This window comes from Pipistrellus hanaki (genome assembly GCF_964339955.1).
Source record: "Pipistrellus hanaki genome assembly, chromosome: 20".
NCBI classification, from domain to species: domain Eukaryota; kingdom Metazoa; phylum Chordata; class Mammalia; order Chiroptera; family Vespertilionidae; genus Pipistrellus; species Pipistrellus hanaki.
Window position 1 is genome coordinate 4,914,167 of NC_140522.1, and position 288,358 is coordinate 5,202,524.

The 288,358-nt window shown below is 46.2% G+C and overlaps 1 protein-coding gene across 3 annotated transcripts; it reads left to right on the forward strand.

The window, feature by feature from the left end:
* Nucleotides 1–26,988: 26,988 nt before the first annotated feature.
* DUSP10 (dual specificity phosphatase 10) lies at nt 26,989–120,839 on the forward strand. Of its 3 annotated transcripts, XM_084868912.1 has the most exons (5): nt 26,989–27,030; nt 55,884–55,940; nt 88,336–89,177; nt 113,824–114,192; nt 119,577–120,839. In XM_084868912.1, exons 3-5 carry the CDS (start codon nt 88,379–88,381, stop codon nt 119,840–119,842), a joined length of 1,434 nt encoding a protein of 477 aa, XP_084725038.1. In that variant the 5' UTR covers nt 26,989–27,030; nt 55,884–55,940; nt 88,336–88,378; the 3' UTR covers nt 119,843–120,839. The 3 variants fall into 3 exon arrangements, with proteins under 3 accessions (XP_084725038.1, XP_084725037.1, XP_084725039.1); XM_084868911.1 differs by lacking the exons at nt 26,989–27,030; nt 55,884–55,940 and adding an exon at nt 85,731–85,889; XM_084868913.1 differs by lacking the exons at nt 26,989–27,030; nt 55,884–55,940 and adding an exon at nt 86,088–86,204.
* Nucleotides 120,840–288,358: the final 167,519 nt, after the last annotated feature.

Below are 288,358 nucleotides of genomic sequence, written 5' to 3' on the forward strand. Positions count from 1 at the left end.
TTATTATTGATTCTACCGTGTTTCACCAAAAATAAGACATCCTCCGGAAATAAGACCTACTTACAGGTTTCCTTCTGAGTGAAATATAGGCATCCCCCCAAAAAATAAGGCCCCCCCCCCAGGCTAAACATGAGAGATTTGGTCCACCGATTCTGAAAGAAATGGAGTCACAAGAAATTCACCAGGAAATTCAGGAATTGGATTGTTACGATGATGTTCCAGAATATGATGACATGATTGTCATTGAATAAATGAGTAAATTCTTGATACTGTAGGATTCACAGTTTGTCTGGTTTGTGTTGACAACTACCGTACTACTGTACCGTATACAGGTAATAAATTTCCTTTATTTTCATTTAACAATAAATGTGTACCATATTCTTCTTCATGGAAAAATAAGACATCCCCTGAAAATAAGACCTAGCACATCTTTGGGAGTAAAAATTAATATAAGACACTGTCTTATTTTCGGGGAAACAGGGTAGCATGGTTATTCAAGGGAGGTTAGCCGCATAGGGACAAAATTAACCCCAATTCTACATATGAAGTCATAGCCAAAGACAAGGCTCAGAATGGATTTGGTGACCTTTGGTAGGTAAAAGGCATATGACCACACTTACAGTGCCTGATCCAAAGGCAAGCAAGAGCCATTTTTCATTTTAGTTAGAACTTGACTACATTTAAGACATTATTATTCTGCTGTGCTAAGATGCTTGGATAATGCTTCTAGGGCTGATGTTACTATCCACATCCAGGCCGTGGTATTTTGTGGAAGAGCCACACACAAGGGGCCAAAGAGCCGCCTGTGGCTCTCGAGCTGCAGTTTGCCGGTTCTAGATTACAGGCCAATAAACATTGTCTATGAAAGGTCAAATAGTCAATATTTTAGGCTTTGCTTGCCATATGGTCTCAGTCACAACTACTCAACGCTGTCCTTGTGATGTGAAGGCAGCCATGGATAATACGTAAATGAAAGAGCGTGGCTATGCTCCAGTGAAGATTCATTAACAACAACAACAGGATCTCACGCATGGGCAGTCATGTTCTTGGAGGTCATATTCAGACCTCAGTTTTCAGTCACTTTCATGTTTTTAGCTTTTATGGCTAAATATTCTTCAGTATGTCTAGTTCGAGTCCCTTGTCTGTGATACAAATCCTCCCATCCTCTGGGGACACGGAGGGCATCTGTTTGGGACATCCTTTTGTTTGGGAGGGCTAACTCTGCCAGGGGGAAGAGGATAACAGATTAGTTTGGCTCCGGGCTCAGCCTTGGAGGCGATGCATTCATTGAAGCAGCAGTATGTCAAGACTAAACAAAACACTGGAATAGAACGTGCGTGATTGAAGATCAGTCTTCCATAAAAAGTCCCGAATCCCTTCATGATCACAAGCCATGAAGTGTTATATAACATCCTGCGTTTCCCAGGACTAGATGTGTGATGAGAAGAGCAGGAAGTTGGGAAACCACGTTTCGGGGAGAAAATGTAAGGTGTGGTTCTGGACACACCTGCAGGGTGAATACTGCTCTTAGCCTCTATTGACGTCAGGAAATAGGAATGAAGCTGCTGCTTTAACTCCTGATTCATTCCCCTCGAGTCCAGGGTTTCACATGAGTTCATAGAACAACCAACAAGACAAACCTGTTAGGAGGCCAGAGGGTTCATACTGAGCATATTTTCTCTCCTGCATCAGAAATGTCTTGTCGCACACGCTGATCCTGCAAAGTTCAAGTGGAAGGACATTGACATCAGCAAGGCCCCTGGAGCACTCCATCTCTTTCCTTCCCTTAGAAGGGGCTCGGTGTCCTGCACATGCAAACCTTCAGAGGGGAGGCTGGAGCTCTGGAGAAACTCCAAAGATACTACCCACCTTCTGTTTGACGAAGTTAGAGCAAAACCAATTTCTCTTTCTTGTTTGCTCCTTTCTCTCACCTTTAGAATGACACCACGTGGATCGATTGCCACCGTGCCAAACCTTAATGGCACGCTGTATAGATGGAGACATGGGTCTCTGGTTTTTGTTGCCTCCCCCATTTTTTAATTTTATTGATTATGGTATCACATAATTGTCCTCATCCCCCCATTCCCATCCCAAACCCCTCCCCCCATATGCCCCCACCCCCCTGTTGTCCATGGCCACTGGCTAGGCCCATTTGCATGCACACAAGTCCTTTGGTTGATCTCTCCCCCTTACCCCCACCCTCCCCTACTTTCCCTCTGAGGTTTGAGAGTCTGATCGCTGCTTCTCTGTCTCTGGGTCTGTTTTTGTGCATCCGTTTATGTTGTTCATTATTTCCTCTAGATGTGTGAGATCATGTGATCCAAGAAATACCCTTGTAAGAACCGAAACTGAGACAAGCCATAATGGTTATGCTGAGAGGCCAATGAATCAGTCTCTAGTGAGTTCCTTTCTGGGCCAACAGTTCTTTTGAGTCCCAATTTCAATGTCAAACAGTTCCTTATGTGTACATATCAGCCATGATATTTCAGATCTGGTTGGTGGACAAATGGTGGTGATGCAGGTCCGATCATCTCTGGTTTGGACCTGGGCATCCAAACTAGAGACATATTGTATTTAGAATTCCACAACGTTAGTGCCAGAGGAATTCCGAGAAATCGGTTGGTCTACTGGTTTGCAAATGGATTCCACAGGACACTTGGGTTCTTCAAGTTTTATCTCTTCCCATGAATGTGTGTTCTGGTCAGATTTATGTAAATATTGGTCCTGAGCCTCGGATTTCATGACTGCCCTCACAGTTAAGATGCTTAAAATGAGGTTCAGGTGAGAGATGGATTTGCACAAAGCCACGTAGTTTGCAGTGAGGGGTTTGAGGGGAGTCTCCAAAGGTGGGGTTTCAGACCACTGAGAAGGGGGATTGTCCGACATTTCAAATGTTGTCCTCCTCCTCCCACTCCCCAGGCATTCTCTTACAGCATTAGTGGAAAGATCTTCATTCCCTTATCTTGGTTAGATGTTTAATTACTTGTGCCTTCTGGCATTTTACATAGCGAGTTAAGTACTGTTCTTCGAGAATGATTACACGTCAGATAAAAAGAACTCTTTTCTTAAAGGCATGGACGTATTTTATATTCTGAGAACGAACAGAAGGCATTCGTATAATTTTGAATTATGAACAAAGTCATTCCCCTTCCCCCAAGTGTCTGGTTTGTCACCAGCGTGGATGTGGACAGTGTGAAAGTGGCACAGTAGGTGGCTCTCTTGAGCAGAAAGAGATGAAACGATGGATTCAATGTGCTTCCGCAGCTCCCTAGTCCAGGGAGACACTTGTGTGTATGGTGTAGGGACTGAAAATATAACTGACTCACTGGGATCCCCCAAATAAATAACAGACAAAATAGAAAAAGAGCTTGTTTCAAAGAAAGTCGATAAGGTATCAAATAACTATTTCCACAAAGACTCTTATTGGTAATTTTTCTGACATTATCAAGACATGGATCATTCTGAAGCTATCTAACATTTTTTCAGATTGTAGAAAATCATGGAAAGCTGTTCAAATCACTTGTTCGGCTAGCATAACCTTGATATCAATACCTAAAGGAGATAAAACATAACGGAGATGTTCAATGTGTTTCTCAGAGACCTAGGTGAAATTTATTGGGAATACTTGCCAAAATTTCAGGTTCCTGGGCCCCAGTCCTCACCATTGGGTCAGAATCATTAGGAATGGGGCCCAAGAATGTGGTTTTTAAATCTTCTTATTCTATATAATAAAAACCTAATATGTTAAGTGTCCGACCGTTCAACAGTTCAACCAGTTGCTATGATGCACACTGAACACCAGGGGGAAGATGCTCTGACTGGTAGGTTAGCTTGCTGCTGGGGTCTGGCCAATTAGGACTGGGTGAGACAGGTCAGACATCTATCTTTTTTTTTTTTTTTAAATGACAACATATTATTCATCAAAAGGATATATGTTTTAATTTATTCAACCCGTCTTCTGTTGGTGGACATATTGGTTGTTTTGGTGTAGTTTGGCGCTTCCTACGTATGCTTTGTAACTACCTCTAGTTTTTAGAATTTACCCTAGAGGGTAAATTATGAGCAGCAGAATTGTTGGATCAAATGTACATGGATTTTCAATTTGATGACTATAGCCCAGCCCTTCTCTAGAAGCAATAAGGAACATGAGTGTCCATGTCCCATGTTCTTGCTAGGACTGGGTGACATCATCATGTGTTTGGAATTTTGCTATACAAATAGGCTTTCAATAATATCGATTATAGGTCTATATTGTCTTTCTGTAATTATCAAAGAGGCCGGGCATTATTTCAAATTTTATCGTCCATTTATAGTTGTTTCTCTGTAAACTATCTGTTTGTAATAATTGTTCACTTTACTACTTGATTTCTTCTCTTTTTGCAATTGATTGCCTGGACACGTTGTAAAATGTGAAGTTGATACGTCAATTTGCTGTGTGTGTGTGTGTTTTTTTTTTTAAACAAATCTCTCTTTGTCCTTTGGCTCTGGAGCATTTTGTTCTGTTAGAGATTTAACATGATCTCAATAATCAAATGTATCTTTCTCTTGTGTTTCGGATTATTTCTGGATTGTGTGATCATCGTTGTTAAATTATTTCCCAGGTGGCCCTAGCTAGTTTTGGCTTGTTGATAGAGTGTTGGTCTGTGGACTGAAGGGTCCTGAGTTTGATTCTGGTCAGGGATACATGCCTGGGTTATGGGTCCAGTCCCCAGTGAGGGATGTGCAGGAGGCAGCCAGTCAATGATTCTCTCTCATTGTTGATGTTTTTATCTCTCCCTCTCTCTTCCTCTCTGAAATCAGTAAAAATATATTAACATAAATAATTTCCCAGTTGATACTTCTGCTCTCTCCCATTTGAGAATGTGTACCGACCTCAATGATTAATATGCACCTGAAAAATTCATATTTCTGTAAAGAATCAATGCAATGCACCCACTAAAATTGAAATAGAATCTATCCTAAAACCCAAGAATGGTTTAATAGTAGGAAATCTATTAACTGATTACATCATAGCAATATCTCAAAAGGGGCCAACATATGGGTCATTTCAACAGATGTAAAAAATGTGCGATACAATGCAACATATGTCTTACAGATGAAAGAGAAACTCTTATGAAACCAAGGACATAACATTTCTGTAGGTAATTAAGTGTCATAAAATATTAGCCAACATCACGCTTAATGGTGAAGCACCAGCAGGGACAATTCCAGTTAAACGTGGGAACCTGACCAGAATCCCTGCAGCTGCCATCTACACCTCGCATTGTGGTGAGTGTGCTGCCCAGCGTGGTGTGGCAGAAAACGAGAAAGAGGGCATGACTATCTGATGAGAGCAACACCGTCATCATTTGCAGACGGCATATATCAGTTACAGGGGGAAATACAAAGAAATGAAACCGAAGTAGAATTAATGTAATCATAGAAAGGGTATATCTTCGTTCACTTGGACTGCTAGAAGAAAAAAATACCATGGGTCGAGTGGCTTAAACTAGACACATGTCTTTCTCTCGGTTCCGGAGACTGGGAAGTCCAAGGTCAAGGTGTTGGCAGATTCATTGTCAGGTGAGGGCCTGCTTCCTGGTTTGTGGACGGCTGTCTTCTTCCTTGGACCTCCAGTGGTGGAAAGGGGTGGCTGTTCTCTCTCGGGTCCCTTTCCTAAGGGGACTGATTTCATTCACAAGGGCTGTGACCTCATCACACCTCTAAATACTGTCACCTTGGGGGTTAGGTTTTAACGTATGAATTTGGGGGAGGGGGATACACAGTTTTTGGTGTATGGCAGAGAGGCAATAGAAAGTAAAGCTATGAAAGTATGGTTTTTCTTATCTAGCATAATAAAAGCATAATATGCTAATGAGACCGGACAGCCGAATGACCTTTTGGATATCATTCTGGACAACCTTCTAGGCGAAGCCATGGTGGTGGGGGGCGGAGGCAGAGGCGATTAGGAGCGGTCAGGCAGGCAAGATCCTGTGAGATGGTGATTAGGTTGCAGGATGCTCGTTAGAAGCTGCTCTTGGGGTCAGCGTGGAAGGAGAAGATGGGCGTGACATTGGCCAGAGGGAGGAGCTGAGCTGTGATGATGGGGTTCCAACACAGGCTTCAGCCACACATGGTCTCCTTACTGCAGGTGAATCAAAGAGGTAGCAGAGCCTAAAGAGGAGGCCTTGCTGCCCCTGGGGACTGAGCCACTCTGGAACTGAGACCCTAATTCTACCTCCTAAAGCCTTTGGCAGTGATTCCCTTTCCTCCCTCCTGTCCCCAGGCATGCTCTACACACATACATGATGGAAGAGACTTGGTCAATGTTTGCATCCTGGCCTCGGTGCTCTCTCTTCTCAAGGCTTCCCGACTGAACCTCTCTCTGCCCATCCTGCTGGCCAGCTAAATGGACACTCAGCGAGTGCAGTGCCCAAACCAAATATTAGACCGTTAGTCAGACTGGAATGTCCTGAATAGCGTTTGCACTTTGGGGTTATCCACATGACCCGTCTCTCATTATCACAGATGACAAAGAGCCAACTGTGTTCATCACCATATGAACATGACTCACACCAGCTAGATGCTACAAGCAAGACAAGACAGAGAAAGGGGGGAAAATGATTAAAATCGTGGAGTGGAGGGTGGAGGCTGAGAGAAAGAAACAAATGAGAGATTGTTGGAATTGGAAGGGACCATCCAGGGCAGCCTTCGATTCCGACTCCATCCTGTCTCATGGTCTCCTCGTCTTTGGAATCAGTGGACAAAGGGAATGGAGCTTGGTCAGAGAGTTAGTAAGTGGCAGAGATGGGACCAGAACTCAATGAGGTCCTCTCAGTCTTAGTGAGCTGTGTAAGACCCAGGTGGTCCTTCTAAGATAATGGGATTTGGAGAAAGGTGGAGGAGAGAAGTGAATTAAAAAAAATAAATAAATTTTTATTGATTTCAGATTGGAAGGGAGAGGGAGATAGAACATCAAGATGAGAATCATAGGCTTATTATCCTTAGTTTCCTTTCCCCTCCCTTCTGTTCCTGGAAGGCCTTTTCCCAGCCCTCGGCGGCAGGATTCGCTGTGCTCTAGGACAGCCATTCCCCAGGACCTGCCCCTCTGGGGAGAGCCGAGTGTTCGGAAGGCAGCACCCCGTCTTTTCCCTGCTCCCAGCTCTGGCTCAGCCTCTTGCAAGCAAGGACTCGGGAGACCCGGATGAACTAGTGAACGGGCGATACAGGGAATGCGGAAAGGACTGTGAGCCTGAAAACCGAGAGCTGTGCTCTCTCTATGTCCTTGAGTTCTTGGCCACCTTGGAAAAGATTTGTGACTCAATGTAACACTTTGGTGTGTTGAAGAGCTGTGAGGGGTGTCAGAGATCATCAGAGCTTTAAACTGGGTGTGGGGCAGCCTCTGGCGAGACAGAGCCAGCCCCAGTGGTCCTACAACTCAGGTTCCCGGGGCCAGGGCTCCCCCTGCTCCCCGATTCTGCCGGCCCCACACCTCAGAGAGGAGGGGGATGGTGACAGCAACAGCGCTTAAGAAATTCTCATTCTCTCGGATATTTCCAAACTGCAGGCCTTTGGATGGGTCGGGATCAAGTCTTGACCTGCCCATCTGACTGGACCCAAGCACCATCATGCTGATGAGAAGGCACAGAAAGAATGTGCCTCTTAGATCTGTGTTTGACAAGGTCACGTGACTCCCCTTCTCAGCAACTAACTCTTCTGTCCTCAGACGCACCCTACCCAGGAGGGGACCTCTTTTCGCCCTTTAAGACAGAACTCAAGGCCCCGGAGTGAGGCCAGTTCCCTGGGATGCCTCCGTGAGTCAGCGGGGGGAGTCTTTAAATAGAACCGACCACCCCACCACTCCCACTTCCCACCCATGAGACCACACTCTCTTCTGAGCTCAGGAATGCAGGCCCCGCACATTCCTTTTTAGAACAAAACGAGCTCCTTAGAATTTGCTGCAGGATTCCAGAGGGAGTGGCGTGAGAAAGGGAGGGAGGGCATGAGGACCAGGAAGAAGACAGTGAGTTGGCTTTCCTTCACCTTTTAGATTCTACTCTTGTAGGGAGTTGAAATGTCAGGAGAAGGTAACCTAATTTTGAGACTCTGAAAATATTTTTTAATATATATTTTATTGATTTTTTTTTTTTTTTTTTTTTTTACAGAGAGGAAGTGAGAGAGATAGAGTTAGTAACATTGATGAGAGAGAAACATTGATCAGCTGCCTCCTGCACACCTCCTACTGGGGATGTGCCTGCAACCAAGGTACATGCCCCTTGACTGGAATCCAACCTGGGACCTTTCACTCCACAGGCCAGCACTCTATCCACTGAGCCACACCGATTAGGGTTCAGAATGTTTTTAGGTGAAAAAGTAGTGAACTCCTTAGTGTATGACCATACAACAAAACATACATGTGCATGCACGCACATACACCCCTACAGCACACGGAGACCTGAATAGCAAGGGTGGCCTCAGTGCGAATCCACACCAGCTTTGGAGACGAGGATGACAGATGTCGCGGGTGACTCATGCCCATGAATCACTTAGCTTGTTGAGGAATGACATGACGCAGCCCGCACTAAGGGACACATTTGTTCTTTTTGGTAAATCCAGAAAGTTCCAAGCAGCTGTTTTGTTCCTTACATACTCCGTCCTGATCATTCAAGGCAGGGGGCAGGGGCGCAAACAAGTGGCAGGATTACTACGGTCTCTGGATGCATCATCATCTGGCCACTCAGTGTATATCCTATAGAATAAAAGACTAATATGCAAATTGTCCCCTCCACCAGGAGTTCGACCAACAGGCAGGCCAGCCAACCACCCATGTCCCCTCCCCCGACCAGGCTGGCTAGACCCCATGCATGCAAGAATTCATGCACTAGGCCTCTAATCCTACAAAATGAAAGAGTAACATGCAAAATAATCATCATTCTTGTGTATTCTGGATGTGGCTTAAAGAGTCCACCATAGTTCCCTTCCCTGTAGGGAGTGGCCATCATGCTTAGCCCTCAGTCCGTGCTGTGAACTTATCTTGCTTTGCTGGCTTCTTCAATGCATGTTCCTCTCATTCCTGTCTTTCCCTGGGCAACATCAGTGTCAGCACATATAACCCATCCAGGGTTGGCCTTCACAGTTGTGTAATTTCCTAAGTTCCCAAGTCCTTCGGCTCCACTTAAGCCAGAGGCGCAAACCCATGGCCACCCTCTAAACATTGCCATGACCCAGGATGACTTTACTTCTGAAAAAATGAAAGCCTTTGACAATATTCTGTCCATCCATCTCTGGCACTTCCTTAGTCCCTATAGTTCTGCGGTCGTATTGAGCTCTAGCCTTTCTCACAATCTCTCAGCCCTTTTTCGGTTTGTCTCTTCGTGTTAGAAACTGTGCTCCATCATTTCACCAAAACTGCTTCTGGCAGAGAGCTATGGCCTGCAGGTAATCATTTCCAAGGGTTGGTTCTCCGTCATGACCTTAACTGACCTTCCATCATTGGTCACCATGATCGCTCTCTCCTCTCGGAAAGACTTTCTGTAGTTCACGCTCAAGGTTTTCTTCTGACTGGCACTGCCTCTTGGTGGTTTTCCTTATCCTCCCAGCCTCTTAACATTGGAGTGTCCTAGAGCTCAGAGCTGATCCCTCTTCTCGTTGTCATCTCTACCCATTCCCTGCTATTATCAGCCTGGTAACAGCGTCCACTCTGATGGCTTTAAATATATTTTATTGATTTTTTTTCTCTCTAGTCTGAGAACCCTCATAGATAGCTCTAGCCTGGATCTCAGTTAACTCCCAACTCTTACATCCAACCTTCTGTTTCTTCTTTCCAATTGGATGTCTAATAAGCATCTCTAACTTACTATGTCTAGAATTTGACTCTTAATTCTTTGCATTGAAGAACCACCAGTGAGAAACCTCCATATGAACAGTTTCCCATGCCTCTAACACCTTATTCTTTCTTAGAAAATACTTTTTATTGATTTCAGAGAGAAAGGAAGAGGGAGGGAGGGAGGGAGGGAGGGAGGGAGAGAGAGAGAGAGAGAGAGAGAGAGAGAGAGAGAGAGAGAGAGAGAGAGAAACATCAGCTATGAGAGAATCATTGATCAGCTGCCTCCTGCACACCCCTCACTAGGGATGGAGCTTGCAACCCAGGCATGTGCTCTGACCAGGAATTGAACCATGACTTCGTGGTTCATAGTTCGGTGCTCAAGCACTGAGCCACGCCGGCTGGGCCCGAGCGGCTCTCCCATACGTATGCTCACCTCTACTTTATGTCATTGTTATTGCTGCAATTATCTGCCTGAGTACAACACAAACAGAGGGTGAAGGAGAATAATTTGAAAATGGCAGGCATCCAGTCAATGTTGATCAATGAATGAGTCAATTAATATGGAATGATGCTGTGTTAAGCTGTGATGGAATGGCCCTGGGTAGGGTGGCATTTTGTGAAATAGTGTAGATGTATGTGGACTGGAATAATCCAGCGTGTTTTCACAGGGGGTGTGAAAGATGTTTCTTTAAAGGTACATGGGATGTGGAGATGCAGAAGGGAGGGAGGGAGAGCTGGAACAGACTCCGGGGTGTGGAAAGCAGCATGATCAAGGGCTCTGTGTTATCATTTCTGTGAGGGTGTAACTGGGGTGGAGGAGGGCCTTTGCTGGAACAGTAAGTCAGCCTGCTTATGGGGGCAAGCATGGGCCTTCGAGGCCCATGGCTGTAGAGCCTAAAACCATCAGAAAACACAGATATTTACATTACGATTCATAACAAAAATAATTTTATGATTGGGGGTCACCACAACATGAGGAACTGTATTAAAGGGCCGAGGCATTAGTAAGGTTGAGAACCACTGGGCTAGGGGGAGGGCAAATGAGAAATTGTTTCATGAGTAGAATTTCGGTTCTGCGGGATGGAAAGAGATCAGGAGATTGGCTGTTCAACAGTGTGCGTGTACTTCACATCACAGAACCGTACACTTACAAATGATTAGGATGTTAAATTTTATGTCGCGTGTTGGACCCCAGTAAAAATGAAATGAAATAAAAATATAGTCCTGTTAAAAAAAAGAAACAACAGGCCCAAGATGGAGTCACGTAAACCCAGGACAACAAACCAAGAGTTGATGGCTATTTCAGGCCCTCCCAGGAATGTGACCTTCAACTAATCAGTCCAGAATGTCCTGACCAACGCTAGTGAGATAGGAAGTGTCTCCAGAAAAGGTGCCCTTGCCCGAAATAATCCTTTCTTTCCTTTTGCTGATAACTTTCATGCTCTGCCCAGTTTCTGCCTATAAAGAGCCTCCATGTTTGTACAGTTTCTCACAACACCTCTCTATTTACTGGTTAGGATGTCGCCCGATTCATGAGTCATTCAGTAAAGACAATGAGATCCTTCAGTGTCGAGGCTCGGTGAGAAGCCCAGGAGAGAGAGGATATTTGAAGGAATCAGAGAGTTTTGAGGGAAGGAATAGGATGCTGTTTGGTACCCATGGCTCTATTCTGGGAAGCACACTGGACCTCCAGAAGCAATGTGTCTAATCATGATGAAAACCCTATGCAGTAGATGTTATTTTACCCATTTCTTAAGATGAGACAAGCGAAGGTCAGAGAGTTGAAATCATTTAGCCCAGCCCCCAGCTGGCCAAGGTAGCTTTAGGCTCTACAACACGTGATGGTCCAAGATGCCACATCATCTCTGCGGAAGGAGGAAGAGGGCTGAGGCCTGAGCTCCGGGAACCACAAGTAGGTCCAGGAGGGAAGAGAGATGACAGAATGGATTCAGCAGACTCTAAATGAGAGGGAGAGAGACACTGGGATCAGAAAAGTGCAGTGCCCTGGGGGTTCAGAGAGAACTCCTTGGTGGCAATGAATGGTCCATAAGTGTATCTGCCTGTTTTCATGTGATTGCTTATCATACTACCTTTGTGCTTAATTGCTCCAGTTTTGTTCTGAAAAGAAAGCTAAATGGGCATCATTTGCTTTAATTCTGTTTCTATTATGCTCCATCTTTTGAAGTCTCATTTTAAAAAAAGTCACTCTGTGCTGCTTTCTACTGAATTCTTTTTTTTTTTTTTTTTTTTTTTTTTTTAAAAAGACTTGATTTCAGAGAGAGGAGGGTGAGGGGGATAGAAACATCAATGATGAGAGAGAATTGTTGGTCAGCTACTCCCACACACCCCCTCCTGGGGATCCAGCCTACAACTTGGGCCTGTGCTCTAACAGGTTCACAGGTCCATGTTCAATCACCAACCCACACCAGGTGGGCCTTCCTTTTTTTTAATTACATGATTTGATCCTCCTTGTTTACCTGGTCACCTCCTATAACCAACTTTAACCTCCTCTAACCTCCTCAATGCCTTTCTTCTGTGTTGAGCTGAAGATGTGTTTATGGCGGTGGAAATCCATGTTAACCGTTAAACGAAAACCAGGGCTAGTAGGTATTCAGCAAACACTATCTGTAATTGATTTCTATAAATTACAATCACTCTCTGTAATTGATTTCCATCACACTAAGTCTGCATGGCTGTGTTCAGATTATTCGGAACTAACAGGAGGCGTCAAGACTCAATCAATGAAACTGGCTTGGCTCAGTGGATAGAGCATCGGTCTGCAGACTGAGGGATCCCAGGTTCGATTCCGGTTAAGGGCATGTACATTGGTTGTGGGCACATCCCTGGTAGGGGGTGTGCAGGAGGCAGCTGATCGATGCTTCTCTCTCATTGATGTTTCTAGCTTTCTATCCCTCTCCCTTCCTCTCTGTAAAAAAATCAATAAAATATATTAAAAAAAAAATACTCAATCAGAGACACATTCGATGAAGGTCAAAATGCTGGAGCCTAGTGGAGTCATTTCCATCTTGAGCTTGGACGGGCCACTCCATTAATCCAAGGGGCAGTTTCATCATCTCTAAAAGCATAGTGGCCTTTCTGTCCCCAATTCCACAAGCATCCCCTGTACCCCCAACCCCCACGTGCCATATATGGTGCTGGGGACACACAGAGACCTCAAAGGAGTGGCCCTGCCTGGGGAGGTCCCAGTCTGTCAGGAAAGAGCAGGAGAAGAGGTGAAGGATGGTCACTTACACTCGCCAGGCACCAAGCTTGGGGCTCCTTCCACGTGATCTCATGTAAAGAGCTCACCCAAGTGATGGGCCAGGTATGATTACCGGTGTTTACTTTCTCAACGGTGAGGACATGAAGGCCCAGAGAGGGGTTAGGTGGCCACCTAAAGTCGTTGATCAATGGTGAAGCCATGGTTTGAAGCCAGTTCGATCTGATCTCAAAGCCTATGATCTTCCTGACTCTCCTCCCCCCCCCCCCCCCCCCGCAGCCCCCCGCCCCGCTCCGTCAGTGCCATGTGCAGCCCAGTGCCATTGGAGCACAAGGATGAGGCCTGGAATGTTTCATCTATTTTTTTGTTTATTTATTTATTTATTTTTAAAATTTATTTAATTTTTAAAATATATTTTATTTATTTTTTTACAGAGAGGAAGGGGGAGAGATAGAGAGCTAGAAACACTGATGAGAGAACATCTATCAGTCGCCTCCTGCACACCCCCCACTGGGGATGTGCCCGCAACCAAGGCCCATGCCCTTGACCGGAATCGAACCTGGGACCCTTCAGTCCGCAGGCCGACGCTCCATCCACTGGCCCAAACCAGCCTCGGCTATTTTTTTGTGTTTTAAATCTGACTTATGGAAAAGATTGTGAAAGGGCATTTAGGAAAATCAGGCTGTCTGATTTGTGGGAAAGCACATTTTTTTAAAGGCTGTGGACAGACTCTGAGCGTGTGAAACTGCAAAGGTAACTTCATCGCTGCTTCTTCTGAGGAGGCTGGGCAGGAGCAAACGGTGGGCACGGCCATCGCTGATCCCCCAGGAGGCGAGAGGGGGGCCTCCCGGGACAGGATGGAAATCAATAACGTTATCCCTTTGGAGCAAGGAGCCGGCTGACCCACCACCGATTGTACTGTCAGCAGCTGGCCAAGGCCAAGGACACGGCCAAGACAGATATCGATTACAGTGATTTCAAGACCGTTAGCCCGTGGACCCGCCGTCTCCCACTCATGCTGCCGTCCTTCTCAAAATAAGAGCGTTCACGGCCATGGCCAACCCCCGGCCCCCAGCAGGCTGGCTCTGCTTGTGGAAAGACATCAGGAGTCACGTGACTGTGCTGTCAGCTTGGCGTCCTTCCGGGCTCAGCGGGAGCAGGAAGGGATCCCAGAGCATCTGGAACACCCGGGACCACAGGCAGGACAACCCGACTGGGGACGGGGTCAGGGCAGGCTGACCCCAGACATGTTAGAGTAGCAGATGGATTACTCGGAATTAAAGTTACAGCTGAGCCCTCGCTGGTTTGGCTCAGTGAATCTACAGCATCAGCCTGGGGACTAAAGAGTCCCAGGTTCCATTCCAGTCAAGGGCACGTGCCTGGGTTGTGGGCTTGATCCCCAGTAGGGGGTATGCAGGAGGCAGACGATCAATGATTCTCTCTCATCACTGATGTTTCTGTCTCTTTTCCCCTCTCCCATCCTCTCTGAAATCAATAAAGATACACTTTAAAAAAAAAGTTATAGCTGACTCTATTCCCTTAAAAGTCTCACCCTTTTATTCCTGATTCATTTTTACTTTTCTTATTATTCCTGATCAATCATTAACCCCATTCTCCATGCATTTCTTTTTTTTTTTTTAAATATATATTTTTATTGATTTCAGAGAGGGAGAGAGAGAAACATCAATGATGAGAGAGACTCATTGATTGACTACCTCCTGCACGTCCCCTACTGAGGGAGATCGAGCCTGCAACCCCAGCTCATACCCTTGGCCAGAATCGAACCCAGGACCCTTTAGTCTGCAGGCTGACACACTATCCACTGAGCCACCTGGCTAGGGCCTCCTTGCATTTCTTCAACCTCCTCACTCCCAAAGCCTGGCTTCCTCTGGGACCATCCCGCAGGTGTGCTCCGGCAGAAACTACCTTGTGTGTTTATTTCCCCTTCTGCATACGGCTCCTGGGCGCGGGGCAGGATTCTCCCTTCTTGCCACTCTGCTATCATCTGAGACGTACTTAATACGAATGACTCCGTCCATCTTTTCACGTATTTAACAAATAAATTGCTAAATAAGACAGGAAGAGTCCCCGTCCTCACGGGAGCCTGCCTGCTCGTGTTTGCAGAGATGGAAAATGTGTGTGCATCTGTTTTTGCCTCCTTGCTGGCTGTCGGAGTTCAGCTTTCCGCTGGCTGCCGTGCAATCCGCAGGGGGCCCGGCTCGCGGCTCCCGCCAGCTGCTGCCTTCGGTGAACCATCTGCTTCCTCCGCTCGTCGCCCCAGGTGTTCAGCCTGCCTGACAGGGGCACGCCGGCTCCGTCAGTGCATCTGCTTGTTCTGTTTCCCTGGGTCCAGGAATTCCCTTTCCCCAGTGTGTGTGTGGGGGGAGGCGGGGAGTGCCCAGGAAGTTCCCTTCTAGCTCCTCTGTGCCACTCTGTCCATCCGTCCGTCCGCCTGCCCGTCCGTCCGTCACAGGTCCTACATTTGTGCTTCTCTGCCATCGTAGAGTTGATTGCGGGTTTTAACATAACCTCCAACGTGTGATGCTCATGGACACATTTGCCCTCCGGGTCCTCAGGTCACAAAGGGGTGAGCTTGGACACAGGCCTGCTTCTGCTGCCTCTGTGCGCCCCACACCGGGAACCCCAAATGAAACCAAGTGAGACAAGAGCTGTGTTAGGAGGAAAGCAGCAGCTCCCAGCCTTTTAGTCATTGACAGGGACCTGGGTAAACCGTTAGCAGGTCAGTTGGCCTCCAGTGGGCTCAGGGTCACAGACAGACACACTGATGGACCTGCTTTGAAGGGAGGGAAAGAGAGAGAGAGAGAGAGAGAGAGAGAGAGAGAGAGAGAGAGAGAGAGAGAGACTCCATATGTCTCCTGGAGAGAGAGAGAGAGAGAGAGAGAGAGAGAGAGAGAGAGAGAGAGAGAGAGAGGCTCCATATGTCTCCTGCATCAGTTAACTGCTGGGTCACACTAATTTCATAAAGAGGATGACGAGCTGAGTGCAGCAGTGATAATTTGGCCTCGTGTGTCCTTGCCTAGGGGAAGGAGCTTACAGTCAATATTGGTACATTAGGATAATCAGACACTGTTTGTGTCCCTAGAGGGCATGGGGGGAGCATTAGAAAGACAAGGTAACCAGCTCTAAAAAGCTTTTAAAATGTATGTATTTGCACGCCCCCCTCCCCTTGTTGAAAATCACTACCAGGTAAAGCTCCTTTCTTTGCTGATGCTGTGTATCAGATTATCTGCCCTATAAAAATCAGACTCTGCCCTTGGCCAGAGCGGAGATATTATTACTAATTCTGATGAGTTGATGTAAGTGGGTGAATAAAATCGGCGTGCTACCAAATGAGCATCAGTGCAGGTGGGGCTGCTGCTCAGAGGAATCCGAGACCACGTCCTGTCAGAGGGTGAAGCATCTCATTTACTCCAGTGTTCGGTGATAAATACTCTCTATGGAGCCGTCTTCCATATGACTTCAGGTTGCTCCTGTAAAAGATAGAGCTTTCCATTTCTTCTTATCTACACTAATAAAAGAGCAAGATGCAAATTGACCGTACCTTCGCGACGCCCACCAGCCAATCAGGAGTGAGTATGCAAATAAACCCAACAAAGATGGTGGGTTGATTTGCATATGCAGGTGCTGAGTGGCGCGGGGGTGGGGGGGAGGTGGGAAGGAGGGTTGTTCTGTACCACCCCAGCCCTCCGGGCCTCTGGGCAGTGTGGGAAAATGGGAAGATGGCTCCAGGCCAGAGTGGAAAGGCGACTCTGGCTGGAGCGAAGGCGGTGCTGGCAGCCAGGGGAAGGAAGGCCCATTCTTGCATGAATCTTTGTGCATCGGGCCTCTAGGAATTTTTAATCACTTTAAAGTGCATTGCACACCTCCTTATCTTCTTCAGTGCTGGGTGATGTCGGCGAGAATGCAAAAAAAACCACGTTATCGATGGGACAAGGGGTGGGCATGGGACTAGGTCTAGTCCAGCAGATCTTCATTGTGAGAATTCAGTCTCCGGACACCAAGATAGTGTGACAGGCGAGGGGAGGTGACTTGGGTGGTGTGTTAACTCTCTTGAGACTGGAGTCTACCCGGGCCAGGCAACACCACCCAAGCTGAAGTGATGGGTGAGCAGGGGAGCAGGGGTGCAGACAGAAGGCTGAGTCCAAACTAAAAGGCCGCCTCCAGACAAGGTGACACCAGAGTCATGTGACGCAAGGCAGAACAACTTCTGGATGTTGCTAAAGGACCACCTATATGTCTTTGTTTTCATTTAAACCATCAAAAAGAGCTGATGGAATTGTCAGGCACTTTTTCAGAAACATCTTTATTGTTGAAAGTAATACATTTCTTCCCCCTTACCCCCATTGACCCATTCTAGTCCCTATCTCCCACCCCAGGCCTCCACCACCCTGTTGTCTGTGTCCATGGTTATGCACATATGCATACAAGGTCTTTGGTTGATCTCTTCCCACCCACCTACCTTCCCCTGCCCTTCCCTTGAGATTCTGCAGTCTGTTCCATGCTTCTATGTCTCTGGGTCTGTTTTGTGCCTCAGTTTATTTTGTTTGTTAGATTCCACCTAGGAGTGAGGTCGTGTGATATTTGTCTTTCTCTGAATGGCTTTATTTTGCTCAGCATAATGCTCTCCAGGACAGCTGCATAGAGCTTATCTGAAAGATGGGAGGATGTGGAGAGGGAAGCATGTCTGGTCAGATGATTTCCTACAGTCTGGCAAGATGTAACCAAAACCGGTGTGGCTCAGTGGGTAGAGCATAGGCCTGCAGACTGAAGGGTCCTGGGTTCGATTCCGGTCAAGGGCATGTACCTTGGTTGCGGGCACATCCCCAGTAGGGGGTGTAAGAGGCAGCTGATGGATGATTCTCTCTCATTGATATTTCTAACTCTCCCTCTCTCTTCCTCTCTGTAAAAAATCAATAAAATATATTTTTTTAAAAAGAGGAGGAGGCAGGCAAAGGGAAGAGCACAGCCAGCCTCCCAAGCCCAGAGCTTCTGACGTCCCTACCCGACCCTCTGGCTGGTGACGTGTGTGCGGTGCATGCGTCAGCGGGAGCATTTAATATGCGTGATAGACTTCGTTGCTGTTGGTTCCCTGGTTTCCTAGCGCTCCTCTGCACCTCTTTCTCTCTCCCCCTCTAAGGAGCCATCCCAGGGAAATGAAATTTTAATAAAAGGAATCCGCTGGGTATATCGTGGAACTTCTAGGGGGTTTTAGATACAAGCGCAATTTGCTGGAGCAAAGTCATCTCTCCCCGGGATCAAGGGAGCATGCGCATTGTAGGGAGCTGTCCTCTTGCAGGACTGTCTGTGTGTGTGTGTGTGTGTGTGTGTGTGTGTGTGTGTGTGTCTGTCTGTGAAATTTCAGGGGGGCTTTGCTCCTGTGCTTGGGGTGCTATTTCCTTCAGCAGAAACGCGACGTGATAGGCTGGGGCTCCAAGGTTAATTGTTCCTGAAAATCCAGGTTTATGTGTTCGGACAGCTCCCTGCAGCCTGCTCTGGTGGAAGCTTTTTGATGACTGTTTCAGTTTCTTCCCAAGTCACTGGTCCATTGAGATTTTTAGATTCTTCCTGATTGAGTTTTGGAAGGTTGTATTTTTCTAGGAATATGTCCATTTCCTCCAGGCTGTCCAGTTTGTTGGAATAGGGTTGTTCGTAGTATTTTGTAGCAATCCTTTGTATTTCGGCGGGGTCTGTTGTTATTTCACCTCTTTCGTTTCTGATTTTGTTTATTTGGGTCCTCTCTCTTTGTTTCTTGGTTAGCCTGGCTAGAGGTTCATCAATCTTGTTTATCCTTTCAAAGAACCAGCTCTTGGTTTTGTTGATCTTATGTATTGTTTCTTTGGTCTCTATGTCATTTATCTTCGCTCTGATTTTTGTTATTTCCTTCCTTCTGCTTACACTGGGTCTGCAGCCTGCTCTGGATACAGTCCCTTCTGCACACACTTCACCCAGAAACTGCTGCTGAAACCCATCTTGGTCCTGAGGCTCAGGGAGATGGACATCAGGGAGATGGTGGATCTGCACCCTCCTTCCTGCCTGACAGGCCGAGATGGTAGCAATCCTTCGGCTGTCGCCAGCCTCCTGGCTGGAGGAGTGGCGGGCTGCTGTGTCATGCTGACACCCAGCAGCTCCACGGGCCCCACTCACAGACATTATCTATAATAAATGAATGCTCGCCCTGCTCGGGTAGACGGCCCAGGAAATCCCAGCTCACCCTCACCGGCAGAAGCTTTTCTGTCCGTCCAGCAGCCTCAGCGAGAGATGGACATCTGTGATGATGGACTCCCATAGGTGTTTGACCTTGAACACCAGGTCCTTGCTTCTGCCACCAGCCCCCGCCCCGCCCCCTTGCAGTTGAAAATTCATGCATAACTTTGACTCCCCCGAAATGTAACTACTAAGAGCCTGCTCTGGACCTGAGCCTTGCTGATAAGTTGAGGAAGACATATTTTGTCTGTTATGTGTATTATATGCTGTATCCTTACAATACAGTAAGCTAGAGCAAAGCAGAGGTGGTTAGGAAAAGCATAAGGAGGAGAGAATGCATTCACTATATATTCTGTTCTGGTTCTTTCCACCGGCTTTCCCTTCGCACACAAACTTTAAAGGCAGGGCAGGTAGAAGCGTTTTACAAGAGAGGGAGTGGAGTCTGTAGGTGCTGAGTGACTTTTTCAGTTGTACAGCTGATGATCAGAGTGGGGTATTGAGGGGCCAGGAGTGTGGGGGTGGAGGTGGTGGTGGATGGGTGGTGTAACTACCATGTTATAGCATGTTGCATGTCAGGAGGTGGCTCAGCCAGGCAGTTAATCCTGCAGGCCTCCGGAGATTTACTGGTTGTGACTTTAGACATGAAACATGTTTCCTTATCTGTTTGTAAGGATGATAGTAGCACGTCTGTACATGAGAATTATCATAGTACCTATCTTCTACTACATGTGACGTGCCTCAAACAGATCATAGCACATGTTAAGCCCTCAGTAGTTGTTAGTATTTTAATCTTTATGAATCAAACTTTTCTCCCATTTGAATTTTTGTTTTATTATTTTATTTTTAAATATATTTTATTGAGAGGAAGAGAGAGAGATAGAGAGCTAGAAACATCTATGACAGAAAAACATCAATCAGCTGCCCCCTGCACACCCCCCACTGGGGATGTGCCTGCAACCAAGGTACATGCCCTTGACTGGAATGGAACCTGGGACCTTTTAGTCCGCAGCCCGATGCTCTATCCACTGAGCCAAACCGGTTTCAGCTCAATTTTTATTTTTAAATTTAAGTTTTATTTTATCTATCTCTGTTGAAATTTTGATCTTTAATACTGTACTGCTGTCAACAGTAAAGAGAAAGCATTTTGAGATTTTGGATTGTAATAGTCTCACAGGGATCACAAATCCAAGTTTTCAAAATATATATTCTTAAAAATTTTCCCTTACACTCCTGTTTTCTATACTTCCCAGGGTCAGCTCCTGTTCTCAAAGCGGTAGCAACTGTTACTAATTTCTTTTTGTGTATTTGCCCAGGGATTTCCTTTGCATATACGGGAAATATGAATGTTTATTCCTCTGACCCACAGAATCCTGCATGAATAAGTAATGTACTCGGCCTGTTTTTCTGTCTTTATTTTCTTTCTTAGTGCTGATCTTGAAGTGACTTCCCTATCCATGTATATAGAACTCTCTCATTTTTTTTTTTTTTACTGAATTTTAGAACCACATTATATTCCATTTTATGAATGTATAGACCCGTGGTTGGCAAACTGAGGCTCGTGAGCCACATGCTGCTCTTTGGCCCCTTGAGTGTGGCTCTTGCACAAAATACCAGGGCCTGAGCAAGTCTATTTTGAAGAAGTGGCATTAGAAGAAGTTTAAGTTTCAAAAATGTGGCTCTCCAAAGAAATTTCAATTGTTATACTGTTGATATTTGGCTCTGTGGAGTAATGAGTTTGCCGACCACTGGCCTAGACGGACAGTAGACTATTTCTGGAATTTTGCTATTACAGTGATGGAATGAATGACTTAGCACATGTTATTCTGCATGCGTGTCTCTGAAAGATGAATTGAATAGGAATCATTATTCAAAGAATATGTTTACATCTAATTTTGTAGATTCCATGAACCAAATTGCCTTCTGGGAGGCTGTACTAATTTGAGCTCCTGCGAGCAACGTGTGAGAGCATAAGAGATTGCTTCCCCGAAGCTTTATCAATCCGGGGACAATTACATTAACATTTCAAATCGACTTAGGAACATGGATATATTTTTGATGATGAGTTGTCTTAAAATTATGGTTTGGGATAGTCACTTGTTTTCATCTTTATTTCTGTCATCAGGGAATATTTTAAAGCGCTTTATGTGTAGCCCGTACACATTTCTTATATTTGTTTTTAGAAATAGTGTCATTTTTTTTGTTGCTAGTCTAATGGGATTTCTATTATCTGCTCTAATTTATTGGTGTTTGCACATATGAAAGCCAGTGATTTCCACATATTAATGTTGTCCTCCCTGAATTCTCTCATGCAGATGAGGCCTTTTCCGTTGAGTTTATTGGGTTTTCTAGGTAAGCAATCGTTAACTGCAAATACTGATCATTCCACTCTCATCTCTCCATTTTTACCCTTGTCTGCGTCCATTGGGTAGTAATTTATTATAGTGACAGGGTGATATTTATCCTTTTCATTCCTGGTAGTGGGCTTATTTTAGAAATCTGTATTATTAGTTAGGGTTCTCTGTTCTGTTTGACACACATCCTTTGATATCCTACTGGTTCTGTTTCTAAAAAACAAACATTTATCATGAGGAATTGGCTTATGCAATTATGGAGGGGAAAATGTCACAATCTGCTATTTGCAAGCTGGAGGCCTAGGAAAGCCAGTGGTGAAATTCAGTCCACATTCAAAGGCTAGAGCCAATGGTATAGATCTAGTCTGCACATATGCATTTTTCCCCCTGCCATATGCACACGTGTATATGTATGGTATGTGTCTTTTTCTGTTCCTATCTTAAGGAATATCCTTTCATCAAATCAATAATTTAAGGAATGCCAAGTTTCTTTTCAACATCTGAGACGACCATTTGACTTTTCTCCTTAATTCTACGATTATGATAAAAATTTTAAACCTATTTCCTAATATTGAGCTATCCTAGGGTAGCCCAACTTCCTGGAATAAGTCCCACTTGGTTATGGTGTATGATCTTTGCACATGCCACTCATTTTTGTTGCTGTTAATATTTTGTTGAGGAATTTGGCATCTGAAATGATAAGCATCGCTGGGATATGGTTATCATTTTTGTGTACTGTTGGTATCCATGTGATGGTCAATCTTAAAATGAATTTAGCAGACTTTGAATTTATTTATATGAAATTGAACAAAAAATACTTTTGTGATTCTTTTATTTTCTTTAGTTTCTGTAATTATTTCCCACATGCCAGTTATATATTTTTTTTTTGTGAGTGCTCCAATAGTTTTCTTGATTAGGTTATCTAGCAGTTTATGTAGTTTGTGCTCTTTGGTTTATTTATCTTTCCCAAGATCCAGCTTTTGGATCTATTATTGGTCTTCCTGTGTTGCTTTAAAAAAACAAACAAACTCATTCATTTCTGCTTTCGTCTTTACTAATTTCTCCCTTTTGTTTCCTTTTCGGGGTTATTTTCCCAACTTCTTGAGTTGGATACGTAACTCATTTATTTTAATTTTTTCTTGCTTTCTGACGTATGTGTTCAAAGTTGTCCGTTTATACAAATCGAAGGGTCTAAACAGACACACTGTGAAGGCATAACGAGCATCTGGTCCCTGCCCTTTCTCCTCCATGTCTCCCTCAGCGTCTTTCACAGAATCAGGCTGAAGAATGATGCCATTCCACACACGCATAGTAAACAGCTCCATGACAGAGGGCAGTGCCCCCTCTCCCTGCCCGTCTACCCTCTCCCTGTCCTTCTACTCTGCAAACTACAAGTTTTGTTGTGCCCTGTTTACTAGCATGCCCACGGGCGTTTGCCTCAGCAGCACACTGACATGCGTTAGCCAAAACAATTCCCTCACCATCCAAGAGTCCTGAAGACTGGCTGCTTGGTTTCTCAGTGGAGAAATTTTTTTTTAAATAAATATATTTTATTTATTTTTTACAGAGAGGAAGAGAGAGGGATAGAGAGCTAGAAACATCAATGAGAGGGAATCATCCATCAGCTGCCTCTTGCACACCCCTACTGGGGATGTGTCTGCAACCAAGGTACATGCCCTTGACCGGAATCGAACTTGGGACCTTTCAGTCCGCAGGCTGACGCTCAGTCCACTGAGCCAAACCAGTTTCGGCACGGAGAAATATTTTGATAAGCTAAGTTGGCCCCAGGGATTGTGGAGTTCTTGCTCCAGGGCCCTGGGTTGAGGTCCATCTGCAGGTCTGCACAAGAATGAACGCTTGTGTTTATATAGGACCTATTTGGGAAGAGTCTGGTGTTCCTTAGACGGACTATGTCTTCCACCCTCTTACCATCCCAGAGCGGCAGCAGGAGGAACAGCAGGGATGCAAGGAGGAGGGTCTTATCTCTCTCAGTGATGGAGAGGGCCAAGCTATGTGTGGTCCACGCTGAATATGGTCACTGGAAGTAAAAGGGCCATTTGCATGCCCGGAGGAAATACCTCCTGGCTCAGTAGAAGGCCAGGGATCTTGTCAGACTTGAGCGGACATTTGGTCCTTGGTTACTAGGAGTTTTCCCAGTCAAGTCAGGCAGAGGGATGGTGAATTGGGAAGAGGGAGGACAAGAGGTGGTTTACTGGCACAGCAACAGCTAAAATGACAGATTTATGGTTCCCCGGGCATCCTGCAGGTGGTGTTTTGGTATTTAACTTCTGCTTATCTGGATCAACCAAGACGGAGATTTGGGGAACATCACCATATTCCCAACCTGACACCCTCCTTTTTGGGATCTTATTCAGTGTGGAACGGTGGCTTAGTGGTTTAAGGTGAGAGTGGATTTTTTTCCCTGGGCCTCTATGGGACCTGAATCACTAACCGTAATGTTTATGTTATCGCTTCCATACGTGTTATTATTTGTTTTGTTATGTCCAAACCATAGGCTCAAAGCCCTATGATCATCCAGCGTTCTCTTTGCTGGCAAGGTAGAGAGGGCTAGGGAAAAGCTGATGAAAATATCACAATTCCGTTTCAATTAGTAAGTCAGCCTGGTCAACAAGAAAGATGCCTACAGATTTTAATTGGTCTCAGGGGAGAACAGAATGTTCTAAGACGTCCTTGCTCACCCTGATATTGAATTATCTGGGCCACGGGGCAGCTGCAACCTCTCCCCAAGGGCTCGGGATGTCTGCCTGGAAATAAGATTCAAGTTCACTATTAACCTTCTTGCCACCACGTTGCTTCCAAACGGATCTCTGTCAGCGGAGTTTAGCTTTAGCGACGCACAGTCGGTGCCATTTCTAAAGAGGTCAACCTTGTTCCTAGAATGCTCACCCCAGAGGACACAGATATTTGGGGGAGAGGAAATTCTATCTAGGAGGAGTGATCGGAAAGAGCTTAGTTGAAATTTAGGTCTGTGTTCTCAGGCTAATCGCACTCATCATTCCAGAAGCCAATCCCTCTACTTCCCTGTGCCTTGGATTCTCCAAGCAATATAACGGATACGGGAGGCCCGGTGCACGAAATTCGTGCATGGGAAGGGTCCCTAGGCCTGGCTGATTGGGCCTTCTGGCTGTGGACACTGATCCCATTACATGACGGTGAGTGATTCAGGTCTAATAGAGAGATAGACAGGGACCGACAGCATGAAGTAGAGGCGGGACGGCCGGTCCCTCTCAAGGAGGGGGACCAGGTTGCTCTGGACACCCAGGGATGGGGCCAGCATTAGGATGTTTGAAGACAGGATGTGAGCGAGAGCTTTTATTAGAGACAATGCCTGTAAGAGGAGCTAAGATAGGAACCTGGAGATGCCGAAAGGGCCATAGGACCACACCAAAAATCCATGGTTTTCAGAGCAGCTGCTGAAGATCTAAGAGGCCCGTGTACGCTAGCCACAGTGTGGTACACTAGGTATCCCCACCTGTGAAGTCACATGGTACCTGGTTAAGCGCTGACCAGATTCCCAGTTGTGATTGTAAATCTCCAGGAAGGATTGTAAGGGTCACCCCAAGAGAGCGTCTCCGAGTTCACAGGGAGGCCAGCAGATGGACATGAACCGATTCCCCCGGAGATGTTGTTTCTGAAACTTGGGTAAGAGATGGTATGCGAAACGAAGGCTCTAAGGTTGCCATCCGGAGCTCTTTCTAAATGGATTTCGATTCTGGATTGGACAGCTGGTGCGGTTGTGAAACGCCTTTTCTCTCGGGTGTTTAAGACTGGGAACAAGCAACCAGGGTTGTTGAGTAAGGATCTGCCATGTGCTTATCACTGCCCTGGCTGCCATGGGGACTCAGAACCAGGGGGAGGAAGGAGGGAGAAAGCTTGGGCTGTGGAGCAGCACATTGGAGAGATGAGAACTATACGCATACATGACAGACATACCAGTGAACAGGACCAGACAGGCACAGCTCTGCAATGCGGACAGACAGTATAACTTGCTCAGACAAAGGAAACAGAGTCCCGCCCTTGACCATGAAGCCAGGTAGAATCGGCCCCGAGACTCTGCCTTTCTTTACTCCTCTTGTCGGGGTTAAGCCACTTGACAGGCCCTAGAAATGACAAGAACCCAATAAGGATGGCACTGCCATCAGTGAGCTGGAATGAATGGAAATCTGAAGTGAAAATATTATTATTAGGCGGCTGAGTCGGATCATTCGCGGGGTTCTGGACACAAAGTCCCATCTGTCACCCAAGCTTCTGGGATAAGTTCATGTTTCACTCTGAGTTTCTGAGCCATTGACCTGAAAGCTATCCCCACCTCATCCTTCATTCTTTCCGGGTGTGTGTGTGTGTTTGGTGGGGAGGCGGGGGGGGGGGGGGCGTGTTTCTGTGTTTTCCCAGCCATAGATGGGTCTTATGGACACACTTACCCCCAGGCCTGGCCTCAGATGACCTTTTTAGGAAGAAGGAGGCTTGGGCTGAGTCGCCCCAATGATACACACGGCAGTCACTCTAGGGAGGTAACCCCAGCTACCCCTGCTGGAGGGCAATCAAGTGAGTAACCCTGCTGGTGTCTCGTGGTCCTGGCATGGAGCTGGCCCCTGCGGGTGCCAGGTCCCTCCGATTGGGCTCCCAACACACACCAACCCTGACCGTTCCTTTGAAGGGATGAGGGGCCTGTCCGAGAGTCTTGCAGAATGAGCTGTTGAACTTGCGGAAGGAAGGCTATGACTCAGTGGTCAGGCAACTGGAGCGGACATGAGAGTTTATGGAGAAGAAAGTTTCCTGGAGAAGTGTTGCCTGGGAATCTCTGGGAATAATAACCTGCCCCTTCCCATCATGCACTTGGCCTCCTCGACCCAGCTCCTGGGACTTGCATTGGACAGAAAGCTCCTCTACACCCAGCACAAGTCTCCTCTCTTTCACTGCGTCCTCATTGATGATAAAGCCCAACTGATCGGGCTTCTTCCTTTGCTGCCTCTTCGTCAAGGTGTGGGAGAAATGAACCTGTGGCTTTAATTGCTCAGAGAAATTGAGCGTGTCATTGAGACCCTCATAGCACCTTCACGTTGTCTCCAAGACCACTTAGTCTGTTTGGATGCACCTTTAGTATGACACGTGCGCTACTTTACTTTGTAGCAGAGTAATTTATCTACTAGACTAATTGCCTCTATTAGGTAGAGACCAAGGCTTCCAAGATAATTTGCAGTAAGATTAATTTTTGGGTTGTTCTTGCTGATGTAAGTTTATCTCCCTTTATTTCCTAAGAAGGTACCCAGGGCTTTTTAATATGGTGACTAACATCGTTATCACTGGCTTCTGTGTTACAGGGACCAAAAAGCCGATGCCACCAGACCCCAGAAGACAATCACTGAGGAGGCCGTGGTGACAGGTGACAGAAAGCCTCACCTGCACAGGTGAGAGAAAAGATTTTCAGGGATGGAGGACACCCAGGGCTGGAGATGAATAGAATCTTCTAGACAGGGTTGGGGGAAGGAGATCTCTTGGAAATGAGTGGGTTCTGCAGGTTGTGTAAGTGATAAGGCCTACCCCCTAGCTCCCAGGAGAGACCCTGAGGAGAGGGAAGGTTCTCGGTTACTGAGAGATGCTGGACATGAGCTGAGTAGCTATTTTTCGTGCCCTGGTTTGGCAGAGGACAGCAGAGCTGTCTACCTTCAGAGGACAATGAGCATGCTGACTGTAATTTATGGGGACTAGAGGTCAAGTTCCTTTCCAGAACGCTGGACTGCTTTAGACCCCGGGACTCTGATAGGACCCTAAGATGAAAAAGCAACAGCAGCCTCCCGCCAAACATGTCATGAGAGAGATTCGATTTTGCACTTGGCTCAACCAGGGAGGGTTTAGCGCAGACCGAATTGGATTTAAAACAAATAAAAAAGAATTTTGTAATGACCCTAGAAGAAAATAACAAAGCAAAAGGCCATCCCTAACATGCTCCTCTTTTCTCAGCCCTACCTTTCTGGTCACACTTCTTCTCTGGCTCATTAACGCTGCCTCAGTCTATCCCTGGGTTCTGTCTCAGCGTCCTGGACCAACTGAAGTTTGGTGATGTGTTAGGAGGACTCACTTAGACCTGCAGTGAAGGTTTATTCTACAAAGATTCATGGCAAGAGCAGCGGGAAAAGGAGACACATTGGGTGGAGGCCAAAGATGTCAGACAGAGGCGTCTGAGTTTTTCTCCCTCTGTGGCCACACGGTATATGATCCTTTTCTAGATGTTTGTAGAAGGTCTTTGCCCAGGGAAGCCCATTCCTACCTTGGGATCTGAAGCTTTTATGGAGGGGCTGGTCCCATAGGCATATACATCTATGCTAACTAGCCATGGTAAGCAAAACTCGGGACCCCAACAATGAAAGCAGATACATCACGACTCTTGCTCAGTGGTCCTGATCAGCATTCTCCTGCACCCAGGCGCACACAACATCATAATCAGTAGCATAAAGGACAACAGGAGTTGCCCAAGGGTCAGACTGGGTTCCGGGCTTCTCTAGAGAAGTCCCCCAATTAAGCTCAGTCCCCCAGGCACCCCTTTTCCCTCACATTTTGTTCTCATCTCAGAGGACAGCTTATGCCTGTAGCTTTTGGGACCTTCTTCCCACTTCCTTTCCCATTTCCTTTGATTTCGGTGTTTTAAAATTTTAGCTTTTTCCTAAAATTTCTCTTTCCTGTTCCCTCCCATAATTACTTTATTTTATTTTATTTTATTTATTTATGGAGAGCCAATAGATTGCCTCTCACTCTAGGGATTTACAACATAGATGTGGCTGCTGCCTGCAAAGGGGTGTAATATAGGGGTGCCCATGACCTTTGGAGTGGGCCAGGCACCAGCGCCAGGAAAACCTAAAAGCCAAGAAGAATACTTTAGAATTTTCCAGCCTCTCGCTCAGAAATTCCCTTTTATGTGGTGAGATCTCTTTAAAAGGGACCTCAAAAATAATTTTAAAAGTCTTGCTTGCCAACTCTGAAATCTAGTCAACGAAATGGATCCAAACTATAAAGCTTGCAAACAGAACAAGTTTCTTTTCGGGCGGTATGAAGGGAAGATAAGGCAGTGTACTTAGAGCATCAGTGTGTCACGAACTTGGCCCTATTGCATAATCCCAAGGAAAATTATTCAAAGTATGCTTACCATTCGTCCCTGAGGTTCAAGGCAAATCGAACAATCTCTGGTCCCAATTTGGCTTGTTTTTCTGGGGAGAAAAAAAGAAAAAGAAAAAAGAGAAGTAAGAACAGATAACAAAAACCTTATTAACTTCAGGAGGATATTCTGTAACTATATTTTCCTACCATCACCACCTCCCCCTTCTCTAGCCCCAAACATATTCCAACTCATTGCATTTGAATCTCGGTCTTTCTAAACCAACCACTGTAGCATTTTTATTTGAGAATACATATTTTTACTTTAGTTAACTTACACCCTCTCCTAGATGAGAATTCTTTATACAAAATCATTATAGTTTTTCCCCCCATCTAAATCCTAGACTTCCAAGACAGGAAATCACAAAGATTCCTCTTGCCCGCTGTAACCTGCTCATTGATCAGGTGCTCAGTGGAGTGGGCCTCAGTGGGCCTTCTTGCAATGAAACTGCCTTCACCATCATCAGACGGTTACAGAAAATGTATTAAAAAATTATATATATATATATATATATATATATATATATATATATATATATATATATGTATATATATAAAATTGATTTTTTACAGAGAGGAAGGGAGAAGGATAGAGAGTCAGAAACATTGATGAGAGAGAACCATCAATCAGCTGCCTCCTGCACACCCCCTACTGGGGATGTGCCCGCAACCAAGGTACATACCCTTGACCGGGATCGAACCTTGGACCCTTCAGTCCTCAGGCTGACGCTCTATCCACTGAGCCAAACCGGTTAGGGCACTTTGACTTCTTAAATCAAAACAGCCCTTTGTGATAAGTATCCCCTTTACCCCCGTTTTTATCGAATGAAAACAGGAGCCTCCGAGAGGCAAAGTAAATTGCCTCATACTTGTCAAGGAAGGAAGAAAAACAGCATCTATTAAATCCTGCTCCTTGCCAGGTAATGACTTAGAGACTTCTGCAAACAGTAGCTGCTCATTCCTTACAGCAGCTATGTCAACCCGTGTATATGTGTGTGTGTGCGAGCATGTAAGAATTTTTAAAACATGCAGCACCTGACTATTTAGTCAGGGGCATTGACCTCTCTTCCCTTAGATTGTCAAAGAAAAACATAATAACAGCCAACACAACAATAGCCGTCCGGTATGAACAAATCAAAATTATACCTGTTTTGTGTGTGGTGTGCGCGTGCGCCGTAGAATGTTAGTAATTAGGTTATGTGTGCCGTGAGATGAAAAATGTTGAAAATCACCGCCTCACAGTAAATCTAGTAAGATGGATACTTCTAGCCCCAGCTTCTTATCAAAGAATGTCAGCCACTTGCTCAAAGCCACGGGCTAGCAAACCAGAACGCTAGCTGGAAATGACAAGGGTGCCCAGAGGGGCGGTAGGGTGTGGAGGGAGGGGGTTTTCTGGAAGTGGGATGGGGGGAGGGAATCTCAGTCTGGGCTCCTCTCCTCATCGCCTAAGACTGCCTGTTGCCTGGGCCCAGGGCAGAGTCCTTGCTGAGAGCTTAACCTTCCCTCCATGGCCTACAGGCCATTTGGGGGTCATATACTCCAGCCCTTCAATATTCGTGCTTTCTGTCGATTATCTGGGTCCAACTCAACATTGTTCACCAGTGCTGAAACCGGTGTGGCTCAATGGATAGAGCATCAGCCTACGGTCCCAAGGGCCCCGGGTTCGATTCCGGTCAAGGGCATGTACCTTAGTTGCGAGCACATCCCCAGTGGGGGGTGTGCAGGAGGCAGCTGATCGATGTTTCTCTCTCATCGATGTTTCTAACTCTCTTTCCCTCTCCCTTCCTCTCTGTAAAAAATCAATAAAAACATATTTAAAAAAAGTTGTTCACCAGCTGCTCATCCTGGTATTTCCGTTACAATGCGGAGGTGCTTTATTGTACTTCCTAATGCAAAGTGTGTTTTCTCCAAAGACACACTTGTCAGGAGCCAGCAGCCTTCTCCTTCCTCGGAGCAGGGAGAGTAGCTCCAGACAGGTGGGTAGGGCAGGGAGGACAGCTTAGGAGTCTGGTTTGTCTTGCTGAGCTGAGAGGGACTAAGGTTCACGGTCACCTGGCCAGGAGCGTGTCTGGCCCTGCAGCTGGGCCTGCATTTGTGTGGTTTTGGGGGGGCAGGGGACAGTGAGCCGCAGTGGCCCAGCTCAGGATTAAGCTCTGTGAGTGCACCCCAAGACTGTGCACCCCAAGGATAGGGCTGTCCTTGGTCAGCCAACGAAGAAGACATCATTGCTCCCTGTGTTCCTTGGAGACTGTAATGTGGTTGGTTCTCCGGGAACAGACAAACCCAAGCCACCACCCAAGTGGACACGTGACTGTTACCGCGATCCTAGAGCAAGCTGTAGCAGTGGTCAGCAAACTGCGGCTCGAGAGCCACATGGGGCTCTCTGGCCCCTTGAGTGTTTAGCAAAGGCCAGCTTAGGAGTACCCTTAATTAAGTGAATCACAAGGTATCTACCTAGATAGTTTAAGTTGAAAAAATGTGGCTCTCCAAAGAAATTTCCATCGTTGTACTGTTGATATTTGGCTCTGTTGACTAATGAGTTTGCCGACCACTGAGCTATAGGAAATGCACAGGGCATATGTCTAAACCTTAAGCAGAGGTGTGGACAATAACGAAGGACTGACTGTGTGACTTGCTGAGCCATGGCGCATGCATCCTGCTGTTCTTAATCCCCTGGGGTGTTTTGAAAAACCCTTGTTCCAGCGGAAAGACCACTGAGGAGTGTTGGAGTCTGCGTTCAGGATACGGTTTTCAGACAGAGCAGACCTTGACCATGTCCCATGTTCTCTGTGTGTGTTTGTTCTTTGTCGTCTGCTGCATGTCCTATGCTTTCGGTCCACTCCTCCTGCCAGGAAGCTGGTCCAGGCCTCATCCCCACATAACAACCATCTTCTGGAGAACCTCGTAGCAGGTCTCCCCGTTTTCCAGTTCCTGTCACCATAAGTCAGGGGTGGGGAACCTTTTTCCTGCCAAGGGCTATTGGCCATATATAACATCATTCACAGGCCATGCAGAAGTATCAACTTATACATTAGCCTGCTGTACTTGGTCCAACATTTAATGACCTCGCCCCTGATGCCTTGGCAGGGACAGACCAAATGATATATCAGGCCATACATGCGGATGTTCCCCACCCCCGCCTTAGGTAATACTGCTGCACACATCCTTCCTGGAATGGATGAAGGACAAGATGATCTAGGATCTAAGCTGTCTGATATTAGGAAGCAAATTATTATTATTTTTAAAAAATATATTTTATTGATTTTTTACAGAGTGGAAAGGAGAGGGATAGAGAGTTAGAAACATCGATGAGAGAGAATCATCAATCAGCTGCCTCTTGCACACCTCCCACCGGGGATGTGCCTGCAACCCAGGTATATGCCCTTGACCGGAATCGAACCTGGGACCCTTCAGTCCTCAGGTTGACGCTCTATCCACTGAGCCAAACCGGTTTCAGCAGGAAGCAAATTATTTTGATATTTTATATAGATACTTCGGAACTTCTATAAAATTTGGGAGCCAGTGAAGACATTATAACATTGTGTTCACAGGGCTCTGAAATTTATATCCCAGCCATGCTTTGTGGCCTGAGCATCAGACCCATATATTTCCGAATATCTCCCTTGACTGTTCGCTCGCTGAGCTCAACTGTATTTAAAGAACCCACGCATAAATCTCCAACATGGCAGGTCCCGGTGCTCCATTCCTTAATCCTGTTTTCTTCCTCTGGTCTTCGATCCCCGTTAATGGTGTCACCACTCACTCTGTCCTCTGAACATCAAAATCAATCACGGGTCCTCTCTTCCTTTCATCCCATAGAATCCACGGACCGATGAGCCCTATTGATCCTGCCTCAGGCCTGTGCCTGCAATTCAGTCTTTCTCCTGTGGCTGATTTTCCGTTATGGCTTCTTCATCTTACGCCTGCATTATTTTATGAGTATCCTGACTTACTTCTCTTGACTCGTGTTCTCCCTTCTAGCTCAATCTTCACTAAGTTGCCAACATTAATTTGCTTCTGAAGAGCATTCCCGAGATCCTCATGACCTAGAAAAAATGTCTAGGAAAATGTGCTCCAAAGCACAAGGAAGGGGAGAGTACGGGGGGAGGAGGGGCAGATAAAGGAACAGCTCCTTTCTCCCCTCCTTCCTACCTGTGTATCTGCAGATGTGCTGTGTGACCATATAGATCTATGCTTTGCCCAGGATCAGACACACTATCTCACAGTGTATTAAGTCTGATGCTTATAGAAATGTGCCATTTTCTTCTAGCTCCTCTTTTTTTTTTTTAAATATATATTTTATTGATTTTTTAAATTTTTTTAATTTTTTATTTTTTACAGAGAGGAAGGGAGAGGGATAGAGAGTTAGAAGCATTGATGAGAGAGAAACATCGATCAGCTGCCTCCTGCACACCCCCTACTGGGGATGTGCCTGCAACCAAGGTACATGCCCTTGACTGGAATCGAACCTGGGACCTTTCAGTCCACAGCCCAACGGTCTATCCATTGAGCCCAACTGGTTTCAGCTCTTCTAGCTCCTCTTATGCACAAAGACACACTGAAGTTCAGACCCTTTCAACACCCTAGGTTTCCGGGAAGCAAATGCAGCAGGTACATGTGATTGAGCCATAGTGTACGTCTACAGAGGGGATCACTCGTCCCCAGCCCTTCTCCATGAGCACATGCAGAAAACAAAAGGAGGGCATCTGGGGCTTGTTTATACTGGCTCTGGGATCGACCGCCTGGGAAGTATGCACATTATTAGCCAATAATGACTAATAATCGCCTTATTACTCATATAGCATAATCACAGGACATACTCTGAGGCCCGCACACTGTTTGCTTGTTTGGCTGTGTGCACCACTATCTCATGTCTGCCCCATATAGCATCTCCCGTAGAAGAACTGTTAGCTGGCTGGACTACACTATATTTAAAGAGCAGTCGATTCTATGAATTCTTTGCTCTTAATTTGTAGTTAAGTTCCCAATGAAACCCCCTGTGTTTTATTGAATCACGTTAAATGGCAAGGACTGTTGAGTTAGAGAAAAAAAAAAAATAGTAACGTGACTGTGTGGGACTCAGACTGTGGTTTGCACTGAACCTATTAGAGAAGGAGGTGGAGATGCTTGGAATCACAGAGCAGAAGTCAGTAAGTATTTGGCGAAGGCTAGCTGTTTGCCTGGGTATTGTGGAAATCTCAAAAAAGTTATATAATACAGTTATGCCTATAAGTATTGAGAACACGGGTGATCCTTGAATAATGTGGGGCTTAGGGTTACCAATAGACCTATCTATCTATCTATCTATCTATCTATCTATCTATCTATCATCTATCTATCTATCTATCTATCATCTATCTTTCAATCTGTCTCTCTATCTGTCTATTTATGTATTGATGAGTCTTTCTACCTAGCCTTTGTAGAAACAGTATCTACATCATCTCAGATGATGGGCTTTTAGAGTGAAAGCATTCCTATCAGTGGGCACAGTTGTAACCCCATAGAACGGGGGGAAAGGGAGAACTGGATTCTAAATCCCTGGAATACAAGATGAGCAGGGAAATCATGAGGGTGATTCGAAAATGGCATTAGAGGTGGCAGAGGCCCAGAGACAGAGAAAGCAAAGAAAGAATGGCAATATCCAAGTCAGGGCCAAGGAACACCAATCGCCAGTCCCTTGAATGCACAGAGGAACCCCGGTGCCCGTGGCATGACGGTGGGGTGGGTTTGATAGAAACCTTCGACAGGTTCTAACGTAGTGGCTTGAGGAGGATGAAGGGAAAACACACCCTGCCAATATGATGCTCAGCCCAGACTCCAACCTCTTTTCCCTTTTAATTTTAAGAGAAAGTCTATTATTGAAACCAGCGGGGAAAGACTTTTTCCAGAGCATCCTAGTTGCCTGCCAGGGAACATGCTTTTTTAGTTGGTTTGTTGGTTGGTTGGTTGGTTGGTTGGTTTGCAGGGTGAAACAGTGGTGACCGTGTCTCCCAGCAATCCTGCCCCAACTTGGCTTTGACCCCAGTGACACACATTAATTATTCTCCTTCTTCTCTGGCTCCCATTGCTTCTCTCCTGTCACTCAAGCAGGAGAGGTTCCTTTTGGGGAGCACGTAGTGTCATGGGCATTTCCTTGACCTGCTGAATAAGGGAAAGCTACCCTTTCCTATTGCATGGGGCCTCTCAACCCTGCCTCCCTGGAATGATGCCATTGTCTTGGGGTAACTTCCGGGGCCATGGCGATGTGTTTCCAGGCAAGATGAGTGCATATCCCACTCTGCTTGGCGGTATCTTGTCTTTCAGCGTGGTTAGCAGTCAGCAGGGCCTCGCTGTGTGAGACTGCATTGCATCTGTTTCCCTTCGTGGCCACCCAAGGCAAGGCAATATTTCCATCCCGGGGCCCAGGCTAGCCAGCCAATGGGGGAAGTGAGAACAAGCTGAGATCTGCTGGTTGAATCATCCCGCAGCTGTCTGCACCACCTCACAGGCAGACCTGACTAGCCTCATGATGAACCATGATGTTGGAAGGAGGGGAATCTAGCTGGGTGAGTCAGTCCCAGGTGGGCTCTGCATTGGGTGCTTTCCCCTCTGGACCGCACATGGAACACTCCGTCTGGAAGTCCTTAGGAGATCATCAGCCCAGGATACCCTAAGGTCATCTTTGAAAGGTGACCTGATCCCAGAACATCATCTGACTCTCACATGACTCTCCCAAACTACACGTGTATGGTTGACACCAAAATTTAAGCAGATGCACAATCTTCTCACCATCGCGGTGTTTGGAATAGTCTCTAAACACACTCATGAGTTCCTGCCGAGCTTCACGCCAACTGTGCTCAGCTGTTGATGGCGGCCTCCAGCTAGGCCAGGGGTCTTCAAACTACGGCCCGCGGGCCACATGCGGCCCGCAGAGGAGTCTGATCCGGCCCACCAGGTTTTTTGGGCAGTGAGCGCAGCCGAGGTGTTACAGTAGGAATTAGTAGTTCATATAGTCCGGCCCTCCAGCTCTCTGAGGGATCGTGATCTGGCCCCCACTTTAAAAAGTTTGAGGACCCCTGAGCTAGGCTTTGCTTTCCCAGCTTGTTCCCACGTAAGCCAGGGTTAAAGGGCCAGCTCCTTTTCCACACCCTTGACACAACACACATCTTACTCCGAGCATCCAGAGGGGCCCCTCCATGTGGGGTCAGAGGCTACAGAGCACATGCCCACACCTGAGCTCCGGTGACTACTGTGTGTCCCATCCATCAGCTGGCACTTCCTTTCAGTAGGAGACCAGGGAATCAGCACTGTACACTAGCCCACCAGCCCTCTTGGCATTGCCCTGTGATATTGACCATCCCAGGGCTGTGGCACAAATAACTTGGCAAGCATTCCTTCGAAGTCAGCAATGACCATGAGGAAGTTGCAAAAGCGTTCAAAGCAATGCGAGCAAGCCTGCTTTGGGGCCATCTTCTCTCTCTCTCTCTCTCTCTCTCTCTCTCTCTCTCTCTCTCTCTCTCCCTCTCCCTCTCTCCTCTCTCTCTCTCTCTCTCTCTCTCTCTCTCTCTCTCTCTCTCTCTCTCTCTCTCTCTCTCTGTAATTGTTTAATACAGATTTTCAAGCTCTATGGGTTTACTTTAATAAACTCTTGAGGTGATTCTGTTGTGCCAGCCAGGTCTGTAACCACTGATCTAAAATACTTTCCTTGGTTTTAATCTGTGCAAATATATTTGAATGGGACTGCAGGTACCAACTCGAGTCTGCATTCCTCTGTTTTATTCCATCAGCTGGGTTGACCATCTATCTCTTTGTCTCATGGTTGTGAGTCAGGCACGGAGGAAAGTGCTGGTGGTATGGTCCTCCCTCCCACTCTCACAGGCTGGCCATTGGTGGACGAGGTGACCAGATATTTGAGCCTGTAAAAGCAAGCCCCCAGTCCTCACCCAGACCATGACTTATCCACAACAGAAAAGTATTGGCCGTCAATTAATTCCGAATATCGAGAATTTATTAAGGATATTGTGACACGTCCTTGGATGTTAAAGTTGTATTTGCAAAGAATTCTGAGTAGAAAAACTCTCTGCATAGTCAATACATATGGTATAGTGTTAGCTGAAAAAATGGTGCTCAACGTTGCATGCAAAATACGTTAAATGCGTAGAACAGGTGTGGAAATACAATGGAAGTAGAGCCACTAAAATATTAACTGGTTTTCTATGGGGCGGGGGGAATCTTTTATATTTTTTAATTCGTGTTTTCTGGTTTTACAACAATTTCTACAATGATTGTATTAATAGCTTTTACGTTAAAATATCCGAGGCTATTTAGCAAATTCTACATGGGTGTTATGAGGATAAAATGAGATCATAAGTGGCAGGCAGCTGAAGAACATGTGGCTGATGGCTGTTGTTCTGAACAGCGATTACCCGGCTTTAGGGGAGGCAGTAATACAATATTAATTTTGAAATGATCCAGGAATAGACTGAACCATCTCCATAGGCAAGTGCTAAGTGTACGCCAGATTATCGCATCACCCTCTTCTTCCGTCTCAAATGATGATGTCAATTTTTAGGACACCAGGGGTGGGGTGGGGAGAGGGAGGGAAGGGTACATCTCAGGCCCCTGATGCCCATCAGTCTACTTCGCATTGTCCCCGAATCGGTCCGCGGTGAGCGTGAAGGTATTGCGCCCAGTGAATGATTGTACAGCAAGGATCCCCCTCCCTCACTGGTCCATCCCTGACTTTGGCGACTGACCCTTCAGCGCCCTGGGCAGCGGGGTCCCCACCTTCCTCTGTGCCTCCCTCTGCTGGGTGTGCACCTGTGACGAGCATGGCCACTTTGGGAGATGACATTTGCCCCCGGGGCCAGGTGCTCGGCTCTTAATCTCGCTTCCTCTTCTTACATGTCTCCCGAGGGGGCATCCTTCCAGTCCCTAAATATAAACTACGGCGTCTTAAAATACATGCCCTCTGCTGCCAGGGCTTTCCGCTTTCGCCCAGGTGGCATTACCCAAATGTCTATTAATAAAGAGAAGGCCAAGTGGCCAGACATGGCTCTCCACCCTCCTTGTGAGGGGGAGGGGAGGGGGGGCCAGGGCTCAGCGTGTGCAGAGATGAGTTGCCCCTTTGCTTTGCTCTGCGAAACAGCTCATGCCACTCTGGCAGATGGCACCCTAGCCCCGAGGAACACACGTGCTTGGTTTTCGTTGTCACGATGTAGCCAGCCTTGATGATCAACTTGGCACCTCTAGAGAGAGTCCCGGAGAGACGGACCAAGCTCGTTGGGATGAGCAGGAAGAGCCCGTCAGCCTAGCCAGGCCCCAGCTCGCCTGCCATTTCTGATTTTCACCACCCATCACAGTACCAACCCTTCCTAGTATCCGCAAGATGCCAACGCCGGACGGATCCGGTGGCCAAGACAGTCTTGTGTCCTCACTCTGGCCTTGACCCACGGAACACAGGGAGTAGAACTTGATCCTCATCCTCACTCATCTCTGGCCGTCCCGTCCAAGAACCTGTAAACACACCCTGCTTACTCCAACCCTAAGAATAGCCATGCTGTATTGAGAGCTTACGAGGGGCCAGGCCCTTCCATCACGAATGACTAAGCTTCACAACACCCCTGAGAGATGCCCATTCTTCTTTTCAACAGATGCAGAGACAACACTCAGAGAGGTTGAATAACGTGTCCCGGTCACGTGTCCTGACACAGTAGAGTCTGAGTTCAAACACAGACCCACTATTCACCACCACCAGTGCACTCCCTTCAAATTCCAGTGTGCTGTTTGTAGGTAGTCGGAAGACAATTCACTAACTTCCTGTTGCCCAAGGGCAGAAGGCTGGGGTTCAAGGGTGTGCTCTGCTTGCTTGCCCCAGGCTCACGCTTAGGTGCCCTCAGTGACCCCTTCTGAAACTGAGAAGGACCCAAATGTTCCCTGAGCCACCCTGATGGGGATTAGCCTCTTGGGAACTTGGGACATCAAGCAGGCCACTTAAAAAGGGAATGGAGGCTGTGCAGTATCATTTTATACAGGAGTCTACAAAGGCTGAAGGAATTTGGTTCTAATATTAACAGCTCAAGGTGTCTCTTGCCAGGAAGGGCGACAAATGTCCTTCCCGAGCTAGCACATGGCCTTGGCGTCTAAGTTTATGGAAGGAAAAGATCCTACCAAGAGATGCAACAGCCATGGCTCATGGAAACTCTACAAGGAAGGACCACCTCCTGTAAAATGAATGATTGGTACCTGTTCAAGGAGGAGGGCAAGGTCCCTGTAGCCCAGCCCAAGCTTCCCCTCTATCTCCTTCAAGATGAACTCACTACTCCCCGGATCCAGGGGTCCTCCTACCCTGAGCATCCTTATTTCTCCACTGGATGCTCATACTCACAGATGTGCAAAGTCTGAAGACGTCAGCTCTCAGTGCACACATTGACTCCCCCTCCTGAAGATTTCGGAGTTTCAGATCCTCTCTGAAATGGCCAACACAGAGAAGAAAGAAAGTGACCCTTCATGACCCAGCAGGATGGAGTCATCATGGAGCACCATCGGGTATCCGGAGTTAGGATGTGAAATCAGGGTTATTCCGTCCATCTTCCCAGAAGGAATGCTTTCAACAGGGACATGGGGGTGGAGAAAGCCCCAGTGGGGACAGAGGTGCCACCCTCAGTCTGTGTGTGTGTCCCCCCCCCCCCCCCACTTGGGATGTGAGGAGTAAATGAAGACTGAGCATGTCGCTTCTGAAAGGCTGCCAAGGTCTGTGTCATCCGTGGCGTTCTAGCTTGTTGTTCTGTTTCATCCACATTGACGCTCCCTCCATGGGTCTTGTAAAACACGGGCTCTGTGCACACCCCCCTCTCAAGCTGGGCAGGCCAGCTCCTCGGCATTCAATCAGTCGTGACCCAAGCTGATTCTGCTTACAAATGACTTGCAATTAGCATGCAGCAACATGGGCTAAGGGTTCCAAATGGATCAGTTCAATCGCTGCCTTGTGAAGAAATTGTTTCCCATGGGTCTCATTTTTCTTTCTTTTTTTCTTTCTTTTTTTGGTCCTTTGTGTTGGGAAATTTTTTTTTTTTCTGTAAAAGATGACTCCTCTGCAAAACTATGAAATGATCTAATTAAAATACTGGGCTTATGGAAATTTAAAAAAAATTCTTCTCTGTCTGACCGTCATTATCTATCAGATTTTGAATCATGAAGCTCACCTTCTCACCCCGACATCTTCCTACCGGGAGAAGGCACGCGCCACAGGTTATTATGACCTGAATGTGTGTATACGTAGCCCAAGGATTAAAAAATATAGCCTCGGGGCCAGGGTTAGGGTCCTGAAAGTAATCACAGGGTGGAAACAATGAGCATTAAAAGATATCATATATATAAATGGTTAGGGCAAAAGTAGGTTTACAGTTATTCAAATGGGAAATAGTACAATAATTAATAATAATAATAAAATAATAAACTCTTTTGTGTACTCAGAGCTCTAAGCCTGTGTTATACAATTGCAGAATAACCATTTTCCTAAGCATGTAAGTTACAAAGCACTCCTGATATTTTCTCTCTCTCTCTCTCTCTCTCTCTCTCTCTCTCTCTCTCTCTCTCTCACACACACACACACACACACACACACACACACACACACACACGAGCCTTGTCTTAGTCTTTTGAAAAACTTGAGCACAACTCTGATGCCTCTATGTCTGGGTTGTGTTAGCAGCATCCTAGAGAGAGTAGACTGTGCCTGGCATTAGTAAAGTTCAAAGTTCATCCTGGTCTGTGCACCGTCCCCCCGGCTCCTCCCCCCCCCCCCCCCCCGTTTGTTTGGGGGAGCATCTGTTCATGCCCACCGCTCTCAAAAATGCTGAAATACCCACGTGGAGATTTCTAATACAGTATGGGCACACTCTCTGTCTTTGGGGAGTTTAATGGCTTCACCATAAACAGCAGATTCAACATTCGGGAGGCAGTGCAATGGAAGGCAGGAGTGAGTGTGGGAGAAGGCAGCTGAGCTAGACGAACTTGGAGCTGGTGAGCCTCGTGGTGGCTGAAGTGGTTGGTGGAGTCATGAGAAGGGTGAAGACGGCCCAGTAGGCTTCTGCTCACACAGACACAGCAGAAAGAATGGGTTCCAGGACTAGGTGATACCACAGATTCAATGAAAGGAGGGCAACAACAGGTACCTAAGCTCCTGTCTCCAGGTCAGATAATGTCGGGGTGCCCAGACAGGACACGGGGTTGAAGATGAGACTATGCGGACTCCTACTCTGTTCTCCAGGAGGAAGAATTCGCCTGTGTCACTGTCCATTTAAACAGGAGCATCACACCTGTTCATCCTGGGGGCAGGGGATTCCTTCGTGCAGAGCTGGCAATGAGAACCCTCGCGTCCTCAGAGGACTGCATTCTATGGCCATTCTCCACTTGTATGGCGTTGGGTTCAGACACGTCATGAAGATCTATGAAAAGCGTACAACACTGCTGCTACCATTAAATGAAGGAACGTCAAACTGAAGAGTGAGCAGCAGGGGAGAATGGAGAAATGATACATCTGCCAAGGGTTTGAGTCCATGTCGCATTGGGAAGACAAATCGAAAACATCTGACTGTGACCATCCATGGCCCAGGAGCGGGCCCGACAAGCACTGCTTCGAACCATCGCAGAATCAGAGCCGTCTGCCCCCTATGATTAGTGGTTCTATCAATGGGCCACCTATCTAACAGCTCCTAGAGGCACATGTGCACTCAGGGGGTATGAGCATGTCAACGAAGTAGGAAAGCCATCAACCTGAAGGTTCACCATTAAACATCAGCAGCCACTGCTTCCCAAACACAGCCCCCCAGAGAGTCTAACTTTTAATTCCAGCTTTTAATTGCAGGTAGTTTGCAGGTGTAATTGCTTCGTAATTGCCCGAACACACGTAGCAGCAAGGTGTGCTTCCAAGTCATTGGCCATGCGATAAATAGCCCCCTGATTCCCATCCCTCCCAGCTAGCTGTCTTGACGGGGGGCTGAACGTGTCTGACACCTTTCTCTTCAGTGTCTCCTTGGAATCACGTCTACCTGTGTTCTTTCCGAAGGGCGTTCTAACCACGCCTTAAGTCGTTTCATTGGCTCCTCTGCTCTGTAGACCTCAAGTAAACTTGACGTAAGCAAGTCTATGAAATGGTCTGTCAACATTCTGAAGCTTGTGCACTCATTTATCAGTAGTCCATTCATCAGGAGAGACCTAAGCTAAGCAGAGTGCTGAGTAGGCGATGTCTGTCTGTGTCCTTGTGACTTTAGCATGACTGGTGCTTCAAGGAGACTTTATTTGGGCTGTCTCGTTAGGGCCAGACGGAAGCAAGTCATTGAGTAAGGACTAGTCAGATGGGAACACATTAGAATTTTTCACTTCCTGTGCTGTTGAATGTGACTGATGGACTATGTGTGTTTGATGGTGAATTGTTTCTTGCCAGTGAAACCCGCTGCCTCTGGGGCATCAACATGTAGGCTTGCCCTTGAACATGAGCGGCATATGGTCTTTACAATTAGGTTAAGGCTTGAGGGAATGGAATAATGGAATGAAAAGCTCAGAGAACGGTTTTAAGTTTCTGCCTTTTGCAATCTGCAAGACAACTTACTTTTATTCATTAAATCACAGCTTCTCTATCTAGGACAGTGGTTGGCAAATTGTGGCTCATGAGCCACATGCGGCTCTTTGGCCCCTTGAGTGTGGCTCTTCCACAAAATACCACGGCCTGGGTGAGTCTATTTTGAAGAAGTGGTGTTAGAAGAAGTTTAAGTTTAAAAAATGTGGCTCTCCAAAGAAATTTCAATTGTTGTACTGTTGATATTTGGCTCTGTGGACTAATGAGTTTGCTGACCACTGATCTAGGAGATGATGGGTTTGAAAAAGACCAGTGGTTTCCATAAGATAATATTTGTGAAGTCCTGGGGTATATATATCCTACAAGGTCTGCTCCCTTCTTACCTGCCCCAGCAGGCCAGTTCTGCTTTCATCTGTCTGGCATATTGGGCCTCCGAGTTAGATTATTGTTAATTAAAAAGAAAGTGTCTTGAAATTGGGTTGGAACACCACTGGACTAGATCACATGGTAACTCTGGGTTGTTCTTACCTCCTTTGGAGCTTGAACCCACGTGCCTAAGTTTGTGAGGCCCAGAGAGCAGGTGCTGTAAGAGAGGGAGAGGAAGAAGGAGAAGAGAAAGGGAGGAAGAGGAAAAGGAGGAGGAGGAGGAGGAGGAGGAGGAGGAGGAGGAGGAGAAAGAAAAGGAGAAGAAGAAGGATGAGGAAGAGGAGGAGAAGAAGGAAGAGGAGGAGGAAAAAGAGAAGAAGAATGAGGAGGAGGAGGAGGAGAAGGAAAAGAAGAAAAGGAGGAGAAAGAGGAGGAGGAGGAAAAAGAGAAGAAGGAGGAGGAGAAGGAGAAAGAGAAGAAGAAGGAGGAGGAGGAGGAGGAGGAGGAGGAGGAGGAGGAGGAGGAGGAGGAGGAGGAGGAGAAGGAGGAAGAGAAGAAGAAGAAGGAGGAGGAGGAAGAGGAGAAGAAGAAGGAAGAGGAAAAGAAGAAGGAGGAGGAAAAGAAGAAGGAGGAGGAGGAGGAAGAAGAAGAGAGAAGAAGCTCTTGGTCTCCCTATAGTCACCCTCCAAGTACACAGATTCATCCTGGCCGGAGTGCAGCCCTACCAAGGTCAGCTTGGCTGCACTGCAGAGTCCAGGGATAGGAAGCCTAGAGCTTAGCTTGTTGGTACCCCCTTTGGCTCCCATGTGTCATGGTCAGAACCTGGAAATGGTCCCTTGGGAGCCAGGTAACCCTAGACTCATACTTGAACTCCGGTGGCAGATTAATCACCAGGTCCTATAGGAAGCAGAGAAGCCAGAAGGCCCATCCCCACCCTCTCCATACGGTAGCAGCGGGCACTGCTCACACACCATCTCTGAGAGACCGAGGCCGAGGTCAGAGACCTCTGAGAGCCCAGCATGCGACCGAGACATTTACGAAAGAGGCTGATTCCATGAGCAGACACAACTAGGTTGGACGCTGGTAGGGCTCTAGCTTAGTCCTCCTCTGACCCATCGGCGAGCCCGCAGGAAAAAAAAAACAAACACACAAAACTTATAGTTCTAGACAAAATAAGGAGCTGTGTACCGGGTGTCCATGCCCGTGTCATAGCTGAATGAAATTTGAGATGTCACTGAAGTTAGAAGTTGACAGTCTGCGGAGTATGGAGGACTCCAGTGTTGCTTGTCCTCTCCCTCCTGGACCTGCACCTCCATCTCAGAAAGGACTTGCTGTTGCTCTTTCCCAAGGTGGTTGTGCGGGGTGTATGGTATTGGCTGCCCCCCTCCCCCCTCTGCCCCCCAAACAAGGGGCAGCATTCCCCAGAGCTATCTCTTCTGCACGGAGGTCACCATGGCTCACGTACACCCACTGGCTTTGGGGGCCCTCGCTCAGCGCCTGGCCCGCAGACAGACAGCTGCTTTTCCCTTCTTACAAACAACAGCTCGGACTAGACCAGACACGACGGGTCATTCTCCTCCTTTTGGGACTTGATGTCCTGCCAGGACATGAAGAGAGGCGGCCTCCTCGCACGCGGGTATCCCCCATGCTCCCAGCCTCCCACACCCCCCAGGAACCTGTCTGCACCCACCTCGGTGCCAGCCTTCGTGTTCCTCACAGGTCGATGTGATGGTAAACACCGAGTCACAGCCAGGGGGTAAGTGCTGGAGGAAGCCATGTGGCGAGAAAATGACCTCATGGGCAGCGGCTGCCAAGGGGAGCCGTTAGACATCACAGCTGACGGGTGACACAGCAGGGAGACAGAGGCACAGCGAGCCTTTGAAGACCATCTTGGAGAAGGAGCTGCCCTCTGTGGCCCCTCAAGGCCAGGGTGTGGGGGCCCATCTATGACCCAGGAGGGAGTGCTCTCTGAGTGGTCCTGATGGGAGAGAACCTGCCTTCACAGAGGATGCTGTGCTGGCGGTGAGGGTGGGAGGGGTGGGCCACTGGAATACACATTCGGGGGTTCTTTATGTTATCTGAGATTGCCCAAAGAAATGCCCTTAAAAAGAGGAAAAGGAAGCTGAGTCGCTAGGGGAGACAGAGACAGAGAGAGAGAGAGAGAGAGAGAGAGAGAGAGAGAGAGAGAGAGAGAGAGAGAGAGAGTCAAGGAATATTACACATGGAATTTGCATCCTGACAGAGGAAGAGAAGAAAGCTTAGTGACTATATGGTGAGGACCGTATCCCATTCCGTACAGTTGCAAGACAATTGCATTATGTAGTGCTAGATGCAGTCCTACTGGGTGCATTCACACTGGGCCCATCTCACACTAGGTCCAGTTTAGCTTCTTCTCAAAGTACTAGCTAATGTAATTCGATTAGAGAAAGCGATCATAGCCTAATGGTTATGAAAAAAAGAAATATTATGCAGGAGACATAAGAATATGCTTGGGAAATCCTAGAGAGTTCATGATAAAATAACCCAATAAAATAATTCAGCAAGATAGTAGGTCGACATAAAAATGTTAATAACATTAACACATAGATGTACCCAGTAGAGAGGATAGAAGGAATGAGATAGCTGAATTTACAGTTAAGAGAAAAAGGATACAATAAAATAGTAATAAAGTGGTATCTCATTAAAAATATGTGTGCACATAAACTTGTACATGTTTGTAGCATCTTCATTCATCCGGTGCCCGTCCACTTGTTTTATAGATGAACAGATTATGGCTTATTCATACAATGGGGTGCTACTCAGCAATAACAAGGAATGAATGACTTGTGCAATAGGCACGGATGAATCTCTGAAGCATTTTGCTAAATGAAAGACGATAGACGACATGACTACTTCCTGTTTGATTACATCTCCATAAAATCCTAGTGAAGCAAAGCTAAGGTGACCTTAAGATCAGTGGACCCCAGAGGCCATGGCTCGGGGGAGGGGATTCATTGCTAATGGGCATTTAACAAAAAGGGAACTGTTTTATAACTTGATTGTAGGGGTGGTTACATTACTGTATGCATGTGCTAAAAGCTCATGGAATTATCTATCCAAAATTAGTGGTTTTTAGTATGCCTAAAGTATACCTTGAAAAAGCCGATTTTTAAAAATAATCTGACTCTTAGAGCAGCTTGCTTTCTATTTTTTTAAAAATATATTACATTGATTTTTTACAGAGAGGAAGGGGGAGGGATAGAGAGTTAGAAACATCGATGAGAGAGAAACATCGATCAGCTGCCTCTTGCACACCCCCTACTGGGAATGTGCCCACAACCAAGGTACATGCCCTTGACCAGAATCGAATCCGGGACCCTTCAGTCTGCAGGCTGATGCTCTACCCACTGAGCCAAACCGGTTTCGGCTAGCTTACTTTCTAGAAGCCCCCCAGAAAACTACCCAAGGACCCTGGAGTGATGCTAACATGGATAAGGAGTTCCTTTTTGCAAAATAGCCTTGTAGAGAGTAAGGATATACACTAGATGTTTTCAGGCAGAAAACTTGGAAGTCACCAGCTCATTTCTCCTGGACTTGCAGATTTGGAATTTCTCAGCGTCCCCAGTAAAGCTCAATTAATGGAGAAAGTAGCAAACAGCATGCAACCACCCTCCTCGCATGACCACCTACTGTTTCCTCCATTTATCTTCCTCCTCTCCGCCAGATGAACTTCTGCTGTTCATTCACTCAGCAAACATTTGCTCATGCCTGCTGTTTCACAGACTAACATGTCAAGTCCTCCATGGAGCTTTCCACAGCTTCCCTAATGAGGGTTAGTCACTGGCTTTCCTTGGCATCTTATTCACGCCCCGTGACACCTCTCGCCTATGCAGCCATGACACCGCTCTCTCCTCGTCTGCTCTATAGACTCGTGTGCTTCTGCTTGAGGGAGACCAGTCTTACCCACCTTGGACAACCTGTGCCTAGTGCTCTTCGGATGTTGACTGATGACAAATGAGTAATGAATGTAAACAGAGAGGGAAAATGTAAACATAGGAGTTCTTACTGCCTAGGGAGGAGGTAGCATGGCTTTGTGGTCAAGGGCACAGGCTTTGAAAGCTGACCGCCTTGGTTGCCATCCTGGCTCTTAGATGGGGTGGTGGTGGGTAGCCACCAGGCAAGGTCTGTACCTAAGACTATCATTGTGGTATTCACCTCGTGGCATCACTGTGAGGCTTAGATGAAAGAATCCAAAGTAAGTATTGCGAAGATTGTCAGGCATATATGTAGTATGTGCTCAGTAAATGGTAACTATCATTGCTCATCCCACTTCCCCTGTGAATTGAATGGTTTGGGGTAAAATGTCTGTGCACTTTGGGGCGGGGGGGAGTTAGGGTGTGGGGAACAGAGAGAAATTTAGATTTCATTCCCAGTGAGAAGCAGAGAGGATATATATGCTAATAGATTCTATGCTTTGTCCTCCTTCTTCCCAGCTAGAGTCAAGCTACATACACCTCCCCTGTTACTCCCTCGCCTTATAAGGACTCTGGGCAACAAAAAAGATGCTGGAATCTAGCCATGTAGAGCAAAGTGGGGATTCTCTAGCCCAGTGGTCGGCAAACTGCGGCTCGCGAGCCACATGCAGCTCTTTGGCCTCTTGAGTTTTTAGCAAAGGCCAGCTTAGGAGTACCCTAATTGTGTGAATAACAATGTACCTACCTAGATAGTTTAAGTTGAAAAAATGTGGCTCTCCAAAGAAATTTCAATCATTGTCTTGGATATTTTTCTCTGTTGACTAATGAGTTTGTGGACCACTGATTGAGGTAATCTGAAATTTTGCCCAGCTTCTCCATAGAGTTCTAAAAATTGCTGAACAGCCCTGGCCAGGTAGCTCAGTTGGTTGAAGCGCTGTCCTGATACACCAAGGTGGCGGGTTCAGTTCTGGCCAGAGCACATACAAGAGTCAGCCAATGAATGCCTAGATATCTAGAACAACAAATCAATGTTTCTCTCTCCCCTTCTCTCTCTCCTCTCCTTTCCTCTCCCCCCATTCCTCTATCTAAAATCAATCAATAAATACAAATAGTTTTAAAAAGTGCTGAACAAGCTTTCTCTAAGGAGCCCTCTGATACCCACCTCAGCTCTTTGCTCACATCCACCATTGATAGTGTCTAGTCCCAGAATGAGCCATTGAGAACGTCCACACAAACATGGGAAACCATTTGTCTTGATCCTGGATGTGAGAGGAGGAGTCAAAAACACAAACTGCTGCCCCAATGCATGATGGGAGCGCCTGGGGAGCAGTGCCCAGGTACAGGAGGTTGGGAGGAGATGCAGAGAGAGGCGTCATCTGTAGAATAGCACGCAGGGGAATTTGGAGAACTCTGGGGAAGCAGAGCCCAGACTTGTTCATATCTGCCCACCTGCCTGCTTTTCTTTCCCCGGATCTCTGGCTTTCCCTGAATTTCCCAGGATTGGATTTTCAGTTTCCCTTCGTCATCAACTTCTCCTCTCCTTCTCTCTCTCTTTTTAATGAACCGAGACTGGCCTTGGTGGGACAGTGACAGAAGTTTCATCCAGTGCGTCTCAAGGTTCAGTGTTCTGGAGTCAGGTGCTGGCCAGTCTCCTGTTGGCCCTGCATGCCCACTCGCCACCTTCTCCATCCTGCCCTGTGACCTTAGGGCTGACCTGGGTGTCTTGGCTCTGGCTTCCCGTGAGGTTCAGCCAATCCTGGCAGGAGATGGGTGGTCAGGAGCAAAGACAGGATGGGGTGTGTCCTCACCTGGCACCCTCCCTGTGGGGCCAAAAAGGGCTGATTGATCCCTCCATCAAGGATGTCTTGTCTATTGGCTGTCCCCAGACAGCCCCTCTCCTGTAGGTTGCAATCACCCCTCTCTCTTCATGCCCTTCAAACCTGACCCAACATAGTTACAAGACAGAGCACTGTATTTTGGGTTCTCCCTCACTCTGGCTACCTCTTTGGAAATGGCCCCTTTATGAAACTCCCCTAGAATTATCCTCACTCGAGTGTGTGGTCAGTGTCCTACAGGGACCCTGACAGCACATATCCACGGGGAGCTGGTTTACGATTCAGCTTCCTTGCCATGGAGGGTAGACAATGTGGATGATGAGTAGGTCGGGAGGGTTGGGGGGAGTTAACAAGCACCCGATTCTGGCTCCAATGGTCCCGCAATGACTTTGAGAGAGACTGGGCCAGATTCCGACCATCGAACTGGACCCGGTCCAGAGTTAGTCAAATAGTAAGGAGAATGCAGCCCCCTCTTGGTTCCCATTGTTCCCAGCGCCTCTTCTGAGAAAGTCTGCATTTTTATGAGATCATAATGAGCTAAGCTGGGAAAGGCAGGGGGATTTCTAAACCGGGCCCTGGCCAATGTGGGAGGGCTCCGGGAACCAGAAAGAGAGAACTGGAGGATCAGCATTATGTGACAGAGTTTCTCAACACCTCATTGATTTCTGCTGGCATGGACTACCTGAGAGCCTAGGGCGGCTGAAGTTTGTTTGTATTGATTGCACCATCACTAGTTAGGTCGGAGATGCAATAGATGGCAGAGGCCCAGACACGAAATGGAAAGAATGGGGTTCATGCAGACCACCCATACATGCATTTACTAGTCCAACCCAGCAGGTGTTAATTGCACAGTGTTCCAAGGAGACACTCGGCCAAGGAGCAAACCCAGGAAACGGGTGAACAGGTATCAGGAAAACACCAGTGAGGACCAGCCTGGCAGGTGGTGAACATCTTAAACCTCCCTGAATCTTGAAGTGGCATGGACGCAACCATTTCCGAAACCTGTCCCGATTTGGACACTCCAGGTGCATTCTGGGAAGGCGGCTCTTTCAGACCTTTAATGTTTGGTTAGCCACCAGGGTGGACAGCAGAAGAATGATGCTGCTTCTGGGAGCTCTCACCTCCTCTTGCTTCTCCAGGAACTTCTTAGAACAGGAGCTCAGAAAGTAGAAGGAGCTGCACCCTAGTGTTGGCCCTAAAAGTCTCCAAGCAAGAAGCCCATCATGGATGTCCCTGCGAGAGGACGGAATCTAAATCCTGCTCTTGCCAAATCATAGGCCAGAAAAGAGTCCCCCTCCCTCCAATAAATGAGTGTGCCATGACATGAGGGGAGCATGTGTCTTTCTGGCGCTCTGTTTACCACTGTAGACATATCTGGATGTGCTGTTACCTTGATCCCATGCAGCTCTGGAAAAGCAGAGCTCAGGGGAGAGAAGTTGGGTTGTAACATCCAAATCCCTGGTCCAAATATCGCTTTTGCCACATACTTTTAAGAAAGTTAATGACTAGAGGCCTGGTGCACGAAATTTGTGTACTAGTGTGTGTGTATGTGTGTGTGTGTGTGGGGGGGGAGTGTCCCTCAGCCCAGCCTGCACCCTCTCACAGTCCGGGACCACTTGGGGGATGTTCAGACCTCTTGCTCCTTACGCTCACCTGCTCGCTACTCCTTGTCACTCAGCTCACAGTTCCAAGTGCTGCTTCAGAGGCAAGAGAGGTTGCTGCCACTGCTGCTGCACTTGCCAGCCATGAGCCTGGCTTCTGGCTAAGGAGGTAGCACCTACATTTAGCGTCTGCCCCCTGGTGGTCAGTGGACATCATACTGATCGGTTGTTCTGGTCATTCCGCCATAACGGAAGCTTAGACTTTTATTATATAGATTGTGATTCCTCGTTTCCTCATTAGCTAAACTAATGAGACCAGGAACCTCGTAAGAGGATGCCATATTAATCATATCAACATTTCTAAGAATAGCATGGCAACTTTCAAGTAGTCCTAAGATCTCAATAAATGAGAATGGTCATTCCTGCTGCTCTTCTGGAAGCCCTAGTAAAGCCCCAAATTGCCCCCTTTCCTTCCTGATTGTCCACCTTCCATGTTGGAGATACTGCAGCCCAAGGGACAACCTTGCTTCCAAGAAAACGCACAGCTTAAGTGTGCAGCTGGCCTGGGCTGGAGGCACAGGGAACTATCGTTTCTGAGATCCAGGTTCCGGGGGAATTGGTTTTGGCATGGGAAAGAGTTCCACAGTGACTATCACACCTCCCACCCATTTAACTCCAGCTTCATGGGCACCAAAGACACCTCCTTCTTCAGTGGAGAGTCAGGACAGACATATAGACCCACTTCATGGAAACCCAACGGCTCTATCTGAGGGGCCAAGATAAATGGGCAAAGCCAGGCAGCCTGGGATACAGAGCTCCTTTGCCTCAGCTCCTCTGGTGGGCTATTTTAAAATCATTAATTCAGTCTATTTCCTGGGATGCTGGTGTCCTATGTCACTCTTAGTCATCCCTGTTGCCCTTCTCAGACATACTTCCTGAATGTCCACTAATACATCCTGCGTCTCCTGAACTGAATCCCTTATCGATGCCAGTTCATCCCTTGCCTACCCTAAACTACTATCTGGGCCTCTGTAATAATCATGACTCTGGAGTATTTGCCACCTAACTATACTAGCAGAGCAACTATGTCTTACTATTAACATCAACATTCATCCATTCATCCATCCATCCATCCATCCATCCATCATCCATCTTGTGGGTAATTTGGGGTAGGGGGATGATAGGTGCATTTGGGAGGTATGGACTATCGATGGCACAACCACATGTGTCAAACACAAGGCCCGCGGGCCAAATGCAGCCCGCCAGGCCTTGCAATGTGGCCCGCACCACGCTGTCATCACTGCACTCCGCTGTCAGTTTATGACATTGTCAGTTTATGACTGTTCAGTAAACCATTCAGCCCGCGATTTAGGCTGGATTTTAGATTTTGGCCCCTTCTCTGATTGAGTTCGACACCCCTAAAACATTTGAATTTTCCCAAGATACTCAGAACCTTCTCACCATTCACAAAATCAGGGACCTCTTCCGTATTCTCTCCTCATTCAGTCAGTCCTGTTAAATCAAAGCAAGTAACATTCTCAAGAACCAGTCCCTGTTAGCCAGTGACTCTAGTCGAGCAACGCTAATTGCTTTCCTCTTTAGAACTCTGGTGCCTGCCTGGCCCAGGGTAGGTGGTTGAACTCGTAGGTGGTTTTACTGTTCGCGGAAGTAAATATCCAAATAGTCATTGAGAATATCTCAGGTAGGAAAGTAGGACGTGTCCCCTGGGAGTCTACAAAGCGTGTACTCATAAAACAGGTACACAGCCATAGCAAGGTCTGATTAAATACTAAAATTAGTCATCTCTATATTATGATGTGTGTTCCTCCGCCCAAGCTGTACATTCGGATGGCCCAGGGAAGCATCTAGAAAACCACAGATGCCTGTAGCTCACCCACAGAGATTCTGATGAGGTCTGTCTGGTCAAGGCCTATGTTGTTTTTTTTTTTAAATATTCCCCAGGTGAATCACATGAGCATGAAGGATATGAATCACGGTAGCAAGTGCTGAGGAGTATAATTAAAAGGGAGGCTGGTGAGAAACCAGAGTGGGGAGAAACACTTCCTAGCACAGCCGGACCTTGGGTTGAACCCTGAATAGGAGCAAGGATGTGGATGGACAGCGACGGAGAAGGGAGGAGAGCCTGCCTGGGAACGGGGCGTGGAGACCGTGTGAACGGAGGGAGCTGGAAATCAAGTTGATGGCTATTTGATGAGTGGCAACTGCCTATTAGAGGGAGGGGGCAGAAGTCCATGTCCAGCCCCGTCATGTCCCACCCAGCTACATGATGGCAAGAGGAGCAGCTCAGTGACAGAAGGAAGGGGGACATAGAGAGTGAAGCATCTTGGCTGACAAGTCTGGGAAAGAATGTCCCTTAGTTTGTGCCCACAACACAGCTGTGGGTGACTGTGAACATGGCCTTGAGGAAAGACTGAGACAGAGAAATGGCATGCGCCTGAACTTGAAGGTGCCATTGTGAAGACTCAAATATGAAATAAGTCTCCGGGCATTGGGCCCCAGGTCCTTGGAACTGTTGTTATTCTAGGAACTACTGCCCCTTAAGAATTGAGTGTAAGTTCCCCGACCTTCCTTCCTTCACAGATAACTCAAGGGCAAACTCCCCTGCCTTTCCACTTCCTTCCCAGGGAGGAAAGAAGCTGGGTGGGGTGGGCAGTCAGGGTCATTGGCGGTAGAGTGGACTTTCAAGAAGATGAACCAAAAAATTCATGAAAGAAAAATGATCTAAATGGAGGCAAAGGGGATAAATATGCCTGAATCCTACCTGTTAACATGGAATCGGAGGTACAAACAAGAGGTTACCCTCAATGGTCGGTCAGGAGAGATTGTGAAGAGTAGGCATCAAGTCTAGTAAGCTCGCAGGGAGGGAGCTGTCTTTGCATGAAGGATTTTAACTGTGTGTGTGTGTGTGTGTGTGTGTGTGTGTGTGTGAGTGGGGGAGAGGGGGAGACAGATCTCAAAATAATGGAAAAAGCAGCTCACCAGAGCAGCTCAAGACGTTGCTGATTTTGTCTCTGTCTATCCAATGGAGGGCAAGCAACCAAAAAAACCAATTTTAACAAAGAACGTACAAACCATTAGAAGGTGAGACCCTCCCCGCCCCAGTCCCCAGGATCATGAGCCATACGTCTGTGGTCTGCGTCACGTCTGCCTAACAATGGAGCTATTCTTAGACGGGCAGACATAGCGGAGAGCGGAGCCTGAAGATTCTGCCCAGAGGCGTGGTAGACAGGGGGAGCCGCCGTTTCCCAGGAAAAGCAAGACGCTTCCCGTTCCGCTCACCCGACAAAACTTTTCCAAGAATGAAGCCAGACACCCTCAGCGTATCTTGGAGGGAGCTGGCATCCCATCACGGGGGTGCCAGCTGCTGCTGCGGCGGCCGGTGCCAGAGCTGCCGTCTGGCCAGCTTTGCCAAGGAACACTCCCATGTCAGTTTGGGGCAAGTAGCGATCTCTCTCAATGAAGTTGATGGTCTGGGGCCCCAGCTCAGGTCCTCTACTCCCCCAGGCCCACGTGGTGAGTGCATATTACAGAAGTGTCTGTTTCCCTCCTGGCCTCCCTCCTCAGGGGGGCTCCCAGCCCCTACAGCCAGATCCACGGGTCCCCGTAACTTCAGGCCTCGGCCCCCTGACCAGTTTGATCTTGAGACAGAAAGTACTCAAGCAGGGTCAGTACTTGCCTCCCCCCTGCAGGGTCCCTCAGTATTGAGTCATTGTCCGTTGAACGTGTCTCCGGGCACGAGATGCCAGTCAAAACCAGTCAGGCGGCTGAAAACCATCCATTTCAGTAACATCCTATTACTCTGTCTCAGCTCAGCATCTCTCAGACCTTGGTGTGCATCCTGATCATGTTGGGGGGGGGCGGTTGTTACACTCCGGGTTGAGTAGATCTGGAGGGCACGGAGAGTCCAAGTTCACAAGCAAGGCTGACACTACTGGTCCAGGGGCCACACTTTGAGAACCACCGGCTGGTGGCAACATTTGGATTCTTTCTGATTATTGCACCCCGGTGCCCTGCTCGTCTCAGTGCAGTGTTTCATTGACTCTTCTGTTTCATTCATTCGCTTTACAGCATCGTATCTCCTGCAAGTTGCCAGGCAACTGTGACCTATTGTTTGAACAAGCAACGTTAATATTAATCTCACCATCTTCCTATCACTTTTATTGGGGACGTGTGTCCTGGCAAACAAACTCACATCCTTGCCCCCAGTGAAGTGCGTGGAGGTTGTTAAAGCCACACAGTACCCTTCAGAACAGTGGTTCTCAATCTTCCTAATGCCGTGGCCCTTTAATACAGTTCCTCATGTTGTGGTGACCCCCAACCATAACATTATTTTCATTGCTACTTTATAACTGTAACTGTGCTACTGTTATTGAATCGTAATGTAAGTATCTGTGTTTTCTGATGGTCTTAGGCGACCCTGCTAGCAGTTCTCAACCATCGGAAAACACAGATATTTACACTACGGTTCCTTCACAGTAGCAAAATGACAGTTATGAAGTAGGAACGACAATAATGTTATGGTTGGGGGTCACCACCACACGAGGAACTGTATGAAAGGGCCGAGGCATTAGGAAGGTTGAGAACCACTGCTTTGGAAACTTGGGGCCTCCCGTGGCATTTCCTGTTAGACACACAGACACATTAACAGGATTATAGATGAGCCTCATTTAAGATAAAGTTTGCTGGGGGAGATTAGAATTGCTCCCTGTGGGACATAAATTAGGGACAAAGCAACCAAAAAAATTGGCTCTCTAGAAAATTCTATTTCCAAAGAGTTCTTAACTCTGAGCTCGTCACCAGTTACCTTCACTGTGTAGGCGCCAAACAGGTCCCAGGGGGTAGGACACGTGCACTAGAGTTTTGAGATAACTCTCCCAAGATGGAAATCCATGAGGCCTCATCTGACATCTCAGGAGCATCAGATGTTTCTCCAAACTTTCTGACTTTCATTTATTCCCACGCCTAGAAATGGACATCTTCCCATTCCTGAAAACACATACACTTGGATTTCACTTCAGATAATGGGTCAGTTGCCCATTATTAAGTACATCTGATTTTTGTCTTTAAAAAAATATACATATATATATATATATATATATTGATTGATTTCAGAGAGGAAGGGAGAGGGAGAGAGAGATAGAAACATCAATGATGAGAGAGAATCACTGATTGGCTGCCTCCTGCACACCCCCGACTGGGGATTGAGCCTACAACCCGGGCATGTGCCCTTAACCGGAATCGAACTCAGGACCCTTCAGTCTACAGGCTGACGCTCTATCCACTGAGCTATACCAGCTAAGACTGAAAGTTGGTCATGATATATGATTATAAAATCAATGTCACTGTTTTAAAGCTTGAAAATCATAAAAATATAAAAATCTCATAATCTGGGACTAAATAATAGCTTTGGAAACCTTCTTCCCATCCAATGTGTCTGTAGATGTGTGTGTACATATTTACTGTAATTGTAACCATATTGACTATAAAATGTTGGATTCTGTTCATTTTCCTTTTGTCATGGAAATTTCTAGTCATTCGCCATTCATTGCAAGCATCTTTTTCACGGCCACCCATTAATAGTCTCGGTTTAATTGCTTCCATTGTCAGCTGCTAGAGTGTGTCTAATATTATTTTTTGAATTTAGGTATATATATGTTTCTAGAGAACTATTTTATTTGGAGTCTATTTAGAATTTGGAATCTGTTTATTGAAGCCGTTAGGTCAAAAGATAGGAACATTTTTTAAGCTCCTGACAACTGTCTCCTAATTGCCTTCCAGGAAGTTCTCCTGTCACAGGCTGACCTGCGGTGTGTGGAAGCATCTGCCTCCCGAAACGTGAGTACCACCTTTTCATTTGCTACATAAAATGTGTTTGCATTTCCATCCATTGTTGTTGCTTTTCTCCGTGAGGTGAGCTTAAACATGCCAAGTTTCCCTGTCATCGGTACTCTTTTCTGTGAAGTGTCTGCTCATGTCCGCTTTTCAGTTGGCATCTTAGAACATTTATTCTCTGTCTGCGTGTGCTCTTTATACATGAAGGATATAAGCACATGATGGATCATGTCCTGCCATAAAATTCTGGACAAGCAATAAAGGAGCAAAGAGCCGGGCTGTTTGGGGGATATTGTTCAATATTTTTCTAAGATATAATCTCTCCAGGCTATTCCATGTCCCGTGATTAACGTAACCCATCGCCTCTTGAATTATTTATTCCTATAAATGATTGTGGAATGACCCTCTAGGTGTACCCATTTTTCCTCTGTCACTGGGGTGATATGGCTGGACTAAGGGGATGGGAGATCTTGAATACAGTGCATTTATTTTGCAAAGTTGATTTCTGAAGGATTGTGGTAATTAACACTCCTGGAAGCAGGCAGAGAGGACTGATAAAGTTGTTCTTGTGACTTTCTCAGAGTGTGGCGTGTGGGGGAGGAGGAACACCTGATGATCCTGGGTCCCTGGGGGACATGTGGGGGATGGGGAGACTCTCTAGTCTCTTTTGGGGACATTGTTGCCCCCTAACTACAAATGAAGCACTAAGGATACACCAGATGTAGGCATTAAGGTACCTCTTCCATGTACACGTTAACTTTCCTCTTACGAGACAACCAGGAAATGAACTTTGCATAGGAAATGAATCAGAAGAGAGAGCAAAGATGAGCTAATCTCTCAAAATATGCTGTCTGGGAGCCCTGGGGAAAGGACAGAGGGGTGCCCACCCAACCTGGGCATGTGACAGGAGCCCAGGCAACCTTTGCTCCAGTGAAGGTGACATACTGCTGATCCTCTCCTCTCCAATCAGTAGCTCTCTTCCTTTCTTCATTTATTCTTTAATTCATTTGACATTCATTGAGCCCAGCCAGTGTGGTTCAGTGGTTGAGCATCCACCTAGGAATCAGGAGATCATGGTTCGATTCTTAGTCAGAGCACAGGCCCGGGTTGTGGGCTCGATGCTCAGTGTGGAACCTTCAGGAGGCAGCCGATCAAAGAGTCTCTGTCATCATTGATGTTTCCCTCTCTCTCACTCTCCTTCTCTTTCCTCTCTGGAATCAATAAAAATGTATTTAAAAAATTGAGTACATGGAGCTAAGAGCTGTAAGAGAAAAGGGGGTGCAAAGGTGAGGGGCTCCCAGTCTAGTGTGTCTTTGAGTGAAGGATTGGAATAGGGACAGAGCTCGGACACACAAACAATCCAATATGACCTCGTATCAGCGCAGAGCAGAGCAATGATCTGGGCACGAGTCTCTGAAAGTCTTCTCAGATGGGGACCCTTGTAAGCTGTGGAGGCCAAGTCACCTTTGTCCGGGAAGAGGCAAAGGGAAGGGCATTCCAGGAAAGGCACAGAGAAGTTGACGAGTCTCACGTGTTTGGAATTGTGGGAGCAAATCCATGGTGGAGGTGGGGATGTGGGGACAGAGAAAGGGGGACCCCACGGGGACAGGGAGTGAGGCTGTGAAACGAGTCTTTGTGTTCCATCCAAAGGCCTTTCTCCAATCCCGTGGGAATGGGGAAGCCAGAGAATGACACATACACGATCTCCCCTTTTGTTATAAAAAGCTAACTGGGCGCAGAGTTAATGGGCTGAAGAACAGGAGATCCTGGGATGGGAAGTGACTAACATCATGACATAAAGCTATGACACCACGACATCACCATGCATGGATTTTGTGGTTCAACATATTTTTGAAACAAGAGCAGCAGGAAGAAACGACCAGAAACCACAGATGATGAGCTCATGGCAGACAGAGATGGAGCTCGAAGCTGTCATTGCAGAGGAGGAGACACGGCCAAGACCATCCCAAATATTAGAATAATGTCATTGTCGTTCCTTCACCTGTGACAGCTGCCGGGCCAGCGTGATCTATGATCTTCCCTGGGCCTTTCATTAAGTCTCCATCTCTGCACTGCCTTCCCAGTTCACTGCCTCAGGGGACGTTGGAGATTTGAGTTTGAGAAGGGGAGTCGCAAGATTTGATAGTCTTCCTATTTTCTTTCTTTCTCCGTTTTCGAACTGACTTCAAACAAAGGGTTGTTGAAGGATGAGGTCTTGGAGCCCCTTAACCTTCAGCTACAAGATGGGCTACCTTTTCAGACCCCGAGCACCCAGCTCAGAAATCTGTCCCTGTTCCTTCATTATTTGCAAATATATACATGTGTGTGTTTTCCTTGCATATTCCCTGGTGGAATGAAGAGTCTTATGCTTGCTTGGGTGAATCTTATGCCTGGCTCTCAAAGTTAAGAGAGAGGTGAGGAAACTTTGGAGGATGTTTTGAGAGCAAAGAAATCAGTAGTTGCCCTAGCTGGTTTGGCTCAGTGCATAGAGCATCAGCCTGAAAGGTCTCAGGTTCGAGGGAATGTAGCTTGGTTGCAGGCACATCCCCATTGGGGAGTGTGCAGGAGGCAGCTGGTCGATGTTTCTCTCATTGATGTTTCTAACTTTCTATCCTTCTTCCAAGTCATCTTTCTGGGATTCCAGGCATTTCTGGTATCAGACACCCCCCATTACCCTCCCCCCCATCCAAGGCATTGATGACATGACTGACAATTCTTTCATTGTCTTGTGGTAAAATACACATAACAAACTTTACCATTTTAACTAATTTTAAGTGTATGGCTCTCTGCATTTATTAAACTCCCATTGTTATGCAGCCATTATCACCCTCCATCTCCAGAAATTTTTCATCTTCCCAACTGAATCTCTACCCCTCAAACACCAGCTTCCACCCGCCCTTTTCCCAGCTCTGGCAAATGCCATTCTACTTTCTGTTTCTATGAGTTTGACTATTCAAGGCACCTCATAGAAGTAGAATTATACAGTAATTATCTTTCTGTAACTGACTAATGAAACTATCAATTCTTTTAAATAGTATTTTTCTTTTTTAAATACATTTTTATTGGTTTCGGAGATGAAGGGAGAGGGAGAGAGGGATAGAAACATCAATGATGAGAGAGAATCATTGATTGACTGCCTCCTGCATGCCCCCTATTGGGGATCAAACCTGCAACCCAGGCACGTGCCCTGACAGGGAATCCAACTGTGTCCTTCTAGCTCATGGGTCGATGCTCAACCACTGAGCCACACCGACAGGCTTACAATTCGTTTAACCAACATTTTCCTCAGTTGATTTGTTTGTGTCACATAGACCCAGATGTAGTCTTGGTGTTGTTAAGAGATCCAAATATCCCTTTTCAACAACATGGTCTACCAGTAAGCCAGCCAGGATTTATCGCATTCCTATCACATATTTAGGAGAGGGATGGATGCCAGGAGAAACAGAAGAACTCTGAAAATGTGTCACCCTGCCTGCCCTTAGGACATTTCTGACTTAGTAGCTCTGGAGGCTGAGGGAACACACACAAAACAGCAGGAAAAAGCAAGTGTCCACATGGAGGCCGAGAAGCACACACTTTCACACAGGCGGGCATCTGCCCTCCGTACCGCATCTGTGATGTAACGAGGACTTTGAAACAACTGGTACCACAACGATTTCTGAAAAATCGATCCTTATTAGGCAAGCTCGAGTGCATGCGGGGACACGGCATTCAGTGAATGAATTGGCTTTTGGAAATTCTCTACTTGGGTCAGTGGTTTGGGGGAACTTTTTATTTAAAAAAAAATCTAATAAATGCTAACTATAAAAGGATTAAAAAAAAAAAGGGAAGTAGGAACTTAGCTCAGACTTCTATTTCTTGATGTGTCTATTCACTTTGGCTATCGCACTGCATCCTGTTACAAAGCTGTCAGCTATTTGCCATCTGGAGCGAACAGCTGTAGCTTCCTTCCGAAGCCAAGCACAACATTTTATGGCAGAGAAATTGGCCTATTGTGTTGGTCACTTGCTTTTGCATATCCTTGGCCTTGGCTAGCCTGATCAGAGAAGGAAAAGAATTCTCCTGTCCCAGATCCTAGCCGGCTCAGGTAAATCCAAGGGGCAGCACGTGTCTCTTCTTCACCAAGATAGCGGCACCTTGCCTTGCCCGGGCCTGGACGCATCTTAGCGGAGACATCTGTGCACAGGATCTGTGCACAGGATTATTCACGAATGGGCACACATGTTTGAATAGCCACGGGACTTCCCTTTACATGTGTCGGCGTGAAATGCAAATATTTATCTCTGCTCTTTTGGAAATTTTATTAAAAATGACAACAGAGCCGAAACTGGTTTGGCTCAGTGGATAGAGCGTCGGCCTGCGGACTGAAAGGTCCCAGGTTCGATTCTGGTCAAGGGCATGTACCTTGGTTGCGGGCACATACCCAGTAGGGGGTGTGCAGGAGGCAGCTGATGGATGTCTCTCTCTCATCGATGTTTCTAACTATCCCTCTCTCTTCCTCTCTGTAAAAAAATCAATAAAATATATTTTTTAAAAATAGTGCTCATGCTCTTCACCTTAGCAAGACAGCAAATAGTAAGATAAGAGGGAGGGGAATGATAAGTTAAGGTGAGTAGATTCGGGGACAATTTTCAAGACTCATGGAGTCCCAGCGTGCTGAAGCATTCTAGAAATGGTTGCTCACTGAATTTTTCTATAGTGTGATTTATCCGGTTAAGAAAACATTATGTGAATCCAAAGACAGCAAACAATAATTAAAACTGCCTTGAGCAACCTTTTGTAGTTGTTTGCCAATAACGCTATTTTTTTTTTTTTTTTACAAGTCTGTGGTGTGGCACATTGATAATGGGTTTATTGAATGAGGTTTTTACCAACCATGTCATTTTCCTTAGAAAAACCCAAAACCCATAATCATGAAAGCTTATTCCTTCATTTATTCATTGTGTATCAGCGCTTGTTTGAAACAAAGTTGATTCAATTATGACAGTTTTTCTAGAAAACGGAGCGCTTAATGATACCTTTACAGAGCTAATAATCAATCAAACGGAGCTAATATTTCACATCTGTCTCCTTGAATCAAGAGGACTGCATGGGATCATCATTGTGTGTTTTGAGTCTATCTGTAGGTCATTAAAAACTACTGGTGTGCTTACTTGGCCTTTGTCACTGAAGACCAGTAATACCAGCCAGAATGACCTTTGTCCTTTTTTAGCCAGACCATAATCGGACTTGTCACCTGACTCTCCAGCTGGAAATAATCATAAATCAGCCTCATCCAATGATAGGAAAGAATAGCGCACCATCACAGGAGTGGTTTCCAAGACAACCAGAACCTGCCAGTCATTCCATTCGTTGTACATTGGAGGGCTGGCTGTTTCTGAGATGGTATGTCAATTAGTCTTTGCCCCGCGCCCCCCCCTCGCCCCCTCCATGGAGTCAGGGCCTACAATACTCTGAAGGGAAGAGGACAGAAGACAGAAAAGTGTCAGCAGAACAAGGTTCGAGGTGGTGGTGGTGGGGGGGGGGATCTGAGCAGCTTGTGGCTTTGGATACAAATTACCTAAGTGAGTCATCCTTCTGAATCACTCCTCCCGCCTGGAGGACCTAGCCCAGCCTTCAGAGACTGTTTACAGCCAGGCAGCCACTAAACCAGGCTGAGCTGGAACCGGTGTCACCCAAACCCATCATTACAGGTGTCTGTGGTTAAAATTTGGAGCTCAGTCATCTGGAGTCTACATTCACTAAATTGCTGAGTCAGGCCCCATTGGCATGACTCAGTGGTTGAGCATGGACCTGTGAGCCAGGAGGTCATGGTTTAGATTCCCAGTCAAGGGCACATGGCCTGGGTTGCAGGCTCGATCCCCAGTGTAGGGCCTGCAGGAGGCAGCTGATCAGTGGTTCTGTCATCATTGATGGTTCTTTCTCTCCCTCTTCCTTACTCTCTGAAATCCATAAAAGCACATTAAGAATAAATAAACGGCAAGTCAGTTTTGATGCCCAGCAGCCTTTCTGAGGAACACACAGTGTTCTGTATTCAAATGAGCCCCATTCACTTCCCCCCATGCCAACACCAGCCCCCCACTCTACCCTCCGGTCCCCTCCTGGCGACTTCTGCCTTCGGCTCCTGCTCCCCATCTGGCCTGGTAAAATGAGCCGAGGTCTCTCAGGCATCGTTAGCATTCTTTTTGCTGAAGCAAATCCCCAAAACAAGTAAGGAAAAAAGAAAAATGTCTGTCTCCCCTCGCCTGCCCCCCCCCCCCGCAAGATATTGGATTGGGAAAGAGGGAGAGCAGAGCTTTATGGTACTGCATGCTTAAAATAAGTGAGCTTTGGGCTGGGAGCTTTGCTTTCGTAATGCTCTTTAATCAAACAACTGTACTCCATGGCAGCCAGTGCTAACTCAGGGGCGGGAGGCTAAGGTAGGCTGTGTGGTGGCCCGAAGCCACAGACTCCATGGGTGACGAAGGTCTCATCCAGGTCTGCCTGCCAGTCGCCCAGTCCCAGACTCGGAGCGTGGATACATAGGTGGCTGTTGGGAACCATGGAGATAAGCTGGCACGGTAGTTATTATACATCACGCATAGCCAATGATGTAATGCATCGGGAAGGGCTGGGCCCCTCTGAAGGGCCATACAAATATTATGGCCCTTATTGTGGTTTTACGTATTACCTCTTTGTTGGGGCTGGGGGCTGGGAGGTGGGAATTCACATATCCTAGAGTAGGCAAATATTTAGAAATCAACAATCCCCCATGAAACAGGTTAAGACTATGACAAGGCTCCTTCTCCACAGAGCAGAGATGCTCACCAGACCACAGTACAATCTGAAGAGAGGTCTGAGCTTCATGGACCGGAAATGGTCTTTTTCCTGCCCCTGACATCGTGTGATGTCCCCCCGTGTGTCTCACTCAGCTGCGTGAGGGCCATAGACTCTGCATGTATGCACATACAAATGCATGTCTAGGTACACGTGAAAGACAGCGTCTGAAAAGATGCACAGCTTCATCTTAGCTGTGGTTCCCCGAGGGCCGTGGTTGGCAAACTGCGGCTCGAGAGCCACATGCGGCTCTTTGGACCCTTGAGTGTGGCTCTTCCACAAAATACCATGGCCTGGGCGAGCCATTGTTGAAGAAGTGGTGTTAGAAGAAGTGTAAGTTTAAAAAATTTGTCTCTCCAAAGAAATTTTGATCGTGGTACTGTTGATGTTTGGCTCTGTGGACTGGTGAGTTTGCTAACCACTGCCCTAAGGAGGCAGGGAAAATGTAGGCAAAGGGGAGGAAGGCTTTCTCACAGATAGTTCATGGTATGTCTGTGTTGTTCAAGTTGTGTAGAAGGTGAATGCATGCATGCATTATGTGTGCAATAAGAAAGCAGCAGTGAATTTTAAAATTGCAAATTAGTTTAAAAAAAAAACCCAATTAAAATAGCGCTGTGTTTCATTGTGAAAGTGGACAAAGGTTATTTTTAAAACAGAAAGGCCCTAGCTGGTGTGGCTCAGTGGATAGAGTGTCAGCCTGAGGACTGAAGGGTCCCAGGTTCGATTCCGATCAAGGGTACATCCCAGTAGGGGGGTATGCAGGGGGTGTGCAGGAGATAGGAGTCAGCCGTTTAATAATTCTCTCTCATCACTGATGTTCCTGTCTCTTTCTCCCTTTCCCTTCCTCTCTAAAATCAATACAAATATATTTTAAAAAAAGAAACACAGAAGAGAATAAACTACAAGAAATATATATATAGAAATGCGGCAACTAAAGAGCATAAATTTCTATAATTCACCAAGTGCCTAGATGAATGGATGGATAGATAGATGATAGAGGGATAGATCATTCCAAGGCAGGTCAACATGAAAATTTTAAAATACCATCAATAAAGAGAAGATTCCAAAAGCTTCAGAGAAGGGAACAAACAGTGACATGTACAAATTCTGGAGTTAGAATGGGATTGGGCTACTTAAAAGAAAACAACAAAACAAAACAGAAGCTTGAAAACAGTAAGCAATGTCTTCAGAGTTGTGAAGGATACTATACCCAGACCACCTATCCATCGATTGCAATGGGAAAAATAAAGGTATTTTCACACGTTCAAAAATTCTACCTCTCCTGCACCTTCCCTGGAGAATAAGTTTCATCTGAATGCAGGAGTGAAACAAGAAAGAGCAAGACAGGAAAAGAAAGCACAACAAAAGTGGAGACACCAAACATGAGAGTGGCGAAGAGAATTCCCGGGTTGATTGCAGTGATTATCCTCTGGACAAAAGATGTGCAATGGCCAGCAATCAGTGAAATTGGAATGGGACAATAGAGGACCTCAAGCAAGATGTCTTTAGAGAAAAAACAAAACAAAACCAGAACTCAGATTAGTTGATGTACGTAAGCCATGGGGGAAGTTGAAGGAAAGTTTGAAAAAGAACACATGATACATACGTAGAAAGCTTGAGCCAACAACTAAAACAAAAGTATTCAATTAATCACACAAAAATAAAATGCTGCACATGCAAAGAATTAAATTTAATCATAGCATACCACTTGTCTCAGCACGGAGGAATTTTTTTTATGATCATCATAATTTCCATGATGACTCTGGACTTAACCGAGATATAATTTTATTCTAATTAGGAGAGATGGTGAAAGCTGTTGCAATGAGAGTACTGTATCTGCCATCAATACAGTCACTGGATTTGGTAAAAAAACAAACAAACAAAAAACAAAAAACAAAAACAAACAAACAAACTGATAAAGTGAGAGTGAGGGGAGAAGCACCTAATTTTGAAACATTGAAGTAATGAATAAAGAGGCTGTCAAAGAGTCTGTTTTTGGGAGTAAGGAAGGATCAGCCAGCGGTCTTCTGTCTTCCCTGAAAAGTTCTGTATTTGCCTTTTAACTTTTTCCGTAATTAAAAACTTTGTACATAGTTTATATTACTTGGGTCAAAAGAAAAGTTAGTTTTAAGCAACTCGAATCACAACAAGAAGAACAACAACAAAAAGTCCAACCATGCACTCTTTTTTCCTCATATTTTTATAGAATCGAACATTACTCTATCTTTAACAGGATTTATGAGTTTAGATAATTTTTAATGACAAAGAAAATGCCCACGAGACAAAGTTTTATATAATCAGGGCACAGTGGTATCATTGGTATATGATCCCACGCTAAAAAAAGAAAAGGTTGGAGAGAAATACTTATAATTACCTCTCAGAGTGGGTTGATCAGCAGTCATTATTTTATTTCATATATGTTCCTATATTTTCAAGTGTTCACACAATAGGCATGTGTTACTTTCATGGGAAAAAGAGTTAACTTTTTGAAGCATCCAGTGGTTCATCATCGTGTCAATGCCTGCTCTTGTGTAACTCCGCCAGGACTTACTAAACAAGATAGTCTGCAGTGTGGGCGGGGAGATTCCATTTAGACATAAGGAAACAAGTGTCACTAAATTCTGAGGCTGGCTAGCTGGGAAGGTCACAAAAATATTTTCAAATGCAATAGACTAAATCTTAGAATATTAGTGTTGGGATGAAGCACCTACTGAGGATGGAGCCTGCCACCCGGGTATGTGCTCTGGCTGGAAATGGAATCAAGACCTTCTGGTTCATGGGTTGACACTCAACCATTGAATCACATCGGCCAGGCTTAGATTTATTTTTATTTTATTTTACTGTTGACAGTATTACAGATGGCCTCCAATTCCCTCCCTTTTACTCTCCTCCTTTTGTATGTTTAAAAAAAAAATAAAATATATATATATATATATATATATATATATATATATATATATATATATTATTGATTTTTTTACAGAGAGGAAGTGAGAGGGATAGAGAGTTAGAAACACCGATGAGAGAAAAACATCGATCAGCTGCCTCTTTCATACCCCCTACTGGGGACGTGCCTGCAACCAAGGTGCATGCCCTTGACCGGAATCAAACCTGGGAACCTTGAGTTTGCAAGCCAACGCTCTATACACTGAGCCAAACCGGTCAGGGCTTGTATGTTTTTTGAATGAGCACATGTATGTCCTACCCATTCCATCCTCTACACACAAGCTCTTCCCGGCTATGGGGTCCCTAAGGGGCGCGTGGTTAGCTGAGACATGGCAGCTCTAGCCTCGGTGAGCCTGGAGGGAGGGTGAAGGGGACCCTATGGGACAGGGGGACAGAAGAGTGAGGTCAAGAGCCCAGGTCACCCTGCCTCTACCTCTCCCCTTCTGAAGGACCATGTCTAAGTGCCCATCACCATCTGTCCTCCTATGGCTCTCATTATTGGGAGAAAGGCTTCTGGGAATTGCCAGGAAGCCTTTTGCTCTGATTCCCTGGCCCGCTGTGAAGTGGGTGAACGGCTGTCACTGAAGAGAAATGGTGTTTGTGGCCGCGGGCCTGCTCTTAGGAGGCCCCCCAGTTGGGTGTGTGATGAGGTCATCTCTCTCCTGCTTTGTCTCCCCTGCACCTCCCTCAACTTCCACTTGCTCTAAAAACCAATGGAAAAAAGATCCTTGAGTGAGAATTAACAACAAAAATCGATAATCAATTTTGGAGCCCAAAGATACCTTTTTGTACAGCGCAGAGCAGCGCACACAGTCGGCATTCTAACATGGATTCATCAAGGTTGTGTCTTTTTCTTCTAAGGTACTACATTTAAGGTTTGTGTCTTTTTAAAGCGATGCTGAGGGATGGGTCAGCTCGGGGGGCAGCAGCTGGATAGGGCGACGAATGGGGTTGAAAGAGAAGGAAGCCACACTTCTAGCTCTGGGGGATTTTTAACTTTCTAAACATGTTCTACGCGATGCCTAGGAGGCCCATCTCCAAATCTCCAACTTCTGCTTTGTTGCTGTTTGTTGACTTGTCAGCTTTCGGATGCTGATCTCTAGACCTCAGACATAGGGGAGTTAACAGCCATCGCTGTTCTCTGCGCGTGTGCGTGGCTCCTTATAAATAAGTCTCAATTAACCAGCATCTTGTGACCTGCAGAAAGGCCGGCTGATCCGGGCTCTGTTAATAAAGTGTGCGCGGGAGCTGGGAGTAATTACACTGGCCAGCGCCATTGTCAGAGCTCCAAGGGCCGAAATGCTATCTTAGTCCAGGCAAGAGCTATAGCCTTGTCTCTTTGTTGGAAACATAATGAAAGGGGCAGGCAGGGAGAAAGCTCATTGTCGGCAGCACAGATAACTTGGGGGTACCTGGGATTTGTTATAAATGCATTTCGATGGTTTATTTTGTAGGGAAGAATGCTTCCTTATCTTCAGGGCTGTTTAGCGGGACAAAGGAAATCATCCCGGTGTGACATGTCCTTATCTGGACATGATTCCCTAAGGGGACCCACGAGAGGGGAGTGTTGCATTCACACAATCTTGACTGGTGTTCCGATCTTGCCCGAGCAACCCATGCAGGAGGTCGGATGGGGCTGGTCGCCGTTGGACATCTTGCAGACAGACACACAGACAGACCTGAGGGCTGTCATCTGAGAAGGATCCCTTTTGGGATGGAGATTTCCCGTGTGATGTTGCGCTTCACACTGAAAGGGAGCGTTTTTCTCCTTTTCACTTGAGATGCAATGGCAGGTGATGGGAAAATAGTTCCCTGGATGAAAGAAACCCTAGGTTCATTGAAGCTTAGCGGCCTTCTTTGCTCTAGACCAGCCCAGAGCTTGGATATGCTGATGGGTGCTATAACTCTGCAGAGGGGCCAGAGTGTGCATTCAAGAACCTTTCCTGCCCGGGATGGGTAGCTCCATTGGTTAGAGCATCATCCTGATGGGCCAAGGTTGCAGGTTCAATCCCTGGTCAGGGCACATACAAGAATCGACCAGTGAGTGTGTAAATAAGTGAGACAACAAATCAATGTCTGTCACTGTTGGGTGAATCAAAGATGAGAGGTCGTGGCTAAAAGGAGTGAGCAGACATGTGTGCTGGAACCTGGCTAGCCCTGGTGTCACTCTTTTAGGGACAGAGCATTGTGGGTAACGGAATAAATTCTGATACCAGCACTGGCTCCATTCCCTGTAACATATCAGATGTTCCGAAATGAGGAGTAACTGCAACATGAACTGGAATAAGTAGCAAAAAATCTGCCCCAATTATGGAAAGGGAGATTTCTAATAGATGCCAGAAAGACTGTTGTGGTATAGAAGAGTTATGTGGTCCAACTAGCAGAGCTTTAAGAATATTGCTCCCTATGTTGACTTGGTTGATGGTCTAGACAGTGGTTGGCAAAACGCAGCTCGTGAGCCACATGCGGCTCTTTGGCCCCTTGAGTGTGGCTCTTCCACAAAACACCACGGCCTGGGCGAGTCTATGTTGAAGAAGTGGCGTTAGAAGAAGTTGAAGTTTTAAAAATGTGGCTCTCCGAAGAAATTTCAATCATTGTACTGTTGATATTTTGGCTCTGTTGACTGAAGATGTTTGCCAACCACAGGTCTAGCAGAAGTCAGAAAAATGTATTCTTTGACCTTCCAAATCATGGTTTGCCCTCGGAGACCATTACAGCTCCTAGTTGTCAGGTTTTCTTGCCAACGCTTTCATTAATCTATGCGATGCACAGATATTTATATTTATTTGCATTTAAATTGCTTTCTCCTTTCAATCTATATAACACCTGGGGCTTTATTTGAGCCCCTTAGGAGTGGCTGCATGTGAAGGTGATGCTGGCATGAGAGGCAGGTCATTCTGTGCACTCAAAGCATGCCCATGCCTGAGCTTGGAGAATCTGGGTGGGTTTCTCCCCAGGCGTTTTCTCAGAGACAAAGCAACAATGCCTCTCAGGCCAAAACCGGTGTGGCTCAGTGGATAGAGCATCGGTCTGCAGACTGAAAGGTCCCAGGTTCCATTCCCATCAAGGGCATGTACATTGGCTGCGGGCATATCCCCAGTAGAGGGTATGCAGGAGGCAGCTGGTCGATGTTTCTATCTCCTCAATGTTTCCAGCTCTCTATCCCTCTCCCTTCCTCTCTGTAAAAAAATCAATAAAATATATTTTAAAACAAGCAAACAAACAAACAAACAAACCCCAATGCATCTCAGGCAATACCTCTGCGCATGACCACAAAAGGCAGACCCAATGCCGAATAAGAATCCTCCATAGAGAAGAGCATTCTGAACGCCCAGCTCCCTGGATTATCAGAGCTCGGCTTCTCCTTTTTCGGGCCAACTTCATCCAAACAGCACCCCTCATTTCTGCTCCATGATGTGGCTCGCGGGATGCCAGGTGTCAAGTTTGAACGGGGTTTTGAGCTCACCCCTTTCTGACCTGCTTGACAAAAGCTGATTAAGTGGTCCGGTTCAGGGGGCCCATGCGTGTTAGGGTGTTAGAATACCTGACATTACCTCCTACTCGGGACGTTAGGACAGTGTTTTTCAACCTTTTTTGGGCAAAGGCACACTTGTTTCATGAAAAAAATCACGAGGCACACCACCATTAGAAAATGTTAAAAAATTTAACTCTGTGCCTATATTGACTATATATAAAGTAATTCTCTTGAATAGGAATCAAATAAACACAAAGAAAGTATTTTATAATTACTTTATTATGAAATATTAAGTAAACAAAATAGTGAAAAATTATAAAATTCTTGTCTTGTCTGCACCTACGGCACACCAGGCAACATCTCGCGGCACACTAATGTGCCACGGAACAGCGGTTGAAAAACGCTGCGTTAGGATTCAGCGGGACCCAGCGGCTCTCTTCCGGCTCTTGGCTCCTGCCTGGGTGATGCCTCTGTGCTGCTGGGCCTGGTTCCTGGTCACTGCAGGTCCCGTCACATCCAAGGACGTCTCTCACACCGCAAGAGGTCTGAGAAACACTAGACCACCCCGAGGGGCCTTAAACACACGCTGGCCCTTTTCCTCTAAAGGTTGACATTTTGTGCCGCGGCCTTGAGCACACCAGTGAGGGGATGGGTGACGCTGCTGCTTTTCTTTCTTTATTTTTTTTTTTACCCAAACATTCTTTTATTGATGAAAAACGATGTTTCCTTTCCAATTTTTCCACCACAAATATTTTGAATTCAACATAACTACAGTATAGCTGTCCTTACATAGTAGTGCTTACATTTTTTATTTATTTATATTTTATTTATTTTTAAAAATTATTTCCTTTGATACTGCTTTTCTGAAGCCCTTTCTTTCTTTCTTTCTTTTTTTTTTTAATATATTTTATTGATTTTGTACAGAGAGGAAGGAAGAGAGATAGAGAGTTAGAAACATCGATGAGAGAGAGTCATCGATCAGCTGCCTCTTGCACACCCCCTACTGAGGATATGCCTGCAATCAAGGTACATGCTCTTGACTGGAATCGAACCCGGGACCTTTCAGTCCCCAAGCCGACGCTCTATCCATTGAGCCAAACCGGTTTCGGCTTCTGAAGCCCTTTCACAAGGAGGCAGATGAGATGGTTTACCGTGTTTATTGATTCCAATGTGGCCTCTGTGGTCGGGGCCTGTGTCAGGGCTGTGTCAATAAGGGCTGTGCTTGGCTCCGGTTTGGAGGCCTCTGCCTCACTCGCCTTCCTCCCCCTCTCCCCCCCTCTGCCCCTCCTGTTTCGGGGGTCTCCAGCCAGCATCAGGGGACGGTCCCCCGGGACTGTGACTGTGATGGATGTGCAGCCTGCAGCTGGGCCGGGGCCAGATGACACCATGCAGTTTCGCTTCGCTGTTTCCCCCAAGTGAACTGGGTCAGGAGTATTGGGGCATAAAGGCCACGTGTGGCTCAATCGCAGGCTGTGGCCCTTGGAGCAGAAAATCGAAGCCGTAGGCAAGAACAGAGGCCCGGAGCAGCCGGGGAGCCCGGGGGACGAGCCCTCATGTCAGCCAGGCTCAGCAGGGCCTACTGCTTGGGCCTCCTCCATCTCCTCGTCTAGAAAACTGGCACATCTGGAAAAGGCACAGCTCTTCCCACCCACAGACTGACTCTGCCGAGGGACTGACCATGGGAGGGAAGCCCTTATTGATGCTTCCTGTCTCTTTAAGTTCTCGCGGGGCTCCTTCATTCTTCCCCCAAGTTCCTTGAGCATCCTTAAATATATTTTATTGATTTTTTTTACAGAGAGGAAGAGAGAGGGATAGAGAGTTAGAAACATCGATGGGAGAGAAACATCGATCAGCTGCCTCCCGCACCCCCTCCCCCCTCCGCCCCCCACTGGGGATGTGCCTGCAACTGAGGTACATGCCCTTGACCGGAATCGAACCCGGGACCCTCCAGTCCGCAGACCGACGCTCTATCCACTGAGCCACACCACTTTCGGCTAACCGTGTTGTTTTGAGGAGCTAGCTGTAGGTCACTCCTCAGCCAGGCACTCTGGGGAGAGCCAGAGCAGCGTGGACAGGCATGTTGGTGGGAGCACACACATGTCTGGGGTCCCTGCAGAGTAGCACCTGCTTTCCTTGTGGGCTGGGAGGTTCGGGAGTGGGCAGAGGAGCTGAACGCCATCCAGTTGCACTGGCTCCTGCATTCCTGCAGCGAGGGCTGGGCGTGCTAACCCTCCGATGTCTGGTCGCCATGCAAGGACCTTGGGCTTCCTGGCTTCCTCCTGGCCCCCTTACAAGGGAAATGATCTCACAGAGGTTGGGAAAGAGCCAGCCCTCTTGGAATGACTGCTGCGTGCCAGGCACGAAAGCAGGTGCTCTCTTCGCACACGTGTGCGGGGTGGACTCGCTGAGCACCGTGTACAGACGAGGAGACCTGTTTCTGGCGGCAAAGTCATTTGCCCAGGACCCCACTGCTCACCAGCTCTCTGCCTTTCTCCCCCCTGACGCTCGTAATCCCTCTGGGAATGGCATCTGAAGCCTTCAACTGAAAACACAGTCTACCTTTTTTGTAGAAATCCACACAAGCGTAGCTTCGGAATGTTCTGGAAAGAAAATGTTTGCCCCGCCAAGTTGCCCTGATGCCCAGGGCAGGAGAAGGGCGGGCATTGGGGCACCTCCTGGAAGTGGTGACCACGCAGGAAAGAGGGCCAGCGTGCGTGTAAGGCCCCTCGGCGTGGGTGGTCTCGTGTTTCTCGGGCCTCTTGCGGTGTGAGTGAATTTTTTAGGTTATGAAAATGTGTGTATGTGTGTCTGGTTTCAGTCTCACTTGCTAATTTGCTTAGGTAACCTCTGTGCCTGCTCTTAGGTGGCCCTAAGGACCGGGATTAAGAGTTTTATGATCATCCTGCTGTGTTTAGTCTTTGGTAGCTGGGAATATCTATGTCACTAACCCAGGTGGTGCCATTACCACACACACACACACACACACACACACACACACACACACATCCTGCAAGACGAGGAATTGTGTGAACCAGTGTAACCAGTAAAACCACAGTATTTCGCTGAAGCAAAAGGGTTTCGAGCAGGAAGCAGGTAAACCCCCTTGCTTCCCACACAGCTGTCATTCTGTTCTCCCTTCTATGAAGTTCAAGGCTTGGGTTCTGCCCCTGGGGGCCACATTGGGCACAAGGGGAAGCCACAGGGATTATATTTAGCTCCAAACACCCCTGAGCTATATGTGGGGCCCATCACTTCCTTACGGTTGTAGAAATCATAATCTCTCTCCTCTCTCTCCTCATCTTCTCTCTTCTTTTTCTTTGTTGTGCCCCCTTCTTCTTCCTAGAGGTAGAGTCTTGCCTGCACCAGGCCTTCCCACTGGCCTTCTGATGGCCAATGGTAGGATACCTTCCTTATGTTGCCAATCATCGGTAAGAAGGCTTACCATTGGTTTTCCTGGAAGTCAGCATAATATTTCAAATTCTTCCATGCTCCCGTCCTCTCCATATCCCCCCCACCCCCATAAAAATGCTGAAAAACAATCTATTAATTAAGCAGTTCTTTTGATTATTATTATTTTCTTTTTTCTATAGCAAGCCATTGTGGGTGAGGTGTTTCTCCCCTTGTCCCCCAAAGATGTCGGTTGACCGTAAACTTCAAACAAGCTGAGTTGGAGTCAGGCCAGAAGCTGGGCCTCTCAGCCTGTCCTGTGCCTGCCCAGGGCATCCCCAGAGGGGACACACACCATCTGTGACACACAGAACCGGGCAGGGTCTGTCTGGGCCCTGACCGTTTTCTCTTACTCAGCCAGGCACATTGTTGAGTGAATGAATGAACAGAAGGCTGATTTTACAAATGAACTGAAATTGAGATGCAACATGGAACTAGGTTTCCTTTTTGATTGTTGTTGTGTTTATAGCAAGAGCAGCAAGGAAAGGAACTGATGAGTTAAACCTCTTCAGACATCATTTGAAACTCAGGTTTTGAAAGAGAAGATAATGGGAGACCCTGGATGTTTTCTATGCGCACAGTCAGACCTCCAGTCTGGGGCGGGCGGGGGTGGGGGGGATTCATGCAAGACTTGGGGCATCTTAATAAGCAAAGCTGGTAGAGTTGCTTCTGTCACAGAGTTTGTAGCCCAATCACAGAAGATAATAAAATTACAAAATAAGAGGAAGGCTGTATGTTCTCATTGTCTAGAGCAGTGGTCGGCAAACCGTGGCTCTCGAGCCACGTGCGGCTCTTCGGCCCCTTGAGTATGGCTCTTTCACAAAATGGGTGGCTCTTCTACCCATTGAGCTAAGTTCTGGCATCTTCCCAGTTTTAAAAATAAGAAGCCGGTTGCAGGGAAATGAAGTCACTTGCCCAAGGTGACAGAGGAAGTAGAAGTTGCCAAACTTGACCTTGGGTTGGTTGATTCTCAAGGCAATGATACTCTGGACTATTGGGCCAGTCTATGTTGAAGAAATGGCCTTAGAAGAAGTTTATGTTTAAAAAATGTGGCTCCAAAGAAATGTCAATCGTTGTCCTGTTGATATTTTGGCTCTGTGGACTAATGAGTTTGCCGACCATGGGCCTAGGGGATGAGGAAAGCTGGTCAGGAAAGTTGCTCAAAACATGCAGACTCTTTCCCAAAGTTCTGTTTCCTAAGAAGCTTAGCATATACCTTCCTCCTCTTACTCTTTTGTTAGTTCCTCTTCTTTCATTAATTCTTCATTTTTTTTCTCTCCCCAGTCCCCATCCTGACCTTTCTCAGAGCCTATTTGCTTCTCATATGGGGTATCTGACCCTCTAGACTCTCTCCCATTTCCAAGGCCATCCTCTGAAAATAGCTTATCACTTCTTCTTCTCCTTCTCAGACATGTAAGAACACCATCGAGCATTTATACTATGCACCAGGCATTGGGAAACCTTTCACATTTCATTTGCACTCTACCCATCGAGATAAGTTTTGGCATCTTCCCAATTTTACAAATAAGAAGCCGGTTGCAGGGAAATGAAGTCACTTGCCCGAGGTGACAGAGGAAGTAGAAATTGCCAAACTTGACTTTGGGTCGGTTGGTTCTCAAGGCAATGATGCTCTGGACTATTGGGTCATGCTGTCCTCCAGTGACGGTGCCTCCGGATGACCTTGACATAGGGAGGGGGCATTTCCGACTTCCCAGGCTTCCTGGGAACTCAGCTGTGCCTGTGCATAAAGAGGGCAGCTCTGTTCCCAGTGGGCAGTGGAGAGCCAGAGGACCGGCCACTGTGGCCGTGGCCGTGGCCGTGACATCGAATGGGAACCTTCTCCCCAAGTTCAGGGATGGAGAAAACACCCTCATCCTTTAGGGTGGGCCTATGTAGGTAGCTTTCAGCAGGAAGAGGAAAACCCTCCCAGGAGGCCTAGAAAATGGTCCTAGGAGCCACAATGGGATATAGGAAGCAGGGACCCGCCCCACTGGGCTGGTGGGCTGGTGGCTCAGCACCCAAGGGAAGGAGGTGGCTACGCCAGGCTGTCTCAGGTGCCAGAGCAGCAGGAAAGGGGTGGTTTGTTATATGTATCATGCACTGTGTTCTCACCATAGAGCACGCTAGAGCAAAGACGAGTTCATTACAAAAATCACAAGGAAGAAGAACTACATTTACAGAATTTATTGAAAACGAATAGTTCCATGTGGGCATATCTCAGCCTTTAAACTGAAAGCTGTTTTTGGACAGAAAGTTTGCCTGTATCCAAGGGGGATAGTCAACATATCTAACAACGGGAATGGGGGGCACCAGCCAATCAGGTCACTCTAATCAAGGCAGATGCTGGCTGTAACCGGCCAGAATGCCTCAGCCACTGCTCCAATCAGCCCTGCTCACACTGTGGGGCCTTGCGCATAAAGGATGCTCGATGAACGAATTTGAGACATCACCTGCTTTGGGAAACAATTTCACTCGCACAGTTTTTAGAGAAATTATTGGCTGCATCTCTTCCTGTTTCCCCAAAATTTCTTAGGGGCATGTGATCCATCCCTGCCCTACTTGGCTCCCCTATAAAATATCTCCCCCCCCCACCCCCCCAAGCTCAGGTCCAGGTTCCAATCCCTGAACACCTGAAGCCTCTTTTCTTTTACCTGAGCTACAGATTCATTAACCCAGACGTTTCAGAAACGTTATTATTAGAGCTTTAATCACCCATGTCCTCCTTTGAAGTTCTTGCTAAAATTACTTTCTGGCAGTAATAATTATGTCAATCGGGGGGCCAGCCAAATATAGCGGTGGCCCTTGAGCCAAATCAAGACGGGAGTTTCTAGCCCATAATCTATTTATTTGGCTCCGAAAGATTGTGCTAATTCCTCCCCCACCTCACCCCACCCCCGATGCCCCACCTCCCCTCCTCTCGTCTCTGTCCTACCTGTCATTCTTCTGGCAAAATTGACAACATAGCAAATGAAGTCCTAAAGACCAGGGGAGATGGCAGGACTGGGTCCGTCTTATCATCTCTTGCTGTGCTGGAGTCTGGAGCCAGATTTTTGCAAGTCATGGCTTAAAAGATTGCAAAGGCAAAAAAATAAAATAAAATAAAATAAATGAGATGGTAAATAAATAGGGTCAAAGTCAAGGGCAGAACCCCAAATGGCAGTGTTTGTTGGCGGAGGTTGGAAGGACATATGGGTTGGAAGAAAAGGAAACCAGGAAAGCCTAGACATGAAGACTGGCTGACCACATGCCCGGGTAGTAGGTAGACTTTGCATCTTGGGAGATGGTCTTAGCCACGGCTGCTCTGATGTGACCCAGGACAGCGGTCGGCAAACTCATGAGACAACAGAGCCACATACTAACAGTACAACGATTGCAATTTCTTTGGAGAGCCAATTTTTTTAAACTTAAACTTCTTCTAAGGCCACTTCTTCAACATAGACTCACCCAGGCCGCGGTATTTTGTGGGAGAGCCACACTCAAGGGGCCAAAGAGACACATGTGGCTCGCAAGCCACAGTTTGCCGACCACGGACCCAGGAGAACTTGCAGCAGGAACTAGCTTCAGCTATGTTGTCAGTGTTGCCATTGAGCTAAACAGTGTGTGTAGTGGTGTGTGCTTGCCTTTGGATGCAAACTTTTCTCTAAATTTAGACCAGCAACAGGCTGCAATGAGGCACAGGTCCCTGGACCACACAGAGAAGCCCGTGTCTGGGTTAGGCACGTAGGAGAGTCTGGACTGACGTACAGCAGGTCCTCAAATCGTGTCCTTCCGTGATGACGTTGGTGAGTTGCCCTTGGACCTTAACTCTCATTCACATCAACTACAGTCTTGTAGAATGGGTGTCATTATGCGTTGTGTTGCTTAAAGTCACAGAACCTATCAACGGCATTGAGGACTTACTGTAATATGAAATTATTAATGAGTTCTTTGATCCTTTTTTCCTACCAAGTCTTCAAAATCGGGTGTGTGTTTCATACTTAGAGCAGATGTGGATTCCGAGCAGCCACCGTTCACATGCTCCCACAGCCCCAGGTGGCTAACAGCCACCGTCTCAGATGGGGTGGGCATCCCTATGCAAAGTGTGCCCAGGAATCAGCTGCATCTGGGCACCAGGACGTCCGAGCCCGGATCTGCCAAAGCAGAACCAGCCCTTTGAACAAGGTCCCCTGGTGACCTGTGTCCTCAGAGGTCATAGGGGAGAAGCTCTGGTCTATGTTGGCGGAGGTTGGAAGGACATATGGGTTGGAAGAAAAGGAAACCAGGAAAGCCTAGACATGAAGACTGGCTGACCACATGCCCGGGTAGTAGGTAGACTTTGCATCCTGGTCCACCAGGCCCTTGGGTGAGGAAGCCAAGAGCGGTACAGACACCGTCAGCACTCCACACATTCCTGACCCAGAGCCAGAAAACCCGAACACATCAGGCGGCTGTAAAAATAGAGCACATTTTTGTCTCGATGTGGTTTTGTGGACTGCGGCCTCTTCATTTTGAGCCCTTTGGCTGCGGCCCTGTCACAATTCAGCCGTATGTCGATGAACTCGGAGCAGCAAAAGCAGCCGGAAATAAATAATGGCCACGAGATGTCCACATTAATCCTGGGACCTAAATGCCTAACTGGCGTTCCTGGTTCACGAGAAGAAATTGGAAATGCAAGTCTGTGCTTACGGGAAGCTCTGGATGGGCTCAACGTTCGGGATGTTGAGATAAAGATGAAATGTGCATGGATGGAAAGCAAACATCTCCATCTCTTTCCTCCTGCAGGCTGAATGGACACAAATCAGAGGCTCGCAGACAGACAGGAGGTTTATTTTGGTCTTTCCAATCTCTATATTGCTTTAGGATCTCCAAGCCAGAAGCCTCATTTGAAATTTCCTAATTTTTTTTTCCTTGATAAATTGAGGGGGGGGGGGGAGAGAAGGATTTTTCCCCCCTTCTGTATCAATAATCCTATCTTAGATGTTTTAAATTAAATTATTTTTCTAGCTTAGATTGACTATCACCTTTGCAGAGGAGTTTTAAACTCTTGGGCATGAAGGCAATCCAAGATGGAGGCACTCATTCAGTATCTTTAGCACCACAGGACAGGAATGGAGACACGTTGTCCTTGGATGCAATGCTCATCTCCTCCCAGGCTTAGCTCTGCTCTGTCCACCAATGGAAACAAAGATGGAGTAGTCTGCGTTGCCCAGAGAAACAGAACCAATATGATGGATGCATAGGTGGAGAGAAACTTGCTTGAGGAATTGGCTGATGGGATTATGGCGGCTGGCAAGTTCCCTAGGAAGAGCCAGTGTTGCAATGGAAGACTGAAGGCCATTTGCCAGGAAGGTTCTCTCTTGCTTGGGGGAGAGCCGTCTTTGTTCTATTAAGGCCTTCAGCTGATTGGGCGAGGCCCACTCACATTAAGGAGGGCAGTCTGCTCTACTCCAAGTCCATGACTTTGACCATCAGTCTCATCCAAAAACAACCCTCACAGGAACATCCAGAAGAGCATTTTGACCAACTGTCCAGGCACCATGGCCAGCCAAGTGGATATGTGCTATTACTCATCACCGATGGAGATCCTAGTGGTTTAAAAACACACAAAAGGGAAAACTCTGTATCTTCCCAGGAGGGAGGCACAATACGCTCCTCTTGTTATGGGATCAGAGAATATAGCGCTTAGGACATCCCCAAATGTCCTTCCTCTCCGAGGAACAGCGACGGACTTCTTTCATCTTTGAGGCCTCTTGGGCTAGCGCAGGAGCAGCCAGTTGCTGTCGGTCTCGGCACAACTCTGCGAGGGCAGTTGTGACTCAGACACCTCAGGAGTGGGGCCCAGGGGACTTGGGGGACAGCCACACGGAGCTCCGGTGCCATCACATTTTTTTGGTTACAGAGCATTCTTCAACCCCTTTCTGTGGCCAGATGCTACCCCAGTCCACTTAGCTTGTAAAAACCAAAAAAATGTCTAGAATTGTCAGCATTTCCTCTCCTTGTCCACTCCTTGTCCTCTCTCTACCCAACCATACACTTCCCATGCCTGTAGTCAAAAATACAAGCAAGAGGGGAAGGGAGCTGAGGGAAGTATAAGGGGGGATTTATAAATGGTGATGGAAATAGACTTGACTTCGGACAGTGAACACACAATACAATACACAGGTAATGTGTTATAAATTGTACAGGTGAAGCCTATATAATTTTATTAACCAACTAGAGGCCCAATGCACAAAGATATGTGCAAGAATGGACCTTCCTTCCCCTGGCTGCCAGCACCACTTTCACTCAGGCCCAGAGCCGCCTTTCCACCTTCCCATGCTGCCCAGAGCAGCTGGGGTGGGGTGTGTGTATGCAAATTAACATGTCATCTTTGGTGGGTTAATTTGCATATTCACTCCTGATTGGCTGGTGGGCATCACAATGGTACAGTCCATTTGCATCTTACTCTTTTATTAGTGTAGATGTCACCTCAATAAATTCAATAAAAATTAAAAAGAAAAATATGTAAAAAAAAAAAAAGACATTTGCAACAAATTCAACAAAGTTACTACCATTAAAACAAAAAATACAAGCAAAAAAATTATAAAGTTAAAAAAAAAAATTCATCCATCTCTGTCTCCCTTTTGCCTGTCTTCTTTCTTTTGATTCATCCTTCTTTCGTCCACAAATAATTTTGAAGATTGGAGGATGGAAAGTGGGAAAGAAATTTGACCTTTAGAAAAAGCAGTCACAGATGTAAATGGAAGCTGCCATTGGGAGAATATGCTAGAACCTAGTTAGAAACTTCAAGGTCATCTAGCTGTTAGACGACCTTGACGTCTCTAACTTTTCTAGTCTGTATTCTGGAAAACCTGGGTATGACATGAGGATTGAAAAGGAAACCGGAATCACTCAGCCTTTCTGTTCTACAAAGAACATCCTAGAAAAAAACACTTTCTTGCACTGGTGGCGGCCGCTAATCCGATTTGAAGTTCAGAACAGAAGTGTATCAAGTGGCATCAGTTGTCCTAGCACAAAAGTGGCTAAGAATTTCCTGTGAATTATCCATCTTTGTGTGTTAATGTAGAAAGGTGACACACTTTCTCAGTCACCCGCACCTGCTATGGCGCAGGTCCTGGGCATCGACAGATGAATAGATCACGCTCCAGCACTTCGCTTGGACACATTTTGATCCAACCTGTTTATTCTCCTTAAATTCTAATTTTTTTGTGTGTGTGAGCTGGAAGTTGATGCCATAAGTTCCTACTTGAACTAAAAATGTAGTCCATTGCCATAGGGGTCTTTCTCCTCCCTGTGGAATGACCTGACCTGACCTGACTTAAATGCATGCAAGCACCTACTATGTGCCAGGGGTGATCCTGTGGACTTGGTGCTCAGCACACAGTGGGCGTTCATATTCCCTTGGCAAGGGACCCCAGCTGTACATTCATGGCCCTTGCAGTCTAAGAGTATACTTCTAAAGTGGTGGCTGTATTCACCCCATAAATCAGTCCCCTTGGGTGATGCATCTAGGGGGATGTGGGTCACCTTTACAGAACCCTAGAAATAGGACTTCTTAGGTCGCCACTCCCCACCCAGCCAGCATTTCCTCTCAGAGCACATCACCCAACGGCTGGGAATGTGAACTTGACTTCTAGGCCCAGGTCCTTTATGAAATGCCTCTTTCAGAAAACACACACACACACACACACACACACACACACACACCTATTTACAGGCATCAATCACGTGCTGGATAGTAAACATTGGCCCTGCCATCTGTCAGAGAGATGAGCTCAAAGAAATGGGTGCCCCGGGTGTCATAAAAGGGGGGATACCTTTCTACAACTGAAACTCAGTGAGCTAGAAGGGGGCACATTTCCTCTGATGAGATAATCCTCATCAAAGAGGGGCCAGATGCAGAGATACAAGCATGGTGTGGCTCGTGATGAGTGGGTTCCTGGGAGAAAGATGCTGATGTTTCCATGGACGCCAGGGACAAGGGAATTGGAGTTAAACTATAAACAAGGGAATGTAGTCAAAACAAACAGCTTAAGGGATGGGTAAACAATGGGGTTCCCCAGAGACAGGCCTTCACCTATATCTGCACTTAGAATTCAGATGAGGATGGAATTTAGCAGCCTTAGAGGTCCCTAAACCGTAGCTATTGTAGATGGCCCAAATCAATAGCGACAAAGGTATCACATGAGCCAGGCTATGCACCTAGGAGGAAACAGTTCAAGGATACATATGTAAAAAAAAAAAAAAAAAAAAAAAAAAAAAACTCAAGAAGCTAGGACTAAAATCAAAATAGCCCTGCTAATGTGGCTCAGTGGTTGAGCGGCGACCTATGAACCAGGAGGTCAGGGTTTGATTCCCAGTCAGGGCACATGCCCGGGTTGTGGGCTCGATCTCAAGTAGGGGGTGTGCAGGAGGCAATTGTCGAATGATTCTCATCATTGATGTTTCCATCTCTCTCCCTTCTTCTCTCTGAAATCAATAAAAATATATTTAAAAAACCCCCAACACAATATAGAATAAGAAACCAACCAGAATCCTTTCTTCAAATGAGATCTTACTTTGGAGTCTCAAGAAATATATATGTATATCAGGTATGCAAGGGTGGGGGTGGGAGTGAGGTCTCAGTGCTCTCTCACTGCTGCTCCCACATCAGTCACGTGCCCAGCGTCCTGCTCCCTCCGGCTCATCCCTAACACAGTTTGGAAACCACTGGCCTAGATAAGCTCGCAAGTGCCCTCCAGGCCTAACACTCTGTGGCTCTGTTGCCTTTGGCACCAGCGTGACCTCAAATCAAAGGAGCGCTTCTCGGTTCCACAACAGCCCTGCCAATAAAAACATGTAAACTCCACAAGCCATTTCAAGCCCTAATAGCCACCCTCTAAAAAGTGGAAAAACAAAACAAAACAAAACAAAACAAAAAAACACACGCGACCTACATAACTTCACGTTTTCATTTGTCGTCAAAATCCAGCCCGTACTTGAAGCATGAGAGTGCATCTCAGCTCATCTCTGCCACATGCCCGGTGTTCAGGAGTTACCTGTGGCGGGGGCTGCCACCCCGGTAACCACATTTATTTTTTATTTATTTAAAAAAATATATATATATTTTATTGTTTTTTTACAGAGAGGAAGGGAGAGGGATAGAGAGTCAGAAACATTGATGAGAGAGAGATATTGATTAGTTGCCTCCTGCACAACTCCTACTGGGGATGTGCCCGCAACCAAGGTACATGCCCTTGACGGGAATCGAACCTGGGACCTTTCAGTCGGCAGGCCGATGCTCTATCCACTGAGCCAAACCGGTTAGGGCCAGAAACCACATTGAGGGAGCCTGAGATGCTCAGAGCCTCTTCCTGAGTTACAACCACACCCTGCCCGTGAACTTTAAGGGAAAGACCGATGCCTCTTATGTCCAGACTCATGGTCAGGGAGGAAGCAGATGGGCCCACTTTGGTTTCCATCACTCCACCGAGTGCCACTGTGGCCAGCCACCTCGTTAGGGGGCCCGGGGTCCTGGAAAGTGTCACCGATGTTTTACCAGGATGACCTCAATGACCTCCCACTCCCCACTTCTTGCTGACTGAGTATCGCCTTTATTCTGAGATGTATTTTTTTCTAAGTTTCCTCTAAGCCTTTCTCTGCCTGAATGCTAGTACTTCCAGGAGTCCACCTTGACCTTGAGGATTATTTTGAAAACCTGATTCTCGCCTAGTCCCCAGCTTCTGCTGTTATCCCACACATATAAACATTTGAGTGCACGTAAAGGGAGTTGGTTAATGAATATGTTTGTTCTGTGTTATCCCTAGTATGTCTTATGCTAGAGGCCTGATGCACAAAGATTCGTGCAAGAATGGGCCTTCCTTCCCCTGCTGCCGGCACCACCTTCGCTCTGGCCGGATCTGCCTTTCCACCTTCCCACACTGCCCAGAGTTCCAGAGCTGCTGGGGTGGTGCAGAACATCTGCATCCTGCCCGGGCCCTGGCCACTCAGTGCCTGCGTATGCAAATTAACCCACCATCTTTGTTGGGTTAATTTGCATACTCACATCTGATTGGCTGGTGGGCATCATGAAGGCATGGTCAATTTGCATCTTTCTCTTTTATTAGTGTAGATGTTGGCCTAAGTTCCCTTCATCTTTTGAGTTCAACATGGTACTTTGCGCTGAAAGAAACAATATTTTCCTTATGATGTTTGTTTGTAGGAACAAGGATATGGCTGAGTATAATGGTTAGAATACTAAAACACAATGAAGATGCTTTGCTGTTTCTTTGGGAATAAAGTTGAACATTAAGACTTTGCTGGTTTGTTGTACACATTTTTGGTTCATAGTCATTGGCTGGCTTGGTATTACAAATTTAAATCTAAGAACAGTACTTCAGATAGCATTTTCACATTTATTATTCAAAAAAAATAGGAACAGAATCATCTCTTTTTGTATAAAAGAAGCTTAAAAGAACTGCGATGGAAAAATATCCATCTATATAATGATTTTTTTCTGCCACTCTATAATTGGGATATAAACTATATACTTCGAGATGCCTGCTAATACAATAAGTACATCTTTGCATATGTTAATCACATGCTTATTTCATATTTCAGGTTTGATAAATGATGAGAAATTTTGCCTTCATTTCCAATTTTTTTTTTTTTTGCCAGGAAGGCTTAGATTCTTAGTCAACTAGTCAATTATCATCACTAGTTTGAAACTATAGTAAAACAATCATCTCATCAGATGAGTTACATTTCTTTTTGAAGTTCCTTTCCCCTTCTGGGCCTCACAGGAAAAGCTTATAAGAGCTCTTCTGCAATTCTGTAAGTCCCTACTTTGTTTGGGCCTAGATCCTGGGGTGTTAGCAATGAATTTATAATTTACCAGAGGCGTGGTGCACAAAATTTGTGCAAGGGGCTTGGCCCTGGCAGCTCTTGCTTCCTCTGGAAAGCCATCTGGAGGGATGTTTGGAAGGTTGTTAGGCTGTCTGGTCTAATCAGCATATTACACTTTTATTATTATAGATAGATCCTAAGTACCCTTAATTAGATACACCCCAGTTCCTGAAACAAGGACAATGCTTTTTTTACTGATTGCCTTTTATCAGCAACCTTTTCCCCTCCCTGAGTATTTGCACCAGAATTTCCCCCGTGTGTGTTTGTTTGTTTGTCTGTTTTAGTTGGGATATTCCCATTTCACAGATCAATGAATGAATGGCGAGTCTGGATGGACCGGCACACAAATGTTCACGAGTTAGTGAACATCTCCCCCCCAACAATGATTGGGGGTGAGGGATGCCTCCGCTATTTAAGCTCTAAAGAGATGCAGGGTGGCCAGTGCCTCGGGAAGGTTCTTTTCTGGTTTCTATGGGAAGTCCCCAGAGCAGACTTTCCTGGCCGGGGCCTGCTGATCCCTAAAGGTGTGAGAACCAAATGCTGTGCCCCCCCACCGCCGCGCATGCGTGCTGGTGTGTGCGTGCGTGGAGCGGGGACTGCAGAAACCCTTTCCTGTTTGAGGTGACTGGATGCATTCACTTCCAGTGGAAACACTGGCCTGAAATCTAGCCTGTGTGCGTATGTGTGTGTATATATATATATTAATATATATATAGCCCCCCGGAGCTCGCCAAGGGGATTTCTCTGACGAGTGCATTGAGCTCTGAGAGCTAGCGGATCTGCGCTTAAAGCACTTACATGCATGTGTCGCTACCGCTTAGCTGACTTGTCAGGCCTGGAGCCTGAAGCTTATCTCTAACACCTTCCATCGGGTGAGAGGGGAAAACCAGAGCAAACTACTCTGTCTTGCTCTCACAAGGGCTCCCTGGCTCAGGGCAGGGACGCATCCCACCCACTCTTTCCCCTGCCAGGCTCTCTGAGCGGGAATGGGCTCAAGGAGGGGGCCCTGCATCCTCAGGGCTCTGCGATGCAGGCTCTCTGCAGTCCCTCTCCGCATCTTAGCGCCAGACAACTTTTTCTGCATTTCCCTGAGATTTCGGCGCAAGCCTGGTTATTTGCACCGGGTTCAGGCTCCTTTCCGCGGCCAAGGCTCCTGCAGAGTCTCAGGGCGGCTGTCCTGGGCTTGCCAGGGGCCCTGCGGGGTGACCGGGCCTAGGGGAGGAAGGGGGTGGTGGCGGGCCCGGCCTAGGCGGTTGGCACCGGTGCCAGGGCTCCAGGATGCGCCCCTGTAGCTTCCTGCCTGAGCCCAGGCCGCTGCCTCCGAGCAGCCCTCCAACCGACCCGCAGGGTGGGGGAATCGAGCCCCGGCCAGGAGGCGGAGGAGGCCCCCGGGGGCGTGCCCGGGGCCCAGAGGGCGCCGCGCCCCCGCCGCGCGCGCTCCTGGGGCAGCGGTTTGGGAAGCCGGAGGGGCAGCGACCTCTGCGGGCGGGCGGGCGGCCGGCCGAAGCTTCCCTGCGGCCTCGGCGAGCCGGGCGGGCCTCGCCGGCTCCCGGTGGCTTCCGAACCCTGGACGCGGGCGGAGACGCGGCGATGCCCGGGGCTGCGCGCTCGCCAGGGTCCCCGGGAGGGTCCTGGCGCGGGCGGCTCAGCGGCGGCGTCCCGAATCTGGGGTGGTGAGGGTCTGTGCATCCCCTCGAGCCGCTCCAGGAACCCCGTTTTCCCTTTTTGGGGGACAGGGATCGCTCCCGATGTCTCTCCTTTAGAAAGTTACTCCGGCGCTTGTATCACCGGATGATGCAGAGAGAGAGACCGCGCGGTGGTCTGTCCCCCGCGGACCCCACTCCTCCCCTCAGGGCGATCCCGTCCAGTGGGCAGAGCCAGGTGGAGCCCAGCTGTGAACCCCGAGCCGGTTGACACCTGGGGGCCCCCCCCCCGCCCCGAAAGGGTTAAGCGCGCCCCGCTGAAGGCTCGGGTTTACATGTAAATACAGAGCAGCTGCTCCGCGCGGCCCGGCCGGCCCGTCTGACGTCGTTGATTGGTTGCCAATGACATCACCGCCCGCGTTCTAAGCGGCGGAGCGGCGGCCCGGGCGGGGGGAGGAGCGCGGAGAGGCCACGCCCCGGCCACGCCCCCTCCTGCCGCCCATTGGCTGCGGGCTGCTGTGAGGTAACGGTCCGCGCTCCCCGGGTCCTGATTGGCCCAGCGCGCCGTCGGTCGGCCCCCGGCCCGCCCCGCTCCCCCCCCCAGGAGCCGTACATGTACGGTCCTCGCCAAAGAGAAAGTAACTATGTTGTTGTGGCTGGAGATCAATGAAGCCGAGTGAATGGGGGGCTGAGTCGCGCGAGTCCCAACACGGAGGCGGGCGGCGCCAGCCAGATGGTGGAGGGCTGCGCTCCTTCATGAAAGTGAGTGGAAGTCCCCGCGGCGGCCCCGGTGTGCGTGTGAGTGTGTGTGTGTGTGTGTGTGTGTGTGTGAGTGTGAGTGTGTGTGTGTGTGTGTGTGTGTGTGTGAGTGTGAATGTGCGTGTAAGTGTGCGTGTGAGTGCGTGTGAGTGTGAGTGTGTGAATGTGAGTGTGAGTGTGTGTGTGTGAGTGTATGTGTGTGTGTTTGTGTGTGTGTGTGTGTGAGTGTGTGTATGTGAATGTGAGTGTGAGAGTGTGTGAATGTATGAGTGTGTGTGTGTGAGTGTGGCGATGCTCACGGGGAGCCAGGGCAGGCAGGTGAGCTCAATCTGGGGGTGCCGGCTGTTGGTTGTTGGCTCGCGCCTCGCGGTGCGTTCACGCTCTGCAGTCTGTTTGGATGATTTTGGACGAAATGGGAAGGAAAAATAAAAGAGGTTTGTCGGGACGCTTTGCTGCAGTTTTCAATGCCCGGAGCTCGTTGCTGAGCTGTGTTGGGAAGGATGGGAGGATTGGGGGGGGGGGTGTTAGGTGCCCCAGGAGCGGGGAAAGAGCGTCCTCCAAGCTCTTGATTTTTCTCCCATGTCAGCCTGTGCCTATTGACCAGCCCAGGGGAGAGGGGGGCAGGCGGGCCGCTCAGGGTCTCCCGGAGGTTTCCAGGGCCGGTCTGGCCGGTTTCGCAGGGCCGGGTGTGTAGACAGAAGCCCAGCTGACCCGACCCTCTGCTGCAGGGATGCAGATCGCGCTGTAGACACTCGGTGCGTGCGTGCGTGCGCGTGTGTGTGTGTGTGTGCCGCTCACGCACCCCGCCTGGAGGTGGGGGCCCAGCCGGGGTCCCCCGCTCCAAGGGAAGTGGGCTGTCCATCCTCCCAGGACGCTCCCAGCCAGGTGACACCATAGCCAAGACTTGCACTGCTGGGTCCGGCTGGGAAACAGTTCTAGCTTCCGGAATAGTACTTGGCTCTTCAAAAAAAAAAATAAAAAAAAAAATACTACGCCAGGGAGGGAAGAGGGGCTGGAAGGAGGGAGGGAGGGAAGGAAGAGGTTGGGTGCCTTGCTCCCATCCAGAGCTGGGGGGAGGAACCTGAGTGGCCAGGGACCTGCGGGTGGGGTGCCTGCGTGCCCGTGTGCGTGTGCATGCGTGTGTATGTGTGTATATGTGTGTGTGTGGGGGGGGGAGGAGGGGTTCTGCTGGTGACACTTGGGCTCCTCTCAGGAAATGGTGACATCTCCCCAGATAGCTCTTGAAGTTGCTTTCAACAGAGTGACTCCTGCACGGGGTTCGGTCTCTGGGCTGTGTGCACGGCTGATAGCAGGGCCGGGTGGTGGTGGGGAGGCGGTGGAGGGCGCCCCTGTGCCTTCAAGGAGGAAGGAACTGCGCCCCCTTCCCAGGCCGATCCTGTGGGCAGCACTTCCCTGCCCCCAGGCGAGCTGGGAGGTCATCTTTAAGAGATCCATCGCCCCAAAGAGGGGGATCTCTGGGTGGGGCTGAAATATTAAACGCCCAGCGCCCACCTCCCGCCCAGAGCAGCCCTAGGATGCACAGTCCGTGCCTTTGGGGGAAATGAAGTTAAAGCAAGCGGTCCTTTCCCTAAAAGCCCTAAAGGCGAGCGTAGGGGGTGGGAGGTGGGGTGGAGGGTAGCGAGGGAGCAAAGAGGGATGGATCTGCCCAGGGCTGGGGTTTCCAGACCTGCCTGGCTCCTTGGCCAGAGGCTCCCTCTTTGGACACCGGTTTGCAATGAAAGGGGAAACGCAGACTGATGAGCAGGCTCGGAGGCAGCACCGGGCTTCAGTGCATAGGGCTGTGAGTGCTTTGCAGAGGGCTCAGCGGAATGGAAGGCGAGAAGAGCTCCCGGCTAAAGAGACAGACGCACTTGGGGGAGGGGGGGTGCTTTCATTCTGAGGCGCAGAAAGTTGCCAGCCGCCCCCCGCTGTATATTTAGCCGCTGGCTGTATGTTTCTGTGAGCCCTGCCCGTGTGCGGGGCCATTCCCCCGCCTTGGCAGCGGGCAGGGAGTGACGTGGAGAGTATGCCCGGGTGGCCCAGTGGGTATTCCTCGGATAATTGCGCTAGAGGGGCTGCCCGGGAGACAAGGCCTGGGATGGAGACCTCCTCAGAGCCTTCCTTTCTGTCTCAGAGTTTCGTATCTCTGTGCTTGTGCCTTTTCTGAGGGTGAACATCATCCGTGTAGGTCCGAGAGAGATCAGCGTGTGCCTGGACAATGCATGTAACCTCGGGGCTCAGGGACCAGATAGGTGGGCGCGCTCAGGTTGGCATCCTCTTTGAACCCCGTGCCCACGAGTCTCCAGGTTCAGGAGAAGCGTGAGAAAAGGTGATCCAAGACCACTCTGCTCAGAGGGATGCAGCGAGCTGCTTCTCCTAGCGGCTGCCTTGTGTGTCACGTGACTTGATTCTTTCTTTCTCTCTCTCTCTCCCCTGCCCTCCTTTACAGACTGTCTTGAGTTCTTCTTGAATCGCCAGCGTTCAGCCTCCTCATGCCTCCGTCTCCTTTAGACGACAGGGTAGTAGTGGCACTGTCCAGGCCCGTCCGGCCTCAGGATCTCAACCTCTGTCTAGACGCTAGCTACCTTGGCCCCGCCGCCCCGGGCGGCCACAGCCACCACCCTCCCGTCATCGCCGCCGCCGCCACCGCCACCGCCACCGTCGTGTCCCTCAAGGCTGCGAACCTGACGTATATGCCCTCATCCAGCGGCTCTGCCCGCTCCCTCAATTGTGGATGCAGCAGTGCCAGCTGCTGCACTGTGGCAGCCTACGACAAGGACACTCAGCCCCCAGCCCACGCTGCCATCGCCTGCCCGGCCACCCAGATGGTCAACAACAATGAGAACGCAGGCCCTCTGAGTCCGGCGGGCGGGGTGGTGGGCAGCCCCGCGGCGGGGACTCCCAAGCAGCTGGCCAGCATCAAGATCATCTACCCCAACGACCTGGCCAAGAAGATGACCAAGGGCAGCAAGAGCCACCTGGCCAGCCAGGGCCCCGTCATCATCGACTGCAGGCCCTTCCTGGAGTACAACAAGAGCCACATCCAGGGAGCCGTCCACATTAACTGCGCCGACAAGATCAGCCGGCGGAGGCTCCAGCAGGGCAAGATCACCGTGCTGGACTTGATTTCCTGCAGGGAAGGCAAGGACTCTTTCAAGAGGATCTTCTCCAAAGAGATCATCGTTTACGACGAGAACACCAACGAGCCCAGCCGGGTGATGCCGTCCCAGCCCCTCCACATCGTCCTCGAGTCGCTGAAGAGAGAAGGCAAAGAGCCTCTGGTGTTGAAAGGTAACGGAATGCTCCCGTCCCCGGTGTCGGCGGCGTCGGCGTACCCCCGATTCGCCTGGGGTCACTGGGGGTTTCCCCTCCGAGGTACCAGCACTCTCCCCACCCTGCCTATACCCGCAAAGACCAGAATAGACGTCCCTCTCGTGTCTGCCCTCCGGTGCCCTTTCTGAATGAGTTGTTGTGGGGTGGTGAGAGGAACCCGGTAGCATTGAACCTGAAGCCAGGAGATTTGGGTTCTGGTCTTGCTTCCCCCTTCTGATTTGCATGGTGCAAGCCGTGTCACCTCTCTGAGACTCTCCAAACCCCCACCCCACCCCCCGTCTTTCCCCCCAGAGGGGCTTGTAGGGGTGTCAAACTCAATCAGAGAAGGGGCCAAAATCTAAAATCCAGCCTAAATCGCAGGCCGAATGGTTTACTGAACAGTCATAAACTGACAATGTCATAAACTGACAGCGGAGTGCAGTGATGACAGCGCGGTGCGGGCCACATTGCAAGGCCTGGCGGGCTGGATTTGGCCCGCGGGCCTTGTGTTTGACACATGTGCCCCAGAGGGTGGCTCAGGTCCCGCCTGGTCTGGTAGCTCTCGGCCAGTCAATCACTCGCTGGAAAGTTACTGTCTCTCAGGCTTCACACAGGTTGGTGGGATGGAGGTGGAAACTCACAGGTACCCGTTCTTTTTTGTGGGAAAGTCTGCCTCGTTTTCACCTCTCCCGTCAGCTTGGGTTTTAGGTGGTTTATAAAGTGACATAGAGAGGGGCCAGAGACCCTTAGTACGTAGCCCCACAGTATAAGTTCATCAGAAACATCTGTTCCTCGGCCGTGGCTCTAAGGGACAGAGTCGTGAGCTACTCCCCACCCCACTGTTTCCTCAGGGTGCACCCTACAATCGTTGGCATCATGGCTCCCCCCCAAGATGGGGCGCTGGTCACTCGCCTCAGTATGTTCCATGCAGAAGAGCTCGGAGGTCGTGGTGGCTGAGTTCCGGCAGGAGGGATTCATTGCCCACTATTCTCTGAGCTCCTTCTACCCCGTGTTGCGTAACCAAATGGGGCCACCCTCGACCCCTTTGTCCTTCTTGCCTCTTGGCCCCCAAGATACCATCCTTTGGGGGCACCGCACCTCATGCTTGGTCTTCAGTGTCTTCTGTCCGGTGGTGGTGGCTCTGAGAGATCATCATCTTCTTTCTTCTCTTATGTCTGAGCCACGGTGCTCAGTCTAGGCCATAGCGCCCGCTGGCCTCCGGAACTGTGTTGACCAAAGGGTCCCTCTGAGCTTCTTACATGTTTCGATGGCAACAGGCCGTTGAGGGGAGCAAGTGAGTCGTTGTGTCTCTGTGAAGGCAGCCCCGCCATGCCCTTTCTGGTCTTCTCGGCGATGCAGTCTGCCTTTGGCTAAGGCCCATTCTTGGAAATGTGGTTCTGAGTTCCTCTGATATAACCCGCCTGCCCGCCTTCCTCCGATGCCCCCTCCCTGGAGCCAACTACCACAAAGTCACAACTACCCCTTTGTCATGGGCTCTGGCAGCAACTAGTCATTTTTGTTGTTGTCCTTCCTTGGTTTTCTTGGGTTTACAGGAATGTTCAGATTTCCTCTGTATGGTGTGGCTTTATATTCTTGTTTGGTTGGCGTTGAGGGATTCCCAGTAAGGTGATCAGCTAGTGCTTTCTGACCATGATCTTGGCTTGGCTTATCTTTTTTTTTTTTTTTTTTGAGAAACTACAACCTACACATTTCTCCCATTGGTGATCGTTTGTCTTGGGGAGCAGACAGAGTGGGGAGTCGATGGACTTAATGGTTGTCTCTCTGCTCATGCAGAGTCGATGTTGAGAAAAAAGCAGGCCTTGTGTGTCTGCAGACTCCGAGGATAGGCATCGAACAATATACCCTCAGCGGACCCCGGACTTGGACTTGAGGTTGGCTGGAGGAGTTGTAGATCCCCCCCCCCCCCACTTCTTTTCTGGCCGTGTCTATGGGGGTGTCTTGTCAATCGCTGAGAAAGGAGTCTCCTGGGTGCTACCCATGGAAGTGGGGTTCCTCCCCCGCTCCTGTGGATGCCGCTGGGACTCCAGCCGCCGGGGTTGTTCCTCCGTGTCAGGGAGGGAGAGTGGCTCCATGGGCGGGGCCGGACATGCTGCTGACCTCACCACTGGGCGCCCTGGGCGGCCGCCGCGAGGGCTCCTCATTTGCGGGTTGGTGAGACACGGCGGCGGTGGACCTGGAAGAGGTGCTGGTGGTAGAGGTTGGACTATCTGGAACTTTGGGGGCGCTTTTTCTTCCATTTTCTGGGAATTTGCTTGGGGAAAAAAAAAAAAAATCTGTAGTTCAGGAGCAGAAGGGTCTAGAATCTACTCTTATTTATTATCATCGTCATTATCCTTTTGGTCTCTCCTACAATGTGGACCAAGATGGTAAAGAAGGGAGAGCAATTCCCCAGGATGCCCCTCGCTGCCCTCTCACCTGGGCAAACCAAAGGCTAATGATGCCAGCGCACCGTGGAGCGAGGGAATGGGGTGGGCATCCCTCAGAAGGCATGGCCAGCACCTCCTCAGACCAGGCTCTTGTGTGGGTCCAGCAGACCATGCTGGCCTGGCCTCCCTCCCTGCTGAGGGTTCTTTTTCCTAATTCCAGCCCCTGGCTGATGGGAGGTTTTATTTTAGCAAGCGCGGCCGTGGTACCATTTTGGGAATGAGTTGAGTTTTGCAGGGAAGCTATGGTGATGGGTGGGAGGGAGACTCTCCAAGAGTAGACATTTCTGAGGCCTCCTGAATGTATTTTCAGAGATTTCAGTAACAGCCTCCCGGGTAATTTATGGCCGGCCCACCTGCTGCCCGGGTGTGTGTTTGTAAACACTGGTTGCTACCCTCCCTGGCCAAGTGTCCTGTCCCCTGCTCAATGCCACGTTCTCCATGTTTGGTACTGCCGGCCCGGGGACCGTTTTAGTAATGCTGTGTCAGGCCGGGAAGCAGGCGATCAGCGCCGGAGCCCCTGAGATTAAGTTGCTGTCCTCACTTACAGTCCCCTCCCCGGCGTGGCCCGCGTCCGAATCCATGGCTGAGTCTCAGCTTCCACAGAAAACACGGCCTCAGACCTGCACTTCCGCCCAGCCCCGAGAAACGGAGAGAGATTGAGGGATTTGCAAACTCTTGGAACGAATTAGAATCTGTTTTTACCCAAACGGGATGTTGAATGTGATTTCTAGCATTAAGGAATCAGAAGGCTAGACAATCCCCGGATGAGGGCTACCTACCATCACCGCTGTGATGCTTGTCAGGCTCCCGAGGTTGGGTTCAGGGAAATAATTTGTCATTGACCTCAAGAGGCATCCCCACCTCCTTAAAAACGGTCTACGCCTTTAAAATGTTTACTACAAGAAATTTCAAATGTAGAGAAAAGTAGGAAAGTGTGGATCGAGCGCCCATATGCCTGTCACCAGATTTCAATGAGTACTACGGTATCTTCCCTATTTGCCTTCTCTTTTTTTTTTTTAATTGAAAACATTTATAGAGCAGACAGTATTTTAATGTATCTAAACACGTTTTATGTTTAAAGCTGATGTTTAAAAATTAAAAAGGCTGGGATATTTTATAGTAGAGCATGGACAACATTTTTACTCAATATTGCAGCGTCATGTGACCGTTTTGGAGAATTTTCGCAAACTCGTAACTTCTGCTGTGACGGCCAGGTGGTCAGGGTTATGGAGAAGCAGCCCTCCTTCTTTGGGGGGCTGGAGGGAGGGCTCTAGGTGGTAATGGGGGTCCAGGGCTCCCCGCTCTACTCAGCTATGTCAAGGTCCATGCCTGTACTTGCTCTGCGCTGTCACAAAACAAAGACTGACTCAGAGGCGTTTATTGGGGAGCAGAGGGAGGACAGGGAGTTACCTCAGGAGCCTGTTCCCTAGAGAAGATTTGGATAACATGGGGCTGTGGTCGGCAAAGTGCGGCTCCCGAGCCACAGGCGGCTCTCTGGCCCCTCGAGTGTGGCTCTTCCACAAAATGCCACGGCCTGGGCGAGTCTATGTTGAAGAAGTGGCGTTGGAAGAAGTTTAAGTTTAAAACATTTGGCTCTCCAAAGAAATGTCAATCGTTTAGCTGTTGATGTTTGGCTCCGTGGACTGATGAGTTTGCCGACCACTGTCCCAGGGGGTTAGACCCTCACACTGTAAACCTTCCCGCCCTCCCTCCTAATGAGCAACATGGATTGCAGGTTTGCCCGGAGTCAGCAAGGATTCTGAGGTAAACCTGTGGGCAATGTGAGTGGGATAGAAAGATCCAGAGGCTGTGCTCAGAAGTCAGAAGCCCTGGGAGCCTTTTCCTTCTCTCTCTGCTGTGTTTTGTGGGGGGAATACACAATTTCCTCTTGTCTCTCGGAGGTGTTATGAGGAGATTTCTCGATTCACAAACGCACCGTCGTCATTCGGAACCTCTGATTAACACCTGAACGTGGCTAACATGAGCCCTGTAGCAGAGGGGAAATTCAGGCCGGGCCTGGGATCTGGTCCAGCTGAGTTCTGGTCTTGCTCTCCTCCTCTCACCCTGCCTTTGCCTCCGATTTTCACCCCCTTACCTCCCCCCGTCCCGCCCTTGCTGGGCCCAGTAGCTATCTCATAGTGGTAGTTAGGCACACAAGGAACTAAAGCCTGCAGAGTGTGTAAGTAGTGCCTCATGGTAACGACTCAAACATGCCGCTTAGTATCAGTGCTGCTGGTTGAACAGGAATGATGGTGCCAGTAAAATCGGGAGTTTTGGCTCCTTTTCCGAAGGAGTACAGCTAACAGGCTAGGTACAGCAGCCTGTGTGTGTGTGTGTGTGTGTGTGTGTGTGTGTGTGTATGGCTGTCGGCTAAAAATAACCTGGTGACTGGCCCCTAATTTAAGTAGCCTACAGTTGGAGTGCCAAGCAATTACAAAAACATGTTGGGTCAAGAGGCCAGAGTAGTTCGGGCCTCCCCTGGAATTATGCATGTGGAGGGGGGTTTGTAAGAATGCAATGAGACATCTGTGCGCGTAACACCCCATAACTCAGTCGTGAAAGCAGAAAACTCTTAAGCTTTGCTTTTTCTGCCCCCCCACCCCCCACCCCCTTAAGGCCGGTTTATTTTTGGAGTCAGGATTGTAGTCTGACTATAAAAGGGGAGGTGGGAGGAGGGGCAGCTCCCTCCCCGTGGAAAGTTCTGGAAGCTTTGGGATGGGAAGGAGATCGTGGGTGAAGTCATGGACAGGCCTGGTCTTCTCCTAAACCTGTCCCCTGAGCTGGTCCGCGGTTACCTCTGTCCTCTCTGAGCTCCTGGACACATTGCCCTCCTTCTTAATTACAATGTCAGTGAAGAGAGAGGTGAGCTCTCTCTCTGCCTCTCCCTCTCCCTCTCTCTCCCCCCTTCTCCCCCTTCGCTGCCCTCACTCCCGCTGCTCCTCATACGCTGGTGCACAGCGGAGAGGAGTTTAGCTTCCTGACACCTGGCTCCGCTTCTAGGCTATTCCACCCTTGACCAGAGGTGTCCTCAGGCAGCTCAGGTGGCCCCTCAGACTCCCAGTTTGGTCCCCATTGTAAAATGGGGGTCATCTCAACATCCCAGGACAAACTGAGATCTGGCACAGAGCTCTCCAGAGCTCAGGCCCCCGGGCCCTGCTCCCAGCGCCCCCCTCCCACCCCCTCCCGTCCTTTTCCAAACCTCTCACAGGACATGGAGGGTGTGGCTTCGGGCCGGTGTGGCCATTGCTCTCGGGGCAGCACGGTTGGAGCATGCTAAGTGTGGACCACATGGCCGCACCAGTTCCCACCAGTGAGCCCTCTGGCTGGTCGGGGAGAGGCCTCTCCTGGCAGTGGCCGCGAACGATCATTGATTCGCAAAAGCAGGGTCGGGAGCAGAAGAGCCTTGAGCCACAGTCTGTGGCTCACAGGCCCACAGGACCCCCTGCTTCCAAGGGTCATGGTCATGAGCAGCCAGAGCCCCCCTCCCAGCGCTGCTGGGCCGAGATTTGGGCCTAAACATGCCCCAGTCCGCAGAGCACTGGCAGTTTATCTCAAGTGGGCAGATGAGGATACACTACCCACGGAGGTAGACGTTCTAATTTCATCTTTTCGAGCTCAAGAAGCCCCGTTTGGGGAAGGAGAAGGAAGCTGAGAGGCCCCCTAGCCCCGTGGTCAGCAAACCGCGGCTCCCGAGCCACATGCGGCTCTTTGGCCCCTTGAGTGTGGCTCTTCCACAAAATTCCACGGCCTGGGCGAGTCTATGTTGAAGAAGTGTCGTTAGAAGAAGTTTAAGTTTTAAAAAGTTGGCTCTCCAAAGAAATTTCAGCCGCTGTAGTGTTGATATTTGGCTCTGTGGGCTAATGAGTTTGCCGACCACTGGCCTAGCCCAATAGTTTTCACACAGGCTCTCATTGGCATCAACTGGGACCACTTAACCCTTCGATGCTCAGTGGCCACCTCGAGATTCTGATTAAATGGGTCTGGGGGCCACACCTGTGCATCAGGTGAGCTAAAGCTCCCAGGTGGTTCTGAGCCCGGCACAGTCAGAGCCACTGGTCTCGTCCCGTCTTCTCGTTATGTTGCTACAGACATGGGGCCTAGGGAAGTTCAAGGTCACATGCATCATTCGTTTTAGAGTCTTGGTCCTTAGTGCTAACATAGGTCTTGCCAAGTCGATAGATTCCTGTGTGTGTGTGTGTGTGTGTGTGTGTGTGTGTGTGTGTGTTATTATCTATGGATAACAGCATCTAATGGGCAGCATGCAAATAAAAAAATTTTTTAAATATGTTTTATTGAGTTTTAGAGAGAGAAGAAGGGAAAGGGAGAGGGAGAGAGAGACAGAAACATGGATGAGAAATATTGACCAGCTGCCTCCTGCACGCCCCCTACTGGGAATCAAGTCCGCAACCCAGGCATGTGCCCTGACTGGGAATCCAACCAGTGGCCTCTTGGTTCATGGGTCCGTGCTCAACCACCGAGCCACACTGGCCGGGCTATTTTATAGACAGGGAAACGGATGCCTCGCCTGAGGGCATAGAGGAAGCTGGTAGCTCAGCTGGTAGCTCAGCTGGCATAAGAGCTGTTTCCCAACTCCCAGTCCAGTCATTTTCTGAAAGTCCCAGTGGGCGTCCAGCCCTTTTTTGGCTCCTGTCCAAGTGGCTATTGAACAAGCCATTCCCGTGGGGCCACGTGGTGGCCAGGTCACTCCGTGTTTTCTCTTCGTTTCCCTTCGCAGCGAGCTCATGAGGCGAGGGACTTCTCAGCGAGGCAGCTGCTGCTTGGCGTTTGCACACAGCCTTCCTATTAAGCATTTCTCTCTCTTTTTAAAAAAAATATTTTATTGATTTTGTTTTGAAGAGGGAGGGATAGAGAGTTAGAAACATCAATGAGAGAATCATCGAGCAGCTGCCTCTTGCACACCCCCTACAGGGGATGTGCCCGCACCCAAGGTACATGCCATTGACCGGAATCGAACCTGGTATCCTTCAGTCCGCAGGCCGATGCCCTATCCACTGAGCCAAACCGGGCTCGGCAAGAATTTCTCTCTTTTTCTAGCAAAGGGAGTATAGGACGGAGGTGAGCGGCACAGGCCCCAGAGCCAGACTGCCGAGCTGGAATTCTGACTCTGCCACTCTGAGCAGAGGAAACTTGCTGGGCCTCAGTTTTCTTATCCATGAAATGGGAGGGTAGTGGCACTTTTCTCTTGGGATCCAACTGAGGATTAAATGAGATAACAAGCGTACCAGTGCTAGACCTTCAACAGCTAACCTTGACGAAAAATTTACCATAATTGTAATATCAAGTACCTACCATAGTAATGTATCAGCAGCTACTATATCCAAGAGAGAGATGGGTGATGAAATTCCGTGTGATGAATTGACATCGCCACTGGGGCAATGCAGGTGGGAATCGAACCTGGGACCCTTCAGTCTGCAGGCCGACGCTCTATCCAACTCTTCGATACTTGGTGGGCTGTTTTGTTTCAAGGTTTGGAAAAACCCGGTGTTTCTCTAGGGGTGGATAGATGACTGCATCCCCGTACTTTTTCTGAATCAGGGTCATCCTGGAAAATTATGTGCCGTTTCTGTGTAAGGAGATCTTATCAAAGGAAGGCTGAGCAAAGACTCCATCGTCTACCCGTTGCTGGGATATTAAGGAAAGTTTTAGAAAGAACCCAGATGGTATACAAATCCCCCTGCCTGCCGCGGTTTCATTTTCACACGGCCTCTCCATTCTTTACCCATATATGTGCATCGCCTGTGGATGTCTCATCTAGAAACTGAAACCCAGTTTCACTCTTCGTCGCCTGTGCTTCGGCTTCCTGTATTGTCATGGTTGAGCGTTGGACCACGCCTGCTTCTATGGAGGCGTCCCGTCTTACTGCACCGCATTGCCTGTGAATGAGGCTGAGATGAATTCTGCATCTCTGAGCGTGTGGGAGAAGCCTCTTAGAGGGAGTAGCCTTGCTTAGAATCGGCCGCCGCCGCCTCCCCCCAACCTTCGCCAGCCCCCGATTTTCTTTACTTTTTATTCCTGCCGCTCCCTTCAGAACACAAGGGCCGACTGCCTATTGACGTGACTGGTCTCAGGAGAAGGTCAGGAGAAGTCTCCATCCTTGGTCACAGGCTTTCGCTCATGGACTCCCAGAGGGGCGTGTTGTCAGTCTGGGCAGAGTGGGAAGTGTGGAGGCCCATTGAAAGCAGAAGCTGCTGGAACCGGTTTGGCTCAGTGGATAAGAGCGTCGGCCTGTGGACTGAAGGGTCACAGGTTCCATTCCGGTCAAAGGCCTGTACCTTGGTGGCGGGCACATCCCCAGTAGGGGGTCTGCAAGAGGCAGCTGGTCGATGATTCTCTCTCATCGATGTTTCTAACTCTCTATCCCTCTCTCTTCCTCTCTCTAAAAAATTAATAAAAAATATATTAAAAAGCAGAAGCTGCTGAGAGAGCCAATGGTGCTCGTGCTGAAAGTATGAGTCACTCCTGTTGACACTCACTGTCCAGGGACGCTTTGAAAGGGACATCGCAGCAGAAGGAAGTGGCCCGGGAGGTGCTGTGTCTCTCCCCCCCCCCCGCTTTTCTAAGTCCTGGGTTTCGGGGCAATGCTGACATCGGGGTGCTGAAGCAAACACAGTCAGAAGTGTCTCAGGGTGGAGAGACAATTCCCAGGAGTCCCTTTGGCTAAATTGAGGAAAAAGGCCCTTTAAATAGGTGCTAATTCTCCGCCGGATAATTAGCTTGTCTTCCCTGATAGAGTGGACGAACTGGGTTGAATTCATTATAATTAATCTTACTTATTACGTAAAAATGCACGCGTCTGCCCTTATTAGGTGAACCTCTTGCTTTTTTTTTTTTTTTTTTTTTTTTAATCTTTATTGTTGAAAGTATTTCATAGGTCCTCCTTCCCCCACTCCATTAACCTCTTCAGGCCTGCTCCTGCTCACCCCCCACCCTCACCACCCCATTGTCTGTGTCCACTGGTTATGACATTTATATATATATATATAAATTTATACACACACACACACACACATACACACACACTGAGTGGCCAGATTATTTATGATCTCTGAATGCATAATAATCAGGCCACTCAGTGTATATCCAATATAATAATAATCCTATATAATAAAAGGCTAATATACAAATTGTCCCCTTGACCAGGAGTTCGACCAGCAGGCAGGCCAGCCAATTGCCCATGTCCCCTCCCAATGGCCAGGCTGGCCAGACTCCACCTATGCACGAATTTATATATATCACTTCCTTTTGCTGTGATGTCCCTTTCAAAGTGTGTGTACACACACACACACACACACACACACACACACACACACACACACACACACTGAGTGGCCAGATTATTATGCGTACAGAGATCACCATAATCTGGCCGCTCAGTGTGTGTGTGTGTGTGTGTGTGTGTGTGTGTGTGTATACGTATACAAGTTCATTGGTTGATCTCTTCTCACCCAACCTCCTCCCCCGCCTTCCCTCTGAGGGTGAGCCCCTTCTTTCCTGCCTGGAGGGGGCCGAGGCAGCGCACCCCACTCCACTGAGAATGAAAGACTTGAATGAAAGACAGCGTGATGGGCCGCTCTCGCTCACACAAGTTGGGGGAAGCTGAGCACGGCCTTGCCCATAGAAGAGACAGAGCTTTCCTGTTAGTGTCTGCACCACTTGAGGGGGCTTGGAGAATGCTTGGAGGACTGAGACTCAGACGCCACAAAGCTGCCTGGATAATTACCTTGAAATCAATCTCCTGCTGGCGACTGGACATTTTCCTGGATTTACAATGCAAAGCTTTTCCCAGGGAGTGGAGAGGAGAGTCATTGGCTTGGTGCACTAGCTGGTGGCTAGGCAGTGAGTCTGGATGGTGGCCCCGGAGGGTCAGCAGGGGATGCTCAGGGGCTCAGTGGGCCAAGCTCCTCCCTACGCGTTTTCTTCCTCCCCACGCCTCAGCCATTCAGAGCCCCCAGGCTTCCCCATCTGGCTGCACGGTGCTCTAAGGGAAGACACTGCCAGCTATTGTGCATGGTGCCTTGATTTTGCTGGCATTAATGTGTATCAGGAAGATGTGGAGGGTGGGGAGAAGAGAGCCCGCTCTGGGAAATCCCTCAGAGGGCCTCTGCTCCCCGTTGAAGTGTCTTTTCCTGAGAGGAGAGGGGCTGTTGATGTTGGATGGGAGTTGACCGCTATTTGGTAGCTTACTGTCCCTTAGATTGTTGTGGGCATTGGTCACTGCTTCTACATGTGCACGCGCACACACACACGCACACGCACACGCACACGCGCGCACACACACACACACACATCTTATTTGACACTTGTAACATGGGAATGAAATGGCACTGGGTATTAACTCATTTAATGGGGATGACACAGTTGTCTCCATCCTCACTGTCCAGGGTGGTAGCCGTGAGTCCCACATGGTTGCTGAGCACTGGAAACAGAGCGCTTCCACACGGGGATGTGCTGCAAGTGCACAAGGCACACTGGGTCTCAGAGACTTTGATAAAAAAGTATTAGTACAATATTTCACTAATAATCCAGCCTGCAACTCTTGGGGTCCCTTCCCTTAGACAGGACCACACGAATGGTGGTGACGTACATATGCACTGGCACCCCTTTGCTACCAGATTCACACACACACACACACACACACATCTGTACAAAGCTGCTATACAAATCATGTACACAGGTTCTGGAATAACGTCGCCTTGTTCAATGTCGTTTTGTGATAACATGGATGGGATGCCACTGGGACAGAATTCTCGTGTATATCCGTTAGCCTCCGGTGAAGTCGGTTTTGTGATATGTTGTTTTGCTTAAGGTCACCGAACCTATCAACAGTGTTACATGAGGACTCACTGTGTTGCTCTGGGTGCTAACCAGTGAATACTTTCCATTTCTATTAATAACTACCAGTATTAGCTCATTAAGTTCACACAATAACTCTATTGTTGCCTGTTGGTACTATGATTAGCCCCATTTTGCAAATGAGGAAACGAGGGTATACAAAGGCTAAGCAACTTGCCAAGATCATACTGCGGAGGCAGCCTGAACCCCACTGCAGGGAATTACACTCGATTTCCTCTAGGACCTGGGTGGGGAACCTCCGGCCCTCGGGCTGTAGGAGAACAGCGAGGTCCTTTGGTCTGGCCTTGCCAAGGCATTAGAGGTGAGTTAGTTAAATGTGTGACCAAATATAGGAGGCTCATTTTTTTTTAAAAAATGTATATATCTTTATATTTTATTGAGGTTTTACAGAGAGGAAGAGAGAGGGATAGAGAGTTGGAAACATCGATGCGAGAGAAACATCGATCAGCTGCCTCTTGCACACCCCCTACTGTGGATGTGCCTGCAACCAAGGTGCATGCCCTTGACCAGAATCGAACCTGGGACCTTTCAGTCTGCAGACCGAAGCTCTATCCATGGAGCCAAACCGGATCTGGCCAGAGGCTCATTTTTAAGGGGATAATTGTGTACGGCCCGCGAAGGATCTTATAAATATCCAAATGGCCTGTGGCAGAACAGAGGTTCCCCATCCGGCTCTAGGACAAACCACAGCTCAGCATCCGTGGGGTCCACATTTTAATAACAACAACAATAAACAAGTGAAGAAATAAACAGGGAGTTTCAGAGGGTAATGAGCACTTGGAAGGTTATAAAACTTGGAAACTTGGTGATATAATGAAAGAGAGCTGAGGGAGGGCAGCTCTGAATTGGATGTGAGGGAAGACCTTTCTGAGGAGATGACACTTGGTCTGAGGTCGGCATCACCCACGTGGGAAATAAGGGGAAGAGAGTTCCAGAAAGAGGGGACAGCACGTGCAAAGGCCCTGGGTGAGAAGCAGATCGCCCAGGTCTCACACACCCTACAACAGTGGTCGGCAATCCATGGCACACGGGCCACGTGCGGCTCTTTGGCCCTTTGAGTGTGGCTCTTCCACGCGCGGGCACACACACATACAGTGCAATTGAAACTTCGTGGCCCATGCACAAAAGTTGGTTTTCGGCCTGGGTGAGTCTATTTTTGAAGAAGTGGTGTTAAACACTCAAGGGGCCAAAGAGCCGCATATGGCTCGTGAGCCGAGGTTTGCCAACCACTGCCCTAGAACATCTGGGCTCCTTCTCACCGTTGTTCATCCATGTCAGGTCTGTCCAAGCTGTGCCGACGTTGTAGAATGCAAGCATTGGGAGAAACTTGCAGTTTATGCCAACCCGGATGTTAGAGAAGTGGCCACAGAGGTCACAGAGGTAGAGCCACATATCACGTTAGCGTGGAAAGAGGGCTGCATTCTGAGTCCCTGAGGTCAGGCCTTCTGTCACCCTGAGCAGCATTAGGCATGGATTCAAAGGGATGTGTCTGAGAAAGCCAATGGTGTCAGGTGTGAGGTGCATCCTAGGTCACCTCTCCATTCTGCATGTCCCAGGCTGACCCTCCACTTAGCTCAAGTTCATGTTGACAATGTAGAATCACAGCCCACCTCCCCAGAGCTGTGCTGGCCTTCTGGCTCTTTCCCTCGTCATCTCAGAAGGTGGTCCACTGGGTGTGGGGACAAGCTACCTGCTGACATGACCTTTCCAAGGGATGGGATGGCATGAGACGTTGGGCACGGCTGGCTGGGTGAATCCTTATTCCAGGAGGGCTCACGCCTGCTCGTTCTGGCAGTTGACCGGTAATACTTAGGCTTGCTGAATATTCTTGCCAAATGCAGAATTCAGCTCAGCGACTTGAGGAAGTCGTTCCTACGCGTTTTATGAACTGAAAACATTGGTTCGGTAAAAACACGGCCCAAGTTTTGAGGGTTGACGTTGATTCCTTCCCCTTATCGCTCTCTCAGTTCCCCAAGCCACAGCCCTTTGACCTCCAGGTCAGATGAAAAACACATCATCCTGAAAGCTGTTATTTTTGGACACACGGAGGTTTCCCTCAGAGCAAGCTGAGACGCACAGGGCATCGTTCACGGTGCGCTCTGTACACAGCTGAGCGATGGAACCAACCGCTGGGCTTCCCCCGTGCAACCTCCCTTTGCTTCCTTGCCCTCCCTCCTCTCTCCTTGTCATGGGTGTTTCTAGATGACCTCCCGTGAACGTGATTTCCCACTGGGAAGGTTTCGCAGTAGAAATATGCTCTCCCCCGAGGCTCGCTCTTGATATTTCCAGAGATTTATTTAATTGGACCCCACTTAGGTGCCGTTGGGAAAGCATACTTTTGCTGTGGAAGCTGTGATGTGCTTAATTTGGGGTCTAAGATAAATGTCGGTCCTCGGGGGAGGCGGATGGTTAAGCAACAGTTTGCCTTTTGTATAGTGGGCCCGTCTCATGAATAGCTTTTTCTGGGCTCGCCTCTTGTTTGTTTGTTTAGCAGGGCTTCGTTGTTTAAACCCCTGCACCGGAAAGCAAAGAACGCTCCCCCCGCTCTCTTCAGAGAATTAAACAATGATGGAGAGCGGTTGAGCTCTTGGGGGAAAATACAGCTTTGTGTTTTATAGCCCTCTCCTTCTGTTAACATTCTCCCCTCTGCAGCCGTCGAGTATGAGTGCATGGATTCCCCCCGCTCCCCCCCCCCCCACTTCCCCAAATCCATCTTGATGGGTTCACCAGCATTGAGCATCTTAGTGAATAGAGAACGTATGGAGTAGCCTTCCAAATACACAGATTCTCCGGCTAAAATATCCTTTGGCCCAGAGAGAGCATGGGCCAGTGCTGACTCCTACGGAGGGTATAGCTAGCGAGGAGGTAAGTGTCTTGAGGGAAGGAGTGGGCTTCTCGGTTTGCAGCTGGCTAGTAGAACTAAGGATCCGGAAGGCTCCATGGTCTTGTCTCTGATGGGCTTGTGGGTCCTTTAGACTGCATCCCATTCCCTGACCTTGGACCGGTCCTGGCTTGACTTTAAGACATGGTACCGACTTGGGTTGGTTCCCCGGGGCCAGGTTCTCAGGCAGTCCACAGGTTTCGGTGTTATTCCTTGAAAGTAAGAACTATAATTTCTATTTTTTATTTAGTTATTTATTTATTTTAGAATGTAAGCTATACTGAGAATCAAAATTAAACGTAGGTATGGTATTACCTACTTTGGCTTGGGCCACCATAACAGCATGGCACAGATTGAGTGGCTTGAACAACAGCAAAAACTCAGTTCTCACAGTCCTGGAGTTTGGAATTCCAGGGTTAAGGTGTCAGCATGGTTAGGTTCCGATGAGGTCTCTCTTCCTGGCTTGCAAATGGCCACCTTCTCTCAGGGTCCTTAGGTAGTAGGGAGAGAGACACCAAGATTTCTGGGCACTAATCTCATCATAAGGGCCCCACCCTCATGACCTCATCTCTCAGAGGCCCCATTTCCAAATACCATCCCATTGGGGGGTTGAGGGATTCAACACATGAACGGGGATAGTGTATAACTGAGTCCATAGCAGATGTTAAAAAAAAGCAGTCAGGGAAAGAAAGTGGACGGATTTGCCCAGGTTTTGGCATAGTGTGGTTCTCTGGGCCTTATCTGTTCCCTGGACTCCCTCCCCTCTTCCCTTCCCCCCAAACCAGTCAGTCCCTTCTCAGCCCTTACGAGGCCTGCCCTGGACTAAGATCTAATTCGCTTCCACAGTCCCCAGGAACTGGAGGGAACCCCGTGGCCCTTGTAATTAATTATTACCCTTTTATTTGTAGGCTTATGTGTTTATCATCCGTCTCCTCCCATTGGACCCTGACCAGTGGGGAGGGAGGGAGAGAGAAAAGGAGGGGAGGGGAGGGACATCTACAGGATGTCCCTCGGGCCCCCAGCTGTCTGGAAGGCCCTGCTCTGAGATGAAAGAGACTCTAAAAGTGAAACATAATGTGAACGCAGCTGGCGTGTCCGTTACGGAAACCCGGAGGCTTGGGCTGAGGGTTTGAGGTGAGCCGTTCTCCCCGGGAGCTGCTGGGTCTGTGCTCTCGGAGGTCCCGGCTTCCATGTGGAGGCAGACGGGAATGTGAATTGCACGTTTTCGGGAACCTGGGCGTGAACTTGGCCGGCCGTCAGCCCTCTTCCCTCCGCATGCCCAGCCTGTGCGTCCGTGGGCATGCGTCTCAGTGAAAAGCCATTCATTTGATGAGCCTCAAAGCCCGTCCTGAACATAGAGCACGTTGACTTCCTCTCGTTGGCATTTTGGTTAGTAAGAGGGAGAGGCAGAGGAACCCCCGGTGACAATCATGCCCACAGGCCGGCCTGTGTGTGTGTGTGTGTGTGTGTGTGTGTGTGTGTGAGAGAGAGAGAGAGAGAAAGAGAGACAGAGAGAGAGAGAGACAGAGAGAGACAGAGAGACAGAGGCCAGGCAAGGCCAGAGGTGGACGGCGTGCCCTGGCCCCGGGCACGGGGAGTGGCTGGTGGAAGCCCATGATGCCGACCCCTGCCTTGTCCTTGGTTCTCGCTTAAACCCGTCGGAGCCCGAGAGGGAGGGTGGATGGATGGCGGGGTTTTCTGCACTCACAGCCCCAGGAACCGTGTGTTGGGCGGGAAGGGAATGAAGGGAGCCTGGCCCCTCTTCCCAAACCACCCTGGACCCTTTAGCGACAGGGTGAAAAGATACGCTGTGGATTCTCTCGGAAGGTCGGGCATCAAATGCATTCGAGGTAGAAACTCCCGAATCCCGTTTCCTCCCTTATACCTCGGAAGGATCGGAGAGCGGGAGGGAGGGACACGCTGGCCCTGGTGAGGGGGCACTGAAGAGATCTTCCTGGAAGGCACTGGTTTCTGCAAAACCTGGGGGAGTTCCTGGGGCGGGGGAGGAGTGGGGAGGACTCTGAGATCTTCCCCTTCAGGATCCTGCTCACATAATGTCATCTGCTCAGGAAAGCCACACAAAGCCGCCTGATTGTTGTCTTTGTGGAAAATTACATGAGTGTCATCAGCTGTTGCCTCTGGCAGTGCTTTCTGTTCTAATGTAAATACACGAGGGAACAGATTTAAAGGAACAGGCCAGATTTACATACTTGTGGGGGGGCCTCCCAGACGCTCTGCCTGTTAGTCAAACGTACGCAAATGACTGTGCCCTGAATGGTCCCCGTCACAGCTCTCAGGCGGGGAGGCTGGGAAAGGGGTGTTAGGAGTCGGGGGGCGGGGGGGGGGGTCACAGGCGCTGCCTTGGGGAGCCGCTGAGCCACTTCCAGGCTGGGATTCCTGGAAGGCACCCTGTGAAAGCTTCATTTTTGTATGCCACCCTTCCGAGATCATTGCTCAGCTCACCTTTTTTGAGGTAACTATTTAGACGGGAATGTTTGAAAAATTACTTCCATTGGGTGTGTGACAAAGATCTTTATCCATCAAAGAAGGGAGCAATATATTTTAAAAGGTAAGAAATAAGAGCCCCCTGAACAAGTTCATGAATGAAAGCAGTTGTAGAAGTACACAAAACCAGAACTCTAGCTGAAACCATATTGTAAATTTTGCAAGGACTTAGAGGCCCGGTGCAAGAATTTGTGCATGGGTGGGGTCCGGCCAGCCCGACCCCCACCCCCAGTTGGGACAGTCAGGGGCAGGGTTGGCCAGGGGCTGGGTGTGTATATCTCTTTAGGGGCTGGTGTGTATTTCTCTTTAGGGGCTGGTGTGTATCTCTTTAGGGGCTGGGTGTGTACTAGGTGTACTGGTTAATAATGTGGATTTTGTAATCAAAGAAAACATGATAATTTCAAGAGAAACATCAAAAGTGCTTTATTCAAAGCATCCATCACTAGCTACACATTTCCCCCATATTTCAGGTAATTTGTGGATACCGTCCCAATAGAACTTTTCTTGTTTTGAGGCAAATCATTCAGAGACCCAATTTTCCACTTCTTTGTATGTTTTGAAGTGCTGCTCAGAAGGCTCATGTGCCATCCATCAGAACAAGTGGTGTTCTGGAGTAAGGTCTGGTGAATACGTACGGTGGGTGGGTTTATACTTCCCAGGCAAGATCTTTAACTGGTTTTGAAGTGTGTGATGGTGTGTCATCATGAAGCAAAATTACTTTGCTGTGTCTTCTGGCCCATTCTGGTGGTTTTACGATCAACAGTGGTTCAAGTTGATTATTTGTTGTCGGTAGTGATCAGTATTAACGGTTTCACCTGGTTTTAGAAGCTCATAATACACCACACCTTCCTGATCCCACCAAATGCAGAGCATTGTCTTCTTTCCAAAGCGATTTGGCCTTGCAGTCGATGTTGATGGTTGATCTGGATCAACCCATGATTTTGTGGACTTGGGATTCTCAAAATAAATCCACTTTTCATAGCCAGAAACAATTTGGTCCAAAAGAGACTTTCATGCCATTGAAGCAACATTTTACTGATGACTTTTTGGTTTTCCATTTGTCTTTCGTTCAGTTGATGTGGCACCCATTTTCCTTCCTTTAAAATCTTTCCCATTGCTTGTACTACTATTTCTCTATAGGGGATAGGTGTGTTTCTATTTAGGGGCTGGGTGTATATAATGTCTTTAGGGGCTGGATGTGTATAATCTCTCTAGGGGATAGGTGTGTGTATCTCTCTTTAGGGGCTGGGTGTGTATCTCTCTTTAGGGGCTGGGTGTACATAATCTCTTTCGGGGCTGGGTGTGTATAATCTCTTTAGGGGCTGGGTGTACATAATCTTTTTAGGGGCTGGGTGTGTGTATCTCTCTTTCGGGGCTGGGTGTACATAATCTCTTTAGGGGCTGGGTGTGTGTTTCTCTTTAGGGGCTGGGTGTGTATATCTCTTTAGGGTCTGGGTGTACATAATCTCTTTAGGGGATAGGTGTGTGTTTCTCTTTAGGGGCTGGGTGTTCTTTGCCACTCGGCGCCCACGTGCTGCCCAGACTCGTTTCGGCAGAGAAGCTCATTCTGAGATAAGGGTTGGAAATGCATCGCCCAGAGTTGCTGCTCAGGCCTGGTAACTATTTGCTCGGATAACTACAAGCAGTTGGTGCCTAATGTGGTCAGCCTGGGGAGGACTCTGAGAACAGACAGGGAAGGGAGGGGAGCAGTGTTGTCGCAGACACTCTGTCTGCCTGGCCTGGGGTGGCTCAGTGGTTGAGCTTTGACCTGTGAACCAGGAGGACACGGTTCGATTCCCGGGCAGGGCACATGCCCGGGTTGCGGGCTCGATCCCAAGTGCGGGGCGTGCGGGAGGCAGCTGATCAGTGATTCTCTCTCATCACGATGTTTTCATCTCCCTTCCTCTCTGAAGTCAGTATATTTTTTAAAAGCCCTATATGATGGTCTAACAACTGTGCTGTAACCTGAAACTAATACGAGAGAGCCATGGATGCGAACGGTATTTAGGAAATTTAAAGATTAACAAAATGAGATAAATCCCTCTGTGCTCGCTCCTTTCCTGGAAAAGCCATGATCCAGGCATGCGTGCCCTTGAGGGGTCCCCTGACTGGGAAAGTCGGGGTGCACTGGGGAAGGAGGAGCTGCTATCTCTGGGAGGTCTTTAAGCTCCTGCTGCTCGGTGCCTCGGTTCCTGCTTCCTTCTGAATACAGTTCTCAGAGGAGAATCTCTACCAGGGGTCTTCAAACTACGGCCCGCGGGCCACATGCAGCCCCCAGGGGAGTCTGATCCTGCCCGCCAGGTTTTTTGGGCAGTGAGGGCAGCCAAGGTGTTACAGTAGGAATTAGTAGTTCATATAGTCCGGCCCTCCAGCTCTCTGAGGGACCGTGATCTGGCCCCCACTTTAAAAAGTTTGAAGACCCCTGCTCTAGACGTTGGCATACTTCTCATTTACAGCCTTTATACGAAGCATCATTTTTAGGTCTTTAAAAGGGTAGTTTCCCCACGTATTGCAAAAACACGTGTTTTAAAAAAGTGCTAGAGCCAGTTTGGAAGGACTTGCTATTTATTAAGCAGATTAATCCCCAAAGCTGTGTTGGGCGGCAGGTGCTGCTGTGGTCCCTGCTCCCTCTGGGGAAACGGAGGCACCGGGAGGCAAGAAACCGGTGCAGGAGGCGGCGTGGCTGGCATTCGGGATGCGACCCAGGCAGCTGGCCTCGGCATCGCTGCCCGCATGTGGATCCTCGGGAGGTGGGGCGCCTGGTGACAGAGCAACATCTACCCACAGAGCTTCCGGCACCAGGTTCTGATGATATCACACCCACTCTGCAGATCAGTAAACTGAGGCCTAATGGGGGAAAGTGGTTGCAGCAGGCCCCAGGGCTCCTGGGAGACAGAATCACAATCACAGCCTGGTCTGTCTGCCTCCAATCCCCGCACCTAACCCCCAGCCACACCGCCTCTGCTCCAGGGCTGCTTATCTTGTTGTAATGTTCTCATTTAGCAAAAACAGGTATGAAATGACCCAGCTCCTCGCTGGGTATGAAATCATCACAGCTCCGCAGAACGGGGGCGGTCAGCTGGGCCTCTAGGGCAGTGGTCGGCAAACTCATCAGTCCACAGAGCCAAATATAAGCAGGATCACGACTGAAATTTCTTTGGAGAGCCACATTTTTGAAACTTAAACTTCTTCTATGCCACTTCTTCAAAATAGGCTCACCCAGGCCGTGGTATTTTGTGGAAGAGCCACACTCAAGGGGCCAAAGAGCTGCATGTGGCTCACAAGCCGCAGTTTGCCGACCAGGGCCCTAGGGGATAGGATGGGGTCTGGTAAGGGACAGGGTTTGGAAGAGAAAACCTCATTAGCCTCACTCCTCCCCCCCTCCCCCCCTCCCCCTGCCTCTAATCCCACACTTGTACCCCCAGACATCGCTCTACAGAACACCCCACCGGTCCCTTTTGCTCTGAGCACCATCTCAGGGACAGAATTCTCTTCTGCAGCGAATACGTGCGAACTCACTCTTCCCTTTTCTGTCCACTCCGTCTCCACATGCTCTCCGACATGGCTTATACAACAGGCCCAGCGTTTTGCGCGTGAGCCCCCCCCGAGATTCGGATCTTTCTGTGTCTGTCTGTCTCGAATCCTCTCCCCCTTTCCCCCTCGTTTCCCGGCCCATGCCACCTGTTAGCATATTACATCACTGCCTCCCGGACCGCAGTTGCAGCAAAGGCCTCAGACAAAGTCCTTCTTCTTGTATTGTTTGCGCTCAAAGAGTTGATATCATGCCAGCTGATGTCATTGTGTGTCTTTGTGTGACTGCTATGGCAACTGGGCAGGTGGGGTGCCCCCAGCTGATGTCATCGGGAAAGGAGGTGCAGAGACAGAATTTTAAAGAGCTCCGGGCTGCTTTCTTCTGCCTGGGGGGTTTTCTGGTGGGCATTTATTTATTTATTTATTTTTAAGCCGGCCGCTTTTGAGACAAATTACAGCTCAAGTGCCCTACGTAAGACGAGAGAGATCTTGTTTTCTAGCCCCTTAGAAACTTCTTTTGAATTCATCTTAGTTGTTCTTTCCTCTCATTGTTTGTGGAAAAGTGTAGCAAACTGCCTTTTTCTTTGGGGGAAAAAATAAGTGAATGAGGTTCCTATCCCGGGATCAGGGTGGAACTGTCTGCCTGGACTTCGTAGGGGTCACAGCTGAGCAGGTTTTAATAACCTTTCCGTCTCTTTTGTGGGCAGTGGGTCATTTCACGTCTTTAAATGTTTTCACCAGTGAAGCTTTTCGGGTTTTCCATTTCTTCCGTCTACTTTAAAATTGATTTGAGCCCAGATAAACTTTTCCCCCCCATGATTTCTTAGCCCAGTGGTTGGCAAACTCATTAGTCCACAGAGCCAAATATCAACAGTAAAACGACTTAAATTTCTTTGGAGAGCCACATTTTTTAAGCTTAAACTCCTTCTAACGCCACTTCTTCAACATAGACTTGCCCAGGCTGTGGTATTTTGAGGAAGAGCCACACTTAAGGGGCCGAAGAGCCGCATGTGGCTTGAGAGCCGTGGTTTGCCGACCACTGTCCTAGCAGAATACACTAATGATATGTAAGGGCAGCATTTAATTCTAACAATTAAAATGAAGGGCTAGCTCTTGCTTTTCTTTGCAAAAAGAAGAGCTAGGATTACTTTATTCCTCTGTAAGGCTCAAACCTCATAGTACTCCTTGGCATGTGCTTGGGGTCATGGCCAGACCTGAACATATGACCTCCCTGGTGTGCATGGCCAAGTCCACGTGTGCTGGCTGCTGTCAGCAGCCCCGACACTGGATATCTATCTAGTTTACAGTCTGGAGCTTCCTGCTGCGGTTGCTAAAGATGAGACCTGAAGGGCACAGGCGAGGCTCAGGGACCTGGGGACAGACTTCCTGTCCTTGTGTCACAACAGCCACATCCTGTTCGCGCGCCCGCTTCCCGAGACCACGGAGGCTGCTGTAAAGCCCCCGCCGAGGGGGGAAAGGCTGTGTTTTGGTTGCCTTCAGCTATGGGAGACCTCCAACTGCTTCCTGTTTGATGTGAATCGGAGCTGATTGGGTGCTGATAATGTCTGGTTGCCTAGCTCTCAGCTGTATAACCTTTCCGGCTTATCCATGTGTGTGATGCAACTAACAAATATGAAAGGAAACTTTAAGTAACTACGATCCATAAATTTTCTAACTTAACTGCTCTTTTTTTGCATAATCTTTCAATTTTTGATCATCATGTGCGGTGGATGTTTTTGAACTGCCTTTTTTTTTTTTTCATTTAATATCAAACATTCTCTTTGTTTTCCTATTTTTTCATAACCTGGAGTGGCTACATAGCCTTTCATTGGGTGACTATATTAACTCTCCCCTTAAAATTGTTTTTAAACTCAGCCTTTTTATAAAATAGACGATGCAGTAGACAACATCTTACACATCCAGCTGATTTCCCTCAGATCTACTAATGGGTAATGCTCCTTCGGTGGAGGGACAGGCCTGCATTCTAAAAATGGGAAAACTAGTACTGTTTTCAGCTTTTTACATGAGAACCATAGCATTTAGGAGGCAGAACAGAGCCTGAAGCTAGCTCAGTGGTTGGCAAACTCAGTTATCAGAGCCAAATTTTTTAAACTTCTTCTAATGCCACTTCAAAATAGACTCACCCAGGCCGTGGTATTTTGTGGAAGAGCTACACTCAAGGGGCCAAAGAGCCGCATGTGGCTCAAGAGCCCTGGTTTGCTGACCACTGAGCTAGCTCAAAGGTGTGCCTCAAGCATGTCAAATTCAAGGCTTAAACACGGGCCAAATAAACAAGGTTTAAGCGGGCCGCAAGAAAAAAGCTTCAATTTTCATTAAAATGTAGGTTTATTTCGATAGAGACATGCTGAATACAACGGGCTGAAATAAATGAGTCATCGTTAACATAAAATAGAACATTTTAATAGTTTCTATTAAAAACTAATATTTTTTCTTGAACATCAACTTACTGGATACTAAATAATTGCACAAATTAGTAAGTAACGCAAATAAACCTATTTTTCCTCTTCTCCAAAAGCTAAATATTTCCCGTTGTACTCGGCAAACAAGCTAGTCCAAGATGAATGCGGTGGCCATCGGCTGCTACAATATTCGCTGCTGGTATTAGTGGAGAGAAATGGTGCGCCTGCGGGTAAGGCGCTAAGGGAAATGAATGCTACCCGATTATAGTAACCAGTCATTAGCGAACATTGTAGTTTGTTATTAATAATTATGTTAAGTTTGTTAATAATAAGGATATTATAAGAATGAAGTTACGAAATTAAAATGTTTCTTACATACCGTGATATTGGCTGGGCCAAAAAAATATTGGTTGTGGGCCGTGTGAGTTTGACATGCTTGTTAGAGGTTTCCTGAAGGAGAAGTGGGTGCAAGGATCTGGGCTGCTCCACGCTGCCTCCTCCTGGAAATCGGGATTGAAAACGGTCAGTGAAATCCATGGAAAATACCAGGAAAGGGGTAAGGAAAACTCCGCTCACACCTCCCTGCATGTGTGTCTTTTCCAAGCCTTTCTCTGCTGCTTGGGCGATCATAGAAATAACTCCAGTAAACGTAGCAAACCCCTGCCGAGTGAGACCGTGTGCCAGACAGCATGCTAAGTACTTGACATGTATCCATGCATTCCAGGCTCCCAGTCACACCAAGGGTAAGGTGACCAGACATCCTGCTTTTGGCAGGACAGTCCTGATTTTTAACAATTTGTCCCGCGGTGTTTTAAAAAAAGTCCTGATTTTTGGAAAGAATCACAGATTGTTAAAAATCGGGACTGTCCCGCCAGAAGCGGGACGTCTGGTCACCTTAACCCAGGGGTAGAGGCCATGACCCTCACTGTGCAGGCAGGGGAACTGAGGCTCAGAGAAATGAGCTTCAGCGAGAGACAGGACCAGGAAGGTGTGGGGCTGGGATGAGAGCCAAGGTAAACGGTTCTTCCCAGGTCCCGCTGGTGACCACGGCGCTGGGGAGGGAGGTGGCCATGGTGGGTGAGGTGAGCTTACACAGGGTGCCAGTCACACGCCTGCGGTGCCAGGGTGCTGGCAGAGGCTCCTCGCCCCAGGTCCTCGCGCTGTGCCTTCCTCAGCTCCCAAGGCGCCAGGTCCTATGTAGGCCACGGAGCACATGCTCCGGGAGGCAGATGCAATTAGCTGCCGCGGGCACTGCCCGGTGCTGCGGGGCCTTTGCCAGGGAGCATGCCCCAGTTTGTATGAAAAGCACATTTCCTGTGCATGGTGCTGGCCCCCACAGCTGGTCCTAGGCCTCCAAATGGACTTTTTAAAAAAATTATTTTTCCAATACATGTATATTTTTTGTTGTTGTTGATTTCAGAGAGGAAAGCAGAGGGAGAGAGAGAAACAAAAGTGATGAGAGGGAATCATTGGCTGCCTCTTGCATGCCCCCCACTGGGGATGGAGCCCGCAACCAAGGTACATGCCCTTGACTGGAATCGAACCCTTCAGTCTGCAGGCTGATACTCTATCCACTGAGCCAAACCAGCTAGAGCTTGAATTTTATTTTATAACATATATATATATATATATATATGGTCTGCAAAAAACATGCCCCTGCTGGACGGTGTGGCTCAGTGGATGAGCATCGACCCATGAACCAGGAGGTCACCGGTTTGATTCCCGTCAGGGCACATGCCCAAATTATGGGCTTGTTCCCCATTAGTGGGGGGCATGCAGGAGGCAGCCTATCAATGTTGATCTTTCCCTCTCATCGATGTTTCTATGCCTCCCTTCCCTTCCACTCTCTATAAAATTAATAAAAACATATTAGAAAAACAAAGCACACACAGGTTCCTACCGGGAAGGTGACTGCTGCCCGATTGCAGGCCTGGGGGCTCACTCCTCTCGTTGTGCTTGCCTTCCAGGTGGCCTCAGCAGCTTTAAGCAGAACCATGAAAACCTCTGTGACAACTCCCTCCAGCTCCAAGAGTGCCGGGAGGTGGGGGGCGGCGCGTCCGCGGCCTCAGTGCTACCTCAGTGCATCCCCACCACGCCCGACATCGAGAACGCCGAGCTGACGCCCATCCTGCCCTTCCTCTTCCTTGGCAACGAGCAGGACGCCCAGGACCTGGAAGCCATGCAGCGGCTCAACATCGGCTATGTCATCAACGTCACCACGCACCTGCCCCTCTACCACTACGAGAAAGGCCTCTTCAACTACAAGCGGCTGCCGGCCACCGACAGCAACAAGCAGAACCTGCGGCAGTACTTTGAAGAGGCCTTCGAGTTCATTGGTAAGTACCTCCCCTGGGGACCTCGCCTCTTCCGCCTTCCTTTCCCCTCTGGCATTTGCTTTGATGTCAAGTTCAAGATGAATGCCGGGGGTGTTAGAGGAGAGCTGCTCCGAGTGCTTTTGGGGCTCTGCAGCTGAGAGTTCTCTTAAGTCATAGCCCACCGAGTGGAGTGTCCATCAGGACGAATATAGATAAAAGGGCAGGGGTTCCACTTGGCTGGGAGGTTTTCAGCTGGAAAGCCTCATCCCTCAGGTTCTCAGTGAGAAGGGGAGAGGGGTGAGCTGTGATGTGTTGCAATTCTTTTATAGAAATTATATTTGTATATAATTTCTATAAGAGAATCAGTAGGAGGCAAGACAGTGGATGGCAGAGCTGGCGCTGTGGCTTTCTGGTCTACCTTGGCACCTTGCAGGAAGTAAAATCGAGTGACTAAACTCGCCCGCACCCCCTTACCTTGAGTCCAGTGGACTTGCAGTTGGTAGAGGCTCTTTACGAGGCGAGGCGACACCACGGTGAACATCTTTCCCCATCACATCAGCATAGAGAAGAGAGAGGACTGGAGGCGGGCTAGTGTCTGTCCCCCTCCCTGCTTTGTCTGAAATGCAGGGCGGGAATGTGAGCATTGGTGAGATGGTACCCGCTTTCCTTAGACAGTTCACCCCAGCCTCCCTGAAGTAGGAAGATCAAGGTGTCTAGCCTGAGGAAAATTCTAGCAACAGCGGGCCTTGATCTCCAAAAGGAAGCAATGGCCAGCATAGCCCTCATTCTACCTTTAATTTTTGCTGCATCCATAGCAGTGGTTCTCAGCCTTCCTAATGCCACGACCCTTTCATACAGCTCCTCCTGTTGTGGTGGCCCCCAACCAACATTATTTTCGTTGCTACTTCGTAACTGTCATTTTGCTACTGCTATGAATTGTAGTGTAAACATCTGATTCTGGGTGAAATACTGTTGGCTATTTGTTTGTTTTCCTTCTACAAAAGCAAGTAAGTGAACACCCTACAGGGAATGAGTAGTAGGGTGCTTTGATTGCGTCCTCTTATATCAGTGGTTCTCAACCTTTTTCATGCCGCGACCCTTTCATACAGCTCCTCATGTTGTGGTGACCCCCAACCATAACATTATTTTCACTGCTACTTCATAACTGTGTTAATTTTGCTACTGTTATGAATCGTAATGTGAATATCTGTGTTTTCCGATGGTCTGAGGCAACCCTGCTAGCGGTTCTCAACCTGTGGATCAAACATGATTCCCAGGGTTCAGTCACAGGGGTTGAGCTTCAAGGTCACTCACCTAATGTTTAGGGGAAGCAGTGGTCACTGAAAGGGGAGATTTTACATAATGTAAATGTGTTTTCCGATGGTCTTGGGCTCTACAGCAGCGGTTCTCAACCTGTGAGTCTCTAGCAGGGTCACCTAAGACCATCAGAAAACATAGATATTTACATTACGATTCATAACAGTGGCAAAATTACAGTTATGAAATAGCAGCAAAAATAATTTTATGGGCTGAAACTGGTTTGGCTCAGTGGATAGAGCATGGGCCTGCGGACTGAAAGGTCCCAGGTTCGATTCCAGTCAAGGGCATGTACATTGGTTGCGGGCACATCCCCGGTGGGGTGTGTGCAGGAGGCAGCTGGTCAAGGTTTCTCTCTCATCGATGTTTCTAGCTCTCTGTCCCTCTTTCTCTCCCTTCCTCTCTGTAAAAAATGAATAAAATATTTAAAAAATAATAATGTTATGGTTGGGGGTCACCACATGAGGAACTGTATTAAAGGGCTACGGCATTAGAAAGGTTGAGACCACTGTTCTAGAGCCTCAGACTGTTGTAAGGTTCAAATGATCTTTGGGGGAACACCTGGCATCTAGCTGAGACGCAGCATCTTTTTCAAGTGACTCTGATCTTTATTCCCACAAAGGGGGACCCCGTGCTTTTCCTCCGGCGGCAGCTTTTTACTGGGCTGTCTCCCGGGAAGAATGCTCTCCTGTCAGGTGCCCCTCAAATAGAAAATGGGCTCCACAGCCCTTGGGTCTGGTGGTGTCGCTGTAGAGTGGACAGCTCTGGCCCCCGCCCAGCTCATTGCCCGGCTGTTTTCCTTGCTGATGCGCCTTCAGTGCAGGACCGTGGAATATTCCGCCTGGAAGGGAATTCTGAGTGGGCACCGAACTCAGAAAAGTAAAATGACTTCTCCAAGGTCCGTGGTCGGCAAACTGCGGCTCTAGAGCCTGCATGCGGCTCTTCGGCCCCTTGAGTGTGGCTCTTCCACAAAGTGCCACTGCCTGGGCGAGTCTATGTGGAAGAAATGGCGTTAGAAGAAGTTTAAAAAATGTGGCTCTCCAAAGAAATGTCAATCGTCGTACTGTTGGTATTTGGCTCTGTGGACTGATGAGTTTGCCGACCACTGTCCAAGGTGATGGGAATTTTAGTGTCAGTGGAGGGACCAGAACTCGGGGGGCAGTGTTTACAGAGCTCTGTTCTTTCCTGCCTGGTAACACGTGGTGCCAGGAGACCTTACCAATATCTGACCCAGGTGCTGAGCCCGGAGGAGAAATAGTTGTTGTCATCAAGTGGATGAGGAACTTTCTGGTTGGTACATGGTTGGAACATGATGTTACGGCTGCAATTTTTTCTGACTTCATTCCAGTTGAGGGAAGTTAGGAAATTGTTTTCCTTTAGTGAGTAGCATGCAATGTGCTTCCTCTAAACAGTGGTTCTCAACCTTTCTAATGCCTGATACAGTTCCTCATGTGGTGGTGAGCCCAACCATAAAATTATTTATTTTTTATTTAAAAAATATATTTTATTGTTTTTTTTACAGAGAGGAAGAGAGAGGGATAGAGAAACATCGATCAGTTGCCTCTTGCACACCTCTTACTGGGGAGGTGCCCGCAACCAAGGTACATGCCCTTGATCGGAATTGAATCTAGGACCTTTCAGTCTGCAGGCTGACGCTCTATCCACTGAGCCAAACCGGTTTCGGCCGTAAAATTATTTTAGTTAGTACTTCATAACTAATTTTGCTGCTGTTAATGAATCGTAATGTAAATATCTGTGTTTTCTGATGGTCTTAGGCTCTACAGTGACCCACAGGTTGAACCGCTAGCAGGGTCGCCTAAGACCATCAGAAAACACAGATGTTTAATTTTGCTACTGTTAATGAATCATAATGTACACTTATGAAGTAGCAGCGAAAATAATGTTATGATTAGGGGTCACCTCAACATGAGGAACTGTATTAAAGGGTCGCGGCATTAGGAAGGTTGAGAGCCACTGATCTAAGAGGACTGCAATCAAAGCACCTATGTGTTCCTCATAGGGTGTTCACTTACCTACTTTTGTAGAAGGATAAAGAACACATAGCCAACAGCATTTCACCTGGAATCATCTCCGTGTCCCAGCCTGCTAGCACGGTTGTGTTTTCATTGTTGCATCGTTGGGTGAACTGGAGTCCTGTAGTCTTGATCTAGGAGAAACCCAGCAAGTTTTATAGCCACAAGCAGCACTCACTGCGAGTCCAATAGAAACTAAAGAGTCTAGGTCAGCGGTTGGCAAACCGTGGCTCACGAGCCACATGCGGCTCTTTGGTCCCTTGAGTGTGGCTCTTCCACAAAATACCACGGCCTGGGCGAGTCTATTTTGAAGAAGTGGTGTTAGAAGAAGTTTAAAAAATCGTTGTCCTGTTGATATTTGGCTCTGTTGACTAATGAGCTTGCCGACCACTGGGCTAGGTGTAGGGCAGGGGTCCTCAAACTTTTTAAAGTGGGGGCCAGATCACAGTCCCTCAGAGAGCTGGAGGGCCAGACTATATGAACTACTAATTCCTACTGTAACACCTCGGCTGCGCTCACTGCCCAAAAAACCTGGCGGGCCGGATCAGACTCCTCTGCGGGCCGCATGTGGCCCGCGGGCCGTAGTTTGAAGACCCCTGTGTAGGGTTTGTGCCAGTTGACTGCTGAGTTGGATGATGTTATCCCCATGTTCCCTCCCGAGACTGGAGAGTAGGCATTATCCCCAGGGTTCAGTCACAGGGATATTGCTTCAAGGTCACTCAACTGATGTTTAGGGGAACCAGTGTCAAAGCAGCGCTTTGTAGCTCATCTTACCACCACGCAGCCCAGCCATGGTGTGACGGTTGATACCTACTATGTGCTAAAAAACAAGACATTGAAAGGGGAGATACTGTTTTAAAATACTACTTCTATGACAGTGGTCGGCAAACTCATTAGTCCGCAGAGCCAAATATCAACAGTACAACGATGGGAAATTTCTTTGGAGAGACAAATGTTTTAAACTTAAACTTCTTCTAAGGCCACTTCTTCCAAATAGACTCGCCCAGGTCGTGGTCTTTTGTGGAAGAGCCACACTCAAGGGGCCAAAGAGCCGCATGTGGCTCGTGAGACGCAGTTTGCCGACCACTGTTCTATGAGCAGTAAGCCTGATATGATGTTTCTTTTCTTGGTAGCTGTTAAATTCAATCACGACTCTCCTTACTCTGTTGTCATCTCCTGCTCCTCATCTAACTGGTATCCCTTCCGGGACACGTCCTTGGGGATTCCTTTTAGTCTAGACGTGTCATGAGGAATCCGCTAGGCAGTGCCCACAACCTGAGCCTTTAATGCGTCTGAAACATATAAAGGATGGCCTTTCCCAGTTGCTCCGGGTTCCGAGCCATTGCTGGAACTCCTCCATGGTCCAGTCACTCCCATGTGGGTGCAGAGGGCTCCACAGTACAGATGCAGGTGACACGCATGCCTGGACCCACAAGTCTTTTCCTAATGTTGCAACAGGGTTTTCCCATAAGAAGCCAAACATGGGACTTTCTAGTTGACTTTTGTCCCTTTGACCTCGGTCTGAGTTGAAGACTGAAATTCTTATTTATCAATACCAGTTCCTGTCCAGAGCAATTCTACAGCATAAAAAACTGTTTTTTGTTTTGTTTTGTTTTTCTATCTCCCAGGCAGGAGAGACTTGAATAACTCTAGTTTTGACAAGTCACACAGTCTGGCCATTGGAATTAAAACTCCTTGATGAGGCGGCTCTATTTGGTAGCTAGCTTAACATGGAAATGAACTGTGTTGTGGCTCTTGCATCAGTCAATGCCACCACCTGTGACGGACCTGCTCTTCTCTTTAAATGCAGGAATGTAGCTTATTTATGCAACGATTGCTTTTCGCTCATCCTGGAGGTTGTCACAAATACATATACAGTGAACTAGTAAATTATACTTGGGTTTAGAACCATTTTAAGTTATTCTTCCTCTTCCATGGCAGTGACTGGACACAATATGGCCTGGTCAAGGCCAGAGGAAAGTTAACCCACTTGCCATCTCTGTGTCCTTGCCTGTCCTTGCCTTGACCTCTCGCCATTCATTCTCCCTCTCCCAGAGGAAGCTCACCAGTGCGGGAAGGGGCTCCTGATCCACTGCCAAGCCGGGGTGTCCCGCTCGGCCACCATCGTCATCGCCTACCTGATGAAGCACACACGGATGACCATGACTGATGCTTATAAGTTCGTCAAGGGCAAACGACCAATCATCTCCCCAAACCTCAACTTCATGGGGCAGCTGCTGGAGTTCGAGGAAGACCTGAACAACGGGGTGACACCGCGAATTCTTACACCAAAGCTGATGGGCGTGGAGACGGTGGTGTGACCCCAGCCAGGACGGTCAGGGTCAGGGTCACTGTGTCACTGTTCTCGGTTAGGAGACAAAGAGAAAGGAGAACGGATTATTTCTTTGCTTTTTCTTCTTCTTCTTTTTTTTTTTTTTTAAGCTGGGGGTAAGGTTTGTGAAAGGAAACAAACTCGTTTCAAATCTTTATTTTTAACAAGTGTGAGAAGAATTTAACGTTTGACGCCCGTTGAACTGATGAAGCAAGGAGGCTAAGGAATTTTTTTTTTTCAAGCCAACAATAAACACATAAAACTATTTCTCCCCCTTTTCCTTTGAAGCTATTTGTAGAGTTTATGATTATATAGTCTGTGCAGGTTCATAGACCGAATATACTCCACTTTGTACCAATTTAAAAAGAGAACCAAAAAGGAAAGTAGAAAAGACATTGGATTAGGAAGGCCTGGATCTGGTAGGCCATTCATCTGGAAAACAGACCCACCCACCAAGCCCTGACCGAGGGCAATCAGGTCAGCCGTCTAAGGACCCTTCACGTTCTGGAAAGAGACGAAGATACTGTTGATTTTGTGTGTTTCATACTCTGAATTATTATATTTTTCCCCTTTCTGGGGTTAAGAGATTTTTTTTTTTTTGAACTAGCAAGGAACTGACCATTCTACCATATGCCTTCACTGTGCAATAAATACTAGGGTGTTTTGGAGTGTGCAAGCAAGTTAGAGCGGGCAGCCAAATGCTAGGCAAATAGTGCACATTTGCCAGCATAGAGATTAAAGAGAATTAAATGAAACCAATTACTTTTCCTTCCCCACCTTTTTCCTTTAATTTTTTTTTTTTTGGGGGGGGGATTTGATTCTGGTTACAGTGCCATAAACCTTGTTACATATGTATATCAGAATGTTAAAAAGACAAAAATTTATTTAAAAATATTTTTCGCAAAAAAACAACAACTGGGTGTGTTTCTGTTGATTTGTGTAAAGGTTTATTTTCATTATATAAATGAAACTCATCTTGGGACGTGTCTCGCTTCCTCCTCTTTTCCTCAATTCCAGATCAAGCATCTCTTACCTCTGGTAACGGGTCCACGTCACATTAAGTGGAAATAAACACACATTCTCATAGGGAAGAGGGAAGAGGGATGAGGCGGTGAAATGGTCTCTGTTCTCAATGGAATGCGGGGGGGGGGGGGGGGGGTAGGGGGGAATCAGCAAGGAAGCAGAATAGCTCCACCATCTCCTGCACATGCAATGCCTCTCCAGTAGGAGGAGCTCCAAGTAGCGTCACATTAAGGAATGGGGATTTCTAACCAGCCTGTGAGCTTTGGTGACCAATTAGGTCACGGACAGGTTGGTTGGTTAGAACCCCAGGATCTCCCCAGAGGCTACTTGATAAATACTTGTGACAATCAGCCATTTTGGGTTCCTGATGGTCATCCACACCCCTCCATCGCCACTTGCTCATTTGACATTTTTAGTGACACTGACTGTGGTGTGTGCCAATTCCTATTTCCCGCTCTTTCACCAGCAAACTGAGGTCGCTTCATCAGACACAGCTTCCTGCTCACCCTGGGCTTATGGCCCATGGATTCCCGACCCATAGACGAGGAGGGATGGGAACAGGGGAGGGACGAAATAAAATATTTTCTACGTTTTATGAAAATAGATATGTAGAGGAACTTGGCCATAGGGGACACTCACAACCAACCGACACTTGTCTAACTAGTTACCTCGGTGAAGGATTCTGGTGTGCCCAATTCCACATGACTACTTTTGATATACTTTTTTGTGAGTGTTTGCTTACAAATGTTACTATAATACAATATTTTTGACATTTAAAAAAAATAGCTTTTCTACTACAATAACTTTACTTTTCCTCCTATGAGAAAGTAGAGATGGACATTAACAGACATCAATGGAGAGTTGTTTTGAATTATTTGCATCGAGTACAAAGCGTTAAGTGAAAAGTCAGTCTCTCACATGCTGTTTTCTAGTCTTCAGACTGAGGATTGGTGGCCGAGCCTATATAAGGAGCGGGGTTGACCTATAATTAGTGATTTAAAATACGGGATGATTTACGAGGCATTTTTTATTGTTGATTCTAAGTCCAAAAGTGAAATTTCTGACAGAATGTAAGACTTATTCCCTGACTCCTTTTTCTTTTAAAAACCAAACCAGCCTAATTTGTTTGGCTCAGTGGGTAGAGCGTCGGGTCCCAGGTTCGATTCTGGCCAAGGGCACATGCCTGGATTGCGGGTTAGATCCCCAGAACAGGGTGCATGCAGGAGGCAGCCAATCAAGGACTCTCTCATCACTGATGTTTCTATCTCTCTCTCCCTCTCCCTTCCTCTCTGAAGTCAATAAAAAATATTTAAAAAAAATAAAGAGAAAGAAATCACAGGTTTCTTCTTTACTTATATGTACATGATATATGTTTTTGAACTTCTTGATTTTGAGAGACAAGCACTCTGCCAGCCAGCATGCCAAGAATTCTGAGAGAGACCCCGAATTCAGGTCTTTTTTTTGCTAACCAGCTCTGAGTCACCCAGCCTCCATTTCTTCATGAGGAATGTTAACCAATTCATGACAATGATATGGATTAGCCAAGACACCGCTCTAGAAACCTGACTCCGCAGGCCCTGGGCCTCCCTCGGCACCTGGGAACCTCAAGAAGCTGAGAAATCATGGAGTATTCTCTCCCCAAGAAAGCCAACCCGTGACCAATGCATGCATCATGCTCAGAGCCCAGCAGGCTTGTCTCCTGCTGAATGAATAGAATGACTTAATCGAGGGGATTTATAGTACATCTCACAAGGAAAGAGAAAAAGAGATACAGCAGGCATTGCTGTCTGAATCGCACACAACAGCAGCCTAGGTTCTCTGTCTAAATTGATTTCAACAGTTAATACCTTTGCAGCGAACGCACGCTCGCCAGGATGTCGGGTTTGCGTTTCACAGAAGACCTTGAGCTAGCTACTTCGAGATGAGGACAGGGAGGGTGACACACGCGCCAGGCAACGGAAGGCGCCCCGCCCAGCAATCACAGCTTCTGTGGACGGAAAGATGAGGAGACACGGCCTTCCGAAAGGGCGATCAAACGTGGGAAGTGGGAATGAGAGCTTCTAGTAAAACAGAAGAGCGTATTAGAGTGAAGAACCAGGACCTGACTCACCCTTCATACGCCTGTAAATTGCTCTCGCGAGCCCTTCTGGGCGGGAAGAAGTCTGGCGAGCTGGCCTGAAGAGCCATCAAGAACATGGCTGTCACCCTGTGTGTGAGCGGACTCTTGTAAATAAGCCACAACACATTGCATTTGTGTTTTACTCCCCAAACATGGAACGGCCGACCTCAGGAAAGAGGCGTGGATACTTGCTTTCAAGCGCTAATTGGAGACAGTTATGTATGGATGTGGGTGGGGTAGAGGGTCGAAGGAATACTAAGGATGGTGATAACACAGCAATCAGAAAAAGTTCCCACAATAGCTCTGTGGGCAGAAGACTTCCTGCCCTTAAGGAGGGGCTAGACTGAATTCCAGGCTTTCCGGAGCTCTTGATTGGTCAGAAGCAGGAGCACTGAGAGAGATAGAATGGGGTTTACTCCTGGGATTAGACAACTGGGCTCCAGAAGGGTCAACAGAAGTGTGTCGCCTCCGTGTCTGATGGCTGAAGTCTCGGGGGGATCAGCAGGGCTGATGGGGAAGAGCTCGGCGTGAAGGGGAGGAGAGCAAGGCTGATGGCATTAGGAGGAAAAGCTAGAAATGGGGTTTGCCTTCCACCAGCCTCCACGATGTGGTGACTTTGGTGAAAGACTCCGTGCCCTCTGCCGGGGACCTGCACACAGACCAGTCACAAAACGTGCAACATTAAGGGAGGCGCCAAAACCGGTGTGGCTCAGTGGATAGAGCGTCAGCCTGGGGACTGAAAGGTCCCGGGTTTGATTCCGGGCAAGGGCATGTACCTTGGTTGCGGGCACGTGCCCAGTAGGGGATGTGCAAGAGGCAGCTGATTCTCATCGATGTTTCTAACTCTCTATCCCTCTCTCTCCCTCTCTGTAAAAAGTCAATAAAATATATTTTTAAAAAATTTGAGGGAGGAATTCCAAGAACTGCACCCACAGTCGCCGACGCCCCAAGTCAAGGGGAGCCACCAGGTCAGTGAACAGAGGCACCAGCTGCCCGAGTGCCTGCGGCCAGGTCAGAGTGCAATGGTCACTGCTTCACGCAGGCCTCCCGTACCTCGTGCAAATCTCTCGGGGGCCAACCTCAGCCCAGTGAGAGACAGGAGGGGGCATGCGCACAATGCGGTTCCTGACTTAGCCAGGTCTGTGCCGGCCACAGCTCCACCGTCCATCCTTGCCAACTTGGCATCCAGCTGCACTCCTGCGGGCCACGCGTACCTTCCAGACAGACATTAGACAATGAGGTTTTCACTTAATAAGATGCAACTATCACTCCTGTGGCTGCAAACACTCCCAACACTCCCTCCCAGAGAAGGGATGGAGCCCCACGTGTTACTCTAATCCACTCTTGGACGGTATTCATTTCCCTTGGGGTTGGGATCCACTCTCCCTCTAGCATCCTGCAACTGAAGATCAGGAAACATAAGGATACATATTTTAGGGTGGACCGCTTGCCAGAAGGGGTGCTTTCGCAGTGGTGCACCCCAGACCTGGGTAATGTGATCTTACCTGGAAACGGGACTTTTGCAGACGGAGTGGAGTTATAAGGAAGTTCATATTTGGAGTGAGATGAGCCCCTATCTAGGTACCGGTGCCCTTAAAGGGGAAGAAGTTGGACCACACACCAAGGAAGGAAGGCCATCCGATGAGGGGGGCAGAGATCGGGGTGGCACAGGACAAGCCAAGGACAGCAAAGGTGGCTGGGTACCGCCAGGCACGAGACAGATTCTCCCTCAGAGCCTCCAGAAGCAAGACTACCTCTGGGTCTTGGGTGTCTAGCTTCCGGGGGGTAAGAGAATCAAGTTGTGCCGAAACCAGTTTGGCTCAGTGGATAGAACATCGATCTGCGGACTGAAAGGTCCCAGGTTCAATTCCGGTCAAGGGCATGTACCTTGGTTGCAGGCACATCCCCGGTGGGGGGTGTGCAAGAGGCAGCTGATGGATATTTCTCTCTCATCAATGTTTCTAACACTCTATTCCTCTCTCTTCCTCTGTGTAAAAAACAAAAAAACAAAAACAAAAAAAACACCCAATAAAATATATTTAAACATAAATAAATAATAATTTTTTTAAAAAAAAGAGAATCACGTTGTTTTAACCCGCCCAGTGAGTGGGACATGAGAATGTCAGTATGTCCTCTGCTCAGACATACTTCTTCCTCCTCTAGTGCGTGATGATTGAACTTCACCTCCAGAGTCACCATCACCCCAGCCAGCCCATCACCCCATTCTTGGCCTGTGGGTTCTTCGGCCTGAGGAACACAAAGTAGCCAGCCAGCAGTTTCAACCTCCAGCTTAATGGAGTCATTAGAGGTCTCCTAGCACCGTGGTCGGCAAACTGCGGCTCGCGAGCCACATGCGGCTCTTTGGCCCCTTGAGTGTGGCTCTTCCACAAAATACCAGGGCCTGGGCGAGTCTATGTTGAAGAAGTGGCGTTAGAAGAAGTTTAAGTTTAAAAAATTTGGCTCTCCAAAGAAATTGAGAAATCGTTGTGCTGTTGATATTTGGCTCTGTGGACTGATGAGTTTGCTGACCACTGTCCTAACAGAAGTATTCCTCACCCCCCCCCTTGGGAACTAAGACTTTTAGACAGTACCCCAAAGATTTTTTCTTTTCTTTCTGTCGTTAGCTAGCTTAAATCTGTCTTTCCTTGTTTGGGAGGGAAGGGAAAATACCACTGATTGGAAGTGGTACAAGGGGCAATGTCAGGATCAGGGATAGAACGGCAGCAAAAATAATAATTATTATAATTACAACACTTTGCATTGAAATGGCACTTTCTCTCCCAAGGTCTTCTAACAGCTTTCTGAATATCTCTTTGGAATTCAAGAGCATTTACTAAAGAAGACGGAGCAAAATTTAATTACATTACATTTCTACTCTGCCATCCAATTCAATTCGTACAAAGCAGCCTAAATAGAAATGGAATTACTGACCTACAGAAGAACATTTTTGTGGTGTATTTTCTTTCCCTTCACCATGTATCTCCTCTATCCCCTCTTCCACCCCCTCAGTCACCACACTGCTGTCCATGTCCATGAGTTCTCTCTCTCTTTCTCGCCCCTTTTATTGCCCAATGTTATGGTGTGTCTTTGACAAAGAAAATGCCATTCCCCGCCCCCCCCCCTCCCCCCCAGCCGCTCAGCAATAGCATGAGAAAAAAAGGATTTTTTAAAAAAGCTGCTCTGGTCTAATGTGAGGTTTAGATGCACCGCACGGCCTCAGTGCTGAGCCCAGCGGTCCTTTCCAGCGGCTGTGCCATCTGGCTGGTGAATGCCAGGATGATTTTCTGGGGTGCTGTGCTTCTCAGGGGCACCCAGCACCCTGTGCTGTCCTTGGCTTGTCCTGCGTCACCCCGATCTCTGCCCCCCTCATCAGATGGCCTGCATTCCTGTGTGTGGTCCAGTTTTTCCCCCTTTAACTTTCAAGTGGATCTCACAGCCCACGTGGGGCTGAATGGCCAGGGCACTGATGTAGCATTCCTTAAGCATCCCCCGACTCCTTCAGGGTGAAGCCAAATCCCCCTTTCCTGTATTTGATCTGCCAGCGTAGGGCACAGTGCATCCTCTGCCCAGCACCGAGGGGGCCTGGGCTGCTCCTGCATGTACCACAGCCCAGAAAGTCCCCGAGCTGCCTAAACCGGTTTGGCTCAGTGGATAGAGCGTCGGCCTGCAGAATGAAGGGTCCCAGGTTCAATTCCGGTCAAGGGCATGTATCTTGGTTGCGGGCACATCCCCAGTAGGGTGTGTGCAAGAGGCAGCTGATCACTGATTCTCTCTCATTGATGTTTCTAACTATCCCTCTCTCTTCCTTTCTGTAAAAAAATCAATAAAATATATATATATATTAAAAAAGAAAGAAAGAAAGAAAGTCCCCACATTGCTGCTAATTGCCATGATGAGCAGATTGTCTCATTCGTCCTCTCCCATCAGCATGCATACTGGCGGCCCGGGAAAAGCCCAACCTCCACCAGCTCACAGCCAGCTCTGGGCGGCTGGATTTGTACATATTTGACCATCTCTTCCCCAAGGATGGGGTGTGTGTGTGTGTGTGTGTGTGTGTGTGTGTGTGTGTGTGTTGGGGGTGAGGGGCAGTCTATGGGTTCTGGAATCTCAGGTTAAGGTGGAAACAGGGTGTAGCAGAGTAAGGAAGTGTTAGAGGAGTGTCCGGTCTTAATTCAGGTGGCGGCGATGCCACGGGGAGGGGAGACTCTGGCAGAGAGACGACGCATTGGGTCTGGGCAGTATGGGTTGCGAAAAGCTATGACATAGCTCACATATGCCCCTCAGCCGTCCCCAGGATGTTCCCGCGCCCTTTGATCTCTCTGTGGGAATGCTTTACTGTGTCCAGTCCTCCTTGCTCTGCCCTTCCTTTCTCTAGGCTGTGCAGGATCTGTATCAGTCTTGTACACCTTAGTATAAAAGTGTCACTCAGGTTTTCTCGTGTGTAAAGCTTTCCAGTAGACAATCCCTCCTATGAGACCCTCACAGCAATCTCGTGGGGTTAGCAATGGCCGGCGTTATTCTCCAGAGGAAATGGAGGCGCAGCAAGTAACGGTTTGTGGGGCCCCTCAGGACTACACCGTTAGCGAATGACAGATCTGAGACAAAAAAACAAACAAAAAAACCCCCAAAATAAAGTAAAATAAAATAAAACCAAACACACAAAACACCTGGATCTTTCCTCTGATCATTCTGGGAAATAGTTTCCTTGTTGGAGAAGTGTCACATCTCAGTGAAGGTGGGCTGATGCCATGGAGAGAGAAGACTCTGGAACCAGATAAACGGGGATTTCTATCTCTGTGACTTGAGGCATGTCTCGAGGGTTAAATCAGATCATGCACTTAAAAAACCCCTGGTCAGCAGAGTGCAAGTAGGAAGGAAAAAAACAACCCTCATTTCACAATGCTAAGCTGATTTGTGCTTTCCCGTGGGGAGAAGGAGATGTCCTTCTGAGCACGGGGTTCGTAAAGTAATACCTGGACCAGACTTGCTGCCTTCTTCTCTTCCCTCTCCCACCCTCCCTCCCTCCACTTCTTCTTCCTCCTCCCCCCACTCCCCCACCCCCCACCCAGCCATTCAGGAAGCCTCTCCTATGTGCTAGTCATTTGGAAGTCAGGTTGCCCTCAAGTTCCAGACCAATAAATCAAATCAACTGCCTTTTATACCTAATATCTTAACAGTACAGAGGCAAAGGAGGAGGAGCTAAATAGAACAGAGGAGGATTATAAATAAGACTTGTTTTGAGCAACTATTAGGCTCCAGGCACTGCTTGATATTTATATAAAATATTAAAATCCTATATAATAAAAGCCTAATATGCTAAGTGTCTGGTCATCCAGTCATCCATTCAATCGATCAAAGCATAATATGCTAATGATATGCAGAGGCTGCTCAACCATTCGCTATGATGTGCACTGACCACCAGGGGGAAGACGCTCAATGCAGGAGCTGCGCCAAGCCTGAAGGCCCCAGGCCAGCCAAGGCAGATGCCAGCAGGGGGCCCCACTGATCGCCCTGCTGGCCACCCACAGATCAGCCATGGTCACTGGCCAGGCCTAGGGACCCCACCATGCACAAATTTCATGCACTGGACCTCTAGTATATTAATAGTATATCATCTATTAATATTATATATATATATATATATATACACACACACACACACACACACACACACACACACACACACATATATATATGATATATAGCTATAGGTGTAAACTTTTATTAATTTTCACAGAACCCCCATGAAGAATTTCTCCCACTACAGAAAAAAAGTTCAGAAATAATTTTAATAAAAGATGAAAGGTTATTTTATCAACTTACTATCAAGGAGGACTTTAGAATGAACATATTAATGATGTTTACATATACTAGTAAGAGAAAGCAAATGATCCAGAGAATAATAGGAAATTATGAAGGAGAACAGACAATATTTGAGAAGGAACAACATAGAAATTCTCAAAGATGGAAACAAGTCATTAAATATAATACAATGCACTGGTTAAACAGTAAGCTAGATTTACCAGGAGAGATATTAATAGGTTGAAAGAGTAGATCTATTCGGAGTCAATCACTTAAAATGTATTACATGAAGATAAATAAGTAGAAAACTTGGAGAAATTGAAAAGATATCAAGAACAGGAGAGGGTCCAATAAATGTCTAATAGAAATTCCAGAAAGAGAGACTAAAGACAGTGGGGGCAAGTAATATTAAAAAAAAATGGTAGGAGAGCGTTTATGAATTGAGAGGAGACATTGGATGCAGATTGAAAACTAGCAATGAGTCCCAAGAAGGATACATTTTAAAAAATATACTGATTTCAGAAAGGAAGGGAGAAGGTGAGAGAGAGAGAAACATCAATGATGAGAGAGAATTATCGATCAGCTGCCTCCTGCACACTCTACACTGGGGATAGAGCCCACATCCTGGGCATGTGCCTTGACTGGGAATTGAACCATGACCTCCTGGTTCATAGGTTGATGCTCAATTACTGAGTCATGCTGGCTGGGCAAGAAGAATAAATTAAAAACATTTTAATACTTAGATACACCACAGAGAAACTACAGAATATCAAGGAAAATTAGAAACCTTAGAAGCTTGCAGAGAACGTCTGGCTTTTAGAAGGACTAGTGATTGGCCAATTCCTAAACTGGAAATTATTAGTAAATCTGGACAAAGCATAAGCAAGTGTTTGAAAAAACCAGAGAACTGGGGAAGTCATGCTGAATCATGGAAGCAAACTCCGGGGGAAGGAAACCCAGAGAGGACTCGCTGAGAGCTTCACAATGCATGTCCAATGACACATTGCCCTGCTCGCTGGTCATGCACAAAGACTTTAAATATACACTTTCTCATGCCGAAACCGGTTTGGCTCAATGGATAGAGCGTTGGCTTGGGGACTGAAGGGTCCCGGGTTCGATTCCGGTCAAGCGCATGTACCTTGGTTGCGGGCATATCCCCGGTAGGGGGTGTGCAGGAGGCAGCTGATCGATGACTCTCTCTCTCATCGATGTTTCTAACTCTCTGTCTCTCTCCCTTCCTATCTGTACAAAATCAATAAAATATATTTAAAAAATAAATAAATAAATAAGTATACACATTCTCAGGGTGCAAAGTTACTCACTGGTAATAAGGAACATAGTGTACTTAATTCGTCTCTATGCTCGAAAATGAGGCCTTCACTATAAATGATGATGACCTGGTCTGTGGAGCCTCGAATAAAGACAGTGATTGACACAACTGGGTAGGGAAGCGAGTTGACATTAGGACGAAGGACAGAGAGTCTACTCCTCAGGCGTCAGATGTTCAAGTTTCTTGGGATTACGAACATTTTTTAGCCACTTTCCAAGTGAGAGCATTTGGAGGTGCAAATGACACGAACCACCTGAGCCAAGTTGAAGCGACAGGAGAGAGAAAAATAGTCCTGATCGGGTTCCATAAGAGCTCAGAGAAGCCAAGAAAAAAAGAGGCCTGCCCCGAGGAAAGAAACGAGAGTCAGCAAGTTGTAAGACATCCAATCGTCTCTAGAGGACACAAGAGACTCCATCTTGTCAATGTCCTCACCCCAGTTCTCTCCGACAACCATCTAGCTAAGTGGTTAGGAAGCCCCTCAAGTGGAGAGAAGGAGGCCTAGAGAGATCTGTGCTGGAAAGTCTTTTAAGAGAAGGATGTCTGAGTATTGACCCATTGTTTTGAGAAGCCTGTGCTAATCCGCAGTTTCAATTAAAAATATAATATATGCTCATTAAACATCATTTTGAAAATAGGAGGGGAAAAAAAAAAGCCTTTTCTTTCCAGTAGAAACATTCTTGTTTAATTCCTAACACATGTTTTCTGGGCATTTTTTTTTAATAGTTGTCTTCATCCTGTAGGTACAATTATGTTCTTACTCTTGTTGCATAGTATGATGTAAAAGTGTATTTCAACTTACTTGTTTTACTGAGAGACAACCATGTGTCAAGTGTGTTTTTTAACTGCATCTTCCTTAATGTCCCATCCTTCCTAGGAAGCAAGTATTGATACTACATCTGGGAAATCAAGGCTCTGAGAAGGTCAGTTTCTTGCTCCAGGTCCACAGCTGGTCATTAGCAGAGTTGCGATTCATATTTGTGTGTCTCCCTCTAAGGTTCATACTTATGCTAATCTATCTCCTTTGTGATATAATAATTCACCTTTAAAGAGAAAAATACCCATAAATAACCAGGACATAACCAACTCCCGAGCCATCAAAAGTATTTTATTCAAGAACAATGCCAAGCAAATTAATGATTGTTGCTTTTTGATGACAAGATTAATGCCCGGGGAGCAGTGGCTGTAATAAATCCTCATATGAAAATGGTGCTCCCTTTCCTTTGACGTGTAATGCAATTATTTCAATTGATCTAGATTGACTCTTTAGATTCTCCAGGAAGCTCTGATGATTGACAGGGTGAAAGTCCAATTGCCTTGAGTGTCTTCTGCCAGAGGCTGACTCTGGCCCATGCGAGCTGTTCTCCAGGCAGGTCTAGGTCTCTAGCGCTGTGGTGTGGGGAGAGGAATCCTGAGCCAGGGGAGGGGGACCCTGCATAGTCTCTGCTCCAGTCCAGCCTGTGCCCTCCTCACTCGTCCCCTCCTGAGGACTGGCACCTCCACCTTCCTCTTCTGTCTTCTCCCACCGGGCTGGGTTCCAGCTTCTCTCCGTAACGCCTTACTCAGAAATACTCTACCCCAAATATTCAATGCTGAGCTTCTCTTCTCCAATATCCTCAAGCATGCATTGCTGGAGTCCTTCCGGTTGGCACTTAGTCATTTGCTATCTCCTATTTGTCCTTGATGTCATCAATATCGACTATGATAAGACTTACAGAGCCTTAAGGGCGAGCAGCCAAATATATATACACACACAGGCCTTGGTCAGCTCGCTCTTCCTTGGCCCTATGGGCTAGGCCCGTGGTTGACAAACTCCTTAGTCAACAGAGCCAAATATCAACAGGACGACGATTGAAATTTCTTTGGAGAGCCACAGTTTTTAAACTTAATCTAGGTAGGTACATTGTTATTAACTTAATTAGGGGACTCCTAAGCTGGCCTTTGCTAAAAACTCAAGGGGCCAAAGAGCCGCATGAGGCTCGAGAGCCGCAGTTTGCAGACCACTGGCCTAGGCAGCCACCGTGAAGCAATAAGCTTATGCATCTCTCAGATTTAATTCTGAGTTCCTCCAATTGCATGCCAGTGTGCGGCTGTAGGGGCAACTCGGATGGCCCCGGAAGTCCCGAGCAGAGGAGCTGCAGGACGTCAGAACGTGGGTTCCCTCTGGCTGCGTCGCTGGCTTGTTGTCAAGTCAGGGACAAGTTCGCTGTTTATTTTTTTCTCATCTGTAAAATGAGGGGCTTGGACGAGGAGCCTTTTAATGTTCCTGCCAGCTCTGACAGCTATATTATATAATGAAATGTGTGACATTGCTTCTCTTTCAAGAAGAAGGAAAAAAGTTGGCTTAACGGACACCGATGAAAAATTGTGTCTTTCTTTTACTCCATTAAGGACAACCCTTGTTGCCAAATTGGTGGCACGGTAGAGTGGGGTTACGGGATTCAGTGTCTTGCCTTGGATGGCACACGCTGGGAATCAGTCTGGCTCAGCGAGATCGAGCATTCTCTTAAAGCAGTGGTTGGCAAACTCACTAGTCAACAGAGCCAAATATCAACAGTACAAGGATAGAAATTTCTTTGGAGAGCCACATTTTTTAAACTTAAACTTCTTCTAACGCCACTTCAACATAGACTCGCCCAGGCCGTGGCATTTTGTGGAAGAGCCACACTCAAGAGGCCAAAGAGCCACACGTAGCTTGCGAGCTATCGTTTGCTGACCACTGTCTTAAAGGACCGCTGGTCATAGTGAGAACAATGAAAATGCAGAAGAGATGGCAGTTTTTATTTGATTCACATTTGCTGTTAAATAAGTATGATTTCTGTTGGAAAGAAGGAATATGTGTTAGGTCGTAGCCATTGTCTGCCTGTCTGCTCACCTGTCTGTGTTTCGTTGGTTTCTTTTCATTTATTTATTTGGTGGTAATTCACTTTTGCCAATACTAGCAAGACGACCTAAAATAAGAACCCAAAATTCAAGAGGAAGGCACATTTCCAAGTCCTTTCTACAAAGCTAACATTACCCTAATCCCAAAACCAAGACACTGCAAAGAAAGAGAATTGCAGGCCAATATCCCAGCTGAACATAGATGCTAAAATCCTCAACAAAATTCTAGAAAATTGGATCCAGCGTTACATTAGGAAGATCATACACCAGGACTTGCAACTCTGGAATAAAGCTGCCAAGAAGCCTCAGTCTCTCAGCCTTGCTTTCCCTGGGATCTATGCCAGGGATGCAAAGATGGTACAGCATTTGCAAATCAACAAATGTGATACATCATATAAACAAACTGAGAGACAAAAATCACATAATCCTATCAATTAATGCAGAAAAGGTATTCAACAAAATCCAACACACTTTCCTGATAATAAATCTCAGCAAAGTGGGAATAGAAGGATCATACCACAGCTTAATAAAAGCCCTATATGAAAAACCTACAGCAACATTACACACATTGGGCAAAAATTAAAACCATTTCTCCTAAGAATAGGAACAAGCCAGGGATGCCCACTTTCACCACTATAATACTGGAAGTGCTAGCCATAGTGATAAGACAAGAAGCAATAAAAAGACATCCAAATTGGGAGAGAAGTGAAATTTCAAAAGTGAAATTCAAAGATTACATGGTTTTGTACATAGAAGACTCCATTAAGGACTCCAATAAAACTATCAGACTTAATAAATTCAGCAATGTAGCAGAAAAATTAACACCCAGAAATATATAGTTTTTGTATACACCAATAATGAACTCACAGAGAGAGAAACTAAAACAAAACAAAACAACGACATTTACCACCGCAACGAAAAAAATTTAGACACCTAGGAATAAACTTAAACAAGGAGGTAAAGGACCCGTAACCAGAAAATTACAGGACGCTGAAAAAAATATAGAGGAAGATGTAAACAAATAAAAGAATATACCATGTTCATGGGTTGGTAAAATTCAATATCATTAAAATGTTGATGCTACCCAAAGCATTCTATAGATTCAATACAATCCCCATTATGATACCAACAGCATATTCCAAAGAGTTAGAACAAACTCTCCAGAAATTCATCTGGAATAATAATAATAATAAGACACCAAATAGCTGCAGCAATCTTGAGAAAGAAGAACAAAGTTTGAGAAATCACAATACCAGATATCAAACTATATTATTAAGTCACTGTTCTCAAAACTGCCTGGTACTGGCACAAGAACAAACATATAGACCAATGGAACAGAACAAAGAACCCAGAAAGCAACCTAAGTAATTATTCTCAATTAATATTTGACAAAGGAGGCAAGAGTATACAATGCAGTCAAGACAGTCTCTTCAATAAACAGTGCTGGAAAAATTGGTCAGAAACATAAAAAAATAAATAAAAAAAACCTAGAAACTAGACCACCAACTTATACCACCACAAAAATAAACTAAAAATGAATAAAGGACTTCAACATAAGATGGAAAACCATAAAAATATTATAAGAATCAGTAGACAGCAAAATATCAGACACATACTATAGCAAAATATTTACTGATATACTGTAGCTCCTAGGGCAATAGAAACTTAGAAAAAAAAATAAACAAATGGGACTATATTGAAATAAAAGGCTTATCACAGCAAAAGAAACCAACAAAACATCAAGAAAGCCCTCTGCATGGTAAAATGTATTTCCCAATGTTATCTCCAAAATTTATAGGGAATTCATACAACTTAACAAAAGGAAGATAAACAATCAAATAAAAAAAGGGGGGGGGGCAAAGGAACTAAATAAACATTTTTTAGTTTAAAGAGGACATTCAGAAAGCCAAGAGACATATGAAAATATGCTTAAAGTCACTGATCATTAGAGAAATGAAAATCAAAACAACAATGAGGTACCATCTCACACCTATCAGAATGGCTATCATCAAATATCAACAAATGACAAGTGCTGGAGAGGATGTGGAGAAAAAGGAACCCTTTTTCACTGCTGGTGGGAATGCAGACAGGTGCAGCCACTGTGGAGAACAGTATGGAGTTTCCTCAAAAAATTAAAATATGGAACTCCCATTCAACCCAGTAATCCATTTCTAGGATTATATTCCAAGAAATCAGAAACACCAATCAAAAAGGACATATACACCCCTATGTTTATAGCAGCACAATTGGCCATAGCTAAAATTTGGAAACAGCCTAAGTGCCCATCAGCAGAGGAGTGGATTAAAAAACTGTTCTACATCTACACAATGGAATACTATGCTGCTATAAAAAGGAACTTTTACCTTTTAACAGCATGGACAGAAGTGGAGAACATTATGCTAAGCAAAATATAATCTCACTCATATGTGGCATATGATGAACAGCATAGACTGATGAACAAAAATGGATCCAGAGACAGAAGCAGTGAACGGGCTATCAAACCTCAGAGGGAAAGCAGGGGAGGGCAGATTGTGGAGGGATATAAGAGATCAACCAAAGGACTTGTATGCATGCATATTAGCATAACCAATGGACACATTCGCTGGGGCTGTGTGGACTTGTCCTGGAGGTTGGGAGTGGCCAGGGAGCGGTCAATGGGGGCACTGTGGGGCAAGGAAACATATGTAATACTTTAAAACAATAAAAAATAAAAAAATCTACTAGTCTTAATAAATGAATTTGGCAATGTAGCAGGATACAAAATTAACACCCAGAAATCTATGGCTTTTTTTTTTTAATACCAATAATGAACTCACAGAAAGAGAAATTAAAAAAAATAATCCCATTTACCATTGTAACAAAAAATTAAAATACCTAGGAATAAACTTAACCAAGGAAGTAAAGAACCTGTAATCAGAAAATTACAGGATACTGAAAAAAGAGATAGAGGAAGATATAAACAAATGGAAGAATATACCGTGTTAATGGATTGGTAAAATCAACATCATTAAAATGTCCATGCTACCCAAAGCAATCTACAGATTCAATACAATCCCCATTAAGATACCAACAGCATATTTCAAAGACCTAGAACAAACTCTCCAAAAATTCATCTGGAAAATAATAATTAAAAAAAGACCCCAAATAGCTGCAGCAATCTTAAGAAGAACAAAGTTGGAGGGATCATAATATCAGATATAAAGCTATATTATAAAGTCACTGTTCTCAAAACTGCCTGGTACTGGCACAAGAATAGACATATAGATCAATGGAACAGAACAGAGAACCCAGAAATGGACCCAAACCATTATGCTAAATTAATATTTGACAAAGAAGGCAAGAGCATACAATGGAGTCAAGATAGTCTCTTCAATAAATGGTGTTGGAAAAATTGGTCAGATATATGCAAAAAAAAAAAAAAAAGGAAAGGAGGAAGGAAAAAGAAAAAAGAAAAAAGAGAAAAGGAAAGGAAAGGAAAGGAAAGGAAAGGAAAGGAAAGGAAAGGAAAGGAAAGGAAAGGAAAGGAAAGGAAAGGAAAGGAAAGGAAAGAAAGGAACTAGACCACCACTTTACACCACCACAAAAATAAACTCAAAACGATAAAGGACTTAAATGTAAAGAAAGACCAAAAACCATAAAAATATTAGAAGCATCCATAGTCAGCAAAATATCAGACACATGTTGTAGCAATATATTTATTGATATAGCTACTTGGGCAATAGAAACTTAGGAGAAAATAAACAATTGAACTAGAGCAAAATAAAAGGCATCTTCACAGCAAAAGAATCCATCAACAAAACAAGAAGGCCCACTGCATGGTAGAATGTATTTGCCAATGTTATCTCCAAAATTTATAGGGAACTCATACAACTTAACAAAAGATAAAAAATCCAATAAAAAAATGGGCAAAGGACCTAAATAGACTAATATTTTTAAAAGAGGATATACAGAAGGTCAACAAACACACGAAAATATGCTCAAAGTCACTGATCATCCCTGAGATGCAAATCAAAACAGAAATAAGATACCATCTCACACCTGTCAAAATGGCTATCATCAACAACTGAACAAACGACAAGTGCTGGAGAGGATGCAGAGAAAATGAACCCTCCTTCACTGCTGGTGGGAATGCAGACTGCTACATCCACTGTGGAGAACAGTATGGAGTTTCCTCAAAAAATTAAAAATCAACTTCTAGGACTATATCCCAAGAAATCAAAAACACCAGTCAGAAAGGACATATGCACCCCTATGTTCATAACAGCACAATTGACCATAGCTAAGACTTGGAAATAGCCTAAGTGCCCATCAGCAGATGAGTAGATTAAAAAACTGTGGCACATTTATGCAATGGAATACTACACTGCTATAAAAAAAGGGAATTTTTACCATTTACAACAGCATGGACGCACCTGGAGAGCATTATGCTAAGCAAAATAAGTCAGTCTGAGAGAGATAAATATATGGTCTCACTCATATGTGGAATATGATGAACAACATAAACTGATGAACAAAAATGGATCCAGAGACAGAAGCAACGAACGGACTGTCAAACCTCAGAGGGAAGGCAGGGGAAGGTGAGGGGTGGTTTGGATATCAGAAATCAACCAAAGGACTTGTATGCATGCATATATTAGCATAACCAATGGACACGAACACTGGAGCAGTGGGGGCTTGTCCTGGAGGTTGGGAGTGGCCAGGTTGAGATCAATGGGGGTAGGGAAAAGGGAGACATATGTAATGCAGCGCTTTGGCCCCTTGAGTGTGGCTTTTCCACAAAACACCATAGCCTGGGCTAGTCTATTTTGAAGAAGTGGCGTTAGAAGAAGTCTAAAAAACTTGGCTCTGAAAAGAAATTTCAATCATTCTACTGTTGATATTTGGCTCTGGTGATTAATGAGTTTGCTGACCACTGCTTTAAACAATAATAAAACAACAACAACTACTACTAGACGTAATAAATGAATTTGGCAATGTAGCAGGATACAAAATTAACACCCAGAATGCAATGGCTTTTTTTGTGCACCAATAATGAACTCACAGAAAAAGAAACTAAAAAGAAAAAACAATCCCATTTACCACTGGAACAAAAATTAAGACACCTAGGAATAAACTTAATCAAGGAGGTAAAGGACCTGCAATCAGAAAATTTCAGGAAGCTGGAAAAAAAGATACAGGAAGACATAAACAAATGGAAGAATATACCTTGTTCATGGGTTGGTAAAATCAACATCATTAAAATGTCCATACTACCCAAAGCAATCTATAGATTCAATGCAATCCCCATAAGATACCAACAGCATATTTCAAAGACTTAGAACAAACTCTCCAAAAATTCATCTGGAATAATAATAATAATAATAATAATAATAACCCCACATAAATGCAACAATCTTGAGAAAGAAGAACAAAGTTGGAGGGATCACAATACCAGATATCAAGCTATATTACAAAGCCACTGTTCTCAAAACTGCCTCGTACTGGCACAACAACAGACATATAAACCAATGGAACAGAACAGAGAATTCAGAAATCAACCTAAGTCATTATGCTCAATTAATATTTGACAGAGGAGGCAAGAGCATACAATGGAGTCAAGACAGTCTCTTCAATAAATAGTGTTGGGAAAATTGGTCAGATACATGCAAAAAAAAAAAAAGTAAAAGAAAAAGAAAGGTAGAAAGAAAATAGATAACCAACTTAAACCATTCTCAAAAATAATCTCAAAATTAATAAGTGACTTAAAAATAAGACGGAAAACCATAAAAAACTTAGAAGAATCGATAGACAGCAAAATATCAGATATATATCATAGAAATATGTTTACTGATATAGCTCCTAGGGCAATAGAAATTTAGAAAACAAATAGTACTATATAAAAATAGAAAGCTTCTTCACAGCAAAACAAACAAACAAACAAAAACAATAATCAATGAAACAATAAGAAGACCCATTGCTCAGTAGAACGTATTTGCCAATGCTATCTTCAAAATGGATAGGGAACTCATACAACAAAAGATAAACAATCCAATCGAAAAATGGGCAAAGGATCTAAATAGACATTTTTCAAGAGGATATACAGAAGGGCAAGAGACACATGAAAAACATGCTCAAAGTCAATAATCATCTAAGAAATGCAAATCAAAAAGACAATTAGGTAGCATCTCACACCTGTCAGAATGGCTGTCATCAACAAGGACAAGTGCTGGCCAGGTTATGGAGGAAAATAGACCCCCTTGAACTGCTGGTAGGAATGCAGTCTAGTGCGGCCACTGTGGAGAACAGTATGGAGTTTCCTTAAAAATGGAACTCCCATTCCACCCAATAATCCACTTCTAGGACTATTATCCCAAGAAATCAGAAACACCAATCAGAAAGGACATATGCACCCCTACGTTTATAGCAGCACAATTAACAATAGTAAGATTTGGAAACAGCCTAAGTGCCCATCAGCAGATGAGTGGATTAACAAAACTGTGGCACTTCTATACAATGGAATACTATGCTACAATAAAAAGGAAGTTAATTATTACCATTTGCAACAGCATGGATAGAGCTGGATAGCACTATGCTAACCTCAATGGTCCACCGTACAGAGAACAACTGGAAAACAGCATCTTGCTTTGTACCCTCTCTGGTCCCTCCATTGGGGTTTCTGCTCCATGGTAGCAGACAACATGGGCATCTTGGTTACTTCTGAGTCCCAGGCTCAGCACAGTGTCTTTACACATAACGAGTACTTGACAGGTAATTGTTGAAAAGCAAGTTGTGTGTTTGGGAAGTTTTTTTCCCTTGTCTCTTGGTCTCTAACCCTATTACCAACAATTAAATAAAATTGAAAGTGGGAATTTAAAACAATCCCATTGTCATCTTCCTTGTTAGGTCACAAAAGAAAAAAATATAGGCACCAAACTTAGGAACCTGGGTGGTAGAGAACATTTTATGGACTTGACCTCCATGGCAAGGGGGGTAAAGGCAAAATAAATGAATGGGACTGTGTCAAACCGAAGAGCTTCTGCACAGCAAAAGCAATGGACAACAAAACAAACAGAGAGCTAACCAGACGGGAGACCGTATTTGCAAACAGCAGCTCTAATTTCCAAATTATATAAACAAAGGTCTAATTTCCAAAATATATAAAGAACTCATAAAACTCAACACCAAACAAACAATCCAATCAACAAGTGGGGAGAGGACCTGATAATACACCTCTCCTAAGAAGACATACAAACAGCCAACTGATGTATGGAAAGCTGTTCCACCTCACCCGCAATCAGGGAAATTCAAATCAAAACTACAACGAGCTACCACCTTACACCTGCTAGAGCAGCCATTATCAACCGGACAAGCAGCAACGAGTGCTGGAGAGGCTGTGGGAAGAGGGACCCCTCAGCCCCTGCTGGTGGGAATGCAGGCTGGTACAACCGCCATGGAAAACAGGCTGGCCATTCCTCACAAAATTAAACACAGAGCTGCCATCTGACACCACAACCCCACTCCTGGGTATGTACCCGGAAAACTCCAAATCATTTATACAAAGATATGTGCCCTCCTGTGTTGATTGCAGCATTATTCACTGGGTAACGAAGATGTGGGCATATACACAATGGGGCACCACATGGCCATAGAGAGGATGCAATAGCATCATTGACAACAGCGTGGATGGACCTTGAGAACATTATGTGAAGTGACATAAGTCAAACAGAGAAAGCTAAGAACTACATGATCTCACTATGTGGGATATAAAACTGAAACTTATGAATACTAACAGCGGTGTGCTGGTTGCCAGAGGGAAGGAGTCCTAATATGAGGTGACAGGAGAAGATCTGACTTTGGATGGTGGTGGCACCTGGTCCTATATACAGATTTTGTAAATTAGTAACCCACATGTGAAACCTGTATGTTCATGTTAACGAATGTCACCCCAATAAAAATTTTTAAAAAAATTATACCAGATCCTCTATCCCCAACTATAACTACAGTGGTGCCTCACACAACGAACTTAATTCGTTCCAGGAGCAAGCTTGTTATGCGAAAAGTTCGTTATGTGAAACGCGTTTTCCCATAACATGTTAAAAAAAATAATTCGTTCTGTAGCATAAAATATGCTAAGATGACATAAAAAAAAATATGCTAAGATGACATATTTTTATTTAGATACATCTAAAAACAATTTTTTTTTAAAAAAACACACATTTTTTTAATTTTAAGTCAGACTAAGTAGAGTCTACCGAATCTTGCACATCTTCATCCATTTTCTGCTTTTTGGCCGATGGTTTCATGAAAAACCTGTCCAAAGTTCGCTGTGCGAGGCGTTCGTTATGCGAGGCACCACTGTACCCTGTTTCCCCGAAAATAAGACAGTGTCTTACATTAATTTTTGCTCCCAAAGAAGCGCTAGATCTTATTTTCAGGGGATATCTTATTTTTCCATGCGCTAGGTCTTATTTTCAGAGGATGTCTTATTTTCGGGGAAACATGGTAATTGTGTGGCTTTTCCTTTTCTTTTTTGCTAGATTTGCTTGACATAGCAATGTAAAGACCATCCAAACCTGTAGACAATTCTAACCAAGATTTGAGTCAAACGGAAATTACTCCTGAACAAGATCTCAACAGACTGAGAAAAATGCTCCCGGGAATAACAGTTTGCAGCTTCTCCTATGCCTTTGGAATTCAGGGAGAAAACCAGAAGCTGCCATGAGGGTGGGAGAAAGCAAGGCGGGATGGGATTGCGGGTGGTTAAGATCATGTGCTCTCTCAGGAGTGGTCACACCTGTGAAGGAGGGGTTTGAAAGAGGGCGTTGCAAAGATGCCTTAAGCACAGAAACCACCCACAGACCTGTATGCCGGGGTGTGACACTCCCCCTCCCCTAACCTGTTCGGTTAGGGATTTATGATCAGGTCCCCCTGTGAGGTCACTTTCCCCAGAACCCCTTTGTGGTCCGCAGAAGTATAACATGCATCCAGAAAAGTGAGAAAACCGTAAGTTACAGTTTGACAATATTCAAGACGTGAGCACACCCACATCTCTAGCACTCAGATCTACAAGCGGAACACCTGCGAGCTCCCAGAAGTCTCTGGTGCCCCTCAGGGTCACCGACCCCAGCAAGGATCCCCACTCCCCACTCTCCAGACTCCTCAGAACGCAGAGGAGTTCGACCCGGTCTTGAACCCGTGACACAGAAGAAACAGACGGTATGCACTCACGTGTCTGCCTTCTCCTGCTCGCTGGGCGCTGTGTCCGTGGCATCTACCCGATAACTCCGACTGTGGCGTTTACAATCCTCCTCATTTTGGCTGCTTGGGAAGACCCCGGCCTCCTTCTTATCCGCAGACACTCATGGGCCGGGCTTGGGGCCAGGGAGATGGGTTGTAGGCGGTTCGACAGACAGGAGCAGAGCAAGGACGGCGGGCCAGGTCAGAGGCCACCAGGGCGGACACCCCCAGGCGCCTAGCAACTGGACAGTCCATGGTAGGGTGGGACCTCCCCTCGGATGTCTCTGGTCTTGGGGTTTGGACCCCCCTGAACTTTCTTCCCAAGAGATAACATCTAGGCCTTGGTTGTATTTCAGCATCAGGCCCAGACAAGCAGCAAAACCCGCCACGTCTAAGCTGATGGCTGAGGGCAGGCCCAGCTGCATGGACTGATGAGCTCTTGCCCGCGTGGCCGCCAGCCAATCAGAGACGGTGATCCTGAAAGGACACACCTGGAAAGCGCCCGAATGTTCTATTAGGTCCTCCCCTGGGCCCGCCCCCAGTCTCCACCCTTAACGTCCATTGGATCATTGGATGGAGGGCCTAGTTCACTCTTCCTCGGTTTTCCTTTTCCCTCCCTTCACCCCATCCCAGGCTCCAAGGGCCCTGCCTTTACCCCTATAACTTGTTTCCCAGGCCCATCTCTTCTAGCAATTACTTTTTTCTACCTCTGTAGTTTATCCAATAAATGTTCTCTCACAGTTTGGGTCCTGGCTCTGAATTTCCTTCAATCAAGATCCCAAGGACCGAGGTTGCTGAACCCCAGACACCTGGCGCTGCTCCCGCCCACCCACACCAGATGCATCTGCTCCAATTCCCAAACCTCCCACCTGGGCTCCTAGCGCCCCCTAGTGACCTCACCCTGCCTGAGCACTCAGACCTACATCCGGGTCCCAGAACAATTAGTGTTCTAATCCCTCGATGGGAAGCAAAGGAAACCTTCTTAAACTGCTTCTTGGGCCTTCCGTGCCGCTAACACGGAGAGCCGAGCAGCTTCGAGAATGGTGGTCTGGTTCATGGGCCAATAATCCCATGTGCCATCTGTGAAGTCAGGCTCACTGAACTCCTTATCCAATTTTCCAGGACAGGAGCCAGCCCTCTGAGGCCCGCTGGCCGCAGCGCTGGTGAATTAGTTAAAGGTGTTCTTTGATTGGCAGCCTCTCTCCAGCTGCCAGGAGAGTTCCCGGGAGGAAACGCCAGGATTTTGTCTGAATGACCGGGGGTAGGGGATGGCCATGCCGTCATTGCAAGGAGTTGATCTTATGGTAGCTGATGGAGAAAAACTGTGTGCACTATTTTGCATCTCAGCGCACCGAGTTCCCCAAGTAAACTTGGGGGAGATGGTGTAACTTCTAGGCACCCCTGGGTTCTTGTCCTGTTTTTGCCACTAACTACGTAAACATTTTGAGTGCCTGACAGTTCTCCTTCCCTAACCCAAAAGGTGTTATAAAGACAGTCGCCTGAGAGTGTGCACATTCACACGGTGGTCTATAAATCTTAGGACAGCAGAAGCTGGTCTGTGAGATTAGCCACAGCTGGCACCGCATGAAGGAAAAAATTACGTCCTTGTACCTTTCAAAGCTGAGGGCACTGGTGAGAGGGCCAGACAGAGGATGGAGCGGGTGCCCAGAGGCAGATGTAGGAGCTGGTTCGTTCTTGGTAAGGAAGCATGGCCGGGGCCACAGGGGCCTCCCCGTGGTGACTCACAGCGCCCTGAAATGAGATTTGTTTATTCTGGAGCCCCTTTCATCATTCTAGCCCTGGGGTTACTGAAGCTCTTTGAAAGCCGGTAGGTGAGAGAGTCGGTGGTTTGAGCTGCCAGGAAAAGTAATTGGATCAATGCACTTCTGGCTCAGATGACTGCCAAGTTCACGTGTGGGGCGTGGGCCCTCCATGTGAGTCTGAGTGAAGACTGCTCCCTTTGGCTCCCAGGTGCACATCTCCCCTACCAGAAGCTGGGTCCCGTGGCAGCGGGAGACTCAGCATTTAGAACAGGGTCTGGCACATAGTAGCTGCTCAATAAATACTAGTGGGATCAAATGAATGAATGTAGGGAAGCTAGCGAGGAATAAGAAGGAGTCACAAGAACTCTTCTCCCCACAAGGCCTCCATCCCACGGTCCAGCAGCCTGGTGTGCTGAAGAGATGCCACGTCCAGAAATGCATGCGCTCACATGCTTTCCCTCACACGCAGGCCACCTTGGGACACCCAGGGTGGCCTCGAGTTGCCCTCCGGTTGGCCCTGCCCCAGGCCGGGTGAAGCCAGCTCCCTCCTCCGTTAGTGGAAGCCCTGGAAATAGTGCCGGTCATTCCTGGACCTGCACCCATCCCAGCGTCTCTCCACCGGATCGGGTTCCCGCGGACAGAACGAGTAGGGCAGCTCCACTACGCCCACCTGTTACTCTCAAAGCCACGTTCTTGACGGGATAATACGCTCCATATTCCCCAAAATGTTCCCGGTGGAAAAAGGGTGACAAATGAGACGCTTATCGTCCTTGTTAAAAATGTCCCTTTGTCGATAACAAACCAGCTTCCGATTCGGTTTTCAGCCGCATGTGGCTCGTGAGCCGCAGTTTGCCGACTGCTGCCCTACTCCCATCTCTTCTCCCTTATATTGTGAAAAACTGTAGCTCTCCTTTCTGGCCCTATAGATTTCCCTGCTCCGTATTTTTTCATATCAGTGGACTCAGGCAATAAATACATGGTCTTTTAGGACTCTCTTATTTCACTTAGCATAATGTTTTCAAGGTTCACCTATGTCAGCTTCATCCTTTTCTGTGGTCAAATCTAACAGTCTCTGTATGATAAAACGTATTTTGCTTATCTGTTCATTGGTTGAACAGATACTACTTATGGTAGTTTGTTCTCAAAACATAATAAAATATGCCCTGGCTGGTTTGGCTCAGTGGATAGAGCGTCGGCCTGCGGACTGAAGGGTCCTACTTGCCCTGCGTCGCGGGCTTGATCCCCAATTGGGGGCGTGCAGGAGGCAGCCGATCAATGATTCTCTCTCAACATTGATGTTTCTATCTCTCTCTCCCTCTCTCTTCCTCTCTAAAATCAATTAAAAAAATATATTAAAAAATAATAAAATCTAAAACTCATATGAAACAGCTTAACAGGAAAAATAAAACAACAGGAAAAAGGCTGTCATGTAGCATTCTGCTTTCAGCAAAATTCAGAAAGACACACTCTCCATCACTGGAGGAAGCAGAGGGAGATAAGGGTCTAACCTCAGCCAAACGGAGCTATTAAAAACACACGCCACTGAGCGCCACGTGTGCTCCAGTTTCCCTGCGATTCCAATTAAGATCGCATCAATTAAGCGAGCCGATCGCTTCGCATCACGGAGCTCTTGAAAACGGCATGAAACTCGAGTTGGCATTTTTCTCCTTTCCCTGATAAGGAAGGAACATCGTGGCATCACACTGATTGCATATTTATTTAGCTCCCCCAGCAGCTGCATAAACAGTACAAGCAATAGAGCGAAACAGGAAAAGAGAGAGAGAGAGGATGAGAGAAAGGATGCTCAAAACACAGGCCACATTTGGGAAACAGAGCGTGCTATGGGCGGTTAATTCTAATGGAGAGATGACTAAGAACTAGGGATCCAGACGAGGAGTGGGTACCACAGGAGAGAATGAGATTATTATAACACCCCCCCACACACACACACACAAAGTCATAATCTTTGTTCCTAGAACCTTAAATGACCTTCTTTAGTGACAGTATCACTGGCACCAACAAGATGGACAAATGTCCCAATGCCAGGACGCCCTGGACAGCACCTCTGGGATGGAGGACTGGGAGGAGATGTTCAACTGCCTGTTGAGCATCCCTCGGACCTAGCACAGTGGTCAACAAACTGCGGCTAGCAAGCCACATGCAGCTCTTTGGCCCCTTGAGTGTGGCTCTTCCACAAAATACCACGGCCTGGGCGAGTCTATTGTGAAGAAGTGGCTTTAGAAGTTTTAAGTTTAAAAAATTTGGCTCTCCGAAGAAATTTCAACCGTTGTACTGTTGATATTTGGCTCTGTGGACTAAGGAGTCTGACGACCACTGACCTAGCAAAACGCCCTAGTGCCAGCAATAACTTCTCCATTGCTCTTCCTCCCCATCCCACCTCCATCCTCTGCATGATGGCGCATTACTGTCACCCTTCAAAATGTAGTCTCAAGCCGAAACTGGTGTGGCTCAGTGGATAGAGTGTCGGCCTGCGGACTGAAAGGTCCCGGGTTCGATTCCGGTCAAGGGCATGTACCTTGGTTGCGGGCACATCCCCGGTAGGGGGTATGCAGGAGGCAGCTGGTGGATGTTTCTCTCTCATCGACATTTCTAGTTCTTTATCTCTTTCCCTTCCTCTCAAAATGACAAAGGACCATGGAAAGTCGCAGCCAGGCCAGCTGCGGTTTTGTCGGAGAGGTTACGTTACTGAGGGTAGGAATTTTCTTCTTTGTGCTCTTTTATATTTTCCAAATTTTCTGCAGTGAATGTCTTATAAGAGGCAGTAAGCATATTACTATTATTTTTTAGTTCTGCTCAAAATCCAACCATTTCATCAAACCTTTCTAAACTAATTGCATTTATCTCCAACCACCCCTTCATTCAAAGCCCATGGATTGGACTCTTGATAATTTGTATATATTCTCTCCTTCCCATTACTGCTCCTTTACTTCCCCTTCTCCCCTTCCCCTTACTCTTTCTTTTTCCCCCTTTAAGATCATTATCGGCTTCTGTGCAAAAGATTAAAACATTACACAAGTGCTAATGAAAACCTTCTAGGTGTTAAGAATTCAAACAATCCCAAGGCACACGTGATTGAAATTCAAATATTCCTTCATAACTTCTTCCTCTCTCCCCAAACCCCATTCTCTTCCGCCTTCAGGTTGCAACTATTAAATCTGATACATAGCTTTAAATCTTTCACATGTAAGTATGTATTAAATAGGTAGGTGGCTATGCATTTGCATGCATGCATGCTGTGTGCTTTTTAACACACAAGGACCCCAAATTATTTTCTTCCCTGCAAATCAACTGTGATGACAGCGTAGGGATGTTAGTATTTGACTCTGAGTCAAGTGCCTACAGGTAGACGGTGGTGGTTTCTAAGAGGGCCCTTGTCTGAAGGCCATGGCCATAGTGACCTTCACACAACCTCAGCCCCTGTCCGGGCCTCACCAGGTGGCCATACGTACAGTATCAGCATAAATGGACGGTTGGCGGTTGAGCCTGCTGATGACAGGTGCAAGAGCACATGCATAGCATGAGCTCTCGCTAAAAATAGGACTGCGAAAGGGTCCCATGTGCAGCCTTCTGCTAGCCTACGATAAAATGTTCACCGTATGAATGCTTTGTAATATCACCTGGATCAACACAATACCACCTGTATCCTTATGACAGCTGCATGGACACTTTGAAAAATCAGCTAGTCCATTGGTTCAAAATGGCCAATTCCCTTCAACAGCTGGAGTCACTTGCATGCATTTACGCATAAACCATGGACACAGAAAATAGTGGGGTAAAGACCTAGGACAGGGGATGGGGATGGGCTAGAAGGGGTAAATGGGGGTGGAGGGGAAGGAAGTATATGTAATACTTTCAACAATAAAGGTTTTACTTATTTATTTTTAAATATATTTTTACGGAGAGAGAGGCAAGGGAGAGGGAGAGAAATGTAGAAATATCCATAAGAGAGGAACATCACGTAGTGGCCGCCTCCTGCACACCACTGCTACGCATCAAGCCCAGAACCTGGGCGTATGCCCTGACCAGGAATTGAACTGGTGACCTCTTGGTTCATGGGCTGACTCTCAACCACTGAGCCACACTGGCCAGGCAACAATAAACTCTTAAAACTGGGGACCCAGTGCCTCCCCCACCCAGGAGCAGACCCACGCCTTCCCTTCTCTTCCCTCTCCTTTCCTGGCCCCAGTCATGTTCCCATCAGCATCCTCACTCCCCAGCTCCCAGGCTCCTGCCTTTACCTCCATAATGCGTTTCCCAAGCCCATTTCTTCTAGGAATTACTTTTTCTACCTCTGTCATTTACCCAATAAATGTTCTCTCACAGTTTGGGTCTCGGTTCTGAATGCTCTCCTAGTGAGAACCCAAGGACCGAGGTTGCTGAACCCAGCTTTGGCCTGGCCCCACTGGACAGACAACTGGTGCCCTCCAGTCACCTACACCACCTCCAAATCACAACCAGTTTCCTGAGTTGGGAACTGCCCCCCAGGCTGGGAGCACAGGAGCCTGGGCCCACATTCCTGGATGCCCCAGTTACTACTCCCATCTGTGCAGACAGCGTGGGCGCCTGGCACATCTGGGCTGCCTTTGGACCAAAACAGTCTCTGTCATGTGCCCAGCCTCCCTCAAGTGACCTCCCCGTGGGGCCAGGCCGGGCCGGGCCAGGTCACGGGGGAGCTGGACCTATTTTTGAAAAGGCCTTTGGAAGAGGTCTTTTCATCCACTGCCCAAGTACCCCACATTCTGCATTCTTCACGCCAAGACTCTGGAGAGCAGCTGAAATAGGAGTAAGAGAGGAAGGGAGGCCAGCCGGGGAGAGAGAGCAGCAAAGGGCACGTGGTGGAGCCAGGAGCCAGGGACGCTCTTCCTGGTGCGAATAAGGACCCTGGTGCCTTGAGAGACCTTCTTGCTGGGCCTGGGCCGAGTCTGCATCTGGGACATGGAGGGGGCAAACTGCTCTTACCTTCCTCATTGGAGAGTGGGGGGTGGCGATGGGGGAACAGTTAAAAGAATACAAAAATGCACAGATAGAGTGCTTCCTACATTAAAAAAATATTACTAGTCGGATCAGTGTGGCTAGGTGGTTGAGCCTCTCACCAGTGAACCCAGAGGTCCTGGTTCGATTCCCAGTCAGGGCACGTGCCTGGGTTGTGGGCTTGATCCCTGCAGGGGGCATGCAGGAGGCAGCTGATCAATGATTCTCTCATCATAAATGTTTTTCTCTCTGTCTCCCCTCCCTTCCTCTCTGAAACCAATAATATATATATTATATTATATTTATTATATTATATTATATTATATTATATTATATTATATTATATTATATTTACACACACACACATACTTTAAAGAAAGAGGTGAAGGGATTAAGAACTACAAATCAACAAATGAGCAATAACAAAATAGTCATGGGGATGGAAAGTACAGGGAATACCGTCAATAATGCTGCAGTAACTACGTATGGGGCCAGGTGGGCACTAGAATTATCAGGGGGGGTCGCTTTGTAGATGATATAACTGTCCAGCCCCTTATGCTGTATGCCTGAAACTAATCTAAAATGATATTCAATGTCAACTGTGATTGAAAAATAAGGTTAAAAAAAAAGAAACAGGGATGCCAGCTTGGATCAAGAAGCAGAAGAGACAATACTCTGGAGACACACCACCACCCTTACCCCCACCCCCAATAAGACAGCACTGGAGCGGCTCTCCCACCCAGCTGACCCCAAAGAGGTGCCCAGCCCAGCAAAGCAAATGCATCAATTGCTTCTGCTTTTGAAGGCCAGTGAGTCCCGCCCCACGTGACCGTCAAGAGCGATTTCCGTGTCCCGGCTTTCAATCAGGCTGCCTGTCTTCTGTCTAATTGGAAGCACCTGGAGCTGGGAAAAAAGCTGCATCATGGATCACCCAGCTCCGGATCCACTACCCTCACAGCCTTGGCGGATGCCCGGCTTCCTGAGGATTTTCAGTTCTCTGTGTGGAGGCTTGGATGAGCTTTGCTGGCTTCTTGGGTGGCTTCCCGTTCTAGCATTTTCTAATCGTAGGGACCTCAGCTTCAGGCTGCTGCATCTCCAGCTCACTTAGTCCACCCCTGACTCCGGAGAAAAGATCAATATGACTAAAGCAGAATATCTGTAGCTAATAACAGTCCTCCTCCTCCATCTGCACATTTCAATTCTCCCTTGATGGTTAACTACACCTGAATACCGACAGAAACCGACCCCATGACCATGTACTGAGCCACAACCTAACACGGGTGCACTTCATGGTTCATTCACACATGGGGTCCCATCTCCCCCTCCTGTGAACCGGGAAGAAAATTAATTTAAAAACCCATCTAGAGGAAAGTGCCTTTGCACGCCAGCTGCTGACCCCAGTGCAGAAACCCAATTAAGTTAGGAGAGATCACGATTAAGATGCAATTGAATTATTCCTCATTTTATGTCAACGAGATCTCTGATCGCAAAGGATCAATAAACACGATGTAAGCAGCTCATCCGTTGCCTCGGTGCTGTTTCGTCCCTTCTCTGCTCAGTTCCGTGTCTCACAAGCCAAAGGGGAGAAATGTTCCTAGATACAGGTGTGAAGGCTAAGATGACGAAGCTGCTCAGCTTGCCCCCAGAATGCCACAGCTACTCCTGGGCACCAATGGTTTCTTGATTGACAGCCTGTAGCATTTCAAAGCCCCACAATACGGGCTACTCTTACTCAAATGTCTGAAAGAATTACACTGAGTGGCCAGATTATTATGATCTCTGAACACATATTAGCCTTTTATTATATAATTTGGCCACTCAGTGTGTGTGTGTATAGATTAGATATAGATATAGATATAGATATAGATATAGATATATAGATATAGATATAGATATATAGATATATAGATATATAGATATATAGATATATAGATATATAGATATATAGATATATAGATATTAGAGACCCGGTGCATGAATTCATGCATGGGTGGGGTCTGGCCAGCCTGGCCAGGGGGAGGTGACATGGGCGGTTGGCCGGCCTGCCTGCTGGTCAAACTCCTGGTCGAGGGCACAATTTGCATATTAGCCTTTTATTATATAGGATATACACTGAGTGGCCAGATTATTATGCGTTCAGAGATCATCATAATCTGGCCACTCAGTGTATATTTTAAATGTGATTGTACAGCCCTTGACAGTCTTCTTGGAGGGGGGGGAACTGAGTTGTGAGGCTGTGGGAGATTATAATGAAGAATTTAATGAATTCTCAGCTGCTTCTGAAACATCCTCCCTTTATGGAGCTACAGGAACTTAAAACAATGACTATTAGCATGACAGAGCAGGGCTGCTGGTTTCCTGGCCTTGGCCGCACTCAGCACTCAGCACATAGGTAGATGCTTAGTAAAATGGCAGAAGGTGTGTTTGATCCTGAGCACCGGCTTCAATAACAAAGTTGGACAGAAATGGGGAGATTTCCAGCAGCATGGCTGATCTGTGTGAACCCAACCACCCCAAAAACACCAACTTCACCCTGAGCAACAAATTGATCAAGATGCGAGTCTTCAGTTGCTTGAACTCATGAAGAATGAGCAATTTTCTGCCAGTACATGTACAATGAATGTGGGTTTTAATCAACTCTGCTTTTACACTTTTCAACCTCTTAAAGGGACTGACAACCTATGAAGCCAAGTCCCATCGATTTTCCAAATTGCCCAGGGAATGTTCATCCAATTAAAATTAATGTTGAGCATAAGCACATTGAAAGATGACATTATTCAGCAGGGCTCCTGAAGGTCCCAGATTCTTTGAAGTGATCCATTTCTCTCCAAGATTCATGAGCTGCCTGTCAACAAATTTAATTGGATATTTATTGAAATTAATGGCAACTGCAGCTGATGGAGCAGGCTTTAAGTCCTGCTTTTATTTTTTATGCTTGTTTCCCCTCGCCCTGACTTCCCACGTTGCATGCTGATGAAGCCGGGAGCAAAATGGATGGGAGAACGCCGCATGAGATTGAGGAACGGCCCTCCTAACCATCCCCCTCAAAATGGAAAAATATTGCCGACAAGACATGACCTCTTATTGCCAGCTCATCGCTGTTCAGGTGTTTTCTAGAAGCTCATTTTTACGGGGAGTGATTTACAGTCTTGAGAGTAAAGGGCAGAAGCTCTGGAGGCACATCCCCATCAAATCCCCATCATCCATGCATTTGTTCTGTTATCCCAGACAAGCTCCTCAACGATTCCCATTGCCTCAGTTTCCCCACTTGTAGAGTAAACCTGATCAGAGTACCCATAGGCTTAAAGCTGCTTAGCACAGGACCTGGTATTTACAATAGCTCAGTAAGAATTAGTTATTATTATTTGGTGCTCTACTGAGAAGATCCAATTCTATGGTTATAATATAGTCATAGACTTTTAAAATATCTTAACAGTCTATTTCTGCCCCACTGGTGTGGCTCGGTGGTTGAATGTTGACCCGTGAATGAGGAGGTCATGGTTGGATTGTGGGTCTGGGAACATGCCTGGATTTGGGACATGATCCCCAGTAGGGGACATGCAGAACAGAGCTGATCAATTATTCTCTCATTGATGCTTCTATCTCCTCTCCCTCTCTCCTCTCTGTCATCAATAAAAATGTATATTTTGTTAAAAAGTCTATTTCTATTGTATTTTAACTAGCCACAGACTCGATTCTTTGGGAGCTGAGCTGATTTCTTCCTACCACATGGCCTACTTATGGTATATTTCATTCCTCTTGAGACTGACAACAACTCTACTTTTAAAACTGCAATGACAGTACTTTAATGCAATGAATAAAAGCCCAGAGAAGTGCAAGTCCCTACAATTCTTTATTGTAGGGATAAGTTTTTATTGTTTCTTCTTTCTTGTCTAGAGAGAGGGAGAAGGGGTTGGGAGAGACCAGCGAGGACTCGGGAGCTGTGTCTGTGACTCCCTCCACTAACCCACACACACACACCCCATGCCAAAGCCCCTTGTCTGATTAAATTTTTTAAAAAGAGTTTGGACAGTCTTTTATATTGGGCCGTCCAGACCTCACGTCAAACACTGTCCCTATTATATGCCCCAAACGACACGGGGGCACGGTCACTGCTCATGGGAAAGCGCTCCCTATCTTCATTATCATTCAGCACTGAACCTGGATCCCTTCCATTGGCCATAAATTAGGGCATCAAGACTGACTAAAAGTCTAGAGGAGAAGATGGATTGTTAAGTAATTGTAAAAATTAAATTACTGCAGGGGGAGGAGAGAGAGAGGAAGAGAGAGGGTCCTGAGTTAGTCTAAACCATCCAGAAGAGACTCCTGGACCAAGCGATTTTTACATTAAGAGATTAAAGCATAAATGCATCTTATTTAGGCGAAAGGATGGGTGATGGGGAGAGTGTTCCTGGCAGAAGGAAGAGGGTGTGCAGAGGCCTGGAGGAGAGGAAGCTGAGACAGGCCTGCAGGGGATGGAGCAGGTCTAGCAGTGCTGTAGCATCTGCGGCACAAAGGGAAAGTCTACAAAACAACCTGAAGACCTTAGCAAAGGCTGGATCATCGAAGGCTCAAGTTCACGGCGATGGGTGATTAATTAGAGGGAGGAAGTGAAGGGCTGCCATCAGACAGCGTGGCGGTTAATGAGGTTATTGACTGAACTAAAGGACAGTGAAGGTGAGGTTTCCGGGGGGTGGAGGAGGAGAGATGATCATTTTCACTCTGGCCATCCTAATGTGGCAGTTCTGACTAAACCTACGGGTTCTGGCATCATCTGCCTTTGGATGAATTGTTTTCTTTTTTTAATCATGAAATTTAACACCTCTTTTTATTTCTTTAGCCACTTTGAATTTACAGTCAAACTCAGTGCCCATTTAAATATATTTTTATTGATTTCAGAGATGAAGGGGGAGAGAGCGAGATAGAAATATCAGTGATGAGTGACAGTCATTGATTGGATGCTTCCTGCATGCCCCACACTGGGGATGGAGCCCACAATCTGGGCATGTGCCTTTGACCAGAATCAAACCTAGGACCCTTCAGTCTGTAGATTGGTGCTGTATCCACTGAGCCAAACCGACTAGGGCTAGATGGTGTTTTTATTTTTAAATTTTTATTGAATTTTTTGGGGAGAGATTGGTTAATAAAATGACAAGGGTTTCAGATGTACAATTCTGCCTGTGGATGAAAAGGAGCTACAGGTGTGTGTGTGCAGAGTAAGAAGCCAAAGAGCCCAGACAAAACCCGAAAAAAATACCAAAATGTAAGGGATGAGCTCAGAGGAAAACCCGGAGAGGGGCAGATGGAGAAGTGTCATGGGGTGAAGTCAGAGATAAAGTCATTTGCTGAGAATGTGGGTGAAGGGTCATCACCCCAACCCACCTAGGGCTCTGGGCAAGAGGAGGGGGTGTGTGTGTGTGGCATTAACTATAATCTGTCCAGGAAAGCTCACAATTTGCAGGGTCTTCACATTCCAGCAGGAAAGAAAGAGCCGCCACCACACAGATATCCCCTCATCCTGACAGTTCTGCCCCGAGGAGGTAAAGGGGTTCACATGGACCCACTTTGGGGAAAAACATATGTACTGTCACCCTGGCCAGTTTGTCTCTGTGGTTAGTGTTGGCTCTCGGACTTGAAGGGTTGAGGGTTCAATTCCTGGTTAGGGGCATGTACCTGGGTTGCAGGTTCCCCAGGCCCAGTAGGGGCGCATGTGGGAGGCAACCAATAGATGTGTCTCACATCAATGTTTCTCTCTCTCTCTCTCTCTCCCTCTCTCTCCCTCTCTCTCTTTCTCTCTCTCTGTCTCTCTCTCTCCTCCCTTCCACTCTCTCTGGAAATCAATGGAAAGAATATCCTTGAGTGAGGATTGAAAAAAAGAAGAAGAATATGTACTTCCTAGTCTGAGCATTATGGCAGTAACAGCCTGCAAGATGCTTTTAAGATCATCACATCTCTATAACATTTTAGCAAAGGGAAGTATTTCTGGCTGGAGCAAGACGCTCGAGTTTATTTTTTACTCATTGGCTCATGAAGATGTTTCCATCAGTGACTCACTTAATACAGCGTGGAAAACGTTTTCAAAATGCACAACTGACCAAAGTACTGTGAACCTACGGAACCTGACATAGGACAATATTAAAAGGACTCACTAAAACATGTTTGAGCTGACTTTGATCTCATCCCAAAAACCCAGGAAGACCTTTCGTTTTATTTTTTTCTAATCACACACAGAATGTATTCTGGCATTTCTGGCAGAAGACATTTTTAGGAGTTTTCTATTGACCCAAGAAAATTTGGGGCTAGACACTCAAATGATAATAAAATAAAATGAAAGAAAGCTAAAGGTAGTAAACTTATGATCTACAATAGAGAAATGCCTATTTTTATTTTATGGAGTGGTTATGCAATGCATATCCTCTGAAATGGTTAAGCAATGCATGGCTTGTTGATTTATTCAGCAAATATTTATTGAGTGCAAGCTATGTTCCAGCTCGGACTAAATATTAGCTAAAACTCTCCAATGGGTTTCGTGGCACTTACCATAACAGAATTCCTTCCCCCGGCCTGTGAAACCTCACACATTCTGTCCCTACTTTACTTTTTGGACCTCCTCTGTGTCTGCCTCCTTAACGCTCAAACCTTCTACCACTCTGGTTTTCTATTTTGTTTGCAGCCACACCCAATTTCCTCTGGCTTCGGAACACTGTTCCTTTCCCTCCTACCAGTCCATAAATTTCTCCCCCACAGTTCTTTATCATTCCTGTCTCAGCTCAAATTTCACAGCCTCCGGGAGGCCTTCTCAATAAACAACCCCATCTAAACGAATCTTGATCATCATCATCATCTGTTTATTCGCTAGAGACACTGAGCGCGCTCTGAAACAATACCGCTCACTGGATCACTGATTCTTTGTCTTCAAAGGGAAGGTTGGCAACCTGAGAGCAGGAATTGGGCTCATCTAAGGAAAGACACCATTGGTGTGATTCCTCTGTGCTCTCGTGTTTCTCCAGCTAAACCCCGAGCACCCTAAAGGGAGAAGCTGTTTTCTCTGTTTTGTGTTTGAACCAGGCACCAGCATACCACTGGGCATTCAGTGAACTTTCAACCAAGTGACTTACAGCAAGAGCAAATGGGAATTGACTTTAGGCTTGTTTACATTCTGCCAGAGTCCCATGACTAGAACAGGAGGGGATGGGGCAGCTCCTGTTCTTAAGGAACTCACAGGGCAAGGAGACTAGAGGAAGGCACAGAAGACAGTGAGAATAAGGCCAGACGTGACTTAGATGTGATTTTTATTGTTTGTTTGTTTCTAGAAAGAGAGTAAGGGAGAGGGAGAGAGAGAGAAATATTGATCGGCTGGGATTCAAGCCCACATGTGCCTTGACTGGGAATCGAACCGGTGACCTTTCCGTGCACGGGATGATGCTTAACCAAGTGAGCCAATTGCATGGAAATTGTCAATGGCTGCACCTCCGGTCACAATAAAGAGCTGTGGTGTCGTCCACTTGCCACATTAAAATTCATTAGAACTGAGGGAAATTGGAAACTTGCTTCCTTGGCTGCCCTAACCACATTTTATGTAAGTCTCAGTGGCTACATGTGGCCAGTGGCTACCTGATTGGACAGCACGACTAGCACATTTTCATCATCACAGATCGTTTGGTTGGCCAGCACTGGAACGAGAACTCCGCCAAGAAAAGAGGCCCAGTTGCCTTCGGGGCTGAGTCCTGAGTCAGTTCTGTTTCTCAGACAAAACTGAAGGTCTCCCTCAGGAAAATCAATAAAGGACGGGACAACATCCAGGGCTGCTGGTGGTGGTCATTTATTGAAGTGTCAGCCAGAGAGGCCGAGGCATGTAAGCTATTCAAGGCAAGAGGCAAACAAGCCAAGCTGAAAAAACAACTGAAAGCAGTGCTTTATGGGGGGAAAATGGAGTTGGAGATATGCCATGGAGGCTGGTCACACAAACAAACACTCCGGGGTCTCCGCTGGGAACCTGAGTGGCTGCATCCCAAGGGTAGGGTAGACCAGCAGTTGAAAGAGCCTTCAAGGTCTGGAACCCAGATTCGAATCAGCCCAACAGCTGATGGCAAGGAGATTGCCCTAACCCAGCTGCCTGTCAGGACGTAGAACCACTTTCCTTAAGAACTTGTTATTTAGAGTCTCTACAGATTGAAATTGAGGGGACAGTTGATCTATTTCCTGCTTTTCGATTGAGCCACAGTATTTCCTGCTTTTCGATTGAACATTATATTGTGCCTCTTGATGCTTGTAATTCAAGGTTTTTAAAATTTCAGTCGTAATACACATCCATCAGTGTCTCAAACACTCTACAGTCATTACTTTAAAGCAAACTCATTAGTCAACAGAGCCAAATAGCAACAGTACAATGATTGAAATTTCTTTTGAGAGCCACATTTTTTAAACTTAAACTATATAGGTAGGTGCATTGTGATTAACTTAATTAGGGTTTGTGCTATTGATATTTTGTGGAAGAGCCACATTCAAGGGGCCAAAGAGCCGCATGTGGCTCTCAAGTCACAGTTTGCCAACCACTCCCGTAAAGCATCTTTTCAATATGTTTATGAAGGAACTCACTCTCCAAGCTCTATCCCCCAAGACCAGGATGCAAAGCTGGGTCACCCATTTCTAGAATCTGCCCTTTAAACGCCAGAAAGTACTGGGATTGCTCCAATCTCACAAACACCTCCCTGGTGCCAAGAAGAGAGAGAGACAAACCACATTCTCAAATAAAGAGATGTCTACTTACATTTTCTTTTATGGTGACTATTGGCTATAAGCTTAAGAATGCAAACTTTGTATTCAAGTTGAAGACATTAATTTCATTATGATTCATGGGTCATCACTCTTCTATTACAAATATGGTTTCCTGCTCCCTTGAAGTTTAAGTAGAAAGTGGCCCAACTGTGTGCATAGAGACTGCATTCATGAGTGAGGGTTTTGAGGTTTGGGGTCTTTGAGGTACTGACTCAATAATGAAGAAGATGACTAAAAAAAATGAAGAGTGCGCATCATTGAAATAGAGATGCGGCCATGGGAAATCCGTATTTGACTATCAAAGCTTCAACTGACATGCGTCTCCAGGGATTAAACCTGTATAGACCTGTCTTGAACCAGGCAACATCTTTCAAATGCACTTTCGCAACATCGCTGAACGGAAGAGAGGAAAACTCCGAACCTGAGCGGCGGCATGGCCATGGACTTCTCTAGTGAAGCCTTCTGGGTCACCTGATTCACTAACGCCTCGCTCTGCCTGTTACCCACACTCCACTCTGTTCTCATCACCTCCTCGTGGCTCCCCCTGGTCCATATATACTCATGTCTGCCGGCCCCCAGCCTCTCTCCCATGAATCATGGACCATGTTCAAGGCTTTCTCACTGATTTCTTGTTTGAATTCTGTCGAATCACACATCACGTGGGATATATATATCCTCGATGGGAGGGAAAATGGGCTGCCAATTGAAGGAATAGGCAGTCAATAGGCTTCCTATTATTTAGAGATTGCTTCTATCTATCCTGGATAGCCTCCACATGAGTCATTCTTTCTTTTTTTAAATCCCTTCCCTTTGCTCTTGGAACCAAAATCCCTAGAGCAAAGGTTTCAGTGATTGTAGAACTAGATCATCTTAAGATTGGATCTTAGCTGTCAAGTGAAGAGATAGGGACATAGGAACGAATGGCCCCTTCTATACCAACAACGATGTATCTGATGTTTCATTTCTCCAAAACTGGTCCATTGTCACATCAGTATGAATAGCGCTACCTGCCTGGTCAAAGTCAATTCTCTATGGATTGCTTGTGCTCCTCCATATCTTACTAATAAGGCATAACTTCTTACCCCTCCCCCCCTTTTTCTCCCCTGGATTCTGGTTTCAAGCACATTTAAAACTGTCTTGGAAGATAGAAATAGTATCTCCCTTTAGAACACGAAGCAGATCTGCATAGAACCTGGCAAGAGAGAGAGAAACTGAGCATGTTTATTGCCTGCTGTGAAAGAATCCAGTTCCAGAAACTCACATCCTCTGCTTCTGTACAACCCGCTACACATGCAGACATCAGCCGGCCCTGTCTGCGTCACTCGGTGGAAACGGGCGCTCGAGGAATCAGCCCTGGCTGCTGCCGTTGCAGTGATCAATACACGGTCCTTTGTCTCTGACCCTGGAGTCTCCTAAATTCCACCCTCATTCACGGAGCTGTGGCAGCTACCTACTAGCTTGCAGGGAGCGTAAAAGCAAAGGTCTCCAGCAGGACCCTGCGATCTGATGTAAACAGAAAACGAAGTGGATTCTATTGGGCATATCATGTCTGTCTGACAATTGTTCGTGTTGAAGAGGCCACAGAGACAGCTCAGCGGGTTGGCTAGGATCCGGCTTCATTCTGGATGAGGGGAGGTGGCCAATTTCTGGGCGGCTGGGCTGCAGGAGATTTTGATATTCTTAAAAGGGTGCAAAACACAAACTAATAAGATGCCCTGGAAACCACCTGTGGCTTTCGAAAGCTGAAGGCTCGGCTCTCTGGACCTTCACAAAGGACGAATGTGGTTGCCAACTCCTGCTCTAATACAGACCCTGTCTGCGATCTCCAGAAAGTACCATATTTTTCGGACCATAAGACGCACCGGACCATAAGACGCACCAGTTTTTAGAGAAGGGAAATGAAGAAAAAAAGATTCTGAAACAAATAGTGTCCTAAAATATTTTATGTGCATTAAAACCCAACATCACAGTCATAAACACAGGTAATCAACCCTGTAAAGTAAACAGCAGCATTTAGAACCATTTTAGAGCCGGGCAAGCACACAGAGACCACACAGAGCCGGGCAAGTAAAAAAACTTTTTTTTTTTACAGTATATGTGTAGGCTATATTTGGACCATAAGACGCAGGGACTTTTTCCCCCCACTTCTGGGGGAAAAAAAGTGCGTCTTATGGTCCGAAAAATACGGTATGTGTCATTGCAGCGGCGCTCTGAGCAAAGGGTCTCCTTTCCACCCTGCCAGGTTGCATGCTTAGGAGTCAAGGTGTTGGAACCCACACGACCTAGGGAGGTGCAGAGGCGTGGCACTGAGCTCAGGTTCTCATACTTGCAAAGATGGGGAGCAAAGATCACCCCTAACTTCGTGGCTGTGCCTGAGGAGACAGGCATTCCCCTGAGTGGAGTGATCTGGAGCAGGGTTCTAGGTGTCTGTCCTAGAACCCTGGCCAGTGGATGACATAAGGGGAAAAGCTTCATTATCTTACTAAAGCAGCTATATCTCATGCCCTCCACAGCGCCCCCTGCAGGTCAGAATATGAGAGCCAGGCAAGGACCAGAGTTTTATTCCTACTGTCACTATGATGCCCTACTGTCACAGGCTTGGATGCCCCCTCCGCCTCAGAAACAAGCCTCAGCAAGCAGTTATCAGGCTTAGCTGAAAGGGAGCAAGTGCATTTAAACAAACCAGGTCTCTTACAGCGTTTCTTTTATGACCCGGCAGAGGTCCAGGGTCCTTGGTGAATGTCCAGAGACACTTTATAAAGCTCTGTTGTTGCATCTTTTCTTTTTCTAAATATATATTTTATTGATTTTTTTTTGCAGAACGGATAGGAGAGGGATAGAGAGTTAGAAACGATGAGAGAGAAACATCCATCAGCTGCCTCCTGCACACTCCCTGCCGGGGATGTGCCCGCAACCAAGGTACATGCCCTTGACCGGAATCAAACCAGGGACCCTTGAGTCCACAGGCTGATGCTCTGTCCACTTAGCCAAACCGGTTAGGGTGCACTTTTTTCTTTTAATTTCCCAACATTGCCTTGTTGTATGTAACACACACCCTTCTCTTCTCCTCCTTGAGTTTTCACACTCGCTCTTTCCCTCGGCCTGGAGTCTTACCGACATCCCAGTATCCAGTGTCACCTCAACATCCTTTCCTTGGGATGGCTCCGCCAACTCCCCAGAGTAAGTTACCACTTCCTATTCCCTGCTTCTGCCCCGTGGGGTGATTTCCCTTCTTCACCCTCCCCACATTCGTAATACCCATAAGGCATTTCTCTGTCCATTGAACTACTACACTCTATGGGAGCAGAAACAGAGGGTCCTTGGCCATGCTGTACCCCTGGTGTGTGGGGCACAGCGCATGGCACAGAAGAAGAACCCAGACTGGGTAGAGTGAATAACAGGGGCAGGCATCTGTGCTCCCACTTTACAGATGGGAAGAATGAGGAGAGGTTCCCTCAGAGAGATTAACAACCAGCCCAGTTGCTATATGATCAACCTGGGTTCAGACTCTGGCCTTCTGGAAATAACAGGCCTTGTTTGACTTTTCTGTAGAGTTTGGCAGCACTCAGGTAGGTAAAAGCCACTTCTGTAAGCCCGCATTGAGATCCTCCGGCCTCTGGGATCTTAAGACTTGTAAGAGCTGCTTAAGCGATGAGTAAATACAAGTTGTATATCTATTTTTAAAGCAATTGTCCACTCACGCAGAAGAGTGAGTGATGGCGTAGCTCGGAATGGACTCTGGCCTGGTCCCAGGTCCCTGTTTGGGAGGGACCATGACTTTGACAAATGCCAGTGAAGCTGGGGGTGGATGACCGGATGACGCCTCTCTGACTCCTGGGTTCAGAGCCCAGGGCAGTTTAATGATCCCATAAATACTTGCTGTGTCTGTCCTCTGCTCAGAAAGCTCCCGAATCCATTCATCTCAAGCTCTGCTGCCTCCTCAGGCACACGGCAGGTTTTTCCAGAGATGTTTTCTGGTTCATTGGAGTTGCCACTCATGTCCACAGGCAAGGTTGGGGGAAGGGAAGAGAGACTATAAGAGCTGCCCATGAAGAGAGTTCAGAACGCCTGCGCTCTTCAGCCTACATCGCTGAGGCCCTACTCCTCTCCCTCCTTCCCGAGTTGCTCCCAAATTGGAACAGGTGTCCAATAATATACGCTGAGTGGCCAGATTATGATGATCTCTGAATGCATACTAATCTGGCCACTCATATATAATAAAAGCCTAATATGCAAATTGCCCCCTTGACCAGGAGTTCGACCAGCAGGCAGGCCGGCCAATCGCCCATGTCCCCGCCCTTTGGCCAGGCTGGCCAGACCCCACCCATGCATAAATTCATGCACCGGGCTTCTAACACACACACACACACACACACACACACACACACACACACACTGAGTGGCCAGATTATTATGAGTTCAGAGAACATAATAATCTGGCCACTCAGTGTATGTTAACTCTTCCAGGTCACTTGAAGTCCAAAAAATGCAAGGGCATGTTGCTCAAAGAGGAAAACAGAAATTAGAATATATATGTATTTTAAAAACATTTTTTTTTTTACTCATTTCAGAGAGGAAGGGAGAGGGAGAGAGATAGAAGCATCAATGATGGGAGAGAATCATTGATTGGCTGCCTCCTGCCCACCCCACAGCCCAGGCATATGCCCTGACTGGGAACTGGACCGTAATCTGATTCATAGGTAAAAGCTCAACCACTGAACCACACCAGCCGGGCAGAAATTAGAATATTTTGAGTATCGTGCTCCTCGTTGGAGCAAAAATGACTTCAGATTTTCTACTGGCAAGACACACAGAGCCATCACAAGTCACTCAGACCAAGAGTTATCTGAGAGCCTAGCCACTTTTACAAATTCGGGCTTGATATGATTCTGTTAGAGAAATAATAAAACAAATCCAGACCCCATAGGATAGTTTAGCTAACTTTTCCCCAGCACCAGGCCCGGAAATCTCTCAGCTCCCAACAGCTGCCTCAACTGTAGCCCTTCCAGCCTTCCTTGTAGCCAGAATCCAAGAGCCTTCTGAAAGATCACGTAAAAATGTGGACTGTAGTCTGACGCTCTCCCAACTTTACACATTTGGAGTTGAATGAAAATGTGCCCTGTTACAGGCAAATACTTTATGTGTATGTCTGGCCTTCTATAAAAACGTTAGCGCCTACTCTCAACTTTAGTGAGATAAAAACGTAACTCTGTGTGATTGAAGTGATTAAGTGACTCTTCAGAAGGCAAGTTTTATTATTTCAAAGGTAAAAAAAAATAAAATAAATGAAAGCAAATAAAAATATTGAGGAAACCATGACAGTGTAAGGGAAAAAGTGACTACTTCATGGAAATCACGCTTAAATGTAGCCTATTTATTGGGCACTAGAGGCCCGGTGCATGAAATTACACGTTTATTATTACAGATTGTGACAATGCTGGTGTGGATTGTGGGAGCATTTATAAAATGCTTCTTTATTGGATGCTAGTTAATCCAGAACTACTTTCTACGGAAAGGCCATAGTCTGTAGGAGCTGGCAGTGAAAACTGCAAAAAAAAAAAAAAAAAAAAAAAAAAAAAATAGAAGCACCTCTTTAATGCTCAGACGACTCGATTTTCCATCTTTGAAGAAGATCACAAATGCTCTTGCATCTTTCCCGTTCCAGTGAGATTAGAGGTGTCTCTGATGCCTGCCTTAAGGATCAAAGGCGCCCCAAGCAGGGCTTGGGGAAAAGGTGAGCCAGTGTCATGCTTTCACAGGTGTTGGGTGATGGTGAGGCGTGTGTGGACTTTGAAGTCATGCCTGGCCCAAGTTCACTGGCGTGAGTTCCTGGAGGGTAAGCGCCTCCCCTCACCCACAGCAGGAGCGGGGACATGCTGAGGAGAGGCTGGCCGTGGGACAGGACCTGTCAATCACATCCAGAAGGTGTCTCTCTCCAGGGCTAGCCCGAGGAAGGGTGACAAGGAGGTAAAATGGCCAAAATAAATAAATAAATAAATAAATAAATAAAAAGGAATTTTCATTCGAGAGCCATTCATTAAGCTTTCTTTTCTTCCTTCCCTCTTTCCTTCTTTCTTCCCTTCCTTCTTCCCTTCCTTCTTCCCTTCCCTTTCCTTCCTTCCTTCCTCCCTCCCTCCCTTCCTTCCTTCCTTCCTTTTTTTTTTTTTTCTGTCAAGGCATTTGCTATTTTGTTGAATGGATGGATGGATGGATGAATAAGCAGTAAAACAATGGACAGCAGTCAATGCCACATGATAAAGAGACGGAGTACTATGTAAGTTCCTGAGGGGCAGTGCCCACTCCCAATCTGAAAGACCTACAGGAGATCACATCCCATGGCCTCACTGGTGAGGGAGAGGTAAGAGTTCACCGCTGGCGGGTAGTGCTCCAGGGAGGAGCATGAGCGAGCCGCACCGCACTGAAGCGCGGTAGGAATAAAGAATGCCTAAGGGGCCCAGCCGGCATGGCTCAGAGGCTGAGCATTGACCTATGAACCAGGAGGTCAAAGTCAAGGAACATGGCCGGGTTGGGGCTTGATCCCCAGTGGGAGGCATGAAGGAGGCAGCCGATCCATGATTCTCTCTCATCATTGATGTTTCTCTTTCTCCCTCTCTGAAATCAATAAAAATAGATTATTAAAAAAAAAAAAGACCGCCTAAGGGGAAGGGTTTGAGCAATGAGGCAGGGTCACCGGGATCACCAGGGCCTCGGAGACCAGGCTGAGGGTTTGATCTTTACTCTTTGGCTCTGGGGAGCCTTTCAGGGCCTCTGAGCAGGGGCGTGACACCGAGGGGCTGTTTTAAGAAGATTTATCTGGCAGAGTGTCTGAGATAAACGGGAGGCAGAAGAAATGAGCTGCAAAAGAAGATCAATTACGAGGCGGTTAGTAAGGCCGAGATTAGAGCTAATGAGGACCTACAATGGGCCCAGAGGTAGAAGATGAAAGAGAAATATTTCACAGCCAGGCCAGTCCGATTCACAGAAAGCAGGTGTCTCAGACAAGGAAGGGGCAGGAATGAGACTGATCTGAAGCTTCTCAGCCTCTAGCAGTAATGGGGAAAGGTGTCCGGCTCTGAGGGCTCATTTCCTGTGGACTCGGAGGGGTGTGCAGGAGACGCAGACAGCGATACGCGTGAAGCTCAGCAGAGGGGCGAAGGCTAAAGGGAAGACCCCTGGGATCTGCTCTTCTCCCTCTCCCCCCAGAAGTCAAGTTCCTAAGTATTATGCTGACATGAGTGCTGGGTCGGCAATATTTTTCACATCATGTACACTGAGTGGCCAGATGATGATGATCTCTGAACGCATCATCATCTGGCCACTCAGTGTATATCCTATAGAATAAAAGGTTAATATGCAAATTGTCCCCCCTGCATGAATTCATGCACTGGGCCTCTGATACATATATATACCCACACACATACACACACACACACACACTGAGTGGCCAGATTATTATGCATTCAGAGATCATAATAATCTGGCCATTCAGTGTACATCTGTATCTACAGCTGACTGTCATGTAATACTTTCAACAATAAAGAATTATTTTAAAACACACACACACACACACACACAAAAAAAAAAAAAACCTCATAGAAAAGGGGGGAAAACGTCAACCAATGAATGACTAAGTGGAACAGAAGAAGAAGAAGAAGAAGAGGAGGAGAAGGAGAAGGAGGAGGAGGAGGAGGAGGAGAAGGAAGGGTCTAAAAGCAATTTTGAGGTCAAACTGCATTGAATTGGGGTTTCGTTTGGTAGGAAAGCAAACGTGTGCTCCTGGGTGTGATCTGGCCAATGGGTTCTTGGTTGGCCTCTTCAGTTGTTTTTGCTTTTAGGGCAGAAGTGAAAGGAGGGGGAAATGGATCTTCCCGAGCTTGTCTGAAAGAAAGTGAGAAATGCATCACTGTCTCTCATAGCCCCAGTGCAATGGAAGTTTGGGGAGGAGGGCTGGCTGACAGCACGGGAAATGGATGAGGGGCCCTTAGCAGTGGGCGGCGCAGGGGCCTGTGCTCCGCAGCTGGGCCTAAGGACAGAGGACAGCACTGCAGTCCCCCCGCTTCTGGTGCCGGCTGTGGGCTTTCGGGGGGCCGGGAGCTAGGAGGACGCACTTGTGCTTGGGGCACCTCTGTGCCCAGCACTTGGTAACACAAGGCAATGGCAAAGGGTGGGGCCAGCAGAACAAGGAAGAGGTAGCACTTTGCTACCCAGGAAGGAGAGCGGCCTTGAGGTACTCCTTTACCAGGTAAAACATCAGCGGCTATACACCTCCCTCTCCTCATAGTAGATGTTCAATAAACATTTGTATTTTTAGATTTTATTTATTTTTCAAATATCTGTATTGATTTCAGAGAGGAAGGGAGGGGAAGAGAGAGATAGAAGCATCAATGATGGGAGCGAATCATTGACCGCTGCCTTCTGCACGCCCCACATTGGGGATCGAGCCCACAACCCGGGCATGTGCCCTGACTGGAATCGAACGTGACCTCCTGGTTCATAGGTTCACACTCAAGCACTGAGCCATGCTGGCTGGGCCACATTTGTATTTTTAAAGAAAAACTATGAATATATGACTCCATTTAGTATCACCCTCTGTCAGTGCCATAGGATCTTTCACAAATACCGAATGCCAAGCGAAACAGGATGATGCCACAAGGTGATGACGTATGACACGCACTGATTCATGTTTAATCATGTTGTAGAATCAAGGAAAGATTGCTTAGGAGAGCTGTTCTGCCAAGATTAAATGCAAGACAGACTTAGGCCATCTTCTCTGAACTGTTCAAAGATATGAGTGTGAGATATGTTAGCACATTTGGTCATGTTGCTTTGAGGTTCCCACAGTCTTTTCTTGCTAATAATCACATACACACAAGCTTAGTCACCCAATTACTTATTGATTTTTTTTATAGAGCGGGAGAAGGATAGAGAGTCTGAAACATCAATGAGAGAGAAACATCGATCAGCTGCTTCCTGCACACCTCCTACTGGGGATGTGCCCACAACCAAGGTACATGCCCTTGACTGGAATTGAACCTGGGACCCTTTCAGTCTGCAGGCCGACGCTCTCTCTACCAAGCCAAACAGATTAGGGCGCCACCCAATTATTGATAGTTAAGCCATACTGATCAAATACCATTTGCATATATGCTAATGCCTTAGGAGTTTCCGGGTATATCCTAGGCAGGGAGGCAAGGGTACATGTGAGACAGATGGACAGGAGGGAAAATCAATCGTCCCTTCCCCACCTATGCAGGTGCTCCTCGCTTAGAAGGGGCAGGGTTTGTTTCCATCACCAGCATTAAAGAAGCCATATTGTGTCTAACGGCCTCGTCCCCAGTAATGGAGACCCCAGCGGGTTATGGGGTCTCGCCAACCCACTGCTATCTGTGCTCACAAAGGAAAAACACGCGCTGCAATGATGGCGAGTGATGGATGAGTACCACAAAGCAATCATGGGACTGTCATCCCACAGTGTAGGAACATTTGTGACGGGAAATTTCTAGATCAGAAAAATGCAGTTGTTAACAGGAAACATTCCGGGTCGCCCAGCACCTGGCCACTTACTACGGATGGGAAGTCTGTATTCTTTATTTCACGGCCAGTTTTCTTCTTCTGGGCACTTAATTATTTCATGCACACTGCTCCTGGCAGAGGCAAGAGACATACACAGCAGTCTCGTTCAATCTATTAGATTTCCCTCCTGCACTCCCACAAGGTACAGAAGCAAACTCCAATTTAGCAATCAAGCCTGAGTCATCGAATAAATAACTCAATTTCTCATCCTTGCTCACTGAGCCAGCGGTATGAATAAACACAATGTTTTTATGCCAAGTGTGCGAATGGGCTTACCGGGACATTGCATTCAGAAATTGCAAAGAGAGACTGAACATCATTCAGAGTGCAAGAGGAGGCAGAGTGGTGAATAGCCAGAAATATATCTCTAAAGATGGATGCCCTGCCCCCCCAATGCAGATATAGCTGATTTGTTCTTAAAGGACTAGGACCTGTTAACTAACAGATAAGCCAACCTTCAAGGTCTAGGCGAGTACATAGGAGACAAAGACTGAAACTGTTTTGTTTTAGGAAGATAATATATATTGGGTAGAAATACTTGAACCACTCATTCATTCATTCATTCATTCATTCATTGAATTAAACATTTTGAGTGCTTAGGATGTTCTAGCCAGTGGTCGGCAAACTCATTAGTCAACAGAGCCAAATATCAACAGCACAACTATTGAAATTTCTTTTGAGAGCCAAATTTTTTAAATTTAAACTTCTTCTAACGCCACTTCTTCAAAATAGACTCGCCCAGGCCGTGGTATTTTGTGGAAGAGCCACACTCAAGGGGCCAAAGAGCTGCATGTGTCTCTTGAGCTGCAGTTTGCCGACCACTGTTCTAGCCAAACTGCTAATAATAGAGATATAAAGATCAATACCTCATAGTCCTTGCCCTAATCTGCTCATATAAACAATTATAAATAGTCCAGTTAGGTAATGATGCAACTTGACTTGATCATGGGGTGTCCAGATACTTGGTTACACATTACTCTGGATGTGCTCATGTGGGTGTTTCTGGATGAGATTAACATTTGCATCGAAAGGCTGAGGAGAGCAGATTGCCCTCCCCTGTGTGGGTGGGCCTCATCCAATCAGTTGAAGGCCCTCAAAGGACCAAAATGCTGGGAAGGGAGAAGTCCTTCTCTCTACTTGATTTCCTTCGAGCTGGGACATCAGTCTTCCCTGCCTTTAGTCTCAGACCCAGACTGGAACTTACACCCCCTGATCTCCAACTGGCCAGCTACACATTTTGGACTTCTCAGCATCCATATAGCATAAGCCAATTCCTTATAATAAACTAGAGGTCCGGTGCACGAAATTCATGCAAGGATAGGATTCCTAGGCCTGGCTGGAGACCAGGGCCAGTCGCAGCCTTCCTTCCCCTGGCTGCCAGCTGCCAGCAGGGGCCTTCCTTCGTTCTGCATCATCCCCTGGTGGTCAGTGCACGTCATAGCAAGCAGTCAAACTCCTGGTTGGTCAAATTCCCAAGGGGACAATTTGCATATTAGCCTTTTATTATATAGGATATATATCTTTATATATCCATCTCTATCTATCCATCTATCTACCTACCCTCCTATATCTCCCATTTGTTCTCTGGAAAGTCTGAAAATATAATACTTGTGCTGAGCTATAGAAAATGAGGGATGAAGACAGGCATAACAAGAACCAGAAAAAAAGTAATTCAAATCGAATGAAATATAAGAGCAAAAGCCTGAGGCTGAAAAGAGCCCAAAGAAGGCCGATGTCATGAGATTATATCGGCGAGAGAAGCAGGGACCAAATCGCTTGGTTCTGATGGGTAGGAAAGGGCTTTGAATCTTTTCCTAAAAGCATTAAAAAGCTGAATAACTGGCCTTTAATAAATACTTGTGTGACAAATGAATTCATGGATAAGTAAATAGTTATTTCCCAAAGAGTGAAAGCAGCTTGAAAACTCTTAAAAAAAAAAAAAAAAAAACCAAAAAGACACTGTTTTTATCCTTACTTCTTGATAATTTCCATTTCGAGGACCTGGCAGATGGGGTCAGAGGAGAGGATGCAGATAAAAGTTGGCCGAGTCCTATCAGAGCAGCAGAGGCGATGGATGTGCAGCCTGGACACAAATGAGTTTCCTGACGTTTCTGCAGCCTGGGGCTTTGTCTGTGGCTGCAGACTACACGTGCATGAACGCAGGCTGCGTTTCCCGAGTATCATAAGCAATGAATCACGCTCCGCAAGGAGTAAGGAGACTAGCCTCCTCGCAGGAAGCCGGCCACAGCTTTGCACAAGAGCGCCCTCTTCTGTGCGCTCCCAGCCCAGACCTCTGGGAGCCCGAGCCATGGCCTGCAATCCCACTGCAAGCCCAGCGGGAGGGAGCCACAGCTAAGGGACAGGGAATGGCCAGAGTGCAGCATTTGTTCAGAATGACTGCCCACAATGGGGGAAGACAGGGAGCCGAGTTTGAAGCACTCTTTAAAAAGAGGAATCGGCCCTGGCTGGTTTGGCTCAGTGGATAGTGTTGACCCGCGGACTAAAGGGTGGTGGGTTCTATTCCCGCCAAGGGGATGGTCAAGGGCATGGACTTTGGTTGCAAGCTCGATCCCGGGCCCCGATCGGTGGAAGACAACCAATCGATATCTCTTCCTCACATTAACGTATCTCTCTCTGTGTCTCTTCCCCTCACCTCTACTCTCTCTAAAACAAAAATCAATGGAAAAATATCCCTAGGTTAGGGTTAAAAAAGGGGGGTGGGGGTGGGGAGAATAGCTTTCCACATAATAAAATTCCAATTCATCACCCAAAATGTGGGAGCCTTTCCAGGATGCTCCTGGGAACAAAGGGAACAAGGCAGAGGGATGTCAAGAGATCTAAGGAGAGGAACCAGCACAACAGCTCGCATAGCAGATCCTGCTGTGCTCTGGGTGTAATGACTTAAAGACGGGGAATTGGGCTCCAGTATAATTTTCTGCTGCTTTAAGGAGCTTTTTCAGAGAAGAGTCCCCCGTACAAGAGAGGAGTAACTACTGTCAGGCACCTGGCACCCGCACTCACTTAAATATTTATTGAACAAATAAAAGCACTGGCTCCCCATGTTGTTTGGAGGAGGGAAACATGAAACCATGTCAGCGTTTATGGATCAGTTTACTGCTTGTTTCTGATAACTATGGCCACAATCATATCGCACATAAAACAGCCATCAACACCCTGGAAACACACAAAGAAAGCTTTTCTGTATCTCACCAGGTGCTGGTTGGCAGAGCAGTGCTACGGGTCCCAGCTGGGCTCACTTATGTATCTGCAGCTATGGGGTGTCAGCTGAGACCTGCTGATCTGGGCTGGCCTCAGCTGGCTCCCATGACTCTCCTCCTCCTCCTCTGGGGATGATCCATGTGTGCTCCTGTGCTCCCATGACTCTCCTCCTCCTCCTCTGGGGATGATCCATGTGTCCTGGGCATACTGTCCTCATGGGAATGGCAGAGGCTCAAGAGTATCATCTCTTAGAAGACACTCTTCAAGACTCTACTGCTTTCTTGTTGCTGACACCCCATTGGCTGAAACAACTCATGGGGCCAAGTTCACCATCGTTGGGGGTGGGGATGAAATTCTTCCCATGGAGGTTAAGAGGAGGAAGTGAATATTTCTGAGCATGAATCTAATCTACTAATCTTCCATGTAGTACCTTTCTGGAAACATAAGGAGAGGCAGGATAAGTTATCACACGGAGAGGAAATACCCTAGGACTCAAAGTCCCCACCTAGGACTGGCCACTTGAGGGCGTCCCAAGGGCCAACCCTCAGAACCAGGCAAGGCCCTCTGGAAAGGGCTACCATGTCGGAAAAGGAGCTGAGGTTCAAAAAGACAGAGCTAGTACTCAAGGGTAGAAGTTAACGAGTTCTATTCCACTTGATAATCAGAGCATAAAAGATTTGCGCTGTCCATATGTGACCCCAATTTCCTTGGAGCACAGTCAATCTTCCTGAAGTTTCAGGGAAAGGGTGGACAATTATTTCATAAAGAAATGGTAAAAAAGATTGGACCTGGAGGACAAACGGGACTAGGTGAAATTTAGGATCTCTTCCAAATTTGGAAAGTCCATAAAATCCAAAGAAATAGTTTTTTATTACAACAACAGCGATGATTCACTGATCTACTGTGCTTTGCAGTTTGGAATCTATCACATCCCTCAGAACCATTCTGTGAGGCAGTAGAATCGGTATTTGTTTCCATCGTATACAAGAAAGCAAGGCTCAAAATGTTGAGTGATTTCCCTACAGACACTCAGTAAATAGGAGAATAAAGATTCTTCTAAGAGGCGCCTGGTTACTGCCAAATCTGATCATGAGGAGAAAGTCACTGATCAGTCTGGACAATTGGTGGAGAAAGGAAAAGCCGCTTCCAGAAAGTTCTACCAGGAGGTAGGGCCATTTCCCCTTCATCGTCTAGCTGGGATACAACAGGCAGCTCCCTTAGCAAGCCAGCAAGCATGCTATGCAGCCGATTCTCTCCCAAATCATTGCAAGCAACAGACTTCCCTGTGACACAGCAAGAGTCCAGGCAGGGAAATCAGTCAGCATTTTCCTGGCCGAACTTAGAGCTTTGATTTGCTTTACTCAGTTTCCCCTGTTCTCACTTTAGAGGGTGGGGATCCCCAAGTCTTTTGTATCTTTTATTTCTGCATCCTCACGTGAGCCCAGATGGAAGCTTCCACAGAGATTTACCTCCTCGTTTCTCCTTCCCTCCCATCCTACCTTCCCAAGGCTCTCACAGGTCTCAGTGAGGGGCAAGGGGGAAAGGACCGATCCAGCTTCCCCCACACTCTCCTGACAGCCTTGGGACCAACCAGAATCCTCCTTTTCTGAGGCCAGCCCTCCCCACCCCCAGTGACCCCCACTTTCAAGCCGGGACCCTGAGCCTCCTTCTGGACACTTGTTCTCAGGTAATTTTTCAGCTCCCTATCAGCACTTAACAAGCTTGACTTTTCCACCGAGAGAAGACTAATTAAAGTGACAAACCTCGCATTGATTTATTATTACATGGTGAAAACAATAAACAACCCTGACATCGCTAAGGTGTTCGGTTCTCTCTCCCGTCCCTACCCCCCATCCCCACACCTGTTCCGAGGCAATGAAAAAAGAACCCCATGTTAGTAATCCAATTGCTGTCTAGAAGGTGGCAATGACTCGATAAGTCTTCCCCAGGCTTCCTACCCACCCAGGTCCCTTCACTTCTCCCCAACCCTTATTCACACACCCCTGCACCCCCAGAATTTGGGACCCCTCGCAAGGGTGCAACAGGTAGGCTTGCCTAAATAGGCTTCCTCACCTCCTCTCTCATCTAGTTCCAAAGCCAACACGGGGCCACACTTGTTATCGTCTGCATTTCTCAGAGAGAAAAATCGAGGTCCCAAGAGGTTAAGTGATTAGCTCGAGCTCACGTAGCTGCTAGACAGATTATTAATTAGTCTCCGACACTTGAAAGGACCGAGGATTCTTTGTTCTTCTGAAAGCGTCTGCTTTTCAATAATTAAAGCACTTGAGCTACAGCGATTGAGCAAACATTTATTGGACATTAGCTACATGCAAAGTGCTGCTCTCGGGGCTGGGAGAGAAGTGGAATGACAGAAGCGGGTCCCTCCTTCAGGAAAGGAGCTAGGCCACTCAGAGGGCAATCCTTGGGTGTAGCTGTAGATTCCAGCCACGCAACAGATGGAAAGAGGCCAGTGTGGCTGGGAAGGCCACCCAGGTTTTTGGAGGGGGGAGATGGGGAGTGATGTCACTGGACTATTATCCAAAAGACCCAAACCTTTCTCCCTATCTAAGCTATGTCATGTGCTATGCTTGCTTCTGGGAACTGAAAAGGATTCCCACAGCAAACATGAAGAGTGCCCAGTGCAAAAACCAAGGTGCCGAGTGCAAAGACCAAGGTGCCCAGTGCAAAGGCCAAGGTGCCGAGTGCAAAGACCAAGGTGCCCAGTGCAAAGGCCAAGGTGCCGAGTGCAAAGACCAAGGTGCTGAGTGCAAAGACCAAGATGGCAGTGGGGTATCGTGTGCAAAAAGGGCCAAGTGCAACAGAATGACTCAGCAAGCCTGAAGCATTAAGTCATCATCCATCACCGGAGCCTGTGAATACAGGAGGCTCTTCCCCCTGGGGAGGTGTCCCTGGAGCATGAGCTCACCCTTCCCCATTCCTTGGTCAAATAATGTTTCTGCTCTGCTTGGCCAAACTCAGCCTCATTCTGTTGGTGTGAACGACACTGGGCAGAAGGACCTTGGTTTGGGTCGCTAGCAGTGACTTTTAACAACGACAAGAATGATAATGAGTTAGTGCTCAAAGAAACAACCATTAAACTGAACCTGGCCAGGTCAGTTGGTGAAAGCATCATCCTGACACCCCAAGGCTTCGGATTCAATCCTGGGTCCAGGCACATAAAACAATCAACTGATGAATGCATCAACAGTGGGACAATCTTACCTAATAATAGACAAACATGTAAATAGACCATACCTCCGCTACGCCACCAGCCAATCAGGAGTGATATGCAAATTAACCCAACAAAGATGGCGGTTAATTTGCATATACAGGCACAGAGTGGCAGGGGTGGGGCACTTGTATCATTGCCATGGCGATGACATAGGCATTCTGCCCCACCCCAGGTTTCTCAGGGTCTCTGGGCAGCCTGGGAAGGCGGGGCTGGGTCTGAAAGAGGCGGCTCTGGGGCCTGAGCGGAAAGGGGCGGGGCCAGCAGCCAGAGAAAGGAAAGTCTATTCTAGCACGAATCTTCCTGCATTGTGCTTCTAGTAAATCAGTGTTTCTCTCTCTCTCCCTCTCTCCTTCCCTTCCCCTCCCTCTCTAAAATTAATAAATTATTTTAAAAAACCAACTAAGCCTACATTCTCTTTCCTTTTCATGAACAAAGCCACTTCCTCTTCTAGGCCCTTAGGATTGAAACAGAGATCATGACCGCTTTTCCCTGACCCCCACCGGAATCTTGATTCTTTCCAGAAGCCCTTCCAGAAGGTCCGGGACCGAGGAACCCAGCAGCCCGTCAGGTCCCAGCCCCGGCGGGTCCCAGCAAGTCCTACATTTCATTCGGGGCGCACAGAGCCCGGTGCCCTTAAAAGCTTCGGCGCATGAGGGAGGCAGAAAGCCTCTCCCTGTTCAGCTTCTTCCCGGAAGTCGCTGAAGATCCTTCTCACCGTTACGTGAGCCCAATGGCCCAGTGTCTCCCAGCTTCTGAGCGTGGACCAGTCACTCCCCGCCCCTCCTGGCAATGGCTCCGTGTAGACAGACGCTACTCCTCCTTTCGTTTACAGAAAAGACTAGCTTTCTAAACGGGCATCCTTCTAAGTCTGGGCTTGTTTGTGTAAGAAAAACCTAATAGCTCATTTGCTTTCTCAGAAGCTTACATGGGGTTATTTTCTCATTGGCCTTTGAACAAATGTAGTCTGAACCACAAATTACTTGGAAACGTTTTTCTCTCCCAGTACACTGGAAATGAAATTTGTTGGACAGATTTAATGTAAAATTATTTAGCACTGTTTATAAATAAGTAATCAAAAACCACAGTTTGAAAAAAAAGAGCAAAATGAATGATATGAAACATATTTTCATATTAATACTTCCTATCACAAAAAACAAAACAAAAAAACCCACCAAAACCATTACATATCGGCTCTTTTTTTTTTCTTTTTCTTTTTTTTCCCTTTTCCTTTTTTTAAAATACTATTTTTTAAATCCTCACCTGAGGACGCGTCATTGATTTATAGACAGAGGGGAAGGGAAGGAAAGAGAGAGACAGAGAGAAACATCGATTTGTTGACACACTTATTGATACATTCATTGGTTGCTTCTTGTATGTGCTCTGACTGGAGATTGAATTTACAACCTTGGGGCATCATGATGATGCTCTAACCCAGTGGTCGGCAAACTGCGGCTCTCGAGCCACATGCCGCTCTTTGGCCCCTTGAGTGTGGCTCTTCCACAAAATATCACGGCCTGGGCGAGTCTTTTTTGAAGAAGTGGCGTTAGAAGAAGTTGAAGTTTTAAAAATTTGGCTCTCAAAAGACATTTCAATAGTTGTACTGTTGATATTTGGCTCTGTTGAGCTGAGTTTGATGACCACTGCTCTACACAACTGAGCCACCAGGACCTCACATCGATGTTTCTCTCTGTCTCTCCCTCTCCCTTCCTCTCTCTCTAAAAATCCATGGGAAAATATCCTTGGTTGAGGAGGAGGAGGAAAGGAAGAGGAATAGGATAAGGAGGAGGAGAAGAAAAAGGAGAAGAAGAAGAGGAAGAGGAGGAGGAGAAAGAGGAGGGGGAGGAGGAGGAAGGAGAATTGCTTCTGAAATTAGACCATAAACAATTTTGGGGCGAAAGATTTGCTCAGTGAGAATCGGATTTACTGTCACTGTGTTATAAAAGGAGGTGCCTTGCCGAAACCGGTTTGGGTCAATGGATAGAGCTTCAGCTTGGGGACTGAGAGGTCCCAGGTTCGATTCCGGTCAAGGGCATGGAGCTTGGTTGCGGGCATATCCCCAGTAGGGGGTGTGCAAGAGGCAGCTGATCGATGACTCTCTCTCATCGATGTCTCTAACTCTCTATCTCTCTCCCTTCCTCTCTGTACAAAATCAATAAAATATATTAAAAAAAAAAAAAAAAAAAAAAAAAAAAGGAGATGCCTCCGGAAGTCCTTCCCTTTTGTAACCGTATCTGTCCCACTGCATGTCGCCTCTCTCCAAACAACTGCTGGGAGCCGGGTCCCAGGAAAAGCAACGCTATATTCCCAGCTTGTGTGCTGGGATTGGTTGCTTAGCATTGCAGTAAATTCTGCAAAAACAGTTGGCAGAAGGCTCAGACTCGCCGGGCGAAGCGAATTAAGCAATCGCACAAGACTGCGGGGCATATTAAAGAGGAATGTCCAAATGAGAGCACACGATACTCCCTCCTCCCGGCCCCCAGTCCTCCCGGTAGAGTGCCTCGGCCGCCCAGGCTGTAATTCAATATGGAACAAGGCTCTTATTAAGTAGATACAATGAAATAGGGCCGCGTTTTGGGTTGCATTAGCGGAGTTAAATGCGTTTTATTAGCACTCATTAGGAGGAAGGGGAACTTGGCGTGAGGGATTCATTAGCCAGAAGTGGCCCCCGGGCAGCAGGGTGGGTAAAGGGCCAGGGGCCCGAGGACGGGTTCCGGGCCACACACAGCAGACTGGGAAAGCGAGTCCCCCGTCTCCCGCGTGGTGAGAGTGTCTGAGAACAGCTCCGGGGGAGAAATGCAAGGTCCAAGTGCAGGTCAGCTGGAAATATGTGCTTCTTTCGAAAGCTGTTAATTTGACAGAAGGCAGAAGCCCCGGAGAGAAAGCACAAATTGTGATTTATGCTTTGGATCGGAGAGGAAGTCGTTTGCTCTCGGGATTTTTCAAAACAAAACAAAACAAAACAAGAAATGCTGCCCGCTATCCAATTTGGAAGGACGCGTCACGAAAACGGCTTTTGTTCCATTTTGTTGTTAGAGAAAACCACACACACACACACACACACACCATTGCTCTGGAATAAAAGTTCTCCCACGCAAAGTAAAAATGAGCATCTTGAACCGCTATTCCTGCTTCATTCATCTTCACCAAACACAATTTTGAGGGAAAGGGCTGAATGATAATAAATTTTAAATAACCCCGAGCTACAGAGTTTGGAAGTCTTTGTCTTGTTCTGGCTCTCTGCAGTAGCCGATCTGGTGAAACGTGTCAGCTACCGGCCTATTATTAACTCTTATGACATCTCGGCTTTCAAGTGTCTGTGTCTTGGATCCCGGCCTCCCTTTTCCCATCATCAGCAGTGGCTCTGCAGCCGGCTGTCCTATGAGCCCAGCAGGTTCCAAACCAAATCCATCACCAAGGCCCTCCCTTCCCCCACACCCCCTTCCGGTTAGTGGCATCACTGTCCTCAGCGCCATCCAGGGTGCAAACCTTAGCATCATTTTTTTTTCTTCTTGCCTTTCACATGCAATCTCTAGCTCCTGAGCCCTGCCACACCCCCCCCTTCATCCTCTCTCTTCCAGGCAAGGTCCTTCATCCCTTGTCCCTTGGACTATGGCCATGGCCTTGACAATGGGGAGAGTCTCCCAGTTGCCATGACGACGCCATACCTTACACACAGATATCCAATGGACCTTCCAGGAGCCAGCTCTGAAGGAGCAGCTTTTCTTGCCCACAATCCTCAGAGTTTCATCATCTCAATCTGTGCAATGAGCACCATATACTCTGTCTCAGAGCCATGGAGTCCAAACAAGACAATGGGTCAAGCCAGCATATTTGCCACCCATAATGCACTTCTCTTTTGCTGTTCTCATTCAATCCTCTTGGCCACAAGTACACTGCCCTCATGTACACTAATTCAAATTCGACTCATCCTCTGAGACCCAGCTCCACTTGAGCATCCCAGATGTAAGAGACTCCTCTCTGCTCTTAGTGAAGAGATATTTCATTATTCTTATAAGTTTAGCAAATGCTAAAATTTAAAGACAGGGTTTATATCTAGTTGACTCTTAAAAAGTATGTTTTTATTGATTTCAGAGAGAGCAAGGTAGAGGGAGAGAGAGAGAGAAACATCAATGATGAGAGAGAATCATTAATCGGCTGCCTCCTGCACATCCCCTACTGGCGATGGAGCCCAAAACCCAGGCTTGTTCTCTGACTGGGAATCCAACCAGCAACTTCCTGGTGCATGAGTGGATGCTCCACCAACTGAGCCACACTGGCCGGGCTAAAAGATCTTTATGAAGTCCCCTATTTTTGTATTCTAGAATTATCCACTACTACTAAGACAGCACTGCAATGTTCTTGCCAACGATAAAAAGAGCAAAAATTATTCTTTAATTTAAAAAATGTGAGCCATGTCAAACTTTCCTTGGACTCAGAATGTTAAACCTGATTTGGAACTAGAGTTCTGAATAGAATGCACGTATTGGACACAGAACAGTACCTTCCTTCTCCGAGACTCTTCTTGGAAGCCGAGAGCTCTGTGTGTCCTGGGGAGGTTTCTGGGTCCTCAGGAGTTTGCAACGGGCTCCGTGGACTCGCCAACCTCTGTGGTAGACTCTTTTGTGTCATATCCTTGGAGCCTTATAGGGAGGAAATAACGTACAATCATTCAAAACTCCTGAGATTCTTACTTGAAACCCATGGGTGAAAATTAATTCCCAAGAATGAGAGCACTTTGTGATTTTTTTTTCAATCTTAAGCTTTCCCCCCACCCCTCTCTTTTCTGGTGATAAAACCAAACAAGTAACATAACCACGTGGGAGGCTCTTTGCCACAGGCTGTGTGGTGTATTCAGAGCTGCTGAAGGGAACACACATGAACTGGCAGCGTGACCCAAGGCCTGAGTGGGGTTGAAGACACACTGCCAGTCCATGATAGACTTGGGACTAAGGGGTATTTATTATTTGGCTTAAAATGGCAGTTATTTAGAGTTTGGTTCAGATAAAAATGCCCTGATGAAAATTCTGATTCCGATTTTAATGGAAAGCTTATTTTAATTGTTATCACGTTTTGGAACACTGTGTCTTTTTTGCTTTCCGACTATAGGTAGCACATTTATTCACTCACTTATTCATCCTGTTACTAGGCATGGGTCCATTCTTGGGAAAACTAATGCAAATGACCTCCTGTTACGGTTTAATTTACATTTCACTAATGACTAATGACACTGAACATCTTTCATGTGGTTAATTGGTATTTATATATGCTCTTTGATGAAGTGTCTGTTAAAATATTCAGCCTGATTTTTGGTTTCTTTCTTTTTTTTTTTTTAATATCTTATTGATTTTTTACAGAGAGGAAGGGAGAGAGATAGCTAAAAATATCCATGAGAGAGAAACATTGATCAGCTGCCTCCTGCATGCCCCCTACTGGGGATGTGCCCACAACCAATGTCATGCCCTTGACAGAAATCGAACCTGGGACCCTTCAGTCCGCAGGTCAACGCTCTATCCACTGAGCCAAACCGGTTTCAGCTTGGTTTCTTATTAACTTGTAAAAATTCCTTATTTTCTGAAAACAGTTTTTTTCACCAAACATGTGCTTTGTCAATATATTTTCTCCCAAACTGTGGCTTGCCTTTTCACTTTCTTTCTTTTTTTCTTTTTATTTTATTTTTATCCATTGAGCCAAACCAGTTTCGGCTTTCTTTCTTTCTTTTTCTTTTTCTTTTTTTTTTTTAAATATGTTTTTATTGACTTCTTTAGAGAGAGAGTAAGAGAGAAGGAGAGAGAGTGAAACACTGATTGGCTGCCTTAGGGATTGAACCTACAACCTGGGTGTGAGTCCTGATGGGGAATTGAACCAGCGACCTTCCGATACACGGCACAATACTCAACTGACTCAGCCACACCAGCCAGGCCGATTCACTCCTCAGAGTTTCTAATTGCCCTTTTGCTTTGCAGCCTCCTACGCTTTTCCTTCTGCTGCTCAGCACACCTGCCCTGTCCTACAGTGTGTGCAATCCCGCTCATTCTGCAAACCTCTGCTGCCTGCACCCAATGCCTTGCACACAGTAGGTGCTCAGTCAATAATGAGTTAATCTTTGCTCTATCTCTGCTTAAATATCTTAGGATCGTAGGCGGCAGCAATGACGTCTGATCACCATACAGCTAAGAAAGTAAAGAGAAACACACAAAGTTCCATGGACCTCACGGGGCGTCCAAGACTCCGTGTCAGAAATGCATGTTTAGGCAGCGGGAACACGCGGGAGGCCTGAGCAGAGGAAAGCACACTGGGAAGTTGGGCCAGTTGGGTCCAGTCCAATTTGGCACCAACAGCCCCGCTCTCTCTCTCTCTCTCTGGGGTCCTTTCTCTCAGCATCACTTATTAATGCTAATTAGGCGAGGGTGTGCTGTGATGCAGAACACTTGCGACCCAAAAGAATTCAAGAGGGAGACTGTCCTTTCTCAGAAGGCCCGGAGGGTCAGCAAGAATAAGCCACAGGGAAGGAAGGAGGGAGGGATGGAGGGAGGGAGAGGGGGAGGGACTTCTCTCCCCAAAATTGCACTGAATTAAGTGCAAGTAAAAATAAATCCACATATAAAACAACTGTGCAAATGTGGCCCGTATTTTCACAGCTGGGTTTCTTTGCCTAAAATACTTAGCACTTACTTTAGGAAAGTATCCTCTAAACAGAAATGGTCTGACCGGGATCGCGGGAGCTGAGGCCCGCTGTGGGGGACCTTGGCTTTGAACTTCCCTTTCGCCCAGATAAGTAATCACAACAATGACTTTTCTTTTTCAACAAGCAAGAAGCTTCGGCTTCATCCTCGAGGATTCGCCTCGGGCTGTGGTTGCAGACCTTTAGGTCACCGGATAAGGACCCCGACGTCAGGCTGACTTTGGGAAACCGGGTTCATACCATTCGGCACGGTTAAATCTGGATCCGGAGGCTGGATTTAGAAGGCAGGAAAACACCACGTTTGTCTGTTTCCATGGCAGTACAAACACCCCGCTTGAATAGCTGCCCGGCCACTTATCGGAGCAGGATTAGTGGTTTTCTAAAAAGGATCCGCGTTCGCATTCCTGGTGTCCATTTCCTGCAGATATGGAGAGGGTACACGCCGTGGGCTTTGGTTTCCAACACGGATGCCACGGGACATGGCTAGTCATTCTGACTCACTTGTAGGGACTCTGCCTGTGGACGTGCCCCCGGACACAGGAGCATGGGCAGGGCACATTGATGGAAATACAGCCTTCAGCTCCCAATGACTAGGAGAGGGGCTCTTCTGATGACTATGCTAGGCTATCCTATCTAATAAAGAGGGAATGACAAAGATGGCGGCGCCCAGGCCCCTCAACCCCATTGGAGTCCCCTAGTCCTTTCAGCCCCACTCCTGAGAGTGGACAGCGGGCATGGGGGCTTTGTTGCTGCTGCAGCAGTGAAGCAGTCAGGCCCAGCAGAGAGCAGAGAACTGTGGGGAATGGGCCTAAGCCATTAGTAGGACATCCCCTGATGGCTCCTGGATTGGAGAGGGTGCAGGTGGAGCTCAGGGCCTCTCCCAACCCTGTGCACAAATTTCATGCACAGAGCCTCTAGTCCAGTGTTTCCCAACCTTCTCTCATGATGAGAATCACCTGGTGGAGTTGTTAAAACACAGATTCCTGAATCCCAACTAAGAAGTGCTAAACTAGAATTTTTGGGAACATATAGGTAAAATTGTATACTTAACTAGTGCTCTAAGACAGATTTTATATACAGAGCACTAAGTTAGGTATACAATTTTACCTATATGTTCTCAAAAATTCTAGTTTAGCACTTCTTAGTTGGGATTCAGGAATCTGTGTTTTAACAACTCCACCAGGTGATTCTCATCATGAGAGAAGGTTGGGAAACACTGCTCTAGTCTTCATAGAAAATAACACTGTATACAGGTGTGCAATGCTTAACATGCCGTGTTGGTGTCATCTTCCATTCATTTACTTACAGCTGTGTCATGAGTGGTGGGATTCCTATGTGTCAGAGTATTAGTTATTAGAATACTTAAGGTCCGATGCATGAAATTTGTGCAAGGGGCTCGGCCCTCACAGTCCTGGCTTCCTCGGGAAGGTCGTCTGGCTGTCTGGTCTAATTAGCATATTATGCTTTTATTATTATATTGTAGATACAAGTGGAATAGACATGTTTCAATAAGCTGGCCATCTAGCACAGACCATGCCTATCACTAATGGGATTTTTTCCCCCCAATTACTATATATTTAGGTCAAAGCAAGGGAGTCTTCAAAATTATCCCCCAAAGTATACATGGTAAGAAACCAGTAAGCACAAATACTACTTATTCCTTCTTGGTCAGAGTAAGAAAACATTCTTGGGGCTTAAACTCCTGGTGATCATGACCTTGGATTTGTATGGAATAACTCATTGCCATCTCTGCACCTCTGGGTCTTAGTTCCCTGCCCAGGTTGTGAGCCCTGAGCATGGGGGCCTCTGCCTGACTCACCTGTGCCCACGTGCCTCTCCCCTGCCTCCCACCTCCTGGTCCTGTGGGCGGTGTTGGCTGAAGAAGGATGCTAAGAAAAGGCGAGCATGACCATCAATGGTGAACACAGAAGCCAAATGGGTATGTGTTGGCTTTTACTAAGGTTTTCATTTTTACTTTTTAAAATTATCATATCCTTTCTTCAATGTATGGCCTTACAAATTTTAACATCTTTCTAGATTCATATAACCACCACGACAATAAGGATGCAGAATGGATGTGTGTCGGGGAGCTAGCCCAGCATATGGGGGATTCTCTCGTGGGGTAGCCTGAGGGAAAATCAGGGAGTCCCAGCCCTGGGACTTTATTACTGATCCTTCTAGAAGGCACATTGTGTCCGATGCAAATCTCCCCTCCTCCTGTCTAGCTGCAAACGTTACAATGAGGACCTGTGGTTTGATTTCACTCTGTCCCACCCCCCAGCATGCCCCGAGAAGACTGGGGGACTAGTCTGTTCCGTCGGCTCCCAGAAACTTATCCCCAGACTTAAACATAGAAAGCCGACAACACTAGGCACCAGGGACAGTCGGAAAGAGGGCTTTGCTTTCTTTTATTTTTTTTCTCCTTTTCTTTCCAGTTTTGTAATTTTTTTTTTCTTGCAGAGTTGGATTCGGAGCAAAGCAAGGTCGGTTTGGGGGCAAGGCAGTATTTAGAAGCGCAGAATGCTTGCTTCTGTGGTGCCAGAGGCATCGAGACCCTTCTCTTTCTCGGCAGGAGAAAACAGAAGCTGTCAGCCGGCCGGCCAAGGAAGTCCAGGAGGCTTGAGGTGGAGATTAAACCTGACTCCCAAAAGCCAAGGCTCCTGTTCGGCTTCCCCGCTGAAGAGAGTTGAGTTGCTGTTAAAAATGGTTAGCACGCCACACGGGCTGGCTTTGTAAATAATTTAGAGAACTGGTGACCTGGAGCTTTCATGGCGTTGATGTAACTGTTCTGGAAATCTTTTGACTTGAACTTGAGACTCCCTTTCGTACAGCTGCAGCCTGTCCACCATCAACAGCAGGCTGTACCCAGAAAGCAGGAGGGGAGGGGGTCAGGGGTGGGGGTGACACCCTCCAAAGCATTTTGTTGGGATGCAGTTCCCCACCTTGACCACCAGGTGGCCGTCTTCACACAAGCAGTCCTGCTTGTGCAATGTCCTACTGGACTGCAGGATTCCTTTTCCAAGCCAAAGCAATGTTCCCCCAGTATCACTGTGCGAATGCGAAGTAAATTCTCAAAGCCAAACTGAACAGTTTTCAATTCTTCGTCTAAGTAGGAGTGACCAGTTGGACCTTGTGTTTAACTTCTAATGTTGTCGAGAAGAACTCATTGAGGGCAGTAAGTGGCCAATGGATTTGGAAAATAATGGGGGGAGGGGGAAGAAACACACCAAAAGACGTGTCTTCTTCCAAAATTTCATCCTCTGGTGTTCGTTACATTCACGGTTCCCAGCGTGCAAACAGGTTTCTGATCCCAGGACGTTCTTTTGGGTAAAAACAGACACATGGCCTTCTGAGCTGGCGGCTGCTCTCTGCAGTGGCTTTCGGATGCTTCCCTTCGTACCTGAGTGCGTTCTTCCATCTCCAGCCGTGGCCCTGACATAGCTGAAACATGTCTCTCCCGGGAAGTGCAAGAATGGCAGTTGATTTCTTTCTTCCCAGAACTGGGAATGACATTGTGACAGTGGCCTCGTCAGAATGTACAGTGGGGGCACCCTGGTCCGCCCTTGGGGAGAATTGCTGTGTCTGTGGTCAGCAAAGCAACGTCACCGGAGCTGGCAGGTGCGTGGACGCCCTTTCTATCTCCTCACTCCTTTTACTTCTGCACTTACTTAATTTTGTGTGTGTGTGTTACTCCAAACTGACAGTTGCCATCAGTTTAGGAGTCTCTTCCTTTCCCCCTTTGGTTGTCAAAGCACAGAAGTTTTGGAGAGCTCTAGCTGCTCCTTATTTACGCCTTAATGTGAATTTTTAAAAAGTCACCCAGTACAGAGAATGCGCTGAACGAGAAAGCACAATGCTATCCGTATAGCCGTTTTGGTGGGGCCGTGGCAGGGAGGGGAGAGACTCCTGAACAGCACCGTGTTGAACCCTAAGACTTCTGTTGCTGTGAATTTTTGTTTGGTTTTGTTTAGGGCCTTAGACCACATTTCTCCAGCAGCTTGGATGGACGTAGAGCTGTTTTTAGCGGGAACAGAACACACCCTCAGGCTGCTGTTCTCACCAGGGCTGTTGGTCTGTCATGTCTGCCCCCACACGTGTTTATTAAAGCTCAGTGTGCTCCTGACTTTGGGGTTTCTTAACCCCATTTCTGACGTCATTTGTTGATGAATTTGACCAATGTTTACTACTTACCGGGAGCTTCACGCTGTGGATACAATGAAAATGCCTCAGAACCAGTGAATAACATTCTACAAACTATTTTGCAACTACCCTTCTGGTTCAGATGGAATACAATGGAAATATTTGGGGCTGCTGGTGTTTGTGGTATAGAACAATTTTCTGGTTTTGGGTTGGTTATGTAACATTTTAAAATATATAGTTATGTTTAGAGAGCACTGTTATTCAAAGATGGGAAATAATGAGTCATATTGCAGTGGAGGTAGAGGGCATTCAGATGCTCTTTCCAATATTGTTTAAATCTTTTTTTTAAAAATTATTTTGAGAGAGAGAGGAGGGAGAGGGAGAGAGAAACTCTATGTGAGAGTGAAACATCGATTGGTTGCCTCCTGCACGCCCCCTACTGAGGACCCAGCCCATAGCCCAGCATGCTCCCTCATTGGGAATCGAACCAGCAACCTTTTGGTGCACAGGATGATGCCCAAGCACTGAGCCACACTGGCCAGGGCCCTCCAATATTATTTAATTCACCTGATGGGTGCAGGCAGAGAGGCAGGAATTGCTGTATCAGGTCTATAAACAGGAAAGTTGAAATTCACCTAGCAAAACGATTTTCACTTGGCCTCGGTAGCCAGGATGTGATTATTTTACTTTTATTCTTATATTTAAGTCGTTACATCTGTTTCTAAAATGTTCTGGGATGGAAGAATGAACAGGAAGCAAGTTCTGCAACTGAATCCCCTTTCTCTCCAAGCATAGCATCCACGGTGATGAATGAACCGAGGGGAAGAAATAAAAACGGCCCCGAACTGAGAGGAGAAACCGCCGGCCTGGCTGGGTGGACCTTGGCTAGCAGGAGACGGAGAGAAGGCATCCCTGTGTTTCCTCTGAAAACCGTTCTTGAAAATCCCAGGCCATGGTCAAAGGCCCAATGAGAGTATATGTGTGTGTGTTGTGTGTGTGTGTGTGTGTGTTTCTTTGACGAGGCAAGATGAAATGATGGCAAGAAATTTGCATTTTTTTTTTTTTTTGAGGATGTCACCTTGGGGCCAGTTCTTCTGATTTAAGAAAGGAACCAAGTCAGGCTGTGAAAATATGTTTGTGGGAGCAGAAAGGACCCCTGTGAAGTGGGTGCGAGACCCATTCCGTGCCACGGAAGTTTCCTCCAGACTCTGCCTTCTACTGGCTAAGCTCTGACTGGTTTGCCAACGATAAACTAGTTCTGCAATCATCTTGCTGCTTTCCAGTGGAGGAGGTGAGTCATGAACTTGCCAATGCTTGCGGAAGGTCAACCAGCACTCTGTGGCGGGCATGGGAATGAGCCGGCTTGAGAATCACCATCAGGTGGCTCCCAGTCTAATGGAATAGCAGATGGATCCCTCATCTCACCAAAAAGACCACATTGTGCCCTGGCCGGTTTGGCTCAGCGGATAGAGCGTCGGCCTGCGGACTGAAAGGTCCCAGGTTCAATTCCGGTCAAGGGCTTGTACCTTGGTTGCGGGCACATCCCCAGTAGGGAATGTGCAGGAGGCAGCTGGTCGATGTTTCTCTCTCATCAATGTTTCTAACTCTTTATCCCTCTCCCTTCCTCTCTGTAAAAAAAATCAATAAAAATATATATATTAAAAAAAAATCACACTGTGAATTTCAAATGATACAAATGATCCCAGCAGCTCTCACAGGTGATCCAACCACACACCAGGATGTATTTGAGCACGGCCTTAGAACAGAACCAGCATTTGGTCTGCAGATCCCCTAGTGCCCACAGTCCCATCGCCGGGGCCGGTCTGCATTAATTCTCTCTAACGAGGGCCTCTTGGTGAGGACAAAATGCTGGCTTTGCAGTAGAGCTCACCAAGGTTTCCCGAAGCCCGGCTTGCTTTGTTTGGTTTAAGACTATAACTGTTTTTCTCTTGTTCGTCGTGATATTAATATTTCTTTTTAAAGAATGGGACCCTTCTACCAACTGTCTCCTTCATCCAGAAGAAAGGACACACACACACACACACACACATATACAGTACATAGGTATGATCTATTACACATATCATGAATCTATTTACGTTGGTTATACACTTTAAATTCCATTGAAAGTCTGTGTCTGTGGGAGAAGGAATCAGAGCACAGACCCCCCACCCTCCAGAATGTCAGAGGCAGGCCCGTCAGGGATCTGAAAGCGTGGAGAACTCAGAAGGCACCTGCAACCATTGCCAAGGTTACCACGGCCAGAGCGCATGCCCAAGCCTCTCAGGAATGAGACTCCATGTGTGCGGTATGGATCCCATTACCGGGTTTTCCGTTATTAATAAGAAGACCTGAAGGTCTACTCCTGGCTGAACACAATTTTTAAAAAATATATATTTTATTGATTTTTGTACAGAGAGGAAGGGAAAGGGACAGTTAGAAACACTGATGAGAGAGAAACATCAATCAGCTGCCTCCTGCACTTCCCCTACTGGGGATGTGCCCGCAACCAAGGTACATGCCCTTGACCAGAATCGAACCTGGGACCCTTGAGTCCACAGGCCGATGCTCTGTCCACTGAGCCAAACCGCTTAAGGCTCCTGGCTGAACACAATCTGTCCACAAACCCGTGCCGAGTCCAAAGCCCGCCATACTCAACCTCGCAGCCCCATCTTTCTGGGGCCCCAAGACCGATAAAGTCTGACTTTTCACATCTTCATCTTAAACGTGACTTTCACCGGAAGTGACCGCGTGGACCCTGCCGTGCGGCCTGGGGGAGGAACGTTGGTGGCAGAGCTGCCACCCCAAGGAGGGTGACAGTTGGAGTCACGGTGTCTGGGCCCGGGGAGGCCGCCTGTTGGCTTTGATTATAGGAGAGAGGCCGGGGATCCTAGCCAAGCCCCCTGGCAGGGAGAGCTCACCTTTATGAGAACCCGGGGGCATTGCCACCATAAATCTCCGCGCCTGCGAGACGGGCTGCACGCGGGCCCCGTTAGCTGGCACTTTGCAGAGACCTCGCCGAACACAGGTCTCCTTTCCAATTACCATGGCAGGTGGGCAGGCAGTTCAGCGGGACGTAGGGAGGGGCACCAGGGGAACGGGGACCAGGCTCGCCCTTCCTGGCACGATTCAGTGTGCCCTGGGCTATAAACCATCGAGGGAGGGCTGGGGAGTGGGGGGAGAGGGAGGAGACCAGGGGGAAAGAACCTCAGGATTGTCCCGGAGAGCTGCCCTAAAGCTTAACTTGTCATGACAGCTCCCCATATGTTCATAACGGTTATGGATATCCAGGTTTTTCTGGAACAATTCCTGGCTGGAGGTAGCCCATCCTAGCATTCCTGAGAGAAAATGTTTTTCCTTAGGAGGCCACGTGCTCCAGGTCTGGGGCTGGAAACTCTTTTCAGAAGAGCCTCCTGCTGCCATGGGCTCAACAAAGCATCTCCACCCCCTTTGTCCCCATCCGGGTGGGAATTGGAGACAATGCAGAGTCCAACGGGGACACACGCTCGCCCTCTAGCACCTAAGGCCTCCTACCCCTGGTAAGACTCTCAGAGACACCTTTGGGTTGTAAGCCTGCCCCTTACAGGGACCAACCAAGTCAGAAACAAACGAGATGGGTCCCTTGCCCAGCTGGTCTGGCTCAGTGGTTGAGCATCAACCTGTGAACCAGGAGGCCGTGGTTTGATTCCTGGTCAAGGCACATGCTCAGGTTGCCAGCTCCATACCCAGTGGGGAGCGTGCTGGAGACAACAGATCCATGATTCTCTCTCATCGTTGATGTTTCTCCCTCTCGCTTCCTCTTTGAAAATGATAAAGAGATGGGTCCCCCATCTGTGAATTAGGTTTTTCTCACCCAGCGCACCGTCCCTGGCCATTGGACATGACCCTCCTGTGCTGGGCCAGGTCACCCCGCTTCAAGGTCATCCCTGCCAGGGGACTTGCTCCATCCAGACTCATGCTCGCCCTGCCTCCCTCCTGATCCTAACTGAGTTGCTAAGCTGAAATGGGAGCAGCAGTGGGAAGGGGAGGAAAGAAGGATGGGGGAGGACAGGGTGGTGAACAAACTGGAAAGACTGTGTTCAAGACACCATCCGAGGAGGAGAACAATCTGTCTGAAAATAAATGAAGCCACATGATGACTCTTCCTCTGAATGTCTTACGTCATGGTCAGATTCACCTTTCGTGTATCTCCACAGGATGCCACAGGGCAGAGACAACTAGGGTGTGACGGGACAGAGAGCTTGGGCTTAGCCTGACTCTTAGCCACTTGGTGACGCGTACCACCCCTCAGGCCCCAGCAGGATCCTGGCGATAAGCAAGGTCCAGCAGCTTCTCATATGTGACCTAATCTGGGTTTCTCCACGACCCCACCATTGCCGTGTTGTCAGGATAATTAATCCCTCATTGTGCGTTCCATCCCGTGTGATGTTGAATGTTAGCTCTTCCTACCAGAAGCCAGAAGCACCCCGCCCAGTGGTGACACCAAAACATGTCCCCAGACTTACCAAATGGCCCTTAAGGGAAGCACAGTCCCTCCATTTTTTTTTTTGTTGTTGTTTGTTTGTCTTTAATATTTTTATTGATTTCAGAGAGGATGGGAGAGGGAGAGAGAGAGAAACATCAATGATGAGAGAGAATCACTGCTTAGCTGCCTCTTGCACGCCCCATTCTAGGGATCAAGCCTGTAACCGGGAACTGAACTGTGACCTCCTGGTTCATAGGTCAATGCTCAACCACTGCGCCATGCCCGCCAGGCCAAAGTCCCTCGGCTTTTAACGACTCATCTAATATGTGCGATTATGATATCCTCTTTCCTGAAACGTGTTTTTCTGGGACAAGAGGACACTTGGAAATGATTCCTTAGGAAAGCAACCACTTCAAATGAGTCCAGTCCCTTTGTTTTGATTAAGTGTGTGTCTCCTTATCGCATGAGGAGAGATACGATCTTGTGTTCCTCTCGGATCGCACAAACAAGACACAATGACTCATTCACTGTGGGCACCAGGGCCTCTGCGGGCAGGTGCTCCAGGATGTGCATTTAAATCATAATTCTGGGAGGCGCTGGGAGATGCTGTTACAGGACTAGGGAACAATGACTTCGGGGAAAACATTTTAATGAGGGAAGTTCCTTTCTACTTATTTGCTTGATTCCTCCAGCCATCACGCATACACAGGAACTGCTCTATGCTTTATTGCACGCTTTGATCTTAGCGTTCCGGGCTTTTACCAAAGTGATCAGCTGAGACAAAGAAATCAGTCAGGAATGTCAAGACCATTGGGGCTTTGACGGGACATTCCAGAATGCGCCGGGATCCTGCACAGTCCCCTGTTACAACCTGAAGGAAAGTCTCCACAAATGTCATGTATCAATGAAGAATTTCCAGTCGGGAATACTGTTGTTTAGTCTTGGGGTACCTTCCAAGCAGTTTCCTGACACAATCAAGAAGCACAGAGAGCTGTAAAGCCCTGTCATGCTTAAAGAACTTTGTTGCCAAATGTGATCGGAGACTTGCCTTCATTATAACCAGTCCGTGAGGTTGGGAGGAAGCAACTGACCCATTCACGTCCAGCAATTTGGTGGCTTCACAGATTTACCTAAAACAGTGGTCAGCAAACTCATTAGTCCACAGAGCCCAATATCCACAGGATATTGGTCCGTTCAACCAATCAAAGTATAATATGCTAATGATATGCTAAGGTCGCTCAAACACTAGTTATGATGTTCACTGACCACCAGGGGGCAGATGCTCTGACTGGTAGGTTAGCTTGCTGCTAGGGTCTGGCAGATCATACTGAATGAGATGGGCCCGGACATGCCCTGGATCCCTCCCATGGTCCTTCCCCATCTGGCCAACCTCCGTGTCCCTCCTTCGCCCTGATAGTGCACAGGAGGGATCCCTCGGCCTGACCTATGCCCTCTTGCAATCCAGGGCCCCTCAGGGGATGTCAGAGAGCTGGTTTCAGCCCGATCCTGCAGGCCAGGCTGAGGGACCCCACTAGTGCACAAATTCATGCACCAGGCTTCTAGTACAGTATATATGAACAATACTGCTAACCAAGTTTACCTATTTGACATCCATAGAACACTTCACCCAGCAACAGAATAAACATATTCTTCAAGTACATATGAAATAAAGACTAAGCTAGACCATATTTTGTGCCATAAAGCAAGCCTTAATAAATTAAAGGATTTAAGTCATACAAAGAATGTTCTCTAATCCCAGTGGAATTAAGTTATAAACAAATAACAGAAAGTTATGTGGAAAATCTCCAAATATTTGGAAATTACATAACAGACTCAAAATAACCTGTGAGTCAAAGAAATAATCAAGAGGAGAAATAAAAAGCAGCCTGAACGGAATGAAAATGAAAGCATAACACGCCAAAATGTGTGGGATGCAGAGGGCAATTTAGAGCATTTAACATCTTTATTAGAAAAGAAGTGTCTCACACCAGTGACCTTGGCCTCAATAATAACCAGAAAAATGAGCAAGTTAAGCCCAAGGTCAGCAGAAGAAAAAGAAGAAGAAAGACTAGAGCAGAAATCCACAAAATGCAGTTTTCCATGTCACAAAAGACTGGCAGTCAAAATCAGCCTAATGCTGTGGGGTTATTTCTTGGGAGCTCAACCATGGGCTACGATTCTCACCACCGATTTACAGGGGACATGGAAATGGAAATTTAAGCCATTTGACCAGGGAGAGCCAGGAGTTGCAAGTTGCAGGAAGGGACCGGATGTACTTGCTGGACATCAGCTTTGTCTGGGGTCCCTAAGAGGGGACGTAGTGATCTGCAGAAAGGAAGTGGCACCAGGAAGATGTAAAGAAGTGGGTGGCTCCAGAAACACAAGGAGTTTGAGTCAGCATGGCCATCCACCGGGAAGGGGACTCCATCGAAGGAGCAGCTAGTTTGAGGAGGAAAACGACTTGCGTTTAGAAGTGAATTTTGTGAAACTGGATGTGTCCAGAATAAATAGCATCAACAGGTCTCAGCCTGGGTGAAAGAGAAAGGAGTTGGGTGTTAAAATCACACTTGGGGCTCACCTACAAGCACGCACTGAGGATATGAAAATGCATGAGGGCATCCAAGGTGAGTGCAAAGAGAAAGGCAGGGAAGGTTTGAGCTTAGACCCTTGGGGGGAAGGAGGGAGAGGAGGGTATGGTAGCAATGGAGGATTCCATTGGCACAGGGAGTTGTTTGGGAAGGACCTGAAGAAAACAGACTATTCAGTGTCCCCCAAAAGTCTCTTGTGCTTGGTGACTGTGTAGGGAATGCCAGTCCAATGGATGAAGGTCTGTTTGCCTCCCAAAGTAAAAATATCAAAAATCATATCTATTGGCCCTTGCTGTTTTGGCTCAGTGGATAGAGCTTCTGCCCACGGACTGAAGGGCCCTGGGTTCGATTCCTGCTGAGGGCACATGCCTGGGTTTCGGGCTCGATCCCCAGTGAAGGGTGTGCAGGAGTCAGAAGATTAATGATCCTCTCTCATCATTGATGTTTCTCTCTCTCTCTCTCTCTCCTTCCCTCCGTCTCTCTCCCTTCCTTTCTGAAATCAACAAATTGTTTCAGCCATTTCTCAAATGAAAACACTTCCCTCAAGATGCTGGCCAGACCTGACCAGCATGGCTCAGTGGTTGAGCATCAACCAACGAACCAGGAGGTCACGGTTCGATTCCCGGTCAGGGCACATGCCCAGGTTGCGGGCTCCATCCCCTATGTGGGGCCTCCCAGGAGGAGGAGGCAGCCAACCAATGATTCTCTCTCACCATTGATGTTTCTCTCTCTCTCCCTCTCCCTACCTCTCTGAAATCAATAAAAATATATGTTTTTAAAGAAAGGGTCCCACCATGGAAAAGCTACACCAGCAGCTCCCATTGTTCTCTCTAAATGTCCTCACTGTCTTTACGGGACCATAGTGGCTGCCAGCCAGGACGGACGGGGGGGGGGGGGGGGGGGGGCGGGAGCTGGTGAGGTGGGTGGGGGTGCATTCCCTGCCACATTGTGCTTCACTGGACATAACAAAGGACCTAGCCAGCTGCGTGTGTTGGGGAACTGGATGCTCAGAGAGCCCTCTCTTGGCCCATTATGCAATTCTGAGAAAGGAAGCTCAGGCCAGATCAATACATCCTCCGCGCAGACGTCAAATAGCTCGTGACGTGGGTCGTGCAGGGGCTGTTTTTAGTGAGGATATCCCAGTCTTGTGAATTTGACATGAGTTTGGCTCGGCGCCCCTACAGAATGCAATGTAGGCATAATCCGATCTTCCTGTAATTGTCCATTAAACTTGGCAATCTGGACTGATTTTTTCCTGTGGAGGGAGCGCAGGACGTCACCGGGACAGTGATCGGGCTAATTAATGAGGCATATTAATGTGCATAATAAAAGCTGATGAGCGCAGTGTTCTTTCCACTGTTCTCCTCGGCCCTTCCCAGACAGAGCTGCCGGGCGCACCGGAATCTGTGAATCACGTTCTGTTAAACACATCTCTTCTTGTAAACAACATCAAGGGGAAAATAATAACTGGACAACCATCTGTTTGATGGAGTCCTTGGCTTTTTTTCTTTTTTTTTTTCCACTTCCCCCTATTGCATGTTGGAGGAAGTAAATAGGGGGAAAATTCTAATTATATTGCTGTTTACTGATTTCAGGATAAGTTTTATTGTATTTATTTTAAACACCACTCCGAGCCACACCCAAAGCCTTGCCCCATACTTCTGTGCCTCCCCGCTTGCTCTTCTTTTTCTCCTTAGCTTGTAGCTCAGTACATTTGAGTCTAGTCTCAAGACTGGTCAAACCTTTGCAGGTCAGTGATTCCAGCAACAGCTTTTATGCCTTGGGATTGACAATCAATTAGGGGAAATCAGGCTCTCATTGGGCACAGTGGGTAAGATGGGCTGAGTTTAGGGAAATCGTTCAACACTCTTACATAAAAAAAATGTGGCTTCCACAATATAGAGGTGTCCCCCAAAATGTACACACATACTTTGCTTAATTATAACGGCAGTGTTCATTAAAATACATTTTATTTTCAAAATTGAGCTGTCAGCTGTTAAAGTGTGTACACATTTTTGGGGGACACACTGAAGTTAGTAAGTACTAACTATGTAGGAAGTAGGCACCGAGTCAGACCTGGATGTAAGAATATCAGCCTTGCCTAGCTGGTGTGGCTCAATGGTTAAGCATTGACCCAAGAACCAAGAGGTCAGTGGTTCGATTCCTGGTCTGGGCACATGCCCAGGTTTCCGGCTCGATACCCAGTAGAGAACATGCAGGAGGCAGCTGATTGGTGATGTTTCTCTCCCATTGATGTTTCTCTCTCTCCCTTCCTCTTTCTCTCTCTCAAAAATCAATAAAAACATACTTAAAAAATATAAAAAAGAATATCAGCCTTTCCCATAACAAGGGGTCACTATTAGGATGAAGTGAAATAAGACACTTGGAGGTTCTCTGTTTGTAAAGTTTGGCCTGCCTGAGATTTATGGGGATTAGTATCACAGCAAGGCATCTGATAGTTGAACTTGGCTCCTCCAGTGACCCAAAGGTCATGGTTACCTAACTGTTCAGGGCTGGGCAAGGAAATAACAGTGCACTAGGCAACTCCAATTTTTTCCCCCTATAATATAGCACCGTACTGGTTCAAGGTCAAAATTCATCTGAAGCCACTTTCATGAAAAAGAGGGCGTGTACAGAGCGACGCCTGGTACATGGTGTACGTGCCTGTGTGCGGCTCTCCTCACTGCCAAGCGTTTGGAAGGGGACATTTTACTGAAACAAAAGGTTTGGACAGAAAGGTTGCATTCCACATGAGTCACAGGCAATGAAGTCATATTCCTGGAAGGCCAGACACATCACGAAACAACAGAATTCATCACAGGAGCCATCTAGCCCGGCCTAGTCCCAAAACTCATTAAGTCACTTCCATACACATAGATTGCAAGACTGATGGCTCTGCAAACCTCTCATTCATCCACTTCTCACCTGTGGGGCATGGTGACAAATGTCTGTGTTTTCCCAACAACCCCTTAAGAAGTGCTTTCTGGCACGAATCATGTTCATTGAAATTTATTCTAAGAACAGAGTCACCAGAAAAGGAACAGCGGGTATCACTGAAAATGTCTCCAGGATATTGCAAAATTGGGGCTTAGTATCACGGTGCTAGCTCAAAGACAGAGACACACCAACGAGACGCAGCGTCAATCCTCTGAGAGTTAATGATTTTAGACAACAGCAATCTACATAAACAGATGGAAAAACCCAAGATTAAGATAACAAACGTGGCTTTAAAATTCGCGACATAAACAGTAATGGTGTGTGACAGAGAGAAAGAAAGAGAAAGAGAGAGTTGGAACTGAGAACTGTTTGGGGAAATCACAGTTTGGGGCCCAGAAGGAGTCACGAATAGATCAACTTACCATTTATTCGCAAACGCTTTGAAAATGGCATGATTTAATCGGTCTACCTTCTCTTGCGTGGGATTGGTCTTACAGAATTGGGAAACACCATCCCGTTAGAGGCAAGGTCAGCTTACATCCAGTAGTCGGGTGAGTACTAAACACAGATTATTCCAAACACAACTGGAAAAAGCTGGCTGGGGTGATTGGGGAAATTCAAAGCAAGAAGTATTTGACAGATTCTGTTCCTGGGGCTATTCCATTTTGCTGCTCTTTCAAATTCTATTATTCCTTAATCCATTTCTACAACCCAAGTCCTGGCCATGCTTGCAGTCGATAACTCTGTCCTTGCAATAGACCTGGCCTGTCTGTTCATGACCTTGTTGGGCATCCAGGAAAGCCAGCCATCCCCTCCAGGACTAGCCCAGATCCCCCTCATCTGCATTAAAGCTACAGCACCTGCTTTTGTTCCCTTAGCCCTTGGATGCTCCGGCTTCTCTAGCTCAAGACGGTACTCCAATCCCACACGGTGACCTTCCTCCCATGTACCCTCAGCAGACTCTCATCAAAGTTCCCCCTGGTTTTATGAACCCCTCTCTCTTGCCACTAGCATATTCCTAGTGGATCCCAGGCAAATGGGCGGGCCTCAGCCAAGCCCTTACAGCCAGGGACGAGGCTTGATCCCTATCAGAAGCCTGCATGATTATCCTGTCATCAAATACTAGGTATTTACTGAGCACACAACATTTATCAGGCTCCATTTTAACAAGTTATTAACAGGACAGATAAGGCTTCTGATTTCGTGAAAATTATATATGAGTGTGGGAAACATAAACAAGTGAACTAATGATATTTGAGATAATTTCAAGTTTTACAGCTAATATAAAACTACCATTAGGAATAGAGAGTAGCTAATAATAAAACCTATATTTGTTGGATGTTTTTATGTGCGCTGTCCTAAACACTTTATGTAGATTTAATCTTTAGACCAACCCTATGAAATAGGGATGATGGTTAACCCCATTTTACTAGTGAGGGAACTGAAGCTCAGGATATTAAGACACTTCCCCAAGAACTCACATTGCTAAGGGTTGAGACCAGGATTTAAAAACAGAAAGCTCTCAGGGAAGTTTCCCCTCGTTTGTCATTTCCTCTAGGCTGGTGATCTGTAAACTGCGGCTCAAGAGCTACATGCGTCTCTTTGGCCCCTTGAGTGTGGCTCTTCCACAAAATACCAAGGCCTGGGCAAGTCTATTTTGAAGAAGAGGCATTAGAAGAAGTTTAAGTTTAAAAAAATGTGGCTCTCCAAAGAAATTTTCAATCTTTGTACTGTTGACATTTGGCTCTGTGGATTAATGAGTTTTCCGACCACTGCTCTAGGCCTACCATAGACGTTACATCTTGAGATCTTAGAGTTGAGCAAGAGAAGGCGTTGGTACAACAGCAAGGGGGAGACTCCGAGAGTGGGCTGTGTCGGTCCCCGTGCAAGAAGAGCATGGAGCTCTGGGATTTGCAGGAATATGTATGCCCTAAAAACAAACAAACAGCAGGCCAAAAATAGACAACGAATCACCAATACAACCACTGAAAGTAAGCCCCTGGATTATAGCTATTTCCTCCCAAATAATTTGCTGTTACTTGGGGATGGTTTGACTCATTCAATCAACTTGTCTTCAGTTGTTTTCCATCTATATAAATCCTTTCCCAAATATGCTCCTCCTTTGAGTCCTGGCCCCAAGGAGCGGTGATTAAAGTAGAATGAGGATGATCTGCGAAGATGCTCTTTAATGTGCTAATGACCCACAGATCCAAGCGAGGCTTAGAAAAGGCTAGAAATATGGTTATCTCCGTGGAAAGCAAACATCTTTTATTTATTTTGTGCTTGGCAGCAAGACAAGTCTATTTAATGACTACCTAATTTATTATTAACCTTGAGATTAAAGAACACCTGAAAATATCTCCTTGGCTTGTTCTGTAAATTAGCTAAGGGCAAATCGGGGATTTTGCCAAACAAGGCAATGAGAAGAAAAAACAAAACGAACGTCTACTGGGAAATAATAAGGTTGTAGGTGAGTCAAATGAGAACCATGCCACTGTGCTCAGAAATAATTTTTGAAAATGAAATGAAATCATTCCCGCTGCGTTCAGCCATGACGAGCTCTCAGAAAATTCAGGAGGGAAAATGCCAGAACCCGACTCAGTCATGAGGGAGAGCCTGGAGTGCTGGGGAGACAGCAAGAACCAGCCGATGCTGAAGAAGAATTCAAGGTCTTCGGACGACCCCCTCTGCCTCCAGGAAGAACCTAGTTTGACTCAATGGATAGTGTTGGCCTGTGAACTGAAGGGTCCATGGTTCAATTCCTGGTCAGGACACATGCCTGGGCTCAATCCCCAGTAGAGGCATGTAGGAGGCAGCTGATCAGTGATTCTCTCTTATCATTGATGTTTCTATTTCTCTCTCCCTTCCTCTCTGAAGTCAATAAAAATTATATTTAAAAAAAAACAAATAAAATTCCCAACTAAGACTGCCTGGAACATCATCACCCACTCTGGCAAAGGTCCACCATGGTCAGAGAGCCCCTTACCAAGACAGTAAAGGGGGCTTTGTGATGGGGGACCGTAGTCCTGTTGTCACCAGGCTGGCCTTCTGCTTTGGGTTGAACTGCAGACTAATATTTTAACTTCTGGTCTAGAAAAAACATGAAAATAGGGCATGTCAATATTCTTTTTTAATACAGTTCTTTGAAGGTCCCCATTTCATAGGCTCTGTGAGGGTAGACCTCAATATTTCTACAACGTTGATGACCGAGGAAGGGGAGGACAAAAGGATTATTCAAAAACTGCCAGGAACACACACCCCACCTTTGGCTGTGAAGGTGGACACGGGGATTCTTGGTAGGGCAGCCTCTTTCGTTGCTTTAGTGAGCTTTCTTGGTCAGTGAAGGTCTCATTAATCTTGATATCACCACTGGGTTTCAATAAAGTGGTCCAGAGGCAAGCTTTCCTCTGACGAAGCTGTGCTTTGTTTAATAACAATACGAGGAACTGTATTAAAGGGTCACGGCATTAGAAAGGTTGAGAACCACCAGTCATAGGAGGACTGGCTCATGGGACAGAGGAAGGCTGGGTCAGCGCCGCCCTGGCCATCCATTCACTGAAGGACAGAAATAACAGTAGGTCCATCTCACCTAGGGGTTCTTCATGGGAAAATCCACATACGAAATGCTATGGGGATGTAGGTGTCTATTATTACTTTCGCACAATACCCTTCTCGATGAACCATAGCAGCCTTCTGCTAGTTCTGTTGTATAATAGTAATAATGTAATTATGCAATAATAGGTTCCATATTTAGCTAATTATATGTCGGACTCAGAAATCTGTTTGTCACATGTGTCCACCGTCAGTTATCCCCGTGTGCCAATGCTGTCCCCTTGATTCCGTTCCTGTTCACCACATGTGGACCAGCTGCTCTCGATGTTGTAATGCACATGGTTCTCTCCCCAGACCCTCACCACGAGGCACCACGCGGTGCTGGAGTCCACAATGCTGCTTCCTGCTTTACTTGGTTTAGTCTTCTTTCTGGGGACCACCTCTCCCAGTTCTTGGCTCTCATTTCCATGGCTCGGCACACTGGTGTTTCAAGTACTCTTTCCAGTTCCTAATAGAGTGAGTGAGTTGATTCCATGTTGAAGAGGAGCTCTATTCCTGACTTCTCAAGGTCAAACAGGAAACCCTTGGGTTCAGCTCAACCCTCGGGTTGCAACACATGTGAACTTATTTATATCCATTCATTTGCATTCTTCAGCGTCTTTTCCCGGGGGTGTGGCTGATGCTCCTCATTAGATTGTATGTGGGTCGCCCAACACAGAGAAGGACCCATGTCCATGGAAAAACTGGACCCCTTTCTTATCAGAAAAGACAGGGATAATTGGTCAGGGGAAATTGTGAGAGGCTTTTCAAGGGACCAGAAAGATTGCTGAGCAGCTTTTCAGTGGAGAACTAGGCTTTGTCTAGTCTACTCTTCCGGGTTCTATGATTCTATGAGGTCTGCAGTATTCGTGGTCTTTGAGCTATTTTTCAGTTCTCTACGTTTCAGAAAACTGGCATCAATGCAAATGATTCCTACTCATAGACAGTCAAGTGAGTTTTGTCCCGTGGAGGTGAAATTGATACAATCTTGTGCCCGTGTCATAAGCCAATTTTGTAGCTATTATACAATCTCATCTCAGCCTCCCTGGCTGCCTACATATATGTAACCTGCTCTTTAAATTTTCCTTTAGAACAAGTTTTCAATGCCTTACTAGTTCCCTCGTTTATTAATGAGTTAAATAATAAGACCTTTGATGCTTGTTCATTTTATGTTTGTGTGAAAGGCAGGAGTTACCTTCTTTCAAAAATAAATGATCATTTAGTAGCTTTATTTAGCTTTTATTTCCCTACGGGTGCCCACTGGATCCCCAACCCTTCTGGGGGCATGCTCTAGCCTCAGTAGTTTCTTTATGTGGCTCTTGAGGTTTATACTCAGCTGGTTTATCTCTAAATCTGCAAAACCACCACTGGACGAACTTGACTCTGCCTCCTTGCACTCATCTACAAATAGCTAAATTCTCGAGTTGTCATCTTCACATTTCCACTTTGATCAGCCTGCAATCTCCATTCTGTTAGGATCAGTATTTGTACTTTATTCAGTGGATACATCTAGAAAGGCACAGGGTATCTGATTGTATGGGAAGGAGTCAGAATGGAGGCAAATTTCAGGGAGCGAATTCCGGGGAGACTGGCTATTGGGGAAAAGGACTATTAGGCACTTATAGACCCTCCCTCCCAAATACGGACTAAGGACTTTTAAGGCCAGGATGAGCTTCCATCTCTGTTCCTTGAAGAGCCGAGTGAGACCCTCTTCTTTTACTCAGGAAACTGCCTTGAGTTCGTGAGGGAGCACACCAGTGCCTGGACATCTCCATCCCATTTGTTGCTGCTGCGATCCCCCCGCCAGATGTGGAGGAGCCAATTTAGACCGTTACTAGGTTTTCACAGATTGCTATGAACTTCAAAGTCCTTCTCGGAGGAAATTTATGCTCCAGACCTAGACACGCTTGTTCCTGGCGGTTTCGCCATCCAGCCCCTTTCAAACATTTCCTTGCTCTCTGGTCTGCTGCTACTAAACATGCAACTCTTCAAAGCCTAGGGTCTTGGGAGACATGCTGTTGAAAAGAGGATGCTCCCTTGATTGACCTCTGCCAGCATGCAGGGCTGCTGTGCAGAGAACGTTCCGGAGACATCGCACGCTCTGCTAACACCCTCCCCATGTGCTACGCACTGATGGGCGGTGGTTTACGAAGTGCTGTGAAGAGTTTCGAAGCGATCCCATTGGACCATTAAAGATGAGCCTGTTTCTCAGGCCACCTGAGGAAGGAGTGGGCTTGTTCGCAGTCAGGTTATTTATTTTCGCCAAGGTTCTTTTAAAGGATGATAAGATTCCAAATGAAGGGCACAAGCTCTTTCCTTTCCCCTCTCAGAACGCAATGCTTCATGGTGGAAAGGAGTCGTGTTTGTTTCAGCCATAGTTGTGATTGGATAGTGGGAAAGGAGTGTGTATACACCTAGCGGTCCTACACCTGTGGCTCAGCATGATCACCCAAGGCCAACACACCTGTGAACAGCATGACAACTTGGGACTGACACACCTGTAGACAGCTGACAACCCAGGCTGACACACCTGTGGACAGCATGACAACATGGGACTGACACAGCTGTGGACAGTATGACAACCTGGGGCTGACACACCTGTGGACAGCATGACAAGCTGGGGTTGACACACCTGTGGACAACATGACAACCTGGGGCTGACACACCTGTGGACAGCATGACAACCTGGGGCTGACACACCTGTGGACAGCATGATCACCCTAGGCTGACACACCTGTGGACAGTATGACAACCTGGGGCTGACACACCTGTGGACAGCATGACAAGCTGGGGTTGACACACCTGTGGATGGCATGACAACCTGGAGTGACACACCTGTGGACAGCATGACCTGGGGATGACACACCTGTGGACAGCATGACAAGCTGGGGTTGACACACCTGTGGACTGCATGACCACCAGGGCTGACAAAGTGGAGACGCCCTCTCATCACTGCAGCAAACCAGGGCTCCCACTGCAATGAGACCTCGACTTCCGTTTTATTAGAGCATCTTTCTTCATCGACTTGGAGTTTGAATTGTCTGCACTGCAAGGGAATGGCTTGCTGGTAGGTTTCCTTGGTCTACTTTGAGCACCAGCCAGACCCGCACTATCTCATGAGCTGTGTATTTGTCAGACCTTAGAATATGTCACAAAGAAGCCTGGACATGCAGGGGACATCAATGACGGCCAAAACCCACTTGGAAAAGCCACCCTCCTTCCTCGGCAGGATCGGACCTCCACGGCAGCCCTCCTCGCAAGCTCTCCCTGCCTCGATCCAAACCCAACCGGGGCAAACGTGTTGGCCCTCTGGCCTTTCGGGGATCCAGACCAGGCAAGAAATACCCAACGTGGGGGCTGCTGCAAGCCGTCTTCCTGGTTTAGAAGACTCGGGGGAGAAACAAAAACCACCTATAAAGAGGCCTTTTAATTTTTAGCATAAGCTTCGGCTTGGGCTGTAAAGTGTATTCTCATCGGTCATCTTGATCTGAAGTCCATTGGGCTCGCGAGATTGGTCAGCGTGTAACTGCCACAGCTGTGGGCCTTGGCACCTGCAGGGAACCCCAAGAGGGGATCTGAACAGACGGCTTTACAGGCAGCGAGCCCGATGGCAAAAATGTCAAGATGTGCTTTTCAAATAAGTGTATGTTCGGTGGAGGGAGGGGGGAGTCAATGAGCCTGAGAAAGTTTCATTGGTTCAAAGGAGCCTTCTGAGAAACCTGCCACCTCTGACTTAGGAAGGTAAAGAGAAACAGACTGGCCTAGATCTAAATAAGAGCAGAAATGCAAGGCAGGCCACGGTCCTTAATGGGGTGTCCTGCCCATGTTCAAACCAAGGACCCCTTCCAGCCGTCACTTCATTTCTAACGAAGAGGCACTTCTTCATTTAGACGCGAATCCTCAGAAGTTGCTGGAGAAGTTGCAGGTGTAGGTGGTGTGTCTGCTGACTTTGCTTTAAATCTCAGCTGGCCATCCAAGCCAGGAAAGGTGGGGCTGGATGAGACGTCAGCAGAGGTGAGCTCGGAGCTACATTCTGCCCAGTCGTGGCACTGGGGTCCTGAATTGACTTCTACTTCGTGCTCAGCGGTCACGACCACATGTTGGTGGCCAGCTGAGCAGATGCCGAGATGGGCGCTGGGCAGAGAGGGGCATCCCGACCACGACTGTCACCACAGAGGAGGGGCTGTAGCTACCTTGTCGCCACCCTCACCCCCCGCCCCACGGTCTCTTAGAACCCAAGGGCGTCTTTTCTAAGAATTAATTCTCAAAAGTTTACCTCTCCTTGGGGGACTTGAAGTTCAGTAACAACATTTAATGGCTCCATTTTAGAAAATGATAGTTCAGTGGGGGAGGAAAGTCCACATACGTCCTCCAACCGCTGGGCCCCATCCCTGGGCAGCTGGGCTCTGGGACCGGTCTAGCCACCTTCTTGGGGGAGACCAACCAGCAGCTGTCCATCTTTTCCTGGCTGGGGCAGATGTGCTGGCCCTCGGGTCTTTCTGGAATCCAGGCCACGCAGGAAATACTCAATGTGGGGGCATTCATCTCTGAAACGTGGCTGTCCACAGACAGACGTCTCTGGCCAGTCCTGCTTGCAGGAGAGGTTGCTATGTGGAACCCCAGCTTTGCACACGAATTCCTCTACCCCCCAGTAGAGACTGTAGACTTCCCAGGGTGCAAAGTGCTCGTGGCTCCATCCCACCCAGTGCTGGACGGAGCCGTGATAAAGCCGTGATCAACATCTAACCGATGAGCAGTCACGTGTGGTCCCCTCACATCCATGCAGCGACCCACGTGCCAAGACAAGGCAGTCCCTCTCCCACGGAGGCGCTGCAGCCTGTGTCTGTCTGCACAACCCACCTCCAGGGCGTGTAGGGGGGAGGCGGGCAGCACGGATAATGTGAACCATAAAACGCACAGCTGAGGCTCAGTGCTGCAATTGCAGAGGGCCCTTAACCAGCACCAGGCCGCATCTGCTGCTGGTGTTTGAAGTCTGCAGACAGAGGTCTGAGCCGGTCCCCTCTCGTTTCTTTCCCATGCCGGGCTCATCAGGAGTGGAATGCAGAAGACGGAGCCCCGGTTGGGGGCTGCTGTCAGGAGCCAGAGCCTGGCCCATGGGATGGGACGCGCCCCGGACGCCCCAGCTGGCTCCCAGGAGCCTGTCCACTCAGGGGAGGGCTGTGAGCGGTCTGGTTGCCAGGTAACAAATGCAAGTCAGGTTGAGAAGAGGATCCAGAGCAGTGACTTCTCAGCGATGTCCCCAGAGCTGGGCCCTCAGAAGGGAAGGGAGTTATTTGGGTTCATGGAGAGAAGCTGGAAGCTTGGAGTTCAAGGGTACATTCTCCCTTTCCTCCAGTCCTCTCTCTTGTGGGGACTGGGGGGGTCAGTCTGAACACTGCCCTCTGCTGGTCAGATGAAACCACCACCTTGGCTTTTCTGCATTTCCAGGAGCCCCATTGCTGAAGGAGCCTTAACAACTAAAATCTCAGATTCGGGTCCCGGGAAATGACTGGTAACCGACATGATGGTTTGACTCAAGTCCCTGACGTGGACCAGTCCACCAAACCACAAATATCGCTTAATCTCTTCTGCATGAACTCTGCATCTACCCTTTTTCATTCACTTTTCAAGAACGTTTTGGCCCTTAGAACAATGACAAGTCACGTATAGATGTTCATCTTGCTGTGTTATTTATAGATATACAGGGGGCCCCTTCCATGTCCAGAATCAGGAAAAATTGCTGGGCAGACCCAGCAAAATTGTACGTCATGTTTATCCGAAAACACCCAGCCCTTACTGGACCATCTGAATTACCATGTGAAGTTGGGAGAGAGATGCTTTCATTTTCATCTACTACAATATTTCACTCATCTAATAGTTATGCATCGAGACCTACTATGTGTCAGTTCCGTTCTCACTCCAGATCAATGCCTGCAGAAAAGCAGATTTGGGGGGAAGTGGTGTGTTTTTCAAAAACTAGATAGGGAACAAAGGGATCCCTGACGGAAACACTGAATGGCACTACCATTTTGTAAAACAGTTCCACAATATCTCACTAAGGAAAACATAGAATGATCCCCTCCTTGGTTTTTACTGAAGAGAAGTAAAAGCATGTCCACACAAGGACTTTCAAGGGAATTTTTATAACAGTATTATTCATAACAACCCAAAATGAAGACAACCCAAATATCCATCAACTGATGATAGGGTATATACTAGTATGTCCATTTGATGGGATACCACACAAGAGTAAAAGGGAACAAAGGATTGATCCATGCTACGATATGGAGAATCTCAAAATCATTGTACTAAGTGAAAGAAAAATGTGTATATCCTCTGTAGTTCCATTTACATGTCATTCTTAAAACAGGCAAACCTCAGGGATGCAAGCCAGGCCTTTGGCTGCTAGGACTGGGAATCAGGGTGGGTACCAAAGGGGGCAGAGAGAGGGACAGAGACAGAGAGAGACCTGCGAAGATCCGGGGAGAGAGTGCATGCAAGCCAGCTTCAGTTGCTCCTGGCAACCTGTGCTACTATCTGAACTTGCCGATTCTCTAACCACTGTTCTATATATTCATTGTAGCAGTAGCTAACACAACTTCACAACACTCCTGCAGTTCACTCAACTGAATACTTTTTAAAAACAAACAAACAAACAAACAAAACCAGTCCCCTTCTGTGCCATGCTGGAAGGCCATGGCTGCCATTCCCATGGAGTCCTTGAAGGCCAGGACAGCGTGTGGGCTACTCTGTTCACTCTGCTCAAACTTGCTGGCCTCCATGGATTTCCCTGCTTCCAGTATTTCTCTGAAATACTAGGGGATTTATAGTGTTTGTTTTGAAGGAAAAAGGCCTTCCACTTTCAAACAAAGATAGCAATCAAAAACAAATCCACTTAGTTTTGGGTCCGCCCTCTCACCCCAGACGCCACTCCTGCTTCTCCAAACACCCTTAGAGCAAGGGAAACCGCCCGGCCCACAGCCCACGCTCAGCTCCGCGGCCTTTATGTAATTTCTGTCACCAGGCAGTGTTTAACTGAGTTATGAACACATTCCTCGGTCATGCTTAACAACAAAAGGCAAAAGGCTTTCAATTCTTTTGCATCCAGCGTGTCCATCAAAGAGCAAGTTGGAGGCCAAGGCCGGGGGTGGGGTGGGGGGATGCAAAATTATATGAAGCAACACATTCTCTAGCGTAGCAGGCGTCCTGATATTTCGTTAGAGATAGCCATAATAAACAACACTCTCCCTGAAGGGCAGCAACACCTGCTACTGATTTTTCCTCCCCTCCGACTGGAGCCCACTGGTGAAATTCCACAAACCAAGAGGAGCTGGCTCTTGCGTTTAGGCAGCTGGCACATGTGCTTCCAAGCTGCCCACCAGCACCAGATGGGGAGTCTGGACTCGGAGATGGAGGGGGGAGGAAGACCAGGGCAGACAGGCACAAAGAGTACAGAAAGAGGGACAGAGACAGACAGAGACCTGCCAGGATTGGGAGGTGGTGGTGGGGGGGGGGGGGGGGTGGAGGGAGCATACAAGCCAGGTTCAGTTGCTCTTGGCAACCTATGCTCCTACCTGAACTTGCCGATTCTCTAACCACTGCTCTTCCATTTTGGATTTTATAAAGCCCCCGTAAGCCTTTCGCTCCAAGACCCTTTTGTGCTTAATTGTGAGACTCATACGCCATTAGGAGGAAATATAATCCATATGTTTCTGCTCGTTTACGCTTAAATCATTCAAATATGGTGTTTTAACCCCAATTTGTCATCCACAGAAACTTTAGGGACTTTAAATAAATCTCGGGAGGCCTGTTCCGACCCCTCCCCACTCCTTTGTGGCTCTCAAATAAATACATACACTTTGCATTTAAGAGTTGCAGGGGAAGTTAAGGGGATTTGCAGGAAGTTTCAAGACAAAGTTTTCCTTCCTTTGTTGGTTCCCCTCCAACATTTAGTCAACAGTCTTCCTTTCCATACAAAGTTTTAAAAAATATATATATTTTATTGATTTTTTTACAGAGAGGAAGAGAAAGGAATAGAGAGTTAGAAATGTCAATGAGAGAGAATCATCGATCAGCTGCCTCCTGCACATTCCCAACTGGGGATGTGCCCACAACCAAGGTACATGCCCTTGACTGGAATCGAACCTGCGACCTTTCAGTCCGCAGGCCGACACTCTATCAACCGAGTCAAACCGGTTTCGGCTCCATGCAAACTCTTGAATGCTGATGCTCCAGGCCTCAGTCACACCTTCTCTCTCCTTCAGCTTCTCTCTCTCCTGGGCTGTCAAGACCATTCATGCGAATATCAAACTCTTATCTCTTGTGCTGGCCTCCCCTCTAAACTTCCATCTTGTACATCCTAGTTTCTATTAGCTATCTGCCCTCAGAAGTCATCTAAGCAGTCAAATGTCACCTCCCGAAATGACACAAAGATGAAAAGGTGGTTGACATCACTCATCCATGGGGAAATGCAAATCAAAACCGCACCGAGATATCACCTCACACCAGTGAGAATGGCTGTCCTGAGAAAGACAAGAGATAGTAAGTGCTGGTGGGGAGGTGGAGGGAAAAGGAACCCTTGTGCATTGTTGGGGAGAATGCAAATTGGTGCAGCCACTATGGAAAGCAGCAAAAATGTTCCTAAAAAAATTAAGACTAGAGCTACCATAGCCAAAGGAAGTGAAATCAGGATCTCAAAGAAATATATACACTCCCATGTTCACTGCAGCATTAATCATGATAGAATAATGAAAGCATTAATATACATATAATAGCTTCTTTATCCATTCATTCATGGCAAGAAATGAAGGAGCCACATGGTCTCACTAAAAATCTACGTTAACACAAGTGGTCTCAGACACCCATGTCTCCTTGGATTCCATTTTGGAAATCAGACACTGACTCACCTCTAATTCTGAAGAAACTATTTAGCTTTGGGGTCAGGGAATTACCAGGGAAAACTGAGATATGGTTTTCAAAATATAAGAGACCCGAGTTATTAGTTAATATTTTTGCAACGAGAAGGTAATGAAAATAGCAAAGATCAGCAAGAATCTGGTAATAAGAGAAAGACCCAAAGAACAATATACTAATGTCCAACCTTAAGGAAGAATCCTGACCATGATGCTAACTTTCACCAAAGATGGTTAGAAAACAGACTCTGAAGGAATCCTGGAATCCACTAGACATTTTATAATTTCAAAAACAAAGATTGAGACTTGACCAAGAACACAAATGATGAACAAAGATAGAAGAGAATCAACAAGTGTTCGAGGACTTTCCACCAAAGCTGCTCAAAAGACATGTAATTCAGAATAAGATCATAATACTTTGGAAGGGATGAGTATATTTTATTGTGCTAGTATACCGGGACCTCTTGTCTTTCCATGGTGGGATTGGCCAATGCCCATCTATACTAATAAAAGGGTAATATGCTAATTAGATCAGACATCTTTTGGACATCCATCTGGACATCCTTCTGCACAAAGCTACAGTGGTGGGGTCTGAGGCAGAGGCCGTTAGGGGCAATCAGGCTGGCAGGGGAGGGCACTTAGGGGCGATCAGGCTGTCAGAGGAGGACACTTATGGGCGACCAGGTCGGCAGGGGAGGGCATTTAGATGTCGATCAGGCTGGCAGAAGAATAATTAGGGGGTGATCAGGCTGGCAAGCAGGCAAGCTGTTAGGAGCTAGCAGTCCCGGATTGTGAGAGGAACCCCAGATTAGAGAGGGTTCAGGTTGGGCTGAGGGACACCCCCCATGCACGAATTTCATGCACTGGGCCTCTAGTGAAGATATAACATCCTCACTGAGCTTCTATTACATAGAAAGCTGCTCCTTACGATACCTGGTCCTAAATGGACCAAAACTCTCGGAATAGAATGGGCTCAGAGGACCCCGCACCCCAAACAGCACCTGTGTTCATGGTGCCTGGCCACAGCCAACACTGTCAATCATTCATTCTGAGGAGCCTAACCTCACCACTAACTTGGAAAAAGAATTAACGTTGTGATGTTTCCACTGATGAAAATACGCTGGCGCGATTGAACGATTTCATCTGAATTCGCCTCTATTAAAGTCACATGTGCGGCAAGGCAGCTGGTGCCACATATCAGTTACAACAGATGGACTTTGGAAAGTGAGAGCGTAGAAACAAAGGGGGGAGGGGCTTAATTGTAAATGTTCTTTGCAAGCAGCCCTAAATCATCAAGGAGAATTATTACTCCACTGGGAACGTGTACATGGGTGCAAATTCTCTTTTCTTCCCCCAACTCTCAAAAAAATGTCTTTTACCTCTATCCTCAGAAAAAGTATATAAAAGCAATATTTCCCACCAACAATACATATATACATATATGTGTGTGTGTGCTAGTATACCAGGACCTCTTGTCTTTCCATGGTGGGATTGGCCAATGCCCATCTATACTAATAAAAGGGTAATATGCTGATTAGATCAAACATCTTTTGGACATCCATCTGGACATCCATCTGGACACACACACACACACACACACACACACATACATACACACTAGAGGCCCGATGCATGAAATTTGTGCAAGGGTCTTGGCCCTCGCAGTCCCGGCTTTGTCCGAAAGGCCATCTGGAAGAACGTCCAGAAGGACATCCAGAAGGTCATTTGGCTGTTTGGTCTAATTAGCATATTATACTTTTATTGTTATAGATTTTTTTTCCCCCTGAGGATAGAGGTAGTTCAAAGTTCCAAAGTATTATCATGGGGCAGGGAGGGCACCTAGGCACAAAACGAAAGATCATGTTTTCTGGTGGCATACCCTCGACGCTAAAGCTTAGAAGCTTAAGTAACCATCCACTCTTTCACTGTGGACTTTTATTATGCCTTTTCCCTACACCCGTGGTCGACAAACTGAAGCTTGCTAGCCACATGCGGCTCTTTGGCCCCCTGAGTGTGGCTCTTCCACAAAATACCATGGCCTGGGTGAGTCTATTTTGAAGAAGTGGTGTTAGAAGAAGTTTAAGTTTAAAAAATGTGGCTCTCAAAAGAAATTTCAATCTTTGTACTGTTGATATTTGGCTCTGTGGACTGAGTTTGACTACCACTGCCCTAGACCATTGTCACCAGAAAACTATTCTGAGTTACTGGTAATATTTCCATCAAGGCTAGAAACATCTATTTGTCTCACAGTAAAGGAGAGGACTGGATTTAATATTTATCAGTAAGAATTGCCTCTACTCAACAGGCCAAATGGTTCCCAGGTTATCACTGAATGAGAATTAAGTTCGTTGAGGAAAATCCTAGTGACCTGGGTGGAATCACATCCATGTAGCTGAAAGGGAACCGAAATGACTGGATTTGTGGATTTGGTTATCACTATTGTTGTGCTTCCTAGATTCTCCATCTCAGACACTATCTTCTGGGCCAGAAAACCCTCTCACTCAGTGTCTCTCTATCTGCAAAGTTAACACTTTCACACCATCATAAAAATCAATATTCTTTTTTAAAATATATTTGTACTGATTTCAGAGAGGAAGGAAGAGATAGAAACATCAATGATGAGACAGAATCATCGATCGGCTGCCTCTTGCACGCCCCTTCTGAGGATCGAGCCTGCAATCCTGGCATGTGTCCTTGACCAGAATGGAACCTGGGACCCTTCAGTCTTCCAGCCGACATCCTATCCATTGAGCCAAACTAGCTAGGGCAAAATATCACTATTCTTAATAACAAAAGCACTTCTATGTTGAAGGCTTAACATATGCATAGCTGTCACTTTGCATACATCATCTCTGAATCTTCACACTAACCCCATAAAGTAGATTTAATTATCAACATCTTGGGAATGAGAGACACGAGGCTCAGCTCAGCAACTCTCCAGTGACCACACAGCTAGCCAACAGCAGAGACAATATTAGAATGCACAAATTTCCAACATCAAAGCCTGCGCTATTAAGACCTGGACAATTCTACCTATAGATACATTTGGTTGATCATATGTAACATATTAATGGTGAAATTTTTTAAAGCGAGGCAGTCCACGTTGTGCTTGTAGTGAGGGTACCATGACCCTTGGCTCTGTGATTCCAAGATGGCAGCCAGCAGGCAACTCCTCAGAAAGGAGAGTTTCTCACTCCTAGTGTGTGAATCTGAGACCCTGGGAAGGCCATTGGCCAGGGGACCAAAAGACAGCAATTCCAATGAACCATGCACTTCATTTTTTGTGTTTTTTAAAAACCCCGTTATTGATTTTAAAGAGAGAGGAAGGGAGATGGAGAGTGAGAGAAACATTGATGTGAGAGAAAAACATCTATCAGCTCCCTCCTGCACACCACCTACTGGGGATTGAGTCCACCACCCAGGCATATGTCCTGACCTGGAATTGACCCCGTGACCTTTTGGCATATGGGATGATGTTCAACCAACTGAGCCACACCTGCCAGGGCCCATGCACTTCATGTTGAGTTAGTCATTTCTCCTAGAGAAATATCGCCTGGCTTGGGGTTACTTCCTCTGATGATGCATATTCCAGATGCCCAATAGCCCCTATCTGCTCCCATGCATTGACCCCCGAAAGTTGGTTACCCAAGGAATAAACGTTTTGACCTCACCAACACTCCTCCGAAGGCAATGACTGAAATCGGAGGCATTTCATAACGAGGCAAAGACCAAAGAGTGATGAGTGAAGATGGAAGCTGACCACAAACACTATTTAAATGCACAGAGCCTGCATTTATAACCAAGGCGCTACCAGCACATGTGTTGTGTGTATATGTTTTAGTTGGGGTCAGGAGGTCAGTGTCATTCCTTGGTAGGACAGGACTGGAGTAGTACCATCCTTCTACTGTTCCCGGAGGCAATTAGTATTCATGGGAGACATATTACCACACAGGCACAGGGAGAGGCCGAGGAGAGAAATGTGCATAACCAGTTGGTGCCAACCCCCGGGTCCTCACCTTGTTGATGGAAAATTCTGCCAAATGACTCCCTGTTGACCTAGTATTTGAGAGGGAGGTATTAGGTGGCAGTTCTTCCTAAAGGGGGCCAGTCACTCTTCAAGGCTACGGAAGGCAGCTGGTGGGGCCATTAGCCACTGTGGTTTCAAAGCCTGGGTATTAATAGAAAGCCTGGAGCTCTCTCAGATGTAACCCAGAAAAGACTAAACAGTCTCCGTGGGAGGAAGGGGGTCCTGGCTGAAGAGATACGTGATCACAGGGACAGGGCGATAGTTCCTGCCTATCACAGCCGTCAGCCGAGAGGCTCACGGGACACGCTTCTAATTCATTTTCTGTAAGCACGTCAGCCATTGGTGGCAGGCATGGCTGACGACTCCTGTGTGGCAGAGAGCGAAAGGGAAGACCAGAACTCTACAATATCTGTCCCTGCATCTCCCGGATACTAAAGGATGCTTCTAGAATGGCTGCGGTATGACACACAGGGCCTGTGGTGTCTACGAGAAGCAATCTTGATTTTGGATATGAATTAATTTTTTTTTAACTGCCAGAATATGAAATAAGCTTTAAATTAATTTTATATGTTGGACATCCCCAAGAGGTAGCACCAGTGGAGAAACTGAACACAATGGAGGGGGGGAGGGGGGAAGGAGAGCTGTCATTCTTTGATAGGTCACCAGTTCTCCATCAACAAGGTGGGGAACTGGGGGACAGGTTAGGTACTAGATTTCAGCGTATTTCTGGATCCTGATGTCAGAAAAACAAAAAGGAGTGTCATGGAAGGGGGTCAGAGATCAAACTCAGTAAATGAGAAGGAAAATAACCAGAAACCTTTGGATCTGGAAAGAATATTCTGGTGTTAGGAGAAGGAAGAGAGACCAAAAGAACGAGCAATCTGTCCACGTTATGAATTAGTGGCAGGAGCGGTGGCCTTGTGTGCAGATGTCCTCGGTCCTCAGTCCCACAGATTCCAATTCCCATTCCCTGTTTGCTTTGGAAGCTCCTCTAGAGAACACAGTTCATGAGGAGACCCAGAATTCACCCTGCCTGCACAATAAGACAATTATTCCCGCCATGCCTCCTCAGGTCTCGGCTCACGGAGGACAACTTTTGTTTCTCTCTCCAGCCCATCCCAAACAACCAAAGTGGGTTTTGGGGACAAGGGAGACCTCGCCCTGAGAGCAGAGGGCCTCACAGAAACCCCTCCAGCCCTCCCAGGGACTGGTCAACCCAGAAGGCAAGTCTCCCGGGAGCCCTGTGCACTCCAGGGCTCAGTTTATAACTTGTTTGTTTGGGATTGGTGCTGTTTTTCAAGGCCCTAACCCTTAGGCCACGGCCAAAGTGATTTCTCCTCCTGGGCAGTGCTGGTCAGAGGACAGACCCTACAGCCACAAAGGGGCTGCAGCCAACTGCCATGTCCAGGTTTTGAACATCTCTTCCCCTTCCCCTTTCCCTTCTTCTTTCTCTTCCTCCTCTTCTTCCTCCTCCCCCTCCTCCTCCTCCTCCTCCTCCTCCTCCTCCTTCTCCTCCTCCTCTTTCTCCTCGTCCTTCTTCTTCTCCTTATTCTTCTTCCTCCCCCCTTTCCTTTCTCTCTCTCCCCCCCTCCCTCTCTCTCTCTCTCTCTCTCTCTCTCTCTCTCTCTCTCTCTCTCTCTCTCTCTCTCCCCCTCTCACTTTCTAAATCATTGCTACAAGCCTGCAGCACACCACTCTGACCAAGAATGAAAGAACCTCCCTCCCACCCCCACCCCCAGGAGAGCTGGTCCTCGGATCTTAGCTGTCGGTCCAAATACTTGACATCAGCTTCCTGTCGGAACGGACTCCGTCTCAAAGAGAAGGAAAAAATAAACCAAGAAGTTGGTTGCTTATAAGTTGGTAGGAAAAGGCCTTCACATGATAAGCCCGGGCTTCTATTTTAAGGCTTTATTTTTCCAAATAAATCCCTATAAACAAGGGTTTGGAAATCTAAACCGGTGGCTGAAAAGCTGGCTGAAGCCAAGGCTGGGGTTCCCTGAGCGGGGCTCTGATGAGATAATATAAAAACAAACAAACCCGTCTCCCTGTCCCCATGGCCTCGCTCTGGCCTCCTCCCTGCAGCTGGGAGAGGAGGCCGAACGAACGGGACTAGAGGCGTCCACATCTTTTCTGTTTTGTTTTGTTTTTTAATATATTTTTTATTGATTTTTTTACAGAGAGGAAGAGAGAAAAATAGAGAGTTAGAAACATCAATGAGAGAGTCATCGATCAGCTGCCTCTTGCACACGCCCTACTGTGGATGTGCCCGCAACCAAAGTACATGCCCTTGATCGGAATCGAACCCGGGACCTTTCAGTCCGCAGACCGACGCTCTACCACTGAGCCAAACCGGTTTTGGCCACATCTTTTCTTATGGGCGATGGGTCTGCAGGTGTGTGTGTTTGTGTGTGGTGGGGGGGGGGGGGTTGAGGGGAGGGCAGGGGTGCTATCCCTTAGGACAGAAGGGAGATGGGAAAGGACAAAATGTGGGTTTTCACAATGCCTTGGTGAAGCATCCTGCAAGATCTCTGCAGAACAGGAACATAGGCCTAGCTGGTTTGGCTCAGTGGATAGAGCGTCGGCCTGTGAACTGAAGGGTCCCGAGTTCAATTCAGGTCAAGGGCACATGCCCTGGTTGCGGGCTCGATCCCCAGTGGGGGGGGGTGCAGGAGTCAGCTGATCAGTGATTCTCATCATTGATGTTTCTATTTATTTATTTATTTATGTGGATTTTTTTGTTTTGTTTTGTTTTTTCTCATCATTGATGATTCTCTCTCTCCCTCTCCCATCCTCTCTAAAAGAATGGGACCAATCTATTTGTGGTTTGGTTTTCGTAGGCAAGTGGTACCCAGAAGTAAGCTCTAGGGTCCTGAGCACAGTGAGGAAGAGAAACCTTATGAAAACCATGGCTGGCCATGCCAGAGCCCTGAATAGAGAGACACAGACATGGGTGGCTGCAGTCCCACTGCTGGTGTGCTTCTTGAACTTGGACAAGCTGCTCGGACTGAGGCTGAGCTGCCATTTGGAGTCTGAGAAGGTGCTCTGGTTGGGGTCTCATAGCTATTCTGAAAGGCCTGGGTTGTACTTCATATTGTTTTTAATGGTTCCATTCCCCAGAAGTTGGTGCTGGGTCCTTTCCCACAAAGGCGGGGTGTGTGTGTGGGGGGGGGGGGGGGGAGGGACGGACTCCTTGAGAAAACCTGGATGGCTCCAATCCCTGTGGGCCTGAGGTTTTAGACTAAACTAAACAGACCTGGGCGGGGAAAGGTGCTTGCAATGTGTTTGAAGATTCCGGAGAAATCCTCCATGCAAACAACAGAGGCGAGGCCAGGAAACCGAGTATTCATTTCACGTCCCCCCACGAGCCTGCCACCTGCTCCTCCGGCCGTTACTCATCGGCGAGGCGAGGGGAAAAGGCTAATCTCTAGCACATTCCCATCAACAAACCCGGGCAGAACTCCGCCTCATTATCCCCTCGAACCTGTGTCCTCTCGGTGGAAGGCAGTTTCCCCAGCTGGCCTGGCGCCAGCGGCCACAAGCTGGTGTCCATAAGCGTGGCTAACGACAGCCCGCACGCCAGGAGCACCGTAATTGCCCGGGGCGGCTCGTTTCAGAGGGAGGGCCAGAGGCTGGCAGAGTGAGAGTTCCAGTGCAGTCTGTGTATTGCACCAGCTTCACTTTGGACCCCAGATCACTTCCTGGTGAAGCCCTCATAGGCTTCTATACTCCTAACAGCTCCTTTCCTGACTCAGATCTACCCAGGAACCCTGGGAAGGGGAGAGAAGGGGATGGAAAGAGCACTGGACAAGGAGTCAGAACCCCCTTTTCACCCACACCAGCCCCAGACATCCTGAGCCAGCCACAGGACCACAGGACTCCGAGGCTCATACACCACTCTTATTGAGTAGAGATGCAACAAGCATTTCTTGGGAAACCCATTATGTGCAAAGATCTCAACAGCAAGAGGACAATTTAAAATATATATATATATATATATATATATATATATATATATAATATATATATATATATATATATTATATATATATATATATATATGTTTTGTTGATTTGAGAGAGAGAGGAAGGGAGAGGGAGAGGGAGAAACATCCATCGGCTGCCTCCTGCATGCCCTCTTCTGGGGATTAACTGTGCCCTGACCAGGAATCGAACCATCAACCTCTCGGCGCATGGGATGACACTCAACCAACTGAGCCACACCGACTAGGGCAAGACTACAACTTTAAATAAAACAGAGGAAGTCCCTGGCCCTCACGGAGCATACAATCTCAATAGACCATCAATAAACATATACATTTGATGCCAAGCATTATAGTACTATAGCTAGTGATGTAAAAAAATAATAATAAAGGAGGTACAGGGGAATAACTCAACGAAACCATATCTTATTGTATAAAATATCACAGTCATACTTTACATACATGCAAACGTCTAAGAAGGGTCTTTGGAATGTGGCACGTCTCAACAAACACTAGCTATTGTACGCATGAAGTGAGTGGTTTTTCTCCACAAAGTCCGACTCTGGTACATGTCATCTTAGAGAGACGCAAAGGAGCAAGCCCAGTAAGTAATCCTTCTGCATATGTCCCCACTGTTGAATGCATTATGCCAAATACAGCACACCAAAGTCTTGATTTCCCCTCGTTCCCCAGCTTCCACAGAGCACTCTCAAGAGTAACAGCAAGCAATATGACAGCCAACTGTCTTTATTTATTTATTTTTTTAATGTCTAAATCACATCAGACATTCAATGCCCAAATCACAAGCTCAACTAGACAGTGGAGCGTAGGAAAGTCTGAAAAATGCATCAAGATCCCGAGATAGTCTCTCTCCTTCCTGGTATTTTTAGCCAGTGTTTCCACAAGAAGTTTGAGGTAGGGTGAGGGTGTCATTTTTCCCGACAGCCCGTCTTCCCCTGAGGTTTCATTTCACACGGATTCTGGTGAAATTAGAACAGTTTTACCCATAAAATGCTGCAATGTTTCAAGGATCCGGGTAGGTCTATACCGGATAAGACACCACCTTAAGGAATTGAGAAGTGAACTGTTATTTTCAACGGTGATAGATTCCTTCTCTCCCCCCCCCCCCAAAAAAAAGTCAGATTGCTTAGTGAAAATAAGTGTTTTCAACAAACCTGCTTTGAGCTCTTTGTATTTCAGAATATGCACCCCTGAAATAATCTCTTTTGTCTCTCTCTCAACTGTGCTGGGATTCTAGGAACTGTCGTAAAACTCCAGGAGTTATGTACTGTACATAATAAAACTGATAGTTTATTAAGTCCAATAATAAAGCTATGTACAAAACAAAGGCTAAAGTATTATTAAGGAGGTAAGACCCGCCGACCCAGGCTACACCTTTATAGATTTTTAGCATCTGCAGGTAGTTACGCGGGGTTTTACTATCTCCAGTTCAATATAGTCTTCTGATGAAAAACCTACTCACTGCTTATCTGGTTATTCTTTTATTGGCTTGCGGTCGGCGTGTGTCACAGAATGTAATTTAGTCAGACACCTTGTCCAGCAGCAGACGGGGAGAGAGCTTTGAAACAATGAACAGTCCGTCATTAAAAAAATATACATCAGAAAGCTGAGAAGCCACAGGGAGCTGTGATCCTCCGAGAACTTTGGCTCGAGGAGAAATCTGCACCCGGAGTGGGGGTCTGTCCTTTGCAGGCTGAGCAAGCCCTTCAGGGTCCCACTGGCACCAGGAAGGGGGATTGGCTGGTGCCAAGTGGGGACAGAGCCCAAGACCTGAGTGTCACCTGCTGGTCCAGGATCAGATGAGACCCCGTGTCTACCCAAGTGTCCTTTTCCACCAGTGTCCACTGACGAAAATGAGGGACACTCTGAGATCTAGTGGAAATGTCTCCGAACGAAGGGTGTCCACGCGGGGAATAGAGCAATGAGGGTCTATGTCAAGGTCGCCTTCAATGACAAGAGCAAAGAGACTGGTTAGTTCAAAGTTTCTCTGGAATGGGCCCACGATTGTTATTTTACATGGATTACAGGGAAGAGGAGAAGCAGCTGGAGTGACATGAGCTTATGTCCCTTGTCACACTCGGCGCTCTTTCAAAGGAAACGCCTTAGAAACAAACATGCTGTTGAAAGGGACCCCCAGAGGGCAATATTGTTTATCTCCAAAAATTGGGGAGCCCTGGCAGCTATGAGATAGCAAGAGAGCATTGAAGAACCATGAGTGTTTGGCGTTTGGTGTTTGGGGGTGAGTTGTTTGCAAGTCGCTGTTACATGAATATACTTTCAAAAACACACACCAAGAATCCGTTGTACCATTGTGTTTAGGTTGCACTGTGTAAGTCTTTCAAAGGTGAGCAAATACTGAGCCAAGTTTTTAGCCATTTTCACTGAAATCTTTTAGTCTGTGGGTGACTGAGCTAGTCTGTGACCACTGAACCACCTTGGCAGGCACTACTCTCTTGGAAGAAAAGGGAGAGGCATTTTAGATGTGCACATGGTTCCTATTATTTGTAGATGACCTGCCTTAGAGTCCACCATAGAAACAGAATCAATAGGATATACGTGTATTACTATATCTGTGTGTGTGTGTGTGTGTGTGTGTGTGTGTAGAGATTATACCATACTGTCATGAGAGAATAAGAATGCAAAAGGTTAATAGCACTTTTGTATAATTGTAGATACCTTTGACCTCATGGACACCCTGGAAGAGCCTGAGGAACCCCCAGTAACCCACTTTGGAAATCACTACATTATTGATATAGAACATACGTAACATGCATGAGTTCCAAATACATATTGAGCAGAAGACACCAGGCACAGGAAAGACATGCTCTGTGACTCCATTTGTGTGGCATTTTAGGCTGGGCAGAGTCATTCAGAGAGAGAACAATCACAATTGAAAAGAACATGGGTGACTCCGCTTCCTTCTGTATGTTTCTTAGTGACTCTGGAGGGCAGAAATGGGCTGGGAGAGGAATAAGGTGGCCGGTTTGCATCGAACAAGCGCCGCTCCATGTGGGAAAGACAGTCAGAAAGGCTGCCAGATGCACGTTCATTTGACTCATAGGGAGGGAAAGGCAGGGAAGGTATGGGAATCTCAGGAAGATATTATCCAACGTGGGCGTGGCCCAGGGACAGTGCCTGAAAGGGGGGGTGGGGCGAGAGACAGAAACCCAGCACAGAAATGCAATTACAATAAAGAAATTAAATAAATAAATCTACAAATAATTTTTAACTCAATTAAGATGATTGAAAGAAATAAAATTATTTAATTCACATTAATCGATCAGAGAATTCACCTCAATGTATAGCTCCAGAGATTGCTGGTTTAAGCAAGACCTTCAGTAAGGGGGAAATCCGCCCTCTTTGGGGTTGGAATGAAGGGGTGGGAGCTGGGGGCGTGGCCCTGGGCTCTCTGCCCTGAGACCCCGCCCTCTAGGAGCTGGCCCCACCCCCAGGTGGCACAGCGGGGACCCCCACACCTGGACTGCAGTCCCGGGCCTGCAGCCGCACCTTGGGGGCAGCCCGGCCTCTGAGCGCAGGCCTTAGGGGTCCCCCAGGGCCTCTCAATCAATAACCCCCCGGGGTTTCTTTTATGAGGGTTGGATCATGAGGATTTGGAAAGGGGACGAGTAAGTGGCACTTCAAAGACTGGCCCGGCCGCACCTGCAGCCTTTATGGAGGTCTATTAATAGAAAGCACACGATGTCGCTCTAATCCCCAATTCATAGAAAATCGATGATTTATGCCTGCGGGCCCAGAGGGACTGAGGACCTTGGCTCAGGAGCTGCCGGGGGATGGCCGCGATGGTCCCACATCTGGCCTGGGCTGTGGCCATTCCGGTCCTCCCAGTAAATAAATGGAGCACAATTCTGCAGGCTGGCCCTCCGTCCTCAGAGCCCCAGCTCTTTCTTGCTATCCCAGGATGCCAGCCTCTGGTGTGGACTCCCAGTAAGTAACTGGTTATAGCAGTTATGAGGCCAGGTGGCTGGGAGCTCATCTAATCAGAGGCAGATGAGACAGATAGAGGTACGAAGTCTTTGTTGTTGCCCTAACTGGTGTGGCTCAGTGGATAGAGGGTCAGCCTGCGAACTCAAGGGTCCCAGGTTCGATTCTGGTCAAGGGCATGTACCTTGGTTGCGGGCACATCCCCAGTAGGGGGTGGGCAGGAGGCAGCTGATTGGTGTTTCTCTCGCATCGATGTTTCTAATTCTCTGTCCCTCTCCCTTCCTCTCTGTAAAAAAATCAATAAAAATATATTTTTTAAAAGTCTTTGTTAAGCAAAGTAGTGTCACGCTATGCTCTTTGACATCGTGCTTTTTCTTCCGATGCCATCTCATAGAGACTTTCCTTTGCTATTGAAAATGAGTTTAAAATGTAAAACTTCCCGCCTCTAAAACTTGGGTTGAATGTTCCTTTATTTAACCATGTCCCCATTTGGCTGAGAGCGTGTGACTGTATGTACTTCCCACTATCGCAGCAAACAGAAACACGAGCATCCTTGTTTAGCCTGGAGACGTCATGGAATGCAGTGTGGAGACCCCACACCCAGGAGCCAGATTGCCCAAGTTCGAATCCCGATCCTACCCTTCACTGTGTGTCTTCGCTCTTTGCCTCAGTTTTCTCACCTGTATAATGGAACGATGAGAGTCCCCCACCTGAGGAGTTAGGATTGGGTATGAATGAGTTGATATACGTCAAGCACTTAGGATGGTCAGATAACAGCCAACACACCCTGAGAGCCATGCGGCTGAGGGGTGTTGCTATTACAATGAGTCAGGCTCGCTCAGCTTTTCTCCATCATTCATCCAGAGTTCACCCCAGCTGCACCCACACTGGCGTCTCAGAGTATTAGTCACTGCTCATCCTCCACGCTGGGTGTGGCTGTGGGTACCGGAAAGGTACAATGGGGGGCTCCATCACCTGGACTCCCCTTTCCATGACAGTGTCATCCTCCTGGTGTTTAGCGGCCTCCTCGTCCAAAACAACATCATCGGAGTCAGAAACCCACCTCCATCCCTTCCCTCCCTTCCCTCTTCTCATTCTCCATCCTCACAGCCACACCCCCCCACCTTCCCACACAGGCCTTCCCCTCCCACCACACACCAAGCTAAACCCTCAGGCCCCATCAGACCAATCGGACAGGAGTGAAGCTGGGTCCATAAGACCTGTCTTTAGAATAACTTTTTAAAATATATTTTATTTATTTTTTTACAGAGAGGAAGGGAGAGGGAGAGAGAGCCAGAAACATCGATGAGAGAGAAACACTGATCAGCCGCTTCCTGCACACCCACCACTGGGGATGTGCCCTCAACTAAGGTACATGCCCTTGACCAGAATCAAACCTGGGACCTTTCAGTCCGCAGGCCGACGCTCTATCCACTGAGCCAAAAATCGGTTAGGGCTTCAGAGCAACTTTTAACCACAATGTCCAATAATTTTGTTCCTGTCTGTGCTTCTTTCTTTCTCCTCTGGACTATGATTTATGCTTTAGGGTGAACTCTATTAGGAGGACATCATTCCTCCGTATATTGAAGAGATCATAGAGAGAAAAGGGAGGAACCCCCCCCCCCCTGCAAGCCACAGTTTGGCAAGAACCTCACCTCGGCCTTTCTGACACTAATGAGGTAGCAAGGAGTGGGAATTGCCTGCTGAGAGACAAACCTCAGGAGGACTGCTCAGAGCAACGTGCATAGCAGAACTGATAAGATTAAGCCAACCGTAACCAGTAAACAAACCACACAGGAGAGACCGAACTATCTGATGGTCCCACTCCAAGAAATGCAAGGTTAGCTTGCTGGGCAAGCTGCGTTATTGGGGGTGGGGATGGGGGTGGGGGGAGAGGACTGGGTCAGAAAACAAATCAAAGACCTATTTTCCTGTTTAAAAACCTGCAGTATTTTCCTGTTTAAAAACCTGCAGCCTCGGTTACCTTTTATAATCTCATGGACACAACTCGCAGGAAAGGAATCTCTGAAAATAGCCTTTGCTGAGCGCTCGTGCGCGCGCGCTCGCTCTCTCTCTCTCTCTCTCTCTCTCTCTCTCTCTCTCTCTCCTCTTTCCTTCCTCTCCCTTCCACTGAGTTCTCTCCACCTCTCTAGACCTAAGGCTAATATCAAATCTGGCAGATATTTTTGGGGGGTAATTCTACACTCTCCCTGGGTTTTCCTCGCTGCCCACATGAGTCAGCAAGCCTTCACCAATTGTGTGTTTGCTTGCTTCTGATAAGGGAGGTCATGTTCTCACACAGCCAGTGTGCGGCTGTCTGTGGGACTGCCGAAAGGTCAGTGTTTATGGACTGCTCGTGCCCTGTGCCAGCAATGTGGTACGGGGAAGCCACCAAGCCTTGACCTACCCATCTGTAAAATGGGACTCCTGCCAGCTTGGCTTCCTGCAGAGGACCACTGGAAGGATTCAAGGAGATAATGTGTGCAGGCAGTACCTCATACATCAGAAAGGCCTCTACCACGTACCATAGCAACTGTTCCCGAACCCAGCTGAGTCTTCTAGGCTGAGATAGTCCTAGGGAAGAATTTCACTGCCATGCCATTCCTGGCCAGATGAAATGTCCCAGTCACCTGCCCAGTCTCAGTTTGTTTGGGTTTTTTTTGGTTGGTTGGTCTTTGTTTTTTTAATTGATTTCAGAGAAGAGGAGAGAGAGAGAGAGAGAGAGAGAGAGAGAGAGAGAGAGAGAGAGAGAGAGAAACATCAATGATCATTGATCGGCTGTCTCCTGCACACTCCTCACTGTGAGTTGAGCTCGCAACCTGGGCATGTGCCCTGATTGGAAACTGAACCGTGACCTCCTGGTTCATAGGCTGATGCTCAGCTACCGAGTCATGCTGGCAGGACTCCCAGTCTCAGTTTTAACTGGCTGGCTCTGTGTGTCAGGCTTGCTCCTGCTGTTCCTGAAGTTGTTTGTTCTTGTCCCTTTTCATAGATTTCTTCCCTTGCTTCTGGCCAAATTAAGAAGCCTTCCGAAACCAGTTAGGTCTGTATTAGCTCTGAATGTCCAGTGTGTTAGTTAATTGACTGCGGGAGACAACCATCTACATCCTAGGGAAGGACGCTTAGAAGAAAAGGTGGCTAGCTGGGAGAGGCCACATTTCAGAGGGATTGTAAATTCTCCTCTCGTGGCGATAACCATTAGCCATCCCAGGCCAGATCCCTTGTCAAGGTTCTGTCAGAAGTATAACATCTCTCTGGGGTGGTAAGCTGATAAAGAACAGGAGTTGCCTGACCGTCAACCTCTTTCCCACCTGGCACACCCTCATATATATATTTTTTTCCAACCAGAAGGATAAATTTGAATAGAGCTAATGGAAACCGGTTAAATGAAAGTAATTTAATAATGCTTCAATTTAGATTAAAAAAAAATAAAATAAAATTCTTCAGTGTCTCAAAGCTTGTGCTGGTTCTCGCAACTTCCTCTTAGAGACTTCGGCTTGTTTTGAATTTTCCACCGTAGTGTGTTGACTCCCAGGGTGAGTACGTTAGACTCGGGGCCCCAAGGTCACTGTCAATGGCGTGGCCTCCATGGAGCGTAAGGGCCCAAAGAAATGTCCCATGATGCACTTGAGATGCTTTCCTGTAATAAGACAGGCACTTGAAGCCAACTATTAATTTATTCAGTCAGCATCGCTCCTGCCCATAGGAATGTGCCATAAATTACAATTATGAAAAAAAAACAAAAAACAAAAAACATACGTATTGCCTAAAAATAGCTTTTCTTCTATAGAAGGCAGCATTTAAATTTACCAACGTCACAAAAAACAGGTGACTGTTTTGGCTAAAAAGTATGCACAGGTCTCATTTGGAAGTTATGCATAGGATAAGAATGCGTGAGGGGAGTATTGGCTGGCTTAATGCCTTTTCTTTCTCTAATTAAAAGTTGTTCCTTCACAAGTGTCACTGTGGTGGCCTGCGGGGCATTGTCCTGGTCTCACTTCTGGAAGTTTCCCTATGCAGGTTGGTGTTTGCAGTAGTTTCCTGGTAAACATCATTTATCAAACAAAAGTTGGTCTCTTTCCATTCTTATCTTGATAAGCATTGGGGTGTCTATCTCCTTTAATGTGGAAATGTCAGACATTGCATTGATGGATTTCCGGTGTTGAGCTATGCCTGCACAACGGAGAACTCTGTTTTAAGTAGCTAGGTATACTAGTTTTTATCTATGATTTTTACATCTATGGCCACGAGTGAGATTTATCCATAGCTTTGTGATATTCTCCTGATCAATTATTGTGTCAGAATTCTGCTAGTCTTGAAAAAATGAGTTGGAAAACGTTCCATATTTTTCTACGCTCTGAAAGGAATTAAATAACAGAGAAGTGACATGTTTCTTGAAGCTTGATGGAATGTGCTGGAAAATCACTTCTAACTTTTCTATAAAGATAGGCAGGTCTTTAATAGTGACTTCAACTTATTGCATGACTATTATTCTTTTCAGAGTCTTCTGGAGTCTGTCTTGATACTCTATGTTTTTCTACAAAGTCATCAAGTTGATCTATATTCCAAATTTAGTGAAAGTATATTCTCTAAAAATATTATTTCTGACTGCTTATTTTCCCCTAATTGAGTTATGATTTATTTTTAAATTTTAAATAGCTAAATATTTATCTACTTTATTGCCCTTTTTCAAGAAAAAAAAAAAAAGCTTTCTATTTAATTGAAGGCTATGTTACTTTCTGTTACTTTTATAGTTTCATATTCCATTAATTTCTGATTTACCTTATTAAATCCCTTGAGTGTATTTGGATTATCTCACATTAGTCCCAATTCCACTCTACGAAGCTGGTATTTTTAATTGCCCCTGTTTTACAGGCAACGAGGCTAAGTCTCAGGGTGATAATGAAACCAGGTGAAGATTCAACATCTCATCCAGAGCTATAGACATCCTTACATCAACGATGGAGCCAGAATGTGGATCCAGATGAGGTGACTTTCACACAGGTCTACACTGCCTCCCTCTGATAGGCTGCCACTTTTCTCAAATGATGTGGAATTCTCTTTATTTTTTTAATAAGTAACTTTATTTTTTTTTTAAAAGTATATTTTATTGATTTTTTACAGAGAGGAAAGGAGGGGGATAGAGAGTTAGAAACTATTGGTCACCTGCCTCCTGCACACCCCCTACTGGAGATGTGCCCAAAACCAAGTACATGCCCTTGACCAGAATCCAACCTGGGACCCTTCAGTCCACAGGCCAACTTTCTATCCACTGAGCCAAACCGGTTAGGGCAGGTGGAATCCTCTTTAACCCTTGATCGGGTCATGATGCTTGGAAGAGAATTCCGGAATGAAACAGGCTGGATGAGACAAAGGGATAGATTATGGGGAGGTGTGCCTTGTATGCAGAGGCTCGGAATTCTTCCATCCGAGAAGGCGGGCTTCTCATAATGGCTTACCCAGGCCACACGTCGGGAGATTTGAGGGCCTGTGAGAGCTGTTTCAGGCTGTTGCTGCTATGATTGATAGCCAGGATCCAGCCCTGCGATGCAGCCATGGGCCCAGACTCCAGCGCTCCAGGCTCCAACTCTGGTTTTAAGAGGGAACTCAAGCCACCCTTGAGATGGCAGCCTATCTCTGAGCATCTACTGGTTGGACGTCCAACGGGGCTTTGCAGAAGCGGAGCTTTCTATTTTTAGAGCTTGATTCGGCTGAAGTCACGCTGGGTGAGCTTTGTGCAAGGCCTCCTGCCAGATCCGCCTTGCCCCCCAGACCAGCTGAAGGGGCAACACAGCAGGCCAATTAGCCAGCAGCTGTCTGTCCGCTGAATAAACGAGGTGAGCGGACAGCAAGGGGCTGTCCTTGCCGCAGACAGTAAGCAGAACACGGGGATTAATTTCCCTGGCCCCAAGGCTCCTCGGGGAACCTGCCATTTATCCTGTCTGTACGTCCACATCCCTGGATTTTCATTAGAGGGACTTGACCAAGCAAAGGGGTCTCGTCTGAACTGCCATGGAGAACATCTGTTTTCTAGGTCATCCCAAGATCATGCTATCACAACTCTGGCTGTGAGAAATTGTTTTTATCCAGAGATGTCTAAAGCTGTGCCGTATTATAGGACAGAATGCTTTCTGGACTCCACAGTCTGTCTGTCTGCGCTACTATCATGGCTCCCTCCCTCCTGGTTCTGAGGTTTTGGACAAATGACCTGACTTCTCTGGTCTCAGATTTTTGAGTTTGAAGTACGAATAACAGTACCCACATAACAAACTTGCTCTGAGGATTATGTCAGATAATCAAAGCCAAGTGTTTAGAACAGTGCTTGGCACAGGCGAAGGATTTATTGGATGCTGGTCATTGTGAGTGAATATTGTAAATATCAACTGGCCAGGGGGACCAGTATCACCACAATTTTTTTTTTACAAATGATCAAAGGAACAGAAGAGGAAATCAATGGATCGTGTCCTCATGCTTCATGTTTAAATGAACCAGGATTCAATCCTCAGCTGTTTGATTCTTGGAATTTTTCATGCATTTCCCTGAATTTTGCTCCTTGTAGAACAACTTTTACTGACTTGTTCTTTGATGCCAACTGCCCACAAGAAAGGACATGATGAGACAGACCCATTACATATGTAAGGAGCTCTTGAGGGATCACATTAGGACCTTGTCTACCATATCACTTGGCCATTGCTGCGTTCATGGGAGAAATTCCTTAGGGATCAGTTTTCAATAAAACAGCGCTCCTTCTGCACAAGTGGTTTGTTCTATTTTCCTTAGGGAGAGCTGTGACTGGTCACGGTCCTTCTTTGTTTTGGCTGTTAAGAAGTTTAGAGTCAAATGTGTTGCTTTTTCTCGAGTACTTTCATGTACTGATCTATTCCCCAGATTTATGATATCCCTTTTCTTATTTCCCCTTGATTCTCATTCCCTTGATAATATATTTTATCCCACTGAACAATGTATATTTTTTATGCACTTCTCCAGTACCTTTTTGGGATAAAACAAGAATGAATGTATTTTAAAAATCTAAAAATAAAGTTTAGTACATGCTTATCTCTTCTCTTGGGTTTGGCCTTTGCCAGTCCTATTGGGTTAGATATTAGTATTTTCTCAGGGTTCGATAAACCCCCCCTAGGCCATATGACACAATTACTGAGAGCTTCATGAGATCTGGTATATCAATAACAGGTGGAGGCTGATTTAAACTACAGAAATTTATAAAAATCAAAGATTTCATAACCAACCCGATGTTCATGTATTTCAGACACATATGATTGACTGCTCATTTCAGAAAAACTCAGGGGTAGGGGACCAGAATAGCAATCAATTATATCAACGTATGTACAGACCTCCTCAGGTCCTGTGCTCTCTGATATCTTTGCATTTATTACACCACAATGTAATAAGGATTTTTTTTTATTTATTATTACTTTCCTAATAATGTCCAGGAGAGTGGCAGGTAGAGAGATAGATAATACAGATTCAACACATAGTTCTTGAATGAATGAATCAATACACAACAGTGTAGGGTAGGCAGAAGACAGGGAGGATTTCTGGGGCAGTATCAGTGTACAATGTGCCTGTTAAATAAGAGTAATAGACCAGACAAAGAAGAAGAGGGATAAAATGCTAAGTAAGCAGAAGAAACACTGTGTGTAAAGTCACAAAGCTGTAGAAAGCACAGCATGTTTGGGAAATTGCAAATATTTCAATATGCCTCCAGTCCGGGTTCCGTGGGAATAGAAGAGATGGAACTTGGAATGTGAATTTTATCTTGAGCTCCATAGAGAGTCATTGATGGATTTCGGGTAGGGGCAGGTTATGAGATGATCAAGTATGGGTTTTAGAGAGATTACTTGGACTCCAGTGAGGACTGTGGATGGATGGCAGACATTTAGGAGGCTCTGACATCAATCCAGCAGAGAAATGATGACGCTTTTAATGAATCAGGTAGAGGGAGTTGCGGTGGAGAGGAGGGGTACACTTGAGAGGTTTTTAGGTGGTAGAATCAACAAACTTTGTGATCAATTACATGGGGAGGAGGTGGGGAGGGAGGAGTCTATAAAGCTTCCCACATTTTTATGTTAGCTAACAAGCTGAAAGTTGGTGTCATTTACCCAAACAAAAAAATAAGATGGGGGGGGGGGGTTATTAAATCAACTCTGGACACATTACACTTCTGATGTCATGGGTAGAGCCAAATACAGCAGGCTTTTCAATACAAGGATCTGGAGCCCCCAAGATTGACTTGTATGGACACTGCATAATCTGGGAGACACCAGTCTAGAGCTAATAGCTAAAGGCTTGAGCAGGATGGAGAGGGTTAAGAAGAGAACTCTCTGAGACATGACCTTGGAGAGATGAGCAGGATAAAGGATCCAACGAAGAAGCCCAAGGAAGATGGCTGGAGAGGGAGGACAAAATTTTGAGATCTCAAGCCACGGGAGAAAAAGTATTGAGACATCAGTAGAGTCTTGCATTTCCAACAGTTGGACTGACACATTATCCCGAACAAGCCTTCTTCTGAAAACAAATGGTGGATGAAATGTGAGCATATTTTCAAATGATTTGCTGAACTGGTAAGGAAGTAAGGAATCCTCAAAAGAAGAAAAAAATCATAATAAAAGCATGGATTCGGAGAGGAAAGCGGGCACCAAGGCACACTTTCTCAGAAAAATAACTGTTGAACCCCGGAGACCTGGAGCTTTCATTTTGATAGCCTTGCAGGAGACACAAAGTCAGAGACAGTAAGGTAAAGATATCCTATAACAGGATATGCTGTAGTAATGTGAGGATTCTGGTATAAAAGTGAAAATAAATCAATAAATCCAGCAGAGAAGAACCAAGAATCTTGCCTACCATCTCTTGCCTTTCCTTTCAGTTAAAAAAAAAAAAAAAATGTGTGTGTGTGTGTGTGTGTGTGTGTGTGTGAATCTTACCCTAAGAAAAAAATATTTCTCTTAAAAAGTTGAAAGAATTTTAACGCAGTTGTTAAAATGAATGTCCGACTAGGAGAGGAGGCAATTGTTGATAAGGAAGAAAATGGTGAGTTTCAGTTTTCCTTTTAAAAATGTTGGCTACAAAGAGAAAATGAAATAGGACAATGACTAGAGGTCGATGCAGGATCAATGAGGAATTTTAAGTTTAGAGAGGTTTATTTATTTATAGGCTAAGGAGTCCTTGAAGATGGAAAAAGAAACCTAGAGAAGGATTTCTGTCTCCGGGCCAGATAACAAGCACAGAGTACAGGTGGAAAGGACTGGCGAGGAAAGTGACACTTCTCCATTCATCAATGAACTCAAATAAATCAAATCAGAGCCCGGCCAGTGTGCCTTAGTGGTTGAGCATCGACCTATGAATCAGGAGGTCACGGTTTGATTTCCTGTGAGGGAACACGGCCGGGTTGCAGGCTAGATCCCTAGTAGGGGGCGTGCAGGAGGCAGTTAGTCAATGATTCTCTCTCATCATTGATGTTTCTATCTCTTTCCCTCTCCCTTCCTCTCTGAAATCAATAAAAGTAAAAAAAAAATTTTTTTAATAAAATAAATCCAGAAATGAAAGAGGAGACGTTATAAATGATCCCATCGAAATACAAAAGATCATAAAAGATAACTGAACAAGTATACCCCAACAGATTGGACAACCTAGAAAAAGTGGATAAATTCCTAGACACATGCGTGTGAATAGGCAACGGGGCACATTGTTAAGCCCACACCACCATGAATGGCCCATCCCGGGTTAAGGCACTTGCAGTGATGGGGGGAGGGATCGCCTTTCTAAAAGAGACTGGAACAGCAGCCCATCATCCTCAAATGCCTAGGATGGGGCAGCAGCATCTGTATTTAGTTTCTAACTCCCATGTGGCATAAACAGAAGGGGTCTCCTGGGCTGCAGTCTACGGATGTTTGCCCCTGGGTGGCTCTCCGTGTGTCTGGCCACCTCTGGAACAGGTGGGGCCAGCTTGCCAGGCAGCGATGGGCTGTGAGGGGCCACACACTGCAGAGGGGAGGTCAGGCTAGCCGGGTGGGACTCCCACACCCTCTGCAGCTGCCTGGGGATCGGGTTTCCCAGGCACCTGCTCAGGGCCAGGCTGCAGGAACTGAGCTGTCAGACAAAGGCTGGTAATTACCCCAGACTCATCCACACCTTCCTTGTCTGTGTTCTAATTGAGATTTAATGGCTTTGGACACAGAAGGGGGGCTTTTCCTGCCTGCCGGCCTTTCACTCTTTCATCTGGGCATCCAACCAATTAGTTTAGCATCTGGGGTAACTGACAGAAGTCAGGCCTGGCTGCTGGGAATTCCCAGGCCAGGAAGGCCCTGTGTGGTTGGTGCTGGTGCTGACGTGTGTGTTTTCTATGTTACAGGACTGCCATGTAGAAGCTGGGGACGGAGGTAGAGACGGGGGAAGTTAGAGCGTGGGAGGCAATTACGATTCAAGTTGCACGTGACCTTCATTTACACCTCCTGTTTCTCATTGAAATGCTCCGTTTACCTGTGGGCAGCAGATTCACCACATAATATTGGTGAATCTGCTGCCCACAGGTAAACAGAGTCTTCTTGGATCTTAGATGCTTGGATGCCACAGAGCGTACGAAGATGCATAACACGCCTTGCTTGCTCTCAACATGCTTACAGCATCTTTGAGGAGAAAATAACACAATAAAAAAATAGCAGACTTTACAGAACTAGCCAATTTAATGTTGAATTATGTAATTTACAGCCAAAATACTCTAGGAAGTTCGAGAGAGAGAAAGAGAGAGAGAGAAGGGGGGGAAGAGAGAGAGAGAGAGAGAGAGAGAGAGAGAGAAAGAGAGAGAGAGAGAGAGAGAAGGGGGGGGAGAGAGAGAGAGAGAGAGAGAGAGAGAGAGAGAGAGAGAGAGAGAGAGAGAGATGAAAATAATTCCTAACAGTTATTGAGTGCTTGCTATGTGCCAAACACTTTATAAATACTTGGTAGACATTAACATAATTATTAACCCTCAGAACCCCCACAAAGTGGGTACTGTTAGCGTTTCCATTTTACGAAGGAGGGACTGGTGCATAAAGAGGTTAACTTAGAGGAGCAGACTGAATGGAGGACTTATTCCTCTGAAGGAAATAATTCAGTTGTACAGAGAGATACAAAGAGCCATGTTAAAAATAATACTATTCCAAAGAAAGCAATGAGGTGCAATACTGACCTGGTGATTATGCTAAAGAGAGAAAGATCCCTCATCAATTCGCAATATATGCAGAATTCTTTATAGGAGAAAAAAGAATACATAAAATCCATGGTTGTTTTAAACCCCAGTGTGGAAAGAGGACGAGATCACATAAAACCGGTCGCATGCTGATCACTGTGAAAGTTAAAGAGTGATTACATGGAGTGGGGACTTGAAAGATCAATTGTTATTAAATATCTTGGTTAACGATATTTATGTGGTTGTAAGTTGTAAGTGAAACGCTGGGAAACGCACACAGTTATCTAACCACACCTGAAACTAAAACAGAATCACGTCGAATGTAAACTGTAACTGAAAAATCATAAAGAGAATATATTCACGGAGGTCCATTACCCTACTGGCTCTCCTTTTGTGTACACGTGGAAATTTCCATAATAAAACATATAGCGTAAGTAGCCCCAGCCTTCAAGACTACCAGTTGACCCCTCACGTGTGTAGCCAAATTCCAGGGGGACCCAAGACAGCATGGACCGGACTCCCTGCTGACTTTGAACACTTTTCCCACGTGATCATCTGGTGCAACGCGCTCGTTACTTTTTCAAAAAGAAAAGGTCCTAGGCAACTGTTAGAAGCATCAAGACGTCATTCTATTCATCTCGAGCAACGTGCTCCCCCCAGCACAGCTTTTTTTCCCTGAAAGAGGAGGAGGGGGAGGAGGAGGGGTGAGAGAGAGGGGCCGGGGTGAGAGGTCGAGGAGGAGAAACGACCACTGAGTCTTTTACTTGCCGGAGAATGGCAAGGCCCTGGGGGAGACAGCAAATTGAAATTAAGGCTGTTCCAGGCAGCCTACAGGATGTGCCTGCAAATGTAGACATCCCCAAATGGTGAAAAGGTCTGTCTGTGCCCGCTCAGATGAAGGGAGCGCCTTGTAATGTGCTCCAGCCCCTGGGAGCGGCGGCTGGACAGACGGGACGGAGGCCGGAAGAGAGGGATGGATTTGACATAAGTCGTTTAAGTGCTCTGAAGGCTGGGCTCCTCCCTGCGGTTTAATAGCGAGGTCCGCCGGGAGCCACAAGGAAGGAGCCGAGTGAATCCCTGCAGCTTTTCGTTTTAAGGATAACAAATCTTAAAACAGGTGTGAGCCCGGGGAGATCCCCTTACTCCTTGTTTTGAGCTGGCTGTGGCCGGGCCAGCTCTCTGCGCATTATCATTCCACAGTGAGGCCTGGGCTCGGGGAAGGGAGGAGAGGAAAGAGAAGCTGAATAAACAAGGCAGGCTCCGAGTGACTAATATTCATTAAGTCCGCTGGTCATGGGCTATGAAATTTATTAAACTGCGGTTTCCAAGAGAACGTTATTAGTGGAGCTAATGAACACAAATAAAAGAGGAGGCGTCCAGGAAGTGGTTTCCTGGGCCCAGATGAGACTGCTGAGTAATGAGACAGGAGATTAGAACGTGAAAAGCATCTATTATGGTCTGGGAGGCTGGTTCTTGGAATGGGTTGCCCTCGGTGGGGAGAAGGGAGATAAGAGGGAGATTGAACATCTGACTTGTCTGAAAAGGGGGCCTAAAGCTTTTTCATTTATATTCATTAAGGGAGGAGGTGAGGCTGACGGCCTCCGAACCCCAGTGCTGCCCTCTGGTGGAGAAGGCACCCACCATCTTTAAGATGTCATGCCTGGTGAAGGTGGGAGAGGGCGTAGATGGGATAAATGGCAATGGGGAAAAAAATAAAATAAAACGGCTTAAAAACTCTTAACCATTTGCAACAATATGGAGGGACCTGGAGAGCATTATGCTAAGTGACATGAGCCAGTCAGACAAAGGTTAAGTATCACATGACCTCACTCATAGGTGGAATTTAATGAGCAAGATAAACTGAATTGTATTAGCTCCTATTTTAAAGGTGACTCTATGCATAGTAATTGATCACAATATATGTTATAGATCAATGCTAACAATTCTGGTAAAAAAAAAATGAGACTTTAATATAGCCATATTAAATATACTCCTTATTTGTACCCTAATTGTCATTATGTACCATATGTGGCTAATGCTTAAAACCTAACCATACCATGTCCTATTTTTTCTGCTTCATGGAACCATATCGCCATGATGGCGACTCCTGGCGAGCAGAGACGGAGGCCAGCTCGCTGCTAAAACAGTCCCCTCCACCATGCTCAGCACAGTCTGCCCATCTCTTCACATCAAGCGACACCCCTTCAGCCGTGGTGGTGAAGCCCCGTGGCTGCTTGGCCTGCCCGACTCTGCCAGACCCTGCCTGCAGCCTGAGCTGGGGTCTGGGTGGGAGGGCCCAGCCCAGGCAAGACCTTCGCCAACTCCCACCGTTCTTGACATTCAGCAGCGTTTCACGCGTGAAGGGTCTGCTGATGGTTGCCTGCTTGCGGGTGAGCGCCAGAAACTGTTTTTATTAAATGTTTTCAGTCTTACAGGTGCCTCTGGGGAGACAGTTTGCGGTATGCCTTACACGGCCGTGTACTGTATGAATTCTAGAACCCCGACTGAACTGAAAGCTCTAGGCGGCAACCTATTTCGCACTCACTAAATAATGTAAATTGCTTTTCCCTATCACATCATGTCCTGAGACGGCAGGAGTTTAATACACTTTAGTAACAAGGCAGAATCTATTGCTTGGAGATACAGCAAGAAGAATTGCAAAAGCATCCTCAGTACCGTTATCTTCAGAAAGAGAGGAATGTCCGACAAGCTTCACCCGCTAAAGTGGTCAAGTCTTGGGCAAGAACAGGCAAGGATATCAACCCAGTATTCACAATTTGCCTCCTTCAAAGATGGGGAGAAAAAAATAAATAAACTTAAATTCCTAGAGAATGGAATATTGTTAGTTTTATGGGCACTTCTATAGAGGAGAAAACATAGGCGTATTTTTCTTAAGCCTGTTGGAGAAAATTTATCTAAGGCCGCAGTCAAGGAATGGGGCGATGGTTATGTACCTGTCATGTTTTATATTGAGATATGTCCCGAGGCTTGAGAATGGGTTAGAGGGCCGCTCAAAAGTCTCTTCTAAGAATCTTCCGATCTTGATTTATGGGTTCCTCAACCACATCCATATCCACGGTGGTATTTTCTGAGTTAAAATACGGGAAGATTTACCAGTTTTCAGCATGCAAGAAGCTCACATATTTATCTTCAAGCGCTACAACGGTGAACTTTCACGGGGCCCCCCGAGCTTGGCGCAGACCTCAGATGGTGTTTTTTATTTTTATATCTTTCCTATATTGAAAGACAAATAGTCGCGAGAAAATCCAACTCTGTAAAAAGAGGGAGTGAGGCTGATACCGGGGCTGGACCACCCAGAATGCACCAGGATTAATGACAACTGGGTCTGACAGCATCCTGACCACAAGAGATGAAGTCACCCTAGGAAGTGTTTTGCAGGAGAAAATAAAATCAGCAGAGTGAAAAAAGGAGAAGAAGAAGAAGAAAAAAAAAAAGCCTAATGTCTGAAATATACATTGTCCAAGCATTTCCCCCCCATTAATTCTGGAAGCCCTTGAGTGTTTCCAGGGAAATTTAATCTGCGTGTTTCTGAGCCATTTACACTTAACTCACCACGCCGCCGCTGTTTCGCAAGAGTCATTTGTTGTCCAAGGAGCCCTGTGAACCTTGTTCATAAAGGGTTTTTTTTTTATGAAAGCGATTGTTTTTCTTTTTCCTTGAGATGAAATTATGCTTCTCCAGATTGAAAGGAACGTGGAAATGAACCCTGAATTCGGAGCTTCTGAGGCGCAAGACAGAAAGGGGATCCTCTTGCAGGTCTCCAACCCAAGGTGCTTTGGTTTTGGCAACATCACAGTCAAGGGTTCAGCTGGAAAGACACAGGTGTAGTCCTCCTTGGAGAGCTAAGTGAAGGAGCCCTCTCGGGCCTTTTCAAAAGGCAAGGCTTGCCCTAGCCCAGCGGTCGGCAAACTCATTAGTCCACAGAGCAAACTATCAACAGGACAACGATTGACATTTCTTTGGAGAGCCACATTTTTTAAACTGAAACTTCTTCTAACGCCACTTCTTCAACATAGACTTGCCTAGGCCGTGGTATTTTGTGGAAGAGCCATACTCAAGGGGCCAAAGAGCCGCATGTGGCTCGAGAGCCACAGTTTGCCTACCATGATCCTAGCCAATTTGGCTCAGTGGATAGCGTGTCGGCGCGTGGACTGACGGGTCTTGGGTTTGATCCGGGTCAAGGGCACATAGCTTGATTGCAGGCTCCACCATAGGCCTAGGTTGGGGTGTGTTTGGGAGGCAGCCAATCAATATCTGTTTCTCACATCTCTCTCTCTTTCTTTCTCTCTCCCCCTCCCTTCCACTCTCTCTCTCTAAAAATCAATGGAAAAATATTGTCAGGTGAGGATTAACAACAATAACAAAAGGCTTTTAAGGAATGCAGCCAGCCTGCCAATCTACCAGACTTTAGAGTCCAGCCTGAATACAGCTCTGACCTTGAATGAGGGAGGTGAGACCCCGGAAGTCCTAGAGACATGTCATGGTCTGAAGGACTTGGTAGTCCAAGGGACTGAACTGTGAAATGAGGGCAGAGATAGCTCCTACCACAGAGGCCTGCAGTGAGAAGTGAATGGGAAAATTGGGCAAGGTGCTCAGTACTACCTAGACCTCAATATATTTCCACTAACACAATCATCATTATAATTTAATGACAATGAATGCGCCCCTACAACAGGCACTTCAGACCAAAAACATTTGTTGAGATGCAAGACCACTCTATATAAAGGCTCATTCAAGTCTTCACCTGCCAGCTCCAAACCATCCTGTGAGAATGAATGACTTCGGGGGCTCAATGTATTTTGGGGCTGAATTTGAAAGTCCTGATTGAAGGCCTCACTAGATGGCCACTCTGGGAAGAGCCGCTGTGTATATGAGAATCTGGCTGAGTCTGGCCCATGCATTGGTGGCTGTGATGTGGACTCTACTGAAAGTGGGACATAGAATATTTGATCCATTGGATCCTGTTAGTAGATCGCAGAGGATGGGCCACATGGAAAAAGCTACAACCTATCCTTTCCAATCCTCTCGATTTCGGTGTAGATGGTTTCAGGGTACTCTCTTCCCACTGACTCCCCCAGAGGTGTCGACAGCAAGAAGGGCTCTTGATTTTGACCTCATGCTTCAAAGGAGCTGAGTTTCGTATCCGGAATTTTCAAAAGCTTTTGAGTCCGAGTAAAGACCATCGAGAGATTGGGGGCTGAAGGCTAAAATCTGAAGCAGAGAAAGGCCGTGGGGCATATTCCCGAAGCCAAACTTGAGTGAAGAAGCAGGAAATACACAGCTGGAAATTCTTTTTGAAGATAATACGTGATTATTTCAACAATAACTTATTTTATAGGCTGCGCTTTATAATGTTTATCTGCTCCAGTAGAAAGCCAACCGGTAAAAGGCCTAATCACCCACTCCGTTTCATTTGCTCACAAACACGAAGAGGGAGGTTTTCATTATCAAACAAGCTTGGGCTTCAACTCCACTTAGCATTTGTCTCCAATCAAACTTACTATCTATCTCGGATTCTGGCATGGCGGCAGGAGCATTGCAAATATCTATATTGTCCCAGCACCCTATAACGGTATTATAATGACAATTTTATTAGACCCATAAAATTTTTGCAACTTCCCCACAGCACACTGTAATTTCACCAACAGTTATAAAAGGTCTTAAATTATATTTGCGCAAAATTGAGATGAATGGGATTGAGCGTTAATGCATTTCTCATTGTGTAATCGGGACTTTTTCTCCCCTCTCTCTCTGCCAAGTGGAGAGCAAAAAGAAAGCTATCTCGTTCAACTATTTGTCAACTCCCATTAGAAACATTTAATACGAATAAAATTTATGGATTCAGTTTCCAAAGGATACTGCCAGGAGACTTCATGATTACCACATCAGTTCTTAAATGCAGCCATTGTTCACCTTATAAAAATCTATATCCAGCCTGACAGGTATAAAATGCAGCTCTGGGTGCTGAGTCAGCATCAGAGACTTTTCTGGTTGAAGTAGAGTTCATGAAATACAAGTAAATGTGTTCTCAAGGCCGTGAGGAAAGATTGATCGGAAAGCGTTCCCCCAGTAAATATGGAACTGACAGATGATGCTGCTCTACGCCTATCCTCAACAGAAAATACAATAAAGCATGATTTGGCTCAGTGGATAGAGCGCTGGCCTGGGGACTGAAAGGTCCCAGGTTCGATTCCGGTCAAGGGCACGTACCTTGGTTGCGGGCACATCCTCAGTAGGGGGTGTGCAAGAGGCGGCTGATCGATGTTTCTCTCTCATCGATGTTTCTAACTCTCTATCCCTCTCCCTTCCTCTCTGTAAAAAAAAAAAAAAAAAAAAAAAAAAAAAAAATCAATAAAATATATATTTTAAAAATAATAAAATAAAGCATGATTCAATGAAACCCATGGGTAGGAAATAGGTGAGTCCATTTTAAAGGTTTTATATGTACATGCTCAAGGGTGTAAGTGTGAGCAACTGAATTACGAATTTTAAAGAAGGCGCTGTCTTTCACAGAGCGAGATTATGCTGCCACATCCTTGGCATCTCATTTCTGTAAATCGCGATGGCTTCATACCTGTCTACATTCACTGGCACTATCGTTCTTGGACCTGATTCTTTTAAGACACAGCAATTGTTCCCTCCTCTACACTCCCCCCATCTATAACCTATTCCTGTCTGACGAATACATAGTTATTTGTATAGGAGCCTGGAATCGAACCTGGGACCCTTGAGTCCGCAGGCCGACACTTTATTCACTGAGCCAAACCGGCTAGGGCGGGAATGTGAATTTTTAACAGGGCAGCATCCGATTAAGTCCCTGAACTAAGCTACAACCCAGCTTCCGCAGCCTGATTACTCATTTCGAGCACATTAACGAAAGCCCCAATCAATATAGACTTTATGGTCCGATATCTTTACCCACGGGCTACATTTTGTTTTTAAGTAGAAATTAGTCACACGACTGGAATTCTTGAGAACCACGCCTGCTTCTTAAGCTGCGTGAGACAATACAGTAAGTTGTCTTGAAGATGATCAGTAATTGCACCTATATCCCTTTTCCTAAAAACCCTACACCTCACAGCAAGCCAAAAAATAAAACGTAAAAAAACTGCCCCTGTTTCATTCAAATCAAATGAGACTTGGAGCGCTGCCAGGCCCGCTTTGTGTTACGCTGTGTGGAGACAGCCTTCTCCCTCAGTCCCTTGTCTTGTCAACATTTGTGGGAAGCAGATCGCTCATGAGTATTATTCTCCCCACGCAGACGAAGCGAAAACAGTTCTCCTTGCCCCAGTCATAGGAGAAATTGAAAACCGTGGTAGTAAGAAAACCCTACCCTATTCCCTTCCTAACAAAACAACAACAGCAATAAAAACAAATGGGGCATCGCCCTAACCAGTGTGGCTCAGTGGTTAGAGCGTTGGCCTGCAGACCATAGGGTCCCGGGTTCCATTCCAGTCAAGGGCAGGCTTCTCCCCAACCTGGGCCCTGGTCGGGCTCTTGCAAGAGGCAATTGCTTGATGTGTTTCTCTCCCATCGATATTTCTCTCTGTCTTTCCCTCTCTCTTCCACTCTCTCTAAAGAATCAGGGGAGAATATCCTCGGGTAAGGATTAACAAAACAAAACAAAAACAAAAAAACAGAACAAACACACAAACAAAAACCCACAAACGAGGCATCCTATGTTATGGCAGGAAGTGGCTTCGGAGAGAATCAATTCTTTTGAATCACAGCTGGGGAAACTGAGGCTGAGGGAAAGTAAAAGACAATCTCCACGGGACCCGAGAGGCAGCAACAGCATGGATGGTGTTTGTGAACCAGCCCCCGGGTGCCCAGTTCTGTGATTTAGTAACTCCAGCCTCCTGAATAGAAGGCGTAAAACGTGGCGCATTCACCCCTATCGGTCACAAGGAGCCATGCAAAGAAGGAAGTGCTGGCTTCACTTGGCGGCTGGTTGTTTGTGATGTTTAGCACCAACCGTGAGTCTGCTCAGGGTCTGGATGGCTGTCCCAACACTTCTCACCGGCTCTCAGCTTGGTGGAGACAATAAGGTCAACACCACCCACCGAAGACGGGCCCAGCATTTCTGCGGCCTCACAGAGCAGGGCCTGTTCTCTCTCTCTCCCTCTCTCTCTCTCTCTGTCTCTGTCTCTCTCTCTCATATATTTTATTGAGTTTTTACAGAGAGGAAGAGAGAGGGATAAAGAGTTAGAAACATCGATGAGAGAGAATCATTGATCAGCTGCCTCTTGCACACTCCCTACTAGGGATGTGCCCGCAACCAAGGTACGTGCCCTTAACCGGAATCGAACCTGGGACCTTTCAGTCCGCAGGCCGACGCTCTATCCACTGAGCCACACTGGTTTCAGCAGGGCCTGTTCTCTTGATATGAGTACCTTGATCATCCATGTGTGATGATGACTGGGAAAGAGGTTGGTCCATAGAATCCAAACTGTGACCCCAATGATAGGAGGAGGGGGAAACGGGACAGAAAGGGTGTCCCCACACCTCCACAAACCTGCAGGAACTAGAAGAACCATGGAGAAAACCCTAATTTCCAGAATACATTGGGGGAAGGGGAAGGGAAAAGGATATAGGCTTCCTACATGCTCTCCCAACCCGAATCCTACTTGGGAAATGGAGCAGTTATAAAAATAGAGACTTCAGGAGAACTGGGGCCTTGACCCTGAGGGACAGGAAGGTAGAGCTGACCAAGCTCCGAAGTAATAAAGACTTCACAGTGAGGTTTTTCTCCGTCTTTTGATTATCAATGACTACCCTGGTATTTTTTCCTCCTCGATATTCGCTACAGTAAATCAGAAACCACATGCCCTTGCCTGCTCCTGCTGTAATTTACAGAGAAGCGTTTTAGCAAGAAAAACAAATGATACTGAGTCAGATTCCAAGGGACCCAATAGGATCGTATTTCCAGACCATAGCTGTGAAGAGCATTTATCCATGCACGTTTTCCACCCCCAGGGGTGTGAGTGTGTGTGTGTGTGTGTGTGTGTGTGTGTGTGTGTGTGGTATAAGCTTGGATCTAGCAAAGAGACGGTGAAATAGGAGGTTAAGGGGAATTTTGATTTGAGAAGACTTTTTGATGCTATACACAAATGCTACAAATCCCAAGTTTAGTGGAGGGTTCTGGAAGGAGAAAGGGGGGAGAAAGGATGAAAAGAGGAAGGAAAGGAGGAGGGAGGGAGAGAGGGAGGGAGGGAGAGAGGGAAGAAGGGAGGGAGAGAGAGAGGGAGAGAGGAGAGAATGAGGAAGGCAGGGAGAGAGGGATGAAAGGAGGGAGAGAATGAGGAAGACAGGGAGAGAGGGAGGAAAGGAGGGAGAGAGGGAGGGAGGGAGGGAGAGAGATAGAGGGAGGGGGAAAATGGGAATAAAGGAAAGGAAAGAGAGAGCAGGGTGGGGGGGATGAAAAAGCAACGAGACAAGGAAAAAGAGTAGCAGCAAAGTAAAAGACTCACACTTAGGTGCAAACCACTGCTTGAGAGAAAGAAGTGGAGGCCACACGTTGGGGAGTGAATGTGTTTCCACATGTGAACACCAATATATTATGGACTTACCCTGAGTCATAAATATGACAATTTGCCTCATTGCAGAGTGAGGTCAGGCTCGGCCCAAACAAGCAGCAGTCCCGTGCTTACTTAATGTTCCCAAATATGAGCTTTCCCCAAAGCTCTGGGCGCGGGTAATGTAACGCCGCTTGCGTACAGGCGGGGCGGGGAGGAGGGACCGGGAGGTGACAGAGAGCAAGCTGTGAACACAGAGCTACTTTCAAGCGGAATGCTCGTACATGATATATTGAACAGAAGATCGTCCATCATGGTTATTGAAACTGTGACCAGCAAAGCTATAAACCTGACACGGAAGAGGAGAAAATATGACTTGTTAGGTTGAAAAAGCACCAAGGAGGGAGTTCTAAAAGGGAACACTTCATGACAAATTAGTTTGTATTTTTTGTTTTCATTGCCGACACATGGAAGGAAATGCTATATGTTTGCTTAAGGAAGTGCAAATTTCTCCACTTCATCCATTTAAAATCCTCACCCGTAGGCCCTTTGTGCCGACGCATAAAATTTGGAGACCTTAAATAGTCATAATGTTTCCCCGAAGAATTTGGCCTCAGGAACATATTACGCTTCAGAAGGGCTAAAAAGGAAAACCATGCGGGGTCTGCTTGAGGCGGCTTGCAGGGAGCATCTATTCCTTCGCGTGGTTTCTTTACCGGATTGGATGAAATATTAGATGCGATCGGAACACGGGGCCCAAGCAAGAAGGCCATAAACTTGGAGACGGGGTCGTAAAACCAAAGTGTGCTAACATGAAACCAGTTTGCCCGGTGGCTTGCTCACTGACTAGTCACACAACTAGGCCGGGAAGTCACAGATGTTGAGGGCCAGCCTGGTGTTTCACACACACAGTCCCCTTTTGGGAAGTAGGATTTAGAGCGAATTAATAATAACTGCCCAGCTCTGGGAGCAGGTAGAGCAGGGTAAATAAAAGAAGGAAGCTCAAGTTCAAGAGAAAGTCCTGAAAATCCCCTTTTAAAATGCTTCTGCAATGTGTGTGTGTGTGTGTGTGTGTGTGTGTGTATGTGTGTGTGTTGGGGCCTGGAGGGGAGAGTGGGAGAGATAGGAGGTGAAGACAATACAGATAATATCAAGGAATTTCCCTCAAGTGCAACATACCAGTAGCTACAATAACAATAATACTGTATAATTAGTAAAATAATCATACTTTTTAGTTACAACTTTAATTTTTGAAGATGCCAATTCTCCCTAAATTGATCTACAAAAAATTTATAGACTTCAACAATCCCAATCAAAATCTCAACAAAATGCTTTTCACTTGAAAAAAAAAAAAGAGTCTAAAATTTAGCTGAAAGAATGAATGGAGAGAAATAATTAGGAAAATTCTAAAAAGAAAAAATAGTTGTGGGAGGGGGTACTTATCCTCACAGAGATAATAATTAACTATAAAATAATTGCCACTAAGTCTAATTATGGCAGGAATGGAACTGAGTATAAAAACAGTAGCAAAAATATCTGCACATTCCATGTACATCAGAGATGGGATTTCAAATCAGTGAAGAAAATATGGTGTTCACTGAAAATAATGTCGGAAAATCTGTTAGTAATTTATTAAATAAATAATCTGCATCCAAACCCACTCCTGATTCCAATATAAATTTTAAATGAATCAAGTGTTACATTTAAAAAAAATAGGAACAGAAAAGCAGTAGGAAAATATATGGGTGAATACTTTTTTCATTTCCAACTATAACAGAAAATTCAGAAACCATAAAATATTATGCCCTATTTGGGGGGAGGGGGGTAATGGGGGAATAAGGACACATATGTAACACCTTCCTTCTCCCCTTCTTTTCCCTCCTCTCTTTCTCCTTCCTTTTTGCATTCCCGACATCCTGGCATTCCTTCCCAGGATGAGGTGACTAGATTCTGTTCTCTGTGCCTCACCCCACAGCACATTAGTCTAGATGTCTTCTTACGACGCCAGACAAGCAAAAGCATTATCAACAACTTGCAGGAGTGTTTCACTTCTCCACTCGCCTCAAAACTACTGGAGCAAGTCACATGGACAAACGCCGGGTCGAGGAGTGGGAAGCAGTTGGGAGGAGTTGATGGGAGGAGTTGCAAAGTCACAGTCACAAAGGGTGTGGGAAGGAGAAGGTTGAAGAATGGGGACCATGAATGCAATCAGTTACCACATGGATACTGTGTTCCTCAAGTTGGAAGGCCCGGGTAGAGGATTTTGTCCTGAAGTTGAGAATGCACAGCAAACACACCGTCTTTTCTAAGAAAAGTTAGTTATTTAGGAATTGCTGGGAGGCTAATAAGGATTATAACACCTCCCCAACCAACTGGTTAGATCCATGTCCATGTCCGCCCAGTGGTACTTATGCAATGAAATGAGATACATTTTAAAGTACTTTGAAATTTTATTCATTTTTTTTTTTAAAGACTTTTCTTGATTTCAGAGAGGAAGGGAGAGGGAGAGAGAGAGAGAGATAGAAACATCAGTGATGAGAAAGAATCACTGAACAGCTGCCTCCTGCATGTTCCCTACTGGGGATCAGGCCCGCAACCCACACATTTGCCCTGGCTGGGAATCAAGCCCTGACCTCCTGGTTCATGCCTGGGTCAACGCTCAATCACTGAGCCACACCGGCCTGGTGAAAATTTTAAAGCTGTGTACAAATGATGATTCCGTGTTGACTGTATAATTGCCAATACATGTCTTCTGGGCTTCCTTTCCTTTGCTTTGTCTATTCAGACAAGATAAAAAGTCAGTTCAATAATAGCGAAGCCGAACATGATTCGGTCAGTAAATTTGTTATTGCAAAACAAAGACAACATCACGCAATGTGTTCCACAGTCAAACATGAATCACTTTGGGGAATTGCACAGCATTAGCGGGGATAATTGAAATGTAGCTAGATCATCACCATTACTCCTCACCCTTGCATTTTATGCCTATCAAAGGGCCTGGTGATATTTAAATGTCAGATAAATTCCATCCAACTATTGCTTTCCTGAACATGAGTCTCTGCCCGCAGGAATTCTAACATGAGTCATTTTTCCTTGAAATGCATCCAGTTGCTGGAGCAGCTGTACCCTGTAGGAGTTGATGCTTTTTAATACTGAGGTGAAAGAGTCAGGGCACCCCACCCTTTGGAAATGACTTTGGCTGCAACACGCAGGCAGAGTTCAAGGCCCTCAAGAGGAGGCCCAAAGCCTTTAAATAATTATTTGCCTCTGCAGCTCCTGTGGCCTCTGAGCACTCCACCACCGCATAGCAACAGCCCCTTCTATTTGCCCAGCCCCTCTCTCTTCGCAACAGTACACAAGTTGTTGACATCTCACCCAAAACCCAGCTGTGGACAAACTCGATGTAGCAAAAAATCTCACCAGGAAGGTGCTTTGCCGCAGGATAGGCAAACATAGGGGTTCTACACAAAGCCCTTCTAAGATGTGAGAAGTACCGGTAATCTCCCTCCCCGCCTCCAAAGAGTTGTCATCACCTCGCTCTCAGCTGCTTGTCTCTCTCTTCCTTTCATTCATTAACTCAACAAATATTTGTGGAGCACTTTCTCTGGGCTAAACAGGCACAGGCAATAAAATCCATGATGCAGTTGAAATGAAAGCCTAGGAAAACGTCTCAAAAAAATTAAAAAAAAAAAAAAAATCATCCATCCATTGGCCTTCAACTCAACAAAATCAGGTATATCCCCAGAATTAGTTAAGTAAAATAGGTTTGCTGATCAGACTCTACTCTGTGATGGCTACCCTTTGCTTCTTTGTTATGACAAGAATGTTCTTTATTTTTTATTTTTACTTTTAAATGTGTGGATGAATTAATCAAAGGTAATGAGGTGGATTCCACAAGCCATATATAAAAATTAATATTAGTCATTTGCCAATAGTCATCCCATCTGTGACAAAAACTTCCTGACAGCTCACTGAGCCATATCCTGCTGCTGCAAGGAGATACCGATATGGAGATCATACATTCAGTTTTGTTTTTTTTAAATAATTATTGAGTGTGTCCTGAAGATAAACTGCTTTACAAAGAACACCCTATCACTTAAGAGTTGGGGATAAAAATTACCCGCTAAGCCGAAGACATTAAAACAAGTTTTGTATACTTGAATCCCTGCTGGCTGGGACCCAAATAAATCAATTGATAGTCAAACAAATAAAATAAATATTTTAAGACCCATGTTGTCTTCACAGAATGTAGACCTATAACTTAGCCACTAAGCCAGCTACTGTTTACTAATGTCCTTGCTCTGCCCGAGCCTAAAAATAGGCCCCATGTTTCAAATGGGGTGGCAAGGGGAATGACCGATGATTTATTTCCCAGCGTTATGGCAACAGCCCAGAGTTTAGATCGCTGTTTCCTTCCCAACAGGAGGCGAGAGCGCATAAATTTACCACCAAACCTGGATGCCAGGGAAACGGGGCTACCTGGCAGGCAATGCCCTCAGTCAAGGGGGGGGGGGATTTCATTCTTTTTTTGGGGGGGAATTGAGGGGGTACAAAAGGGGTTAACTGCTGGAGCAGTGAGGATATAGGCTGCTTTCGGTAGCTTGTTTAACAATTCTGAGATTCCATTGACTCACTTATTAGGATAATTTAATAAAGCCCATTCATCTCAACTTTATGTCCAAAGTCAAAAAGCATAAAATCTAGAATCACGACAGCCTGAGCTGATTGCTTGTGCTAATTAAGTATCTGGGTGGACTTTGGCATTGGTTTTCCCTTCCATACAAGTCCAATCTCACCCTGGCCAGTTTGGCTCAGTGGATAGAGTAATTGGCCTGTGAACTGCAGGGTCCCAGGTTCGATTCCTGGTCAGGGCACATGCCCGGGTTGTAGGCTCGATTCCCAGAAGGGGGTGTGCAAGAGGCAGCTGATCAATGATTCTCTGTCATCATTGATGTTTCTATCTCTCTCTCTCCCATTCCCTTCTTCTCTGAAACCAATAAAAATATATTATACTTAAAAAATTAAGTCCTATCTCAAGGAATTGTCACGACAGAATTCGCAAGGCAGTGAATAGAAAGCAATTAACACAGTCTCTGCCAGTAGTAAGAACTCCACTATTTGCTATAACTATTCTATCAACAAGCATTTTTGAGTGCTCACTATGCAATTCTGTGCAAAATACTTTTGTGGCTATGAAGATAAACCAGACCTGTATTCTGTCTACCAGGAGATTAGATTCTAACAGGAGAGATGAGATAAGATGAAGATATAAACTGCATGAGAAGGAGAATTGCAAGAACTGAGTGTCTTATTCCCCCTGATGTCCCGGCTCTCAGAACAGTTTCTGGCAGGTGGTGGGGTAGCCAACCAATGTTGGCTGCCATATACTAGTAAATATAAGTAACTTGCTTACCTCCTAGAAAGTGTTAAGAGTGAAGGGGAGAAATATAAGAGAAAATCTAGGTAAGAATGAGGACCCTAAAGGCAAAGAAAAATGTTTCTACTACTTTCTCATGTGTCAAAGAACCCAAAGAAAATTAATGATATTTACCAAGACTCATGTGGCACTTACTAGCTTACTCTGCACTAGAGCAAGCATGTCAAACTCACGGCCCTCGGGCTGTCTTCAGCCCACAAGGAATATTTTTGTGGCCCAGTCAATACGACGGTATGTAAGAAACATTTTAATAAAAATTTTGTAACTTAATTTTTACAATATCCTGTTATACATAATTATTGATAACCAACTGCCATGTTCACTAATGACTGATTACTATGATCACATTGCATTCATTTCCCTTATGCGCCTTACACGCAGGCGCACCATTTCTCTCCGCTAATACCAGCAGCGAATATTGTAGCAGCCGATGGCCAGGGCATTAGCCTTGCACTGACCTGTTTGGTGTGCACCATGGGAAATATTTCCTTTTCGGAGAACAAGAAAAATAGGTTTATTTGCATTACGCTTATTAATTTGTGCAGTTATTCAGTGTCTGGTAAGTTAATGTTCAAGAAAAAACATTAATTTTTATTAAAATGTTCTATTATTTATATGAACGATGGATGACTCATTTATTTCAGCCCTTTGCATTCTGCATGTCTCTGTCGAAATAAACCTTCGTTTCTATGAGAATTGAAACTGTTGTGTTTTGTGTTTTTTTTGTGGCCCCCATACCTTGTTTATTTGGCCCGTGTCAGCCTTTGAGTTTGACATGCTTGCACTTGAGGCTGTTCTGAGCATTTCATGTGTGATCGCTATCTTATCTTTGCTACAGCAGAGAGATAGGGCTTATTATTACCACCCTCACGTTGCAAATAAAGGAAGCAGACACAGAGAAGTTAAGTAATATCTCCAATGTCACACAGCTGGCCAGTCACAGAAGCAGGATGGCTGCAGGCAGCCGGGGCCTCCAACCCTCCTCTGTGCCCTTGACTTGGAAAACGCTGGTCCTTCCCACTCAAGACTCTCCAAACTCTATGCTCTGCTTCTCTCTCTCTCTCTAGAAACCTCCTCTGACGCTCTCTGCCACTGGCTCGGTTCCGTTATCCTGCCTGCTTCCTGGGAGGAGGAGGAGGAAGGGGAAGCGTGAGCTATAAATATCCCTCCCTAAGTGCCCCCCAAAGTGGAACCACCTGCTGGACCCGCGGAGAGGTGGACGGAGCGGCACAGCCTCCACTGTGGAGGGAGGTTTGCATCCCATCACTCAACAGAGGTTTTTAGGGACCTCCTGCAGGGCCGGCTGCTGCAAGAGGGGAGGAAAGTAAACAGGCCGTAATGAATGGGGTTATTTCAGGCCTTTATCATCTACCTGCTTAATGGTGTCAGGAAGGCCTCAGCAGCGAGTGTGGGGCAGAGACGGCATCTTGAGAAAGCGAAGCGATGGGTGCATGGGCCCAGGCACAAGGCGCTTTCTGAGGTCCCGGGCCCTCCAGGAATATCCTGTTTTCTTTCACCAGATCTCCGGGTGGTGAGACACTTTGCAAACTGGAAACAGAACCATTCCTCTGACCAAGAACAGAGAGGAAAAGGGACTGGTGAGGCCGGCTTGCTTTTACACCGGACAAGCCAGTACATTTTCTTTTTTCTTTTTTTTCTTTTTCCTTTTTAAATATATTTTATTGATTTTTTTTTACAGAGAGGAAGAGAGAGGGATAGAGAGTTAGAAACATCGATGAGAGAGAATCATTGATCAGCTGCCTCCTGCACACCCCGCACTGGAGATATGCCCGCAACCAAGGTACATGCCCTTGACCGGAATCAAACCTGGGACCATTGAGTCCGCAGGCCTACACTCTATCCACTGAACCACACCGGTTTCACCATGCCAGTACATTTTCTGCAGGTGCCTGGGTGCAGCCTGCAAAAGGCAACTGTCCCAAGGTCAGAGCGGAAGTCAGGGGGGCAGCTTGGTCTTCCAGCTTCACCTCACTGTCCCTTCCACTCCCCGCTACAAAAGGCGGGTGCAGGGATGAGCCAGCCAGTCCTCCTAAGGATCAGCTCGCCCTGGACGGACCAGGCGGGTCAAACCCAGGGCAGAACTGAGTTGGCAGAAGAGCTGTGCTTGCTTTTGCCAAAGAGGCAGGATTTCGCCTGAAACACCCCCACACAATGGCGGCACGCACACGCACAGAGGACCACAAGGAATTTTTATTTTCTCCAATCCCAATCCGGAGTCAGATGCCGCCGCCAAACGAGTCCCTCCGAGGGCACCTCCTACACGGGGAGACGCCGGAGCCGCACGCTGTGCTCCGCGGGCGTTTTAATTGTGAATCCAGATGCTCTGCCCCGTGGTTCTCGACACTGACCTTTCACTTGAGAGTCCATTTGTCAGTCTGCTCCGTGTGTCTGAAGAAATCATCAAAGCCGCCCCGCCGAGGAGCTCCCTGTAGGTTTCTCCGAATGCCACCGCAACCCAGCTACACTGTGTAAGGGGGAAACTGGACTGGAAGGGGGCGGGGGGAGAGAGAACTGGCAGCTCCCCTCCCCCCCTTAGGATTGGTTGGGTACATTCTGTCTCAGGGGTGCCACTGAGTCTTTTGGGGGAGGGAAGGAGGGAGCAGAGGCAAGTAGCAGCCTCTTCCCATCCCCCATCACCTTGCCCAATAGGACCCTGAAGGAGGAGGGAGGGATGGGGAGGGAGAGAGACCCTCCAGGGGCTCCACAGCCCAGGCATGTCTGATTTCCAGTCTGCGTTTCAATTTTCTGCCACCACAGCCAAGGGGTCAAGCTTGGAAATAAATGCTCTTCTGCACAGAGGGCCAGGGAGATACGGGTATCAACTGAGATCATGAACGTGTGGAAGTTCGGAGCGGCACAGGGGCTGGGTGAGGCCACCTCTTTCACCTTAAATTAGGAGACGCTCATGGGTCTACTGTCAGTTTCCAGAAAGAACTGGGCAGGGCCAGGCCCAGTAGCATCCCCGTGCTGTCCTCAAATACTTAGAGCTCCTCTTCCATGTCCTGTCCATCCCGGATCTTGCTACAATCTAAAGATTAGGTCATCAGAGAGGAAGGAAACATTCAAAAGCCCGAGTGAGGAGACCTGGGAGTCCTTGGTTGCAGGCTGGCACAGAGCAAGATCACTTGAGGCTCCCCAGAGTGGCTGCTGTGGATGTGAGAGCAAAGCAAAGGAGAGGCATGAGCAGTACTTGGAGGAGGTTGTAATTTTGCTGCAGCCAGAGTAGAGAAACTTGTTAATGTCCCACTGATACCTCAGGCAAATAGCTGAGATGTCAGAAAGACTTTAGGAATAAGGACTATACTCTACCGTAATTCCTGCTCCCTATCTGCCTTTAAAAATGCTTTAAAATAAGCCCTAAAAAATAGCTTTAAGAAAGACAGAGTTTAAAAATTGCTTTCCCCACCCCAGTCCCAGATTAGAGTGATTTGAGAAACACTTTGGGCCCTCAATAGATCTGCCACAATAATGCAAAAACAAAGCCTTTACAAGTTCAATGTAGACAACTAGTCATTGAACTGCCTACTAGGACAAAACCCAACACCCTTCAGAAATTATAATATACCATTCATTAAGTTGAGCACAAAATCAGAAAAATCAAAGCATGTAAAGAAAAGGAAAATATGACCACAATCAACAATAAAGTTCTGAGATGGCCCAGATATTGGATATAGCAAACAAAAACTCAAAACTACTGTTTTGTTGAGGAAATAAAGAAAAATATGTTCAAAGTTTTAAAGGAAAATGTGGCCTTAATGAATGAAAATATAGGCAATATCTACAAATTGTAACTAAAATAATCAAATAAAATAATTAAACTAGAATAAAAATTTAAACAAAAAATTCAATGGTGGTAGATATGGCAGAAAAATAGCAGCCTGAAAATGGTAGGATACAGAGAAGTAACAATTGAAGGAAAATAAAGAGGCTGATGTATTTATGGGCAATTAAAACTGTCTAATATATATGTATTTGGAGACCAGAATGAGAAGTTATCATTTAAAAACTTCCACATTGCTTAATAAATACCACTTAAAGACCAAGAAGCTTAGCAAACCCTGAGAGTAAATACACAGAAAACCACATCTCATGGTTAAACTGCTTAAAAACAAAAATAAAGGAAAAAATCCGAAAAGCAGACAAAGGAAAAACATGTTATATAAAGAGGAGCAATGATACAAATGACAGCTAACTTCTCATCAGAAACACTGGCAATGAGAAGATAATGAAATGCCTTCTTTAAATTAAAAGGGGGAAAAACACTGCCAATACAGAATTCTATAACCAATTAAAATATCCTTCAAAAGGAAGGAAAAACAATGGCATATTCAAATAAGTAAAACTTAAGATAAATTATTATCTTGAAATCCAAAGACTAAAGGTAAATGATACCAGATAGAAGCTAGAATGTACATGAAGAAATAACACCAGAAATAATAAAACAGTGGCTTATTATAAAATATATTCTTAAGTAACTTCCTTAGAAGAAATTGGCCATTTAAAAATAAATTCATAGCTTTGTAATATGCATAGAAGTAAAAGATATGGTAAAATTCAGAAAGCCAACAACATCAAATTTTCCAGAGCTTATAGAACAGCCAGACTCTCTATGTTGCTGATGGGAGTATATAATAGTACAACCTCTTTGAAAAACTATTAGACAGTTCTTACAAGGTTAAAGTACATTTACCATGTGACCAGAAACTATACTTTATGTCTCACCAAAAATAAATTGAAGCATATCCATATATGTTAAAAAAAAAAAGAGGGGGGGGGAGATGGCAAGAATGTTTATAGCAGCTTTACTAGCAATGGTAAAAATAAACAAAGAAACAACAAAGAAAATCAAACAACAATCAAAAGTAAAATGAATAAATAATTTGTGGCATGGTCATACAATGGGAAATTACTATTCAGCAATGAAAATAATGAATAATTGATTTGTACAACAACATGAATGACTCCCTAAAACATTGTGAGGTGTAGAAGAAGGCAGCCATGTGAGAGTAGATACCATACAATTCTATTTAAAAGAAATTATAGGACAAATATAACTAATTTCATAGGATATATGCATTTCATAGATTCAACTGAGAGAATACTTAATATATGTGATTTTGCTGTAAGTAAATTTTACCTAGTTTTTTTTAAATTCACTTGTCCTTGTGAAAAGACGTAAGTCAGATAATGTCATGCCTTGGTTCATACCTTCAAATGTCTTTCATTGAATCCTTACAATGGTCTCAGTGATTTCAAGTTCTTTCATGTTCTGGTCCCCACTACATCTAACATTTTCCCTGTTACTTACACTGGCCTTTTCAAAGTGCCTTGAATGTATAAGCTTACTCCTATCACATCAGGAAGATTTTGTCCTGCTCTTTCTCTCAATAGTACTCACCACTGAAATAGATTCCTTTATTGTATGTTTACCACCTGTATCCCACAAATAAGTGTGAAATTCTTCATTTTGTTCATTTATAAATCTCCACTGCATAATAGCTGCTCAACAAATATTTATTGAAAGAAAAGTTTAAATGATGAATTATCATTTTTGTCATTAAAATAATTTTGTGTTTACTTTATTCTTCATAGCCCCTTTCGTTCAAGAGGTCTAAGCTAAATTGTATTACTGAGTGAGTCTCTGTCTATCTAAAACTGTGTATCTTTGGCTAAGGCTCCCAAACCCCCTGCATTTTGATTGGGGGAGAATTTTAATATGGAAATAAAATGTTGAATGTACTAAGGGGTTGTCTGCAAAGAGTATTGAAATGTATTGGAGTTCATTGTTATGTCCAGACAGTGACTTTTCAGTATAAAAGGCAAATTAGCATACCTTTAGTCCGGTGGGAAAGAAACTCACCTTAAATCAAGATAGTCAGAGTTCATCTGGTCAGTCCCCAAAAAATAGCTGGAATTAACTTCAAGGACAATTTTGCTTGCTTCTTGGAGATGCTTTCCTCATATTGTATCAAACCATTCCTAAAAAAAAAAAAAAAAAAAAAAAAAAAAAAAAAAAAAAAAAAAAAAAAGATAAGCTATGCTGTCAGAGAAAAGGGCTCTTTTACATTGAAAGATTAAGTACAGACAGCTGCTACATAGAAAGCCAGAGGAGACAAGCTGGTGAAAGGAGGAGTCTTGCATCAAGACAGGGACCATTCCCAAAGTGACCATAGTGGCTGCCAGTTTCACGAGACAGGGCAGCAGTGAGGCCACCCAGGTAGAATGATGGCACCTTGAGCCATCACACCCCTGAACAATGAGCGAGAATTAACTCTGGCCACCATAAGCAGAAGGAAATGTTCTGAAAGGATGTTGGGTAACTTCCAAATCAACATGAAGGCTGGAGAACCTGACTCAGAAAATGGATGGGAATCAGGAAGGTTGGACAGCTGAAAACATAGCTGAGATCACAGAGCTGAAATAATCTGGTTAAAATGTCACCAGCTCATGACATGTGTTGTTGCTTTCATTGTAACCACATCCACCCAGACACTAGCTGACCTCACCTTAAGACTCTCCACACTAATGTCCTTATTGTCATAAATAGCTTTTTATCTGCCCCTTGGTTTGTGCATCAGTCCCTCGGGTTTCAAAGTTCTGGGTGGGATCCTAAATGTGATTGGTCAAGTCTTGGCCATGTGGACATACTGATGTCAGGCAATGGGGAGAGGACAAATCTGCCTCCTTTGTTTTCCTAGTGGAAAGTGGGGTCCTAGTATCCTACCAATTGGGGGATTCCTCCCTAATAGAGAGAATGTTGAGGTTATGGACAGTCAAGTGTATTATAATCTATCCTGTTGATGGTCTTTCATCTCCATAAACTCTTCCTCCTATACCTATACTTCCAAAAATATTTCTACATCATGTTACAACCCCATCTTGAATTTCTAAAAATGAAGATTAAATAGGAATGATAGCCACCACCAACACATGCCATCCTATTCAGGTTTGAGGGAAGTGCCTTTCCAACCATTCCAACAGGTAATTAAGTATGTGACTCATCCCTTGTTGAGCCCCCAAAATTCATCAACCTTTTGATAAAACTCTTGTAATTATGACATGCTGGAATTGGCTCCCGGCACCTGGGTGTCATGCCACCGTGCTGCTCAGGCCTGGACATCCCTAGAGAAAGTCGATTTGTTCTCCTGATCCCTGAAAGTCTCTCTGCGATGGAGGCCTCTGGGCAGGCATGATGATTGGACATAAATAGTCTAATATTTTGGGTTCATTCTAAGAAGTTTGTTCAGTTTTCCCCTACACTTCCCCATCACCAATTCTCCAGTTATTTTTCTGTCTAAGCTTCTGATTATCTGACCAAACCATTAGCCACTGTCCAGGAATTGGATCTAGATTGTTTCCTCTGGCAAAGTCTCCTGGATAATTAGATGGACCACTAAGCTTCTGATCCCAGGGGAATTTCCGTTCTCCGTGGTGCTTTGGGGACCACCCTTGAGTGGAGTGAACGCACCATAGCAATTTACAACCAGAAAAGTGACTGGCCCGTTGCCATGTGCTAGAGAGGAGCATTTGACTAGCCACAGGGAGAACATTGAAGCTCTCCACGACTCTGCAGGGATGAGTCTGGGATGGGACCTGGGTGGGGCATGGACCTAAGACCTCCCCCCCCCCAAAGATGTATTTGAAGGACCTTGGAGCAAGGCCATTGATGTGTTGGCTCCTACTCCCTTTGGTTCTGCCCTACATTCTGATGTCATTAAAAAAAAAAAAATCCGCTGAACAACTCAACACACTTGGGAGGTGTACCCACCCAACCTCATCCCAGGTCTACACTCCAACACAAACAGAGCTGTTCTAATACATCCTGCCTCTGTGGTGGGCAGAAATCTGGAGCAATTCGGGGCAGGGAGGGTGGGGGTGGGGTGGGGGAGGGGCAAGGCTTTGGAAAAGGTTTTCTTCCTGAGAAAGTTCATTTCCAACATTTCCGCCAATAACCGCACGCTCTTGGAGTTTGAGATCAGAGGTAGACTACCCCGGTGGCCTTTTAACCCTAATTAACCCACAAGCCCATTTGGTGCCCCCGCCTCACTGAACTACGTGATGGAGCTTATAAAACGCGGTGTGCCTCCAGTCTGTCAAGCAGTGCACATTCCACAGTCCTTGCTCAGGCGGCTTCCTTCCCCATGGAGCCGTGCTGCCTGACTTTTCCAAAGCTGATATTAATATCGCAGACCATTATAATATAGTTATTTTCATGGAAGGCCGGGAGGAAGTCACGTGGCATTAATTGGTCCCGTGGGGTTCTGAAAGTCTCCATTTAGCCTGTTGTTTTAACTCCCATAAGTAGCGGTGAAGTGGAAACAGTGAGGAACTCAGTGCGATCACACTAAATGAGTTTTTTCCTCGGCCTTGTTTGGTTAATGAGTCATTATTCCTTTTTTAATTGGAGGAACATATGTAGGAGGTCAAAGGTACATGCACTTCCTGAAATGTGCGCGCGCGTACACACACACACACACACACACACACACACACACACACCTAGGCCACTGTCTGTTGCCTTACTTTAACCATTGCTGTGATGTCAGCTTGATAGGCTGGGATACGGGAAAGCAAACTAAAGTCAATGAGTCTTTAGATTTTTTGGGGGGGGCGGGGAGGGGGTTAAATTCAAAAGCTCCCAAACAAAAACAAAAACAAAAAAATCTATTTCATTCTCTTTACGTTGCTGAACTAGAGGGTTTCATATCCAAATGTTTATATCACTGCAATCCTCTGCTTTGTGTTTGTAGGGTAAATTTTAATTTTCTGGAAGCCTGTCACATATACTGAGTGGCCAGATTATGATGATCTCTTAACACATAATAATCTGGCCACTCAGTGTATAGCCTATATAATAAAAGGCTAATATGCAAATTGTCCCCTCAACTAGGAATTCGACCAGCAGGCAGGCCGGCCAACAGCCCATGTCCCCTCCCCCTGGCCAGCTGGCAGGACCCCACCCATGCACAAATTCAAGTACCAGGCCTCATGTATATATATATGAGTGTGTGTGTGTGTGTATATATATATATATATATATATATATATATATATATATATATATACTGAGTGGCCAGATTATTATGAGTTCAGAGGTCATAATAATCTGGCCACTCAGTGTATAGCATCCTTTTTTACCTTTATCATGAGTCTGGGAATTTGGTAGGACCAGAATTACTCCTTCATTTTCCAAACTGGGAACTGATGCCATGGGGCACAGTGACTTTTTTTTATCCTCACCCAAGAATATTTTCCCACTGATTTTTAGAGTGAGTTGAAGAGGGAGGGAAAGACTGAGAGAAACATTGATGTGAGAGAAACACATAGATTGGTTGCCTCCTGCTCACGCCCTGACCAGGGCCCAAGCTGGGGAGGGGCTTGCAACGGAAGTACATGTCCTTGATTGGAATCGAACCCGGGGCCCTTCAGTCTGCAGTCCAATTCTCTATCCACTGAGCCAATCAATCAGCTTCCCCTAAACCCTTGGGAAAATCAGGAAGGGCATAATAAAAGTCCTGTGGACTGAAGAAAGGCCAAACAAACAATCTGTAATGATGGCTTGCCCTACACAGTCACAAGACCTAACCACTGGAGAAAATGACAGGACCCGCGGGATGGCGAAGGGAACTGATTTACCCATCATGCCTTTCGTCTTCTCTCGTGGGCACAGAAACACAGACTTGTCTCAGCAATGCGACTGGCCAGGTACACTCCTCCCGCTTCACCTTTGATATGTGCGACACCCAATATTTTCTGTTCGTTAAGCCTCCTAGCATAACTCTGCGGGAAGAGTGCTTGTCTGGTATTTCAGACATTCCTAGGATTCAAGGGGGAAAGATTCGACAACCAAGCAGCTTTCCAAGCGACTAATTACCTAGAAGAATTCACCAAACTGGGCTTGCTTACACCTGGAAGCTGTGATCTTCAGTGTTTCAAGATCACAGCCAAACCAAGTTGCTCCATCTTTCAGAAACGCCTGGATCCTCTGCTGCTGCTGTTTTCCCTTCCTTCTCTTCACCCCAGTTTGCTTTGCTGCAAATTATGAAAAGGGGGGGTGGGGGAGTCATCAAAGAGAATGTGAACACCGAGGGAGAGGACGGAGGAGGAAAGAAGGCAGTGAACTTGAGAGAAAAGGGTCTGGGAGGGGCAGGCCCAGCGCCCCCTGGGAAATGTCTGCAATCCCACATTCACTGTTTATCACATCCAGGAAAAGTGCTCAGAAGAAAGAACAAATAACGGTTCTTAATATAGAAGGCCCCCAAAGGTCCAGAACAATTTTAGAACGAGAGCAGCAGGGCGGGGAGGAAAAAGTATTGTGCACCTCCGAGGAAATGAAGGGGAGGACAAACAATATTGTTTGAAAGCGTCTGGGACAAGCTCTGAGGGCTCCCAGCTCTGATCAACCGCATCCTTCTGACCCTGAGACATTTATTGTTAGATTTTCTAAAGGCAAAAAAAAAAAATCTGCTCTGGGCAGGACTCCCCGAGTTACTCTATTTCACAAGAAACTATCTGAGGCTAAGCGATTAGTGCGTTGACACTTCTGTGTCATGTAGGGGAACGGATAGACAAAATCACGTCTCATTTCCCTTCTTTCTGAGTCTCTGTGTCATCCAAGTGATTGCAGAAAGACCATCTGATTTAACGCTATAGAAACAGAAGTTTTGTAATGCTCAGAAAAATACAATTCTGGATTTGTTGTCAGAAATTGATTCAAAAAACACTTTAGGCCTAGCCGGTCTGGCTCAGTGGACTGAAGGGTCCTGGGTTCGATTATGGTCAAAGGCATATGCCTGGGTTTAGGGCTCAATCCCCAGTGGGGGGCATGCAGGAGGCAGTCAATCAATGACTTTCTCATCATTGATATTTCTCTCTCTCTCTCTCACCCTCTCTCTCTCTCTCTCTCTCCCTCCCTCCCTCCCTCCCTCCCTCCCTCCCTCCCTCCCTCCCTCCCTCTTCCTCTCTGAAATCAATATGTGCGTGTGTATGTGTGTGTGTGTGTATATATATATAAAACAAAAAACACTTCAGATATATTTTCCTTACACTTATAAGTCAGTCATCTTCCCTTTCTTTATATGATTTGAGGATGACCCTAAACCTATGTAAGAAGGTTTGTATATGTGTAAATATATTTATTAACTCTGGAACCAAACAGCCCCAGCCTTTATTCTATTGGATAGAGAGGCCTGCCTTACAATGCCTGCCAAAAAATATTAATGGTCTTATTCAATATTTGAACACTGGTTATGCTTAGGCATAGTTCCTCTGTGATATTTACCATCAGTACAGGTAGAAGTATGTATTACTTATCAATTGCTATGTAACAAATTACCCTCAGATTTAGCAGTTTTGATTAATAAATCATCACTATGCCACAATTTCTGTGGGACAGGAATCTGGGTGTGGCTTAGCTGGGTGCATTCTGGCTCAGGGTCTCTCACAAAACTGGCATGAAAGTGTGAGCTAGGGCTGTAGCCACCCAGAAGGTTGGCAGGCTATATATAGTTGTTCTTTGGTTCTTTGCCATGTGGGTCTCTCCATAGGATTGTACTCCAAATGGGCAGCCGAGTTCCCCCACCATGAGGGATCCACAAGAGAGAGAGAGCTCAAGAGAGGGCACCCAAGATGGAAGCCACAGTCCTTTTATAACCCAACCTGGGTAGGGTCATCCTCACGCTTCCGCCATGTTCCATTCATTGGAACTGAGTCAGGAAGTTCAACCCATACTGAACCGGAAGCCAAATGCACAAAGACATTCGTACCAGAGGAGGGATCACAGGTGGACATGTCAGAGGCTGTCTAACTATAGAGAACATGACCCAAGACAGCAGCCTGAGGCAGCCAAGCTTCATAGAATTAATGTCTAAAACCAAGTAACTTCTATTAACACACACACACACAAAAAAAATAACCAGCTGGACTGAATTTAGGGGTGATTTATAACCAGGTAACCTGTGAAGGCTGTAATCTGGATGATCTGCCAAAAATTAGAAACAAAGTATGACAAATTCCTTGTCATCGTCCCTATCAAATTAAGATACTAAAGAGACGTGGCCTATTCGTTCTGATGCATTGGTTACGCTGCATTGGTTACGGTTACACTTCAGTCATTTGGTGATTGTAGCAATGTGACATATGAACTGCCTTTGAGGGAAAGCTGGTTTCGAAGCCTCAAGACTTCATCTCAGAACAATTTATCACGGGACCGACTTAGCACAACTGTAACCAATCCTACCTCAAATCACGCGTGTGCGTGTGTGTGTGTGTGTGTGTGTGTGAGAGAGAGAGAAAAAGATGAAAAGGTTAACCGTGTTGTGTTTATGAGGCTGAAGATCTTTTCAGGGTATTGCAGCCAAAGGCTCTATATTACAATAAAAAATTATCTACCACAATTTAGATAATTGTCCTCCGAGCTGAATGGGAATTGTAAAGCCCAAACAGAATTCAGAAGTAGCTAAAATGTGATTTCATAGAGAAAAATAAGTACTAAGAATGAAGCAGCCTATCAGAATTTGATGTCCTGATCTATGAAGGCAATGTACCCTGATGGGATTTTCTGCTCTGAGTTTGTGACTTAGAATCCATCTTCTCATTCTCTAGAATGTTTTCAGGGCAAGACACAAGTGGAATACCCTCTCCTATAGATGCAATGGTGTCATGCACCTATAACGGGTAATATATTGGGGACCCATCGTGTTATCGTTGAGAATCTAAATGCACAGTGACTATCTGGCTACCTGCCCTACTCTAACCCACACCTCACATTTTCCTTAACCAGGATACATGTGGCTCCTACTTCTCTAAGCGTGGCATGCTCACCACTCAGAGAAGGCTTTTGTTCCCCAGCATTTGAAATCCTTAAAACTGTGCGAAACTGCTCAGTTAGGAGAACTGCTGGGACTATAGGAAGCATTTGGCTTCCTTCCCTTTGATCCAGAAGGTACCGTGTGTTCTTTGGACCGCAGACAACTTCTCGGGCAGTTCCAGATAAGGTATCCAATAACCTCACTCCCTGTCCCCATTTTTCTTGCCCTCATTCCAGAAAAAGTTGGAGAGCTGCCTCCCAAATAATTTCATTGTGAGGGAAGTTATTATGAAAGCGCTCTCCGCTGGTTTTCACTGACCTCCAAAACACACTCTCTAATTAAGTGCAAATGGGAAGCTGCCTCGGAGCAGGTCGTCTCTGATTTTGGACTTGGGAGAAGGACCAAAGTTTATGAACTCGATACGCGAGCTCCGTCTGCCAAATGAGGAATTTCTGATTTCATTTGGTAGCTGCGCTGAGATTATATAATGTGCCTCGGTAAGCTCTGAGTGCTGAGGATGGGTAAACCAGCTGTCTGTGCTGAAAAGCCAACAAATACAGCCCCCATTCCCCACCCCTGCCCCCTCTCCAAAAAAGTGTCTCAGGCCATAACATTACTTATCGGGAGCAATTTCATCATAGAGTATTTTTTGTTCTTCAAAACATCGTTTCTACATCACCATAACATTTTACAAGTACTAAAGAGACAATAGTTGCATTCATGCTCTGAGTTTTATAGGAGGCTAGGGTTATGCAGCTTCTAAAAAAATGTGAAGATCTGGTAGAGAGAAGGGAGAGAAAGGGAATGGGTATCAGGAAGACAAATTGAGTTTATTTCCAACTTTTCCTCTTTCCCTCCCCAACCAGCAGGGGGCAGTAGTAACAGAGGAAGTGAAGCTTGCTTTCTCCTCTGAATGGGAAAATACACAAACAAGGAGGAAGGGTGAAAGTCCAACGAGCTTTCCCTGTTTTCCAACAGTTTCCTTTGGGCAGAGGTAAGCATGCAGGTGTAGCTCCGAATTCCAGCCTTGTCCAGTACTAGCTGAAGTGATAACGTATGTTTATGATAATATCGACAAACGTGTTGAGACCATGCCCTGAGCAGGGCAGTGCATGAAGCATTTTACAGGTATTGTTTTATCCCATCCTTGGACGAAGTAGAATGAAGCAGGTTGTGGTATTTATTTGGGTTTTCAAAATGAGGAAACTGAGGCTCATGAGATTAAGTAACTTGCTCAAGGTCACACAGTGAAAACTATAACCACTGACTAGGATCAAGAGCTGAGTATCCATCTCTAACCCAGGCATGAATTCTGATCCCTGTTCGATGTGTCTCTGTGTACTCCGCCCCGCCTCCCTGCCCCCCATTTCCTTCATTCTTTAACTTGACAAAGGAGATGCAAGTATTTTTAGGTGGGTTTTGTTTTGTTTTTTTGTTCTTACCCAAAGTGTAACACATGGAATACTCACACTGACCAGGAGAATTGAACGTGTCAATCAGAGTAATTCAGGAGGACAATCTTCCTCAAAAGTCCTAAATTGCCCCAGAGTCCTGGCTCAGTGGTTGAGCATCGACCTATGAACCAGGAAGTCACAATTTGATTCCTGATCAGGGCACATGTCCAGGTAGTGGGCTCGATCCCCAGTGTGGGGAGTGCCAGAGGCAGCCAATCAATGTCTGTCTGTCTGTCTCCCTTTCTCTCTCTCTCTCTCTCTCTCTCTCTCTCTCTCTCTCTCTCTCTCTCTCATCATTGATGTTTCTAACTGTCTCTCCCTTGTCTCTCCCTTGTCCATTGATGTTTCTGTCTGTCCCTTCCTCTCTGAAGTCAATACAAATATATATTTATTTTTTAAAGTCCTAAATTAGCCCTAGCTGGTTTGGCTCAGTGGCTAGAGCGCCCGCCTATGGACTGAAAGGTCCGGGTTCGATTCCAGTCAAGGACAACTGTCTGGGTTTCAGGCTCTATCCCCAGTAGGGGATGTGCAGAACGCAGCTGATCAATGATTCTCTCTTGTCATTGATGTTTCTCTCTCTCTCTCCCTCTCCCTTCCTCTCTGAAATCAATACAAATACACACACACACACACACACACACACACACAAAATTAAGTTCTAAACTGGCTAACAGCAGTGATATTTCTAAGTAATACTTTTAACTTAGATGTCACACCGTCTCCCTTTCTTTAGACAGCGTAGCCACAAGTTGGACATGTACCCATGAGGCCCTGACCCTCTGCAGTTGTTCTGGCAAAAATGGAATGAACAGCTCAGAGCTGAGCACCAGGCCGATGGACTCCCCTCAGGGCTCCGTGCACCCCTGCCTGCGTCTCGGAACCCTCATCTGGAAGACGAATGTATCCTTCCTTCAGGACGCGCTCAGTGGTCGCGAGGGCGAGGCCAGCCAGTACAGGTAAAACATTTAGCCTGGCTCGGGGCACCCCAGCTATTATGATTCTCGCACGATGTCAGACTTGGAAAACAAGTGGAGAATTCAGACCGCCGTCCAGATGTTTGGGGTGTGGGTGCCAAATGCCCAGATGTTTGGGAAACCGCCGATCATTAATTGTTGGTGGCGTTCACCGGCATCGCTGGCATGATGCGATCGCAGGTTGTGTTCGAGGGCAGATGGGGGTCAATGCCCTCCCTGTTCACGCACAGTCGTCCTTTGTTAGCAACTGAAAATGCAAAGGCTTCCCCTTTCCGTGTCTGCCGAAAAGATTACCGACTGTCCAAAAGCAACTTAGTTTTGTTTTGTTTTTTGTTTTTTTCAGGTAATTCCTTTCAAAATACTGATTTTTTTTAAACATTACTTTATTTCCTATACTTCACCCCCAGCTTTTAGATCTCATAAAAGTCTACATTTAATCCAATATTATTAATTTCTTTACTCTGCTGTAACCCTGATCAGCCCAGCATTAAAAATAAAGACCCAAGACTTATCTGTCCCCCTCAGTGAGGGGTTATTCTGTGGTTGTTTGGACATGTACATATATTTTTAAAAATTTTTTTTAATATATTTTATCGATTTTTCACAGAGAGGAAGAGAGAGGGATAGAGAGTTAGAAACATTGATGAGAGAGAAACATCGATCAGCTGCCTCTTGCACACCCCCTACTGGGGATGTGCCCACAACCAACGTACATGTCCTTGACTGGAATTGAACCCGGGACCCTTCAGTCAGCAGGCCGACGCTCTATCCACTGAGCCAAACCGGTTTGGGCTAAATAACTTGGGAACTATAAATTCCTTTCCAGTAGAAATCTCCTTCCTAACACTCTGCCTCATCTAATAACAACTGACATATAAATATCACAAAATACACAACAAATACATTAAAAAGCGATTATTTGTATGATAAAAGAATTAGCCAAAGAGAATAATTATATAAATACTTTTCTCAGTCTAAAATCTGGCATTATTTCACACACCTACATTTCCACAGACTTTTCTGTTTTATTAACCCTATTTCTATTTTTCTCAATCTTCTTATTCATTCCACATTGTCTGACCATCTTTCAGGACATCCATTAACTACACAGAATTTTTGTGTTCAAGTGAGACAAATCTGATCCTTTTTTTTTTTTTTTTAATGTCTTGGTGTTTAAGAAAAATAAATGGCTTCAAGTGACTAACATAAATGTTGGTTGATGTTTTTCTTTATGTTTTAAGTTATTATTGAGTAAAAGGAAAGCGAACCAATTGGGACATATCAGAACTTCACTCATTTGTCAATTACTTGAGTGACTTCTTTGCCTAATTTTCAAATCCTGAAATTATTATTGCATCTATTTTTGTGCTGTTCATAATGTAATAGCTAAAGCACTACACACTCTTTTTGAATGAATTTCCTGAATATTTATTTGATATGAATTATTAACATTTTCTCCATTACTTTCCTAAGACTCGACGGTCAACAAATCAATGAATCAAACTCTTATTTGCTTCATTTCTGTTTCCATGGTGTAAATCCAGCATGTCAAACTCAGCCGGCCAGTGGGCAACCACCAGCCACGAGTTTGACATGCTTGGTGAAAACGATCAAGCTGCCATCAGAACAGCACTGAACGTGAAGGAGGAAAAAAGTACACGGTAACACACCATTCTGCAGTTATTTCCCCCGTAAAAGCTATAATAGACATAACTAATCTCCAGAGCTTACCTAGCAGTGAAATGTGGTCAAATAATTAGGAAGTAAAGAGTTTGAGTACTTATTTGCTTATTTTACAGGTAATTTATTCCAGTGTACGCTTTTATAATTTACATGGTAATAATGGCTGTGTTTAACAACTGGCTCACAGATCTCCTCAACATTGGCCAATAGGCTCTACTGAGCGGCTCTGTACTGGCTCCAGCAGGCGTCTGCCTCAGGCCACTGGACACTGGGCTGGACCTGGCCCGCTGGATCTTTCCAGAAGTCCTACTCAAGGTAGCCTTCCCTACAACCTAACTGCTTGCCTCTTCTGGTGCCAAGAGCTTATACATTATTCAGGCCTTCTTCAGAGACTGTCCTGAGTATGTCAGCATTTAATATATTTTTATTGATTAGAGGGAGAGAGAGAGAAAGGAAGAGAGAGAGAGAAACACCAAGGAAGAGAAAGAATCATGGATCGGCCACCTCCTGCATGTTCCCTTCTGGGAATCGAGCTTACACCCGGGCAAGTGCCCTGACCAGGAATTGAACCATGACCTCCTGGTTCATAGGTCCATTGCTCAACCACTGAACCACACTGGCTGGGCTGCAAGTTTATTTAAAATAACAGTTGCCCAATAATCCTCTTTGCTATGATGCCTGGACCTCCATCAGTTTGGCTTCCTACTTCTATGTACATCCAATATTTTCCAGTACATAACTGGATTAAACAAGAAACTGTGTCATTCAAATCTGCTCATCGCTAGAAGGGGGTTACTTGGGATATAATCCGGGCAAAGCTTCTCTCTTACAATAACTTTAAGAGGCCTAACATCCCTATGGGGGCTCCCCTACCCCCCACTCTGAGTGGTAAGTTATCACTGGAGTCGGCGTATTTCCTAATTCAGGGTCCCCTGCCACGTTCACCCTTGACTTTGTCACCTCATAAATGTGTCACTTCCAGCATCACCTTCCTTTTTAAGAAAATATTCTGCCCACCCTGACTCTGTGTCTTAGAAACCCGGAACCTGAGCCAAAATAAAGAAGTTCATTTACTCAACCAACTCCTAGGAAGTGGCTTCTGCACACCAGGCCCTGTGATTGGCCGGGAAGGACCAGAAGCCCCGCCCTCCAAGAGGTTACAGGCTCAGGGGTGGTTTTCAATCCAAGGAGCATGTTCAAGCTTAAAAAACCTAACAGAGCGCAGGCCCCATTCCAAACTACTGAGGTCAGAATCCCTCAAACGGGACGTAGGCAACAGAATTGTTGAAAGCTTCCCTCCGCATGGTTCTGATTTGAAGCCAGGCTTGTAATCCGCAGGAATAATAAATACTGAAGGGCCTTTCCCCTGCCTGTGTGTGTGGCTGGAAGACACCAGTCCTGTTGGATTAGGCTCTTCCTTAATAGCCACTCAACATGTTTTCCCCAGATTGCTGCCTGTATCAGTGGGAAAAGCCCGGTAGTTCTATGGGGTGTAGCACACCTCCTCCTGTTGTTCATTCTTTGTTGCATAAAGACCCAGTCTATTCCTTGGAACTGTCATAGGACATTGTGTTTTATGAATGAATGCAAAGAATGTTAAGATTTCACGACGGATGGGTTAATTCGCTTACTTCAAAGACCGTTCTTGTACATCTCTCATTCCACACATGTGCAAGTATAGGTTAGATATAAAAAAAATTTTAAAAAGGGAGGGGCGGGAATTACTGGATATGTGCATTTTTTATTTTATAGAGGCTTTTTAAATCTACTTATTTTTTATTAAAGTATAGTTAACATACATTATATTAGTTTCAGGTGCACAATGTAGTGATTCACTGTCTATATATCCTATGAAGTGCATTTTAAATTTTAAGAAACATATGTTGAAGTGGCCTTTCAAAAAGGAATACCAAGCCATACTCATCAGCGATGTATGAGAAGAATAGCTTTTCTCCACAATCTTCCTGTCATTCTTTACATTTCGCATCTTTGCTTATTTTGTGCCAATTTGAAGAATAAAAATGGACCCTCTTTACATCTCACTTTTTATTACAAATCCCTATATATGCACAAATTTGTTTCTTTATTCTTTTAGTCTGGTCTGTTTCTCTCCTACTGACCTATAATCATTAACTCTTAACATGTTTTGATATCTGGTAGACCCATTCTCTTTCTTTGCTCTCTATACATTTTATCTTCACATTAAAATTCCTATACATGAACTTGAGAATCAGTTTATGATGGCCTATGAAAAGTCTGGCAATCACATTAATTATAAGCTAATTATGGAAGAATCAACATCTTTATAATATTGAGTCCAACTCCCCATAAGTGAATTACTGGAAATACACTCAATGACACCCGTTCACTCTAAAGAACATTTTCAGAACACCCACATATTTCTATTCTCATCAACTGAGCTGAAAACTTACACATCCTTTCATGATATCTGTCCTGGCTAATATTATTATGCAACTTGATGAAATGCTACAGAAACCAAAGGCATGAAAAACTGTTGCTCCTACCAGACCTAAATTGATGCTTTGGAAAGCCTCGGGGAAGGGAAGTGGCTAAAATTAGATGTGAGTGAGCAATTGGTTAAATATTGTTTCATCAATACTTTTAACTAGTAGTTTCACTTCAAAGGAAATGAAACTGGACATCTGAGATGCTGCCTTTCCGGTATGACTTATGCAAAAAAGTCAATGGGGAACTCCCATCGATGACCTTGCTAAACATAAGAATTAAGCTCCGATCTGCAGAAAAATATAGGTGAATCAATGTAGACTATAGGTTGAAAGTTGCACTAAAATATCTTAGGTATAACTTTTTCTTTAATTATTCCATGTCTTAAGAAACTTTTTTTTTTTTTTTTTTTTTTTTTACCAACAACTAGACTAATTCTCTGTCTCAATCATAACAGAACTGGGGCTTTCTACAATTTCTCTTCATTGACTCTCTAATTTCTGCTCTTCTCTTTACTATTCCATATTCTTAATTGCTTTGTGTTCATTTTGTTGTTTGCTTGTTTGTTTTTTCTAACTTTATAAGTTTAAAAGCCTTATTCATTGGCTATTTTTTTGTTTTGTAAATGTATTTCAGAGTATAAAATTTCGCCTAACAATTACTTTGGCTTTTCCTCCCATAAATAATAGGACCTTTATTTGCTTTCTCACAGTTCTAAATGTTTTATAATTTCCATTTTAACTTCTTTGCTGATGAATTTATTATTTTTTAAAGATGTATAGGTAAATGGTGTTTATCTTTCGTGTTCAACTAATCTCTTCTGGGAATTTTCGGTGAAATCCTTCCAAATTAATAGTACCAAAAAGAAGACTAAGGCCTGGATTTGGATAGTCAAAGGGCATGTGGGTAACCTAAAAGCAGAAATTACTATGTGGAAAATCGGTGTATTTGATTACAACAAAATTCAGAATTTCTGCTTAACAATCGATACCATTGACAGATTCAACACCTAAAGCAATATATATTAAAACCAAAAGTATTCTAAATAATCCGTATGGGAAAGGTAGAAATTTTAATAGGAAAATAGCAAAGGGTATGAACAATCAAAAGGTGTGAAATTCTAATGGTTAACAAGGATATGCAGTGATGTTAAAATCCTTGGGTGTTCAGAAAAATTTCAGGTTGACAAAAGTAGAGAAGTTGTTTAATGCTAAGAGGCGGGAACTCTCACCTCTAGCTGGGAGGATAGCCAGGTAGGGCCTTTTTGGTGAGCAATATGATGCCATGTAGTCAAACTGAGTCCACATACACCGTGACTGAGCATTCAGTTCTGAGAAAGCTACCACAGAAAGCTGCTCACACAATGATGAGCAATAATATATCTGCTTATATTATTGATTTCAGAGATAATGGGAGGGGGAGGGAGAGACAGAAACATCAAAGATGAGAGAGAATCATCGGTCCCCTGCCTCCTGCAAGCCCTTCACTGGGGACCCAGCCGGCAACCTGGGCAAGTGCCCCGACCAACCAGAGCTTAAACCTCGACCTCCTGGTTCACAGGTTGACGTTCAACCACGGAGCCACACCGGCCAGGCTTCACTGTGATATCTTTAAGCTAGAATTCCTTTTGCAAGAGTCTACTTCTCTGTAGATAATTTCTAATGACTCTGGGCCAGGCAAATATTTCACACAAGATTTGGAAAGCAGAAGTGGGGCAGCGCACACAACCTTTCACACTTAGAAAGTCATTGCTGGGCTCCAGGCACAAGAGAGGGACGGAAAACTGGCTTCAGTTAGAGTATTAGCCTTTTTCAGCATTCCCAGGCCTTTTTCTAGATCTGTGTCCATGCACAGACCAAACTCGGGTTAATATACGTTAGTTCTGGGCTTGGCTGTTTATAAAATTGCTGACCATGATGATAGCTGTGCTCTGTCTACCTCTCCCTCCATGCTTTCTTTTCTCTTCCTTTACCTTCTCTCCTCCCCTTGTTTTTTCTCCTCTCCTTCACAAGACTATAAAGACATCCTCTGATGAATTTTATTAATAACCCTAATGCTACAGGGACTAGAAGTTAATCCACTGAATAACTCTGTCCAGAAGATGGGCCACATTGTACGCAACAACCCTTTCTAGACACATAATTGGATGATTGCATATCACTTCCTTAATGGTCCTGGTAAAAAAATTATAAATTAAATTGCTCTTTTTTTATTTTTTAAATTGCTATTTCACTAAAGCTGCTGTTAAACTGAGATTAATGTTCCTCTAAAGTAGAAATTACCTAATAATTCCTCCCACCACACAGCTCAGGAATTTGGAAATAGCATATCAGGATTTCCTCCGTAAATGTATGCCATGAATCTCAGCCTTCTTAGGACACATACCAAAATGGCTTTTAGAGTTGTGCAGTCTGCCTCCTTCCATCTCTAATGGCTCAGCCTCGATAAGACTCAAAGGTACTGCATATTAGAGTCCGTCCTCCCCATAATTCTGGAGGAACTAAGCCCAACACTCCAGCTCTCCATTCTTCCATTGTGCGTGGGTGTTTGGGGGAACTTGGTTACAAGAGGCTGTCAGCATTAAGCCTAAAACTTAGAGAGAAAAAAAGGAACTCCTGATTTATGACTCAAAGGACTGAGTCTTATTTCAGAAATGTAAAGGTTATAAGCACACACATACATGCATGCATACACACATACACGTGTGAGCACACACACACTACCTACTCACATGCATACTCATACACACACATGTGCAACCATACGCCACTCCACATACACACAGACACACACTCCACATACACACATGTGAAGCAATGTCATTTCAACCTTTTAGCAGGTTTCAGTTACATTTTGATATCCTAAAACACTAAATCTTTCTCGGTCACTTTTTATGGTTTCCTAGTTCCTGTAGTAGTAGGTTCAAACTTTTGGTTTAGCATTTAAACTTTTAAAGCATAGTTGTTTTATAATCTATGCCTGATAACAGTTGTTTTATAATCTATGTCTGTGCTGATCCATGTCTTCTATTATCTGTTATTTCTGCTCGTTCTTTTTCTCACTGCCTTGCTTCCTTCGGTGCCTAATTATTTTTGAGTTAATGCTGATCATTGCCCTTGAAAAATAATGTGCAACCCTGGGTGAATAGTTTCCTCCACCACAGAGGTTTAGTACTTACTTCTGTCAAATATCTGGGACACTTTGAGCCAGGGACAACCTCAAGCTAAGGCTTGAGGATCTTGTGTTAACCCAGGTCATATGTGTCCAGGGTATAAATCTGTTACCAGACTGTAGCTATTTCAGGGACCAGTTTTAATTATTTTCTTCCTTTTCATTCTCTTCTTCTCTATGCTCAGCACCAATGAAGTCTTTCCTATGTTCTCTCATATTAAGGAGAAAAGAGTGAGTTTAGCTCTGGCTCATCTCCAAGTACCTACCTCTTTGCATTCTTGTTTAATCAGTGAGAGTATCCTATAAAACTCTAGTCTTCAGCACACCATGGGGCTTCACTTCTGTCTCTCTCACTCCAGTTAGCCACTAACCCAAAGTCTAAGTGTGCTGGATTGGCAAATTCTTTAAATCCATAAGCAGCCTGAGTGTTCCAATATTCTACCTACTGTTTTGGATACTGGCTTCCATCCATAAATTGACCTGGAATTTTCTGTCTCTTTTCTGAGTACTTCAAAGATTTTAAGTTGATTTTTCAATGGAAATGTCTTATCTTAGCACTTTTTCGTCTTTGACAAAAAGATAGATCTGAATAACCTAGACTACAAGATGCAGAAATAACTTATAAAAGGGCATTTTCTATTTGGAAGTTATATGAAAATATGTTTGAATTCTTCTAAACTGTATGTCTCCCACAATAGTCTGAGTCTCAGCAAAGAGCTGTACTGCACATAAGTTTGTTCCTGTCAGTATCATACCTGAGATTCTTGACTTCATTGACTATAAGTGATTTATAGATAAATGGCTTGGAAAATGGTAAGTGTAACTTATTTAAAACAAATGCTGGAACAATATAATATTACATAATGAACAATATAATAAGAATAACATAATTAATACTTGATTTCATAATATTTATGAAAACAAGTATTAATTATGTTATTTTATGTTTTTAAAATGCATAGTGAAATAAGTAAGGTATAAGAATCAACTATTCAAGTTTGGAAATAAATATAAAATAAAACCTTCATATATTTACCGAACATTAAAGCTGAAAAGAGCATTCTAGGTAACTTTATGTTTAAGGACAGATGTGAAGAACTTACGCCATAAGTAATTAGGTATGTTAATGATATGCTTTTAATCATTACTACATGCATGTGGCTTTGCATTGTGGATCAAGCCCGATTAATTGGCATGTTGATGTCTTTGTGGAAATGATACATTCACAAATTTATATTTTAACATGGACATTTCTAAATCTTGTTCAGTTATCTTAATGGTTCTTAGCAGTTTTATCCCACAACAGAAACTTGAGTTGCTTTTAAAAAATTTTGTAAGTTAATTGAAAAAAAAACAAGAAAAAAAACAAACAAAAATAGATTTCTGAAGGACTCTTGCATTTGCTACATTTCAGACACTGTGTATCACCCATCATGCAATATCTAGGCTTTTTGACAAAAACTCTCCATGTCATTTTCCATTAGGGGAGAATTTTGAAAACACGGTGTGAGCCCTTTGCAAAATGGCCTTTTAAAGGCAACGTGTCTGCTCCCGACTATTCCCAGATTCCTCCCGGGTTCTATTTCCTCATATCACCCCACGGTCCACTTAGATTCAGTTGACTAGGAATTCATTGAGAAGGCAGACACTCCATTTTACCTTACAAGGCAACACCTCTCGAGTGGTCTGGTTCCTTTAAAAGGGAACTATTTTTGAGTATTTGCTCTTTCCCCCCCAGTTCTCATGTCAGAAACAATAGTCCCTGAATCAAGAAAATGTCAAGGAGGAAAAACGAGCCAATGCATTTAAATAGTAGAATTACATCTCACAAGTAAGACGGGACTGGACTGCAGTCCTGTAAGCCAACCACATTTCCCTTCTACTTGCACAAGGTCACGGCACACAGGACTTGAGTTCTCCTTAGAGTTCTCCCATCTCTTCCTAGGAGGCTGAAGAATTTATGGACACAAAACAGGCAAGGCCATTTCTTAGAGAATATGCAATGCAGTTTATCCAGAATGACATCTCAGAGGCTATTTTGTCCTCCCTGGTCTCATATAAGTCATGCTGATGCAGTAAAATATTTGCAAAATTCATAACCCAAGTGCTCTGTTGTATATAAAAAAAAAAAAAAAAAAAATTAAGTACTTCCAGCCAGAGTCCTAGCGAGACCCAGTCCCAGCTTCCCATTCTCCATGAATAATAACAACGCTCCTCTTGAGAAAAGAGGAGATTTTCATTTTATGAGTCCTGATATGAGAGAAATCCCCTCATGGACTCGCCCTCTCTTTAAGGTACCTCTGTGATTATTATTAGATAGCTCAGGGCCCCCGCGTTGGAAAATACAGCGCTTCTCAGACCTTAAGCTCTTTATCCATCTCAGCTCTGGTTTCTAACTACGGCAGTCACAAAAAGATAGATCCTGTCAACCTGTCATATTAGAGAAAAAGAAACCGGTTTTCTCTTGATTTACCTGCTACCCCCTGAGCATTTCCAGGAGACCGGGCTTTCACACAGCACACCAGGCTCATAAACGTGTTAATGCACAAGCCATCCCATTATTCTCCCTATCTCCTCCTGAGAAGCAAACGATGATAGAGGGAGATTAATGGACGGGCCCCAAAGCCATCCAGGAAATTAGTAACAGGTCTGGGATTAAGCCTCTGGGCTCCTGCCACCCACTGGTAAGGAGAAGCCACTGGTCCCCACAGCCTCTCCAGGTTCCAGGTTAAGCTGTGGTGGAAATGTGGGCGGGGAGGGCACAGTGCCTCAGCCCTGGCAGCTAGGGGTGCAAAGCATCCATGAAGACACAATTGTGGGAACAGTCACGGAACCTGTTTCCATCCCAGCGTGAGCTTAGAAGCCTCCTGCTGTCACAAAGATGTCACCAATGAAGGAATGTGAAGGCAGATCATGGGGAACCGCTGAGGCTATTTGAACAGCAAACCCCCAAACTTCAGTGTTGTTTTGTATGTGTGTGTGTGTGTGTGTGTGTGTGTGTGTGTGTTGTTTTATATATATATATATATATATATATATATATATATATATATATATATATATATACATATATATTATTGATTTTTTTTTTTTTAGAGAGAGGAAGGGAGAGGGACAGAGAGCTAGAAACATTGATGAGAGAGAAACATCGACCAGCTGCCTCCTGCACATCCCATACCGGGGATGTGCCACAACTAAGGTACATGCCCTTGACCGGAATCGAACCTGGGACCTTTCAGTCCATAGACCGACGCTCTATCCATTGAGCCAAATCGGTTTCAGCCAAACTAGTGCTTTTATATGCATGCAGGACAATGCTATGGATTGTCTCCTGGAGGAGGGGATACCCTGAGAGTCACATTAAAGTCGTAAACAGGCTGCAGGATGGGAGGGCGGGCCTGGGATTGCCTCCATGCTTCTCCATGCCTTTTCTGAATGATGGCCACGAGAGCCCACAGCGGGCTCACATCAGCCTTCAGGCACACGAGCCAAGTGTCTTGCGCACACAGGGGGTTGTTTATGAAACGGTGAAGAGTGAGAAGACCTGAAAGAAGTTCCTAAGTCCGCCACTTTCCCGTGGGATGACCTTGGGCAGGTTACCATGAGTGTCTGGAATCCAGGTTACTTAAGCTTCATATACCCATCTAGGGGTGTCGAACTCAATCAGAGAAGGGGCCAAAATCTAAAATCCAGCCTAAATCGTGGGCTGAATGGTTTACTGAACAGTCATAAACTGACAATGTCATAAACTGACAGCGGAGTGCAGTGATGACAGTGCGGTGCGGGCCACATTGCAAGGCCTGGTGGGCTGGATTTGGCCCGCGGGCCTTGTGTTTGACACATGTGCATAGGCTATTGTGAAGATGAAATGAGATGGAAAAGGGCATCATTGTTTATAAACTTGTAAGCCGCATAAGCCCACTAAAGGAATTCTAATAGTTGTCTAGGAGAGCATCCAGAATCATTCTTTAAAACGGCCACTTCTTGCTCTAGCTGGTTTGGTTCAGTAGATCGAGTGTTGGCTGGCGGACTAAAGTATAAGACACAGCAGCCTACATTCCAGAAACACATTCCAGAAACTCATAATCTAGTTGGTCAAATAAGATGAACGCTTAGGAAATAACTAAGTGGCTGCCTTCTGCTGGCCTTGGCCAAGGTGAGATCAGGAAGACCACTGGAACTCACACTTCTGTAGGTTAGATGTGGAGCTCAGAAAGGCATAGTTATGTTGCTCTTGCAGTTCATGTCTATGCTGCTCCTGGCCCATGGACCTAACTCTGGCTCCCTGAGAAAGTCAGCAGAGTCCAATGATATCACCCCACCACCGGTCACAGAGTTGCACAAAAGATTTCCACTCTAGCCGAAACCGGTGTGGCTCAATGGATAGAGCGTCAGCCTGCAGACTCGAGGGTCCCAGGTTCGATTCCAGTCAAGGGCATATACCTTGGTTGTGGGTACATCCCCAGTAGGGGGTGTGCAGGAGGCAGCTGATCAATGTTTCTAACCCTCTAACCCTCTCTCTTCCTCTCTATAAAAAATCAATAAAAATATATTTAAAAAAGAAAAAGATTTCCACTCTAGGTCAATGCTCACCCAGGTGAAGAGGTACCGAGAAAGGTGAACGTCATTCCAAATCAGGTTAAAACACACCAACGCACACATGCGCATGCACACACACGCACACACTTCCAGCTGCTTCTTAGAACGTGACTCAGCATGCACTGGAACACAAGGGTTTTATCCCTCACAGTAAGTTCTGTTTTTCCATCACACAAACCAAACACATCTCCCTCTTTCAATGAACCAAAATGTTCAGCCTCAGAAGAAGCGACCCCCTATATTTTCACTATGGATTGCTCATTTTCCATATCAATAGTGGAAACTTTACTGCAACGTCAGATCTTCCATTATTATTTTCCCACCTGTTTGCTCAAATTCAATTTTCTTCACTAGTTGTTCTTAGCATCAAATTACTTGCCTTTATCAAATGCAAGAGAAAAAAAAAGGGGGGTGGGTGATGGGGATTGAAAGAACCAGAGCATTTGGGGAAGTGTAACAGTTTGCTAAGCCCTTACGTTTTAAAGTGATTAGCCAAGGTTTGAGAAATTTCTCAAAGTGACTGTAGCGTGGAACCAAATAAAAAACCACAGAGATATTTGTAGTTTAAATGTTCTTTAAGTAACTGCGTTATTACCACAGCACCTCCAAGGCTTCCCCTTTTGGAAGGCTGCACATTGTCACCACTTCCTAAATAGCTGGCCTTATTAAAACACTACAGCCTCGTATAAAAATATCTTCTGCTTTGAATAATTTAATAACTGCATTTAAAGGGGAAGACCTGGTTTTGTCCTAGACAATCCTATTTTGGGGTTTTACCACCCGAGAGAGAGATCGATTTAAAACATGTGCATGGCATATGGACTATGTCCCCAAGACCGTGCTTGACAGAAAGGCAGATGGAGAAGAGCTTACCAAGGAGATGGCGGAGATCACCAACACCCTCGAAATGATATAATGAGAGTTTCAGGGATTGGGTCATGTTCAAAGGGTCAGACGAAGAAGAAACCATTGGGTGCCAGATTCTTCCCAAGTTTTTGTTCACTGCTGTTCCTTTTAGCGATTACACTTGACCGTGCTTATGAAACCAAGCGATCATAGTCTATCTCGGGGTAACGTTTTCCATCAGCTCAGTTGTGTTATTGTTCTTGTGTAAATATCCTCTTGGTATTGATTGGTTTCCCACCAAAAGATTGAAAGTGGTCATTGTGTCCCTGCTGCTGTTCTTGTTTTTTAAATTTTTAAAAATTTATATATTGGTTTTTAGAGAGAGAAGATGGGAGCGAGACAGAGAAACATCCATTTGTTGTTCCACTTATTAATGCATCTATTGGTTGATTCTTTTTAAAAAAATATATTTTATTGATTTTGTACAGAGAGGAAGGGAGAGAGATAGTTAGAAACATCAATGAGAGAGAGTCATCGAACAGCTGCCTCTTGCATACCCCCTATTGGGGATATGCCCGCAACCAAGGCACATGCCCTTGACCAGAATCGAACCCGGGGCCCTTCAGTCCCCAAGCCAACGCTCTATCCATTGAGCCAAACCAGTTTCGGCTGTTGGTTGATTCTTATATGTGTCTGACTGGGGATCAAAGCTGCAATCTTTGAGATTGTTCTAACTCAGTGGTTAGAACAATGAGATGATGTTCTAACCACTGAGTTTCCCTGCCATCTCTTGACCAGCAGCAGCAACGTGATTGAAGGGTAGAGTCCCGCTGATATACAGGAAGAAATGTTGGTCCTTTCCCTGGCAGCCTTGCGTCCAAGCTAATGACTCTATAATGAGGGTTGGGTTCCCTGAGGAAAGTGTCCCCTTAGAAGAGGGATGAGGGTGGGGATGAGGGTGGGGGTGGTGAGTATTTCCCATATTCCCAGCGGAGTATTTTACAGTAGGCTTTTTCCTTGCTAGTTCTTCCCCTCAGCAGGCAATTAGAAATGAGTCTCAGGTAAGTTCAACACTACCGTAAGCACTTCTCCCAGGGGCAACGCTATATAACAAGAGACCCAAGCAAAATGCTCCTGACCGAGTCTTGGCCTTGGCCTTGGTTCCATAACACTCTGGTTAAAATTCTTATCGTCACCCGATGACAATCAGCCCCTGGGAATCTGGAATGGTTGCGAGCCCGCCATTTCCTGCCATTCATCAAAACCTGGGCTCTGAATGGTTTTGACTTTCTTCAGAAATATCATCATATATCACAGTCATGGGAGTCCCCTGTGCTCCTCTTCCCCACCACGGCGGGGTCACCTTCCAGAGCACGGACTCGCCCTGGGAAAATGTAGGATGGGATGACCTCTGATGAGACATGTCTAATCTAAGAGAGATGGTTGTTCATGATCGAAATTGCAGATAAATTGAATGAGCTTATCTCCCAGAAGAGCTAGAACAGGACTCAACAAAACAAGCAAAAAAAAAAAAAGAGTGTGTACTCAAACACCCTGTGGTTTAGGAGAAAAATCCTTAGAGTCAAGGGAAACAGAATAAAGATTAAGGCAAGCAGAGAGTCCTTGGAGCAAAGTGGCAAAAAGAAAAACACAACAACAACAACAAACAAACCAAAAACACTGGACCGAGGAAATGCAAATATCAGTGTTCTTCCGACTTGTGGAGTTAACTTCTCTCTGGTCTCAGTTTCCTCGGATCCGTGGCCTTCCGGTACCCACATTCTGGGCTTCAAATGAAGAGATCGATCTCCCCAAAAGGCTCTATCATCTCTTTCCTCTCAGGCAAGGGAAGGAAATAAGACCGAAGCGGATCCTACACTGAACACCCTCCCAGAGACTCGGCCATTGCTTGCCTCCTGCCTGCCACCTTCCATCTCTTAACCATCTCTTGTTGAGACCTCTTTACAACCTACTTGGGTTTTTTTTTTATTCCCCCCCCCAATATATTTTATTAATTTTTTTACAGAGAGGAAGGGAGAGCGAGAGTTAGAAACATCGATGAGAGAGAAACATCAATCAGCTGCCTCTTGCACACTCCCTACTGGGGATGTGCTCACAACCAAGGTACATGCCCTTGACCAGAATCAAATCTGGGACCCTTGAGTCTGCAGGCTGACGCTCTATCCACTGAGCCAAACCAGTTAGGGCCTATTTGGGCTTTTATGAAAAAACAAACACATTTCAAATCCATGTCCCTCCAGAAAGGCCCAGAGCCTCCTCCATTTGGTTCCAAGGTGAGAGTAGTCTGTAGCCCCTTTATTGACTCTTTCATTCTTTCATTCCAGATTTCTTAGACACCAGCTATGTTTCTCAGTCCCTCCTGGTCAGAGGTCAAATTTGAGATCTGCTGGAGAAGCGGTCCAGACCTCATAGGTAAGGGTCAGCCTGTTGGGCATGTCTTCTGGTCCAAATTAGAGTCCATCGCCTCTGTTGCATGAACACCCCCCCTCCCCCGCACCGAATGCATTAGAAGGCTTGGAGTTCACTGCCATGAGGACATGGCCACCCAGTTAGAGGGAACAAAGCAGAGGGAGTGATGCCCTCTGTCCCAAGTGAAACACATACCCAAGGTGCCAACCCAGAAGCGCAGAAAGCCATTGGAAGACGTGTGCCCTGTATTTATGCTTCTGTTTCCCTTCTCAAGTCATTAGACTCATCGAACTGGAAGGGGCCTCCGGCCATCTAGTTATCGCTTTTAATTTAACTAGGAATTCTTCCTTAATTATAGGATTTTTGTATGTTTTTATGTAAATGCAACACATTTTCAAATATGCCTGAATTTAAAGCTTTTTCTTAAGAGTCAAGTTGGGTGATTATTTAATGTCCTAAACCATCATGCAATTAACCATATATAATTAACCATAATTCACACCTCAGAGTCAAGTTGGGAGATTGTTTAATGTCCTAAACCATCATGCAATTAACCATACTGCAATTAACTATATGTAATTAACCATAATTACTCAAACCAATGTTTCAGAATGGGAGTATAACTAGAAACACAAAACATATGCCAATTATTGCTTTGTAATGTAAACTATACCGAATATTAGACAACAGAGAGAAATGATACTGCCTCGAACGACAATTTGTGAGCTCTGTGAAAATTAGATCTCTTAAAGCTGGTTCCGATTTATTTTAGGAATTGTCTGCGATTTTTAAAATATGCCTTCTTTCCCATTTCCTTAGCTATCCCTTACGCCTCACTGGTACAAATTGGTATGCCTTCTGATTAATAATTTCATAGCAGTGTTCAAAATTCCAGTGTCACGGAGGAGAGCTTTTAACATTTTAATTTATTTTTATGGAAAATAGCTTTTCTTGGCTTGACCTTTCCAAGTTCACATGTAATGCTACCCAAAACATGAGTCATATATCTAACGGGCTCCGCCGGGCCCCCCAGGTTCCCTCTCCCTCGGTGTGGAAAATCCCTGGCCTACACAAGACCTTTACTGTTGTAATTTACTGGCTGATAAATTAGAAAGCCAAAGCTCTGACTTGCCTAGTCCCCAACTCGGAAAGGGGAAGTTAGCTGCACTTGATTAAACCGGTTCTGAAAAAAAGGAAAGTGACCTAAGCTAGACTGCAATGAGGCCCTAAACCCAACTGGGGGACCCATCCACCACGGGCCTGCTTCAGGAACTCACGTCACACACCTCAGCAACACTGGGCCTGGGATTGGGTTGCTGCCCTCATTTAATAAGAACTTTCAATGAAGGCCACAGTCATTGGGGAGACAGAGATGAAGCAACCTTGACCCAGGATGCTCAGTGTCTAGGTCGCCATCCTCTCCTGTATATCAGGGACACATGCCTGAATTCATCCCTTCAGAAATCACTTCTTTTTTTATTATTTTTTTTAAAAGAATTTTTATTGATTCCAGAGAGGAAGGGAGAGGGAGAGAGGGATTGAAACATCCCTGATGAGAATCTTTGATTGGCTGACTTCTGTATTCCCCACACTGGGGACTGGGCCAGGTACCTGGGCATGTGCCCTGATCGGGAATCGAACTATGACCTCCTGGTTCATAGATTGATGCTCAGCCACCTAGCCACACTGCCTGGGCCAGTTCTTAAGCAAAGCTGGGCCTCATGGCCTCTTGGTTGACCAGAAGGAAAAAAAAAAAATGATTCTGTGAATTGACTTGAGTTCAGTTAAGAAAAAACAAAGCTTCTTCACTAACTAAATTTTATCACCACCTATTCCCATGATATCCCCCAGATATTGAAATCTAAAAACAAAATACAAAAAGCTTGTCTTTTCTACCTTTAGAAAATACAATCTCCCTTTCACTCATGATGGGGTGAGACCATTTTGGCAAAAATGAGCCATGTAAGTGGAAGCCTGAACGTTTTTAATTCCCTTCTCAGTTTTTGCTGAGCCCTGCAGAGGCGTGGCTGGGCACTGGCCTTGCAGCTCCTATTGTTTCCTTATTTGGCTCCCAAGTGAACAAAGGGCTCCTGGCACACATTCCCCAGCCTCAGTCACACAGCGTCCTGCAGCAAGAAGAGAACAAGCCCTCAAGGTCAACCAAATGCCCAACAGACATTGTGGTGTGCTACTTACAAAGCTGACTTCGTATTTCCGAAAAAGTTACCTTTTGGCCCATTGTTTTCTTAATTATTTCCTTCCTTCCTAAATCCCTCCTTATTTATACTGATCCTATCTAATAAAAGAGAAACATGCAAATTGACCATACCTCCACTACGGTCACCAGCCACGCCCATCAGCCAATCAGGAGTATGCAAATTAACCCAACCAAGATGGCAGCTAATTTGCATATCCAGGCAAGCATAGGAAGCCAAGTGCTGCAGAAGGGAATGAAGCTGCAGAAAAGCAAGCGGGGTGGTGGAGAAGGGAGGGAAGCAGGCAGGGTGGCGGAGAAGGCTGCAGGAAGCACTATTCTTGCAGGAATCTCCCTGCAACGGGCCTCTAGTTATAAATAACACTTATTGAGTGGTTCTGACGCTATTAATGCTCACAATAATCCTTTTTTAAAAAAATATATATTTTATTGATTTTTTACAGAGAGGAAGGGAAAGAGATAGAGAGCTAGAAACATCGATGAGAGAGAAACATCGACCAGTTGCCTCTTGCACACCTACTACTGGGGATGTGCCCGCAACCAAGGTATATGCCCTTGATCGGAATTGAACCCGGGACTTTTCAGTCCGCAGACCGAAGCTCTACCACTGAGCCAAACCAGTTTCTGCACAATAATCCTTTGAGGTAGGGATCTGGATGGTCTTCTTCCTTCCTTTTCTTCTTTTCTTTTCTTTCTTTCTTTTTTTCTTTCTCTTCCTTCCTTTCCTTTTTCTTTCTTCCTTTCTTTATTTTCTTTACTTTTTTCTTTCTTTTGCACAAAGTAAACACAATCGTGCTGTTCTATTTGGATTCTGCCCCACATGAAAAGGAAGTAAAAAATCCTGTAAGTATCCAAAGATTGGGCTCCAACAGATTCCACCAAATAGTTCAAAGATTTGCAGCGACAGAGCTCATCTTCCAAGGCCTCACCGTGAAGTCTGCTTCTCAACAGCAAAGCGACAGGTAAGCTCATGGCCAGGCAGCCAGGAGCACTAGGGCTTTCTGTATTTTCAATTACTTAGGCCAAAATGAATCACTTTCTTTCTTTCTTTTTTTTCTTTTGGAAAGAGTTTTACTTCCCATTTCCTCACTGGACACATAATTTTGATTTATAAACCCAACAGTCCTGAGTAAAAGGAAGTTTTAGACAAAGCTGATGCCCCTCGTTGGGTTGGTTTGTGTGTGTTTTTTCCCCTTTCCCAGCAATATTTTCAGAAAGCTCTTTTGACTGGCCTTCCTGGAGATGCAAATACAACTTGTGCTGAGCTAGCCTCCTATGTCTGATTCCCCAAGGCCTCTGGATTCTCCTTATGCAAAATCCTCGCCTTATAAATTCCACTGAGCTTGCTTCAACGGAAATGCGCCTTCAACTGGGATAAATCTGTCTTCCAATATTATGTCTTGTAAATCTCACTTTGCAGGGGTATTTACAACCCAGCTACTGCATGCTTACTTTATTGACGAGGAACGAATAAATCAGTTTTCCATTTCTCTCCACTTGCTATTGCTGATATTTTTATTTGCGGATTGTTCAGAAGCCTCCGATCAAAGTTCTACATAATCATAAAAACATCCCTTGACCAGGTAATTATTTCAGAAGCGGACAGTGGAACGTACATCTCTTTTTGCTCTATTCTTAAAATGGATCTCTCCATTTGAAATGGAAGGATACAGATTGGAGGGGCCATTGGCCTTAACAGCCTAAAGACAACAAGTCTATCCCTCCACACCCAGATGTTGCATTGGATACCGATTATAAATGACACTTATTGAGTGCTTTCGATATTTGCATGTGTTAACTCTATTAATGCTTACAATCATCTTTTGAGGTAGAGACCTGGATTGTCTTCATTTTACAGATGAGGAAACCAAGGCACAGGAAGGTTAAACACCCTGCCAAGAGGTCACGTGGTCAGTCAATAGAAGGACCTCAACATTAGGCTCCAGCACCCATGCTCTTAACGACAGTACAGAGTTGTGTCTGTAGCTTGAAGTGCTCAACTGTGCAACCTCGATTCTATGTCTTTGAACATTATCCTTGACAATCACATGATGATCAATCTCTAGACCATTTTCTCTTTTTCACCTTATAACCTAGACGGCAATGAGATCTCCATTTTACAGATGAGCAAACTCAGGCTAAGAGAAGTTGAGTTGCTTGCTCAGGAACTAAACGGTAAAGCTCGTTGCCAAGCCCCAGTCTTCTGTTTTCCAATAGGGTAACTGTCCTTGGGCCTCAGTTTCCTCCCCTGTGTACAAAGAAGCCGAGGGATCCTCCAGTTCCCAAAGGCCTTGGATCTCTGTCCTGAGTATGTTTTTACTTATAGGTGAACCCCTTCACCCAATGTAACTCCATGAGAGCAGGGACGGGACCTAAGTTGTTGCCCTCTTGACCCCCACTGAATGCACCGTAGGTGCTTAGTAAGTGATTATTATAGATGGAAATGTGCCGGGCACAGGGCTAAGTGCTGGGTATGCAAATGTAAATGAGGCGTGGCCCTCAATCATAGTGTGAGGCCCCCTGCAGATCCATGGGCCCTGCAAGCCCCCGTCGTTACCTGGACAATGGCTCCCACTGTGCTCAAGTCCACCCAGAGCTAACTGGCCGTGACCTGAGTTATGTGTCCCACACTGAACAGTGTCAGGGTCGATTATTTTAGAGGCCACGGCAAAGAGGACCCTTCGCAATGTGGGGCTCACATCATTAAAACAACATTTAGGAATTTCATTATAATTCAAGTGACGGGTTTCTAGTGCTGTGTATCCATCAAAGTAAAATAACCTGTGCTCCAAGCACACCTCCCCAAACTCTCAACAGGAACTGGGAGAACACCAGGGAATAGAGCTGTGATTGACAGGAACGCCATGCCTGATCTGTTTAACTCAGTCCCAAGACAAACTTGACCACAACTGGACAAACCTATGGAAAGGTGTTGGGATTTTTTCCCCTATGACCTCTATGAGATCGTTGAGTGATTTTTTATCGTGTTGACATCCGGGTTTGAGGCTCAACTTACATAGGATTGCCAGATTAAATGCAGGAAGTCCACCTAAATTGGAATTTCAGATGAGCACCAAATAATTTTTCATATAAGTATGGGCCATGCAATATTTGGGTTATACTTTAGAAAAGTATTAGTTATTTATCTGAAATTCCAATTTAGGTGGGCACCCCGTATTTTTATTTGCAACATGTGGAAACTCTAAGCTTATTGTAAAAATCAAGCAAATAAAAATTCTCCTTTATATTGCCCATGTGAAATCCGGCGAGATACAGAAACCAAAGGAAAAATTGGAGACTAGACTTGGGTTAGGGTCTGTCATTTGGAAAACGCAGACATATTGGCCCAGATGCTGTCCCTGTCATTCCTGGGAGCACCACAGTAAAGGATCGTTTGGAGTATTGAAGGGTAATCTTTAAGAGGTAGGCTCTACACCCAGATTGCTGGGATTAAAATCCAGCCTACACCAGTGATGAGCTGTTTGATCTTGAACATGGTGATTTCATTTCACAAAATAGACATAAAAATAGTACCTATCTCTTAAGATTGTGTGATGATTAAATGCGTTACTATAGTGACATTAGTGGTTAATCTATATATATAAAAGCCTAAGCAACCTTTATGACCAGTCGACCGAACAATTGGTCACTATGATGTGCACTGACCACCAGGGAGCAGATGCTCAATGCAGGGGCTGGTTGGCCAGCCTCCTACAGTCTCTCTCCCCTAGCCAGCCAGCCCCGAATCGGCCCTGATCGCTAGCCAGGCTGAGGGAATCCCACCTGTGCACGAATTCGTGCACTGGGCCTCTAGTAACTTACTAGATGTCTATCATCACAGCCACCATCACCATCATCATTCTTCTACAGACAAGTTAGTCTTCAATTAGCTTCAGCTTTTCCTTTGGATGTCTCTATGTTTTCTTATTTGAAACATCAAATTGGTGAGAAATAGCTGGCTCTCTATTGGCAGAATTCACTCTAAAAGTGTTCACAGAAGGAGGTGGTGAGGGCTGGACCTTCATTGCACTAAAACAACCAGCTGAAAAAATGAAAGCCCAGCTGAAAGATTTAGTGGAGACAGCTGTGCCGACCACGTCAGCCTTCCCGAAGATGCGTTGGTGAAGATTTAGCAGTTCATGAAACAGGGCTCAGAGGCAGCCCACGGGAGACTCAAGTGTCCATCCGTACGTGAGTAAAGACAGCTAATCCATTGCTGGCTTGTTCATGCCTTTAAACCCACACCTTCTGTTCAAATAAGTGGAGTCCAGCAGTAATTCTCACCGGAAGGCTGCAAACGTGTGGGAAGGAATGTCACTTTCAGGGACTCCACTCGGGATCTAAGAAGCCCTGGTGGCGTGTTGTTAATTTTATGTACTCGGAGGACTGCTGAAAAGCAAGGAGCACTTGGGGGAGCCTGAGAAAGGTCTCTGGAGATCGCTCCACTGGGTGATTGAGTGTCCCTGCCTGGCGCTTTTCAACAGTCACCACCAGTTTGATATGCGAGCTGCACGCTGTGTACTACTGTGACCTTCTGAATCAACTGGGCAACTCCAGCCTTCCCAGAATTCTTTACCACGCCTCATGAGCCACTTGTAGGATGCCAGAAGTTTTTAGCTAAAGATACTATATTTCCACACAATGGGATATCTTTAAGTTCTCTTCTGTGATTTATTTTGTAGCCTCAACACCATAACAATTTTTAAAATGTATTTCTAATGATTTTAGAGAGAAAGGAAGAGAGGAGAGAGATGGAAACATCAATGATGAGAGAGAACCGTTGATTGGCTGCCCCCTGCACACCCTCTACTGGGGATCCAATCTATAACCCAGGCCTGTGCCTTGAGTGGGAAGCAAACCATGACCTCCTGGTTCATGGGCCAACACTCAATGACTGAGCCATGCTGCCAAGGCCATAAGAACTTTTTAAAATAAAATTAAGCCTGACAATATTCTGCTATATTCAGATTATATACAAATCTGATACCTTGTGAAGAATATTTTGATTTCTTGTCAAAAACATCTTAAAATCACTTTCTAACCATTCATTCAGAACAGTCTCACAACCTACGTGGACTTCTTTCTCCACAGTGTGAAGGATTTTACGAATACAAAGGTGTGTGAAAATAAAATGTTCATGAATGAGCAGGTATGATAACAGGAAAGCTCTTTAAACAGTCTTTGCAGATAAGGGTCACTGAGGAAGCGCTCAGATGTTGTAGCATTCACTGCTAGAAATTGGAAAGTGAGAAGAGAATTTCCCCATACCACTTTCATATGTACTATTGATAAATATGCTTTGCATAACTTCAAATACACCTTCTAACATTTTATTTAAGATTTTTTTTTTAAAATCCTGACCTGAGAATATTTTTCCTTTGATTTTTAAAGAGACTGGACGAGAATGGGGAAGATAAAGAGAAACACTGATGTGAGAGAAAGACATTGATTGGTTGCCTTCTGCACACGCCTTGACCAAGGCTTGGGCCAGAGGAGCCTGAAATCGAAGTACAAACCCTTGACTGGAATCAAATCCATCCGGGACGCTTCGGTCCACATGCCGATGCTCTATCCACTGAGCCAAACCGACTAGGGGTAAGATTGTATTTTTCTAATGCTCCTTAATACTGCCATAGACTTTAATCGTGTCAATGCCAGGAAAGATGAAAGTCTGAAGTCATTAGATCCAATAGGACAGATCACAATACGGATGGCAATGCCCACACATACCGTGACCCAGCTTTGCCCTGTGGGGACTTCACCTGTGAGAAGCTGGCTGTCTGGCTTTCTCCAGCTGTTGTCTGGATTGAGTTTGTTTTTGAGAAAGACCTGATCCTTTCAGCGAAGGTGCTATAAGCACCTTGTCCTACTGTTTAGAAAACTATCGAACTGTCCGATGACAATTCATGCATTGCACTTCTGTGAGGCTTTTTATTGCAAATTTGGCCGTTTAGGGAATTCTTGACCAAAGCCAATGCTCAATTATATCCTCAAGCTTTGCCATTCCTACCCGGGATCCAGGCTCGCTGCTGTGGTTACTGCCCATGGAGTGCTGGCCAACTGACTCTCAAAAGAAGCAAACAACCCTGGTGTGCAGCCTTCGCTGGTTTCCGTGGTGTAAAGAGTCCCAGCAAAGCCAATGTCAAGTTCCGAATGGCTTAACTACCGGCTCGTAACATTCCTGAATATTTAATCATCAGCTCTCTCACATCCATAAAACCGGCGCGGGCACCCCAACGGGAGCCCTCCTCAATAGCGTGTCTGTAACGTTGTGAATTACTCCCTTACATTGGGCATGAGTTGGCTTTCGGTCCTTCGTCTTGGCACAGGCAGATTTATTTTTAATTTTCCTCAACATTATTAAAGAGTACCTGCTCCATATGAGGTGCTAGGTTGGTTCTGGGGGAAATGCAGAGACCTGAACGTGGTTCCTGATTTCCAGAACTCACAGGCCCTGAGAGAGGACAGGCAATATTTAAGAAATGCAAATCGGACCGTAAAGAGCACTGTCGTGAAAGCACAAAGTTAAACAGAAGAACAGGAAAGAAAGAAAAACCATGTGAACACAGAAGAGGGAAATACAGTACTTCTATTTCTAACACTTTTTGATCAAGTTCAAGCTGGTCAGTGAACTATATATATATGTGTGTAAATATATATATATATATATATATATATATATATATATATATGTATATGTATATGTGTGTGTATATATATGTATATGTGTATATATATGTATATGTGTGTGTATGTGTGTGTGTATATAAATATATATATATATATTGTGTATATATATATATATATATATATATGTAGAAAGTTGGTGCATGCTTTTAGTTAAAAGTAATAAGGAGAAAGGAGGGATACAGCCAGGCATGAAACTTTTACCAAATCTTCCAAAAGATGAGCCGGTGATTCTGCCCCAGAATGACTGATAATCACAGGGAGCGAAACATTCCTTTTTCTGCTTCTGACATCAAAGCCATATTTCTTTCTCTGTTCCTACAGTTGAGCTTGAACTATCATGCGACTAGATCAGCACAGTATTAAGTTTCAGTCTCCAGATGTTATAAGATATTCTCTACCCAACCTCCCCAAATAGCATTGCGTAAGAAGCCCGCGCTGAGGAGCACTGACTATTAAACACTGAACATGAGGCGGCCACTTTAAGATGCTCCATGCAGGAATGTGCATTTCTACTCTTTGTGTGGCACTTCTCTCCCTTAATCTCTGCTTCCTAAGAACTCCTCCTGGTGCTGTCAACCTGTGGTCCCAGAAAATGGAGGCGTTCCCCCTGCAATGGCTGTGAGCTGGAGGTGCCCTGCAGGAATGGGAAGGACACGGGGCTCATGGGATGGTGGCGGTGGAGAGCCAATGAGGGCAAAGGCTTCCTGGGAAGAAGCCAGAGTACATTGTGGAGGTGGCATCACGGGATGATGACTACGTTTAGCCCAGAGGTGAAGGAAAATTTTGGTGCAGAGTCAGAGGGACAATAAGAGGCGATGGAGTAAAGGCAGGGAAAAGGGAAAGGGTGGGGAAGGGAAAGGGGAAGGGAAAGGAAAAGGGAAAGAGAAAGGGAAAGGGAAAGGGAAAGGGAAAAAGAAAGGGAAAGGGAAAATAGAGGGGGAAAGGAGAGGGGGAAGGGAGAAGAGAAAGGAGGAAGAGGAAAGGGGAAAGGAGAGGGAAAGGGGGAGGAGAGATGAGAGGAGGGATGGGAGGGGAGAGGAGAGGAAGGGGAAGAGAAGGGGGGGAGAGAGGTAAAGGGGAAGGGGGGGGGAGGGAAACTATATCTAATACCCAAAGAGTCTCCATGGTACAAAACTAGGAAATCCAAGATGGATGCAACAGATAAGACATTTGTCAAAGTCTCTATCCAAGCAACACACCTGAGAAGAAAATAAGTGAAAACAAAACAAGTGAAGAGCTAAATGGGGAGGGGGGGGGCAGAGGGGATATAGAAAAAAGGCAGGTGAGAGACTTCTAAAATGATCCATGAAAATTGCAAACAAACATAAGCAAGTGTGAAGACAGAATGACGCTAGAGAAACCACAGCGAAACAGCAATCAGACCAAAGCAGATAGGAGACCCTCACGGGGTGTCTTCCTCAGCTTGGCAGACCCCAAGGGCGTCAGTGAGAACAAACAGCCAGTCCCTCACCCCTCCATCCTCCTCACTCTGTGAGCAAAGCTAGACTCCAGTAGAAAATAAGCAACACTCTTATTCTCTACATGGAAGAGAGAACTCACATGCACAGAACTTCACTTACATTTGTCGGAGCCTCCTACCAGCTTTGCCATTCCTCCTACAGCTGGGAAGTCCATGTTCTTATGTCCATTACAGAAATGAGGGAACTAAAACTCAAAGAGGTTAAGCAATTTGACCCCAATCCTTTCTAGCTGGGGCTTGAACCTTGATCTTCCTAATCCAAAGACCATCATCTTTCCTCAATGGCACCCATTTCCCATCCTAGCAGCTGATGACTTTCAAGATAATTTCTTGTTTGTTGGCCTATTTTTACTCTCCTCAGCGCCTGGTGATGTCCAGGATGGGTACCAACATCCTTTTTGAATCAACAAGGAAGCAGAATCTCAGAAAGTCCATGACCAGTTTGTTGATGAAGCTGGGAAGAAGTGACCCCAGGATCTTCTCATTTCAGCTATTTTTTTCTGGCATCACTCATGTCCCTTGTCATCATAAAGATCAGTATATGGCTATATCCAAAGAACCCACCAAAACACTGCCATACTGCTAGTTTTTTACCTCAATTGAAATAATCCAGCTCTGCCTGAGTCACAGTCTCATCCTTAATTGGTCACAGGACTGCCCAGTCTGCATTATTACCCACTGCTGTGGGTCCAGGGTACGGTGGGGTGGCTATAACAAACACGGCTCCTGACCACAAGAACCAGGTACAGCACAACTGGGGTGACTCAGTGGTTGAGCATCGACCTATAAACCAGGAGGTCATGGTTCAATCTTAGGGCACATGCCTGGGTTGTAAGCTTGATCCCCAATAGGGGGGTAGGTACAGGAGACAGCCGATCAATGGTTCTCATCATTTGATGTTTCTCTCCCTCTCTTTCCATATCCCTTTCTCTCTCTGAAGTATGTATGTGTGTGCGTATATATTTTATTATTTTTATTAATTAATTTATTTATTTATTTTTATTTATTTATTTTTTATTTTATTTTATTTATTTTATTTTATTTTATTTTAATTTAATTTTAAAGAACGAGGTACAATTGGGGAGTGGAATTCCCCTAAAGTGTAACAGACGTACTGAGCAGACTCAAAATAGAAAATATCCATTAAACTCAATAAACATCTGAATCTTAAATCAATTCTTTAGGAGGGTATGCCCACATATGCATCGAAACCAGAGAGTGTGACCATGGTGAAGACTGAATATCATCGTACGTTAGAACTTGACAATGAACCTCAAAAAGGTTTTAACTTGGGACAGTCCCACGGGAAGAGCTCTCCTGATGGGAAAATGCTTGTGGAGAACACTCCAAACACCAGCCTTTGTCAGCCAACACCGCAACGACCTGGTCTCATACTTTCCAAACAGTGAGCTGGACCTGACTCTGACTTACAACATTGTAATCCAAGTCCTCCCCCACTTCGGCCGAGTCCCTGGGTTCCAACCAACACCCTCTCCTGGGTTAGAGATGATGTGTGGGGAGAGGCGACTAAGATTTGACTAAGCGACTCAAGTCTAATCCAAATGCCTCTGAACGTTTAATTTCGGCTTCCAGGGAGGGAAAAGGCATTTAGAATGCAGAAATGATGGGGTTCGGAGGCTGAGTCTGGCAGCCTGCTCAGCCACCTCTGAATAGACCTTCCAGATGGGGGTGTATGGTCACAGAGTTCACAGAGGTGTTAAGTACAAAAGCATTCCTGGGGAAAAAAGATTTTTGGAATGAAGGTTTTAAAATTTTACTTATGTGAAATTTGAGGGACACCTAAAAAGAGAGACGCCAGAGCTGCGTTCTGTGACAGATACAGCAACTTTGTCCTTGAAAGGACACCATCCTGGCAGGGACGTCCCTGAGGAGCCCTATCTATATCTCAGTCTCATTCACCAGCAGCCGCCTCTGACCACCAAGAGAATAAAGGAAACTCAAAGAAGGGACAAATGACCATCTTCCCCGACTCTCTGGCCATGCCCTTCCCAGCAGCAGTCAAAAGTTTATATGGTTGGAGAACAACCAGAGACAAAGGATACTTCCATGAGAATCTCAAAACCCAGACACTTTGTAAAGATGATTTGCTCACGATAATCGATTTGGTCATATTGAAAGAAATTTTTCAGACTGTATCTTCTTAGATTATTTTTAATACCTTTATGCCCTCCATAAAGACTGAAAATAAAGACTCTCCCTGAAAAAAATCCACTAAACCACTTCATTTTATCTGTTTCCTGAGTAAAATAAAGATTGGTGCCTTCATTCAAGTCACTG

Excerpts from the sequence above, each read along its gene's own strand:
- DUSP10 (XM_084868912.1), top strand. The coding sequence starts at position 88,379 with ATGCCTCCGTCTCCTTTAGACGACAGGGTAGTAGTGGCACTGTCCAGG. Across the intron at positions 89,178-113,823 it reads AGAGCCTCTGGTGTTGAAAG|GTGGCCTCAGCAGCTTTAAG; the intron begins GTAACGGAATGC and ends CTTGCCTTCCAG. Across the intron at positions 114,193-119,576 it reads AGAGGCCTTCGAGTTCATTG|AGGAAGCTCACCAGTGCGGG; the intron begins GTAAGTACCTCC and ends TCCCTCTCCCAG.